This window comes from Amborella trichopoda, chromosome 6, assembly GCF_054954075.1.
Source record: "Amborella trichopoda isolate Santa Cruz 75 chromosome 6, AtrichopodaSantaCruz75HAP2 v2.0, whole genome shotgun sequence".
In the NCBI taxonomy this organism is placed as follows: Eukaryota; Viridiplantae; Streptophyta; class Magnoliopsida; order Amborellales; family Amborellaceae; genus Amborella; species Amborella trichopoda.
The window spans coordinates 26,617,886-26,906,243 of record NC_142341.1 but is presented as its reverse complement, the minus strand read 5'-3'; the positions used below and the strand labels follow the sequence as shown (position 1 = coordinate 26,906,243).

Genomic DNA, 288,358 nt, shown 5'->3' with positions numbered 1-288,358 from the left:
ATCCCTAGTGGAGTTGCACCCAAGCCGTGACCTGTCATCCCCAGTGACGTTGCACCCAGACCGTTGCACCCAAACCGTGGCCTATCATCCTTAATGGAGTCAGGAGTAATTCCTTATCCCCATAGGAGTCCCACCCATACTACAACCCATTAATCCCAGTGGAGTTAGGGTCATTCTTATATCTTTAATTCCTAGTGGGTCTGGTTCAATCCAAATGATCTTATCCCAATGAAGTTGGGTTATCTATTCTCCATAGAGTCTCATCTTTCACCCTAAGGAGTAAGCTTGCCCCCCTAAGCCATAGTGAAGTCTGCTTCTATTGGCCATCATTCATCAGGCCACCTGTAATAATCCTAAAATTTCAAAAAAAATAAAAAGAATAATAATAAATAAATAAAAATAAAAATAAAAATATTTATTAAGAAATTAATAATAATCATAATATTAACGGTGTTAACAGAAATAAATACAAAATAAATAAATAAAATGATAATTATATATCAGTAATGATAATAATAATTTTATACCGTTAAGATATTGTTATTTTTTTATATATTAACAATATATAAAAATATATTATTGTTAATCTACTTGAGGGTTTAATTTTATTTGGGTGGACCTTAGGTCCACCATCGCAAAGACTTTATGTTAAACTCCTTAAAACAACACCTTGCATTGAGGTGCCTTTTTTTTGATTCGACGTTCTCTCTCTCTCTTAAAACTAAAACCCATCAATGGGTTTCTCTTTCTCTCTCTTAAAACTAAAACCCATCAACGGGTTTCTCTCTCTCTCTCTTAAAGCTGAAACACCATCATCAGCAAGCTTTTCTTTTTCCCTCTCAAACAAAAACCCCATCAATGGGTTTCTCTCTCTCTCTAGCATGGTTAGGGTTTATGTTTAAGTAATGATACTTATGTGCTTTCTTTCACTGGAAAAGATTCTTCATTCACAACGAGTCTCTGAAGAAAGTACCGATGTTTTTGTGTGGGATGGAACTGATGCTCCCCCAATTTCGGAGTTAATGTAAGTGATATCGTCTTTCTGAAAAATAGTCTGTTTTTAATAAATAGTGATATTTCCGTCTAGGATCTTTATTTTATAAGTTTTGTGTGTAAGTGACCTCATTGTCTAGAAAAATAATCTATTCTTTTTAAATATAAAATGAAATAATTATTGCTGCTTATTATCATGAATTTTAGGCGCGATAAATTTTATGAGCACGCGACCTCATTATCTTGAAAGACTTTATGTTTAATTTTATTTGGGTGGACCTTAGGTCCACCATCTCAAAGACTTTATGTTAAACTCCTTAAAACAACACCTTGCATTGAGGTGCCTTTTTTTGATTCGACATTCTCTCTCTCTTTTAAAACTAAAATCCATCAATGGGTTTCTGTTTCTCTCTCTTAAAACAAAAACCCATCAACGGGTTTCTCTCTCTCTCTTAAAGCTAAAACACCATCATCAGCAGGCTTTTCTTTTTCCCTCTCAAACAACAACCCCATCAACGGATTTCTCTCTCTCTCTAGCATGGTTAGGGTTTATGTTTAAGTAATGATACTTATGTGCTTTCTTTCACTGGAAAAGATTCTTCATTCACATCGAGTCTCTGAAGAAAGTATCGATGTTTTTGTGTGGGATGGAACTGATGCTCCCCCAATTTCGGAGTTAATGTAAGTGATATCGTCTTCCTGAAAAATAGTCTGTTTTTAATAAATAGTGATATTTCCTTCTAGGATCTTTATTTTATAAGTTTTGTGTATAAGTGACCTCATTGTCTTGAAAAATAATCCATTTTTTTTAAAAATAAAATGAAATAATTATTTCTGCTTATTACCATGAATTTTAGGCGCGATAAATTTTATGCGCACGCGACCTCATTATCTTGAAAAATAATCTTTTTAATAAAAATTTTGATATTTTATCTATGTTATAAATTTTAAAGGCTATAAATTCTCTATTGTTAGAAAATTTTAGAAACTATCAAATTATTAGAAATAAATGTGATATTTCTGCTTTTAGTAAAATTGTGAGATTTCTTTCTACTGTTTTTAAATATTTAGACATTGTAAATTTCATGTGAAAATGACTGCCTTATTATCTGAAAATTGATATTTTTGCATTTGATTATAGCATTGTTGTGAATTGTTTATTTGCAAATTTACATCCCATAAATTGTGATAATTCCGTATTCTTGAATTTCTATAAGAGTTTTTCTATACATATTAGATTGGCAATTATACTAGAATATCTTTACGAACTGCTACATTTCTAAATTTGAGCCCAAATATTTGATTGGTTATTTTTAAAATGTTATTGAAAGTGACTGTTATTAATGTTTTCAGTGAAATTCATATTAATGATTTTAGTGATATATTGAGTACGTGATATTGCTGCTTTCGAATGTTTAAAGAGATTTAGAAATACTTTAAGTATACAAGTGGACTCATCCGGTTCGCTGGTGAGGTATGAGTGGATCTATCTGGGACGCCGGTAGGGATTAAGTGGACACACCCCGTACGCCGGTGAGGTATAAGTGGATCTGCAGGGATTAGGTGGACCTATCTAAGACGCCGATAGGGATTAATTGGACCCATCAGGATGCTGATGGGGTATATAGGTGACCTACTTGGGACGTCAGTAGGGTATTTTGTGAAATCCTTTGAATTATGCACTGCCGTTAAAGTGTTATATGCATTTCAATCATTTGGATTGTGTTTAATTGTGCATTTCTGAAGGTGAAATTTTTATCTATAAATGCTAGTGCTCGCATTATTTTTATTGACTTCCATTTTGAAAGTTTGTTTATATCTTTCATTGATGATTATTTTTAGGATTATGATGATCACTTACTGAGTAGCCAAACTCATCAAACTATGGTAAACATTTTTTTAGGATAACTACGGATTCATTTTGAGTGCTAGTCAAGATCGACCTTGGAAGATATTGTTGTTGTGCTAGCTTTCTTTTGTTACTTTGTAAGACCTCGCCACTGTAAATTTGTTCTATCAAGAGATGTATATTTGTTTTGGACTGTCACATCTCAAGAATATCTGTATTGTAATTTCTTGGGGTGTGACAATTATGGTATCAAAGCAATAGGTTTAAGATTCTTAGGGACTTAAAATCACATTCATTGTGTGTACAGACCGGGACAAAGTCAAGATCCAGAATAGCTGAGGCTAATATGGAAGGAATTCACAAAGCCTTGGAAAATATGGTTACTCTAATGCAACATCAGATGGAAAACAACAATCCACCCAGGCAGTCAGTTACAGGAAATGGTAGGAGTAATATCGAACAATTTAATAAATTAAACCCACCTTCTTTTAAGGGTGCTGTAAACCCACTGAAAGCCGAGGGATGTATTATGCAATTGAAAAAAATATTCGAGGTTATGGAATGTCCTGATGATAAGAATGTGGCCTTGGCAGTTTTTATGTTAGAAGGTGAGGCACAACACTGGTGGCGAATGGCAAAAGGAGTATTGGTCAAAGAAAATAAACCTTTGACTTGGGAATTATTTCTAGAGGCATTTAATGAAAAGTATTTCCCAGATTTTAATCGAGACCAAAAAAAAATGGAATTTCTGGAATTAATCCAAGGAAATAGGACAGTAGCACAGTACGAGGCCAAGTTTACTGAATTGGCCAGGTTTGCACCACATATGATTAACAATGAGGCAAGAAAGGTGAAGAAATTTGAAAGGGGTCTCAGACCAGCTATTAAAGGCAGAATATCAGTCTTGAAATTGAGAACTTATGCCGAAATAGTGGATCGAGCCCAAATTGTCGAAAAAGATTTTGAAGATTACCAAAAGACAAAAAATCAGAAAAGTCATGTTCGACCTATATCATCTAATCGACAACAGTTTGAAAGGCCAAACAAGAAGCCAAGGCCCTCGCCATTTCAAAGCCCAATAGAACCATGTAGAAAATGTGGGAAAAACCATGGATCAAGCCCTTGTTATTGGAATACTGAAGCCTGTTTTAAATGTGGAAAATTGGGACACCAGATTAGACAATATCCTAGCTTACCGACACAACAGCTTCCAAAGCAGGGAGCGATAGCTCCAAAGCCTCAGATGAAGGGAAGAGTATTTACGATTACCGAGCAAGATGCTCAGGCCTCAAAATCAGTGATCCAAGGTACTCTTACTATCTTCCAAAAAGTAGCTCATGTTTTGATTGATCCTGGATCTACTCATTCATTTGTGTCACAACACTTTGCATGCCACTTAAAGGTAGAACCAAAACAATTAGAATACATTCTAGAGGTAGCCACACTGATGGAAAATTCAATTAAAACCAATATAGTGTACAAATCATGTGTAATAAAGATAGAAGAAAAGGAACTGTTGGTTGATTTAATACTCTTAGAAATTCAAGATTTTAATGTAATCTTAGGCATGGATTGGCTTTCTGCATACCATGCAAGTATTGATTGTTATAAGAGAATTGTTACCTTTAGTATTCCGAATCAACCAGTATTTTACTTCAATGGTGTGAAAGAAGACTCCCCATCATGTTTAATCTCTTGTATTTGAGCTAATCGTCTCCTTCGAAAAGGGTGTCAAGGCTTTCTTGCCTATATCAAAGAAGATAAGATGGAAGAAATAAATTTGGATACCACTCCGGTTATCCGAGAATTTCCCGACGTTTTTCCAGAATTGCCAAGATTACCGCCTGACAGGGAAATTGAATTCTCCATTGAATTATTTCTAGGGGTAGCACCAATTTCTAAGGCACCTTACAGAATGGCTCCTGCAGAACTTAAGGAACTGAAACAACAATTGGAAGAATTATTAGATAAAGGTTTTATCAGGCCCAGTGTGTCACCTTGGGGTGCTCCAGTACTGTTTGTCAAAGAAAGATGGGACTATGAGATTGTGTATTGATTATAGACAGTTGAACCAAGTGACAGTGAAAAATAAGTAGCCATTACCTAGAATTGATGATTTATTTGATCAATTACAAGGATCACAAGTGTTTTCAAAAATTGAGCTTAGATCTGGATACCATCAGCTTAAGATTAAAAGTGAAGATGTACCCAAGACAGCTTTCAGAACAAGGTATGGCCATTATGAATTTTTAGTCATGCCTTTTGGATTAACCAATGCACCAGCTGCATTTATGGATTTGATGAATCGGATCTTTAGGCCCTTTTTGGATAAATTTATTGTGGTATTCATCGATGATATTTTAATTTATTCCAAGAATCAGAAGGAACATGAGCAGCATGTAAGAATGGTATTGCAAATATTAAGAAAAAAGAAATTGTATGCCAAACTTAGTAAATGTGAATTTTGGCTTGAACAAGTGACATTTTTAGGACATGTTATATCAAAGGAAGGCCTATCAGTTGATCCTTCAAAGGTTGAAGCCGTTGTTAATTGGAAACAACCAAGTAATGTGAATGAAGTTCGAAGCTTTTTGGGATTGAAAGGATATTACAAAAAATTTGTAGAAGGATTTTTTCGAATTGCAACCCCATTGACTCGATTGACATAGAAAAATGTCAAATTTGAGTGGACAAGCGAATGTGATGAGAGTTTTCAAGAACTAAAAGTTCGATTAACTTCAGCACCTATTTTAACTATTCTTGAGGGGAGTGGGGGATTTGTGATTTATAGTGATGGTTCACATAAAGGCTTGGGCTGTGTATTAATGCAATATGGGAATGCATCCAAACAGTTGAAAGAATATGAGAAAAAATATCCAATTCATGACTTGGAGCTAGCTGTAATAGTATTCGCTTTGAAAATATGGAGGCATTATCTATATGGTGAGTAATTCGAAATATACACGGATCATAAGAGTTTGAAATACCTCTTCTCTCAGAAGGATTTAAATATGCGGCAGATAAGATGGATGGATTTCTTAAAAGATTATGATTGTACAATCCATTATCATTCAGGAAAAGCTAATGTTGTGGCTGATGCTTTAAGTAGAAAATCTACGGGAGTCTTAGCTCATCTAATGATCCAAGAAATGAAATTGTTAGAGGAAATAGTGGATTGGCATCCAACTCCATCCATTAATGATGTGGTAAGTATGATTGCCAACATTAAGGCAAAACCCCAATTAATCCAACAGATTCGATTGGCACAAAAGAAAGACCCTCAGCTTATAACAATTATAGAAGAGGTGAAGCAAGGAAAGAGAGATGAATTCTCTATATATAGTGAGGATTTGCTAATATTCAAAGGTCGGGTTTGTGTCCCAAATGATGAGAGTGTGAAGAAAGCTATCCTGGAAGAAGCACATCATTCTCGTTATACAATACATCCCGAAAGTATTAAAATGTATCCAGACCTGAAGAAAACCTTTTGGTGGAATAATATGAAAAAAGAGGTAGCACTATTTGTGTCTAAATGCTTAACATGCCAGCAAGTAAAAGCTGAACATCAAAGGCCCGCTGGGTTGTTGCAGCCTTTACCCGTGCCAGAATGGAAGTGGGAGCACATCTCTATGGGTTTTGTCTCTGGCTTGCCTAGAATAAATTCAGGACATGATAGCATTTGGGTCATTATGGACCGGTTGACCAAAGCTACCCACTTTCTACCGATTCGCACGACGTACACTTTAGATCGACTGGCCTAGTTGTACATTAAGGAAATAGTGCGGTTGCATGGAGTTCCTGTCAGTATTGTATCAGATAGGGATACTCGGTTTACTTCTAAATTTTGGGCTAGACTACAGTCAGCCATGGGGACAAGACTCACCTTTAGTACTACCTTTCACCCCCAAACTGATGGATAATCCGAGAGGACCATCCAAACCTTGGAAGATATGCTGAGGGCCTGTGTTATTGACTTTACAAGAAGCTGGGATGACCATTCACCCCTGATTGAGTTTGCTTATAATAATAGCTTCTAAGCCAGTATTCAGATGGCACCATATGAAGCCCTGTATGGAAGGAAATGCAGGTCACCCATATGTTGGGACGAGGTTCGTGAAAGAAAGCTTTTGGGGCCAGAAATTGTCCAGATAACCACAGATAAAATAACATTAATTCGTGAAAGGCTCAGGACAGCTCAGTGTCGGCAAAAGAGTTATGCCGATAACTGAAGGAGAGATCTTGAATTTGAGGAAGGTGATCGAGTTTTCCTAAAAATCTCACCAATAAAGGGCATTATGAGATTCGGCAAGAAAGGAAAGTTGAGCCCACGTTACATCGGACCATTTGAAATCCTGGAAAGAATCGGAGGTGTCGCTTATAGACTTGCCTTACCACCCGAATTGGCAAACAACCATAATGTCTTTCATGTATCTTCACTACGAAAATATCAGCCCGACCCATCCCATATCTTGAAATATGAACCCTTACCGATCAGGAAGGACCTATCCTTCATTGAGCAGCCAATTTTGATACTGGATAGAAGGGTGCAAGTGTTGCGCAAGAAGGAGATTCCTTTAGTCCGTGTATTATGGCAGTACCATTCAAGTGAAGAGTCGACTTGGGAACGAGAAGACGATATCAGAGAAAAATATCCTTATCTATTTCAGTAATCAGGTACACAAATTTAGAGGACTAAAATTTTTTTTAAGGGTGGAAGAATGTAATAATCCTAAAATTTCAAAAAAAATAAAAAGAATAATAATAAATAAATAAAAATAAAAATAAAAATATTTATTAAGAAATTAATAATAATCATAATATTAACGGTGTTAATAGAAATAAATACAAAATAAATAAATAAAATGATAACTATATATCAGTAATGATAATAATGATAATAATAATTTTATACCGTTAAGATATTGCTATTTTTTTTATATATTAACAATATATAAAACGATATTATTGTTAATCTACTTGAGGGTTTAATTTTATTTGGGTGGACCTTAGGTCCACCATCTCAAAGACTTTATGTTAAACTCCTTAAAACAACACCTTGCATTGAGGTGCCTTTTTTTTATTCGACATTCTCTCTCTCTCTTAAAACTAAAACCCATCAATGGGTTTCTCTTTCTCTCTCTTAAAAATAAAATCCATCAACGAGTTTCTCTCTCTCTCTTAAAGCTAAAACACCAGCATCAGCAGGCTTTTCTTTTTCCCTCTCAAACAAAAACCCCATCAACGGGTTTTTCTCTCTCTCTAGCATGGTTAGGGTTTATGTTTAAGTAATGATACTTATGTGCTTTCTTTCATTGGAAAAGATTCTTCATTCACATCGAGTCTCTGAAGAAAGTACCGATGTTTTTGTGTGGGATGGAACTGATGCTCCCCCAATTTCGAAGTTAATGTAAGTGATATCGTCTTCCTGAAAAATAGTCTGTTTTTAATAAATACTGATATTTCCGTCTAAGATCTTTATTTTATAAGTTTTGTGTGTAAGTGACCTCATTGTCTTGAAAAATAATCCATTCTTTTTAAACATAAAATGAAATAATTATTTCGGCTTATTATCATGAATTTTAGGCGCAATAAACTTTATGTGCACGCGACCTCATTATCTTGAAAAATAATCTGTTTAATAAAAATTTTGATATTTTATCTATGTTATAAATTTTAAATGCTGTAAATTCTTAGAAAAATAAATTTATTTATTTTTCTAGTCTATTGTTAGAAAATTTTAGATACTATCAAATTATTCAAAATAAATGTGATATTTCTGCTTTTAGTAAAATTGTGAGATTTCTTTCTACTATTTTTAAATATTTAGACATTGTAAATTTCATGTACAAATGACTGCCTTATTATCTGAAAATTGATATTTTTGCATTTGATTATAGCATTGTTGTGAAATGTTTATTTGCAAATTAACATCCCATAAATTGTGATAATTCCGTATTCTGGAATTTCTATAAGAGTTTTTCTATACATATTAGAATGGAAATTGTGCTAGAATATCTCTACGAACTGCTACCTTTCTAAATTTGAGCCCAAATATTTGATTGGTTATTTTTAAAATGTTATTGAAAGTGACTGTTATTAATGGTTTCAGTGAAATTCATATTAATGATTTTAGTGATATATTGAGTACATGATATTGCTGCTTTCGAATGTTTAAAGAGATTTAGAATTACTTTAAGTATACAAGTGGACTCATCCGGTTCGCCGGTGAGGTATAAGTGGACCTATCTGGGACGTCGATAGGGATTAAGTGGACTCATTCGGTACGCCGGTGAGGTATAAGTGGACCTGTGGGGATTAAGTGGACCTATCTGGGACGCCGATAGGGATTAAGTGGACCCATCAGGATGCTGATGGGATATATAGGTGACCTACTTGGGACACCAGTAGGGTATTTTGTGAACTCCTTTGAATTATGCACTGCCGTTAAAGTGTTATATGCATTTCAATAATTTGGATTGTGTTTAATTATGCATTTCTGAAGGTTAAATTTTATCTATAAATGCTAGTGCTCGCATTATTTTTATTGACTTCCATTTTGAAAGTTTGTTTATATCTTTCGATGATTGTTTTTAGGATTATGATGATCACTTACTGAGTAGCCAAACGCATCAAACTATGGTAAACATTTTTTCAGGATAACTACGGATTGATTTTGAGTGCTAGTCAAAATCAACCTTGGAAGATATTGTTGTTATGCTAGCTTTCTTTTGTTACTTTGTAAGACCTCGCCACTGTAAATTTGTTCTATCAAGAGATGTATATATGTTTTGGACTGTCACATCTCAAGAATATTTGTATTGTAATTTCTTGGGGTGTGACACCACCATTTCCATCTGAGCCCTCAATTTGTGAATGGTCTTAACCATTTCATCCCCAAGGAGTTAGATTGCCATCCACAGAACTGTTCCCCAGGGACCTACACCTACATGGCGACCAAATCTCTGTCTGTGCTTCACGACCCTAAACTGCTCAGCTTTGGTCTGAAATATAGACCTTAAACTGTAGCGGAGGTCTAGTTGCATGACCTTAAACTGCACGATCCATGCTGCATGATCCTAAACGTCAGAGCCTTGGTCTAGTTGTACGACCTTAAATTGCATGATCTATGCCGCATGACCCTAAACTGTAGAACCTTGGTCTAGTTGCACGACACCAAAACTGCATGGTCAGAACTATATGACCTTAAAGTGTAACGAAGGTCTAATTACATGACCTTAAGCTGCATGGTCCTAGTTTTATGATTTTAAACTGCATAACCACAGTCCAGTTGTATGACCTTAAACCACAGTACACATCCTGGCCGCATGATGATAAAAGGGTCAGCACCATGGTCCGAACTATAAGACTTTAAAATTGTAGCGGAGGTCTAGCTGCATGACCTTAAATTGCACGGTCCTAGTTGTATGACTTTAAACTGCATAACCACGGTCTAGTTATATGACCTTAAACCACAGTACATGTTCTAGTGACATGATGTTAAACTGCTCAACATACGGTCTCGAAGGTAAGATTTTAAACATGCTTTCAAGTCTCGGTGAATGACCATAAAACTCACCCCCACATACACGCGCAAACCTTTTACGTGCATCTTCGAGCATGTTTTTCCTAACCGACCCGTTCATGTGAACGCACCACCTTCACTACCTCCCAAGTGAGTCTTACCCACGCTCACAAAACAATGAACCATCCCACCATCCATACTTCTAGTATGTTAGTGGGTCACCATCGTCCACTCACATTTCATACATCATCCATCTTTCATAGGTAGCCTAATGTCATTCCCCTAAGTGAGTCAAACCACCACAATACTCACTCCATGGCCTCTGCCAACTGCCATTCATCACCACCATGATCCAGATGTATGACCTTAAACCATAGTTCACGTCTTGACCACATGACGTGAAACTGTTTCGCACAGGTCCCAGTGCCATGACCTTAAATACGCCTTCACACAAAAAAAAATATGATGAAATAACGAGCATGGTGTATATCTAAACAAGGGAACGCCATCAGTAAATATGACGGATGGGCATGGTCATGAAACCATGAGTAAAAGAGTTCTGTGAATAAAAAATGGGCATGGTGAAAACCCGAAAGGGCATCGCGAGTAAAAATGGATGAAAAGGGTGGACATAGCCGAAAGGTTATGGGTAAAAGAGCCCCAAATAAAAATAAGTTGGTGAAAACCATCTCTATGGAGCCGCTTCCCAAGTTCAAGCCAAAATTTGAAAGAACGCTTGGACCAATAAATAGGTTGATGCAGCACTCACCTCAATGGGCGGCTTCATCCCTCACTCAAAAGAAGAAATCCATGGTGTCACAATGCTAGGAAAATATGAGCTTCAAGGAAAGATTCCTACAGCCTAAGTTCAGTCGCAAAAAGGACTCGAAAGATAGAAAACTCCCCAAGACGGCAAGATATGTCTCATGAGGAAAAACATTTTTCCCAAGAGTTCACAAACATACTTTAGAAATAAATACTCCAAAGGCAAGAAACTGACAAAGCTAGGGCGACACCTGTCAGAGCCGACAGCTCGCCTAGCCGACACGACTTGACCTTCGGGATCGGTTAATAAACCTGCCCCCGACTGGACCCAATATATGAGACCTACAGTGGTATTCTGACCTTCAAAAGCAAACCTAGTGTAGTAGCAAACCTAGTGTAGCAGCAAACCGCGTCGACCAAAAGCAAACCAACGAACTCAGAACAAATGGGAACAATGCCCACATGGTACTCAATTGCCAAACGGGCCTGATTCTTACTAACAAGGTCCGTACAAAATACTTAGCTTTAGAATCCTCAATAGTCTGCACGAGGGTGACGAATTCGCCAAGATCCCTCAAAAAAGTCTCTTCTCCCCTAAAGTATCGACGGAGAGACCTGCGAACAATGCATCCCTATGTCAGAGCAGCCTAGTTACACCATTACATGAGTCTCAATCACATGGTCTTGTGGCTAGGAAGAAAAAAAGTAAAAGTCGAAGGAAATTTTTCAAATGATTGTCCTTCTCACTTGTCTTGAAGCATAACATTTGGCGGGGCAAGCTATTTGAACATATTTTTAGCACCTTGGTCCCTGATAGGAAGCAGGTCAATAAAGCCTACAAAACAGTGCAAAATCTCGATAGCCTCATAATGGCCTCAGAATTGGTAAGGATCTTCATCAGCACTTCAAAAGACTACCTGCCCAGTTTCATCATGATCAGACATGTCTAAGGTAGTGAACATAAAGAAACAATTTCAACGAAATAGGTCTCTAACATGCTGAAATTAACTAGAGTCATACTTTTGGTGCGTCAAACAGCTATGGTACCATTGGCATTAGATCCGAAATGGTAAAAAACCCCATATGGGTCATGTTTCGGCTTAATCAGGTACTCCAAGACAAAGTTATGGGTAAAAGACTAAAAAGGGGTGGGCCACACACTATTCCCGTGTGGCCACCCTGCACTAAAACACCATTAAAGGTGGATGTTTTTATAGTCACGGGCAGTCACTTTTGAGGCCAGTAACTCATTCGTTCCAAATTGGATCGTTTTCAAATTTGGTGAGCGTGTTCGTCTCACCAAGAGGAGCAATTTGATATGTGGTACACAACGTGATGACACCTGGACAGAAAGAAAAACTAAATGAAAGTTGGTGATCTGTGAAGGAAGTTGTAGAAAATTCAATAGCAGCATGCCTCATTCGAACAGCCAGATCACGACGCTCACATACCTCATCGGCACGAAACCAATTGCATTATGCGCGTGTGGTCTGAGGCTATCTCTCGTCCAAACCTCGTGTACAATGAACGGTTGGATTTCAGAAATGAAGGCGTCAAAGCAGCTGTAAATTTCGACCGCTGGATTTCAAGATTCCAACCAAACACTCATGACGGCAAAATCTTCATGCGGACACGAAATCAAATTACATTCATTGCAATGTGGTCGTGATCGCATGCTCAGTGTGATTCAATGAAGAAGTCACGAAGAAATATCAAGGAACGAGCACACAATCGATCCGAAGTTTTCAAGATTCTTCTATAATTCAAGTCTCATGATCATGACTCAAAAGCATGATTCATGGCTCGAAGTTGGCATCAAAATGATCGTCATGCCGAGCCCTATAAGAAAATAATAATCTTTCGATCTTTGGGGCAGCAGCAGTGACTGTTTTGAAATTCCACGCATTGTTAGATAGGGGCAAAACAGTCCTTTTGTACCCATTTTTAGAATTTCTTTAAATTCAATTAAATTGTAATTATCTTAAATTCTAGGTAGTTTTTAGGCGTACTCCCATGTTTTAGCCCAATTCAATATACACAGACAATGCCTCATTGCACAAAAGGACCGATTCATTCTTCTGGATCAATAAATAAAATTTTGATTTTTTCTTGAATTGGGGGGTACATCTTGAAGAGAGAGAGAGGAGAGAAGAAAAGAGCTGGTACCTTTTGAGCAAGTAACTTTCTCTCTCCTTTCTTCTTTTTCTCTCCTTCCCTCTTTCTCTCTCCTCCTCTATTCTCGTCTCTTTCTCTCTCCTCCTCTCTTTTCATCTCTACCTATTTCTCTCTCCTTCCCTCTTTTTCTCTCCTCCTCTCTTCTCATCTCTATCCTTTTCTCTCCTCCCCACTTTCTCTCCTTCTCTCTTCTTGTCTCAATCTCTTTCTCTCTCCTCCTTTCTTCTCATCTCTATCTCTTTCTCTCTCTTCCCCTCTTCACATCTCTATCTCTCTCTCTTCTTCTCATCTCCATGTCCCACTTCTCTTTCCACTTCTGTCAGTCGGCGAAGCCTAGTACCGACTGAATTGCTCTCTCTCCCTTCTATCACAATTGGCAAAGCCTAACGCCAGTTGGTTTTCTCTATTTTTTTTGTCAATCGACGAAGCCTAGAGCTGGTTGGTTCTTTCTCTCCCTTCTATCACAACCGACAAAGCCTAGCGCGGGTTGGCTTTCTCTCTTTTCTTGTGTCAATCGGTGAAGCCTAGCGTGGACTGATTTTCTCTCTCTCTCTTCTGTCACAACCAACGAAGCCTAGTGTTGGTTGGTTTTCTCTCTTTTCTTTTGTCAATCGACGAAGCCTAGCTTCGATAGATTTTCTCTCTTTTCCTCTATCAATTGGTAAAGCCTAGCGTCGGTTGGTTTTCTCTCTCCTCTTTTGTTAATTGACAAAGCCTAGCATCGATTGAATATCTCTCTCCTCTTCTGTCAGTCGGCGAAGCCTAACGTCGACTAGAATTCTCTCTCCTCTTCTGTTAGTTGATGAAGCCTAGCATCGAACGGATTTCTCTCTCCTCTTCAGTCACAATCCATGAAGCTTAGCGTCAATTGCGTCTCCTCTCTCTTCACCTCCATACAACACCGTTGGTAAAGCCTAGTGCAGATTGAATTTTCTCTCTCTTCCTTCTAACACCGTCAGTAATGCTTAACACCAACTGCATCTTCCTTCCCTCTCTCTTTTATCCTCTCGCCTTTCGTACTCTTCTCTTCCTTTCTTCTTCCTCCTTCCTTCTTTTGCTTCTTCTCTTCTTATTCTTTCCTCATAGCCTTAATTCTGCTACTCCTTCGTTCGATTAAGAGGGATTGAGGTTAACCTCTCATGGTAGTCTTGTCGTCTAGCCGTAATATTGTTGTGTCGAGATTACTTGGCCCACTTTATTGCAACGACAGACTGACCATTGTGCCTAGCTAGTCGGTGTTGATAATGATGTCTAGTAGTAATCCTGTGAGCCGGTCTTAGTTACCGAGCCTGTTTTGCTATCATGTCAGGCCAATTTTTCACCAGCCTAGTCATCACTCTGATCCTCTCACTTACTCAAATTCTTCTCTCCCCTATCTTTCTTCTCTTTTTCTTTTTGAATGCGCATGCTTGTGTACGTTCATCAAAGAGGAAAAAGGTGAGGTCTGACCCACATGTCTTATAACCTTTGTCATAGATGCGTGTGATTGCAAAAAATAAGAAGAATACAAGCCAAGGGAGGTGATTCCAAACCAGTTTTATTAATGAGGAGCTTTCTTTGTGATTTAAGAGGGTGCTCACATGAGTCAGCCCGAGTAAGATCTCGAACCCACCTTAAATTCCTCTCTCACCGATTGGTAACACCTGCCCCCGTTCTCGAACGACTTTCTCAAGAGAGCGATCTCAAAAATGCTCCGGGTCTTCCCTTGAAACCCCAGACGCATGCCTCCCGACCCCCAAAGGATCCGGAGGGCGAGATCGAGGCACTTAACCAACAACCTCCCCACACCAGCATATCGCCCATTTCCAAGTGGCATGTCGAGAGACAGCAGCTGATGGGAGACTCCTCCTCCGTCAGTTTGTTGAAACCCTTGATGGCCTGGTTTTTTAGTGGTATGCTTGACTTCCCCCTAATTCAGTACATACTTGGGAGGAAATGGAGAAACTATTCCACCAACGCTTTTATGAGAGGGGTCCAAATCATCGAGCTTCTCACCCTAATCCAGGAACCTGACGAACCTGTCGATCAATTCATAGTAAGGTGAAGAGATTTGGTTGCTCGCCATTCTTATTCTATGCTTGAGAGGGAAGCAATTCAAACTTGTGTGGGAAACATGTGACCTAAGATTGCTCTATATGTTGAGGCCTCCAATCTTACCTTCATGTCAGAGTTGATGTCTAAGTCAGCACATATAGAAAGCTTGTCATGACACCATGGAGGGTCAGACCAACATTTTTCAAGCTCAGGAAACAACTGGGGCAATGTTAGCTCTAGAACCAATACCTGGGGCAATCAACAAAAAAGGGTAATCATAGCATGTGTCACTATTAGTGATCCAAAGAAAGCTCCCTCCCGAACTTTGGACCTCTCCAAAGGGGTAAATACGACGAAAGCGCCTCAGGCAGCAGAGCAACAACAATCATACAACCGGGTACCCCATCTGCGAACCATAACCGAGATGATTATTGGACTAAGCATAAGAATAGAGTCTACCCTTTTTAAAAGGAATGGGTCCCTGCACTACCCCGATTATTACTAGAACAGAACATGATCGAGCTGCTTGAGACTAAGTTCCCTGATCAAGCTGGACTCGACACCCATGCGAACCACTGTGCTTATCATCGGAGGATAAACCACCCCACAGAGGAATGCTACACGTTAAAAGACATCATCGAAGCACTGATCCATAAGGGTCAGATAAAGCTTGAAGAGCAAAAGAAAGCATTCGGGGTAGCAAAAACTTCCCACACAGTAATAGTCTAAGAGGAAGACGAAGCCCTTGATTTGCTTCTTGCCTTGTTCGCCATGATGCTTCAAGAAGGCCTCATCACACCAAAATCGGCAAGGCAGCCCCAACGCATTGCTCAGGGAATTGAGAGCCATTGGTTCCCATACCATCAAATATGGGGCCACAAGCTAAGCGAATGCTCTAGTTTCCACCACATAATCGCGAGGAAAATACAAGGATGCTAAGAAGCATGTAACGTTCCAAAAGGAGACCCCCAAGTCACTGTTCCACTGAAGCTAGAGGGCTTCCTAACACAAGACTCAGGTAATGATGATTCAGATCTTGCTGAACCCTCAACTTCCCAGCCATGGAGAATCTACCACGGGTGAAGTCGACTCAAGTCCTTAAGGCGAGAAGTAGTTCGTCAAGCTAGGGTTGTTCATAAAACGAGCGAGACGAATCAAGCACTTCCAATCGAAACCAGGAGAAGACGGGTGCCAAGGGATGCTCGCCGGTTGCTGATGTCGTAGCAGCTCGAGCTATGTCATAGCCATATTCTTCCACAAAGAAGCGCAAGAAGTCAAAGCCGAAGAAACCCCAGTGGCCTCCTGAGCCTGACTTTGAGTAGAGACTAGGAGAATCAAGAAGGCACAAATTCTATTCTCAGGAAGTCTGTCACATGGTGCAAATATTAGAAGCATCACTCAGCACGGGGCAAATGAGTCTGAGATAGGGGAAAACGCTGCAACCTCCACCTCAAAAGCCAGGTATCTTGAAGTTTCCTGGTCCACCACTTCTCCCTCACCTGAATACTTCAAACATTCCACCCATCCTCCAACTCCCTGTGCTCCTTCCTCTCCCAAAAACCCCGATCCTCCAATTCCCTGGGATACCTCTAGTTCCATAAACCCAATCCACCCAGATCACCAAACCAAGCCGGCTACACAACCAGGCCAGCCAGCAAACTAAAATAAACCCCCTCCTTCTAAACCTGACCCTCAACCAACCACATTACTTAGACCCATGGTGGATACAGGGGAACATCAGGATGGTCCTCATCAGACATTCGTTGTCTGTACGATCACTGAGTTGCAACCATCCTTAGAACCTCAAAATGAATCCTCTAGATCAAATACATTGGCTCTGCTCAAGGTTGACACTCCTTCGGCAATGGGTCATGTCTTTATTCTTACTGCAACAGATTATTTCACCAAGTGGGCTGAGGCGGTCCCCCTTAAGCAACTTCCTGAGACCACCATGGCTAACTTCATGCGACATCACATCATATATCAGTTTGGAGTGCCTAACCAGATTATATCTGACAATGGCCCTCAGTTCAGAAGTCATCACATCGATCGCTTGGTTAACCAGTTCGATTTCAAGTAGAAGTACTAAACTATGTACCACCCTCAAGGCAACGGATTAGCTGAGGCTTTCAATAAGACCCTGTGCAACCTTTTAAGGAAGTCGTTATCGAAAACGAAGAAGAGCTGGCATGAGAAGCCTCTTGAAGCATTGTGGGCCTATCACGTGAAATGCCACCGATTCCACTCCTTATTCCTTAATTTATGGGGTGAAGCTAAAATTCAAATCCCTTTACTGTGAGTCGCTATACATCAAGGACTAACCAAAGATGAGAGAGTCAAACTTCGGTATCAAGAATTGGATGCACTCGATGAAAAGAGGTTAGAAGCTAAGTAGAACCTTGAACTCAACCAGGGGAGAATGAAGAGAGCCTTGACAAGTCAGTCAAAGTTCGCCCATTCGCCCGTGGGGCTCTCATTCTATCTGTCAAGGGGACGATCATTATGCATGGATGACAAAAAGGGAAGTTTGAACCCAAGTGGGAAGGTCCCTTTATAGTCAAGAAGGTCTCACCAAATGGAGCTAACAAACTGGCACATCCTGATGGAGAGGAGGCAATGCCCCCTATCAATGGGCGATACCTAAAGAAATACTACCCACGATGCATACTTAAAAAAAGACTCAATGCGCAACAGCAAAGAGTTAAAAATGGCGGTAAAAAGAAGACAAGCAAGACAGTTCAAACAATGTTAAACTCTTTTTATTACATTAGAAGGAGTTACAAGCCAAAAAGACCATTATTAGGGAGGTTACAGATCTATCATGCAGAATTTCTCTCGCAAAGAGAGTAGCGACATCGGAATGTCGCTCTTGCATTTGAGGAAAAGAAGATGGTTGACCCCAAGTATAGCTCTTGCATCTGAGGAAAAGAAAGCAGCTGATGCCAAGCATTGCTCTTACATCTGGGGAAATGAAAGCGGTTGACCCCCATAGTTGCTCTTGCATCTAAGGAAAACAAGACGGTTGACCCCAAGGGTCGCTCTTACATTTGAGGAAAAGAAGGCAGTTGACCCTCAGCATTGCTCTTGCATCTGAAGAAAAGAGGACGGTTAAAGGCCAAAAAGCCGCTCTCGCATTAGAAGGGTAGAAGTGTTTTAGATTGAGTTTATCAGACATATAAAGCAGACCTTTCTGGCAAGGAACTGGCCTATGAAGGAGAGCATGCCCTCTTCACAGTGAACACCCTTCCACAGAACAACATGGACTTCATTGTTATGCTAGAGGACTTGGCTTCCAACAGGCTTCATAAGCCCGGTCTTACCATTGGACACCACCCTTTGCCTACCCGAGTCATCGTCATGCATGATTATCCCCGCGTGTGACTTAGCGTCATGCATGACCATCGCCGTGCATGACTCAGCATCATGCGCAACAATCATCGCGCACAACTCATCGCTGAGCACGACCACAGTCAGGCACAACTTGCTGCCATTCATCAAAGGATCGAGCGAACAGTAACCGTCGCACACGGCTAACGCTGAGTGCATCATGTTGCTAGCCACGTGCGACTAAAGCACTGACTAGTGCCACACAAAACTAATGTCGGCTGTGTTTTTAAGGCCCAGCGCTGACTACGTTTCCTAGAGGCTAATGCCGGCTGTGTTTATAAGGCCCAGCGTCGGCAGCATTTCTTAAAGTCTAACGCTGGCTGTGTTTTCAAGGCCCAGCATCGGCTGCATTTCTCAAAAAGACTAACGTTGGCTCTGTCGTCAAGGACTAATGCCACCTGTGTCTGACAAACGGCTAACGCTAGCTGTGTTCTCTATCGTCACGCATGTTCGCCCATGACGCTTCAGTTCCCTTGACCCTTCGTCTCTCTGCGACCCTTCGGTTGCATGTGGCCTTTTGACTCCCCACGACTATTCACCGTCTGATGACCGTTTGCTATCGATAACCCCCTCGTGACTGTTCACCTCCTAGTGACCCTTCGTCTTCAAGCAACTGTTCACTTCCCTATGATCTCTAGATTTCTTAGGGGGAAACCTTGTCACTTGCTGAAAATCCACTCTTGTACCTGTCCCACTTCCAGATGGTAGAAAAAAACCAAAAGATCACCAAAAAACCATCGAAAGCCTGCGACAGGCCATTGCTACACCCCTAGTCTCTGCTCTGGTGGCCCAGAACGCTTGCCAAAACTTCTATGGCTTTGACACCGGTGAGGAGAAGCCCGTGAATGTCTCTGTGATTCACTGTGGAACCCTACTGATGCTCTCCTCCTTCTCACTGGAGTTCTCACTAGCAGACCCCTGTAAACTCCCTAGAAGTGCCCTCCATTCATGCCGGAGCTCACAAAAAATCTGTGTCCCTTTGACAAAGTCCGGCAAAACCCCGCCCGTGAGCTCTACATGCCCACCGAAATTCTTGTCGGGAGCTCTCTCACTCTCACTGCTAAATGCCTCAGTCGTTTTACCTTCGATAAAATGGTCAAAATGGGGTTCACTCATTTATATAGGTGATGTTTCCCCAAAGTGCCTCTAACAAGTCGAGAATTCTAGGCATGTCCCTGAAGACCAAATGACAATGTGCCTGATCAGGTCAAGCTCAGACTCGATGCCCAAACGAAGGCTTATCGCCGCCCATGAGGTTCCATGCATTAGGGACCAGGACCGGGTCAGGCTCAGGCCTGAGGCCTAAACACAGGTCACTACTACCTGTGTAATCTATCCCCAGCGCTGGCTGTGTTCTCAAAACCCCAGCGTCGGCTGTATTCTCAAAAGCCCAGCACCGGTTATGTTCTTAAAAGCTAGTACGGACTATGCTCAGCGCCGACTGTGATCTCAAGTCTACCACTACGTGTGTTGCCACTGCGTGTGTTGCCATTGCGCAAGCTAGAGCCGCACGTGTTACCTCCACCCGTGCTAGCGTTGTATGCTACTAATGTTCTAGTCCACTGTTGTATGTGTTACGCTCCCCATGCTAGCGTCGTGCATGTGCTAGTGCCATAAATGCTAGAACCTAGTCATCGTCATGTGTGTCCTACCACTATCCCCAGTGGAGTTGCACTTAGGTTGTGACTTATCATCCTCAGTTGAGTTGCACCTAGGCCATTGCACCCAGGCCGTGACTTGTCATCCGCAGTGGAGTTGCACCTAGGTCGTTACACCCATGCCGTGATCTGTCATCCCCAATTGAGTAAGGAGTAGGCCATTGTCCCTCATCACCAGCACGAGTCACACCCGTACTGTAGCCCATTATCCCCAGTAGAGTTAGGGTCATTCTTACCTCTTCAACCCCTAGTGGGTAAGTTTTGCACCAAGTCCTTATTCCTTTGTTATCTTATCCCTAAAGGAGTTGGATTACCTTATATAAGCCTATTCTCCATGGAGTCTCACTTTTTACCCCCTAGGAGTCACACTCTTACTCTAATCCCCAATAAAGTTCACTTCCACTTGCCATCCCTTGTCAGGTCACCACCTCCATCTATGACCTTAGCTTCTATATAGCCTTAACCATTTTATCCTCAAGGAGTTAAATTATCGCCCATGCTCCTATTCCCCATGAAGTTTCACTTATATGGCTACCCACAATGGTCCGTGCTGCATGACCCTAAACTGCATAGCCACGGTCCAAACTATACGACCTTAAACTATAGTGGAGGTCTAGTTGCACTACCTTATACGACATAGTCCTAGCTACATGACTTTAAACTACATGGTCACGGCCCAAGCTATATGACCTTAAACCATAGAGCATGTCTTTGCCGCATGACGTTAAATTTCTTTGCACAAGTCCCAGAGGTATGACCCTAAACACGCCCCTACACACACGCACATGCCTTTTACATCCACCTTCACACATGCCTTCCCTATTCGACCCGTCCATGTGCACGTACCACCTTTCTTAACTCCTCAGTGAATTCATTCTCTTCATTACTGTTCATCATTCCCAATGAGTTTCACCCTTGCTCACAAAATGGTGAGCCATCCCGCCATCCATACTCGCCGTCAACTAGTGGATCACCACTTTCCACCATCCATACATCACCCACCTTTCATAGATAGCCTCATGCCATCTCTATGAAGTGAGTCAAACCACCATCATACTCACTACATGACCTCTACAGACTACCATCCATCTCCACAACGGTCCAGCTGTATGACCTTAAACTGTAGTGCACGTCTTAGTCGAATGACTTTAAAAGGCTTCGCACAGGTCTCGAAGGCATGATCCTAAACATGCCTTAAAAAAAAAACAACGAATAACGGGCATGGTGTATACCTAGACAAGGGAACTACCATGAGTAAAAATGACAGACGGGCATGGTCACGAAACCATGAATAAAAGAGTTTCGTGAAAACAAAAACCTGGGCATGGTGAAAACAAAGGGTACCATGAGTAAAAAAAGAAGAATAAGGGTGGACATGGCCATAAGGTCATGGGTAAAAGATCCCCAAATAAAAGGAAGTTGGCAAAAACCGTCTCTACGACGCCACTTCCCAAGTCCAAGTGAAAATCCATAAAGGACGCTTGGACCAATAAAAAGGTTGATGCAATGTTCACCTCTATATGCCGCTTCAACCCACAGTCAAAGAGAAAAATCCCTAGTATCACAATACTATGATCAAAAAATATGAGCTTTAAGGTAAGATTTTGACAGCCTGAGTCCATTCGCAAAAAGGACTCGAAGAATAGAAGACTTGCCAAGAAGGCAAGACAAGTCTCATGAAGAAAATAAATCTTCTCACGAGGTCGCTAATGCACTCTAAGATGCTGAAGACACCCCAAGAAAGCCAAGTCAGCCAGACCTTGGACCTGTTATGCAGCACTATGATTGAGCCCTCAGGGGACTCCTCGGACAAAGAAGAGAGGTATCTTGATTGTTGAAACTTCTAACAGTGAGCAGGGGTTATACCTAAAGCCGGTCACCTTGATAAACTTAGGTACCCTACCTGGCAAGCAAAATTTGGTGCGAAACGTATATGACCGCCAAAAGAAGGCCCTTCAGCAGACCATTCAGAACAAACAACAAAATAAACAAACTTAGACTAAATGGGAAAAATTCCCTTCAGCATGACACTCGACTGCCAGAAGGGCCTGATTCTGACCAACGAGGTCCACATAAAATCCTCAGCCATCAAAATCACAAACAATCCACACGAGGGTGAGGACATTGATAAGATCCCTCAAAAAGTCTCTTCTCCCCCTAAGTCTTCATGAAAGGACTTGTACACTGCATCCAAACGTCTGAGCATCCTAGTTATAGCATTCTGTGGATCTCCTAAGTGTTCACGTGGTCCTGTGGCTAAGAAGAAAAAAGTAATAAAGATGAAGGAAATTTTCTAAATTTTGTCCTTCTTGCTGCTCTCGAAGCACAACATTCGATGAGGCAAGCTGTTTGAAGACATTTTTCAGCACCTTGGATCCCGAATGCAGAATAAAAGAGAAGCCAGTACAGTAGAATTCCTGATAGACTCAGAATTTTCCCAAAACGGATCAAAATCTTCTTGAGCACTCCAAAAGGCCACCTGCCAAGTTTCATCGTAATTCGACATGTCGAAGGTAGCACATACAAATAAACAACTTTGAAAAAGTCAGCCTCTAACACCCTTAAAAGGACCCCATAACTTGAACTGTATTTTCAATATGTCAAATAGTTGTTGGATCACTGTCATTAGATTCGGCACGATCGAAAACCCTTAGGGATCAAGTTTCGGCTTAAATGGATGTTCCAATAGAAAGTTATGAGTGAAACATTAAAAAGTGGTAGGCTGCATGCTATTCCCATGCGGCCTCACTACACCAATACCCATTAAACGAGACTGGTTTAAACAGTCACGTGAAACAACTTTGAAGACTCATATCTCACTCGTCTTGAGTCAGATCGTGTTCAAATTTGTTGAGTGTGTTCGTCTTGTGAAGACGAGAGTTTTGATATGTGGCACGTCCCATGACAATACCCGAGCAGGGGAAAAAACTAGAGAGAAGATGGAGATTCATGAAAACAGTTGCAGAAAATTCAGCAGCAGCACGCCTCTCTCGAGAGGCCATATCACGACGCTTGAGTACTCGATCGGCGTGAAACCAATTGCATTATGTACGTAAGGTTCGAGGTTATGTCTGGTCCGAACCTCACATACAATGAATTTGTTGGATTTAGCCCACAAAGGCATCCAATATGCTGCAAATTCTGGCCGTCGAATTTCAAGATCTAGTCAAAACCCAAAAGTGCAAAATCTTTATTTGGGCAAAAAATCGAGCTACGTTTGTTACAACATGATTATGACGACATGCTCAATGTAATTCAGTGAAGAAACAAAACAAAAAACACCAAGAAATAAGCACACAATCAATCGAAAGTTTTCAAGATCTATACAAATTTCGAGTCGCATGATCGTGGCTTAAAAACGAGATCCATGGCTTGAAGTTGGTATCAAATTGATCGTCATGCTGAGCCCGATAAGAAAGCAATCATCTTTCGACCAAACAGACGTCGGAGCAGCTCCGAATCATCCATGGAAGATCACACAAGTTCTAGGGCAACGATAGTGACTGTTTTGGAATTTAATGTATTGTTGGGCAAGGGCAAAGCAATCCTTTTTCACCTATTTTTAGATTTTAGTTTAATTCAATTCAATTGTAATTATCATCAACTAGGCTATATTTTGGGCATACAACTATGCTTGGGCCTAATTCTATAAGTACATGCAAAACCTAATTGTCAAAGACCCCTCATTTTTCAATCTCATGAATAAAATTTGGGAGTTTTCACATTGAAATTGTGGGCACGTCTTGGAGAGAGAAAGGAGAGAGAAGAAAAATTTTGGTACCTTTTGATGAAGGTAACTCTCTCCTCCTCTCGTCTCTCTCTTTCTCTCTCCTCCTCTCGTATATCTCTTTCTCTCTCCTCCCCTCATCTATCTCTTTCTCTCCTCCCCTTATCCATCTCTTTGTCTCTTCTCCCCTCCCCTCGTATATCTCTTTCTCTCTCCTTCCCTCATCTCTTTCTCTCTCCTCCTCTCATCTCTCTCTTTCTCTCTCTTCTTATCTATCTCTTTCTCTTTTCTCTCTTTCCTGATCTTCTTTATTCACTTTCCTTCTCTCTCTTCTATCTTTTCTTTCTTTTTCCTCTCTTTCCTGATCTCTCCCTTTCTTTTTTCTCCCTGTTCTCTTCTCTCTCTTCTCCATTAATGCATGGTGGAGCCTATCGCCAGGTATGATGTCTTCTTTCTCCTAGGACATAAACAGTGAGCCGGGCCTTAACCCCAGTGGCGAGCCGGGCCTTTATCAAAGTTCTCAAGTCTGCCTCCTATGTCATGGACGGCGGAACCTCATCATCGTCCATGTTTTATCTCTCATGTCTCCTCTCCTATGTCATGGATGGTGGAACCTCATCTCCATCTATGTTTTCTCTTTCTTCCCTTTCTTATGTCATGGACGGCGGAACATCATCATTGTTCATATTTTCTCTCTCTTCTTACTCCTATGTCATGGACGGCTGAAGCTCATCGCCATCCATGTTTTCTCTTAACTTCTTACTCCTATGTCATGGGCGGTGGAAGCTCATCACCGTCCATGTGTTCTTCTATTTTCTCTCCTCTATCATGGACAGCAGACGATCATCACCGTCCATGTTTTCTTCTATTTTCCCTCCTTTTTCATGGATGGTAGAAGCTTATCACCGTCCATGTTTTATTCTATTCTCTCTCCTCTGTCATGGACAGTGGAAGCTCATCGTCATCCATGTTTTATTTTATATTCTCTCCTCTATCATGGATAGCGGAAGCTCCTTACCGCTCATGTTTTCTTCTATCCTCTCTCTCCTATGTCATGGATGACAGAAGCTCATACCATCCATGTTTTCTTCTATTCTCTCTGTCATGGATGGTGGAAGCTCATCATCATCCATGTTTTCTTCTATTTTCTCTCTCCTTTGTCATAGATGGTGAAAGCTCATCATCATCCTTATTTTCTTTTATTCTCTCTCCTATGTCATGGACGGTAGAAGCTTGTTGTCGTACATGCTTTCTTCTATTCTCTCTGTCCTATGTCATGGGCAGTGGAAGCTCATCGCCATCCATGTTTGCTTCTATTATTTCTCTCCTCTGTCATGGGCGGTAGAAGCTCATCACCATCCATGTTTTTTTCATTTTCTCTCTCCTCTATCATGGACGATGGAAGCTCATCGCCACCCATGTTTTCCCTTTTTCCCTTTCTCCCTCTGCTATCATGGACGGTAGAAACTCATGTCGTTCATGTTTCTCTTTTCCTTTCTCACTTCTCTCTTCTTAGTTCTTTATTCTCTCTCTTCCTTCTTTATTTTTTCCCTCTCTTTCTTCTTCCTCGTCTTTTTCCTCTCCTTTCTTCTCTCTTCTATTCCTTTCTGATTTTCTCTTTCCCCTCTCTTTCTTCTCTCTCTTCTTTCTTCTTCCTCTCTCGTTTGAGCAAGGGAGGTTAAGTCAAGCACTGCTGTGGTAGTCTCATTGTCTAACAGTATTGTCGCTGTGCTGGTCTTAGTTAACATGCACGTCTTGTTGTCAGTATAGGCTAGCCATCGTGCCAGGGTGGTCGGTGATCATTTTGTCGTCTATTAGTATTATCATTGCGCCAGTTTGAGTTACCGTGCCCATTTGCTACCACGCTGAGTCAATCACTTACTGGTCTACCTATTATGTTAGTCTAGCCAATTGGTCAAATTCCAGTCTTCCCCATTCCTTTATTCTATCTCTTTCTTCTCCTTTCATCTATCTTCTTATTCTTTTCTTCTTCTTTTGAATGTGCATGCCTATGTTCATTCTCCCAAAGACAAGGTGGGATCCCTTGGCCATATTATCTTGTAAATTAATCATGTGTGCATGATTACAGAAACAGGAGAGTATAGACCAAGGGAGGCGATTCCAAACCAGTTGTAGAACTAAGGGCTTTCCGTCATGATCTAAGAGTACCTGTGCGAGTCAGCCTGAGTGAGTCACAGACCCAAGTGAGGTGTGTCCTGCCTCACATTAAAATTCTTCTCTCATCGATTAGTATACCTGCCCTTCTTTCTTAACAAGGTTCCCGAGAGAGCAATCTCAAATCTCGGGTTCTCTTGAAACCCGAGACACGTGCAACCAGGTCATATCGACCCGGAGGGCGAGATCGCGGTATCTAACCAATCGCAACTTTACACAACCTCACACAGTAGAAGCTAGAGAAGCCTACTCCTTAAGTAGAAGCACCATTAATCAGCCAAGCCAATCCTGTAGCTTGTCACCTCTACCCTTGTTTAAGAGGGAGGACAATGACAAGTGGGTGCCCCACTTCATAATGTCCACACACACACACACATCCTCAAAGCACTTTGGGGTTTTCGATAGGCAGAGGCCTTGCAAGACACGACTCTCTCATATGCCCTTCGGACGGGAGAGTGTTACACTACCATTGGGTGACCCAATGTGTAGTGCATATTACAATTGGGAGGTGCATCCAACCCAATTACTCAGTTTCACTTCCCGACCCAAGTCCTATCATTAGGGTCAAGGTACAATCAACAGTCATCGGCATAACAGTATCCAACTACTAATGGGTGACTCATTACGTAGTGATCGATTTCACAGTATATCATAGTTTATCCGTATCGCAGTGTTTTCTCAGTATAACCATGTCACTACCAATGGGTGTCCCATTGCGTAGTGGTTTAGATTTGTAACATATCACAAGGTAACAGTCTCACAGTGCATCATAGTATGATAGTCCCCACTACCATTGGGTGTCCCATTGCGTAGTGGTCAATATCACAAGTGCTTACAGTATCAGTATCACAGTAGTATAACAGCACCTACTACCAATGGGTACCCCATTGCGCAGTGGTCAGTATCACATTAGTATCCCAGTGTGACATTATGACATTTTCAATATCACAGTATCAGTGTCACATTATGACGATATCAGTTTCTCAGTATGATTGTAGAAGTACTACAGTATGAGAGTAACAGTATCTCATTTTTAGTATCGTAATTCACATTTCCTGCCATTACAAACAGTGATGTCCGACTATAAAGAGGGTCATAAATTTTGATCTTTTTGGAATTTGGAGACGGTTTCAAAACCAATTTTATACTAGACACACATATATTTCAAATGGGGGTAGTTTGAAAGCATTTGGACCTTATTTGGCTCTTCAAAAGTTCAAAGAAATGGTGGTTCACTATCTGTGCCCCGCTGTGCATTTGAGACAGTGACATACCTTCACTAATAATTACATAACTTTCAATTTAGTAGAAATTTTGAAATAATTTATTCATACCACTTTAAGCCTACTCAGAGATATTTCAAATGGCAGTGGTTTTAAAGAAAATTGACTTCATTTGGTTAATCAAAACTAATGGCAACAACAGTGACAATTTGAAATTCAATACAATCTGTTAATAGTGACATGTCTGTATATTTTAGAGCATAACTTCTCATTCATTAAGGATCTCATTGGACTATTCAAATGCTTAGTACAAAAGCATGCAAGTTCTTGAAAATTTACAGTGTCATAGGGCATGCTTCATGAGACACTTAATAACTTTCAACTATAAAATATAATCACATGAAACTATTTTCACTTTAGTTTAGAGATGTAAAAATACTCTTCCACAGATTTTTCTCTAGTAGAGGAATCATATTCAATATTAAAATCCACCATGAAGTAAGGCATAAGTATTGCAAAATCAGTATGTTTTTCCTTAACATTTATCCATTTCTACATCTAATTTCATACTCCTCAAGTGTGAATATAATGGTGAGTTGATCCACTTACTCAATCAACATTGACGCCTTCAATCCCTCTATTACAATCCTCCTCAAGCTTCTTACAAGGCTCCAACAGTGAGATAGCAGTGATCTTCCAATGACTTTAATTGTTGGCTCTTAGAGAGAGAGAGAGAAAAATGAATGGCATGAGGGGGAAGAGGGCTTAAGTACCCTATTCGCTAGGTGGCAGTCCAAGGCTAGACAATTTGCAAGCACCACACATGCACAAGGACAAGTGACGTGTGTGGCAGCATGCATCTGACATGTGACAGTGACAGGCACGGCGCTACACGCATGACGCCAATCCATTTTGCTCCATCTTGCTGCCGCTTGTGAAAATTTATTCTTCTTATTATACACTCACGACACTGCTTCTTTCTCTCCATTTCACGAGTGGAGTTACACCCGCGGCGTTGCTCCTTCTCTTTCTTCATAGAAGGCGATGCCCCTCACTTCACAAATGGCAATGCCCCAGACGGTGCTGACCTTTCACCTCTTCATGCACGACGTTACTTTTCATGGATGGCGATACTCCCTTGACACACACGGTGGTAAGCTTCCCCCTTTAATGTCACGCATGCTTCATTCCTATCAGACTCCTGCCGCCGTATTTGTTTTCATGGCCGGGAAATCATGATCCTTACACTCTCTTTCTATTTCTTCTCTCTCCTCTTTCCCTCTCTTCCTCTCACTCCTCTCTTTCTCTTTTCTCTCTCCTCTTTCCCTCTTTCTTATCTCTCCTCTTTGCCTCTTCCTCTCTCCCCCTCTCTTTGTTTTTCTTCTCTTTTTCTCTTTCCCTCTCTTTTATCTCTCCTCTCTTTCGCTTCCTTCTCTGTCCTCTTTCCCTCTTTCTCTCTCCTCTCTTTCTCTTTCTTCTCTCCCCTCTTTCCCTCTTTCCTTCTCTTTCTTCTCTCTTCTCTCTTTCTTCTCTTTCCTCTTTCTCTCTCCTCCCCTCCTCTCTCTCCCTTTTCTCTCTCTTCTATCTCCTACCATTTCTCATCTTCTCCTTACTTTCTCACTTCCTCTCTCCTTTCTCCTCTCTCCCTCTCCACTTCTTTCATCCCTTTCCCAGATGGGGGTACAATCCACTATCCACATTCTTTCTTTCACTTATTCCCTTTTCTTCTCTTTTATGCCTTCTTCCTTCTCTCTCTTCTCTCCCCCGGATGGCAATGTAAACCACCGTCTATGTTTCTCTTTCATTTCCCCTTTTCTCATACTTCTTTCCTTCTCGCTTTTTCCCCTTCCTTCTCTACTTCTCTACAATGTTTTCTCCTTCTTCTCTCTCTCCTCTATCACTACCCCAGACAATTGCATGAGCCGCCACCTGTATCTCTCCTTCATCTGTCTCCCTTCCCTGGACGATAACGTAAGCTGCCGTCCATTTCTCTCCTTTACTCCTCTACTCTCTCTTCTCTTTATTTATATCTTGTCTATTCTCTTCATCTGCTCCTCTCCCTCCTCATTCTCACTTTCTATTCTCTCTCTATCTCTGATTTTCTTTCTCCCTCTTCATCTTCTATCTTCTATCTCTCCTCTCTAATCTTCCTTTTTTCTTTTACCTCTCCCTCTTCGCCCTTATCTTCATCTTTCTTTACTCTTTCCTTTATGTACTCAAAACGTCATGGGTTTCTCATTAAGAAGGCACCGTAAGGCTGTCGGATCGATAAGGAACCAATGACACCTCCCACCATTCATCTTCATCGTCTTTGCACTTTTCCTCTCGGACGTACGTGTATACATACGCTCGCACCTAGACATGCTTGGGTCCCTTGACCCCCTTGTCTGGATATTCTTATGTATATGTGTGGTCGCAATAAGGAAGAAAGGAGGCCAAGGGAGGTGGGCCTGAATATGTCTCAGACTTGAGGGTCTTTCTTTGTGATCTAAGAGGGCATCCACACGACTCAACCCAAGCGTATTACGGACCCACGTTAGGTAAATCCCGACTCACGACTCAAATTCCTCTCTCATCGATTAGTTTTCCTCCCCGCGTCCCCTTCACCCAGTTTTTGAGAAAGCGGTCTCAGGTCCCGAGTCTGTCACGAACCCACGACCACGTCACCAGGTCGAACCGACCCGAAGAGTGAGACTTAAGAGCCTAACCAGCTTAGTGACCTTGCTGGGGATACCCTACCCCAACATCGAATCGTTCTCACTTGGCCCTCCTTTTGTCTTTTCCTGCTTTTTGCACACACACATGGCTTCGAAGTTGGTAAACCCCTTTATTCGAGTCAGAGATTTCGTGATCCTCATACTCATGAATCCTCCTGAGGATCAAGCTCCGCGAGCTTCGTTCCCGACCTTTCTCCTGAGCATCGACCCGGTATCATGCTCTCAGGTTCTTACCCGAATTGAGGGGTGAAGGGATGTGAAGATCCCTTGCTCCTCACCTTCTAGCATTTGCAGACTCTCTGTCAACGCTCCTTGCAGTGGTGGCACATCAGCCACTGCACATCGCATGCACCCTGCTACTGACAGATCACTTGTCGGTCCTACTGTTCGGGGCAGCCACAAGGCCACCCCTTTCTCTTCTACGGCTAGCGGTTCATCTGCCACAGCTCCTTAGGGTCGCCACAAGGCAACCCCTCATTCTCTTCCACCTCGAGTCCTCATATTGAGAGACTCAGCACATCGAGGAGGAGGTTCAAAAACCTCCACCTCCCACACACGCACCAAGGCTCGTGGTTCATCCACTTGAGATACACCTAAGGAAACCCTCAAGTCACTTCGGGTCGTCTTCAAGGTTGCCCACCACATTCTGTTCATGTGCATCGCACTAATCAGGGTGGCCTTACCGTTGTACCCTCCCAAGCACATGAGAGACAACCTCCTCGTTGTCCCTCTCGGCAAATGTATGCTCATCCTGTGAGGAAGGGTTACATGGTCGTTTCCTCACAAACACCTGCTCATAGTGCTGGGATTTCTAACCCCAAAGATGTCGTTCGATCCTGGGATGACCCCCAAGTCACCAGAAGGCCCTCTTCAAAGGGCGCACACTCGCCGGCAAGAAGGCCACTAGTGACCAATTCCCCCCCCATTCACTCCACTTCCACTGGCGAAACCTTTGCAAACATGGTACTCAAAAGTTTTCCCCAAGAGTACCATCTTGCAATACCCTCTTCAGGCCCATGCTCCTTTGGGTTAAAGGGAAACTCAAGGAAGGGCTCTCTTTGCCACCCAAACCCTCCTTCTCCCTTCTCTCCCTAGGCAGAGACAGTTCGAAAAGGCCAAAGCGACTGTCGTTGATGGCCCCTATCGCATGCGTCAACCCATAGAGGTGGCCCTAGCCTGTTTGATGGAGGCCAACCGTTCCCCATCACGGTCTAGTTCTCAGTTTTGGAAAACATGTACACCGGAACATGAGGGCCAAACATGAGAATGGCATATGGATTGCGCCAAACAAAAGGCCTGGAAGACTCGGGGCAGGCAGTCCCCTCAACCCCCTCTCCAAGAATCCATTCTACCCACTATTGACGGCAACCAAGCCTGAAGAAAAGAGGGTAGAAACCTACGCAGTCATCATCGTCATTGGTCATGACCCAAGCCAACAGCATCTATGGTCCCAAGACCGTCCCAAACCGATTCTCATCCAGCCCGCTTTCAAGCTGCGAAGGTGGACATGATGAAAACCTGAAAGGGAATCACGCGCAAAAAAGTTTAAAAATATAATGACGGGGATAACATCATCAGTTATCATGGGAAAAAATCATCAAAATAAAAAAATGGGCATGATGAAACCGGCAAGGGCATCGTGGGTAGAAATAAAAAATAAAAAAGTAAAATAAAAAGGAAAATGGAAGACGTGGTGTCAAAGCCACGTGCAATAGCACCACAAAAAAAATGTTCCGAGGTCTTGCAAAAATTAGAAATGGCGTATGCCCCAAGGTCTCCGACAAAAACTCAAAAGGGCGTTTGAGTCAAAAGATATGTGTATGGGCAAAGATATGTGTATGGGCATATATGTCTACAAGGAGAGCTCAAAGAAGGGCTAAGAGATACAAGGAAGGTCAAGTAAAAGGAAAAGTGATACTTCATTTCATAAGTAAAGTTTATGCACAAACGTTGTGTATATATTAAAAAAAAAAAAGAGGAAAGAAAGAACGAAATGAGGCCAATTTCAAAATTGATAAATGATCTCATTGATCTTTGTCGTAGATCCTTCAACAGCCTCCATGACACCCTGAGCACGTCCTTTGAGCTCGGTCACTGCTCGGGACTCTTGCTCCATGACGACAGTATCTGATTCAAGAGCGCATGTGAGCTCCGATATCTCGGCCACCATGGCCCCATCTTTGGCTTCCTAGAGTCGCCTGCCCTTCTCAAGCTCTTGAAGCTCCTCCTCCAGCTTCTGCATCTCTTTCTTGATGGTTGTTATCCTGCTAAGGCACGCACCTACTTCCTCATTGAGGACAGACGTCCGAGGGGCTGTCACACCCTTCTTTTGCACCCAAGCTTCTGCTTTCTCACGACGATGCATGAGAAAGGCTTTTAAAGAGGCCAATCGAGCATTCTAAAGACTAGTCTATGCTTCCTACTGCAACGCCTTAACTCTCTAGTCCTCCACCTTGTTCATAAGGGCATCAAAGCAAGTAAAGATTTCTCCTTCGCCCTCCAGAGTCCTAATGGTGAGGGCTTAACGCTGAAGTCTGTCAGCTGTGAGGCCAAGTTTTGCAAGGGGGCACCCCTTAAACTGTTGAAGCCCTAATCAAAGCATGTATGACCCCATGCTAGAGTCCTTTGCAGAAGTAGGCTCACTTAGAGACAGGTGGGGAGTATAAGTCACCTCGGTTAGAGGAGCCGTGACTAAGGGCGCCTCAACTGAAACAGCCTCAACGGGAGTGGCCACCTCTGAAAGGGGCAATGGTCATGTGGGTAGTCAACCTCGGAGGTGCCATTTCAATGCTTGCATTGCTTTGCATGTTCATGGGCCCTTTAGCCCCAATCCGGACTCGACTCCAATATTGCCATCGACAGCCATCTCAGACTGCTCCGAGACCTTGTTAACAATAGGTCCCTCTTCTTGAATAGCGCCTGATCCCTCTTCAAAGTCCCCACTGGTACATTAAGAAAGCCCCTAGTACTTACGGAGAATCACCCTCCCTAGGGCGACAGGTCCGAGTGAAGCTTACCTCCTTTCAGGGGGTAAACGGAACGAGCGCCAAATCACGCATTGGCAAAACAAGTCTCGAGGCAGAATCCCGGTTTGAGAGAATGACAGGTCCCTCCTCTCGAGTAACACCGGAGACCCCATTGATAGCCTGACCCACCCCTGCCCTCTGAATAGGTGCAATCCCTCCTAAGCCGGAGATCGACTGAAAGCTCACCCCCTCCTTAGGAGACAAAACCAGTAATGGGTCGTGTGCCCATGGGAATGACTTCCCTGGTCGGTGGAATGATGGTTGGGAGGGAGGCACCTACAAAGTTGGTGACCATGCTTCTAACCCTTGTCGAAATAGGGGAAGGGGAACCGACCGCCGACTGAGGTTGAACAGATGGCTGGCTCACCTTGATGCGCTTGCACTATGGCAAAGGCTCCTCCTCAGACTTAGATTTCAAAAACTCTAATGGCGTGGGGCATTTTCCCCTTTTTGCCCTTCCAGAGGGCATCCGCTCCTTTGAAGTTTGTCCATGCCGAGAGGCCTTCTTCAGGGCACTGTGTGAACCACTACTAAAAAGGGCGTTCATATCTTGGAGCGAGAACCCTACAATCTGCTTTCCATTAAAAAATAAAACGAAGATTGTCGAAGAGGGTCCCTGTTCTCTCCTTCAATGCGAGTTCTTGTAGCGACTCTTCGTCTGCCTCTATTACCCGGGGCGTCCCTAGCTGCTCCCAACCCTTGGGGTAATCCAACTCAAAGAACTCGTTAAACACAGGGGGCATAAAGTTTATCCCTTGCTTTGTTTCATGCCGCCCGCTGCTATTTTCCCCCTTCCAATGATGATCCGCCTGCCAGTACCAACGGTTGGTGAGTCTCCACTAGCGCCAGTACGCCATTATGGCCCTACCTATCTGATCGAAGTGGGGAAAGACAAACGTATTCTCCCCAGAAAACTCGAGGCAAGTTGATCAGATGGAACGAACACGAACCACCTTCCAAGATTCACGGCTGGTCCCCAATGTTTTCTCCTTCTTCTTTGCGCTATCCTTTCCATAACTCTTCTTGAATAGTACTAGGAGGGGACACGATGGGGTAATACCCCTCAAGCTAAACACTGTGGAGGTTTCGATAAGGCAAGTTTCCCCCTTGGATGCTCAAAAGGGCCATAAGCTCAGGGAACCTGTGGAGGTTCCATCCAGTTAATCTCCAAGATCATCAATGAAAGCACGATCTGTTTGGCCCCTTATCGGGAGTGGGAGATGGCACGTAAAAACGTAGTCGCCACCAGACAAACTGTGTGCATGGATTAGGGTGCGAAAGATAGCCTTTTGCCCTGCTATATTCACAAGTTGAGGACACATGGTCCCCTCAAGTATCACACTCTTAGTGTACGTGCCCAAAAAATACGCAGCAAGCCAGCCGAACTCGTAGTGTACCGGGAAGGGGGTCTTGAAATTTCCTGGATAAGCTTCACCTCCCACTATTCCGGGATCGCCCTCTTCCGCCTTGTAAAACTTCCCTCTCGAGATTGCCCTCAAGCCATGGTAGATGCTGCATAGGACAGGTTGTGCTAGGGCGTATTGACGCCCGCTTGCCATGTCATATTCTACATAGAAGCAGCAAGGACGAATCACATCTTGCCCACTAGGTATGGCAAACTTACAAAGAAATAAAGCCAAGTAGGCAGTAAGGTAGGCTCTGTCCGTTGTAATACTATGGACATAGACAAGAGGAATGATCTCTGCCTTCTCCTTACCCTTCCCGCCAATAATAGAGTACTCCAACTTTATAGGGTCAGGTTGCTCACCACAAAAATACCTTACCCATTAGGTGAAGGTCACATAGCCACTACTAGATTGAGAGCTCAGAAATTGGTATGCCTCAAACATCTCTGCAAGACCAGCAGGAGGTGCTTCACGCCCCAGAAATGCCCCACCAAAAATGACAGAGTTCTGAGGATCAAACTCATCATACATGGCTCCCAGTAGCGACTGGTCGCCCACAAAATGAAGATCGAGCAGGGAGATCCCGCCCTCACCAAACCCAAAGAGCAATGTGTTGCTGGAATGGCTCCATGTCTCCAATAATGCCAGCATGGTATCCGGACAGCGGTCAAAGTAGTTGGCCGAGCTCTGTACTACTGCAGAGAATGACGAAAGCCTGAGGACGTCCGTGTAAGTTTGCAAAACTTCCAAAGTCCATGGGGTATATGCCTTCAGATATTGGTGCTCCCCTTGCATATGAAGCCCGAAAGGGGACCATATTAGCCCCTTTGTGTCAACCATCCTCTTCCCAAGGGTGGGGAGATCCTCGTGTGAGGCTATCTCTCGATGCAAGAAGTGAAATAGATGAAATCCCTCCTCTTCAGAAGAAGTGGTCCTGTCGGCAGACTCACCAACATATAAATGAATGGGTTGACCCTCAAAGGTAATGTTATGTGGCCACTGAGGCTCACATGAAGGCTCTGCTAGCCAAATTGGAGTCTCCTCTGACCAAACTGACATCCGTGAAGGTACCAGTCCCGAGATCCCCAGCTTCAGGAAGATTCTTCACTGAGGGAATACCCTCAGACCCCCGGGCACCCTGAGTCGCTGCCATAGACACTGACGAAGTCTTCTCTTCCAAAACAGTTGCTTAGGCCACCGTGTACAGCTGATTACTCAAGCCACTGCCCACGTCGCTTAAAGTTGGTCACCAAGAGCTCGACTTCGCTTAGGCTTCCTAGAGCTCACCTTCAAGCTGTCGTTCCTCAAAGCGTCGCGCGCTATCTTGTACGAGAACAAATTTCTCAGCCACGGCTTCTTGAACCGCTAATGGCTACTACCTGCACGTCTCGCATGTGCATTATTCACGCACCGTCTTTTAGCACGTGTGATTCTTCACTTTACGACGTGTGTCCAGGCACGCGCATAAGGACTGTGCCCCTGCTGCTACTTCAATGGTTGGTGACCCTCTGACTTCTGGTGCCGAAAAACTCTCGCCTCTAGCCTGCCACACACCAGAGTCCCTTTCCCGGGGCACTTACTTTGCAACTCACACCGGAGTTCTCTCACCGGCACATTCGCTTCCGGAACCCTAGACAAAGCCTCCTTGTGCTGTTGACGGAACTTCCTTCACTAGCCGGACTATCGGTGAAACCTCGAAAAACCCATGTTCCCTATAGCCCCTTATGCTCACTGCAACGACCTTGCATCAATACCAGAACCCCACCGGGGAACCTCTTTGTGCCCACTGTGAGTTCCCACCCCAGTACTGTGCTCCTTACCGGATTAGGCCACTGCAGAAACCCGGCAAACAAAAAACCCCTACTAAAACCTTGACCCAAACTCCCTGCTCACCCCAAGTACTCTCTGTGAAAACTTGGCTTTCCCCCTTTCTGCTATGCCTCTTGTTGTTAAAAATACTTTAGGGTAAAAAGTTTTTACTCTTCTCATAGAAGACGTTGCCTAAGCCTGCCCTCCACCAAAAGGGAAATGACGTTGGGGCAACAAAAGATGCCTCGTCATTTTTTAATAAGGCCAAGGGCAGTCTTACAACAGAGGCATGGTAGAATTTAAAACGGTATTGAGGCCGGACTAAGTCAGGCAAAAAACCCGAACCCGAGCTCGATGCACTCCTAGCTGCACAACCTTAAACTGCAAGGCAAAGGTCCAAGTCACACGACCTTAAACTGAAAGGCAATCGTCCCAGTCGCAAGACCTTAATCTGCACGACACCTGTCCATGCTACAAGACCCTAAAATGCCTAGCCATGGTTCGAGCTATATGAACTTAAACTATAGTGCATGTCCTGGCCACATGACGATAAACTGCTTTGCACAAATGTCCAAGCTACATGACCTTAAACTATAGTGCACATCCTGACCGCATAACGTTAAACTACTTTGTTCAGGTCCCAGCGGCATGACCTTAAACACGCCCCCACAAATTAAAACACAAAACAGGCATGGTGTAAACCAAAAAGGCACCCTGAGTAAAAATGACGGATGGGCATGGCCACGAAGCCATGAGTAAGAGCGTTTCGTAAATGAAAACTGGGCACCGTGAAAACCCGAAAGGGCACCGTGAGTAAAAATGAAAAAAGAAAGGGTGGACACGACCACCAAGTCATGGGTAAAAAATGAAAAGCCCAATAAAAAAAGGAAGTTGGTGAAAACTGCCTTGCCGCACCACTTTCTTCATTCGGGTGAAAACACGAAAGGGCGCCTGAACCAATAAGTAGGTTGATGCAGCGCTCGCCTCCATAGGCAGTTTTAGCCCACATTCCAAGAAAAGTCCCCCCCGATTGGTATCAAGTACCATGCTATCGGGATCCAAAAAAAAGGTTTTAAGAAAAACTTCAACAACTTGCATCCATTCATGAAAAGACCCAAGAGTCATAAGAAATTGCTTGAACCGAAAAATAGGGCTTCATGCTAAAGGACCCCATGATAAAAAGTCAAACAAAAACAAGAAAACCAAAAAGGCAAACCAAAGACGCCCCCAGCGGCAAGAAACTATCAACCATGTCAAAACCTGCCAACAACAACCGGTGGTAGAGCCCTTTCAAGGACGCCTCACCAAAGCCCCTCCCTGCTCATCAAGTCCCAGACTTTTCGAGCAGGCCAACAAAAAGCCCCTGATTGGACCCAACAAGATGTGGCTCAAAGAGGTACCCCGATTATCAAAAGAAAACATGGCACAACAGCAAATAACAACCACCAAGGGCTTCTTGGCTACTTATCCAAAATATGGTCTCAAACGTGGACCTCCACCGGAAGACCCTAAGAAAAATCTAACTAATTGGGAAGAAAGCCCGACTGCCAAACAAGCTCGGATTCTGACTGACTGGGTCTACAAGCCCTTAAGCTAGGCCCCCTAGCTGTCGGAACAAAAACTATGAGCTACTGAAGGGGTTTCACAAGCCCATAAACAAGGCCCCCACAAGCGGCTCAAAGTCTCTCGTCCCTTGAATCCTCAACGGATCTGGGTCTACAAGCCCTTAAGCAAGGCCCCCAGATGTAGAGCACCTTGGTCACCCGTCCGATAAGCAACTTCGCACGATTCTTCCTTTGACGGTCGTGCTGATCCGGTGGTCAAGAAGAAAAATGAAAGTGGAAGGACCAATTTTGATTTCCAAATGTTGTCCTTCTCACTTCTCTAAAAGCGCAACATCCAATAGGGCAAGTTGTTGAAGTGTATTTTTTGACACTTGTTATCCCCGATTCGCATAAGGAGAGAGCAGTTTGCAACCTAAGACCATAGGAACATGTATGCTTGTGGACTATGGAAGGAGTAGGCCAATAAACCCTTATGGTGTTCTTGATGGTCCCAGAATGGCCCCAAAATGTGGCTGAGGGTCCCCCAAGAATGCCCGCTAAGTCTCAAGATTAAGGTGGGTCAGATGCAAAAACCATTTTCAAAATTCTACCTCTATCATACTAAAAAGAGACCCTGCACCTACATTCCTATTATTTGAGCTTCAAACGACCACTAGATCACATCTGTTGGATTCAAAAGGTTCGAAAGCCCCTGGGTACCAAATTTCAGCTCATTCGAACACTCTTGGCTCAACCTGTGGTCGACTTACCAAAAATGGGTAGGCCGCATGCGATCCTAGTGCACCCTCGGAGAACCAGCTTCCACTTATGGAAAATTTGCTTTCCAATTTTGGGTTGAATTTTTCATGATCGTATCTCTCTCATCCAAGTCAGAATAAGCCCTAACTTAGAGAGAATGTGCGTCTCGTTGGATCATAGCTTGAGTTGAGAGAAATCAAAGAAAGAAGATCACCATGGAAAAGAAAAAGTTGTAGGGAATTTGAAGAAGAAAGTCTTATTGAATAAATGATCGGATCATGATGCATGTGCACCTGATCAGCCTAAGAATGGATGCATCACGACCCCAAGGTCAAGAACTCCATTTAGGCCACACCTCACGCATGATGAACGATCGGATTCATCATGTTTTAGGGACAAAGAAGAGGCAATTTTCGACTACCGAAATCCCAAATTGAGCCATTCTTGTTGAAAAATTGAGCCATTCTTGTTGAAAAATGTTCAGGACGACTTGCTCGTCAATCTACAATAAACGAATTGAGGAAAACAATATGTGAACAAGAGAGATCTTGGATCCAAAACTCCTAAGATCTTCACTATTTTAGTGGAAGACCTCGATTCATGGCTTAACATTGATATCAAAATGATCCTCTCACTGAGCTCTCTAAGTTATTGATACTATTTTAGTCGGACAGTGGCCGAAAGGACCCCATGACAACCACAAGAGGTTCACATGAACTCATGACCATTGCAAGGACTCATCTGGAATTACTCAACTTGTTACGAGCAAGGGGCAAAATCATCATTTTGCCCTCTCTTTTAGCATTTATTTAATTCAGTAAAAAATGTATTTTTTAGCAATTAGGTTAGTTTTTAGGCATCCACCCATGTTTCCCGCGGTTTCCTATAAATACCTAACATGTGATAACTCAAGGGTCTTCTTTTGATCTACTAGAGAGGCTTTTAGCTTGAGGATCATCTCTTGATCTCTTAATCTCTTGGTGTAACTCTCGATTGCTTCTAGTAAATAATTCTCCTTTATTACAGTTAATTTCGTTTTGTTCTTTAGAGTGAGAGAGGAAAGAGAATATTTTTGCCAACTGCCCTTGATCTTAGCCACCGAGCCAAGACCCACTAAGTAACTTTCTCTCTTTCAATTTGTAAGCTGAGGGGCTGACAGTTAAGCTGTCAGCCTGTCATGCTCCTCTCTCTTCTTTCTCATTTCTCTTTCCTCCTTTTCCCTCTTTCTTCTCTCTTTCTCTCTCCTCCCTTTCTTCTCCTTCTCACTCTTCTTTCTCTCTCTCCATCGACCGATGGTCTGAGCCTTTTCCCTGAGTCTTTCCCCAAAGTGACATGTCTCAACTGTCGCTTCATTCTCTCCCTTTCCTCTTTCCTCTTTCCCTCTTTCTTCTCTCTCCTCATTCTTTCTTTTCTCTCCTCATTCTTTTCTCTCTCTCCTCATTCCCTCTTTCTCTCTTGCTCCTCTCTTTCACTTTCTTCTTTCTCTCTTTCTCTCCCTTTCCTCTTTCCCTCTTTTTTCTCTCTTTTCTTTTTGTCTCTCTCTTCTTTCCCTTTTTCCTCTCTTTCTCTCTCCTCCCTTTCTTCTCCTTCTCACTCCTATTTCTCTCTCTCCATCAAATGACAGTCTGAGCCTTTTCTTAGAGTGACAGGTCTCAACCTCTGCTTCGCCTCGGTCTCCTTCTTCTCCTTCTCCTTCTCGAACGTCGGTCTGAGTCTTTCTCCAAAGTAGTAAGTCTCAACCGTCGCTTCGTTATCTCCCATTCCACTTTCCCTCTCTTCTCCCTCTCTTTCTCTTTCTCTCTCTTCTCTTTCCCTCTCTTCTCTCTCCTCTCTTTTTCTCTCTCACCTCTTTCCCTCTCTTCTCTCTCCTCTCTTTCTCTTTCTCTCTCCTCTTTCCCTTCTTCTCTCTCTCCTCTCTTTCTTTTTTATTCTCTCTCCTCCTTTTCTCTCTTTTCTCTCTCATCTTTTTCTCTCTCATCTTTCCCTCTCTTCTCTCTCCTCTCTTTTTCTCTTTTCTCTCTCCTCTTTTCCTTTCTTCTCTCGCTCCTCTCTTTCTCTTTTTTCTTTCTTCATTCCCTCTGTCTGTCTCTCCTCTTTCCTTCTCTCTCCTCTCTTTCTCTTTCCTTCTTCGTTCCCTCTTTCCTCTCTTTCTCTATTCCCTCTTTCCTCTCTTTCTCTTTCTTCTCTTTCTCCTCTTTCACTCTTTTTCTCTCTCCTCTCTTTCTCTTCTCTCTCCTCATTCTTTCTCTCTCTCCTGTTTCCCTCTTTTTCTCTCTCTTCATTTTTTCTCTCTCATCTTTCTCTCTTCCTCCTTCTTTTCTCTTTTTCTCTTTCTTCTCTCTCCTTTTCTCTTTCTTCTCTTCTCTCTATCTCATCTTTTCTCATCCTTCTCTCTCCTCTTTCCCTCTTTCTCTCTCTTCTCTCTTTCTCTATCTTCTCTCCCATCTTTTCCCTTTTTCCTCCTCTTTTCTGTCTTTTATCTCTTTCTCTTTCTTCTCTTTTCTCTTCTCTCTCTCCCTTTTCTCTCTCTTCTATCTCTTACCCCTTCTCCTCTTCTCCTTACTTTCTCACTTTATCTCTCCTCTCTCCCCTCCTCTTCTTTCATCCCTTCCTTGGACGACAGTACAAGCCATTGTCCATGTCCTTTCTTTTATCTAGTCCCTCTTCTGGTCTTTTATATACCTTCTTCCTTATCTCTCTTCTCTCCCCTGAACGGCAACGTAAACCGCCATCTATGTTTCTCTTTCATTTTCCCATTCGCCCTACTTCTTTCCTTCTCGCTCTTTCCCCTTCTTCTCTTCTTCTATACCATGTTATCTCCTTCTTCTCTCTCTCATCTATCACTACCCTAGACGATAGCATGAGCCGCTGCCTGTATATCTCCTTCATCTATCTCCCTTATCAGGATGGTTGCACAAGCCACCATCCATATCTCTCCTATACTCCTCTACTCTCTCTTCTCTCTATTCTATATCCTCTCTATTCTCTTTGTCTTCTCCTCTCCCTCCTCATTCTCACTTTCTATTCTCTCTCTATCTCTGATTTTTATTCTCCCTCTTCATCTTCTATCTCTTATATCTCCTCTTTAATCTTCCTCTATTCTTTTATCTAGCTCCCTCTTCTCCCTTATCTTCATCTTTCTTTACTCTTTTCTCCATGTACTCCAAACATCATGGGTTTCTCGTTAAGAAGGCACCGTAAGGCTATCAGATTGATAAGGAACCAATGACTTGGTGGCGTGGTTTCAGGTTCGAGATGAACTCGAGACCTAAGATCGCTCTCTCGGGAACCGCATGAAGAGGATGCGGGTAGGAATACCAACCGATGAGAGAGGAATTAGGATCGCAATGCAAGACTCACCTCACATGGGTCTGTGACGAGCTCGGGCTAACTCGTGTGGGTGCCCTCTTAGATTACGAAGAATGCCCCCTAGCATGTGGCTAGTTCGAAATCGCCTCCCTTGACCTATTTTCTTCTTACTTGAAAAACACACACACACATTAGTGTACAGACAAGAGGGTCTGAAGACCCCACTCTGTCATAGGGTGAAGACACACGTGCGTGTGTACTCGAAGAGAAGTAAAAGACATAGCATAAGAGAGTCCATGTCAATTTGACAGCCTTACGGCGTCTCCTTGACGAGAGACTTTTGGTAAGATCCCATAGTAAGGATATAAAGAAAGGGGTGGGATAGAGGAAATGACAGAGAAAAGGAAGAAGAGTTTGAAGGCTAGTATGTCTTTCAACTAATCCTTTTGAGAAAAGTGGGACAGAGGTTGGTTTGGGTTTCATCCAACTCTTCAAAGGCAAAGAAGAGAGATTTTTGTGGAGAAAAGAAGAAGAAGAAGAAGAATGAGAGAAATGATGAAGGTCAGCTTGGCTCTCGCTGAACCTTAGAATGAAGCTGTTTGACTTGACGGCTAGACGGGCGTAGTGACAAGACTAGTGTGACGACTGGTCTGACACGACAGCTAGACGGGCACAGTAATTGGACCGAAAAAATGGCTAAACGACTCTAATACAAGACAAGCGTGATGACTAATCTGACACAATGGCTGGTCTTGCACGCCAGTTAGACGGGCATGGTAACTAGACCGACACAACGGCTAAACTACTCAACGATAAGACTGGCACAACGACTGTCCTGACACGGTGACTAGTCTGGAACAACAGCTAAACAGGCACAGTAACTAGTACAGCACAATAGTTAAACTGCTTGACGTCAGACTGGCACAGCATTGCAAGGCTCAACTAGCCCCCTGGTCAAACAAGCAAAAGGAGATGAGAGAGAAAGGAAATCATACCCAACAGTGTGTGCTTCCATGCAGGGTGAAAAATGAGAAGGAAGAAAGATCATGCTTGGCAGTGTTCACTGATGTGCACAACAGTCAGAGAGAGAGAAGGGAAAATCATGCTCCGGGGAAGTATGTGCTGCCGCGAGCAACATACATAGAGAAGTGAACATCATGCTCGGTGGTATGCGCTGCTCCGCGTATCAAACTGTTATATTGAGAAAGAAAAGGGACGTCATGCTCGACTGCATGCATTGCCGTGCGCAACGGACAGAGAGGGGGGATGAAAGTTGCACTGGGCATTTGCACTACTACGCACATCAAACTTAGAGGGAAGAAAATGTCATGCTCTGCAGCATGCACTGCCGTGCGCAACAGACTAAGAGAAGAAAATCACGCCCAGCATTTGCACTGCCATGCACAACGAACAGGGAGAGAAAAGGTCATCATGCTTGGCATTATGCACTGTCGCGCGCAACATATTGAGAGAGCGAAGAAAATCACGCTCGGCATTTGCACTATCATGCGCAACGAACAGGGAGAGAAAAGGTCGTAACGCTTGGCAATATGCACTGCCGCGTGCAACAAACTAAGAGGAACATGAGACGAGAAATAAACGGAGAGAAAAAAAAAAAAAGAAGAGAAAGGAAAAGAAAGAAGAAAGAGAGAAAAGGAAAGAGAGAAGAAAGAAAAAGAAAGAAGAAACAGAGAAAAGGAAAGAAGAAAGAGAGAAAAGGAAAAAGAGAAGAAAGAAAAGAAAAGAAGAAAGAGAGAAAAGGAAAGAATAAAGAGAGACAAAGAAGAGAGAGAAAGAAGAACGAGAATGAAGAGAGAGAAAGAAGAGAGAAAGAAGAGAGAGAAGGAAGAGAGAGAAAGTTTACCTTACACTCTAGGGTATTACTAAAAGTCTTATCTCTCCTCTCTCTCCCTTTAAGATGTGACCAAAATCTCAAGCAAAAAGTAGAATTTTTATTGATGAAACTTGGGTCCTTTTACATGAGGTGCGTGCTTGTTTATATAGAAGTGGGGCCCACACTCAAAAGTTGACCTAATTGTTAAAAATGAACAATTAAGTGAATTAAAGAAATTCTAAGAAAATAGGGCAAAATGATAATTTTGCCCTTGCAAAAACAATCCATGAAATTCCAATTGAGTCCTTACTATGCCCAAGAACTCTTGCGATCATCTTAGGTTGGTTGGGGTCTTTCCGGTCTCCGTTTGATCAAAAGATGATTTTTTTCTTGATCGGCTGGGGAAGACGGTCGTTTTGATACCACTTTCGAGCCACGGATCGGGTCTTTGGGCCACGATCACGAAGTGCAAAAATCACGAGAAAGGTGTGATCTATGTTTAAAAACTACGCGCATTTCTTGATGTTCTTCAATGATTTCTTCGCTGAATATCAACGAGCAAGTCGTCATGAGCGTTTGGCGATGAACGTGGTTTGATTTGGTTCCCAAACAACCATTTTCCATTTTTGATCTTTTGCCTGGAATTTGGTTTCCAGTGGTCGAAAAGTGCAGCAACTTCATACTCGTCGTGCATCAAATTTGTCCATCCATTACGTGCGAGGTTTGGCTCTGATGAAGCCGCAACCTTGTGCTCGTAATGAATCTGATTTCGGGTCGATCCGATGTGCGAGTGTCATGATATGGCCGCTCGATCGAGGTGCGCTCCTGCTAGAAAACCTGAAACCTTACCTTAAATCACAATCTTCTCTCGAGTTTTTCTCTTGGCTCGAGCCGTGACATGGGTCGTGCCACATATCAAAATGCTCGGGTCGATGAGACAAACACGCCTGTAAAATTTAAGCTTGATCTTGCTGAAGATGAGAAATATACAGCCTTTCAAAGTTGCACCTGAAACCCATGAACATAGTTTCCATTAATGGAAACTGGTTCACTAAGGGTGCACGGTAATAGCGTGTGACCTACTCATTTCGAGTAATTTGGCAATAACTTGGTAAAAGAACGTCGGATCAAGCCAAAACTTGGTCCCTAAGGGTTTCCCGATGTTTTGAATTCAATGGCGAGAGCCCAATGATCATTTGATGCTCTGGTTATAGGGCTGTAGTTATAAGGTCCATTTCAGGGCATTAGAGGTTAATTTTCTCGAAACTATTTCTACTTCTGCACTGCCTTAAACCCGTCGGATTGCGACGAAATGTAGCAAGTGTTCTTAAGAGACCTTTTTCAAATTTCTTGAACCTTCTCGGGCCATTCTGAGACTGTTGGAAATTTCACTTTTGAATTAAGGCTTATTATCATACGGCTTCCGTAGTTCACAAGCATTTTGGTACCTTCAGACCGTAGGTCGCAAATTTCTCTCTCTTTATTCGCATCGGGGATACAGGTGTTAAAAAATACCATTAAACAAACACCTCCCACCATTCATCTCCATCGTTTTTGCACTTTTCCTCTCGGACGTGCTTATATGCGTACGCTAGCACCTAGACAAGCCTAGGTCCCTTGATCTACTTGTCTGGATATTCTTATGTGTGTGTGTGGTAACAATAAGGAAGAAAGGAGGCTAAGGGAGGCGAAACCGAACCAGTCTCAGACTTGGGGGGCTTTCTTTGCGATCTAAGAGGGCACCCACGCGAGCCAACCAGAGCATGTCACAGACCCACGTGAGGTATCCTGCCACATTACTCAAATTCCTCTCTCATCGGTTGGTTTTCCTGCCCGCGTCCCCTTCACGTGGTTCCTGAGAGAGCGGTCTCAGGTCCCGATTCCATCACGAACCTACGACCACGCCACTAGGTTGACCCGACCCGAAGGGCGAGACTGAGGAGCCTAGCCAAAATCCCCATGTGCTTTCCCTTTAATCAAGATAGAAAAGTGGGTTGAAGACAAACATACCATAATCCATAACCTCCACCTAGAACTAAAGCCCATCAATTCCATTATCTTGTCTAAATAATCCCATTCCACTCTATCATAGGCCTTTCCAAAATCTAGCTTATGCAGAATGCCTTTGTTTCCCAAGGACAATGTGGTATGAATGGTTTCTTGAGCCAAGAGAGTATCATCCATAATGAAACAATATTTAATAAAGGCAGTCTGAGGGCCCTCAATAATATCATTAATACCTGGATGCAAGTGATTAGCAAGCACTTTGGTTAGGATTTTTTAAACAACATAGAGTAAATTAATTAGCCTGATATATTGAAGAGACTGTATAGAAGTTTTCTTAGGGATCAAAGATATGAATGTAGAATTAATAGCATGACACACTATCCCATCATGATAAAAATGGTTAACCCAAAGCAATAACTCAGATTTAATAATATCCCAAAACTCTTGAAAAGGGCTAAGGGGAAGCCATCAGGGATGATGAGTCTCCATGCTAATTTTATCTTACCTGCCAAATTAAAATCTAGAACATGACGAATTCCTAGTCCCTCCTCCTCTTGTTTCAAGCATAAGGTGTTCCAATTAACCAGATGCACTACTTTGGTTTCAGTAGTTCCTACCCAAAGGAAGTTATGTTGCAGCATCTTGATGATGCTACAATAAATTAGAGCATCCAAGAAATAGCTGAAGCACGTAGAACATACTTTAGTAGTTGTAACCAATGAGAATGCCTCAAGGAACCATGGTATAGAGGCAACCCCAGATATTTGACAAGAAAATCACCTATATCAAATTGAAGGAAACTCGCAATCTAGGTTTCCACACGTTTAGGAACCCTAAAAAAGATAACCTTAATTTTATTGTCATTTACTTTCTGGCCAGTTACCTTACAAAAATCATCCAAGATCCACCTCATAAAGGAGGCTCCTGGAGTAGTGGCACCACATAAGATAAGAGCATCATTCGCATAAAGAAGGTGATTGACCCCATAATTGCAATCAGAAGGAAAGGCAAGAGGCAATGACTTGTTACAAAAGGGTTCATCAAGTATCATACTAAGAAAATCTATCACAAAAAGAAACATGTATGGGCACAAAAGGCCACATTGATGAAGACTACAGCCTACTCATGAAATAGGCCACATGAGAACCATTATGCAAAATCGAAAAGGAATGGGTTATAATGCATAAGTGTACCCAAGAAAAAAAGAGAGCAGGAATCCCAATGCATAAAGTCTATCAAGAATCAATCTTCAGGAATATGCTCCTAAGATCCAGTTGGAGGCACAGTTTTGGTTTAGCTGACACTCTATGGCACAAGGAAACTAACTCATTAGCCATGAGAACATTATCAGTTATCAACTTTCCTTTAAGGAAAGCCACGTGGCATGGATGAATGAGAATATCTAGACCATTTTTTAGTCTGCATGCAATAATTTTACTGATAATTTTGTATAGTACATTGCACAACCCTATCGACTGAAAATCCTTCAAAGTGGTCGGACATGAAACTTTAGGAATCAAGCAAATAAAGGTAGAGTTTATCGCTCTGAAGAACTTGACCTTCTTGAAAAAGTCGCTAAGGGCATAAAATGCTTGGCCACAATCCTATTCATTGAAGACCAACCATGAATGCTTGACGCGGTTCATAAAGTCTGAGGCCTCCTTCCACATAGAAAAATAACGGAAAGGTTCAGGTTTAGAATGAGGTAGAAAAGAAGGTGAAACTGAAAAGGGAGCATGATTTGAAGTTCCCTTCGATAATAACTTCACTTTGGCATCAACCATAGATAACATCCAGTCCACATTAGCCAGAGCTTGGTCAAGGCACACATGAGTACAATGGGGTCCCACACTATTGTAGATACCTCATTATAAATCTGGCAAATTCTATGGTTTTCTAACCCTTAGGACAAAATTATCCTAATAGACCCAACTATATTACCCCAAAACTACCTTCATCCTATTCCAATTTGAAGTAAAGCCCAAGAGCTTTCCAAGGTCCAAGAATCACCTAAATCGAACCTAGATATAACAAATGACAATTTAGTCCCTAAGAGACCCAACTGTCGGGGGGCCGTGCTATAACGGGCCCGACAGTCCTAGATGTGGACTAATGATGCAGTAAACACGTTTTCTTTAATTATACAAGGCTAAAACTTCAAGATAAATCTAAAAAATTTCGAAAAAACTCCAAAATATTTAGGAAAAATCACCAACTGAATCTTATAAATACACCCTCTCCCTAGCCCAAAATGAGATAGTGAAAAAGGGACCAAAAAAACTTAGAAATTACCGAAATTAGGAAAATTACCCCAAAATATCAAAAATAGGAAAAACCTTTAGGAAATTCCTAAAAATTTTGGAAAAATCCCAAAAAATTAGAGAAAATCTCAAAATTCATTTTCAACCTTTGGAGATCACAAAACCCTTATAAAACTAAGGAAATTCTCCTCTAGACCTCGAGAAAGACGGACAGCTTTAGAAAAATCTCTAGATTGAAAATTCTAGAGAAGATAGAAACCCTAGTCTCTTGAAGTCATAACCCTAAGACTGAGAAAACCTAAACCTAGGACACAAAAACCCTAGATCAAAACTAGAATTAGGGTACAAGAACTCTAGATCTAACCCTTTACATCAGAGATCTACAGGTCAGCATCCGAATTAGAGAGGAAAAAGAGGATCGGTTCTGATATGGGAGAGCCCTTGAAGGCTCGAGAATCCCGGGCCATCTGATTCGGTTTGGTATTATTTCTTCCTATCTCTTTCTTATTCTTTTTATTATTTTGCTTCTTTTATTTATTTTTGATCTATTAACTTGTCTTAAAAATCGTAATTTAATGCTCTGGATCATGCTAGCTCCGTCACATATCAGAGAGTACATCTGCTCGTTTCCGGGCAAATGTGGCCTCAAAACTGAATTCGATCTGTCCCACTTTCTCTAAAACTTTATTTAAATCTTTTGATTAGTTTAAGGCAATGGTTTAAAAAACGGATCGTTGACACGGATCGGGCACCCAAAAAACCGATCCGGATCGACGAATCGGCGATCGGGATCGGGAATCGGGTGAATCGGTCAGAATAAAGCTTAAAAAAAATCCAAAACAATTATTGAAATTCATTATAAATATTGTTTTTTAGGAATTCAATAAGAAATGAGGGTACTCCATTAAGAATTTTCATGTTTTTGAATGAATATGCAAATATTGATATGTTCTTTCCCTGCATGAACCGCCATTCAGCATTTAATTTACATCACACAAAAGGATAAACATAGAATTATCATGGAATAAGTATATCAACATACATGGACTACAATAAAGCATAAAATTAGTAACATATGATCTAAAAATAAAATGATAGACGACGTTATTGTTCTTCTTGGTCACGCTAGTGCCATTGATTGAATTCGTTTAACAACTCATTGATTCGATCTAAAAACGGATCATCGATATTAGCAGGCGTCTGACTATTCCCAAATCCCTGAGTGTTAGTGTTTTGTTGTGTTCCTAATCCAAAATCCCCGAAGCTTGTCCATCCTTCATGCTCACATGCACTGTCGTGCACATCCCTACACTGTTGCTGTTGGGACTCGATATGTGGATAATATGGATGGGATAGGGTGGCCTCAGAATCATCATCTCTCTCATTTTCTCTTTGAATAATATGGATTAAAAAAAAAAAATTAAAAATTTTCAAAAAAATCAATCATGGATTAAAAAAAAAAAGTCACAAATTTTCAAAAAATTCTATCATGGATTACAAAAAAAAATTCGATCATGGATTAAAAAAAAAAAATCACAAATTTTCAAAAAATTCTATCATGGATTATCAAAAAAAATTCGATCATGGATTAAAAAAAAATCACAAATTTTCAAAAAATTCAATCATGGATTAGCAAAAATTCGATCATGGATTACATAAAATTCGATCATGGATTACAAAAAAAAAAAAAACATAAAAAAACAAAAAATTCCATCGTGGATTACAAAAAAAGAAAAAAACAATTATCATGGATTACAAAAAATTCAATCATGGATTACAAAAAATTCTATCATGGGTTACAAAAAAAAAAAAAAAACAAAAAATTCGATCATGGATTACAAGAAAAAAAAACAAACATTTCGATCATGGATTACAAAAAATTCGATGATGGATTACAAAAAATTCTATCATGGATTACAAAAAATTCGATCATGGATTACATAAAATTCGATCATGGATTACATAAAATTCGATCATGGATTACAAAAAAAAACAAAAAATTCGATCGTGGATTACAAAAAAAGAAAAAAACAATTCGATCATGGATTACAAAAAATTCAATCATGGATTACAAAAAACTCTATCATGGGTTACAAAAAAAACAAAAAACAGACAATTCGATCATGGATTACAAAAAAAAAAACAAATATTTCGATCGTGGATTACAAAAAAAAAACAAACATTTCGATTATGGATTACAAAACATTCGATCATGGATTACAAAAAATTCTATCATGGGTTACAAAAACCTCAGAAACCTCTGAAACTTTTTGGATCTATTCTAGGGACTCTTTTGTGATAGTAAAAAAACATACAGATCAAAATAAAATTTTAAAAATGCAAAAAAATATTTTTCAGTTCAATCTAGGCTTTTCTATTTTACTTTATTTTAATTTATTACACTATAAATATTTTTATTTCCTTCTTCATCAGAGTTTAAAGTAGTCTTATTTCATCAATATTAACAAGATAAAAATATAAAAAATAAAAAATAATGATGTTTTAGGTGACACCAGCTGTCGCCCACCTGCAAGGGCGACACCACTTGTGCCGCCTCGGCGACACCACCCACGTCGCCCAACTGCAAGTGTCCCAGGAAAACTTATGGGATCTCACAAGACCATTCCAAGGACTTTTGGCTCCTTGTTGACCAATTTTTTACCGAAAATAAAAATTTTAAAAATACAAAAAAAATATTTTGCTTTAGAGAGATTTGTTATGTTTCTGCCCTTTTGATTTTATTTTAGTTGATTAATTTTGATTGAAATCATTTTTTCCTTACTTTCACCATGCTTAGTTTAACTGTGTTTCATCAAAATTAAAAGATAAAAAAAATTAATATATATATATATATATATACACACACACATTAATAGTTAGGGAGTCCGACCAGGCATCGTCCTACAGGGGATTTTAAGCAGCCAAAGTAGAAGTCGAGTGAGGGAAGAAATTCATACAACATCTAAAGACAATTTCTGTAACTCGAACCAAGATAACTCTGAGATGCAGCGATCTCAAACCCAAGACCCACCTAGGTCTAGGGGATCTAACCCAACCTCGAGCCACCATAGTACAGCTCTTAACATCCTGAACACTTTAGGAAGCAGAGCTGTTGACTCAAACCAACCCTTAGGCAAGATAGGCATCCAAGCTGCCCTCAAAATTCTAGTTGACCTAGGTTACACTGTTCATTCCTCAGCCTACGGGCCTATCCCAACCAAGTTAGTGGTATAGGTCAACCCTTAGCACAACTAAGTCAGTCGATTCTTCAATCGGCCCCTCCGGTTCATCCGGCCCAACAAACCATGCAATTTTCACAATCGATGGTGAATCCTATGGGTCAGTACACCCCTGTGGCTCATCATCTCAAGCCCATGCATGCCAACATATACCCCAAGTTTCAACTTATTAGTCTACACTTGGGAACCCACCAACTAGTGGGCCTACTTCTGTGCCAAATACTCAACAAAAAGGCACCTTAAAAGCAAGGTAGGATATTCTTATAAGAATGGGCATGCATGAAATTCAACCCCCAACGGCTTATGTTCATGAGACCCTTGGAGGCATGGAAGATCATCCCTTGGGATTTGTCATCCCAGAGTTTAGAACAAGTTCAATGGGAAGAGCGATCCAGATACTCATGTCAATGCATACCTCCTCTCAGTTCAAGCTTTTCGAGACAGACCCAACCAACTGAAGGCATCTTTTCACAAACATTGACTGGTGAGGCCATGAACTGGCATCGGAGAACAATGTCAGCTCGACCACACATCAATCCAGACGAAATGTTCAACCTATTCGTCTCTCACTACCGCGGGTCTAAATCAAGACCTCTCTCCTTGGGCGAACTCAGTGCAACAAAACCAAACCCAGGAGAATCCTTCGAGGATTTCATTGGTCGATTCCGTGAGGCGGCAATGCGGGTCATAAGATCTCGACCTATAGACCCAACCAAGATCTCCATAGTCTTATAGAATGCTGCTCTCGAGTACAGGACCTTCTTCAGCCAAGGTCTTATCCCCCACTCTTTCGACTCCATGATTGAGCGGGTGGCACGACATGAAAGGTTCAGAGGGACACCCCTCAGCTCAAAGCCTGACAACAAGCCGATAACAGCTCCCCAAAATATGAACAAAAACTAGGGGAATGCTTTTGGTCAGGTTAATGAGATCGTCGTTAACAGATTGGCCCAAGGTTCAAGTGCTCAACCCAACAATCAGAATCAAAACCGAAGGGGTCAGCTTAGAGCCAACGCTCAAAATAATAACCAAAGACCAGAGGATAATTTCATCCCTCTCAAAGACCCATTAGAAAAAGTGTTGGAATTACTCTTAGCTAAGAATATGGTTTATCTCTCGCCACCATTTGAACCACCATTTCAAGTCACGGATAAGGGCAGGTGGTGCAAATGGCATCAAAACCATGCTCATGATACTCAAAACTGCCTACATTTGAAATAGGTGATTCAAGGGTTAATCAATAGGGGGGACATCACTGTCACACCTAGAAATCAACCTGTCGATGAGCCTAATCAAAAGATGGATATCTTCACAAATCCTCTCCCTAAAAATATGGTCACAAAGACCAAAACGCCGAGAACTCAATACAACTCGAAAGAGAACATTGTCATTCACATGGTTGAGTGTGGAGACGAAGAAGAGGATCCCAGTCAGTTCATATTAGCTTGTGATCATCACTTTTAAGAACCTGAAGAAGATCTTTTAAGCCTCCTAAGAGGAAGCCCTTCATCTCCAAACCTCGATAACCTTCCAAATTGGGACCGACATGCTGAAGATGACACACTAGAGATTGATATGGTAAGGACCAATGAAAATGCATCATCTTTCAAACAAGGGGCCAACACCCCAAAGTCTCCCATTAATCTTGCTAGGGCTGACCCTATCGAGCTTCAGAGTGGCGAGGTTGACTACTTAAACTGAAGAGGTTGAGTGTTCAAACCCATTCAATTGATGGCCGATACTCTCTATGAAAGAATGGGAAATACCTCAAAAACCAAACAACCAGCGGAGGTCGTAGATCACGAGCTGAACAACGAAATTCAAGGATCTACAACCACCTACGATATACTAGGTCATCTCGGGAAGATCCAAGCTCGAATCTTCATCTTGGAGCTACTCGCCAATTCACCAGAACATAAAGCCTAGATTGTGAGGGTCTTTGCCAAGACACACATCCCGAGAAACACACAGCTGTATGAGTTGTACGAAATGATCAACCAGCTGATGGCACCAACACCAATTGTGTTCACAGACGATGACGTCTTAGCCAGCTTCAACCGATTTCACGTCCAACCTCTGCACATCACCGTCTTCATGCAAGGATATGAGATACGAAGAGTGCTTGTTGATAATGGGTCATCCTTAAACATATGCCCTATCAAAACAGTGAAGCAGATAGGCAAAAGCCTGGATGACTTCGAGCCATGTCAACTAACTATCGCTGCATACGATGGAACCAAAAAACAAGCTGAAGGCATACTGCTTCTCACACTCAAGAGAAGCCCTACTGTCTAAGTGATAAATTTTTCGGTCTTGGACATAAAGCATTCTTTCAACATGCTGTTAGGAAGACCGTGGTTGCATGAAAATCTCGTGATCGCCTCTACACTCCATCAATGCCTCAAATTTCCAACTAAAAATGGCAGCGCAAAGGTATGTGTTCAACCCCCTGCTTTTCTCAATCCTAGTATACATAACGAGAAGCTAGCTGTAGGAGTTGAGCTCGGAGAAATCCCGCTCGCTTCCTTTGAGCAAGTCGATTATACCACCTTACGCCTAGAGGCCAGCGACCCTATTCCTCAAATTTTGCAAACTTCTACATCGATGGATGAAATTATCCAATGTCAACATCGATACAATTTTGGGTCCCTCGAAGTTTGTCACATGCTCTTCTCTCAAGGCTTTCAACTAGGTCAAGGCTTGGTTAGTCAAGGGTAAGGCGTAACGGAGGCAATTTTTGAATCATTCGAAGCCAAAATTGAAAACGGAGATCAAAGAGGTCTTAGGTGTTCTCTCACCTTATTGCAAAGCCAGATGAAGCCTTCAAGCTATCCGAGCTTTGTATATGGAGGCATTCAAAGCCTCTCTCGATCCCCAATGGAGAATAACTCTTCGTCCACATTTTAGCACACCCAAGAATTAGGAATTGAAGACATTTTTACAGACCTAGATTTGAAGGTATGCACAATCGGCTCTAACAAAGCCTAGCGTGCTCATCCACCAATTCAAACCCAAGAACGGAATTGGTCGATCACTCCCCTATCTCGAGAATAATTAAAAGCATACCAGCAGTACCTTCAAGTCCCGGCGCCAGAAAATGGATAGGCGCAGGGTGGCCATCTAACCACCTTGCACGTCCAGTCCCCAACAAATTTCTCACAAGTCTCATAAGGGACACCTCTTGTGTTATTTCAAAACCATTGAAAAATCAAAACATGATAAAACTGATAATGGTGCACAATACCCAAGATGACGAATTGGATGACCAAGAAGAAGATCAAGAGAGCCAGAAGTCTGAAGAAATCCCTCAACCTGAGGAACTCATGTCCTATGTTGAGCAATTCAAGAAGAGGTTCGATGGTGACGTAATGGCTATCATCAAAAAGACGATCGACATAAACCAAAGAACTGAGAAGGACCCAAGGTTAACCAAGATTGGAATCTCTCTATCTCTTGAGGAGCGGGAAAATATGATTTTCTTTCTCAAGGAATATCACGATGTCTTCACCTGGTCATACGATGATATGTCAAGGCTAGATCCCACGTTGGTGCAACATCACCTAATATTCAATGAAGGCGTCAAGCCTGTAAGGCAGAAACTCCGACGTCCGAAGACCCACCTTGAGCTCAAAATTAAAGAAGAAATCGACAAGTTGCTCAAAGCGAAGTTCATTACCCCTGTCGATTACTCAGAATGGTTGGCCAACATAATGGTCGTACCCAAGAAAGATGGGAGGATCCGAGTGTGTGTTGACTATAGAGATTTCAACAAGGCATGCCCAAAGGACAATTTTCCATTACCAAACATAGATGCCTTGGTCGACAACACTGCGGGCATGAGAAGTTGTCATTCATGGATGGCTTCTCAGGATAAAACCAAATCTTCATAGCAGAAGAAGACCAGATCAAGACTTCATTCATAACACAATGGGGATCTTACTGCTACAAAGTCATGCCCTTCGGCCTAAAAAATACAGCGGCAACTTATCAACGGGCAATGACTAGCATCTTCCACGAATTAGTACACACCATCATGGAAGACTATGTCGACGACATTCTGGTCAAGTCGAAGACCAGGCCTGATCATCTCATTGACCTGAGAACCATTTTTGAAAGGCTCCGAAAACATCAACTCAAACTCAATTTGCAAAAATGTGCCTTTGGGGTTGAATCCAGTAAATTACTAGGCTTTATAGTAAGCCAAAGAGGGATTGAGGTGGACCCGTCCAAAATACGAGCCATCACTGAAATGCTCTCTCCCCGAAACATCAGAGAAATTCGTGGGCTGCAAGGTTGCATACAAGCCATAAGGCGTTTCATCTCACAGCTAGCAGACAAATGAGCACCATTTATTAGACTATTCAAGAAATATACCTCATTCTTATGAGATAATGAGTGCCAAGAACCATTTGATCAAGTCAAGGAGTACCTCACCAAACCTCCCAACCTTAGTCCTCTTAGTCCAGACAAACCCCTGTTCCTATACATGTCAATGAGAGACAAGAGCATGGGGGAAATGTTAGGACAATACGATGACCATGGAAACGAACCAACGATATACTACATCAGCAAGACTATGGTGGACTATGAGACAAGATACACGAATGTGGAGAAGCATTGTTTGACGCTTGTGTGGACCATGCAGAAGTTAAGACATTATGTCTTATCTCATTCAGTCAAGCTCATCTCAAAAATAGACCCACTCAAGTACTTATTGTAGAGAACAGTCTTGAACGGACGTTTGGCGAAGTGGAGAATGCTATTGAGCGAGTTCGAGATTGAATATGTTACTCAAAAATCGATCAAAGGACAAGCCATTGCTGACCACTTAGTTGAACACGTACTGCCAGATAACACTCCCATGAACACGGATCTCCATGATGAGAACCTCTTCACAATTAAGGAATCAATTTGGGAGTTAAACTTTGATGGTGCAAGGAATGAATATGGATCAGATATAGGAGTCAAAATATGCTCACTTGAGAACATTTCAATACCAACAATCATCAGATTGAATTTCCCATGTACCAATAATGTTGCTGAATATGAAACCTTGATAGTCGGGCTTGAGAACACCATGGGAATGAAAGTCCAACAAATACGAGTGATTGGTGACTCCTTACTCGTCATAAACCAAGTTTAAGGGATTTGGAAGGTGAAAAAAGAAAAGCTCAAGCCCTATCTTGAAAAGGTGGAAAGATGATCCCATATTTCAAGAAAATCACCTTTCAGCATGTAACTAGGGAAAATAAAACCATGGTTCCATGATGTTCTGTCCTTGGTGAAAGATGAGTTATACCCTGAAGGAGCCACCAAAAAGGATAAAGAAGCCCTTCAAACATTTTCTATGAGATTCTTAGTAAGAGGTGATCTCCTATTCAAAAAGTCCTTCGATGGCATCATTCTACAGTGTCTTGATCAGCCAGAAATTGATTAATTACTGACAAAGTTACAACGTGAAGGAAGTCATTCTGACGCAGCTACCTTAGTTCAGAAAATCAGGCGCCAAGGCTATTACCGAACCATCATGGCTGAAGATTGTTGGAAGTTCGTAAAGAGGTGTCCCAAATGTCAGCTTTATGGAGACCTCATCCATGCACCCTTCGTACCACTCAACTCAACCCCGCCTGTATGGCCCTTTGCCATGTGGGATCTTGATATCATTGGAATGATCTCATCGAAAGCCTCAAACAGCCACCATTTCAAATTAACGGCTATAGAGCACTTCAACAAATGGGTAGAGGCCACATCATTTGTCAAAATTGAGGGACAACATGTTGCCCGTTTCATAAAGAACAATATTGAATTTAGGTTCGGTGTTCCTGAATCAATCATTACTGATAATGGATCCAATCTAAAAAATGAAAAAGTCTCTAAGGTGTGTAAAAATTTTGGGATAATGCATAAATTCTCTACACCTTACTTCCCTCAAGGAAATGGACAAGTAAAGGCCACAAACAAAAGAATTCTCAGAATTATAGACAGAATAATAGAAGGTGGCAAAGATTGGCATGAAAAGCTAAATGACGTGCTATGGACTTATCGGACAACTGAGAAGACTCCTACTGGTATGACCCCGTACTCATTGGTGTATGGTATGGAAGCAGTGTTACCCATTGAAGTTGAGATACCATCTCTCCGAGTGCTTATTCATAAAGATTCATATGAGGAAGAAAAGATCGAAGCACGAATTGTTGCCGTCGTTAATTTGGATGAAAGATGACTACGCGAAACACAAACTATTGTTGCTTATCAGCGTAGAATCGAGAGAGCATACCAAAGTAAAGTTGCTCCTCGACAGTTTAGGGAAGGGGACATGGTACTCAATAAAATCTTCCACACACCTGCAAATCCACACCCTTTAGGCAAGTTCAAACCTAATTGGGAGGGGCCATTCGTGGTCACCCAACTGCAAGCAAGCAATTCTTACAAGATCAAGAATCAGGAGGGCTGCAAGCTCAACAACCCCATCAATGCGATGTATCTCAGAAAATACTACCCATAACAGGCTCAATAGAGTGGTGAAAACCTAAAAAGGCATCACAAAAAAAAAAGAAAAAAAAAGAAATCCTCCAAGAAGGAGCTTCTGATTCAAAAAACTCAAGTACACATAAGTACTTGCAAGTTCCAACAATATGGCACAAGCAGACCCTAAGGACAAAGAGTCCTCTTAAACCCTACAGGTTTCCGACAGAACCAACTCAGAAAGATGCAGGAGCATGATATGAATGGAAAACCAAAGTGACTTCGACGAATCCTGGAAGAACATTGGGACCTCTCCAAGATGGAAGCTCAGCAAGAATCCTGAGAACTCATCATGGACCTACGAAGCACAGGGTGAAAGCTCCAAAGGTAAAAATACAACTTCGAGACTTTTGAGTTCTCACAGTCCCACAAGGAAATCCTCTCATCATCTTTGGGTAAAATATATTAATGAAAATGACCACCAAAGGGGCCACAGGTAGCAAAACTGTAAGGTCTGTCCCATTTAACAGTACTTTTTCAATCTAATTGTTAAAACCCTCCATTTTCAAAACCCTTTTAAAAAGAACTTCCTCCATTACTATAAGAGGTTAAACTGTTAGTCAATCTAGCCTTGCTCTCGAATCGAAGCCAACTTCATACCGCTATTATGAAGGCTTGAAACTAGCAAGGCACTCCACGGTTGTATGACTATAACTATCGATTACCACATATCGGAGATGGGTGACCCTCGCCGATGACGATATTGGCTAGTCTGGGAGCGTTTTTCTCTCTACTGGATCCCCTGAGGTGAAATGCGGCAAGCTCATCCCCATGTGTGTGTATGATGTCCCAAAGTCAAATTTGGAAAATGTCAAACTCGTGCGACGTAAAAGAGCCGAGACTGGATAAATGTCAAACTCGTGCGATGTAAAAGAGCCAAGATAGGATAAGCGTCAAACTTGTGCGACGCAAAAGAGCCAAGACATGATAAACGTCAAACGCGTGCGACGTAAAAAAGTCGAGACAAGATAAGTGTCAAAACGAGTGCTACGCTAAACAACCAAGACAGGACAAACTGTGATGACCCAAACTTTTCTCGGCCAGTTAGAAGGCATGGCGGGATAGGGAGGTTGAGGTTGTGACTAGTGCAGGTTGGAAGTGCCAGCATCGGGCCAGTGCCTGTTGGAAGTGCTAGTGCCAGGTGAGTTGAAAAAGAGGCCAGCGCCGGTTGGAAGAGACTGCGCCAGGTGGATTTGTGTGAAGAGGCCAGTGCGGTTGGAAGAGACCAACGCCGGGTGAGTTGGAGAAGAAGGCCAACACCAGGTCGATTTGTGTGAAGAAGCCAGCATCGGTTGGAAGAGCCAGCACCGGGTGAAGAGCCAGCATGTAACAATCCTAAAATTTCAAAAAAAAAAAAGAAAAAAAAAGGAGAAAATATGCTTATAAATAGGTGATGTTCTGTTTGAGTATGATGGTCCTTGGGGACCATCACTATTTTCAAAAACTTTTACTTCGTTTAACTTTTGCTTGCCTGTTTTGCTTGCTTGCTTTTGCCTCCTGCTGCTTGCAGCTGGAGCTGGCAACGTCCTTTAGCGGACGTGGTTTTCGTACGATAAACGTCTGCTTTTAACGCGACACCTCAGGTATGAGGTAGAGCGTAATAAAACAATCTAATAATACGTTATAAGAATTTAAATAGGGGATGTGAGCACTCCCACCCTAAAACAAAATTTTGAGATCTCTCTCTCTGGTCGAAACACAGTGAACTTCTCTCTCGAACCGAATTTTTTTATCGGAAGCTCCCTCTCAAATAATTGTGGGTAAGTGACATCGTCTTTCTAAAAAATAGTCTATTTTAATAAATAGTGATATTTCCGTCTAGGATCTTTATTTTATCAGTTTTGTGTGTAAGTGACCTCATTGTGTCAAAAAATAATCCATTCTTTTTAAAAATAAAATGAAATAATTATTTCTGCTTATTATCATGAATTTTAGGCGCGAAAAATTTTATGCGCACGTGACCTCATTATCTTGAAAAATAATCTTTTTAATAAAAATTGTGATATTTTATCTATGTTAGAAATTTTGAATGCTGTAAATTAGAAAAATAAATTTATTTATTTTTCTTGTCTATTATTAGAAATAAATGTGATATTTCTGCTTTTAGTAAAATTGTGATATTTCTTTCTACTGTTTTGAATATTTAGACATTGTAAAATTCATGTGCAAATGACTGCCTTATTATTTAAAAATTGACATTTTTGCAACTGATTATAGTATTGTTGTGAAATGTTTATTTGTGAATTGATATTCCATAAATTGTGATAATTTCGTATTCTTGAATTTTTATAAGAGTTTTTCTATACATATTAAATTGGCAATTATGCTAGAATGCCTTTACAAACTGCTACCTTTCTAAATTTGAGCCCAAAATATTTGATTGGTTATTTTTGAAATATTATAGAGAGTGACTGTTATTAATGGTTTAAGTGAAATTCATATTAATGGTTTCAGTGATATGTTGAGTACATGATATTGCTGCTTTCGAATGTTTAAAGAGATTTAGAAATAATTTAAGTATGCAAGTGGACTCATCCGGTTCGCCGGTGAGGTATAAGTGGACCTATCTGGGACGCCTGTAGGGATTAAGTGGACTCATCCGGCACGTCGGTGAGGTATAAGTGGACCTGCAGGGATTAAGTGGACCTATCTGGGACGCCGATAGGGATTAAGTAGACCCATCAGGACGCTGATGGGGTATATAGGTGACCTACTTGGGACGCCAGTAGGGTATTTTGTGAAATCCTTTGAATTATGTATTACCGTTAAAAGTGTTATAAGCATTTCAATTACACGGATTATACTTAATTATGCATTTATTGAAAGTGAAACTATTGATGCATTTCTGTTAATAGATCTCATTTTGGAAAATAATGATATCTTTCAATCATGATTATTTTTAGGATTATGATGATCACTTACTGAGTAGCCAAACTCATCAAACTATGGTAAACATTTTTTCAGGATAACTACGGATTCATTTTGAGTGCTAGTCAAGATCAACCTTGGATGATACTGTTGTTGTGCTAGCTTTCTTTATTTACTATGTAAGACCTCGCCACTGTAAATTTGTCCTAACAATAGATGTATATATGTTTTGTCCGTCACATCTCAGGAATAATTGTAAATTCTTGGGGTGTGACAATTATGGTATCAGAGCAATAGGTTTAAGATCCTTAGGAAATTTAAAAAGAATGTACTTAAAAATCACATTTATTGTGTGTACAGACCGGGATAAAGTCAAAATCCAGAGTAGCTGAAGCCAATATGGAAGGAATTCACAAAGCCTTCGAAAATATGGTTGCTCTAATGCAACATCAGATGGAAAACAACAATCCACCCAGGCAGTCAGTTACAGGAAATGGTGGGAGCAATATCGAACAATTTAAGAAATTAAACCCACCTTCATTTAAGGGTGCTGTAAACCCACTGGAAGCCGAGGGATGGATTATGCACATAGAAAAAATATTCGAGGTTATGGAATGTCCTGATGATAGGAAGGTGGCCTTGGCAGTTTTTATGTTAGAAGGTGAGGCACAACACTGGTGGCGAATGGCAAAAGGAGTATTGGTCAAAGAAAATAAAACCTTGACTTGGGAAGTATTTCTAGAGGCATTTAATGAAAAATATTTCCCAGATTTATTCGAGACCAAAAGGAAATGGAATTTCTAGAATTAATCCAAGGAAATAGGACAGTAGCACAGTAGGAGGCCAAGTTTACTGAATTGGCCACGTTTGCACCACATATGATTAACAATGAGGCAAGAAATGTGAAGAAATTCGAAAGGGGTCTCAGGCCAGCTATTAGAAGCAGAATATCAGTCTTGAAATTAAGAACTTATGCTGAAATAGTAGATCGTGCCCAAATTGTCGAAAAAGATTTTGAAGATTACCAAAAGATAAAAAATCAGAACAGTCATATTAGACCTACATCATCTAATCGACAACAGTTTGAAAGGCCAAACAAGAAGCCAAGGCCCTCGCCATTTCAAAGCCCAATAGAAACATGTAGAAAATGTGGGAAAAATCATGGATCAAGCCCTTGTTATTGGAATACCGGAGCCTGTTTTAAATGTGGAAAATTGGGACACTAGATTAAACAATGTCCTAGCTTACAGACACAACAGCTTCCAAAGCAGGGAGAGATAGCTCCAAAGCCTCAGATGAAGGGAAGAGTATTTGCGATTACCGAGCAAGACGCTCAGGCCTCAAAATCAGTGATCCAAGGTACTCTTACTATCTTTCAAAAAGTAGCTCATGTTTTGATTGATCCTGGATCTACTCATTCATTTGTGTCACAACATTTGCATGCCACTTAAAGGTAGAACCAGAACAATTAGAATACATTCTAGAGGTAGCCACACCGATGGGAGATTCAATTAACACCAATATAGTGTACAAATCATGTGTAATAAAGATAGAAGAAAATGAACTGTTGGTTGATTTAATACTCCTGGAAATTCAAGATTTTGATGTAATCTTAGGCATGGATTGGCTTTCTGCATACCATGCAAGTATTGATTGTTATAAGAAAATTGTTACCTTTAGTATTCCGAATCAACCAGTATTTTACTTCAATGGTGTCAAAGAAGACTCCCCATCATATTTAATCTCTTGTATTCGAGCTAATCGCCTCCTTCGAAAAGGGTGTCAAGGCTTTCTTGCCTATATCAAAGAAGATAGAAAGGAAGAAATAAATTTGGATACCACTCCGGTTATTCAAGAATTTCCCGACGTTTTTCCTGAAGAATTGCCAGGATTACCGCCTGACAGGGAAATTGAATTCTCCATTGAATTATTGCAAGGGGTAGCACCAATTTCTAAGGCACCTTACTGAATGGCTCCTGCAGAACTTAAAGAACTGAAACAACAATTGGAAGAATTATTAGATAAAGGTTTTATCAGGCTCAGTGTGTCACCTTGTGGTACTCCAGTACTGTTTGTCAAAAGAGAGATGGGACTATGAGATTGTGTATTGATTATAGACAGTTGAACCAAGTGACAGTGAAAAATAAGTATCCATTACCTAGAATTGATGATTTATTTGATCAATTACAAGGATCACAAGTGTTTTCAAAAATTGATCTTAGATCTGGATACCATCAGCTTAAGATTAAAGGTGAAGATATACTCAAGACAGCTTTCAGAACAAGGTATGGCCATTATGAATTTTTAGTTATGCCTTTTGGATTAACCAATGCACCAGCTGCATTTATGGATTTGATGAATCGGATCTTTAAGCCCTTTTTGGATAAATTTATTGTGGTATTCATCGATGATATTTTAATTTATTCCAAGAATCAGAAGGAACATGAGCAGCATGTAAGAATGGTATTGCAAATATTAAGAGAGAAGAAATTGTATGTCAAACTTAGTAAATGTGAATTTTGGCTTGAACAAGTGACATTTTTAGGACATGTCATATCAAAAGAAGGTCTATCAGTTGATCCTTCAAAGGTTGAAGCCGTTGTTAATTGGAAACAACCAAGTAATGTGACTGAAGTTCGAAGCTTTTTGGGATTGGCAGGATATTACAGAAAATTTGTAGAAGGATTTTCTGGAATCGCAATCCCATTGACTCGATTGACACAGAAAAATGTCAAATTTGAGTGGACAAGTGAATGTGAGGAGAGTTTTCAAGAACTAAAAGTTCGATTAACTTCAGCACCTATTTTAACTATTCCTGAGGGGAGTGGGGGATTTGTGATTTATAGTGATGCTTCACATAAAGGTTTGGGCTGTGTATTAATGCAATATGGGAAAGTAGTGGCATATGCATCCAGACAGTTGAAAGAATATGAGAAAAAGTATCCAATTCATGATTTGGAGCTAGCTGCAATAGTATTCGCTTTGAAAATATGGAGGCATTATCTATATGGTGAGCAATTCGTAATATACACAGATCATAAGAGTTTGAAATACCTTTTCTCTCAGAAGGATTTAAATATGCGGCAGATAAGATGGATGGATTTCTTAAAAGATTATGATTGTACAATCCATTATCCTTCAGGAAAAGCTAACGTTGTGGCCGACGCTCTAAGTAGAAAATCTACGGGAGTCTTAGCTCATCTAATGATCCAAGAAATGCGATTGTTAGAGGAAATAGTAGATTGGCATCCAACTCCGTCCATTAATGGTGTGGTAAGTATGATTGCCAATATTAAGGCGGAACCCCAATTAATCCAACAGAGTCGATTGGCGCAAAAGAAAGACCCTCAGCTTATAACAATTATAGAATAGGTGAAGCAAGAAAAGAGAGATGAATTCTCTATATGTAGTGAGGATTTGCCAAGATTCAAAGGTCGGGTTTGTGTCCCGAATGATAAGAGTGTAAAGAAAGCTATCTTAGAAGAAGTACATCATTCTCATTATACAATACATCCCGGAAGTATTAAAATGTATTAGGACCTGAAGAAAACCTTTTGGTGGAATAATATGAAAAAAGAGGTAGCACTATTTGTGTCTAAATGCCTAACATGCCAGCAAGTAAAAGCTGAATATCAAAGGCCCGCTGGGTTGTTGCAGCCTTTACCGGTGCCAGAATGGAAATGGGAGCACATCTCTATGGATTTTGTTTCTGGCTTGCCTAGAACAAATTCAGGACATGATAGCATTTGGGTCATTGTGGACCAATTAACCAAAGCTGCCCACTTTCTACCGATTCGCACGACGTACACTTTGGATCGACTGGCTCAGCTGTACATTAAGGAAATAGTGTGGTTGCATGGAGTTCCTATCAGTATTGTATCGGACAGGGATACTCGGTTTACTTCTAAATTTTGGGCTAGACTACAGTCAGCCATGGGGACGAGACTCACCTTTAGTACTGCCTTTCACCCCCAAACTGATGGACAATCGGAGAGGACCATCCAAATCTTGGAAGATATGCTGAGGGCCTGTGTTATTGACCTTACAGGAAGCTGGGATGACCATTTACCCCTGATTGAGTTTTCTTATAATAATAGCTTCCAAGCCAGTATTCAAATGGCACCATATGAAGCCCTGTATGGAAGAAAATGCAGGTCACCCATATGTTGGGACGAGGTTGGTGAAAGAAAGCTTTTGGGGCCAGAAATTGTCCAGATAACCACAGATAAAATAGCATTAATTCGTGAAAGGCTCAAGACAGCTCAGTGTCGGTAAAAGAGTTATGCCGATAACCGAAAGAGAGATCTTGAATTTGAAGAAGGTGATCGAGTTTTCCTAAAAATCTCACCAATAAAGGGTATTATGAGATTCGGCAAGAAAGGAAAGTTGAGCCCACGTTACATCGGACCATTTGAAATCCTGAAAAGAATTGGAGGTGTCGCTTATAGACTTGCCTTACCACCCGAATTGGCAAATGTCCATAATGTCTTTCATGTATCTTCACTACGAAAATATCAGCCCGACCCATCCCATATCTTAAAATATGAACCTTTACCGATCAGGAAGGATCTATCCTTCATTGAGCAGCCAATTTTGATACTGGATAGAAGGGTGCAAGTGTTGCGTAACAAGGAAATTCCTTTAGTCCGTGTATTATGGCAGTACCATTCAAGAGAAGAGTCGACTTGGGAACGAGAAGACGAAATAAGAGAAAAATACCCCTATCTTTTTCAGTAATCAGGTACACAAATTTAGAGGACTAAATTTCTTTAAGGAAGGAAGAATGTAACAATCCTAAAATTTCAAAAAAAAAAAAAAAAAAAAAAAAGGAGAAAATATGCTTATAAATAGGTGATGTTCTGTTTGAGTATGATGGTCCTTGGGGACCATCACTATTTTCAAAAACTTTTACTTCGTTTAACTTTTGCTTGCCTGTTTTGCTTGCTTGCTTTTGCCTCCTGCTGCTTGCTGCTGGCAACGTCCTTTAGCAGACGTGGTTTTCGTACGATAAAAGTCTGCTTTTAACGCGACACCTCAAGTATGAGGTAGAGCGTAATAAAACAATCTAATAATACGTTATAAGAATTTAAATAGGGGATGTGCGCACTCCCACCCTAAAACAAAATTTTGAGATCTCTCTCTCTGGTCGAAACACAGTGAACTTCTCTCTAGAGCCGAATTTTTTTATCGGAAGCTCCCTCTCAAATAATTGTGGGTAAGTGACATCGTCTTTCTGAAAAATAGTCTATTTTTAATAAATAGTGATATTTCCGTCTAGGATCTTTATTTTATCAGTTTTGTGTGTAAGTGACCTCATTGTCTCGAAAAATAATCCATTCTTTTTAAAAATAAAATGAAATAATTATTTCTGCTTATTGTCATGAATTTTAGGCGCGAAAAATTTTATGTGCACGTGACCTCATTATCTTGAAAAATAATCTTTTTAATAAAAATTGTGATATTTTATCTATGTTAGAAATTTTGAATGCTGTAAATTAGAAAAAAAAATTTATTTATTTTTCTTGTCTATTGTTAGAAATAAATGTGATATTTCTGCTTTTAGTAAAATTGTGATATTTCTTTCTACTGTTTTGAATATTTAGAAATTGTAAAATTCATGTGCAAATGACTGCCTTATTATTTAAAAATTGACATTTTTGCAATTGATTATAGTATTGTTGTGAAATGTTTATTTGTGAATTGATATTCTATAAATTGTGATAATTTCGTATTCTTGAATTTTTATAAGAGTTTTTCTATACATATTAAATTGGCAATTATGCTAGAATGCCTTTACAAACTGCTACCTTTCTAAATTTGAGCCCAAAATAGTTGATTGGTTATTTTTTAAATATTTTAGAGAGTGACTGTTATTAATGGTTTAAGTGAAATTCATATTAATGGTTTCAGTGATATGTTGAGTACATGATATTGCTGCTTTCGAATGTTTAAAGAGATTTAGAAATAATTTAAGTATGCAAGTGGACTCATCCGGTTCGCCGATGAGGTATAAGTGGACCTATCTGGGACGCCGGTAGGGATTAAGTGGACTCATCCGGTACGTCAGTGAGGTATAAGTGGACCTGCAGGGATTAAGTGGACCTATCTAGGACGTCGATAGGGATTAAGTGGACCCATCAGGACGCTGATGGGGTATATAGGTGACCTACTTGGGACGCCAGTAGCGTATTTTGTGAAATCCTTTGAATTATGTACTGCGGTTAAAAGTGTTATAAGCATTTCAATTACACGGATTATACTTAATTATGCATTTATTGAAAGTGAAACTATTGATGCATTTCTGTTAATAGATCTCATTTTGGAAAATATTGATATCTTTCAATCATGATTATTTTTAGGATTATGATGATTACTTACTGAGTAGCCAAACTCATCAAACTATGGTAAACATTTTTTCAGGATAACTACGGATTCATTTTGAGTGGTCAAGATCAACCTTGGAAGATACTGTTGTTGTGCTAGCTTTCTTTATTTACTATGTGAGACCTCGCCACTGTAAATTTGTCCTGTCAATAGATGTATATATGTTTTGTCTGTCACATCTCAGGAATAATAGTATTGTAAATTCTTGGGGTGTGACACAGCACCTGGTAAAGAGGGCAGCTTCAGGTGGATTTGTGTGCAGCGTCAGTTGTGTCTCTAACATGCATGAGTTGTGTATGCCACTTGTTATATGCATGCTGATTGAGTGTCACATGTCCAGATTTTACAGTCTTTTCGTGACACTTGGCCAGCCACCTCAAACCCAAGAGCAGTTAAGCCCCCTTCCTCACTCATGCCACTCATTTTTACTTCATCTCTCTCTCTCTGTCTCTCACTCTCTGTCTGTCTGTCTCTCGCTCTCTCTCTCTCTAAGACATATGGTGGGTAGGAGTGATTGTTGGTGGGCAGCCACTGTTGGGCGGGTGAGAGTTGTGAGGAGAAAAGTGGAGAAGATACCATTGTTGTTTAAGTAGGTGGATGCATGACCATTGCATGATAGTCATAAGGATGCATGGAATTTATGCATGTAAAATGAGAATGAAAGTTTATGTGATCCTTACGCCTTTTTATTTAGAAATTGGGGCTCTTGTTCTATGATAATGGTGAATGTCAATAATGAATGCATGATTCTTAGATTATGTAAGAATGCATGCTATGCATGACTATGTGTGTGTTCACATTGTGAAGATCATGGAATGTATGCTTGAGACATGTTGTATGCCACTGTGAAATTCCAGAAGTTTGCATGTACTTGTAAGAGGCTTTTGAATAGCTAAATGGGTCCGATTGACCTCAAACCACCCTCATTGGAAATATATACGAGTCTAGTAAAATGTTTGTTTTTTACCTATTGCTAAAATTATTTACAAAAATGAAGTTAGGTTTCAAAATGGGAAGGTATATCATTATTGACTATTTTCCTGGATTTTTCATTTATACCACTATGGTCATTGATTTTAGCTAGCTCAACGAAGTTCATTTTCAGAAAAACCACAGCCGTTTGAAAGATCCTTGAATGGGCTAAATTTTTCATGCGGAAACTATATTGAAAAGCTTCCTAGATTGAAAGTTATACCTTGCTTTATGAAGGTATATCACTGTGGGCAATATTGATGAAAATCAGAACTATCACCTTATTTGCCACGAATTTTTGAACCACCAAATGTAATCTAAATGCTTTCAAATTTGGTTTGTTAGAAATATATATGTCTTGGATTAAACTTTTATTTTGTACCCGTCACAAGTTGCCTTACAGTTTGAATGTTATAATGATTTGAAGCAGGGTACGTTGTTGTCCACTATACGCAGTAGGGGGCAGTTAGTTAAACCTCATTTCCTTGAACCTTTAAGAGGTCAAACAGAATCATGTTGTCTTTAAACCACTCCCAAGTGAGGGATAGGTGTGTTTGGTACGAAATTGATTTTAGAACCATCTTCAAACTCTAAATGGTCCAAATGTTAGGATCCCAATTGTAAGCGCACGTACACCTGCATGATAATGAAGTTATGTTGTGCTATGACATGGAAGCATGATTATGATGAATGCCCTGTTGCGATATGAATTACATGATTTTAATAATTCTTATGCTATATGTGAATAGATACCTACTTTGTGAATGATGGTATCATAATGCTTTTGCTATATGTGAATGGATACCTATTGTGTGAATGATGGTATCATAATGCTTATGCTATATGTGAATGGATACCTACTGAGTGAATGATAGTATCATGATGCTTATGCTATATGTGAATGGGTACCTACTGTGTGAATAATGGTACTAGCAGCTGCTTGTGGGGAAGGGTACCTACTATGTGAATGATGGTACCAGCAACTGCAATGTTATTATGTCATGTGAAAGGGTACCTACTCTGTGAATAATGGTGATGATAGCTGCGATTTTTCCCTGACTCTCCATGATAGGACGGGACTCAAGATGTGAGTAGTTGGGAGGGTGGTGCCCCCCAGATCTATGTGGACACTACGCATTGAGTCACCTAATGGTAGTGTAACCCCCTCTCGTCAAAAGGGCACAAGGAGAGGGCAGTGTCTTGTAAGACCTCTGCCTATCGAAAACCCCAAAGTGCGTTGGGGATGTGTGCGTGTGTGAGGGCCTTACAAAGAGGGTCTTCCACTTGTCATGGTCCACCCTCCTGAGTGAGGGTAGAAATCCCAAGTTAAGGATTGGTTTAGCCTGATCGATGTGGCTTCTACTTCAGGAGTAGATAGATCTGTTTTCCTAACTTATTTAAGCTTTCTGCATGAGCGTTTAACTAAAATTGTGATATTCTTTCATTGTCACTCTACTTGAAGAAAGGTGATTGTGACTTATGCATTATATATATTGAACTGCCTTTCTCACATTTTTGTTAGAATGTTGAGAAGCATGTTAAGGGACTTTATTTGATACATGTGTACATGTATGTATACGTGTGTTGCGTATTGTTATCATTATCTTGCTAGTTGAAATGCAATGGTATAGATCAGCTTACTGGGTTGTCAGCTCATTCCATCTTAATTTCATAACTGTAGAGTGAAGAGTGTTGACACCTGTGCTTAAGGTGGGTGACCATTGGGGATTTGAACCTTGAAGTCGAGAGGTTAAAAAGATATCCTTTGAAGACTTTCATCGTATGTTTTGAATGTCTCAGTAGTGTGTAGTGTACCTCATTTTGGGTATTTTGGGCGAGTAGTGCCAAGAAGGAATTGTAAAGACTTTTCAACTTCGGATGAATGAGATGGCTAGACTTTTGGAATTGTTATTTGTTTTGATGAAGGGTTTTATTCTGGTTTTCTTTCATGGTTTGCTCTTGATTTTGCGTTTTCATGGGTTGAGCCACTCCCACCTAAGTGACGTTCGCGACCTACAATCACGACCCTGCAATCTGTTGCTCTCCAACAAGGGTTAGGGGGGGGGGGGTCGTGACATAAACGTCAAACTCGTACGACGTAAAAGAGTCGAGACAGGAAAAATGTCAAACTCGTGCGACATAAAAGAGCCGAGACAGAGACCTTCCAGCGCCGTATGACGTGAAAAGGTCGAGTGTATCCAAGGCACAACCACCCTGTTTAATGGAAAAATTTCAAACTCGTGTGACGTAAAAGAGCAGAGACAAGGACCGTTCAGCCCCGTATGACGTGACATGTTGGGTATATCCAGGGCATAATCACCCTGTTCAATAGAAAAACATCAAACCCATACGTCGTAAAAGAGCTGAGACAGGTATCATCTAGCCCCATATGATGTGAAAGGTTGGGTGTATCCAGGGCACAACCACCCTGTTTCAATGGCAAAATGTCAAACTCGTTCAACATAAGAGAGCCAAGGCAGGTACCTTCTATCCCCATATAACGTGAAAGGTCGGGTGTATCTAGGGCACAACCACCTTGTTGGATGGAAAAACGTCAAACTCGTGCGACATAAAAGAGCTGAGGCCGATACCGTCTAGCCCCGTATGACACAAAAAGGTCAGGTGTATCCAGGGCACAACCACCTTGTTTGATGGATTCCGTCTATCCCCGTAGTGACGTAAAAGGGTTAGGTGTATGGTCCATCACTCCATGATGCTAAAATGCTAAGAGGGCTCTATGGTTCCATGAGTTAAAAGTGCTAACCAACCTTGTTTTCCGAAATATCTTTCTTTTTTCAAAATTTTCACTATATCTCTTGTGTTTTCCAAAAACTTTAATTTCTTTGCTAAAATCGTAACCTGTCCTTGCTTCCGGTTCTATTTCAAATATCCCCCTACTTTCAAAAATTCTAAAAAAAGTCTTAAAAAAACGAAGGAGCTTGGACACCCTTGTATGATGATTTCCGTATTGTAGCAATTGCTGCGTTGCTGCCTCGTCTCTCACTACGGATTCGACCAAGCAAATCTCTCCCTATAGAAAGCGTTTTCCTATAGATAGCCTTAGGAAACCCCAAGGAGATCAAAGAAAATGCCAGGGTTAAAAATTGAAACTACAAAAACCCCTAAAGCTAAGTGGCATAGCTAGAAAATCTGGCATAGCTAGAAAATCCAACTTGAGTTTCAAGCTTGTGTAACTCACCGACATCTCATGACGAAAACCCTAGGAAGAAAAATGCCCTAGATGGATGAGCTCGATGAGCACAATGACTTGGAGGGATAGTTGGTGTGCTCCCAAACCACGTGGCCTTAGGAAAAAATTTAAAATGTCTACTTTATCTTTGATGTTAACCTGCCCCTCAAAGGACAGAGAATACCAAAGTGTCAACATCTTTATCACTCACCTGTCCCTTAAAGGATAGGGAGTGCCAAAGAGGGGGCAACTTTAGACACCCCATTTTAAATCTGGCAAATTCTATGGTTTTCTCAACCCTTAGGACCACATTATCCTAGTAGACCCAAATTAGTTACCTCAAAACTACCCAAATCCTATCCCAATTTTAATTAGAGCTTAAGATATTTCCAACGGTCTAAAAATCGCATGAATCGGACCTACAGATAAAAAGATATAACAAATGACAATTTAGTCCCTCTGAGACCCATGGGTCGGGCCGTGAACCGTGCCGTAACAGGCCCGACAGGCGCATACATGGGCTGATGATGCAATCAATGCATCTGATGATGCAGTAAACATGTTTTTTTTAATTAGACATGGCTAAAACTTCAAGATAAATCCAAAAAATTCTGAAAAAACTCCAAAATATTTAGGAAAAATCACCAATTGAATCTTATAAATACCCCCTCTCTCTAACCCAAAAGGAGAGAGAGAAAAACATACAAAAAAAACAATAAAAATTCTCGAAATTAGGAAAATTATTCAAAAATACCAAAAATAGGAAAAACCCTTAGAAAATTCTTAAAAATTTATGAAAAATCCAAAAAAAACCCTAAAATTTAAAGAAAATCTCCGAATTTATAAGAGATCACAAAACCCTAAGAAAACTAAGGAAATTCTCCTTCAAACCCCGAGAAAGGCCGATAACTTTAGAAAAATCTCTAGAATTAAAATCTTAAAGAAGATAAAAACCCTAGCCTCCTGAAGTTCTAACCCCCAACACTGAGAAAACCTAGACCAAGGGCACAAAAACCCTAGATCAAAACTAGAATTAGCGCACAAGAACCCTATATCAAACCCTTTACACCAGAGATCTGCTGGTCAACATCCGAATCAGAGAGGCAAAGAGGACCGGTTCTGAAATGGGCAAGCCCTCAAAGGCTCAAGAATCCCTGGCCATCCGGCTAGGTTTTACATTATTTTTTCCTCTCTCTTTCTTCTTCTTTTTACTGTTTTGCTTCTTTTAGTTATTTTTTATCTATTAAATTGTCTTAAAAATCGTATTTTAATGCCCTGAATCATGTCGGCTCTGCCACAGATCTGAAAGTAGATCTGCTCATTTCTGAACAAATCTGGCCTCAGATTTGAATTCGTTCAGTCGCACTTTCTCTACCACTTTATTTACATCTTTTAATTAGTTTACGTTGTTAAATTCAAGCGATCTTCATCAGAAGATCTGTAATATTTTCATCATAAATAGTTTGGCTCCCATCGTGGAGCTATTTCGAGCTTAATCCAAGCTTCAAGATATGATTTTTACTCAAATGTTTTTGCTATTTTCAGTCACAAATGGTCCCAAAAGTCGATTGTGACCATAATCCAGGGTTTCAGTGCTCTGAAACCCTGCTTTTTCTGGGAGACACTCTGGACTTTTGAGTTCTCATGATCCCACAAGGAAATCCTCTCATCATCTTTGGGTAAATTATAATAAAGAAAATGACCCCCAAAGGGGCCACAGGTGGCAAAACTGTAAGGCCCATCCCTTTTAAAAGCGCTTTCCAATCTGATTGTTAAAACGCTCCATTTCGAAAACCCTTTTAGAAAGGACGTCCTCCATCACTACAAGAGGTCAAATTGTTAGTCGATCTGGCCTCGTTATCGAAGCCAACTTCATACGCCTGTTATGAAGGCTAGAAACTAGTCAGGTACTCCATGGTTGTCTGAGTATAACTACCAACTACCACATATCAGAGATGGGTGAAGCTTGCCAATGACGATATTGGCTAGTCTGAGAGCATTTTTCTCTCGACTGGATCCCCTGAGGCAAAATGAGGCAAGCTCATCCCCGTATGTGCATACGATGTCCCAAGACCCAATTCAGAAAATTTCAAACTCGTGCTACGTAAAAGAGCGGAGACATGATAAACGTCAAACTCGTGCAGCGTAAAAGAGTCGAAACAGGATAACCGTCAAAACTCGTGCGATGTAAAAGAGCTAAGATAGGATAAACGTCAAACTCGTGCAACCTAAAAGAGCCGAGACAAGATAAGCATCAAAACTCGTGCAACGTTAAAGAGTCCAGATAGGATAAATGTCAAACTTGTGCGATGTAAAAGAGCTGAGACATGATAAGCATCAAACTCGTGCAATGTTAAAGAGTCAAGACAGGATAAACGTCAAACTGGTGCGACGTTAAAAAGTCGAGACAGGAAAAACGTCAAACTTGTGTGACATAAAAGAGCCAAGACAGGGACCGTCCAACCCCATATGACGTGAAAAGATCAGGTGTATCCAGGGCGTAACCACCTTGTTTAATAGAAAAACGTCAAACTCCTGCGATGTAAAAGAGCCCAAACAGGGACCGTCCAGCCCCGTATGATATGAAAGGTCAGCTGTATCCACAGCACAACCACCCTGTTCCATGGAAAAATGTCAAACTCGTGCGACGTAAAAGAGTCGAGATAGGTATCGTCTAGCCCCATATGACGTGAAAGGACGGGTGCATCCAAGGCACAACCACCCTGTTTCAATGAAAAAATGTCAAACCCGTGCGACAATAAAGAGCTGAGGCAAGTATCCAGGGTATCGTCTAGCCCCATATGACGTGAAAGGTCGGGTGTATCCAGGGTACAACCACCCTGTTTGATAGAAAAAAGTCAAACTCGTATGACGTAAAAGAACCGAGGTAAGTACCGTCTAGCCCTGTATGACGCAAAAAGGTCGGGTGTATCTAGGGCACAACCATCCTGTTTGATGGATTCTGTCTATCCCCGTATTGACATAAAGGATCGGGTGCATGGTCCATCGCTGCATGACGCTAAACCTCTTAGACGGCTCTATGGTTGCAAGAGTTAAAACTGCTAACCAACCTTGTTTTATGAAATATCTCTCTTTTCAAAAATTTTACTAAATGTCTTGTGTTTTCCAAAAACTTTAACTTCTTTGTTAAAATTGTAACCTGTCCTTGCTCCAGGTTCTATTTCAAATATCCCCCTACTTTCAAAATTTTTAAAAAAAGTCTTAAAAAAACGAAGGAGCTTAGACACCCGTATTTGATGATTACCGCGTTGCCACGATTGCCGCGTTGCTACCTCATCTCTCACTTCAGATTCGGCTAAAAAAGTCTCTTCCTATAGAAAGCTTTTCTTATAGACAGCCTTAAGAAACCCTAAGGAGATCAAAGAAAATGTCAGGGTTACAAATTCAAACTACAAAAACCTCTGAAGTTAAGTGGCTTGGCTAGAAAATCCAACTCGAGTTTCAAGCTTGTGTAACTCATCGACATCTCATGCCGAAAACCCTAAGAGGAAATATGCCTTAGGTGGGTCAGCTCGATGAGCGAAATGACTTGGAGGGATAGTTAGTGTACCCCCGGACCACGTGATCTCAAGAAGAAATTTATAATGTTTGCTTAATCTTTGACGTTCATCTGCCCCTCAAATGACAAGGAAGGCAAAAGTGTCTACTTCTTTGCTACTCATCTGTCCCTCGTAGAACAAGGAGTGCCAAAGGGGGGCAATTGTAGACACCCCATTTTAAATCTAGCAAATTCCAATATTTTTGAACCCTTAAGACCATATTATCCTTGTAGACACATTTTAATTACCCCAAAACTACCCAAATCCTATCCCAATTTGAAGTAGAGCCTAAGATATTTCCAACGGTCAAAGAATCACCAGAATCGGACCTACGTATAAAACGATATAACAAATAACAATTTAATCCCTGTGAGACCCAACTGTCAAGCTTAGGCCGGGCTATAAAGGACCTGACATGCCCAGACATGGGCTGATGATGAAGTCAACGCATCTGACGACACAGTAAACACCTTTTCTTTAATTAGATAAGGATAAAATTTCAAGATAAATCTAAATTTTTTTGAAAAAACTCCAAAACAATTAGGAATAATCACCAATTGAATCTTAAAAATACCCCGTCCCTCTAACCCAAATGGAGAGAGAGAAAAAGAGACCAAAAAAAAGCTTAAAATTCTTGAAATTAGGAAAATTATCCAAAAATAGGAAAATTAAGGGAAAATCCAAAAAATCCCAAAACATTAGAGAAAATATCCGAATTTATATTCAACCACTGAAGATCAAGAAACCATTAAAAAACTAAAGAAATTATCCTCCAGACCCCGAGAAAGACCGACTGCTTTAGAAAAATCTTTAGAATGAAAATCCTAGAGAAGATAGAAACCCTAGCCTCTTGAAGTCCTAACCCTTAAGACTGAGAAACCTAAACCTAGGGATCAAAAACCCTAGATCAAAACTATAATTAAGGCACAACATTCGTAGATCTAACCCTTTACACCAGAGATCTGCTGGTCAACATCAGAATCAGAGAGGCAAAGATGACTAGTTCTGATACTGGCAAGCCCTCGAAGGCTCGAGAATCCCACACCATCCTGCCCGATTATTTCTTCCCCTCTCTTTCTTCTTATTTTTACTGTTTTTTTTCTTTTATTTATTTTTTATCGATTAACTTGTCTTAAAAATCGTATTTTAATGCTCTGAATCATGTTGGCTCTACCACAGATATGAGAGTAGATCTGCTCGTGTCTGGACAAATCTGGCCTCATATCTGAATTCGATCAGTCTCAATTTCTCTACCCACTTTATTTACATATTTTAATTAGTTTAAGGTATTAAAATTCGAGAGATCTTCATCGGAAGATCTATCAGATTTTCATGGTAAACAGTTTGGCGCCCAACGTGGGGCTATTTCAAGCTTGATCCAAGCTTCAAAATACGATTTTTATTCAACTTTTTGCACTACATTTAGTCACAAATTTTCCCAAAAGTCAGCTGTGACCAGAATCTAGGGTTTCGGTGCTCTGAAACCTTGCTTTTTCTGGGTGACACTCCCAATGTCGCTCAAATTTAAAAGGTCACAGAAACCTCTAGAAATTTGTGGATCTATTCCAGCCCCTCTTTTGTGATTGCAAAGAAACATTTAGATCAAAATAAAATTTTTAAAAATACAAAAAAAATATTTTTCAGTTCAATCTTGGCTTTTTTATTTTACGTTATTTTAATTTATTTCATCATAAATAGTTTTATTTCCTGCTTCTTCTAAGTTTAAAGTAGTCTTATTTCATCAAGATTAACGAGATACAAAATATTAAAAAACAAAAAATAATACGTTTTTGGGGAAACTAGCCGTGTCACCCACCCTACAAGGGCGACACCACTAACCTATGTCACGCAATTGCAAGTGTTCCACAAAATTTCTGGGACCCCACAGGACCATTCCAGGGACGTTTGGCTCCCTATTGACCAATTATTTACCTAAAATAAAAATTTAAAAAATATAAAAAAATATTTTACTTCAGATTGATATGTTCTGTTTCTACCATTTCGATTGTATTTTAGTTTGATGATTTTGACTGAAATCATATTTTCCCTAATTTCACCATGCTTATTTCAACTGTGTTTCATCAAAATTAAAAGGATAAAAAAAATCAAAAAAAGAAAAATATATACATTAGGGTTGCTTACCCCTCCAAACCAAGGCCCATTCTTGGTCCGAGCCAAGACTCGTGCACCATCTAGTCTAGAACTTAGTCTAGGTTCTAGCATAAGTCTAAGCTTTGAGGGTCTTAACCAAAATCCATTGAGTCTAGTAAGTCTAGGATCCAGTCTAGTCTTAGCCTAGGTCTTAGCTAAGGTTTTTGCCCGTAGTGTCAGGCTAGGTTTGCCCTAAGTCGTCAAGTTTAGATCTTACCTAAGTCTAGATTTTAGAACCTAGCCAAAAGCAATCACCATGTCAGTCACTCAAGGCAACCATGATGACTGCTCCACGGCCGACTTTAAGCCTAACCTACCCAAACCTAGGGACTAATATGCTACAATCCCTTGGAGTTATCGACAGACCTCAGGACAATCCATTATCCAATGCCTAGGTCTTCAATTAAAGGCAGATTCCCAAGCATCCACTCCTAATAGTTAGGGAGTCCGACCAGGGGTCGTCCTATAAGGGATTTTAGGCAACCTATGTAGAAGTCCAGTGAGGGAAGAACTTCATGCAACATCTAAAGCCAATTCCGATAACTCAAACCAAGACAACTCTGAGGTGTCGTGATCTCAAAAATAAGACCCACCGAGGTCTAGGGGATCTAACCCAACCTCGAGCCACTATAGTATAGCTCATGATGTCCTGAACACTGTATGAAGCAGAGGTGTCGACTCAAACTGACCCTTACGCGAGATAGGCGTCCAAGCTGCCCTCAAAGGTCTAGTTGACCTAGGTTATACTGTTCATGCCCCAGCTTACGGGATGATCCCAAACCAAGTTAGTGGTATAGGTCAACCCTTAGCATCGTCGAGTCAGCCGATTAACAATCGCTCCCTCTGGTTCATCCGGTCCAACAAATCGTGTAATTTCCACAACTGGGGGCGACACCTATGGGTCAGTACGCCCCTCAGGCACCAATGTACAAAACCGCCCCGGTGACTACGATTCACCAATCTTAGGCCCATGCAAGCCAACATATACCCCAAGTTTCAATTTATTAGTCTACGCTTGGGAACCCACCAACCAGTGGGCCTACTGCCATGTCAAATACTCAACAAGAAGGCACCTTAAAAGCAATGTTGGATAGGCTTGCAAGAATGGGATTGCATGAAATTCTACCCCCAAAGGCATATGTTCGTGAGACCCATAAAAGCATGGAAGACCTTCCCCTGGGATTTGTCGTCCAAGAATTTAAAACTAAGTTCAATGGGAAGAGCAATCCAGATACTCACATCAATGCATACCTCCTCTCTGCTCGAGATTTGCGAGACAGGCCTAACCAACTGAAGGCCATCGTTTTAAAAACATTCATCGGTGAGGCCTTGAACTGGCGTCGAAGAACAATGTTCGCTCGACCACACATCACTCCAGATGAAATGTTTAACCTATTCGTCTCTCACTACAGCGGGTCGATACCAAGACCTCTCACTCTGGGCGAACTCAGTGCAATAAAGCAAAAATTAGCAGAATCCTTCGAGGATTTCATCGGTCGATTCCACGAGGTGGCAATGAGTGTCATAAAATGTCCACTTACGACCTAGCTAAGATCTCCAACGTCTTAGAGAATGCTGCTCCTGAGTATAGGACATTCTTCAACCAAGGTCTTATCCCCCACTCTTTCTACTCCATGATCGAGTGGGTGGCATGACATGAAAGGGCCAAAGGGAAACCCCTCAGCGCCAAGCTTGACAACAAGCCGATAGCAGATCCAAAAAATAACAACAAAAACAAGGTGAATGCTTCCGAACAGGCTAATGAGATCATTGTTATCAGAAATGCTCAAGGTTCAGCTACTCAACGCAATAATCGAAATCAAAACCGAAGGAGTCAGCCCAGAGCCAATGCTCAAAATAGTAACCAAAGGCGAGGGGATAATTTCACCCCTCTCAAAGACCTATTAGAAAAAGTATTGGAATTACTCTCAGCTAAGAATATGGTTTATCTCTTGCCACTATCTGAACCACCATTTCAACTCACAGATAATAGCAGGCAGTGCAAATGACATCAAAACCATGCTCATGGTAATTAAATCTAGCAAATTCGATGGTGTTTTAAACCCTTAGGACCGCATTATCCTATTAGACCAATTTTATTGTCCCAAAACTACCCAAATCCTATCCCAATTTGGAGTAGAGCCCAAGAGCTTTTCAATGGTCCAAGAATCGCCTGAATCGGACTTATGGATAAAAAGATATAAAAATGACAATTTAGCCCCTGTAAAACCCAATTGTCGGCCCACAGGCCGGGCTGTAATAGGCCCGACAGGCCTAGACACGGGCTGATGATACAGTCAATGCATCAGATGATGCAGTAAATATGTTTTCTTTAATTAAATAAGACTAAAACTTTAAGATAAATCCAAAAAGTTTCGAAAAACTCAAAAAAATTAAGAAAAATCACCAATTTGAGAGAAGAAAAGAGACAAAAAAAACCTTAGAAATTCTTGAAATTAGGAAAATTACTCAAAAATACAAAAAATAGGAAAGTCCCTTAGAAAATTCTTAAAAATTTAGGAAGAATCTCCAAAAATCCCAAAAAATTAGAAAAAAACTGAGAATTCATATTTAACCTACGGAGATCACAAAACCATCAGAAAACTAAGAAAATTCTTCTGTAGACTCTGAGAAAGACCGACAACTTTAGAAAAATCTTTAGATTGAAAACCTAAAGAAGATAGAAACCCTAGCCTCTTGAAGTCCTAACCTCCAAGACTGAGAAAACCTAGACCTAGGGCACAAAAAGCTTAGATCAAAACTAAAATTACGGCACAAAAACCCTAGGTCTAAACCCTTTACACCAGAGCTCTACTGGTCAACATCCGAATCAGAGAGGCAAAGACGACCGGTTCTGATACGGGCCAGCCCTCGAAGGCTCAGGGATCTGGGCCATCCGGCCCGGTTTGGTATTATTCTTACTCTCTCTTTCTTCTTCTTTTTACTGTTTTGATTCTTTTATTTATTTTTGATCTTTTAACTTGTCATAAAAATCGTATTTTAATGCTCTAGATCATGCTAGCTCTTCCACAGATTTGAAAGTAGATCTACTTTTTTTCAGGAAAATCTGACCTCATATCTGAATTCGATCTATCCCACTTTCTCTACTAATTTATTTACATCTTTTTAATTAGTTTAAGGTGTTAAAATTCAAGAGATCTTCATCAGAAGATCTATCAAATTTTCAACATAAACAGTTTGGTGCCCAGCGTGGGGCTATTTTGAGCTTGATCCAAGCTTCAAAATACGATTTTTATTCACGTTTTTTCAATGTTTTCAGTAACAAATGGTCCCAAAAGCTGGCTGTGAACAGAATCCAGGGTTTCGGTGCACCGACTGCTTTTTCTAGGCGACACTCCCAGTGTCCCCAAATTCAAAGGTCTCAAAAACCTCTGGAACTATGTGGATCTATTCTATGGACTCTTTTGTAACTGCAAAAAAATATTTAGAACAAAATAAAATTTTTAAAAATACAAAAAAAATATTTTTCAGTTCAATCTAGGCTTTTCTTTTTTACTTTATTTTAATTTATTTCATCATAAATATTTTTATTTCCTTCTTATTCTGAGTTTAAAGTAGTCTTATTTCACCAATATTAATAAGATAAACATATAAAAAAAATAAAAAAATAATAATCTTTTGGGCGATACTAGCGATGTCACCCACCCTGCAAGGGCGACACCACTAATACCGCCTGTCGCCCAACGGCAAGTGTCCCATAAAATTTTTGGGACCCCACAAGACCATTCTAGGGACTTTTTGCTCCCTGTTGACCAATTTTTTGCTTAAAATAAAAAAATTTAAAATATAAAAAAAAAATTGCTTCAGATAGATATGTTCTGTTTCTGGCCTTTTGATTTTATTTTAGTTTGTTAATTTTGACTGAAATCATATTTTCCCTGCTCTCACCATGCTTAGTTTAATTGTGTTTGTTTAAAATTAAAAAAATAAAAAAAATATACATTAGGGTTGCTTATCCCTCCTAACCTAGACAGATTCTTGGCCCGAGCCGAGCCGAGCCTCGTGCACCATCTAGTCTAAATATTAGTCTAGGTTCTAACATAGGTCTAAGCCTAAGAATTTCCTCTAGAACTAGAGTAGGCTTACCCTAGTTCACGGTCTTAACCAAATCCATTGATTCTAGTAAGTCTAAGTTCCAATCTAGTCTTAGCCTAGGTCTTAGCTAAAGTTTTTGCCCCTAGTGTCAGTCTAGGTTTGCCCTAAGTCATCGAGTTTAGATCTTATCTAACTCTACATTTTAGAACTCAGCCAAAAGCAATCACCATGTCAGTCACTCAAGGCAACCATGATGACTACTCCATAGCCGACTGAAAGCCTAACGTGCCCAAACCTAGGGACTAGTATGCTGCAATCCCTAGGAGTTATCGACAGACCCCAAGACAATCCATTATCCAACGCATAAGTCTTCAATTAGAGGCAGAGTCTCAAGCATCCACTCCTAGTCCTGAGATCTATATGGCTCGAAAAGCTGGCTCCACCTAAAAAACCTTGAATAGTTAGGGAGTCCGACCAGGCATCGTCGTACAGGGGATTTTAGGCAACTAAAGTACAAGTCCAGTGAGGGAAGAAATTTATGTCTAAAGCCAATTTCCGTTGCTCGAACCAAGATAACTTTGAGGTGTAGCGATCTCAAAACCAAGACCCACCTAGGTCTAGGGGATCTAACCCAACTTCGAGCCACCATAGTACAACTCATGACGTCCTGAACATTGTACAAAGCAAAGGTGTCGACTCAAACCGAACCTTAGGCGAGATAGGCATCCAAGCTACCCTCAAAAGTCTAGTTGACCTAGGTTACACTGTTCCTACCCTAGCTTAAGTCAACCCTTTGCACAACTGAGTCAGTCGATTCTTCAATCGGTCCCTCTGGTTCATCTGGTTCACCAAATCATGCAATTTCCACAACAAGTGGCGACACGTATGGGTCAGTACGCCCCTCAGGCACCAATGTATCAAACCGCCCCGGTGAGTGCGGCTCACCAATCTCAGGCCCATGCAGGCTAACATATACCCAAGTTCAACTTATTAGTCTACGCCTAGGAACCCACTAACCAGTGGGCTTGCTGCCATGCCAAATACTCAACAAGATGGCACCTAAAAAGCAATGCAAGATATGCTTGCAAGAATGGGTATTCATGAAATTCTACCCTCAAAGACCTATATTCATGAGACCCTTGGAGGCATGGAAGACCTTCCCCATGGATGTTTTGTCCCAGAATTTAGAAACAAGTTCAATGGGAAGAGCGATCCAGATACTCACGTCAATGCATACCTCCTCTCCATTTGAGCTTTGCGAGCCAGGCCTAACCAACTGAAGGCCATATTTTCACAAACATTGACTGGTGAGGCCTTGAACTGACAATGGAGAACAATGTCTACTCGACCATGTATTACTGTTGGAAGGTATTTTTCATCAACATAGGGCCCCCGCTCAATAAAGGCCTAGCAAGTAGTGGAAATTCTGGCAGTCTTAGAATAGCCCCAAAACTGGCCAAGATTTTCATGGGGTCTCTTAAGAGTCTCTTGCCAAGTTTTGTCACATTCTGACATGTCTAAGGCTGTGCAGACTGAGAAACAATTCCGGCAGAATAAGCCTCTAGCACCCTGAAATAGACTCCTATAACTAGAGCTATATTTTTAACATCTCAAATTGTTGTGGGACAATGGCCATTGGAACTAGAAAGGTTGAAAACCCCCAGGAGTTAAATTTCAACCCAAACAGACACTCCAAGAAGGCGTCTCAAGCGAAAGAGTGAAACAGGTGAAGCCGCATGCTATTCCCGTGTGGCCACCCTGCAACACTACACCATTGAAGGGACAGTCACGACAAGTGACTTTTGATGCTGATATCTCACTCGTCCCAAGTTGGATTGTGCTCAAATTTGGTGAGCATGTTTGTCTAGTCAAGACGAGCAATTCGATATGTGGCACGACCTGTGACGATACCCGATCGCGAAGAAAAGTTAGGGAGAAGTTGTTGATCCGTGAAGAAAGTACATGAAATTCAGCAGCATTGTGCCTTACTCGAGTGGCAAAATCACACCACTCGCGAGCTCGATCGATGCAAGACCAATTCCTTCGACCACAGAATCGAGCTACGTTTGGTGCCCCGTAATCGTAGTGGCATGCTCCGTGTGATTCAGCGATGAAAACACAGAAAGCATCAAGGAACGAACACACTATTGATCCAAAGTTTCAAGATCTACTCAAATTTCAAGTCACATGATCGTGGACCAAAAACATGATCCATGGCTTGAAGTCAGTATCAAATTGATTGTCATGCCGAGCCCTACAAGAAAACAAACATCTTACGATCAACCATGTATCAGAACGACCCCGGATCATCCATGCAAGATCACGCAAGTCCTAGGGCAACACAAGGACCGTTCTAAAATTCCACAACTGGATAGGAAGGGGCAAATCTATCATTTTGCACCCTATTTTCTAATTTCTTTTAATTCAATTTAATCTTAATTTTTGGCAATTAGGGTTACTTTTGATCATCCACCCATGTTTGAGGCACACTTCTATATACACGTACCATCATTGTATGCAGAAATGGGAAAAGAAGAGTCAAAGGCATACACACACAAGAGAGAGATTTCACTTATTACAAGTTTTTCTTTCTTACCATTGTTGTGTTACGCTTGAGAGAGGGAGCGAGGTGAGAGAAACTCTTTGACCAGTACCCTCGGGTTTGAGGAAAACTCTCTCTTTTTTTCTTTTCTTCTTTTCTCTCTCTTCTTTTTCTTTTCTTCTTCTCTCTCTCTTCTCCCCACTCTTCTCCTTCTTCTTCGTCTGAGTTCCTTACGGGGGTCATGCACAACAGTGGCAATGTCGTGCATGCCTCTCCCTTGGTCTCACAAGGTGCGCATGACGACGACAGCACCATGCACGAGTCCCCTTTCCCTCTACTCATTTGTTTCCGCCTACAAGTGAGATCTGTAGATGGTGCTGCCCATCACCGCCCACAGACGTAGCTTTAACGTCTTGGTGAAGGACCCAGACGACAAGGTTTGCCGCCTGCAGGGGTCTCTCCCTGTCGCGCGTCTAGTGTTGACGGCGATACCTTTCGTCGTCCGCTAGGGGCTCCTATCGCCGTCTGCGAGCCTCCTCTACTTGCTTGGTGTTCGTCGCTATTCTCCCTGCATCCCGCGCCTATCGTCGTGTGACCTAGGAGCAACTATCATCATGTGACTTATCAGGAGCTACCGCCATCCGCAAGGGATGCCGTCTCCTTGCATTGCCCGTCGCAATGCCTATTGATGTGTGGATGTCCCCCTCTCTTTGTCGTCTCATTATTTCCTCTTCACCTCTTTCTCTTCTCACTTGACTGAGGGTAGACCTCGCCTATCATCAACGCGCCGACCTAGCTTTCAACAGTATTACCGTCGTGCTGGTCCTAAGAACCATGCCCATCTTGCTACCACTCTGAGTTGGTAATTTCTGGTTGTCATGCTAGTCTCACCCCTACGTCAAGCTCTCTTCTCTTATCTATCTTTCACCGAACCTTGCACTTCATCGCCTTCGCACATGAACGTGCATTGCCCTATGACAAGGGTGGGTCTGCTCGACCCACTTGTCTTACAAATTAACCATAGAAGTGTTGTGCAGAAAAACAAGAGGATTAGAAGTCAATGGAAGTAATTTCGTACAAGCTTAAGAAACTGGGCAGCTTTCTTCGTGATCTAAGAGGGCACCAACTCAAGTCAACCCGAGTAAGTCCCGAACCCACCTAAAATTCCTCTCTCATTGGTTGGTATACCTGGCCTTGCCTTTGAGCAAGGTTTCGAGAAAGCGATCTCAAATCTCAGGTTCACCAGAAACCCGAGACACGTGTCACCAAATCACCTAGATCTAGAGGGCGAGATCGAGACACGTAACCAGCTTAGCGACTCCACTGGGGACTTACTACCCCTTAGTCGATTCGCTCTTTTTTGACCAATTTCCTTTTTACTTTTTGTACCTATTTCTTTGGCACCTGGGTAGTTCAACCCATTCATCCGAGTCGGGGACTTCCTTATCCCTGTAGTCGTGGCTATCCTAAGGAAGTGAGTCGCTCAAGCCTCCTTCCCTACCCTCCTTCTGAGTCAGGGCTCATGATCCAGCTCCCAGTTTCTCACCTGGATCAATACGAGAGGGGACATAAAGGTCCCTGCCTCCCCGTTTTCTTGCCCTGGTGGACTCTCCACCAAGGCCCCTTGCACGGGCAACACTCCTGCTTCTGCACACCTTGCTACTGGCAAATCTCCTACCAGTCATACTGCTGCAGTACGCCGGAAGGTTGCCTCGTCCGTCCCTGCAAAAGGCAGGCAAACTGTCGTCCCTCCTGAGGTTCGCCACATGGTAACCCCCTGTGCTCCGTCACTACTCCGAGCTTCCACACCTGGAGGGTCGGTACACAAAGGAGGAGGTTCTAAGGTCTTGACCCCTCACACACACTCAAAGGCTCGTGGTCTATCCACTGGAGCCACACCTCGGGGCAACCCTCATGTTGCCTTGAGCTAGCATACAGGGCCAAGCCTTCTCGGGCCAAACCCTACATGCGCCAGCGTTCGCTTTCCACAGCTTGGCAGCACTAGCTCTATGCCACGTCGAGCACAGGAGCGTCGACTGTTTTGTCTTCCCTCCCGGCACACACAGCTTCACCTTGTGAGAGACAAGCTCTTGCCTCGTCCCTCACAAACACAAGCTCGTGGGTCTCAGCCTCCTCAAGTCGAACTCATTGATCGAGCCCGGGCTGACCCCCAAGTCACCCGGACGGCTAACCCTAATGGTGCACATGCACCATCTTTGTAGCTCCCTCTCGGATCAAGAATCAGGTAGAGTCACGAACCAGCTTCTTCCTTTTCTGCTTCTCAGACTCAAGGTAAGCACCTTGAGCCCGGGTACTCAAAGGTCTTCCTTAAGAGTACCATCTTGAGACAGCCCCTAGTCAACCGAACACTCGAGCCTCACAAAGGAATTTGGGGCAACAACTTGATGTCAGACAGAGGCCCCCAGCCTCTAAGACAAGAACCAAAGCTGCCCTCCATCCTTGGGCCCCACTCCCTGCTCCAGCTCATAGACATGGCCCTCGCCTGTTCGAAGAAATTTGGGCAGTCCAGGTCTCAGTCTCGGTTCTGGAATGAGGTCCACAGCCGCCTCAGGATCAAGCAAAAAAGAGGCATGCAGATCCTGACTAGGGAATCCTCCAAGGTAGTCAAGGTCACCACCCCTGACGACCTCCTATCTTGTAATCCCTTCTTCCCTCTTTAAACTCCGGAGCCTGAGCAAGTCCAAGAATACTATTCGGTGATTACCACCCAGAAGTCACAGTCCTAAGACCGTCAAGAACTGGTCCTCACAAGATCAGCATACAAACCTCGAACATAGTCAGGGCAAGTTGAACCCCTCAAGACTGACTTACCACGCATGACTCGTCAACCTCGACAGTCCGCTAAATCACCTGACTTTGACCCCTCAGAAGAAACAATCAGTGTCATGATGATCAATGACCCAAACGACGCTCAGGAGGAGCAGATGAGCAAGTTTGAGGAAATAATGCAAGCCATCCGCGAAAAGATGGAGTACCTAGAGTCCTCTAGGTCCCCTTCTTCTTCTGATTCCCCGACCGGTGAGGACACAGCTCCTAGCCAGACTCCCCCTCCGGTCTCCCAAGATATTTCCTCTTCTTGCAGGGTCTCCCAAACCACATAGATGCTATGGTGGCCCATAGCCTCAAGAACAATGTCCCGACAATGTAGGAGATGCCACTCTACCAAAATTCGTATCCCTCGTACATTGACCAGGTGACAATTCCCCCGAACTATCAAAAAAGGAAACTCCCCCTATTCAATGGTACCACGTCTCCTAACCAGCATACGGCCCACATCTAAGTGGCTTGCCGAGAGACGGCAACTGACGGATGTCTCCTCCTCCTCCAGTTCGAGACTCTAGAAGGACCCGCCTTCCAGTGTTATGCTTGACTGCCGCCAAACTTGGTGCACACTTGGTAAGAAATGGAGCAGTTGTTCTACCAACGCTTCTACGAAGTCCAAAGGAATGTGAAAACCATCAAGCTCCTCACCTTGATGCGAGACCCTGGTGAGTCGATTGACAATTTCATCACCCGATGGAGAGAGTTGGCGACCTTTCACGCCACTCCCATGACCAAGAAGGAAGCAGTCCATACCTGTATACGAAACATGCTTTTGAAGATCGCCCGCTTCTCAAGATCGCCCTACATGTCGAAGCATCCCATCCACCCTCCATGTCAGAGCTCATCTCTAAGGCAATTCGTATCGAGGGATTGTTTAAGCACCACGGCAGCCCTTGTCAGTAATCCTCCGGCTCAAATTCACGCTCCAGCAATCAAGGCAATCAAAAGGTAGTGATCAATGTGGCATCGTGACTGACACTAAAGGCACGGCTTCCCAAACTCTTGACCTTTCTAAAGCACAGACGCCTCAGACCAGGGGCAAGCAGCAGTTCAACAATGCGGTCCCGCCTCCTAAAAATAGTAAGCAGAATGACTATTGGATCAAGCACCAGAATAAGGTTTACCCCTTTGACACGAAGTGGCCCCTGTACTACTCCAACTGCTGTTAGAACAGAACATGATCCAGCTACCAGAGGTCACCACTGTAGAGTTGTCGGGGGCAGAAGTCAAATGAGAAGTACTGTGCCTATCATAGGAGAGTAGCCCACTCCATTCACGATTGCTACAAGCTCAACGACACTATCGAGGCCCTTATCAACAAGGGTCAAATAAAGCCCGAAGAGTTGAAAAAGGCATTCGGGGCAGCTGAGGCATCTCACATAGTCACAATCCAAGAGGACAACGGGGCACCCGCTATCCTTCGTGCATTTTTCTCTATAATGGGAGTGGCCACCCCAAAGCCGACAAGGCAACCCAAGTTCCTGCCTCCAGGGACCGAGAACCTCTGGTGTGCGTACCTCCAGATATGAGGTCATGACATCAGTGAGTGCACTGGCTTCCATAACTCTTGGCAGAAAAGATGCAGCAGCGTCTGGAGATTCAGGACGACCTGACAAGACACCCTCAGGTCCCCCTTTCGCCTGGGAAGACCCCCTGACGTAAGCCCAGTAAAATATTGAGCAAGACCCCTTGCAGGTCCTCTTTGAGGAAATGCTCCAAGAGGGTCATGTCACCCCAAGTTAGCCAGACAGCCTAAGCATCTTGCCAGGGGCAAGAAAAAATTCTGGTGTCCCTATCACCAAGTGTGGGGTCACGGAACTCAAGGAGTGCACTGGGTTCAAGGCCATAGCCATGGAGAAAGTCCAACAAGGCCACATCATATTTGTGGTTCTCTCAGGACACATCCAAGCCCTCGCTTATGTTCAAGAGGAAGCCCCGCTACAAGCCCCTCATGAGCATGCACTGGACCTTTCAGAGCCCTCGACCTCTCAGCCCTGGGAATTCTACCATGGACAGAGTAGGCTCAATTCCCTGAAATGTGAGGTGGTCTACCAAGCTAAGGCCACTCACCAACTTGATAGGGCAGTCCAAGCACCCCCTCAAGGATCCCGAAGGAGACGGTGAACACCTAGGACAACCCACCAAAGGAATCATCTGCTTAATTCCTCAGGCCCAATCCTCCGCTGCCGACCTTACGGGACTTCATCCCAGGGGCAACTCGCCTCATCTTATCGTCCAATCAGGTAGACGGCCCTGAGTTATCAATATCTCAAGAGTCAGCCAAAATGAGTGACGACGTTAAAAGCACCCCACAACAGTCAAAGCTAAGGCAAGACCTTAAATACCCCTACAAATGTTCAAATCCGATGACGACATAAAAAGCTGCCCGAAGCGTTCTAACTCTTCTTTTCCTTTCCCCTCCTCTATTCCTTCTACAAGCACCGCTTGGCGATACCCAGATTTTGACACTCTACGCAAAGAGTTCGGAGGCACCAGCCTCACCATGATGTAGCAAGAGCGCTTGAAAGAAATGCTGGCCCAGGCCTTAGGACTCTCGATAGCTGCCAAGACCCCGGCAACATGGGTCAAAATCAAACTACCTTCGAGCTTCTGCTCTCACGAGGCCTGTCACATGATACAAGTACATGAGGCATCGCCTAGTTTGGGGCAAGTTCCGAGTGAGCCCAATGATGAGGTCATGAAACCCCCACTTGAAGCCGACCCTTCCATCGCTTGGACCAGCCAGAGACTAGTCCTCTCCCACATTGTGCCCCTCCTAGAGGCTGAGATGTTAGGATCATGAGTGGCCACATTTGAGATCAAAGAAAACCCTTGTGAGTCTCCCGACGAGGAACTCCAGGAAGCTCCTGAAGAATGAGAAGAAGGCGGGCAGGCTACGACCCAAGGCCAACCTTCATCTCAGCAAAGATGTCTCTAAAAGATAAAGAAAGCTATATCTCCCTCCTTCAAGCAAATCAAGACATCTTTGCCTGGCATTATCATGAGATGCTTGGTCTAGACCCCCAGATTGTTGTCCATCGCCACGGTATTAATCCAACCATCAAACCCATGAAGCAAAAATCAACAAGGTTTAGGCTTGACCTCGAGATGCAAATCGATGCTGAGGTGAACATCATACGTTAAGTCAAATACCCAAGGTGGCTAGGGAATGTCGTCCCAGTCAAGAAGAAGAATGGCCAAATCAGGGTCTGCATCGACTTTCGCGGCTTGAACACTACTTGTCCCAAGGATGATTTCCCCCTGCCATTCATCGAGATGCTGGTTGACTCCACTGCCCATTGCCAAATCTTCTCCTTTATGGACGGTTATTTTGGTTACAACCAAATCAAGATGGCACCAAAGGATGAGGAGGCCCTTGCGTTCTTGACTCCAAAAGGTGTCTTTTGCTGCACTGTGATGCCTTTTAGGCTAAAGAATGTTCGCGCCACGTACCAACGAGCCATGAAAACCATCTTCAAGGACATGGTTCACAAGGAGGTCGAGTGCTATGTGGATGACTTGGTGGTAAAGTCTGAAACAAAAGCCACTCATGTCCAAGACCTTAAAAAGGTGTTTAAGCGATTGCGGTGTCACCAGCTCAAGTTGAACTCCTTGAAATGTGCCTTTGACATACGCTCAAGGAAATTCTTAGGATTTATCGTGAGAAACTGTAACAATTCTACAATTTCAAAAAAAAAAAAAAAAAAGAGAAAAGATACTTATAAATAGGTTATGGTCTGTTTGAGTATGATGGTCCTTGGGGACCATCACTATTTTCAAAAGTTTTTACTTGGTTTAAACTTTTGCTTGCTGCTTGCCACGTCCTTTAGTGGACGTGGTTTTCATATGTTAAAAACAGACTCTTAACGCGACACCTCAGGTATGAGGTAGAGCCTAATAAAATAATATAATAATACGTTATAAGAATTTAAATAAGAGAGGTGAGGACTCCCACCCTAGAAAATTTTGAGATCTCTCTCTCTCTTTGGTCGAAACACAGTGAACTCCTCTCTCGAACCGAATTTTTATCGGAAGCTCCCTCTCAAATATTTGTGGGTAAGTGACATCGTCTTCCTGAAAAATAGTCTGTTTTTAATAAATAGTGATATTTCCGTCTAGGATCTTTATTTTATAAGTTTTGTGTGTAAGTGACCTCATTGTCTCGAAAAATAATCCATTCTTTTTAAAAATAAAATGAAATAATTATTTCTGCTTATTGTCATGAATTTTAGGCGCGATAAATTTTATGCGCACGTGACCTCATTATCTTGAAAAATAATCTTTTTAATAAAAATTGTGATATTTTATCTATGTTAGAAATTTTGAATGCTGTAAATTAGAAAAATAAATTTATTTATTTTTCTTGTCTATTGTTAGAAATAAATGTGATATTTCTGCTTTTAGTAAAATTGTGATATTTCTTTCTACTGTTTTGAATATTTAGACATTGTAAAATTCATGTGCAAATGACTGCCTTATTATTTAAAAATTGACATTTTTGCAATTGATTATAGCATTGTTGTGAAATGTTTATTTGTGGATTGATATCCCTTAAATTGTGATAATTCCGTATTCTTGAATTTCTATAAGAGTTTTTCTAAACATATTAAATTGGCAATTATGCTAGAATACCTTTACAAACTGCTACCTTTCTAAATTTGAGTCCAAAATATTTGATTGGTTATTTTTGAAATGTTATAGAGAATGACTGTTATTAATGGTTTAAGTGAAATTCATATTAATGATTTCAGTGATATGTTGAGTACATGATATTGCTGCTTTCGAATGTTTAAAGAGATTTAGAAATAATTTAAGTATGCAAGTGGACTCATCCGGTTCGCCGGTGAGGTATAAGTGGACCTATCTGGGACGCCGGTAGGGATTAAGTGGACTCATCCGGTACACCGGTGAGGTATAAGTGGACCTACAAGGATTAAGTGGACCTATCTGGGACGCCGATAGGGATTAAGTGGACCCATAAGGATGCTGATTGGGTATATAGGTGACCTACTTGGGATGCCAGTAGGGTATTTTGTGAAATCCTTTGAATTATGCACTGTCGTTAAAAGTGTTATAAGCATTTCAATTACTCGGATTATACTTAATTATGCATTTATTGAAAGTGAAACTGTTGATGCATTTTTGTTAATAGATCTCATTTTTGAAAATATTGATATCTTTCAATCATGATTATTTTTAGGATTATGATGATCACTTACTGAGTAGCCAAACTCATCAAACTATGGTAAACAATTTTTTAGCATAACTGCGGATTCATTTTGAGTGCTAGTCAAGATCAACCTTGGAAGATATTGTTGTTGTGCTAGCTTTCTTTTGTTACTTTGTAAGACCTCGCCACTGTAAATTTGTCCTATCAATAGATGTATATATGTTTTGTCTGTCACATCTCAGGAATAACAGTATTATAAATTCTTGGGGTGTGACAGATACCGTGCAGTCAAAATCAAGGCAATTCAGAACATGCCGCCGCCTACAACCCTCCATGATTTGTGGTCTCTCCAAGGACAACTTGCCCACATTCAGAGGTTCATTTCGAACCTTTTAGGGCGATGCAAACCCTTTTCGTACCTTATGAAGAATGACACTCCCTTCATATGGGATGAAGCGTGCCAAGTTGCGCTCGAGGACGTCAAGCAGTACTTGTTGAGTCTACTAGTACTCTCTACGCCAGTGCTAGGAAGGCCTCTCATCCTATACGTAACCACCTTCAATGAGTCACTCGGCTAACACAGAACAATGATGAATGGAAAGAGATAGTGCTCTATTATCTCAGCCGCAGAATGCAGGGGGCCGAGAAGAATTACCCTCCCTTCTAGAAAATGTACCTAGCCTTGATCTTTGCGATACAGAAGCTCTGCCATTATTTGCTTGGCTATGAGGTCAAGTTAATCTCCAAGGCAGACTCGATCAAATTCCTTAGGACCCGATCATCCTTGTCAGGACGTTTGGCCAAGTGGGCACTATTACTGATGGAGGTCGACATCACGTATGTACCAAAGAAGGCAGTTAAAGGTCAGGCCCTAATAGACTTCCTTGCGGCTCACCCACTCCCTTCAGAATCTCCCTTGTCAAGCGATCTCTCAGATGAAGAAGTTTTATGTGCGATGTTAACTCGGTGGTGGGAGATGTACTTTGACAAGGCATTCTAGTCTGATAGAGGGGGCGTCGGAGTTGTGTTGCTGACTCCCGATGGAGGAATAATTCCTCTATCCTTGTCAGTTGCAGAGGCATTTTCTCATAATGAAGCCGAGTATCATGCCCTCATAATCAGACTGGATATCGACCAGGAGTTAGACTTAGAGTAGCTAAATATCTTCGACGACTCTAAGCTAGTCATCTGTTAACTAAAGGGGATTTATGACATAAGGAAGGATACTCTCAAGCCTTTTCACAACACAGCCAAAAGTTACATGGACCAGTTCGATGACTTCCCCCTAAGTCATATCTCTAGAAGGCTAAACTCATAGGCTGATGCGCTCTCAAAGCTCTGCGCCACCATCCAGTTGTCTTCAATGGGGCCCACTCCAGTTTGGATAACCGAATGGAGACACATCGACTTGAGAACCGAAGTTGATGCGGTTGATGAGAGGGATGTCTTCCCTGAGTGTCCGCCTTACCCATTCGGGGCACTTCTCACGTCTAGGGATGTCATCAAGACAAGGAAAAGAATCCAAAGCTAAGGAGCAAAAGCCCGGATTCTTCGACCCAATGTGTGCAGAGGTTGAACAAGTAGAAGATTGGAGGCAACCCCTCATGGACTTCATAAAACATGGGAGGTTGCCTCAAGATCGGGCGGAACGCAACGGCATACAACGGATGTTGACCAAGTACACCCTTCTCGATGGGGATGTTCTCTTTCGTCGGTCATTTGATGGAATCCTCCTCAAATATGTCGATGCACAAGAGGCAAGAAAAGTACTTGAAGATGTACACTCAGGCATCTGCGGGCTGCATCAGTCCGACCCCAAGCTCTATGAGCACATACACAGACTCTGCTATTACTGGCCTTCCATGGTGGGTGACGCCCAAAACTATGCCAAAAGATGCTAGGTGTGCCAAATTCACTCGAGTCTCATTCATCTGCCCCCAGAGCCTCTCCATCCTATAGTGACATCATGGCCCTTTTCTCGGTGGGGCATGGACATTGTAGGACCCATCGACCCTCCTTCTTCTTTGGGTCATGCCTTCATCCTGGCTGCGACAGACTACTTTTCCAAATGGGCTGAGGCAATCCCTCTCTGACAGGTTCCAGGGACCGCTGTGACTAACTTCGTGCAGCATCACATCATATACCGATTTGGGGTCCCAGTCCGAATAATTTCTGATAATGGCCCTCAGTTTAGGAGCCATCATGTGGATCGCTTAGTCAACCAGTTCGGTTCTGAGTGGAAGTACTCGACTATGTACTACCCTCGAGCCAATGGGTTAGCTGAGGTGTTCAACAAGACTTTGCGCGGGGTGCTCCAGAAGTCGGTGTCAAAGTCAAAGAAGAACTGGCATAAGAAGTTGTCTGGGGCTCTGTGGGCCTATCGCACTACCACTCGCAATGCTATGAATTCCACCCCGTATTCCATGGTCTATGGGGGTGAGGTGGTCCTACCCCTCGAAATTCAAATACCCTCAATTCGTGTTGCTATACATCAGGGACTAACTGAGGAAAAGAGGGTCAGGTTCCGCTTCCAAGAGCTGGATGCCATTGATGAAAAGAGACTAGAGGCCCAACAGAACCTCAAGCTCAATCAAGGAAGAATGAAGAGAGCCTTTGACAAGTCTGTCAAGGTTCATTCATTCACTCAAAGGAACTTCATTTCTTTTATTGCATTAGAAAAAGTTGCAAGTTACAACCGAAGGCCCGTTGACAGGGAAGTTACAAAGCCCTTGCATCTAAGGATAAGAGGATAGTTACAAGCCAAGAGAAACACCCTCCTTATACAGAAGAAGCACACCAAAGAAATTCTTGCCCCATGAAGAAGTGGCAAAACCACATGGAGAAGTTAGCCTCCATCCCGCCAAGGAGAATGGTTACAGATCAAAAGAAAAAGCTGTCAGCTTCGATTCAACTGACAAGTATGACTTCTTTGGCAAGGAACTGGCCTATGATGGAGAGCATACCCTGTTCATAGTGGATGCCCTTCCACATAACAATATAGACTTCAAGGTTTTGCTAGAGAACTGAGCTTCCAACACACCACAGCGACAAGGCCTCCCCGTTTTCCATTACTCTTGACCCCTGCAAGACATCGACGTCTGAGGTCATCGTCGTGCGCAACACAATGTCACGTCCTATCATCACCACACGTAGGCTAACATCGCGTGGGACTATCGCCGCGAGCGTCGTGGCCCCAAGCGTGGCTATTGCCGTGTGTGACCCGAGGAAGTGCGAAGGCGGTGCTGCATGTGACTAAATGGCATGTGCGACTTTAAAGCACCCCAGTTCCCATTGTTCACCATTTTTGGGGGGCATTGACGCCTCTTCGGTTCCCTCAATAGTCACCCCTCACCGACGGTCCACCTTCCTGCAACCTTTCGCCTTCCTCACAAATCCTTCAGGTTTCATCGGGAATTCACTCCTTCCACCAAGAAAACCTCTTCCCATCTTCTGCTCATTGCTAGAGTTAGCAAAAAACCACCGGAAGTCCCCGAAAAAATCTCCCCTAAGTCCTTGTGACCCTACGGATTGCCCTTCTCCCTGGTTCCCCAGTTTAACAGTTCACCAAAGCTCACCAAAATTCCGTTAAGTTTTCGGTGAACTCATTGCAGCCCTTTCTCCTTCTCCTCCAACAACCAGACAAAGACCTCTGAACTCTCTGCGACCTCCACTTTAGAAATTAAACGGCCGGAGCAGCACTCCAACCCCGGCAGAGCACCTCGTGTTAAGGCCACGAGAGACCTTCTACCTTGCTCTCAAAGCCTCGACACTTGCTAAAAAGTCTTCGCAATCATGCTGCAAAGATTTGCACCTCGTAAAGCTCGCCAAAAAGATTCCTAAGGGCTTGTCTCTACAAGTTTTGGCTGGGAAGTGCTTGTTAAAAAACCCTTGCCAAAAATCTTTGGCTCTTTCTCTCTCTAAAAAGCTTTCTCCTGTTTTACCCTTCGGTAAAATAGTAAAGTAGGGTTTCTCCCTCTTTTATACTTCACAGTACCTAAGACTGCCCCCAACAAACTTTGAATGACACTCCAGTCCCCAGCTCCTGATGGCAATAAGACCAAGCCGAGGCGAGCCAAGCCCAAGACCCAAAGCATCGTCGCTGCTCACCTTTGACAGGAGGCAAGCGTCGCATCAAGACTTTCACCGAGCGTGTCTCGTCCAAAGATCATCGCCGCACAAAACGCCAAGGCCTACTGACGTGTGCTTAACCAAGGGACCTAACACATCCCTTAGGCTTACTGATGCATGTGCCACTCTACACTTGGTTCCCACGCATGCCGTGGCACTCCCCTCCGGACCATCGTCACTCATTTTTAGGAAGTTCATTCCCTGCATCGTAACCTCACTCCTCAGGGAGCCCAGTATCTGGTGACGTCTCTATTCCCCATGAAGTCGCATTTCCTCACCACGTACTCCGTCCGTGTTGCAAGACCTTAAACTGCACACCCATAGTCCTTGTCACATGACTCAAAACTGTACGACCACGGTCCGAACTATATGACCTTAAACTATAGTGAAGGTCTAGTTGCATGACCTTAAACTGCAAAGTCCTTGTCACAAGACTTTAAACTTACAACCATGGTCCAGCTGTGTGACCTTAAACCATAGTGCACGTCCTGACTGCATGACGATAAAAGGCTTAGCACCATGGTCCAAACTATACGACCTTAAACTGTAGTGGAGGTCTAGTTGCACAACCACAAACTGCATGGTCCTAGCCATATGACTTCAAACTACACAGCCATGGTCCAAGCTACAAGACCCTAAAATTGTAACATGCAGTGCGACAAATAGTGCATATGCATAACTCCAACTAGACCCTCAGCGGAGTTAGAGGCATGCAAGGGTTGTACTCACCCCGTCATCTCTAGAGGGTTAAGGCCATTCTTACCCCTTCAACCCACGGTGGGGTTCATCCTTGCTTTAGCGTATCAGAGTTCCATGCACACTGATATTCATTATCCCTGAGGAGTCCCCCAATCCCCAGTGAAGCCTGTCCCGTTTACTACTCCTCGTAGGGTCACCACCTTCATCAACATCTCTTCAGATATGTATAACCTTAACTATCTTTATTCCTAGGGAGTCAGATTGCTATCCACATACCTACCCCCCATGCAGCCCTAATGATAAGGCGTCTCGTACTTGGTCCGCGTTGCATGACCTTCAACTGTACAGCCATGATCCATGCTGCATGACCTTAAATTACAAAATCCTGGTCTGCATTGCATGACCTTAAACTGCACAGCCACGATCCATGCTGCATGATCCTAAACTGCATAGAAATGGTCCAGAATATATGATTTTAAGCTATAGCAGAGGTCTAATTGCACGACCTTAAACTACACGGTTCTAGTTGCATGACCTAAAACTGCATAACCATGATCCAAGCTATATGACCTTAAACCATAGTGCACGTCTTGGCGGCATGACGTTAAACTGCTTTGCCCAAGTTTAGGAGGCACGACCTTAAAACATGCCCCCGTTAACCACACACCCCTTTCATGTGCATCGTCATGGACGCTTTCCCTCACCGACCCATTTGAGTGTGTACCCTCTTCTTCTCACCAGTGAGCCTACTTAGGCACACACGCCCTTTACGTGCATCTCCACGCACGTCTTCCCTAGCCAGCCCATTCGTGTGCACGGGCTACCTTCACCATCTTTCGTCATTCCTCAGTGAGCCTTACCCATGCTCACCAAACGATAGGCCATCTGGGCACCCATATTCACTGTCAGCTAGTGGGTCACCACCTTTCACCTACCATCCAATCAGCTCTCCAGAGGCAACTTCATACAATCCTTCCAAGTGAGTCAAATTCATCACTAGACTCACGCTATGGCCTCTACAGACAGCCATTCCTCACTGCTATGGTTCAGCTGTATGACCCTAAATTATAGTGCGTGTCCTGACCGCATGATGTTAAAAGGCTTTGCACAGGTCTCGAAGGCGCAATCCTAAAACACGTCTTCTCAAAAAAATGGGCATGGCGTACACCAGGATAAGGGAACGCCAAGAGTAAAAATTTCACGAAGCCATGAGTAAGAGAGTTCTAGGGAAAGCAAAATCCAGGCAAGGTGAAATCCCCAAAAGGGCACCGTGAGTAAAAACTAATGAAAATGGTGGAAAAGAGCTCAAAAATAACAAAAGTTGGTGAAAATCGTCTTCACGGTGCCACTTCTCTTGTTCAAGTGAAAACCCACGAAAGGGCGCTTGAAACAACAAGACAAGCTAACCCACGACTACCGCCTCAACCGACATTCAATTTCCAAATGGTCACGATGCTACTGAGGTCTGCCTAAAATCCTCAAAAGCCAGCATCCAGTCGCAGGCCAGATGGCTCATCAGGGAGTGAGAGCCTCATAAGATCTCCCCAATTTCATGGCTCATCATGAGAGCCTCATAAGATCTCCCAGGTTTCATGGCTCATTAGGGAGTGAGAGCCTCATAAGATCTCCCCGGTTTCATGGCTCATCAGGGAGTGAGAGCCTCATAAGATCTCCCCAATTTTATGTCTCATCAAAGACGGAGAGCTGCATAATATCTCCCTAGTTTCATGGCTGATCAGGGAGTGAGGGACGCATAAAATCTCCCCAATTCAACAACAACAAGAGTCTTTGACGGTGAGGACGATGACCAAAATATCCCTTCAAAAATGCTAAGAGCCATTGCAAAGGCATGAAACTGATGAATCTAGGGTCTAACCTTCCATAGGCTTCAGGGTACGTCTTCGCCAAATCCCCTAGACTACATGGGACCAGACTTCAGGTTGCGTCAGAAGTCCCCGACTAAACCCCGCTAAATGGGACCTACAAAAGATACCTTGAGCATCAAAAGAAAACCTAGTGTAGTAGCAAACAATGCTGATCAAAGGTTTGTGCCATTTGGCCTTCAAAAAAGGCATGGTTCTGTACGAGGAGGTCTTGATAAAGGCCTCATGCTCCAGAACCACAGATAGTCTCTTGAGGATGTGGACTTTGACGAGTATCCCACAAAATTCCCAAATGATTGCACTTAGCGATTCTCTCAAAGCACAATATTCGACGAGGCATGCTGTTGGAAGTTATTTTTCATCAACATGGGGCCCCCTCTCAATAAAGGCCTAGCAAGTAATGGAAATTCTGACAGTCTCATAACAGCCCAAAAACTGGCCAAGATCTTTATGAGGTCTCTCAAGAGTCTCTTGTCAAGTTTTGTCACATTCTGACGTGTTTAAGGCAGTGCAAACTCAAAAACTGTTCAGGAAGAATCGGCCTCCAACACTCTGAAACAGAGTCTTATAACTAGAGCTACATTTTCAGTGTCTCAAATTGTTGTGGGACCACTACCACTGGATTCAAAATGATTGAAAACCCCCATGGGTCAAATTTCAGGCTAAACAGACACTCCAAGAAGAAGTTATAGGCGAAAGAGTGAAACAGGTGACGCCCCACGTTATTCCCGTGCGGCCATCCTGCATCGCTACACCATTTAAGGGACAATCACGACCAGTGACTTTTGATGCTCATGTCTCACTCGTCCCAAGTAAGATCGGGCTCAAATTTGGTGAGCATGTTCATTTAGTCAAGATGAGAAATTCGATATGTGGATCCGTGATAATACTCGAGTGCGACGAAAAGCTAGAGAGAAGTTGATGATCCGTGAAGAAAGTACAGGAAATTCAGCATCGTCGTGCCTCACTCGAGTAGCTAAATCACGCCGCTCGTGAGCCTGACCAACGCGAGACCAATTCCATTGCGGGCGTAAGGTCTCGGGCCATCTCTGACCCGAACCCCATACGTGATTAACGATTGGATTCTACACACGAAGCCGACGAACAGACTACAAATTTCGTCATTGGAATCCTTGATTCTGAAAAAAATTCCAAACTTGCAAAATCTTCATTCGGCCACAGAATCGAGCTATGTTTGGTGCCCCGTGATCGTAGTGGCATGTTCAGTGTGATTTAGCGAAGAAAACACATAAAAACATCAAGGAATGAACACACTATCGATCCAAAGTTTCAAGATCTACTCAAATTTCAAGTCACATGATCGTGCACCAAAAACACGATCCAAGGCTGGAAGTCGGTATCAAATCGATTGCCATACCGAGCCTTAAAAGAAAACAATCATCTTACAATGAACCAGGCATCAGAATGACCTTGGATCAGCCATGTAAGATCACGCAAGTCCTTAGGCAACACAGGAACTATTTTGAAATTCCACAACTTGTTAGGATGGGGCAAATCTATCATTTTACATCCTATTTTTTAATTTCTTTTAATTCAATTGAATCTTAATTTTCAGCAATTAGGGTTACTTTTGATCATCCACCCATGTATAGGGCACACTTCTATATATACGTACCATCATTATACATAGAAAAAGGAAAAGAAGAGCCAGAGGCATAAACAAACAAGAGGGAGTTTTCACTTAATACAAGTTTCTCTTTCTTACCATTATTGTGTTACGCTTGAGAGAGGGAGCGACGTGAGAGAAACTTTTTGACCGGTACACCCGGGTTTGAGGTAAACTTTCTCTCTCTTATTTTTCTTTTCTTCTTCTCTCTCTTCTCCTCTCACTTCTCCTTCTTCTTCGTCAGAGTTCCTTACGGGGGTCATGCACGGCAGTGGCAGTATTGTGCATGCCTCTCCCTTAGTCTCACAGGGTGCGCATGGGGATGGCAGCGCCATGCACGAGTCTCCTTCCCCTCTACTCATCTGTTTCTTCCTGCAAGTGAGCTCTGTAGACGGCGCTACCCAACGCCTCCCATAGACTTAGCTTTGACGTCTCGGTGAAGGACCTAGACGGCAAGGTTTGTTATCGCCTGCAGGGGTCTCTCCCTGCCACGTGTCTAGTGCTGACAGCGATACCTATCACCGTCAGCGAGTCTCCTCCATGTGCCTGGTGTTCGTCGTCACTCTCCCTACATCTCGCGCCTATCGTCATGCCACCTAGGAGCAACTATCGCCATGTGCCTCATTAGGAATTATCGTCGTCCGTAAGGGATACATCGTCTCCTTGCATTGCCCGCCGCGAAGGCTATTGACGTCTTGATTTCCCCTTCTCTTTGTCGTCTTGTTCTTTTCTCTTCACCTCTTTCTCTTCTCACTTGACTGAGATAGACCTAGCCTATCACCGACATGCTGACCTCGGTTTCGAGTAGTATTGCTACCGTGCTGGTCCTAAGAACCATGCCTGTCTTGCTACCACTCTGAGTCTGTAATTTCTGATTGTCATGCTTGTCTCACCCCTATGTCAAGCTCTCTTTTCTTTTCTATCTTTCACTGAACCTTGCACTTCATCGCCTTCTCACGTGAACGTGCGTTGCCCTAAGACAAGGGTGGGTCCCTTAGACTCACGTGTCTTACAAATTAACCATAGGAGTGTTGTGTAGAAAAACAAGAGGATTATAGGTCAAGAGAGTCGATTCAGAACCAGCTCAAGCCGGCCCGAGTAAGTCCCAAACCCACCTAAAATTTCTCTCATTGGTTTTTATACCTGCCCTTGCCCTCAAGCAAGGTTCTGAGAGAGCAATCTCAAATCTCAGGTTCACCAGAAACCTGAGACATGTGCTGCCAGATCACCTAGATCCGGAGGGCGAGATCGAGGCACCAAACCAATCACTCCAAATGAAATGTTCAACCTATTCGTCTCTCACTACCGTGAGTCAGCACCAAGACCTCTCTCCCTAGGCGAACACATTGCAATAAAACTAAACCCAGGAGAATCCTTCGAGGATTTCATCGATCGATTCTGTGAGGCGACAATGCAGGTCATAGAATGTCCACTTACAGACCCAACCAAGATCTCCATAGTCATAGAGAATGCTGCTTCTGAGTATAGGACCTTCTTTAATCAATGTCTTATCTCCACTCTTTCGACTCCATGATCGAGCTGGTAGCGCGACATGAAAGGGCCAGAGAGACACCCCTCAGCACCAAACCCAACAACAAGCCGATAACAACTCCCCAAAATAAGAACAAAAACAAGGGGAATGCTTCCGATCAGGTTAATAAGATCGTCGCTAACGGATAGGCTCAAGGTTCAACTGCTCAACACAAAAATCAGAATGAAAACCAAAGGGGTCAGCCTAGAGCCAATGCTCAAAATAATAACCAAAGGCGAGAGGATAATTTCACCCCTCTCAAAGACCCATTAGAAAAAGTGTTGGAATTACTCTTAGCTAAGAATATGGTTTATCTCCCATCACAATCTGAATCACCATTTCAAGTCACAGATAAGAGCAGGTGATGCAATTAGCTCCAAAACAGTGCTCATGGTAATTAAATCTGGCAAATTCTATGGTTTTCTAAATCCTTAGGACCACATTATCCTAGTAGATCCAATTTAATTACCTCAAAACCACCCAAATCATATCCCAATTTAAATTAGAGTCCAAGAGGTTTCCAATGGTCTAAGAATCGCCTAAATTGAACCTATGGATAAAAAGATATAACAAATAACAATTTAGTCCCTATGAGACCCAAAAGTCGAGCCACGGGCCGAACTGTAATGGGCCCGACATGCCCAAACGCGGGTTGATGATCCTTCCCCACCAAGGATCAAAGAAGAAATAGAGCAAGAAAATGAGAACGAAGGGAAAGTTTTTCTCGTGGCTTTAGATGCGCTAGTTAAGGTAAAACCATGGTTCCACAATATTCTGTTCTTGTTGAAAGATGGGTTATACCCTGAAGGAGCCAGCATAAAGTATTAAGAAGCCCTTCGAAGGTTTTCTATGGGATTCTTAGTAAGAGGTGATCTTCTATTCAAAAATTCCTTCGATGGCATCATTTTGTGGTGCCTTGATCAGCCAGAAATTGACCAAGTACTGACAGAGTTACACAATGAAGGAGGTCATCCTGGCGCATACGCCTTAGCTCAGAAAATCAGGGGCCAAGGCTATAACTGGACCACCATGGTTGAAGATTGTTGTAAGTTCGTAAAGAGGTGTCCCAAATGTCAGCTTTATGGAGACGACATCCATGCACCGTCCGTACCACTCAACTCAACACCGCCTGTATAGCCCTTTGACATGTGGGGTCTTGATATCATCGGAGTGATCTCATCGAAAGCCTCAAATGGCCACTATTTTATATTAACGGCTACAGAGTACTTCCTCAAATGAGTAGAGGCCGCATCATTTGTCAAAATTGAGGGACAACATGTTGCTCATAAATAACAATATTGTATTCAGGTTCGGTGTTCCTGAGTTAATCATTACTGACAATGGATCCAATCTCAAAAATGAAACGGTCTCTAAGGTGTGCAAAACGTTTGGGATAATGCAGAAATTCTCCACACCTTACTACCCTCAAGGAATTGGACAAGCATAGGCTGCAAATAAAGGACTTCTTAGAATTATAGACAGAATAATAGAAGGTGGCAAAGATTGGCAAGAAAAGCTAAATGACATGCTATGGGCCTACTGGACAACTAAGAAGACTCATGCTGGCATGACCCCGTACTCATTAGTATATGGTATGGAAACATTGTTACCCATTGAAGTTGAGATATCGTCTCTCCGAGTGCTTATTCATAAAAATTCATATGAGGAACAAAAGATCGAAGCACGAATCGCTGCCCTTGTTAATTTGGATGAAAGACGACTATCAGCAACACAAAATATTGTTGCTTACTAGGGCAGAATCGAGAGGGCATACCAAAGTAAAGTTGTTCCTCGACAATTCAGGGAAGGGGACATGGTACTCAAGAAAATCTTCCACACTCCTGCAAACCCACACCTATTAAGTAAGTTCAAACCTAATTGGGAGGGTCCATTCGTGGTCACCTGAGTCCACACTAGCAATTCTTAGAAGATCAAGAATCAAGAGGGGTGAGAGCTCAATGACCCCATCAATGCGATGTATCTCAAAAAATACTACCCGTAACGAGCTCAAAAGAGTATTGAAAACCTAAAAAGGCATCATAAAAAAAAAAAAAAAAATTGCTCCAAGGAGGAGCTTCTGATTCAAAAACACTCAATTACAAGCAAGTACTTGCAAGTTTGAACAATATGGCACAAGCAGACCCTTAGGACGAAGAGACCTCTTAAACCTTGCAAGTTCCCAACTGAACCAACTCAGAAAGATGCGAGAGCATGATATGAATGGAAAACTGAAGTGACTTCTATGAAACCTAGAAGAACATCGAGACCTCTCCAAGATGGAAGCTCAGCAAGAATCCAGAGAACTCTTCAAGGACCCGCAAAGCACAGGATGAAAGCTCCAAAGGTAAAAAGACAACTTCAAGACTTTTGAATTCTCACGATCCCACAAGGAAATCCTTTCATCATCTTTAGGTAAAATATAATAAAGAAAATGACCATCAAAGGGGCCACAGGCGGCCAAACTGTAAGGCCCATCCCTTTTAAAAGCGCTTTTCAATTTGATTGTTAAAACCCTCCATTTCCAAAACCTTTTTAGAAAGGACTTCCTCCATCACTACAAGAGGTTAAACTGTCAGTCGATCTGGCCTCATTCTTGAAGCCAACTTCCTATGCCTATTATGAAAGCTTGAAACTAGCCAGGCACTCCATGGTTGTATGAGTATAACTACTAACTACCGCATATTGAAGATGGGCAAACCTCGCCAATGATAATATTGGCTAGCCTGGGAGGGTTTTTCTCTCAACTGGATCCTCTGAGGAGAAATGAGACAAGTTCATCCTTGTGTGTGTGTACGATGTCCCAAAGTCCAACTCAAAAAACATCAAACTCGTGCGACATAAAAGAGCCGAGACAGGATAAACATTAAACTCGTGCGACATAAAAGAGCTGAGACATGATAAGCATCAAACGCGTGTGACGTTAAAGAGCAAAGACAGAATAAACATCAAACTCATGCGACGTAAAAGAGCCGAGACAAGATAAGCGTCAAACTCGTGCGACGTTAAAGACTCGAGACAAGATAAATGTCAAACTCGTGTGACATAAAGAGCCGAGAGAGAAAAAAAAAAGACGTCAAATTTGTGCAACGTTAAAAAATTGAGACAGGAAAAATGTCAAACTCGTACGATGTTAAAGAGCCAAGACAGGAAAAACATCAAACTCATGCGATGTAAAAGAGCCGGGATAGGGACCGTCCAACCCCATATGACGTGGAAGGTTGGGTGTATCTAGGGCACAACCACCCTGTTCAATGGAAAAACGTCAAACTCATGTGACATAAAAGAGCCGAAAAAGGTATGGTCTTGCCCTGTATGACGTGAAAGGTCGAGTGTATCCAAGGCACAACCACCTTGTTTCAATGGAAAAACGTCAAACTCGTGCGACGTAAAAGAGCCGAGGTAGGTATCGTCTATCCCCGTATGATGTCAAAGGTTGGATGTTTCCAGGGCACAACCACCATGTTCAATGAAGAAACGCCAAACTCGTGCGACGTAAAAAAGCTGAGGCAGGTATCGTCTAGCCCCGTATGACACAAAAAGGTCGGGTGTATCCAGGGCACAGCCACCCTTTACGATGGATTCCGTTTATCCCCGTATTGACATAAAAAGGTTTGGTGTATGGTCCATCGCTGCATGATGCTAAACTACTTAGAGGGCTCTATGATTGCAGGAGTTAAAACTGCTAGCCAACCTTGTTTTTTAAAATCTTTATCTTTTCAAAATTTTCACTATTTGTCTTGTGTTTTCCAAAAAAATTAATTTCTTTGTTAAAATCGTAACTTGTCCTTGCTCCTGGTTCTATTTCAAATCTCCCCCAACTTTCAAAAACTTCTAAAAAAATCCTAAGAAAATGAAGGAGCTTGGACACTCGTATATGATGCTTACCACGTTGTTGTGATTGTTGCGTTGCTGCCTCGTCTCTCACTTCAGATTCGGCCAGACAAGTCTCTTCCTATAGAAAGTATTTTCCTATAGACAGCCTTAGGAAACCCTAAAGAGATCAAAGAAAATGTCAAGGTTAAAAAATCAAACTACAAAAACCTTTGAAGTTAAGTGGCATGGTTAGAAAATCCAACTCGAGTTTCAATCTTGTGTAACTCACCCACATCTCATGCATAAAAACCTAAGGAGGAAAAATTCCCTAAGTGGGTGAGCTCGGTGAGCACAATGACTTAGAGGGATAGGTCGTGTGCCCCTTAACCACGTGACCTAAAGAAGAAATTTAAAATGTCTGCTTTATCTTTGACGTTCACCTGCACCTCGAAGGACAAGGAACATCAAAGTGTCTACTTCTTTGTCGCTCACCTGTCCCTCGAAGGAGAAGGAGTGCCAAAGAGGAGCAACTGTAGATACCCCATTTTAAATCTGACAAATTCTATGGTTTTCAAAAGCCTTATGACCACATTATCCTAGTATACCCAATTTAATTACATCAAAACTAACCAAATCCTATTTTAATTTGATGTAGAGCCTAAGATCTTTCCAACGGTTTAAGAATCACATGAATCGGACCTACGGATGAAAAGATATAATAAATGACAATTTAGTCCTTTTGAGACCCAACTGTCGAGCCGCGAGCCAAGCTGTAACGGGCACGACAAGCCCAGATGTGGGCTGATGATGCAATCAACGTCTGATGATATACTAAACACGTTTTTTTTAATTAGATAAGGCTAAAACTTCAAGATAAATCTAAAAAATTCGGAAAAAACTCCAAAACATTTATGAAAAATCACCAATTGAATTTTATAAATACCCCCTCTCCCTATCCCAAAAGGTGAGAGAGCAAAACAGACCAAAAAGACCTTAGAAGTTTTCAAAATTAATAAAATTACCCAAAAATACCAAAAATAGTAAAAACCCTTAGAAAATTCCTAAACATTTAGGGAAAATCCCCAAAAATCCGAAACAACTAGATAAATTATCAGAATTCATATTCAACCTCTGGAGATCACAAAACCCTTATAAAACTAAGAAAACCCTTATAAAACTAAGGAAATTATCCTCCAGACCCAGAGAAAGACCAATAGCTTTAGAAAATTCTCTAAATTGAAAATCAAAGAGAAGATAGAAACTCTAACCTCCTGAAGTCCTAACCCCCAAGACTGAGAAAACTTAGACCTAGGGCACAAAAACCCTAGATCAAAACAAGAATTAGGGCACAACAACCCTAGATCTAACCTTTTACACCAGAGATCTGCTGGTCAACATCCGAATCAGAGAGGCAAAGATGACCGTTTCTGATATGGGCGAGCCCTAAGGAGGCTCGAGAATACCGGGCCATCCGGCCCTGTTTGGTATTATTTCTTTCTCTCTCTTCCTTTTTCTTTTTACTATTTTTCTTCTTTTATTCATTTTTTATCTATTAGCTTATCTTAAAAATTGTGTTTTAATGCTCTGGATCATGCTGGCTCTGCCACATATCTGATAATAGATCTGTTCGTTTCTGGGCAAATCTGGCCTTATAACTGAATTTGATCTATCCCACTTTCTCTACCACTTTATTTACATATTTTAATTAGTTTAGGGTATTAAAATTCGAGAGATCTTCGTCAGAAGATCTGTCATATTTTCATCGTAAACAACTATTATTTGACCTACAAAACCAATCGCGAGAAGAACCCAAATCTACAAGTTAACAATCTATTAACACCCTTGCAAAGTTCCTAGCATCTGCATTGATTTTATCTCTAACGCCGTACTTCTCATATCCCACTAGAATGGAACTAAAATCATCTAGTATCAGCCAAGGACTTGAATAAATACTTTTCAAATACTACAGATGATCCCATAATTTCTCTCTTTTTGATAAAAAATTCCTCTCATACACACCTGCGGCAAAAAAAGGTAACTCCTGTGCTCGGTTTGTGTACCTCAACAGTAATTTCTTGGTCATGAATAAAAAGAGCATTTGCAACATACAAGTTAGGATTCCATATCATCATTATTCTAGTTCTCCCATCCCTCTCATTTAGGAAGAGTTAGACATGCTTGGGTGGGAAGTACCCTCCTTCTTATGCACAACACTTGACTTCGATCTCGTAACTCTATGTGTTCCCATTTTACCTTTGTGCTGCACATGTTGCTGTGAAATCCCTTCGACTTTGGGATCAATATTCTTGTCGGCCTCAAATTGAGCTTTAGTAGAATTCGCAGCAGTGCATCTGCTCTAGGTATCAACACCATGAGTCCACTCATGGGCCAGTAACTGTTGGATTGGCAGCAAGCACGTCCCCATAATTGCCATCTCCTTTGGTTCTTTCACCGCACCATCAGTCACCACCTCATTCAAAATACCATCACTAGCTCTTGCTTATTTCGTTTTCACCGTTATCCTTGAAGAACTCTTTCTACCTTTCCTACTTGGTACTTTTAAAATGTTTCCATTTATTGTTTCACTTATTAAAAACTACTACAAAGATCTTATAAAAAAATATACCATAATAAAAAGAATTATATAATATTGAGAATGGTAGAACTTTAAAAAAAAAAAGAAAAAAAAAAACATATACAATAAAATTTTTTAATTTCTTAGAGGCATATCTTCCAAGTAATCCAAATAGTGGAGATGCGTCTTCCAGGTCTCTTACCAAATACTATCCAAGCACCCAAACACCTATATTATCTCAACTCAAAGAGATATCATTTCCTGGAGAGGCACCACCCCAGGATACTCATTTCCAGGGAACTAAACATGGCCTTAGAGTTTCAAAATTTTTCTTTCTAGAGAGCCAAACCCGCACTTATTATGCCCTATGACCTTTTTAAAAGCAAATCTTAGTGATGATTTATCGTTTTCAAGATATTATTAGTGGAGGGTTTTATTGTGGTATTATTGTGTTTGTTTTTTACTCGGAAATTTATTATAGGGAAATTAATATATGAAATTAGATATAACATTTATTAGAAAGCAAACTCTTATTGAGATTAATGAATTTGAATTCAAATCATATTGAACAAAAAAATGAATATGTTAAAATTTTTATAAACGACAAAGATAAAAATAATTTCTAATGTAAAACAAAAATAAAATATCAAAATTCATTATCGAACTTGGCAACTAACTAAACATCCATTATCACTTACTTACAAATCACTCCGACTTGGCTTTATTCTGAATTTTAGAGCTATTTTTAGGTAAATAAAGTATTCTTTCAAAATTTACTTCTATGCTACATAAATGTTATTATCAGGCATGGTTTTTATTGGATTTATATGGTCATTAAAGGTCTTATGAGAGTTTGTATAAGTATTGTATATAGTGAAACTTTAACTCAATAGGAGTGTGGTCCACTTGTGAACCATACTAGGAAAATGTTATTTGTCGATACTCGGACTAGGTTCATCGTGCTAGGCCAGTCGAGTTGGAATAACCCAATGTACCTGGGCGTAGAATTAAAATCAAGGAGGGTTCAGTGAGTCAGCCGTCGATGAGGTCAGAGTATGCCCGGATGAATGAGCCGAGGGATTGTGTGGCCCTTGTATGTGATGGATAGCCTTTAGAGACAGGGTCAAAACCTCATCATAGTACTTGTTTACACTCCGATCTGTGTCGATCTCTAGGATGATATATGCTCAAATCTGAGAAAAAACTGAGTTCTTTTTTTCTTGAAAAGGTAGAAAAAGTGGGGTCACTTGAATTATGGGCTCCGAAAATCCCAGATCTATACAGATCCGGTCTTTTTCTAACTCCACTGACAACACCAACTCCAAATCCATATTTTGACTTAAAAATGCTTTTAAATTTAATTAAATCTAATAATAAATTAATTTTTAGAAAAAATAAAATAAAACAGAGAATTAAATGAAGAAAAACAAATTAAATTAAGCAAAGAAAGAAATACTTACCATTAAAGACCTGAAACCTAGAGTTTCGGGCTTGGATCAGGCCATTCTTCCAAGTTGTGCTACCATATCTTTTTTTGGATGCATTTGCTTGCGGCAATTGGTAGATCCAAGGTTCTTTTCCATAGATTTAGGATTCCTAAAGCATGGGAATAACTAAGAATTTTAAGTAGGGTCTACCTAGGCTTTTCTTGGGATTGAAGTAAAATTTTCTTAGTTTTCTAAGAGTTTTGAGATCTCCTAAAGTTGATTAGGAATTTCTAGTTTTCTTTTTTTCTTTTTTATTTTTTCTTTTTTTTCGTAGTTTGGGGTAGTTTTAGGCTGTTTTTGGGTTATTTTTCTAATTCGAGAATTTCTAAGGGATTTCTTCCTCTCTTTTCTCTTTTTGAGTTATGGAGAGTGGTATTTATAAGCTTCAATTGGTTACGTTTCTTGATTTTTTTGGATTCTTTTTTGGATTTATCTTGATCCTTTTGGCTTTATCTAGTTAAAGAAAACATATTTTTACTACGTCATCAGGCTTCGCAACACGACACTTGGGTTTCACAGGGACTAAATTATTATTTGCTGAAACTTTTTAACCGTAGTTCCAATTTAGGTGATTTTTGGACAGTTGAAAAGCTCTCAAGGTCTACTTCAACTTGGGATGTTTTGGGTAGTTTTGGATAGTTTTGGGATAATTATATTGGATCTAGGTTGTCAATAGTCTACTATGGTTTTTGTGATCCTTCAAGCTCAAAATCGAGGTTTTTAAGAGTTCTTTTAACCTACAGTTGCCCCCCTTTGGCATTCACCTAAGGTACCAGGTGAAGGGAAAAGAAGTAGATACCTGAGACATGATGGGGAGAAAAAGTTTTCTGAGAGGTCATTCTTTTGAATGACCAGTACCCTTTTGGTACGCGGTATGCTGATGGATGCTTTTGATCTGTAAGACATCGAACTAACACTACTATCTTTGAGTTAGTGCTGTTGAGAGGTCTTCGACAGTCGGGATCTGAAGTGACAGTCAACAAGAACGGTGCTATCTTTGAGCCGGTGACATTCTTGTTGTAATCACTCCAATACTACCTGGAAAGCTGTCGGTGTAGTCATCTTCGACTTTAGAATTTTTTCTTGGGGTCTAGTTCTCCAATCGAATAGGATTTTAGTTTAAAAGAAATGATGGGTTGATGAATTTCTGGCTAATTGAACGTCTTGTTCGTATTCAATTCTGATTTTTGGGGTCCACAAGTTCAGGTTTTTTGGTTTGGGAACCTATGAGTTGGTCTCTAATTTCCTAAGGGATTGCAAGCATGGCAAACCAAGATTTGGTGACGGCAGACACATCATATCCAAGCCTCCATGAAACTCTTTTGCTTTTTGAAAAACATTTAGAAGGTTTTGAAGATAGATTGAATTTTGAAACATAAATAGCGCTTCATGTTACATTTTAACCAAAGAAATTAAGGTTTTTGAAAACTCATAAAACACATAGGGGAAATTTTGGAGATGTATGAAAAATTTTGAAAAACAAGTTTGGTATGTAGTTTGGGGTCATGCTACCATGAAGCTCTCTCTACTACTTTTTTTCTTTTTGGTTTTTTTTTTTTTCTCTTTTCAACATGTGCTTGCCGAGCCTCTACTTGGGACTTTCAGAACGAGGAATCACTAAATACTTCCTCATCTTCCGATCTTGGCTCTTATGTCACAATCCAAGGAAAAAAATTTCTTGTTTTTAGAGCAGACTGGTGTCTTGAATAATATGGGATACTGCCTTAGAGTACTCATAATATCTTTGGACTTCTAATTTTGTTCCTTCATGTAGACATCCTCTCAAAATTCTGGCTAAGGGAACTCCTTAAAACCTCGATTCTGAGCCTAAAGGACTACAAAAACCTAGCAAACCATCGGCAACTTAGACCCAATATAATTTCCCCAAAACATCCCAAAGTCTATCATAACTTAAAGTAGACTCTGAGAGCTTTCCAACGGTCCAAAAATCGCCTGAATCGGACCTACGGATAAAAAGATCCAACAAACAACAATTTAGTCCTTGTGAGACCTAAGTGTCGAACCATGGGCCACGCCGTGAGGCGGCCATGTAGGCCCACATGCAGTTTGATGATGCAGTAAATGAATCGCCTAGAATTCCTAAAATTAGAAAAATAGCCAAAAGATACATGAAAATAGGATAAACCCCTAGAAAATTTCAAAAAAATTAGGAAAATTTCCAAAAAATCATAGAAAATCCTAGAATTCATTACCAACCTTAGAAGATCCTCAAAAATTTTAGAAAACTGAGAAAATTCTCCTCCAATACCAATAAAAGCCTAGGTTGACCCTACTTAAAATTCTTAGCGTTTCCCTCTGCCTTAAGAACAAACTCCTAGCTTTACTCCTACCTTTAGAACCCTAGATCTAGGGAAAAGAACCTTAAATATAGTAATTTCAACAAACAAATGTATTCAAAAAAGGAGATGGTGGCGCAAATCAAAAGAGCAGCCTGATTCTAGCCCAAAACTCCGGGTTTCGGGTCTCTAGAGATAAATATTTTATTTCTTTGCTTAATTTAGTTTTTTTTTCTTCATTTAATTCACTGATTTATTTTTTTTTTCTGAAAATTAATTTATTATTACATTTAATTAAATTTAAAAGTATTTTTTAAGTCAAAATATGGGTTTGGAGCTGGTGTTGCCACTGGACTTAGAAAAAGACCTGATTTATATATATCTGAAATTTTTCTGAGCCCATATTTCATGCGACCCCACTTTTTCTACCTTTTTAAAAAACTAATTCAATTTTGCTAATATTTGAGCAGAGCTCATCCCAGAGATCAGCACATATTGAAGCGTAAACAGTTTGGTGCCCATAGTGGGGCATCTTGAGCTTCATATCCGTATTTTAGAGTTACAAAAAAAGCTTCTTTTTTTTTCTCATATTTATTTTCCAAAAAAAATAAGAAAAGAATAACAAGAAGAAAATTATGATAGATTTGAAAAGATTTCATTGTATTAGATTCTATAATTTCATTTTATTAGATTCTATCTTTTCTTTCTAAATCTAACTTTTTCTCTCTAAATCTTATTTTCTCTCTCCATAAAAAATTTAGGACATTTTTTCTCTCATACTTTATGATGTTTTAGGACCTTTTTAGATCTCTTTGATCATATTTTTAGATCATCTTCTTTTAGATTCATCTTTTAGATCAATCTTTATCATCTTTGTTTATTTAGGACTTCTTTATATCCATCTTGATCATCTTTTATATTATCTTTTTTAGATATTCTTTCATTCATGCTCATCATCTTTAGATCACTGTTTCATATCATCTTTATCTTCTTTAGAACACTCTTTATCATTTTTTAGATCATCTTTATCTTATTTAGAGCATCTTTTATCATGTTTTAAATCATTTTGATATTCTTTAGAAGCATCTTTATCTTTTTTTTAACCATCTTTATCTTCATTTACTGAATTTTTATCTTTTCAGAATACATCTTTTAGAAATATTCTCTATCTTTTTCCTAAAAAAAAAAAAGAAAATCTTTATCTCTTTTGATAAAATAAATTTTTTATTTAAAAAAAAAAGAGAGTTAAAAAGATAGATCTAGGCTTTTTCTACTTTATCTCTTCAGATTAAAAATAGATCTCATATTTTTATATCTTATCTTTTGCTTTTAAGCCTTATCTGCATAGCTTAGAATTTTCTTAACTTTACCTTCTTCTTTTCTAAAAAAAAAAAAGGAAAAAAAAAATTTTTCTTTTAGAATTATCTCTTTTTCATTTTTGAAAAGACATCTTTCATAGATAGATTAAAAGAAAAAAAAGAGGAGATTTTTTTTGCATAGTCTTGTAATTATGTCCATAGTTCCTAGTGACTCAGTTATTAAGTCTACTGCATAGTTTACACCGCTTCAGATGACTAAACCTTATGTCTCAGTTCCCTACGTCTACCCTGTCTCAAGTCAGTTGATATCGAGTTTTAGTAGGTCTATAATCCAACACCCAAGGCTAAGCCTAGTTAATCCATCTATAGTCCAGCAAAGCCGTATAGTCCAGCAAGTTTGCATGGCTCAAGCTACTCAAAACAGTTAGGGCATTCGACCCGAGAATAAAGAACCAGGGTTGAACCCACATTCATTTTCTAAGTCTAGGTCGCACGGCGAAGAGGGAGTGCACGCGGCGAAGTGAAGGACACGCGGTGCGGCGAGAGGATGAAGCGCGCGATGAAGAGGGAGTGCATGTGACAAAGTGAAGGACACGCAGCGAAGCGAAAGGAAGAAGCTCGGGGAGAAGTGAAGGACGCACGGCGTGACTAAGAGGAAGAAGCGTGCGGTGAAGCGAAGGACGCACGGCGTGACTAAGAGGAAGAAGCGCGCGGTGAAGTGAAGGACGCACGGCACATGCAAGTGGTAACGACGCGCGAAGAGTGGGTATCGCCAGCTGGTTACTGCCGCCCATGTTACTGACATCCATGAGTTGTAAGTGCCACTTGGAGAGTGCATCTTGACTTGTAGCCACTTGTCCAGTTTTTGAAGTCCTTTTGGTGCCACTTGGATAGCCACCCCACTTTCAAGAGTACTTAAGCTACCCACGCCACTCCACTCATCCTTCCTTCATCTCTCTCTCTCTAAGGCAACGTTGGGAAAGATTGGTGAGCAACCATTGTTGGGTGCTTGTGAGTTGTGCAAGAAGAGTTTGTGACAATACACCATTACTGTTCAGGTAAGTGGACCCATCACCATTGCATTGTAGTCTTACGAATGCATGGGGATTTATGCATGTGAAATGAGCAATGGAAGTGTATGTGATGTAGAAAATCCTTACGCCTTTTTCACTGAAAATTTGGGGCTTTTGTTTTATGATAATGGCGGATGTTGTGAATGAATATATAATTCTTAAATTATATAAGAAATGCATGTTGTATGTGTACGTCATGAGAGAATGGTTGTTATCATGTTCCTCACCATGAAAATAAGGCCATGGAATGTGTTCTTGAGATATGTTATATACCACTGTGAAATTTCAGGAACATGTGTGTTCTTGAAAGAGACTTTTGAGAAGCCAAATGGGGTCATATTGACCTCAAACTACCACCATTGGGAAGATATACGAGTCTAGTAAAATGTTTGTTTTTGGTTACTGTTGAAATTCCTTACGAAATAAAGTTATCTTTCAAAATGGGAAAGTATATCATTGTTGATTGTTTTCCTGGATTTTTGCACTAATACCACTGTGGTCACTAATTTTAACTAACCAAACAATGTTAATTTTTTACCAAACCGCAGCCATTTGAAATATATTTGAATTTACTAAAACTTTCATGTAGAAACTATTTTCAAAGTCCTTTTAGATTGAAAGTTACACTTTGTTTTATGAACGTACGTTGTCATGGGCAGTGCTGATAAATTTCAAAACTATCACCTTGTTTGACATGAATCCTTGAACCACCAAATGGAATCCAAATGCTTTCAAATTTGCTTTGTTAGAAATATATACATCTTGGCTTAAAATTTTATTTTGAAACCATCGTAATTTGCCTTGCAATTTGAAAGTTAGAGTAATATGAAGTAGGGTATGTCGCGGTCCCCTATGCACCGCAGGGTGCAGCTAGTAAACCCACACCCCTTTGAACCTTTAAGAGGACAAACGGGCTCCAATTGTCTTCAAACCAATCCCATTTGAAGGATAGAGGTGTTTAATACAAAATTGGTCTTCGAATTATCTTCAAATTCTAAACGGTCTAAATGTTACGACCTTAACAGCAAGCACATGTCATTGCCCTTGATGGCAGGAAATTGAGCGTTAAGGATTAACTGAAATATTGTTACTATTATTATGATATTGTCATTGCGATACCGTTAAAGTGTGATGTGCCACTACTAAAATGTGTTATTACTATTATAATGATGGATACCTATTGTGTGAATGATGGTATCATGCTGCTTATGTAATATGTGAATGAATACCTACTGTGTGAATGATGGTATCATGCTATTTATGTGATATGTGAATGGATACTTACTGTGTGAATGATGGTATCATGTTGCTTATGTAATATGTGAATGGATACCTACTGTGTGAATGATGGTATCATGCTATTTATGTGATATGTGGATAGATACCTACTGTGTGAAACATGATATCTTGCTGCTTATATAATATGTGAATAAGCACCTACTGTGGGAATGATGGTGCTGGCAGCTGCCTGTTGGGAATGGCACCTACTATGTGAATGATGGTGCCGGCAGCTCCGATCTTCCCCTGACTCCCAATGATAGGACGGGACTCAGGATGTGAGTAGTTGGGAGGGTCGCACCCCCTAGATCTATGTAAGCACTACACATTAGGTCACCTAATGGTTGTGTAACACTCTCTCACCAGAAGGGCATAAGGAGAGGGTCGTGTCTTGCAAGGTCACTGCCTATCAAAACCCCAAAGCACGTTGGGGATTGTGTGCGTGAGTGAGGACATTACAAAGTGGATTTACCCACTTGTCATTGTCCACGCTCCTGAGTGAGGGTAGAAGTTCCAAGTTCAGGATTGGCTTAGCCTGACCGATGTGGCTTCTACTTCAAGAGTAATTAATCTGTTTGCTTGTCTTATTTAAGCTTTCAGCATGAACTTTTAACTATATCTGTGATCTGTTGTCCTCACTACTCTTCTTTATGTAAGATGATTGTGACATATACATTGTATATTAAACTACTTTTATCATATTACTGTTAGAATAATAAGAAGCATATTAGAGGTTTCACTTGATACCTGGTAATTTTATGTGCATTGCATTTTGTTATCACTGGTATGTTAGTTGGGATGCATTGGCGTAGATCCACTTACTAGGCTTTTAGCTCATTCCATCTTAATTTCATAACTATAGAGTGAAGGATGGTGACATATATGCTTAAGGTGGGTGTGACTTTGAGGGTTGAAGTTCAAAGTCGAGAAGTTGAAAAGCCGTCCTTTGAAGACTTTCACAGTATGTTTTGGTGGTTCAGTAACATGATGTATACTTCCTTTTTGTGTATTTTCGGCCAATAGTGCCTTGAAGGAAATTTAAAGACTTTTGATAATGAATGAATGAAATGGTTGTACATTTTGGATTGATATTTGTTTTATGAATAGATTTCTTTTATTATTCTTTCGTGGTTTGCTCTCAATTTCGCGTTTTTATGTGTTCAGCCACTCCCACCTGAGTGACGTTCGCAACCTCCGGTCGCGATCCTACACTCTGTCGCACTCCGACAGGGGTCATGACAAAGATGCTGCCCAATCATGGGCGCACCACCCACAAATGTCTAAGTCAAAGGATGATGCTACCAACTAGGGGCACACCACCCATCTATGTCAAAACCTAGAGTTGATGCTGGCCAATTAGGAGCACATTACCCACCTCCTCAAAAGACCCATCATAGGGGCCACCAACTTAGTATGGTCCATAACAACCCAGATGATGAGTTCATCAGGAAGGCTAACCTGTTAGACTAGGGTATTGCCAAAGATTAAGTCAGGGCCCAGGCAAGGCTAACCACCAAGGAAAACTAGAGAGTAGGATATCTTCACCCAAACACAAGAGTTCATCAAGCCATAAATTTATTCCTCAAGGTTCACCCTTATACAATTATACGGACTACGAGTCCCTTTCAATCGAGCGTCTTAAGAACTTACCTGAGGTTAAGGCTTCCTTGAGGCGTACTAGCCTTGTTGTGTCACATGCCCCTCCTAGGATATCCAGTCATCGATCAGGTCTGAGTCAAGGGACCTCTCTAGCTCTAGAACATCAAAGTCATGTGAGTTCTATCCCATCGGTGATCTGGCACCTCCAATCTTCTCGTCCTCTACATTTCATAGAATCTGCTCGACCATGGGGCCATCGATCCTATAATCAGTATAGACCTCACCATCCTCAAGTCATGTATAGTCGCCCACCGATGTAGCCTCTTCAAGCCGCATCTATCCCACGCCATTATTTATAGGTGACCTATTTAGGCCTTGCTCCAACTCAGTATCCCCCGGGTCAACCATACCTGTTGACTCCATAACCTCCGGCCGCACCTCCGACATCCAGTTATCCTTTCTCTGGATATCTTGTCAACCAGGCCCCCGTTGTCCATTCTCATGCCCCAGCACCGGCTTTCCATCCCCTAGCTCTTAGAGTTCTGAGCAACAAACAGACAACTGAGGTCAAAACCGTTGAGTCAATTGAGTTCATCCAGCTCAAAGGTGAACTAACCACAGTTTAAGAGACCCTGACTAAGATCGGAGTTCCAAATATACTTCCTCCAAGATCTTATGTCAAAGATGTTCTTGGGGATGTCGAAACCTTTCCTTTGGGTTTCCAATTCCCTCAGTTCGAAAATAAGTTCAACGGGAAAGGTGATCTTGAGAATCTCATCACCACTTACTTATTGATTATTCTTGCACTTGAAGAAAAATCGCATCATCTAAAGGCCATGTTTCAATACACTCTATCTGGACAATCCTTGACATGGTTTCAAGAGGTGATGTCAAAATTCCCTAATCAAACTCCTAATGAATTGTTTCAACATTTTGTTGAGCAATATCGTGGGACTAGAGAGAGACCAATGACTCTTGACGAATTGGTCTCCACCCGACAAAATCATGATGAGTTGCTCATAGACTTTGTCTAAAGATTTAGAAAGACTGCATACAATATCTGATTGCACACTTTCTGAAGCCCATAAGATCGGTATGGCCATAGAGAATGCTTCCCCTGAGTAAAAACTCTACCGTAGTAAAAACATTCAGCCTTTTTCTTTTGACTAATTGCTAGAAATAGTTTCACATTATGAGAGAGCAAAGTTAAGGGCCGAGATCGATCACTAGTCACACTGGGGCAAGAGCGAGATGAAATCATGATGGAACAAGAGCCTGACTACAGTGAAGATTCACCTGAATATGACCTTGAAGAGATAACAATTGAAGAATGTGAAGTCATTCCCAAGTCAGAACCATCACTAGAATCATTTAAGGACATAGATGGGCTTACCCAAAGCAAATCCAGGTAATAGTAGACGTTACAACTGATGAAGGAGAAGAAGTCCTAGCTGGTATCAACTTGATAAAGATCGACAAGTCAAAATCCTTGCTCAAGCCTGAAAATCATCCAATATCGCCTTGGGGCACCGGAAGAAACTGTCCTGGAAGTGAAGACTGAAATGGTAGATTGACATATTTTACTAAAGAATTCATAAACCAAATGATGAGAATTTCCTTAGCCCAACGTCTACGATCCAAAAGAGAATTGAAGTGCAAACTACCTACAAGAAGTTCCAATTGAAATGGAATGAACAAACTTGCAGAAGACTCAAGACACCCCTACCCTAGATAGCAGGGTAGAGGCAGATGACCCCAATCCTGAGGCTATGGATTCTCAAATTCAGGAGAATAACCAAGCCAGAGTTCAGAAACTCAAGAAAATGATAGCTATTCAAGCAAAATCTCGATTCCGATTGAAGATACGAGCCCACTAAAAGTTCAAGACATCGCTATGATACATGTCACCTCAAAAGAAAATGACCTAATTAATCTCATCTTTCAAATAAGTGCAATAGATGACCCACACAAGGCTCAAGTCATCCATGAGCTCAACCACGACCTTGAAGTTAGGGATTATCAAGATTGCATTAGTGATGAATGCCTTAATCTCAAAAGTACAATTCAAGAAGAAACAAAGGTGTCAAGCCTAGAGGATTCAATTGAACTATCTCCTAATGTGAAGCCAAAAGAAGATCCATCCCCTCAAGAATGGATGAAAGAACATGAACCTCCACAGGAGCTCCACCTGGGCCACCTTCACTTGACTTTTTGGCATACGCACTTATTTGGGATGAAGAGTAGAGCTTAGAGCATTCAATTACACCGGCCTCTAAGATTGGTTTGGTAATCAACATTGAAGAAGCGAGGAATCAAAATTTCATCATTTTTTAATATCCAACACCTCTGCAAGAGTTAAAAGAAATCAAACCCTTAGAAGTTCTAAGGGATCTACCTGATTTGCATTCACAAGATTTTCAATGGAATCAAGAAAAAAAAGTGAATAAAAAAAAAAGAAAAGAAAGTGAGCTTAACCAAGCCCAATAAGAGATCGAAGGACTAAGAAGATGAGAGGGACTCAGAATATGAAGTTCAAGGCTCGAGTGAAGCAATCCAAGGAGGAAAGACACTATATGAATTCGACAACCGCTGTCAAGGAAGTATCAGATATGACCTAAGTGCAAGGAAAATCCAAGGATAATTAAGATTATGACCTCCCTGCCACCTGGAAGAAGGTAGGATCAAAAAAGGAAAATTCAAACGAGAAAAAAAACTGAAAGGAATCCTGAGTGGTGCAAAACAGGCCATCAGGCTGAACACCCGAAAGGGACCCTAGGGGTAGAAAGAAAAACAAAAAATCCGCAGAGCCAAAAGTCCTAAAGGACAACTGAGCATTGGAAGAAAGGCCACCGCGCTGAACACCCAAAAGGGATCCCAGGGTGACAGAAAAATTGAACTTCTCTATCTTTTCGTCTCTTATCCAAAATCTCTAGAAATTATTCTCTTATCAAGTTAGAATGACATCAAAAAGTAAAGTAAATTGTAGGCATTCGTTCAAGTAAACCTGAAAAGGCACGACTATCCGAACTTCAAGTGAGTTTTAGTGAAGGAACAAAATTGGAAAGTCCAAGGATATTCTGAGCACTCTGAGGCAGTATCTCATATTATCCAAGACACAGGTTTTCTCGAAAAACAAAGAAAAATCTTCCTTGAATTGTGACATAAGAGCCAAGATTGGAAGATGAGGAAGTACTTAGTGATTTCTCATCCTGAAAGTCCCAAGTAGAGGCTCGACAAGCTCAGATTGAAAAACAAAAAGAGAAAGAAAAGAAAAAAGAAGAAAAAGAGAGATCTCCATGGTAGCATGAGCATAAACTGCTTACCAAACTTGTTTATCAAAATTTCTCATCCATCTTCAAAAATTCCCCCTTCGCATTTCATGAGTTTTCAAAAACCTTAATTTCTTTGATTAAATTGTTGCTCAAAACTTTGTTTTTGTTTCAAAATTCAATATATCTACAAAAACTTCTAAAATGTTTTAAAGAATGAAGGAGATTCATGGAGGCTTGGATATGATGCGTCTACCGCCACCAGATCCTGGATTGTCATGCCTGCAAACCCTTAGGAAATTAGAGACTAGCCCATAGGTTCCCAAACCAAAATGCATGAATCAAAAGCAAACAAGAAGTTCAATTAATCAATAATTCATTATCCCATCATTTCTTCTAAATCAAACTCTCATTCGATTAGAGAACCAGATCCCGAGAAAAAGGTCTAAAGTCAAAGATGACTACATTGGCAGCTTTCCATGTAGCATTGGAGTGACTACAACAATGAGTGCTACCGGCTCAAAGATAACACGGTTCCTGTTGACTGCCACGTCAGATCCCGATTGCCGGAGACCTCTCAACCGCACTGACTCAAAGATAGAGGTCGATGACTTACAGATCAAAAGCATCCATCAGCGTACCGCTTACCCGAAGGGTACTGGTCGTTCAAAAGAAATATCCTTTGAAAAAGGTTTTCCTTTCCACCGTGTCTCAAGTGTTTACTTATTTGTCATTCATATGGTGCCCTAGGTGAATGCTAAAGAGGGGCAACTGTAGACACCCTCTCGAAATTATGGCTAAGAGAACTCTTAAAAACCTTGATTCTGAGCCTAAAGGACAATATAAATGCTAGTAGACCATAGGAAACCTAGACCCAATATAATTGCCCCAAAACTTCCCAAACCTATCCCAACTTGAAGTAGACACCGAGAGATTTTCAAAGCTCCAAGAATCGTCTGAATTGGACCTACGGATAAAAAGATCCAATAAATAACAATTTAGTTCAGTGAGACCCAAGTGTTGGGCTGCAGTTTGGGCCATGACGCGGCCCGAAAGGCCCAGAGGCAGCCTGATGATGTAGTAAACCCGTTTTCTTTAATTAGATAAGGCTAAAACTTCAAGATAAATCCAAAAAATTCTGAAAAAATCCAAAAAACAAGAAAAATCGCCAATTGAATCCTATAAATACCCCCTCCATAACCCAAAAATAAACCAAAGGAAAGAGATGAAGAAATCCCCTAGAAATTCTCGAAATTAGAAAAATAACTAAAAAATCGCCTAAAAATACTTAAAAATAGGATAAACCCTTAGAAAATTACTAAAAAATTAGACAAAATCTCAAAAAATCATAGAAAATCCTAAAATTTATATTCAACCTTGGGATATCTCAAAAACCTTAGAAAACTAAATAAATTATCCTCCAATACTAAGAAAAGCCTAGGTAGACATTACCTAAAATTTTCAGCTTTTCCCCTTGCCTTAGGAACAAATTCCCAGCTTTTCGTCCTTGCTTAGGAACCCTAGATTTGGGGCAAATAGCCTTAAATATATCAATTCCACCAAGCGAAGGCATCCAAAAAGGGAGATGGTGGCACAAATCTGAAGAGTGACCTGATCCAAGCTCGAACTCCGGGTTTCAGATCCCTAGAGGTAAGTATTTTATTTCTTTATTTAATTTAGCTTTATTTTATTCATTTAATTATCTTCTTTATTTTATTTTTTATGAAAATTAATTTATTATTAGATTTAACTAAATTTAGAAGCATTTTTAAGGTCAAATACATATTTAGAGCTAGTGCTGCCAATGGATTCGTAAAATGACCGGGTCTATATAAATATGGGATTTTTTTTAGCCCTTAATTTAAGCGACCCCACGTTTTTTACCTTTTTTAAAAAAATACCTCAGTTTTGCTAATATTTGGGTAGATCTCATCCTAGAGATCGGCACAGATCAGAGCGTAAACACTTCAGTACCACTCCTTTGAAGTTCAAATTGTCAAGGATTTTCAGGTTTACTTGGACTGATGCTTTCAATTTACTTTTCTCTTTTACACCATTCTAACTTGAGAAGATAAAAATTTCTTGGAGAAGAGGCAAAAAGATAGAGAAGTTCTATTTTTCTGTCGCCCTGAGTCTCTTTCGAGTGTTCAGCTCGATGGCCTTTTTTTTCTCTAATGCTCAGGTTGTCTTTCGGATTTTTTGCGAGATGTATTTTATTTTATTTTCCTACCCCTAGGGCTCCTTTCAGGTGTTCAGAATAGTGGCCTTTTTTCTAACACTCAAGATTCCCTTTTGTTTTTGTTTTTTTTTTATGCCGACAGAATTTATTTATTTATTTTTACTTTTGTTTGAAAATGAAGAAAGAAGAGGAGAAGGAGAAGGAGAAGAGTCGGTGGCCTTTTTTTTTCTTTTTTGGCACTTCATCCTAGAAAACAAATAAGAACTCGATCATCCTTCTTTCTTCCAGGTGGCAGGGAGGTCCTAGTCTCGTTTATCTTTAGATTTTCCTTGGCCCTAGTTGGTATTTGATACTTTATTGACAACGGTTGTCAAATTCTTATAGAGTCTTTCCTCCTGGGATTGCTCCACTCGAGCCTTGATCTTCATATTCAGAGTCACTCTCAGCGACCTAGTCCTTCAATCTCTTGTTGGGTTGGGCTAAGCTCATTTTCTTCTTCTTCTTCTTCTTCTTCTTTTTTTTTTTTTTTTATTTATTTATTCTATTTTTCAAATCCTTAGGTTGTCAATGCCATGGAGTAGAATGCCTAAGCAAAGCATGGATGCCCCACTTGGCTTATTTGAAAGGAGGAGTAAGTAATCATCCCACACTTTTTCGGTAATCTTTTTCCGTTGTAACTTCATGTTGCTCTTGGGGAGTATATCACCTCGAGGCATGTTGAGAGTTGTGGGAAAAGGCGTAAGCCTCACCGATCTCCCCTATTATATTAATGAATGGAGATGCAAAGTGGTTTGATGGGGCTGCTCCTATAGGGTCTTCTTCTTGAGATCCTTTCCCTTGAGGGAATAACATGATTTGAACTTCAATATCTGGTTCTTCATCCTATATAGGTGAGTTTTTCAGAAAATTTTGTGAAAGTGGCCCAGGTGGTCCCCTTAGAATTTTTAGGGGTTTGATTTCTTTTATCTCTTGCAGAGGTGTTAGATCTTCAAGAATGATCAAATTTGGATCCCTTTCTTATTTGGTGTTGAATTGTAGATCAATCTTAGAGGCCGGTGTAATTGAATACTCTAGGCCCAGCTCTTCATTCCAAATAAGTGGATCTATCAAGAAGTCCAGTGAAGGTACCCCGGTGGGCCTCTTAGGATCTCCAGAGGTTCAAGTCCATTCTTGATGGGATAGATCTTCTTTTGCGTTCACATTAGGGGATAGTTCAATTGAATCCTCCAGGCTTGACCCATTTGTTTCTTCTTAGGTTGCACTTTCGAGATTAAGGCATTTATCACTAATGCAGTCTTGGGAATCCCTAGCTTTGGGATCTTGATTAATCTCATTGATGACTTGTGCCTCTTGTGGATCACCCACAGTACTTATTCGAAAGATGTGATTGATTAGATCGTTTTTGTTTCTGGTGACATGTATCACATGGATGTCTTGAACTTTCTATGAGCTCGTATCTTCAATTGGAATTGAGATTTTTCTTGAATTTTTCTCAGTTTCTCAAGTTTCAGAATTCTAGATATGGTTATTCTTCTCAATTGGAATTTGAGAATCCATAGCCTCAAGATTTGGGTAATCTTCCTCTGCCCTGCTATCTAGGATAGTGTTGTCTTGAGTCTTTTGCAAGTTTCTCCTTCAACTTCAATTGAAACTTCTTGTGGGTTAGTTTGCTCTTCCATTCTCTCTTAGATCGTGGACATGAGCTACGACAATTCTCATCATTTGGTTTTTGAAATTCCTTAATAAAATACATCACTCTCCCATTGCGGTCTTCATTTTCAAGGAGGCTTCTTCATGTGCCCTAAGGCCATATTGGATGATTTTCAGGCTCGGTCATGAGTCATGACAGATTGATCCTTATCAAATTGATATCGGCTAAGACTTCTCGATCTTCACTCGTATCATCTGACATCTCCTGGTCTTGTCATAAGTTAGCCCCTCTTATATCTTTTAACAGTTCTGAGGATGGTCCTGACTTGGAATCGGCTTCAAACTCTTCAACTGTCATCTCTTCAGAGTTACATTCAGTTGAATCTTCACTGTAGTCAGGCTCTTGTTCCATCATGACTTCATCTCTCTCTTGCCCCAATATGGTTTCATCAGGCTCTTGCCTCACTGTAACTGGTGACCGATCTTGGGCCCTTTCCTATGGTCTCTCATAACGTGAAACCATTTCTAGCATTGAGTTAAAAGAGAAACGCCAATGCTTTTACTGATGTAGAGTTTATACTCAGGGGAAGCATTCTCTATGGCCATACTGATTTTAGAGGCTTCAGAAAGCTTACACTCAATGACTTTTGATGTAGACTATTTAAATCTTTAGACAAAGTTTGTAAACAACTCTCAAAGATTGTGTCTGGTGGAGACCAATTCGCCAAGGCTCATTGGTCTCTCTTTAGACCCATGATATTGCTCAACAAAACATTAAAACAATTCATCAGGAGTTTGATTCAGGTATTTTGACATCACCTTTCGAAACTGTTCAAGGGTTGTCCGGATAGGGTATACTAACACATGGTCTTGAGACAGCACGGTTTCTCTTCAAGTTCAAGAACAGTTAACAAGTAAGTGGTGATGTGATTTTTCAGAATCACCTTTTCTGTTGAACTTGTTTTCGAAAAGCGGAAATTCGAAAACTGGAGGAAGAGGTTCAACATCCCTAAGAACATCTTTGACATAAGACTATAGAGGGAGCATATTTGGAAATTCGATCTTAGCCAGGGCCTCTTTAAATGTGGTTCGTTCGCCTTTCAGCTAGGCGAGCTCAACTAACTCAGGGGTTTGACCTAAGAAGTTTGTTGGTTGCCTAAAACTGATGGCACAAGTTGTGGTGCAAGAGATGCAACTGATATGGGGGCCTAGTTAATAGGATATTCCGAGTATAGATGACTGGAGGCCAGAGGTGCGGTCGGACGTCACGGGGCTGACAAGTATGGCTGACTTGAAAGATGCTGAGTTAGAACATGAGCTAAATAGGCCACCTGTGAATAATGGTGTGAGATCGAGGCGGCCTGAAGAGGCTGCGCTGGTGGGTGACTGGACATGACCTGAGGAGGGTCAAGTCTGAACTAGCGATAGGATAACGATCCTGTGGTCGGGTTGGTTCTATGAAAGGTGGAGGACAAGAAGATTGAAGGTGTCGGCTTGCCATCGGGGTGGAACTCATATGACTTTGTTGTTCAGGGGCTAGAGAGGTCCCTTGACTCTTACCTGCCCAACATCTCGATGACCTAGGTGGGGCATGTGGCTCAACATGGCTAGCATGCCTCACGAAAACCTTGACTTCGAGTAAGTTCTTAAGACACTCAATTGAAAGGGACTTGTAGTCCCTAGAATTGGGTAAGGGTGAACCTTAAGGAATAGATGCATGGCTTGATGAACTCTTGAGTTTAGGTAAAGATGTCTGACTCTCTAGTTTTCCTTGGTGGCTAGTATTATTTGCGCTCTAACTTAATCTTCAATAGTACTCCAAGTCTAACATGTTAGCCTGCCTAATAAGCTCATCATCTTGGTTGTTATAGACATTACTAAGTCAGTGGCCCTTACAATGGGTATTTTGAGGAGGTGAGTAGTGCTCCCCTAATTAGGCAATATTAACTGTAGGTTTTGACATAGATGGGAGGTGTGCCCTTAGTTAGGCAGGGTCATCCTTTGACTTGGACATTAGTGGGAGGTACACCACTGATTGCGCACCATCTTCCCTAGACCTAGCCTTAGAAGATGAAGGTCGGTTCAACCTTGGTTCTTTAGTCTCGGGTCGAATGCCCTTACTGTTTTGAGCAGCTCGAGCCATGCAGACTTGTTGGACTACATGACTTGGCTGGACTACAGATGGACCAACTATGCTTAGCCTTGAGTGTGGGATTATGGACACACTGAAACTCAATATCAACTAACCTGAGATTGGATAGACCCATGGAACTGAGCTATAAGGTCCTCTAGGTCCAGTCATCCAAAGGGATCAAGATTATACAATAGACTTAATAACTGAGTCACCATGAATTATGGACCTAACTACAAGACTATGCACGATTTTTTTTTTTTTTTTTTGCACAAAATTTTCTATTTTACTTTTAAATCTATATAAGAAATATTTCTTTTAAAAATTGAGATAAAGATGCTTCTAAAATAAACATATTTTAGTTTTTTTCTAAAAAACAATAAAATCAATAAAATTCTAAGTTACGGATAAGGCTTAAAAGCAAAACGTAAGATACAAAAAGGCATAATCTATTTCTAATCTAAACAAATAAAGCAGAGAAAGCCTAGATCTATACTTTTTTTCTTTCTTTCTTAAAATTATTTTATTAAAAGAGATAAAAATTCTTTTTTTTTTTAGAAAAGAGATAAAGATTCTTTCTAAAGATGCATTCCAAAAAGGTAAAGATGCACTTAAAGAAGATAAGTTTATCTAAAGACGATAAAGATGATCTAAAAGACGGATCCAAAGATGATAATCATGAATGAAAGAGGATCTAGAAATGGTGATAAAGATTATATAAAAGATGATCAAGATAGATCTAAAGGAAAATGATCTCAAAAGAGATGGATCTAAAATATGAGTATAAAAGAAGATCTAAAGATAAAGATGATCAAAATGGATCTAAAAGAAGATGATCTAAAAAAAAATGATAAAAATTGATCTAAAAAGATGATAAAGATTAATTTAAAAGATGAATTTAAAAGAAGATGATCTAAAAATATGATAAAAACTAACTTAAAAATTGATAAATATTAATCTAAAATATCAAAAAGATCATAAAGAATGAGAGAAAAAAGATCCTAAATTTTTCATGGAGAGGGAAAAGATATAAAAAACTAAAAATAAAAGATAGAATCTAATAAAAAAAAATCTTTTCAAATCTACCTTAATTTTCTTCTTTTTATTATTTTATTAGTTTTGATTTACTAAAAAATAAATATTAGCATAAAAGAAGAAGCTTTTTTAAAGTCTAAAATACGAATCTGAAGCTCAATTGCCTCACAGTGGGCGCCAAACTATTTACGCTTTGATCTGCGTCGATCTCTGGGATGAGGTAAGCTCAAATCTAAGCAAAAACAAAGTTATTTTTTGGAAATGCAGAGAAAGTAGGGTCACTTGAATTATGAGCTCAGCAAAATCCCTGATCTATACGTATCCGATTTTTTTTTAAGTCCATTAGCAGCACCAACTCCAAACCCATATTTTGACTTAAAAAATGCTTATAAATTTATCTAAGTCTAATAATAAATTAATTTCCAAAAAACATAAAATAAAACAAAGAATTAAATGAAGATAAAAAAATTATTGAGCAAAGAAATAAATACTTACCTCTAAACATCAGAAACCCGGAGTTTCGAACTTGGATCAGGTCACTTTTCTGATTTGCGTCACCATCTCCTTTTGTTGAAGACTCTGTTTGCTATCATTGGTAGATCTAAGGCTCTTTATCCTAGATCTAGGGTTCCTAAAGCATGTCGAATATATGAGAAGTTCTTGATATTGGAGGAAAAAAATTTTTAGTTTTCTACGTGTTTTGGGATCTCCTAAATTTGAATATGAATTATAGAGTTTTCTATAATTTTTGGAGTTTTATTTTTTTAAAAAAAAATTAACAAATTTTCTTGATTTTGTCCCATTTTTTGGGTATTTTTAGGTAATATTTGGAATATTTTTCTAATTCAAGAATTTCTAAGGGATTTCTTCCTCTCTTTTCTCTTTTTGAGTTATGGAGAGTGGTATTTAATTGGTAATTTTCTAGATTATTTTGGATTTTTCAGATTTTTTATTTATTTATCTTGACCCTCTTGGTTTTATCTAATTAAAGAAAAAGTGTTTTTATTATGACATCAGGCCGCCTGACACTTGGGTGTCAAAGTGCCTAAATTACTATTTGCTGGATCGTTTTAATCGTAGGTTCGATTTAGGTGATTTTTGGATGGTTGGAAAGCTCTTGGGGTCTACTTTAATTTGAGATAGGTTTTGGACAGTTTTGGAATAATTATATTGGGTCTAAGTTGCCTATAGTCTACTGAGAATTTTATGGTCCCTCGAGCTCAAAATTGAGGCTTTTAGGAGTTCCCTTAGCCAAAATTTCAAAGGGGTGTATATAATACCATTACACGACATGGACATCGATAACCATATTGAGATAGCAATCCACCATTGAAGGTAAAACATGTACATGTACGAGAAATCACCCTTATGCACCATGAAGTTGTAGTTACATCATGGTCTTGGGAACCATAGGTTTGTCTTTAGGGAAAAACTTAAAATCCAAAGACTGATATTACATCCCTTAGCCTATTGGCAGAGTTTGGTGGCCCAATCATGAGTCTCTACAGTGCACTGGTATAGCTGAGTCAGTTTGAGAAAACTAGTGTAGATCGTGGTCCACAGTTGAAGGTGAAGTGCTCCAGTATATTGATAATTCTTAGACCTATATAGATCTGATTCCCATCAAAATTAATTCCTTTTAATTAATTTTATGTTATATGATTCTTAGAATATTTATTTGAATATGTGTGATTCTCTTGATACTTTGGTTTTGTCATTTGGATTTATAAAATAAGATAAAATCAATTTCAAATATTTTAAATAAACTACAAAAAATAAATTCTATTTGTAAATTCTAAAAATCAAAATAAATATTTTCTAAATTATATAGGACCCTCCATATCATATGGGGCCTCATTTGTCACATGTTGGAATTTGGATGGGGCCCATGAGGGGCCACCTAAGGTGGCACGCCCCACCCATGGGGGGCTTCTAGTTACTAAATAGTGTAAGGAAGTCTCATGCTAGTTGGCTTTCCATTTTGGTGTGAATCCTCCTTGTATAAGGATGGAATACAATGGAATTTAATAAGTCTTGTGAAGCAAGATATTTGACTATTAAAAAATTATGTAAATAAGGAATGAATACCCATAAAAGAGAAAGTATGAGTAATATTTTTTTTATTCAAATATTTGATTGGAATATATTTAGAAAATGGAGGATAAGGTTCTAGCAACTTCTTTTTAATCTTAATGATTGATCTAATGAATGGATGGCTTAGATCTCTCACCTCACAAATCTCCTTCTAGATTTGATCTCACTAAAGATGACAAACTCTAAGGCGTAGAAAATCTATAAATAAAAGCTCTCTCTCTTATAGATATTGACACCTCTTCTCTCTCTAAGATCTTTCTCTTTCTCTCTCTGAGATCTTTCTCTTTCTCTCTCTAGGGGCAATGCCCCACCTTGGGTTCTCTCCCTCACTAATTGTTTCAAAAGGGGGGGGCCGCACGCCTCAAGTATTAGTTCTCTCTCTCTCTTTCTCTCTCTCTCTCTCTCTCTCTCTCTCTCTCTCTCAAGTTGGTTAAGGAAAGGGGGCCATGCTCAAGCCAGATGGGTTACAAAGGGGGCCAAGCAAGTCTAGTTCTTTCTCTCTCTTAGATTAGTATCTCTCATCTCCCCTAGATCAAGTCAATGGGACTTGAGTAAGTCCAAGGCATTGAGGATTTAGTAATTGATTCTAAATCAAGATCCATATGCCTTTGAGAGGGGTTTGCCATACATTGTAGAGTCAAGAGATCGATCATTGATCCCGAGTACTATTGGAAGGAGGAGACTCCATATGGGGAGTACTAAGCTTGATTCAAGTCGTCTCCAACAATGTTATTTATTTAAATTTTATTTCTTTATTGTGTTTTTATATTCTCATAAAGAAATGCATCAAGTTTTTTTGTGTTGAATAAAAGAGTTGTAATTAAGAGGTAGCAAGTAAGAACTGTTTTTATTTATTTATTTATTTTAAGAGTAATTTATTTGTAATTGAACATTGTAAGTGATCATGACGGTGTATGAAAAGAAACTTTTGAAATATATATAAACCATGTTTATCACATAGTCCACCTTTCATTGGAAGTAGAGCTAGATGTACTTGATACCTTATTTCTTGTATCTTAATATTTTTGGTGAGTTGAGAATGAGATATAAGAAAGAAAATGACCTTTGTGGTCAACTGATACACCTGCGAAAGAATTATTGGCATGTTCAAACGCCGAAAAGGCACTTTGCAGAGTGAGGTATTTTGTTAGGTTTTGAAGTGTGATATGAAGAAGATAATGATGTATTTATCTAGACTATCATTTTGAATCTAGTCTCTAATAAAAAGTATTTGAGAGAGAAATATCCTTGGGAAGTAAGGAGTAAAAATTTTTGATTGGACAGAGGTCATCATGAATTTTTGCAGTTTGATGTGTTTCATTGAGATGTGAATATGTAACAATCCTAAAATTTCAAAAAAAAAAAAAAAAAAGGGAGAAAATATGCTTATAAATAGGTGATGTTCTGTTTGAGTATGATGGTCCTTGGGGACCATCACTGTTTTCAAAAACTTTTGCTTTGGATTAACTTTTGCTTTGCCTTTACTTTTTTCCTTTGCCCGCTTTTGCCTCCTGCTGCTTGCAGCTGGCAGCGTCCTTTAGCGGACGTGGTTTTCGTACGATAAAAGTCTGCTTTTAACGCGACACCTCAGGTATGAGGTAGAGCGTAAGAAAATAATATAATAATACGTTATAAGAATTTAAATAGGGGATGTGAGCACTCCCACCCTAAAACAAAATTTTGAGATCTCTCTCTGGTCGAAACATAGTGAACTTCTCTCTCGAACCGAATTTTTTTATCGGAAGCTCCCTCTCAAATAATTATGGGTAAGTGACATCGTCTTCCTGAAAAATAGTCTATTTTTAATAAATAGTGATATTTCCGTCTAGAAGCTTTATTTTATCAGTTTTATGCGTAAGTGACCTCATTGTCTCGAAAAATAATCCATTCTTTTTAAAAAATAAAATGAAATGATTATTTCTGCTTATTAGCATGAATTTTAGGCGCGATAAATTTTATGCGCACGTGACCTCATTATCTTGAAAAATAATCTTTTTAATAAAAATTGTGATATTTTATCTATGTTAGAAATTTTGAATGCTATAAATTAGAAAAATAAATTTATTTATTTTTCTTGTCTATTGTTAGAAATAAATGTGATATTTCTGCTTTTAGTAAAATTGTGATATTTCTTTCTACTGTTTTGAATATTTAGACATTGTAAAATTCATGTGCAAATGACTGCCTTATTATTTAAAAATTGACATTTTTGCAATTGATTATAGTATTATTGTGAAATGTTTATTTGTGGATTGATATCCCATAAATTATGATAATTCCGTATTCTTGAATTTCTATAAGAGTTTTTTTTATACATATTAAATTGGCAATTATGCTAGAATGCCTTTACAAACTGCTACCTTTCTAAATTTGAGCCCAAAATATTTGATTGGTTATTTTTGAAATGTTATAGAAAGTGACTGTTATTAATGGTTTAAGTGAAATTCATATTAATGATTTCAGTGATATGTTGAGTACATGATATTGCTGCTTTCGAATGTTTAAAGAGATTTAGAAATAATTTAAGTATGCAAGTGGACTCATCCGGTTCGCCGGTGAGGTATAAGTGGACCTATCTGAGACGCCGGTAGGGATTAAGTGGACTCATCCGGTACGCCGGTGAGGTATAAGTGGACCTGCAGGGATTAAGTGGACCTATCTGGGACGCCGATAGGAATTAAGTGGACCCATCAGGACGCTGATGGGGTATATAGGTGACCTACTTGGGACGCCAGTAGGGTATTTTGTGAAATCCTTTGAATTATGTACTATCGTTAAAAGTGTTATAAGCATTTCAATTACTCGGATTATACTTAATTATGCATTTATTGAAAGTAAAACTTTTGATGCATTTCTGTTAATAGAGCTCATTTTGGAAAATATTGATATCTTTCAATCATGATTATTTTTAGGATTATGATGACCACTTACTGAGTAGCCAAACTCATCAAACTATGGTAAACATTTTTTCAGGATAACTGCGGATTCATTTTGTGTCCTCGTCAAGATCAACTTTGGAAGATATTGTAGTTGTGTGTAAGCTTTTTTTTACTTTGTAAGAATTCGTCAGTGTAAATTTGTCCTATCAAGAGATGTATATATGATTTGACTGTCACATCTCAGGAATATCAGTACTGTAAATTCTTGGGGTGTGACAATTATGGTATCAGAGCAGACGAAATCAGAGAAAAATACCCCTATATTTTTCAGTAATCAAGTACACAAATTTAGAGGACTAAATTTCTTTAAGGAGGGAAGAATGTAACAATCCTAAAATTTCAAAAAAAAAAAAAAAAAAAAAAAAAAAAAAGGAGAAAATATGCTTATAAATAGGTGATGTTCTGTTTGAGTATGATGGTCCTTGGGGACCATCACTGTTTTCAAAAACTTTTGCTTTGGATTAACTTTTGCTTTGCCTTTACTTTTTTCATTTGCCCGCTTTTGCCTCCTGCTGCTTGCAGCTGGCAGCGTCCTTTAGCGGACGTGGTTTTCGTACGATTAAAGTCTGCTTTTAACGCGACACCTCAGGTATGAGGTAGAGCGTAAGAAAATAATATAATAATACGTTATAAGAATTTAAATAGGGGATGTGAGCACTCCCACCCTAAAACAAAATTTTGAGATCTCTCTCTGGTCGAAACATAGTGAACTTCTCTCTCGAACCGAATTTTTTTATCGGAAGCTCCCTCTCAAATAATTATGGGTAAGTGACATCGTCTTCCTAAAAAATAGTCTATTTTTAATAAATAGTGATATTTCCGTCTAGAATCTTTATTTTATCAGTTTTATGTGTAAGTGACCTCATTGTCTCGAAAAATAATCCATTCTTTTTAAAAAATAAAATGAAATGATTATTTCTGCTTATTAGCATGAATTTTAGGCGCGATAAATTTTATGCGCACGTGACCTCATTATCTTGAAAAATAATCTTTTTAATAAAAATTGTGATATTTTATCTATGTTAGAAATTTTGAATGCTATAATTTAGAAAAATAAATTTATTTATTTTTCTTGTCTATTGTTAGAAATAAATGTGATATTTCTGCTTTTAGTAAAATTGTGATATTTCTTTCTACTGTTTTGAATATTTAGACATTGTAAAATTCATGTGCAAATGACTGCCTTATTATTTAAAAATTGACATTTTTGCAATTGATTATAGTATTATTGTGAAATGTTTATTTGTGGATTGATATCCCATAAATTATGATAATTCCGTATTCTTGAATTTCTATAAGAGTTTTTTTTATACATATTAAATTGGAAATTATGCTAGAATGCCTTTACAAACTGCTACCTTTCTAAATTTGAGCCCAAAATATTTGATTGGTTATTTTTGAAATGTTATAGAAAGTGACTGTTATTAATGGTTTAAGTGAAATTCATATTAATGATTTCAGTGATATGTTGAGTACATGATATTGCTGCTTTCGAATGTTTAAAGAGATTTAGAAATAATTTAAGTATGCAAGTGGACTCATCCGGTTCGCCGGTGAGGTATAAGTGGACCTATCTGAGACGCCGGTAGGGATTAAGTGGACTCATCCGGTACGCCGGTGAGGTATAAGTGGACCTGCAGGGATTAAGTGGACCTATCTGGGACGCCGATAGGGATTAAGTGGACCCATCAGGACGCTGATGGGGTATATAGGTGACCTACTTGGGACGCCAGTAGGGTATTTTGTGAAATCCTTTGAATTATGTACTATCGTTAAAAGTGTTATAAGCATTTCAATTACTCGGATTATACTTAATTATGCATTTATTGAAAGTAAAACTTTTGATGCATTTCTGTTAATAGAGCTCATTTTGGAAAATATTGATATCTTTCAATCATGATTATTTTTAGGATTATGATGACCACTTACTGAGTAGCCAAACTCATCAAACTATGGTAAACATTTTTTCAGGATAACTGCGGATTCATTTTGTGTCCTCGTCAAGATCAACTTTGGAAGATATTGTAGTTGTGTGTAAGCTTTTTTTTACTTTGTAAGAATTCGTCAGTGTAAATTTGTCCTATCAAGAGATGTATATATGATTTGACTGTCACATCTCAGGAATATCAGTACTGTAAATTCTTGGGGTGTGACAATTATGGTATCAGAGCAGACGAAATCAGAGAAAAATACCCCTATATTTTTCAGTAATCAAGTACACAAATTTAGAGGACTAAATTTCTTTAAGGAGGGAAGAATGTAACAATCCTAAAATTTCAAAAAAAAAAAAAAAAAAAAAAAAAAAAAAAAGGAGAAAATATGCTTATAAATAGGTGATGTTCTGTTTGAGTATGATGGTCCTTGGGGACCATCACTGTTTTCAAAAACTTTTGCTTTGGATTAACTTTTGCTTTGCCTTTACTTTTTTCATTTGCCCGCTTTTGCCTCCTGCTGCTTGCAGCTGGCAGCGTCCTTTAGCGGACGTGGTTTTCGTACGATTAAAGTCTGCTTTTAACGCGACACCTCAGGTATGAGGTAGAGCGTAAGAAAATAATATAATAATACGTTATAAGAATTTAAATAGGGGATGTGAGCACTCCCACCCTAAAACAAAATTTTGAGATCTCTCTCTGGTCGAAACATAGTGAACTTCTCTCTCGAACCGAATTTTTTTATCGGAAGCTCCCTCTCAAATAATTATGGGTAAGTGACATCGTCTTCCTAAAAAATAGTCTATTTTTAATAAATAGTGATATTTCCGTCTAGAATCTTTATTTTATCAGTTTTATGTGTAAGTGACCTCATTGTCTCGAAAAATAATCCATTCTTTTTAAAAAATAAAATGAAATGATTATTTCTGCTTATTAGCATGAATTTTAGGCGCGATAAATTTTATGCGCACGTGACCTCATTATCTTGAAAAATAATCTTTTTAATAAAAATTGTGATATTTTATCTATGTTAGAAATTTTGAATGCTATAATTTAGAAAAATAAATTTATTTATTTTTCTTGTCTATTGTTAGAAATAAATGTGATATTTCTGCTTTTAGTAAAATTGTGATATTTCTTTCTACTGTTTTGAATATTTAGACATTGTAAAATTCATGTGCAAATGACTGCCTTATTATTTAAAAATTGACATTTTTGCAATTGATTATAGTATTATTGTGAAATGTTTATTTGTGGATTGATATCCCATAAATTATGATAATTCCGTATTCTTGAATTTCTATAAGAGTTTTTTTTATACATATTAAATTGGAAATTATGCTAGAATGCCTTTACAAACTGCTACCTTTCTAAATTTGAGCCCAAAATATTTGATTGGTTATTTTTGAAATGTTATAGAAAGTGACTGTTATTAATGGTTTAAGTGAAATTCATATTAATGATTTCAGTGATATGTTGAGTACATGATATTGCTGCTTTCGAATGTTTAAAGAGATTTAGAAATAATTTAAGTATGCAAGTGGACTCATCCGGTTCGCCGGTGAGGTATAAGTGGACCTATCTGAGACGCCGGTAGGGATTAAGTGGACTCATCCGGTACGCCGGTGAGGTATAAGTGGACCTGCAGGGATTAAGTGGACCTATCTGGGACGCCGATAGGGATTAAGTGGACCCATCAAGACGCTGATGGGGTATAGGTGGCCTACTTGGGACGCCAGTAGGGTATTTTGTGAAATCCTTTGAATTATGTACTATCGTTAAAAGTGTTATAAGCATTTCAATTACTCGGATTATACTTAATTATGCATTTATTGAAAGTAAAACTGTTGATGCATTTCTGTTAATAGAGCTCATTTTGGAAAATATTGATATCTTTCAATCATGATTATTTTTAGGATTATGATGATCACTTACTGAGTAGCCAAACTCATCAAACTATGGTAAACATTTTTTCAGGATAACTGGGAATTCATTTTGTGTCCTCGTCAAGATCAATTTTGGAAGATATTGTAGTTGTGTCTAAGCTTTTTTTTACTTTGTAAGAATTCGTCAGTGTAAATTTGTCCTATCAAGAGATGTATATATGATTTGACTGTCACATCTCAGGAATATCAGTACTGTAAATTCTTGGGGTGTGACAGAATATCTATATTTGTCAAGACTATGTAACAGAGTGATATGAGGCCTGTAGAAAGATATTTGTTTTCTTTTTGCATCTACTTTCAAACAAAAGGGGTTTGAAAAGAGAACTCCTTGTGGGTAGAGAAAAAAGATAATTTTACTATATAGTGTTCATCGTGGAATTCAACAGTATAAAATATTTTGTGACATGAACATCAGTTATTTATTTCTCTAAAGAAAAGTATTATCTGGAATTCACACCATGATATTATGCTTTGGTTTTTAGTCTAGTTTTTAACAAAAACATTTTGAGGGAGAATCCTTCGTGAATTGAGAGAAACAATTATTTTATTGAGAGGTGCACAACCTAATTTTTTGCTGTGAAAACTGTATTGTGACGTGAAGGTCACTAAATAAAAAAACTCACCAAATGGTGTGATTTAGGGATGGAATTGAGCACTATTCTATATTTTTTGAAGTCTATTCTAATGCTCCAAAAAGTTTCAGAGATAAAAACTTTTGAGTTGAGAGATATTGCATTTTTATCATGGGATGCCCATCTTCTATTTTGTAATAAATTAAAAGATATGACATGTTAAGGCACATATTTGTATTCCTTATAATATAAGCATTTTTAAGGCTCATTCAAAAGTTTTGTAGTGAGCGATGAGTATGATTTATAACATTAAGACTTCAGAGAGAGGTAACAAAAGTTGGTGAGATATGACATTCTATGTAAAGAGTGCTTAATTTGGGAGTTGCAGAAAGAAGAAACATAATATATGTAAAAAGGTCTTAGTTTCTATTCGCAATGAAGCCATGTGCAGAGAGCCTTAGTGGCAACATAGAAACCTTGCGAAAAGTGGAAATATCAATATTGTGATAAGTGGGAATATCAAGAATGTGATTTTTTTTTTGCGATGACTTGAAGAAGAGTATGTCTTCATATATGTAAGGAAGAATCCAAAGGTAGAAGTGGTGGATGCTTCATCGACATGTAAAAGGTGATGATCGAATGCTTCTTCATCAGTTGTGTGATCTTCCAAGATCACAAATGTTTGTCAACAAGTAAAAACAAAGAATCAAGAAAGCTCACGTACCACACTACATGGTTTTAAGGTATGAAATATATCCCACATTACATAATAAGGTCATAAAGAGAAAGAGGATTCAATAACTTTTTATTTTATGTTTTATATACTTCTTTAGTTATATTTTGATTTTATGTTTATGAATATATATGGAGTGTATGGACACGATGTGATAAGAGCTAACAAATTTGAAGGAGCTAATTTTTAATACCCTATGTTTTTGTGTCTCCTTATGCTTGAGTATGAACTACTTAAGGTAGTGATCCACATGGAGATGTAGTTTTGATAAATGACTATGAGCCTAAGTATGAAACACAAGCGATAGGTGTGGCTCATTCAAATATGTAAGCACAAAAGGATTGTTCTGATGGAACTCGATCTTAGTGACCATCCTCCCAATAATGTCCAGTAATATGATGTATTGCATGTGATGATGATCTCATGATAAAGTCTCCTTATTTGGTAGAAAGAAGTATTTTGTCAGATTTTGATAACCATTATTTAGTCATGGTCTATTTTGGATAAAATTATAAGATGGACTTTATGATTTGTTTTTGTTGCCATAAATATGACTTGGTAGGTAATTAAAGGTAAATGCGGTAAAATGATTTATGAAGACTAAACATGTATTTTAAAAATAAATTGAATCAATTGAGAAAATCTTAAGTCTATGAATATGGTTTTTTAAAAAAACCCCATAGTCTTGCAAGGTCCACTAAGTCTTTATAGAAAATCATTATACACCGCCATACTACTTTCTAACTATTACTTGTGAAAAAATATACAAGTCAATAGCTTTTTAATAAAAGGGGAAAGCATTAAGTCTCAAAGGTATTTATAAACTTGAGAGAAAACTATCATTTATTTATACACTGATTTTTAAATACTTGTATGCCTTGGCCTTGTTTTTTAGTAATTTAGAATCCTTGATTACCTAATACCATGAACCATAGAGAATGTCATAGGAAGCCCACCTTGGTAGGCCTCCTTGACACATGCTGTGTGGATTAGATAACTTGATTTGTATGGGTTTACTACCAAGAAGACTACTGTGGTTGAACCTTTGTGGTTCAAGAAGGTTTTGCATATTGTGAAACCATTGGGCATTGAATTAAATATTGCATAAGATTTATTATACTACATCATGCCATAGGTATAAGAATGTTGAGAATTTATATGTTATATGTACAATAATTGAGTGAGAGCTGCTACAGTCCTACAATTCTTTTTAGCAGCTTGGATATTCATATATATAGGTACTTTATTATGAAAGATCCAGATAAACTCAATATTCCAGTGAGAGCACCTGCTTGTGTTTGACGTGCAAGATGGAACAACAGAATATAATATTGCTAGATGCATGATGCTAGTTGTATGGTTACAGAAGAGAGTAACTTGATTGAAGAACTCCTTTGAGCCCTTGAAGATACGACCCCATGCGATGAAGGTATGTGATGATTTTTTACGCCAACATGTCTATGTTTTGCTATGCGAGATGAAAGATGAACTACGACTACAATTGGGATGAGATCCGAGCAGCAGAGAGAAAAAGATGTTGCCTCCATAAATCATTTGTGAAAGGCTTGATGATGAAAATCATGATTAATGTAATAAGAGAGAATAAGTAAAAAATGCTTGAGAGAAAAATTGTAATTCGATGAATGAGAATGTGATAAAGAGATATTATAAAACCTTCAAAGGCCAAGTGGGAGATATTAAGTTTATGTGACCATTAAAAGCCTTATGAGAGCTTGTATAAGCACTGTATATAATAAAACATAAACTCAGTGGGAGTGTGGTCATCTTATGGACCATACTAAGCAAATGCTCTATGTCGATACTTAGACTAGTCGAGTTAGAAAACCCAAGGTACCTGGGCATTGGGTAAAAACAGAGGAGGGTTCAATGGGTTAGCCCTCAATGAGTTTTGAGTATGGTCGGATGAATGAGCCGAGGGACTGTGTGGCCCTTGTATGTGATGGATAGCCTTTAGATATAGGGCTAAAATATCATCATAGTACCATCACACGGCATGTACATAGATAGTAGTATCGAGATAACAATCCACCATTGAGGGTGAAGCGAGTACATGTGCGAGAGATTACCCCTATGCACCATGGAACCGTGGTTGCATCATGGTCTAGGGGATCATAGATTTGTCTCTAAGGGAGAACCTGAAATCTATAGACTAAGATTACGTCCCCTAGTTTATTGACAAACTTTGGTGGTCCAATTATGAGCCTCTTACAGTGGATTGTGAGTCATAGGTACTGTCGTATCAGTTTGAAAAAGCTAGTGTGGATCGTGGTCCACAGTTAAAGGTGGAGTGCTCAAGTATATTAATAATCCTTAGACATATACGGATCCGATTTCCATCAAAATTAATTATTTTTAATTAATTTTATGTTATAAGATTTTTAGAATATTTATTTGAATTTTTGTGATTCTCTTGATATTTTATTTTTATCATTTGGATTTATAAAATAAGATAAAATCAATTTCTAATATTTTAAATAAACTAAGAGAAATAAATTCTATCTGTAAATCTTAAAAATGAAAATATTTCTAAATTATCTCCATATCATATGGGGGCCCATTTGTCACATATTGGAATTTGGGTGGGGCCCATAAGGGGCCACCTAGGGTGGCACGCCCCAACCATGGGGGGCTTCTACTTACTAAATAAAATTAAGGAAGTCCCACGCTAGTTGGCTTCCCATTTTGGTGTGAAGCCTCCTTGCTTAAGGAATGAATATAGTGGAATTTAGTATGTCTTGTGAAGCAAGATATTTGACTATCCAAAACTATGTGAATAAGGAATGAATATCCATAAAAGAAAAAGTATGAGTAATATTTTTTTTATTTAAATATTTGATGGAAATAAGTTTAGAAAATGGAGGATAAGGTTCTAATGCTTTTATTTGAATATTGATGGTTGATCTAAAGAGTTGATGGCTCAGAATTCTCACCCTACAAGTCTCTTTAGATCAATAATCTAGATTTGATCTCACTAAAGATGACAAACCCTAAAGCATAGAAAATCCATAGATAGAGGTTCTCCCTCTCATAAATCTCGACACCTCTTCTCTCTACAAGAGTTCTCTCTCGAAGATATTTCTCTTTGTTTCTCTAGGGGCCATGCCCCGCCTAGGGTTCTCTCTCTCTCCTCTTTCTCTCTCTCTAATTGTTTCAAAAGAGGGAGGGCACGCCCCAAGTATTAGTTCTCTCTCTCTCTCTCTCTCTCTCTCTCTCTCTCTCTCAAGTTAGTTAAGCAAAAGGGGGCACGCCCAAGTTAGGTGGGTTGCAAAGGGGGCCAAGAAAGTGTTGTTCTTTCTCTCTCTTGATTAGTATATCTCATCTTTCCAAGACCAAGCCGAGGGGTCTTGATTAAGACTAAGGCATTGAGGCTTAGCAAGTTGGTTCTAGGTCGAAAATCCATATAACTTTGAGATAGTTTTGTCATACATAGTAGAGTCAAGAGACAGATCATTGATCCCGAACACCATTGGAAAGAGAAAACTCAACGTGGGGTATACTAAGCCCGGTTGAGGTAATCTCCGGTAATTTTACTTATTTAAATCTTATTTCTTTATTGTACTTTTCTATTTCCATAAAGCAATGCATCAAGTGTTTGTTTATTGAATAAAATATTTGTATTTAAATAGTAGCAAGTGAGAACCATTTTTATTTATTTGTTTATTTTAAGAGTGATTTATTTGTAATTGGGCATTGTAAGTGTTCTTGTAGGTTTAAGAAAAGAAAAATTTTAAATATATATACACTGTGATTTATCTTATTGTCCACCTTATAGTTTTTATCTTCTTTTAATGTTTATTGCAAAAGGTTTTTATCTTGTTAATAATGGGACACCTTAAATTATCCTAATAATTCATTTAATCAGAATGTTATTAGAGTTATTATTAGTTATTGTGATAATATTGAGAAAAATTCAATTTATCGGAGATAAATTGTCCCTAAGATGCCAAGCAGAGATTTCGTATGAATTGGGTTAGAAATATTAGCTTGAACTAACCAAAACCTAACTCCACTCATTAGGTTTTTATAGGAAATAAAACTTCTCATCACTTTCAAGTTTTAATTTTTGATGATAAAATGGTAATGTGTAGTTTTCCTTCAACCACCTTTCCATTCTCGATGGATGGAGAAGTTATCCAAGTGTTTCCAGGTGTTCCCCGCCCCTTCATGGGTAAATATTGTAAACAAGATTACTAAGAGTGACTTTTGTTCAGAAGTCCTCTTGTAGCCCTTGGATTATAAGCAACAATAACTATAGTAATAATTTATTAGTCCCTATAAACGGTCCAAATTTGACTTGGAACAGCCTCTAGATTGGCGCTTCCCCGTCTGAAGCATGTTAAAATATGAAACTATTAGTCTTCCCAAGTATAAGGGCGGCAATGGGCCGGGAGGCCCAGCTCGGTCTACATAATGTGGCCCGAGGGTGGGCTCAAGGACACGACTACCCCCATTTGGCTCAGGCTAGCCTTATTTTCTTAGTTCTTTTTCATTTAGGAAATATTTGTTTCACGTGAAAATATTTCCAAGAAAATGTTTATGTGAAAGAATTCTGGTTAGATGTGGGAATATTTTTATGTCAATTGGTCTAATGCATATTGTCACACTAATTGACAACTAATTGGTATGAAAATATTCCCACACTTAACTATAATAGGTTTTTTTTCACGTGAGCACAAACTAAATCTTCCCTAGTTTTTATGTAATTTTATTTGGCCTGGCTTGGTCAACATAAGGCCATGACTTGGCTTGGGCCAGCCCCATGGGCATTAGGGCTGGGCTGGGGCCCGGTCGTTGCCTGCCCTACACAAATAGGGTATTTTTCACATGATGGAGTTTTGGTGCAGCAGTTGACGCGCCTTGTTCATGTGTTATCTCCTATTAATATTTAGATGGATTTAGGTTGATAACCTTAACCGCAAAAGATCATAAATCTGAAAAAAAATAAATTTTAAATTTTAAAAATAGATGATTCTATTGTTTGTTTTTGACACCTTTTGGATCATCCATTTCAGTTAATTTAATTTTAAAAAATATATTTTTAAAAAATAAAATCCATTTTCTTCAGTTTAATGATCAAGTTCGATGTGCGAAATTTTAGATCCCAAATCCACTATAAAGATGAAATTTTAGAAGGAGACGTCAAGATCAGGGTGGTCTTTTAGACCCAAAATTCACTTAAAAGATGAATTTTTAGGACGCACCAAGACGCTTTCCTCTATATGAAGTAATATAAGCAAAAGTTAAAGTTACAAAAATTATAAGTACAAGTAACTTAAAAAATTATCATACGTCTGAAAGGGTCCTGATTATGGTGACGGGTAAGTTTTTTCTGGTAAACATGGCCTCCATGTCAAACACTCTAGATTATGGCTGGCAATCGGGCGACCCGGTTGGCCTGGTACTTAAAAAGTAGGGTCTGAGCCAGAAACGGTTACCCAAGGGCTGAGCTAGGATTAGTGCCGGTTCAGTTTGGCTACGCTCGTCTTTCTTTCTTTTTTTTTTGTCTTTTTTTTTTTTGCTTTAGTTGTTTTCGCTCAGCAGGCCATAGCCAAGCTTGGGTTGGCTGGCCATGGGGATAAGGGCCAGGTCATGGCCAAGGCTGACGCGGCCCCAGCCCGTTGCCACCCTTACTCCAGATGAAAGTAACTATCGTTTGACTTCTTACCCATTTCCATGAATAATACAAATATTTGAAAGGGAAGTTCCTAAAAGTGGCCACATCATCTCACATGAATAAAAATGTGCGAGTGCCCAATCTATTTTCTTTATAAAAGGCCACTCTATGACTCACAATTGAGATGGATCCAATGCTTACTAGACTTTTAACATTTTAAATAACAAGAAGAGGTAATCTTACAACTCTTATTTGAAAACCCACAAATCCTAATAAACAAAAACAATGAGAGGAACCAATCAATCTCTTCCTTGTCCCACGCACTCCACTGAGAATCAGTAGAAGATATTCCATTACATTACAAAAGCTGGGTGCAGCTGAGTGCAAAAATGAATCATGGATGTCCCATCTCATAAAATCCCCACCCCTACAACCCAGATACACAATAATAAAAATGCAAGACAAGCTAAAAAATGATTAATGAGCCAAACAAAATCCAGCTAAAAAAAAAAAGAAGAAAAAGGAAAAGAGAGCCCACATCATATCTGATCTCATAAACATGAGCTTCTAGAAGCAATCTCTGTCAAATAATATGCCCATATCTTTCTGCCATATGAGGTGGATAAGGTCCTCAAAGAGCAGTGGATATCCTTATTTTGAATTTTTTGATTGGCTTGCCAATCATAGCCCCAATGTGATCTTCCTTGTATTCAAATTCCATGCCCCCATTTACTGTGAGACCTATCACTGAGATTTCCAGTATTTTGCCTTCTCAAACCCATTTCTGGAAAAATGATAATCCTCTATGGTTTGATCAATCTCAGCCTGTGTGTTCATCACAAAAGGACCATATTGAACGACCGGCTCGTTCAGGGGTTTCCCTGCAATTAGAACAAATCTCAGGGGCTTTGGCGACTTATTCCACACACTGATCCCCTCTCCACCAGGGCTCAAAACCAGTGCATGGTGAGCAGTTGCAGGGGAGGAATTTGGGCTCCCCAAAACACCCTCCCCCTCCATGATGTACACGAAAGCATTCCATGATTCTGGTATCGGTTGATGTAATTGGGCTGATGGTTTCATTGTGAAATCCAAATACATTGTCGGCGTTCTTGTATAAACTGGTGACTTAATCCCCATTGCTTCTCCTGCTATGATTCGCACCTCCACACCATCTCTCTCTGCAATCTTAATGTCCTGGCTTTGCAATTCTTGGTATCCCGGTTCGATCCTGGAAAGAAGCCAATTCACAAAAGTTTGGAATTTAAGGCTAGTGTTAATGTGATTGTAAGATATTTTAGTGTTATGGTACTCAGAGAAAGAGAAAAGATTTGTAGGTGAGTGTAACTCTCTTACATTTTCTCCTTGGAAGAAAGATTGATCCAGAGCTGGAGACCTTTGTTGGGTCCTTCCTCTGCTGGCATTTCAGAATGGATTATACCCCTACCGGCTGTCATCCACTGCAAAAAGTTCCAAATAGTTACCATCGGATTCTTGTTCACCACAAAATCCTTTTCCTAAGTCTTTCAAGAATGGGGAATGATAAAAATTGTGTATCTTTATACAAGTTTATTCAAGAATGGGGGGTTAAATTTTTCTAAAAATCTAAAATCATTCAATAATTAGGATCAAATTCGAGAATACACTACATACCTGTAAATCACCGGCTCTAATAGTACCCTTGTGCCCTGCAAAATCTTGATGAGTGAAAGCACCCTGGAAATTCCAAAAAGAAATCGATTAATACCCCAATATACCATAGGTTACAATACAGGTGTTATGAACTCCAATTCACCCGAAGTATAATATGCGAATACGTACCTGTGTCATGTATGTTACAGTCTCAAACCCTGAAAAACAGAGCGCCCCCCCAAGTTAGAAATAAAGACCGCGTTTAAGAGAGAGATCCTGAAATCTATAGAGCTAATATAATCTGCTCGACATATGTAAAATAAAATCATGGGATGATGCACTAATTATTCCTCAAACCTCTATGTGGATGATCGGGAAAACCAGCAGGAGGCGTAACTGCAACACCCAAGTTCCCAATATCATTAATCCAAATTGTAATAATTTGAACATACTACTCTCAACATAGATACGACATAATCAATTCGAAGTTTTTGGATCATACAACAATACCTGAGAATTCATCCAACATCAAGAAGGGGTCCAAATGCCTCAACTCCATCCTGAAAAAAAACCCAAGAATAAACCACACAGACCCAATTCCATTCCCGAAAGCAATAAATGAGAGAGATCCCATTTTGAAAACAAATAAATGAGAGAGAAAGAGAAAGAACCTTCCAATGCTCCTCCTCACCACAGCTCCATCTCCCTCGTGTTGGGGCCTGGCAAGTATCCTCTTCATCACCATTCGGGGCCTTTCAATCCCATGATGATCACTTGACATTTTGCTTATACTCTGTATAGCAATTCCTCCTCTTTCACTGGTTGGGATGACTCTTCTATTGCTTTCGAATTCGATTCCTCTTCTTCGACTGAATGGGATAATTCTTCTCTTGATTTCGATTCCTAAGTGTTGGTGCTGCTGCTTTTGTGTTGTGAATAAAATGCAAGGTGAGACAGTTCGAATGGGGAGGAGATTAAAATTTATAGGCAGCCTCCTCATTGAGTTGAGATCTCTCTCTGTGCGCCGGCCGTAACTAACTGACTTTTTCTTAAGAATATGATACATTTAAGATGAGAATTGTTTATTTTTTTTTTGAATATTTCTCTTGTCAATGGCATTTTATTAATGAAACCAATATGAATGTGCATTCATGGAAAGGAAATCATGGGTGGGTGGGTCTTCTCCCACGACACAAGCAAGTAGAAGTCACTTTTGGAAGGGAGGGTGAGGGTGAGGGTGAGGTGAGGGTGCGCCTGCCTGCCTGGCTGTCTGTCATTGGCCTCATCATCAATGCTATCATGACCTCAGCGTGATGCAATCATGATGTGGGCACCTCCCTCCCTCTCTCCCTTCTTGTGAAATACCCCAATTATTATTATTATTCATTTGCGTAAATTCAAAATAATTTCCTCAAATATTGAACATTCGTATAGGAAAAGAGCCTGAGCTTAATTGGTAAGCGCTTGACGATTTGAATTCCTATGGATTTATCCAAAAAAAAAAAAAAATGGTGCACCTATGTACTCATCCAAAAAAAAAAAAAGGAGAAATAAGGTGGACCTATGTACTCATCTCAATTCTTCCTATCGACTTATCCAAAAAAAAAAAAAAAAAAAGAAAATAAGGTACACCTATGTACTCATCCAAAAAAAAAGAAAAAGAGAAATAAGGTGGACCTATGTACTCATCCAAAAAAAAAAAAAAAAACCGGAAAAAGTTATTTTTAAATATTTTTGTTACACAAACAAATTTAAGAAAGAAGCCATTTAAAATGAAACAACTTAAAAAAGTGAGAAGATGAAAGGGAAATCGGAATTAATTCCTTCTTATAATAAAAGGTGAAATTTAGAAATTGTGGGTAAAATCGCTCCTTGCTTTTCCTTCCTATCATTGGCTTGAATAATGGACAAGTTTGAATAACACGTCTGGTCAAGAGAGAGGGAGAGACGAGGGAAAATTGTTTCATGCGCGTTGGACCGCATTTTAGAGTATGCGGGTGCAGAGGTATAAAGCATCTATCATAAAGATGGATGCAAATAGATGGTCTATTTAAAACGGGTGTAACTAACCGTTCAAATGTTCTCAAATAGATGATCAACCTAAAAACCAGTAACTAGAATTCCAAATGTTTTCTTAATATAATTATTATTTTTAGTTATGAATTTTTTCTTTTCTTTTTTTACATTTATGATCTTCATGTTAAAGATTATACATTTTCTAAAAATTAAAATCAAACTATATTTTAAAAAAAAGTTATTGCCAAACCCGTATTTGTACAATGTGCGGGCTTGCCGCATAGAAACAGTCTGAGAGAGAGAGAGCGCAGCCCTAACGGGTGACATCTCCCATACATAAGCATTGCGTGTGTCCGAAGTTTGACCGCCAGAAACGACCATTTCTTTATCTCTCTCCTCGCTGCCCAATCACAAAATATCTTTTCCCTTCCTTCTCTCTCCTCTCCTTGAACGTTTCCCACAAGCATCCTGCTCAAATTCGGAAATTTAGAGGACTTTTTGAGATAGGGTGCATGCTTCTCTACCAACCGCGTGCATAGAAGTGCAATTGAAATAGGGCCGGTAACAGGCCTGTTCCCAACCCGGCTTGATCGGCCAAGCTATAAAATATAAGGGCTTGACCTACAAAATGTGGCCTAAAGGCTGGGCCACTATGGTGGCTGTGGTAAGGCCTAGGCCGTGCTTGAGCTAAGGCCTCTTTGGCCCTGTCAGGGCCTGACCAGGCTAGGGCCACCCATGTAAGGACTAGGGCCGGGCTATAGCCATGAGCCGCCTTGTCCAATCCAGACTTATTACTACAGAAAGGAAGGAAAATTAAAAATGACGATAATGCCGATAGTGTCAGACCACCTTCATTTTGTGCTGGACTGCATGCCCAAAGTATCGGACGTTGTGTCAAATCGCATGCTTTCTAGAAGCCCAAAGTGCTAAACTACCCTCATTTTGTGCCGGACCGCAATGCCCAAAGTGCCAGACCGGTCCTATTTTATGTCGGACCGTATGCTTTCCAGAAACAAAGTGGCGAACCACACCCATTTTGTGCTGGACCGCATACTTTCTAGAGGGTATTTTGGTCTTCATTTTACTCTTTTTTTTTACTTGGATGTATTTGCTTGGAAATTAAATTTGAGATAAAAATTGATAAAAAAACTTGATTGGGGGAAGTTGTCCATAAAGTATGATTTTGTGAGATTTTTGTAATTTTTTCAAAAAAAAAAAAAAAAAAAAAACGGTTTTCATCATTTCCCATAAAACTTAAAGATGGACATTTTTAATTGTATTTCTATTGTTAACCCATTTTCATTTATTTGATTGAAAACATATAATGACGGACCCTCCACAAGATTGAGTTTAAGCGCGAGGACTATGCAATACAAAGAAAAAGAATAGAACAGAAAAAAAAAGACGTCGCCTAATCTGGTGGGTTGTAGATGCTTTTCCATTGAAACATTATTGGAGTCACGCACAACAATCTGACATCACCACGTGGTTTGAGTGTGAATATGGAATGTGGCTCCCCAGATTCCATCTTGTAAAAAATAAATAAATAAATAAAATAAAATGGCTCTGGTCATGCCAATGACGGATGGAATGGCCGCGTGGCAGTCTACCACATCAATAATTTTCATTTGACATGGTCGAATACAAAACTGAATAGATTTACGGGAAATTCATTTTCTTCTAGAGCACTGTTTGTTGTCCAAAAATATGAGTTATGTGGAAATGTGTACCATGGAATTAGTATTTCCTGGAATTGGTTTTTCTTGGAATATGTATGTATGTTGTTTTAATAACATCTGGTAGAGACCTGGCAGATACAAATTCACACTTTAGATTGACTGGAAGATGTATTTCCTAGAAATTCAGGAATTTTGAATTATTATTATTTGAAAGAATTTACTATTTCCAATTATGTGATTATTGAATCTTTTTTTCTAATGTCTGTTACATTTCAAAATTATTAAGTTTGCAATATCATTTCTAACAACACCCAGATTTTGATATGATATATTACTCATAAATGCATATTTTATGGTGAAGCAACAAAGTGTGTGATAAGTCTGAATTTCATTTTATTTGTGCCCTCAAACCTCACTGCTATAACAAGGCAATGAGAAGAATGCAAGAGAGAGGAGACAAAAAGACAAATGCAGAGAAAGTGAGAGAGAGAGACCCGTAATGAACTCAAGTGGGATATAAATTGTATATGCAAGTTTCCTCGAGCATGTATTTTTTATACACAAAAGGTCAAAAAACCAGTTCTGTCACAGCCCCGCCTCTTGCCCCCTTGCCGTACTTGCCGAAGGGCAACAGGGTGCAAGAGTAACCAAAGCCTTCCTTTTGATTATGATGTGACACCGTAGTTTCGATGACAGTGAAGGGTGCTAGCATCTCCTTGCCATTATTCAACCCTTGGTTGTTAGATGGCTCATAATCCATTTTCCTCATGATTTGATGGGCCTCGGGGCTGTATAAATCCCATGGGGTTATGACTTCGGCATCTAGAAGAGGATTACTTCGTGAGTTTATCTGGAGTTCTATTTTCTGAGTTTTTGGGATGAAACCTGGAATAGAAGCGGGCATGGATTTCAAGGGGGGAAACTTCCTTCAACTTCGCGTTTACTTTTCTTATAGCCTCCGTTTGGTCAGACAAATTTTGTGTCTATTCCATTGGCACTATAATCGAGACCTATCCTTGAGACTCATATTGCTGATCAAAGGTGTCAGTGAAGTCGTGAATGGGGGTGAAAGGACCACTTCTTGCTTCTTGGCAAGCAATTCGAGCTTCCAACATGGAGACTGGAAAATGCAGGGTCTTTTGGGAATCTTGCATGTGGTAAGCCTGGCGTCGTCTCCTCCCTTTTCAAGGATTGGGATAGGCATAACTTCAGAGATGTGTAGGACTTTAGGGAGTCTTGTCAATGTATGGGGAAAGAGTGAAACCAATTCACACCATTCTTTTCCATGTGCAGGACCTTAGGTATCTGTAATACCTTGAACTGCTCTTTGGGATAGTCGACCGGAGGAGTGGAGGAAGCATCAATGTGCAAAACCTTCTGGTCAACTTTTTTCTTTTCTTCAGTCATGCACGCCGTCTTAGCTGCAAGAAAGGGGATGGGGATATGTAACACTTTCATACCATCAGGAGTATGAGTAACCGTAGGTGTCAGTGGGCTTGAATATACAGCTTTCTTTCCACCATGCTCCATATGAGTTTCCATCGATAGGGATTCTCGTGCGGAAGGGATAGAGGGTGAGGCTTCCCCTTCGTCTTTCTGGCATGGTATGTTTTTCAGGGTTATGGGGAAATTGCCATCAACAGGTGTCAACGGGGTTATTTTCCCATATCTCTTCTCCTCTTGAAAGAGATAATTTAATGATTGCGTCATGTCTTCCACGTCTTCATGAGAGGTTGGTGGAGTCTCCCTTAATTTTGGGTCCATGCTAATTTTTACAGGCAATGCCGGCACTTGGGAGCATATTGGGTTTACAAAATAATATTTTGCATCAGCATAGTGTGACTCAGTGACTGGAAATGGCCTTTTGTTAGCATAGACCTTGTGTTGCCTTCCGTCCCGGCTATATTTGAAACACTGGTGAAGCATGGATGGAACCACACCATGATCATGTAGCCAAGGACGACTTAGTAGGATGTTGTAAGAGGTGTCTATGTGAAAAACATGGAATAACGTGGAAGCATTCAAATCCCCAATTTTAAGCTTGAGATAGATGGTACCAACCGGCTTTTCTTCGGGCTGATTAAATCCTTGAACTGTCACGCTTGTAGGCTCAAGCTTCTCTAGACTTAACCCGACCCGGGTAAGAATCCTTCGCGGCATAAGGTTTACTACTGATCCCCCATCTAGCATGATTCGCTTGACCTGACAGGTGTGCAGCTCGCCAGTCACAAAGAGAGGCCGATTGTGGATTTTCTCTCTTAGTTGTAGGTCATCATCTGAGAACATGATAGCCATGCAAGTGTTGAGTATTGTAGGGTCTACCTTGACCCGTTCGACTTCTGTTTGATATATTTTAGGGCTAGAGAGAGCCTATATCAGGGTCGTTCGAAAGTCTTTAGACAACATGAGGGCATCATAGATACTTAGGAGAGCTGGAAGTTTCCTTAAGTTCCCAATCACATCGTATTTGACTTTGTCAATCTCAGGAAGGCTGATTCCTTGTTTTTCCACTATTTTTAAAGGGGCGGATGGCGATGGGGAGGTTTTTGAAAGGGAAGAGTTTGCTACAGCCGTCAAGGAAGAGTCAGTCGTAGTTGTGGATTCAGGTAGTGAAGGCTGGCTAGACTGCGCGGCTGAGGGGGGTGTAGGCAAGGCAGAAAGGGGTGAGAGTTACGATGGTGTAGAAATTTTAGTGTGGGAAAGCAAGGTGTCTGGGAATTTCGAGAGGGCGGGTGGTTTATGGATGGGAGTACTCGAATCCGAGTAGGGGATCAGTGGTGGTCCAGGATATTTCAGAGTTTTAGATGGTGCTAGGCACTAGGTCGTTGTTAGCCTTCTTCCTGACCGCAGTTGTATTTGGTCAACCGGCGCTGCTGTACATCCTTGGTGAAATACCAGCATATAGCGTACCTCATATATTGAAGGGCTCCTTTTTCTTCAGTTTCCTTCCCTCAAGTTGGGTTCAAGAGGCCGTTGGGGCTCCATCATTCCTAGGTTTGGTGCTTGAAGGCCTTGGGGCCGTCGTTCAAATTGAATGGGCTCAAGAAGGCCTTGGAGTTGTATCTCTTTCATTTTCTCTTGACGGCCTTGGGGTCGTGGATTGGATGGAGTGAGTCCATCCTCCTGTACTTCGATGATGTAGCAATGAACAATATCGCCGATTTCAGGTTCTTCCATGTCTTGTAATGGATAGAACCTATTTTTCTTTAGTAGGTCCCTCGAGACTGAAGACTCTACTCTGAGCTTTCGAAGTGACACTTCCATCCTCTATATCTGTTTGATTCGCAGATTCCAGTTGACTTTCTCCCAGAGTTGGAACTGACTTTTATTTCTTTCTCGACTGGCTTGCCCTACGGAGATGAGGGCAACGTCGATCAATTCCTGTAGTGAGGGGCGTGTTTGACGCTCCTTCCTCTTTCCACTGGCAGAGTCACTTGACCTACAAGTGTGTGCGTGGCCCATAGAAGTGTTCGGGGAGAAGCAGGATTAGCCATTCTGCTCTCCATGGGCGAGGTCACAAATATGGGGATGATGAAGTTCTTAACTTACGAAAGATGAGTAATAAGAGTCCATTGCAGTTTTTTTTTAGGAGAGAAAGAAGAGAGATGTTTTCCTGAGAACAGTCCAAGCTAATTAGAGGGTGGCGTGTCCCCAGTGAAGTCGCCAATTGGTTGGGCTTGATTTTTCTTCATGCATAAGGTGAGAAAAATCCTCTCTCAAACAACCGCGGAGGGTCTACGCATGCTGCACGTTTGTGAATGTGCACAGCGTGCTCTCCTATGTGTGGATAAGAACCAACCAAAGGGAGAGATTTTAAGACGGGGGTGCGTGTTTACGCTCCGATCTGCATCGATTTCTGAAATGAGATCTGCTCAAATCTTAGCAAAAACTAAGTTATTTTTTTTAAAAGTAGAGAAAGTGGGGTTACTTGAAATATGGGCTCAGAAAAATCTCAAATCTATACAGATCCGGTCTTTTTTTTAATCCATTGGTAGCGTCAGCTCCAAATCCGTATTTTGACCTAAAAAAACTTCTAAATTTAATTAAATCTAATAATAATTTATTTTTTAGAAAATAAAATAAAATAAAACAGAGAATTAAATGAAGAAAAACAAACTAAATTAAACAAAAAAAAGTGATACTTACCTCTAGGGATTCGAAACCCGAAGTTTAGAGCTTGGATCAGGTCGCTCTTCCGATTTGTGCCACTGTCTCCTTTTTTTGGATGCCTTTGCTTACTAGAATTGATAGATCTAAGGTTATTTGACCTAGATCTAGGGTTCCTAAGGCAGGAAAAAAAGCTGGGGATTTTAGGGAGGGTCTACCTAGATTTTTCTTGGTATTTCTTGATATTGGAGAAGAATTTGTCTTAGTTTTTTAATGTTTTTAGGATCTTCAGACGTTGAATATGAATTCGGATATTTTCTTTGATTGTTTGAGATTTTTCCTAATATTTTAGGAAGTTTCTAAAGGTTTTTCCTATTTTTGAGTATTTTTGGGCAATTTTTCTAATTTCAAGATTTTCTAAGGGATTTCTATCTTTTTTTGGCTTCTTTTTCATCCTTCTTATATTAAAGAGAGGATTTATTTAGAACATTCAATTGGTAATTTTTCCTGATTTTTTTGAAATTTTTTGGATTTATCTTGAAGTTTGATCCTAGTATAATTCAAGAAAACGCCTTTACTGCATCATAAAACGCATTGACTTCATCATCGGGTCGCGTCTATGTCATCAAGCCGCGTATGGGCCTTTTGAGCAGCGTTACAACCCGGCTCGCAGACCGACACTTGGGTCTCATATGGACTAAATTGTCATTTATTATATCATTTTATCTGTAAGTTCAATACAGGCGATTCTTAGACCGTTGGAAAGATCTCAGGCTCTACTTTAAGTTGGGATAGGATTTAGATAGTTTAGGAATAATTAAATTAGCTCTAGGTTGCCTATGGTATACTAGAGTTTGTGCGGTTCTTTAAGACCAGAAAGGAGGTTTTTGAGAGTTCCCTTAGCTGGAATTTTAAGAGGGGTGTCTACAGTTGACCCTCTTTGGTATTCACCTAGGGCACCAAGTGAATGGCAAAGAAGTAGACACCTAAGACACAGTGGGACGAAAAACCTTTTTCGATGGATTATTCTTTTGAATGACCAGGACCCTTTGGGTTGGCAATACGCCGATGGATGCGTTTGATCCATAAGACATCGAACTGGCACTGCTATCTTTGATTCAATACAGTTGAGAGGTCTCTGATAAGTGACAGTCAACAGGAACTATGCTATCTTTGAGCTGGTGACACTCCTTATTGTAGTCACTCCAATGCTACATGGGAAGCTACCAGTGTAGTCATATTCGACTTTATACATCTTTCTTACGTTGATTCTCTAATCGAATGTGACTTTGATTTAGAAGAAATGATAGGAAGATGAATTTCTAGCTATTTGAACTTCTTGTTCTCCTTCGATTATGATTCTTGAGGTCCACAGGTTCAGTCTTTTTGGTATGGGAAACTATGGGTTGGTCAGTTTTCATAAAGGTTTGCAAGCAGGCAATCCAGGATTTGGTGGCGGCATACGCATCATATCCAAGCTTCCATGAAACTTGTTCGATTTTTTAAAAACATTTTAGAAGGTTTTGAAGATAGATTGAATTTTGGAACAAAAACGAAGTTTCGGGCAACATTTTAACCAAAGAAATTAAGGTTTTTGACAACTCATGAAACACATAGGGGAAATTTTGAAGATGGATGAAAAATAAGTTTTGGTAAGAAATTTAGGCTCATGCTACCATGGAGCTCTTTCTTATTATTATTATTATTTTTTGAGCTTGTCAAGCGCTACTTGGGACAATCAGGATGAGGAATCACTAAGTACTTACTCATCTTCCAATCTTGGTTCCTCTATCACAATTCAAGGAAGAATTTTTCTTGTTTTTCGAGTAAACCAGTATCTCGGATAATATGGGATGTGCCTTAGAGTGCTCAAAATATCCTTGGACTTCCAATTTTGTTCCTCCACTACCACTCTTTCAAACTTCAAATAGTTGAGCCTCTTCAATTTTTCTTGGACTGATGCCTTCCCTTCGCTTTCTGATACCATTCTAAATTGAGAAGATAAGAATTTCTGGAGATTTTCAAGAAGAGATGAAAAGATATAGAAGTTCTATTTGTCTACCCCCCTGGGGTCCCATTTCACGTGTTTAGCCTGGTAGCTTTTTTTTTCAATGCTCGGGGTTCCTTTCAGATTTTCAGCCCGACAGATTTCTTTTTTTTTTTTCTCTGCCGCTAGGGTCCCTTTTAGGTGTTCAACCTTGTGGCTTTTTTTTTTCCAATGCTAGAGATTTTTTTTTTTTGAAGAAGAAGATGGAAACAAAGGAGGAGGAGAAGAGTTGATGGCATTTCTTCCTTCTTTTGACACTTCATCCTAAAAAAACAGATAAGAACTCGATTATCCTTCCTTCTTCTAAGTGGCAGGGTGGTCCTAGTCTTGGTTATCCTTAGAATTTCTTTGCCCCTAGTTGGTATCTAATACTTCACTGATAAAGGTTGTTGAATCTTTATAGAATATTTCCTCCTTGGACTGCTTCACTCGAACTTTGATTTTCTGACTCGAAATCACTCTGAGCTTCCTAATCCTTCAATCTCTTGTTAGGTTGACTAATCTCATTTTCTTTATTTGATTGTTTTTTTTTTTTTTTTTTTAACTCCTTAGGTTGTCAATACCATGGAGTAGGATGCCTAAGTAGAGGATGGATGCCCCACTTGGCTTATTTGAAGGGGAGGAGTAAGTAATCATCCCACACCTTTTCGATAATCCTTTTTAGTTGCAACTTCATGTTGCTCTTGACGAGCACATCTCCTCAAGGCGTGTTGGGAGTTGTCAAATAAGGCGTGGGCCTCACCGGTTGCCCCTGCTTTATTTTCAACATCAAGTGAGAGTGCCCTATCAAGTGGTTTGGCAGGGCTGCCCCTGTAGAGTCTTCTCCATTTGATGAGACAATTAATATCTTAGATGGGACCAACTCTATAACATTTTCATCAGATGGGGCGATCCCTATCAAACTGGTGGATAGGACTGCCCCTATTGGATCTTCTTTTTCTCCTTGATTGTGGAGTGCCCCAAGTAGTGGAATCATGCCCCTGCCCCTATCCTTTTCTTTGGATCCTTACTCTTTAAGGAATAGTATAATTTGGTCATTAATGTCTTGTTCTTCATTTGATATATAGGAAGGTTATTCAGAAAATCCTTTGAAAGTGGCCTAGGTGGTCCCCCTAGAACTTCTAGCGGTTTGATTTCTGTTAACTCTTGCAGAGGTGATGGATTTTCAGGATTGATCAAATTTAGATCATTCGCTTCTTCGATGTTGATTGCTAGATCAGTCATAATAACTAATGTAATTGACTATTTTAGGCTCAACACTTCATCCCAAATAGGTGGATCTGCCAAGAAGTCAGGTGAAGTTGGCCCAGGTGGGCCTCTTAGGATTTCTAGAGGTCCAAATTCTTTTATCCATTCTTGAGGGGATGGATCTTCTTTTGGGTTCACATCCTTATGTGCATTAAAGTATGCTCTGTGGTGGTAAGAATGCCTGATAATGAGATAAATGCTATGTAAGTGATATGTGTGCATAATTCTGAGATAAATGCTATGTAAGTGATATGTGTGCATAATTCTGAGATAAACGCTATGTAAGTGATATGTGTGCATAATTCTAAGATAAATGCTATGTAAGTGATACGTGTGCATGATTCTGAGACAAGCTTAGTGATATGTTATTTTTTCGGCATGCTTTGAGCGTATTACATGGCCGTAATGTGCTCTGTTAAGAATGTGCTCTGATAAGATTGTGCTCTAACAGGAATGTGTTCTGATAAGAATGTGCTCTGATAAGATTGTGCTCTGACAGAAATGTGTTCGGATAAGAATGTGCTCCAATAAGATTGTGTTCTGACAAGAATGTGTTCTAATAAGAATGTACTTTGATAAAAAAATGTGCATTACGCAACTGGTCATATGTTGGTAGTGTGATCTGATAAGAAAATTGTGCCGGTAGTTGAGATATTTTCCAAATTTCTGTATGAGGCATTATCCATTGAGACCCCTTTGGTAGTGTAACACCCTCTCGTCAGAAGGGCACATGAGAGGGTTGTGTCTTGCAAGGCCAATGCCTATCAAAAGCCCCAAAGCACGCTGAAACTATGCGTGTATGCGTATGAAGGAATTACAAAGTAGGTCACCCACTTATCATTGTATTCCCTCATGAGTGATGGTAGAAATCCTAAACAATGGGATCGGCTTGGCCTGTTGAATAGGGCTTCTACTTCGGGAGTCTTTGAATTAGGGAGTGAGTTGGGTAATGCCTGTTAATGTGGTTTATTCTTGTTATGCTTGTTGAGTTATAGCTATGATGATTATTATAATGCTCATGAGGGAAAGATTTGATAAATTGCTAATTCATATGATATTTGCATTGTAATTGCTTATCCCTGCAAAGAATCATCCACGACACATTGCCAGATATAATTGTGATGAATGGCATCTAGATCTACTTATTGGGCTTCATAGCTCATCCCTTTGACTCTTTTCAATGTAGAGTGATAACTCGCGGTTTGAGGACGGACGGTTGGGCGATAGCAGCTGACAGTTGCAGCCTCGAACTTGGTGAGGAAGCTTCTTTTGATTGTAGGTTTTAGGTGAAAGTTTTGCCATATAATTGTTTTTGGTTTTTGAAGCTATGTAATTATTATTGGGCCTTTAATGCCTTGGACATAATTGTAATATTTTTAGAGCTCATGTATATATATATTTTAATTTTAGTTTGCCCAGTTTTTAAGGGTTGTGTTTGGAGTTTTGTTTTCTTTCGTGGTTTGCTTTGATTCCTTCTTTTCAACAGCGTTGAGCTCACTCCCACCTGAGTGGCATTCGCTATCTTTGGCCATGATCCCACACCCTATTGCCTTATGGCAAGTACGATAAGGGGGCAGGAGGTAGGGCTATGACATCTCACGTGTGTGTGTGGCTGTAGGAACGCAAAAAGCGGTTAAGGGAGTCAAGTCCAAACCAGCCTCAGGCTTGGGGGGCTTTCTTCATGATCTAAGATGGCACCCACGTAAGCAGCCCGAGCGCGTCATGGACCCATCGGAAGGTAAGTCCCGCCTCACGACCTTAATTCCTCTCTCACTAGTTGATATCATGCACGCATCTAGCGCGCGTGCCGCCCCACGCGCATCACAATTTTCGAGAGAGTGATCTCCGGTCCTGGGCTCCTAAGACTTAGGATCCCTGTCAATCGGGTCTTCTCGACCCAATCGGCGAGGCCAAGACACCCAACCAGTGGGTTCTTCCAGTAATTTTCTCATAGCCCCTTGAGGATATGGAGGAAATTATGCTCATAAAAATTCTTCATCCCCAGCATTGGATTTTTTCACCATGGAGATAGCTCACCATTCTTGCATAGGAACGTGAAGTGGGATCCCAAGCTCGAAAAACATGGTAGCCCCTAGTTTAGTCAAAGCATCAGGCTGGATGTTCAATCGCCGTGGTATGTCAATCCATGTGACTTCATCCATCTTCCCAAGGAGGTATCTTGTTGTATTATAGTACGGCTTGAGCTCATCTTTGTGAGCGTCTTATATCCCTTTTAACTGTCGAACAATTAGCTGGGAATCATCGAAGATAATGAGGGGTCTAAGGTTCAATTCCAACATCATATCGAGGCCAATAATTAACGCTTAATACTCCACTTCATTGTTCAAATACTTCTCATTTAAGGAGAAGGTATACGACAAAAGTCCTTTATCGGGCGTCATGAACAATATGCTTGCTTCGGCTCCTTTTTCTTTGGAAGCTCCATCAAAGAAAATTTGTCATTGGGCTGGTTCATTTGCCCACATGACTTCTTCGTCAGGTAAATCTTCGTTCAAAGGTGACCTTCGGGCAAGGGATAGGCTGCCAAAAATCAGCTAGGGCTTGCCCCTTGTTAGCCTTCTGTGGAACATAAGTGATGTCAAACTCCATAAGGAGTAGGGCGCACTTAACCAAGCATCTGGACAGGATGGGCCGGGTCATTAGATATTTGATTGGGTCAGCATGAGATATCAATTGTACAGGGTGCGCTAGGAGGTAGTGTCGCAGCTTTTGGGTGGCAAACACTAATGCTAAACACATCTTTTCGATGAGGGTATAGTTGTATTCGGCTGGCATCGGCTGAGGTAGTGCAACGCCACTTCCTTCCCCTCATCATTATGTTGGGCGAGAAGAGCACCCAAAGATCCTTCGAGAGTTGTGACATATAACATGAACGGCTTGTCTGGTATAGGAGCTATCAAGACTAGTGGGTTTAAGATATAGTTTTTGATATCTTGGAAAGCCCTTTTACAAGACTCATCCCATTCAAATGGGACATCCTTCTCAAGAGTCAGGAAAAATATTTACATCGCCCTAAGAGGTTGGATATGAACCTTCGTATGTATGCCAAGCGTCCTTAGAGAGATTTTAACTCCCGCAAGTTCCTTGGTGATGACATCTCTTGTATAGCTCATATCTTCATGGGATCTATCTCAATTCCCTGGTGTTTGATGATGATCCCGAGGAATTTTCCAGACCTCATCCCAAACGCACATTTTAAGGGGTTCATCTTCAGTCGGTGCTTTCTTAGTCTTTTAAACATGATCTCCAAATTACTAAGGTGAGTAGACCGATTTCTTGATTTGACTACTAAGTCATCAACATAGCACTCTACGACATCATGTAGAATATCTTCAAATATGACGGTCATAGCGCATTGGTAAGTAGCATCCACATTCTTCAAACTGAATGGCAAGACTTTATAATAGTAAATCTTCTTTGTGGTCCTGAATGCGTTCAACTCTTCATCTTTGAGAGCCATTCTGATCTAGTTATAACCAGAATAACCATCCATGAATGAGAAGGCCTCTCAGGCCATTGTGGAATCAATCATGATTTTCGTGAGGCTGTAGATACCCTACTTTAAATCTGACAAGTTCTATGGTTTTCTCAAACTCTTAAGATCAAATTTGCCTAGTAAACCCAAAATCCATAGGGCACACAACTTACCCTGTGAGCCGGAACCATTATGCTAGCCCAGAACCCAGCAAATGCCTATTTTAACCAGAAATCCAGCAAACACGTTGTTTTACTAAAAAACTCATTAAAAATAGTAAAAAAATCTAGTTTGACCAAAAGTTTCTCTGAGAGCTTCACAAGATTGAGGAAGACACCCAAATTGAAAAAGATCAATTTGGACAAGTTTTGGTTTGGGGGACACGGGGTGTGCCACCCAAGTGACACAAGGTGTGTCGCCCAATCCATCTTGCAAATGCCCTATTATACCCCAAAACTCATTAAAGATAGTAAAAAAATCCGTTTTGACCGAAATGTTTTCTGGTAGCTTCAAAAGACGCTAAGGAACATACTAGAAGTGAAAAATCTCAATTTGGATCAAATTTACTTTGTGCGACATGGGGCATGCCACCCAGGCAACACGACCCGTGCCGCCTAGCCTTGGGTGACACGACCCGTGCCGCCCAAATCCGTGCCCCAAATTTTGATATGTTTGACTCAGGGTTTGTTAGTTATGGATGTATATCCTTTCAACAGGTCTTGACCCTTGTATATCCATTTTTTGTGGCTACTTAAGGGCAGATGAAGTTAGAAATGGGAGAGACAAACGAACTTCTTCGAAAAAGGCTGAAAACCCTAGGAAAGAGTTAGCTTCAAAAACCCTAGCTTCCTGAAACCCTAACCTTAAGCCAAAAGCCTAGATCTCTAGCACACAACAACACTAGTTATAGAACTATCTCCATGGCACAACCACCTGGTACATCACAGATCTGCTGGTCAACATCCGAATCAGAGAGGCAAAGAGGACGCTGATGTTGTGCGAGCCCTCGAAGTCTCGGGAGTTCCGGGCAGTCTGGCCTGGTTTGGTATCATTTTCTTCCTTTGTTTTACTATTTTAACTTTCTTTTTATCTTATGTTGATAATTTTTCTTTAAAAAATCATGTTTTTTGTGCTTTGGATCATGTTGGCTCCGCCACATATCTGAGAGCAGATCTGCTTGTTTCTGGGTAGATCTGGCCTCAGATCTGAATTCGATTTTTCCTACTTGTTTTCCATTTCATTTTTATCAGTTTAAAGTGTTAGATCAGAGTGATCTACATCCGCATATCTCTTCTATTTTGTGCTGTAAACAGTTTGGCGCCCACCATGGTGCATATCGAGTGTGATCCGATCTGCTCGGATCACAGATCTGCAGGAATGTTCTAGGTACCATTTTGTGACTGTTACCAAAGTTTCAGGTCAAATAAAATATTTAAAAATACAAAAAAAATAGTTTTCTGATAGATTTGCAGTCCCCTCCTGTCACTTTATTTTAATTTATTTTCATCAAAATCGATATTATTTGTTATTTCTCCAAGTTTACATTAAGCTTATTCTATCAATATATACAATAAAAAAATATTAAAAATAATAAAAAAATTTGTTTTGGCGACACTCGGTGTGCTGCCCAGGCGACATGGATCGTGCTGCCTAAGTCCAGGGGGACACGCCCTCTGGTGCCCCCGTCGCCCTAGCCAGATTTTTTTGAAATTTTTCTCATTTGTTTTGGGGTCTCTTTTTCTTGATACGGGTCTGTTTTATCTCTATTCTTCTATTTTACTCGTTTTTAATTTTAATTCATAAAAAAAGTCTGATTTTTATGCTTCTGCAAGTTTCAATAGCTTTATTTCATCAAGATCAACAAGATACATATATATATATATATATATATATATATATATATATATATATATATATATATATATATATATATATATATATATATATATATATATATATTTTGTTTTTTTTTTTTTTTTTTTTTTTTTTGGGGCGACACGACCCATACCACCCAACCTACAGGTGCGACATGGCCCATGCTGCCAGGGCGACACGGTCTATGCCGCCCTATCACAGAGGTCCCATAAAAATTCTGGGACCCCACAGGCCTGTTCCAGATCCTTTTTTGTGCTTGGTCACCAATTTTGCTTGTTCACCAATTTTTGGCTTAAAATATTTTTTTAAAAAATATAAAAAAACTATTTTGCTTCAAATAAGTCTGTCTTGCTCTTTACTTTTTCTTTTTTATTTTAGTTTGTTAATTTTGACTAAAACCATGTTTTTTATGCTTTCACCACCTTAGTTTAAATGTGTTTCATCAAACTTAAAAAGATAATAAATAAATAAATAAATAAATAATACATAGAGGGTTGCTCGTACCCTCCCTGAATCATGTCCCGTTCGATTCACCCTCGACCTTGGCCTGCTCTTCTTAGCACGGACTGTGCCTGGTTTCACTGCTTTGACCATACATTCTTAAGGGTTCCTCACCCCTCCATCTATACTGTGCCTTGAGCGAGTTTTGCCTCGAAGCACGCATCGCTAGGCGTGATCAGCGCCGAGCGAGCGCTCACTTGTTTTCTTTCTTATTGTGTGCTTGTGTGCTTGACTTTATTTTCATTTGCGTGCTTCTTTACATACTCTAGCACACACCGACCGGGAATTCTAGAAAATCATAAAACAAATTTTTCAAAAACCCCAAAATCCACGTTATTGGCGTGAGGGGAACCCAGCTTTGAGAGTTGAGGCGGTTGAGATTCGCGTAACTTTAACTGTGAGAACTCGTCCGTAATCATTTACCTCAAAGCAACTCCGCGTATAGTAGGACCTGGCAACATCCTATAACAGGAGGCCAAGACTTATGCGGGGACCTATATCAGCCTAGCTGCATTTCAGTAGTTTGGAACCCACTCTCAAGCGAAGCCTACCTATAGTACTATACTAGGTCAAACCTTTTCATGTGCTTGCTTGCTTATTGATCTTGGGTCTCAGCCTGAATCTCTTTTGGTCCAAGTTGAACCCTCTGGGTTTAGGTTCAGACTTATACCCAGCCTAACCCAGGTCCGAACCAGGTTTCGCCTTGGTTCAAACCTAAGCCCCCTCTTTGTCTGAGCCGAAAGCTCATTCCTAGCTCATCTTTGATCCAGTCCAGGTCCACGTCTAGTCTGATCATTAAAACTCTCTGGGTCCAAGTTCAGGCTTATACCTAGCCTAGCCCAAGTTCGAACCAGGTTTCGCCTTGATCCGAACTTAGGCCCCCTCTTAATCCGAGCCGAAGGCTCATTCTTTGTTCATCTTTGATCAAGTCCGGGTCCATACTTGGCCTGATCATTAAAACTCTCTGGGTCCAAGTTCAGGCTAATACCCAGCCTAGCCCAAGTCCAAACTAGGTTCACACCCAGGTCTGAACTTAGGCCCCCTTTTTTGTCCGAGCCAAGAGCTCGCACCTAAACCATCTTTGATCCAGTCCGGGTCTACACCCATTCTGAGTTTCACAATCCTCTAGCTCCAAGCTCAGGTTTGCACCCAGCTCAGTCCAGGTCCATGCCAAGCTCACACACCCAGGTCTGAACTTAGACCCACTCTTGGTCCGAGCCGAGACTCGCACCCATCTAGTGTAGATCTTAGTCCAGGTTCTAGCATAGGTTTAAGTTTAGAGTTGGCTCTAGAGCTAGACTAGGCTACCCTAGTTTAAGGTTTGAACCGAAACCCATTGAGTCTAGCAAGTCTAGATTCCATGCTAGTCTTGGCCTTAGTTTTAATTAAGGTTTTACCCTTAAAGTCTAGCTGAGTCTGCCCTAGGTCATCAAGTTTAGATCTTACCTAAGCCTAGATTCTAGAACCCAACCAAAGAAAGTCATCATGTCTGTTACCCTAGGCGATTATGATGACCGCTCCACGGCTGACTCTAAACAGAACCTTCCCAAACTTAGGGACCAGTGTGCTGCAATCCCTTGGGATTACGGCCAGAACTCAGACCAATCCATTATCCATCGTCCAGGTCTTCAATTAGAAGCTGAGTCTCAAGGATCCACTCCTAACCCTGAGCTCTGTATGGTACAAAAAGTTAGCTCTGCCTGAAACGTATTGAACAACCAGGGGGTCCGGCTGGGCATTGTCCTATAGGGAACATTATGTAGCCACAGTAGGAGCTGTCTGACCTTAGGCAACCAAAGCAGGAGTCGTGCCAAGGAAGAAGTTCATGCGGCATCTAACACCAATTCCCACAACTCGAACCAAGATAACCCCGAGATGCAACGGTCTCAGAACCAAGACTCACCTAGGTCTAGGAGATCTAACCCAACCTCGAGCCACCGTAGTACATCCCACGATGTCTTGAACATTGTACACAGCCAAGGCGTTAATCTAAACCAACCCTTAGGCGAGATAGCCATCCAGGCTGCCCTCAAAAGTCTAGTTGACTTAGGTTACACAGTTCATGCCCCAGTTCATGGGTCGGTCAAAAACCAACCTAATAGCATGGGTCAACCCATAACACAGCCAAGATAGTTGATTCGTCAATCGGTCCCTCTTGTGTATCTGGTCCAACCAACCGTGCAGATTCTGCAGCCGGTGGCGATGCCTATGGGTCAGTACGCCCCTCAAAAACAAATGTCTCAAACCACCCCGGTGATCGCGGTCCATCAACCTCAGGCCCATACAAGGCCACATCTACCCCAAATCTCAACTTACCAATCTACACTTGGGAACCCACCAACCAGTGGGCCTACTCTCATGTCGAATACTCAACAAGAAGGCACCTTAAAAAAAATACAAGATAGGCTTGTAAGGATGGGTATGCATGAAATCCTACCCCAAAGGCCTATTTTCAGGAGACCCTTGGAGGCATGGAAGAATTTTCCCCTGGGTTTGTCATCCCAGAGTTTAAAAACAAATTCAATGGGAAGAATGGCCCAGATATTCATGTGAACACGTACCTCCTCTCCATTCGAGCCTTGCCAGATAGGCCTAACCAGTTGAAGGCCCTATTTTCACAAACTTTGACTGATGAGGCTTTAAACTGGCATAGGAGAATAATGACCTCTCAACCATACATAACTCCAGATGAAATGTTCAACTAGTTCGTCTCTCATTACCGTGGGTCGACACCAAGATCTCTTTCCCTAGGTGAGCTCAGAGCATCCAAACAAAACCCATGAGAATCCTTCTAGGATTTTATAGGTCGATTCCGTGAGGCGGCGATGCGAGTCATCAAATGTCCACTTACGGACCTAGCTAAAATCTCCATGGCCTTACAAAATGCAGCCGGCTAAAATCTCCATGGCCTTACAAAATGCAGCTCTTGGATATAGGACCTTCTTTAGCCAGGGACTTATCACTCACTCTTTCGACTCCATGATCGAGTGGGTGGCGCGACACGAAAGGGCAAGAGGGACACCCCTCAGCACTAGGCCCGATAACAAACCCATCACGATTCCCCAAAATAAAAATAAGAGTAACGACAAGGAGAAAGCTTTTGGTCAGGTTAACAAAATTGTTGTTAATGGACCGGTTCAACACTCAAAACAATAATAGGAATCAAAATTGAAGGGGTCAGCTTAGAGCTAACGCTCAAAATAACAATCAAAGGCCAGAGGACAACTTCACTTCTCTCAAGAACCTATTAGAAAAGCTGCTAGAGTTACTCTTGAATAAAAACATGGTTCAACTCTTGCCACCATCTGAACCACCATTTGAGGTTAAGGATAAGAACAAATGGTGCAAGTGGCGCCCATGATACCCAAAATTGTTTCTACTTGAAGCGGGTGATTCAAGGGTTGATTAATAGGGGCGACATCACTGTCGGACCTATAAATCAACCTGTTGAAGAACCTATCAAAAAATGGGTATTTTCACAATCCCGCTCCCCAAAAATACGGCCACAACGATCGAAGAATCAGGAGCTCCAAGTAACTCAAAGGAGGATGTTATCATTCACATGATTGAAAATGGAGACGAAGAAGATGATCCCAACCAATTCATATTTGCTTGTGATCATCATCTTCAAGAAGTTGAAGAAGATCTTTTGAGTCTTCTTAGAGGAAACTCTTCGTCCCCAAACTCTGATGATCCTCTTAAGTGGGACCAGTATGACGAAGATGATGCCCTCGAGATTGACTTGGTCAAAGCTAATGAAAAGGGATCATCTTTCAAACAAGGGGTCAACACCCCGAGGTCTCCTATTACTCTCGCTAGGGCTGACCCTATCGAGCTCCAGGGTGGTGAAGTTGATCCCTTAACCCAAAGAGGTCCAATGTTCAAACCCATCCAACTGATGGCAGACACGCTTGATGAAATAATGGGAGCCACTTCAACAGCCAAACCACCAGCAAGGGTTGCGGATCATGAACCTAATAAAAGAACTCAAGGATTCGCAACCACCTATGATCTACCGACTCATCTCGAGAATATCCAGGCTCAAATCTCCATCTTGGAGCTGCTTGCGAATTTACCTGCACATAGAGTGCAAATTGAAAAGGTTCTTGCTAAGACCCACATCTCAAGCAACACACAACCGGATGAGTTGTGCAGGATGATCAACCAACTAATGGCACCAATGCCAATCATATTCACGGACAATGACATCCCAGCTAATGTCAATCACTTTCACGTCCAACCTCTTCATATCGCTATTTTCATGAAAGGATATGAGATAAGGAGAGTGATGGTTCATAATGGGGCAACCTTGAATATATGCTCTATGAAAATGGTGAAGCAGATAGGCAAAAGCTCAGATGATTTTGAGTTGTTCCAACTAACTATCGTTGCATATGATGGGACCAAGTGGCAGGTTGAGGGCATATTGCCTATCACACTCAAGATTGGCCCCACCATTCAACTGGTAAAGTTTTATGTCTTGGACATAAAACCTTCTTTCAACATGCTGCTAGGAAGACCCTGGCTCCATGAAAACCTCGTGGTCGCCTCCATGCTACATCAATGCCTAAATTTTCCAACAAAAAATGGCATTGCAAAAGGTTTGTGCTGACCCCCCCTTCTTTTCTTAATCCTAGCACGCATAGTGGAAAGCTAGCCGTAGGGGTCGAGCTCGGGGAAATCCCGCTTGCTTCCTTCAAGCAAGCTGATTGTGCCACCTTATGCCTAGAAGCCGGTGACCCTGTTCCTCAAATTTTGCAAACTTCCACGTCGATGGAGGACATTATTCAATCTCAACATCGATATGGTTTTGGGTCCCTCGAAGCTTGGCACATGCTCCTCTCCCAAGGCTTCCAACCTGGTTATGGTCTGGGAAGTCAAGAGCAAGGCGTAAAGGAAGAGATTTCTGCATCCCCAGAAGCCAAAACTGGAAAAGGGAATCGAAGAGGGCTCAAGTGTACTCTCACCGTATTTCAAAGCCGGATAAAGCCTTCAAGCCGTGCATGCTTCATATCAGGGGGCATTCAAAGCCTCGATCCTCTCAATGCCCGTCCTTCAAAACAGCCAAAGGTGATCCTTGATTCCCCAATAGGGAATAACCCTTCTTCTACATCTCAACACACATAAGAACTGGAAATTGAAGACCTTTTTGCTGACCTGGATTTGAAGGTATGTATAATCGACTCTAACACAGCCAAGCATGCTCATCGGCCTACTCAAACTCAGGAATGGACGTGGTCGATCACTCCTTTATCCCAAGAATCGTTGGAAGCATACCAGCGACACCACTAAGTCCCGGTGCCAAAAAATGGATAGGCGCATGGTGGCCATGAAACCGCCCTGTGCATCCGGTACCCAACATTTCTCTCGCGAGTCTCATAAGAGATACCTTTTGCAACATTTCAAAAACCGAGGAAAATTCAAAACATGATAAAGCTGATAATAATGGCAAATAATTTTAAAAAATGGTGCACACTCAAGATAACCTAATAACGGTGCATAATACCCAAGGCGATGAATTGGATGACCAAAATGAAGATCAAGAGCGTCAAGAGTCTGAAGAAATCTCTCAACTTGAGGAACTTACTTCCCATGTTGAGCAATTCAAGAAGAGGTTCGATGGTGATCCAATGGCTATCATCAAAGAGATGATTGACATAAACCTAGGAACTGAGAAGGACCCAAGGTTAACCAAGATTGGAACCTCCTTATCTTCTGAGGAGTGGGAAAATGTGATTTCCTTTATCAAGGAATATTGCGATGTCTTCGTTTGGTCATACGATGATATGCCAGGGCTAGATCCCACATTGGGGCAACATCACCTAATATTCAACAAAGGGGCAAAGCCTGTAAAGCAAAAAGTCCGATGTCAAAAGGCCCACCTTGAGCTCAAAATTAAAGAAGAAATAGACAAACTGCTCAAGGGAAAGTTCATTAGCCCTGTCGATTACTCAGAATGGTTGGCCAACATAGTGGTCGTACCAAGAAAGATGGGAAGATCCGAGTGTGTGTCGACTATCGAGACCTCAACAAGGCATGTCCAAAGGATAACTTCCCGTTACCAAGCATAGATGCCTTGGTCGACAACACTGCGGGGCACGAGATGTTGTCATTCATGGACGGTTTCTTGGGTTACAACCAGATCCTCATGGCAGAAGAAGACCAAACCAAGACTTCATTCATAATGCAATGAGCAACCTACTGCTACAAAGTCATGCCCTTTGGCCTCAAAAATGCAGGAGCAACTTATCAATGGGCAATGACTAGTATCTTCTACGATCTAATCCATACAATTATGGAAGACTATGTCGACGACATTCTGGTCAAGTCAAAGACCAGGTCTGATCATCTCACCAACCTGAGAACTATTTTTGAAAGACTCCAAAAACATCAACTCAAACTCCATCCACAAAATGTGCCTTTGGAGTTGAATCTGGCAAATTACTAGGCTTTATAGTGAGCCAAAGAGGCATTGAGGTGGACCCATCCAAAATACGAGCCATCATTGAAATGCCTCCTCCCTGGAACATTAGAGAAATCTGTGGGCTTCAAGGCCGCAGATAAGCCATAAGGCATTTCATTTCACAACTGGTAAATAAGTGCACACCATTCAATAGACTCCTTAAGAAGGCCACCCCATTCATATGAGACAATGTATACCAAGTAACGTTCGATCAAATCAAGGAGTACCTCACAAAACCTCCCATACTTAGTCCTCCTAGTCTAGATAAACCCATGGTCCTATACATGTCAGTAAAGGACGAGACTATGAGGGCAATGTTAGGACAATATAACGACCATGGAAAAGAACAAACGATATACAATATCAGCAAAGCCATGGTAAATTATGAGACAAGATACACGGATGTGTAGAAACACTTCTTAACACTTGTGTGGGCCATGCAGAAACTAAGACATTATGTCTTATCACATTCTATAAAGCTCATATAAAAAATTGACCCACTCAAGTACCTATTGGAGAGGCTAGTCCTCAATGGACATTTGGCGAAGTGGAGAATGCTATTGAGAGAGTTCGAGATTGAGTATGTCACTCAAAAATCGTTCAAAGGACAAGTCATTGCTGACCACTTAGCTGAACACGTACTGCTAGACAATATTCCTGTTAACACGGATCTCCCTGATGAGAACCTCTTCACAATTGAGGATTCAATTTGTGAGCTATACTTTGATGGTGCAAAGAACGAATACGGGTCAGGTATAGGAGTCATACTATGCTCACCCGAGAAAATTTTAATGCCAACAGCCATTAGGTTGAATTTCTCATGTGCCAATAACATAGCTGAATATGAAGCCTTAATAGCTGGACTTGAGAATGCCATGAGAATGAAAATCCAGCAAATATGAGTGATTGGTGACTCCTTACTCATCATAAACCAAGTTTAAGGGATTTGGAGGGTGAAAGAAGAAAAACTCAAACCCTATCAAGAAAAGGTGGAAAAGATGATTCCATACTTTAAGAAAATCACCTTTCAACACATAACTAGGGAAATGCCTTCGAAGGTTTTTGATGGGATTCTTGGTAAGAGGCGATCTCCTGTTCAAGAAATCCTTCGATGACATCATTCTATGGTGTCTCGATCAGCCAGAAATTGACCAAGTATTAATTGAGTTACACAATTAAAGAGGTCATTCTGGAGCGGCCGCCTTAGCTCAAAAAATTAGGTGCCAAGGCTATTACTGGACTACCATGGCTAAAGACTGTTGGAAGTTCGTTAAGAGGTGTCCCAAATGTCAACTCTATGGAGACCTCATCCATGCACCGTCCATATCACTCAACTCAACACCGCCGCCCTTCGCCATGTGGGGTCTTTATATCATCGAGATGATCTCACCGAGAGCCTCAAACAACCAATGTTTTATATTAACGGCTACATAATACTTCACCAAATGGGTAAAGACCGCATCATTTGTTAAAATTGAAGGCCAACATGTTGCCCGTTTCATAAAGAATAACATTGTATTTAGATTTGGAGTTCCTGAGTCCATCATCACTGACAACAGATCCAATCTAAAAAATGAAAAGGTCACTAAGGTGTACAAAAGGTTTGGGATAACACATAAATTCTCCACACCTTACTACCCTCAAGGAAATGGACAAGCGGAAGCCACAAATAAAGGATTTCTCAGAATCATAGACAAAATAATAGAAGGCGGGAAACATTGGCACGAAAAGCTAAATGACGCGCTATGGTCCTACCGGACAACTGAGAAGACTTCTACTGGCATGACCCCATACTCATTGGTGTATGGTATGGAAGCAGTGCTACCCTATCAAGGTTGAGATACCATCTCTCCGAATCCTTATTCATAAAAATTTAGGTGACGAACAAAAGGTGGAAGCACGAATCACTGCCCTCATTAATTTGGATGAAAAACGACTACGAGCAACACAAAATATCGTTGCTTACCAACGTAGAACCGAAAGGGCATACCAAAGAAAAGTTGTTCCTCAACAATTCAGAGAAGGATACATGGTACTCAAGAAAATCTTCCACACTCTTGCAAATCCACACCCTTTAGGCAAGTTCAAACCTACTTGGGAGGGGCCATTCATGCTTACCTGAGTGCATGTAGGCAATTCTTCTAAGATAAAAAATCAAGAGGGGTACGAATTCAACGACACCATTAATGCAATGTATCTTAGAAAATACTACCCATAACGGGCTAAAAAATGTGGTGAAAACCTGAAAAGGCGTCACAAAGAAAATAAAAAAAACAAAAAAATAGACGTGGTGAAAACCTGAAGAGGCATCATGGGTAAAAGGAATAAAACAATCTCCAAGAAGGACCTTTCGATGCAAAACACTCAAGTACAAACAAGTACTTGCAAGTTCCAATAATACTGCACAAGTAGACCCTGAGGATGAAGACTCCTCCTAAACCTTGCAGGTTCACAATAGAACCAACTCAGAAAGATGTAGGCTGGTGACATGATTGGAAAACCAAAGTGATTTCGACGAACCATGGAAAAAGTTGGGACATTCCAAGAGGAAAGCCTGACAAGAATCCAGAGGACTCTTTATGGATCCGCGAAGCAGAGGATGAAAGCTCCAAAGGTGAAAAGACAACTTCGTGATTTTTGAGTTCTCACAATCCCGCAAGGGAAACCTTTCATCATTTTTGGGTAAAACATAGTAAAGAAAATGAACCACCAAAGGGGCCACAGGTGGTAAAACTATAAGGCCTATCCCTTTCAAAAATGTTGTTTCAATTTAACTGTTAAAATCATCCATTTTCAAAAAGTTTTCCCTTTTAGAAAGGACTTCCTCTATCACTATAAGAGGCTAAACTGTTAGTCACACTGGCCTCGCTCTCGAAGCCAACTTCCTATGCCTGTTATGAACGCTTGAAACTAACCAGACACTCCAAGGTTGTATGAGTATAACTACCAACTACCACATCAGAGATGGATGAACCTCGCCAATGATGATATTGGCTAGTCTGAGATCGTTTTTCTCTCTACTGGATCCCTTGAGGCAAAATGAGGAAAGCTCATCCCTTTGTGTGCGTACAACGACCCAATTGTCTGAAATTCGAGATATAAACCTACAACTAGGGGGCTGAGTTTGTAAATATTTAGTTTGAAAAGTATGCGTAAAGAAAGTGTTCTATTATGCTTCGATGAATAAAATTGCAAACTTACAGGCAAGCTTAGCAAAGACCCCCCAACAAGGGCAATAAATTTTTTTTGTTTTTTTCGAACTCCCCATAACAAGGGCAAAGTTGAGAAGGACCTCACAACAGGGGTAAAACACTAAATACAAAAAAAAAAAAAATTGAAAACATTTTTATGGGCGACACACCTAGTGTTTCCCAACCAAAACATAATAATAAAATAAAAATAAAAAAAACTGAAATGGGCCACACGCCTGGTGTCGGCCAGCCTGTGAGGGCGACACGCCTCGTGTCGCCCAAATATTTTTGCCAAAAAACCTTTTTTCAATTAAACCAATCTTTCCAAATAAAAAAAAAAATTCAAAAAATTCCATATGCTCCTTGGTGGCATGAGCCTAAATTGCCAACTAATTTCAAAATCTTCTACTCCTTGGTGGCATGACTTAAACTGCCAACCAATTCCAAAATCTTTTGCTCCTCGGTCGCATGAGCCTAAACTACTAACCCGCTTCAAAATCGTTTGCTCCTCGGTGGCATGAGTCTAAACTGCCAACCAATTTTAGAAAAATCTTTTGCTCTACGGTGGCATGAGCCTAAACTGCCAACCAGGATTCAGATCGTCAAACTCGTGCGACGTTAAAAACATGAGCTAATACGTCAAACTCGTGCGACGTTAAAAAGCCGAGCTAACATGTTAAACTCGTGCGACATTAAAAAGCCGAGCTAACACGTCAAACTTTCCAAGGTTAAAATTTTCAAATTGAGAAAACCCCGAGGTCAAGTGGCTTGGCTGTAAAATCCACCTCGAGTTTCAAGCTTGCGTAACTCACCGACACCTCACACCGAAAACCCTAGTATGAAAATGCCCTAAGTGGGTGAGCATGAGAGTGCAATGGCTTGGAGGGATAGTTGGTGTGCCATCTGCGCACGTGACATTGGGATGACATTTATCTTTGACATTCTCCTGTCCCTTGAAGGACATGAAGCATCAGAGAGCCTACTGTTGCTACTCACCTGGCCCTTGAAGGACAGGAGTGCGCCTGCCCCTTGAAAGACAGGGAACAACAGGGTGTCTACTTCTTTGCCACTCTCCTGTCCCTCGAAGGACATGTGTGCCAAGGAGGGGCAACTATAGACACCCCGCTTTTAATCTGGAAAGTTCTGTGGTTTTCTCAGACCTTTAGGATTAAATTAGCCTAGTAAACCCAAAATACATAGGTCACACAACTTACCCTGTGAGCCGAAACCATTCTGTCAGCCCAAAACTCAGCAGATGCTTGTTTTGACCCGAAATCCAATAAAAGCACTATTTTACAGAAAAAATAATTAAAAATAGTAAAAGAATCCATTTTGACCCAAATTTTCTCTGAGATCTTCACAAGAGGTATCCAAATTGAAAAGCATCATATTGGACAAGTTTTGGTTTCGGTGACATGGGGCGTGCCTCCCAGGCGACATAGGGCATGTCGCTCAAGTCATATTGCAAATGCCTTATTTTACCAAAAGAATCATTAAAAATAGTAAAAAAATCCATTTTGACCCAAATTTTTTCTGGTAACTTTACAAGAGGCTGAAGAACACACTAGAAGTGAAAAATATCAATTTAGTCCAAATTTAGTTTGTGTAACATGGGGCGTGCCGCCCAGGCGACACTACCCTTGTCGCCCCAGCCTTGAGCGACCGTAGCCACCCAGACGACACGACCCATGCCTCCAAGGCTACATGACCCATACCGCCCAAATCCGTGCCCCAAATTTAGATATGTTTGACTCAGGATTTGTTGGTTATGGATGTATATCCTTTCCAACAGGTCTTGGGCCCTTGTATTTCCATTTTTCGTGGCTACTTAAGGGCAGATGAAGTTAGAAATGGGAGGGAGACAGACTTCTTCCAAAAAGACTTAAACCCTAGGAAAGAGTTAGCTTCAAAAACCTAGCTTCCTGAAACCCTAACCTTAAGCCAAAAGCCTAGATCTCTAGGGCACAACAACCCTAGTTATAGAACCATCTCCAGGGCACACTCACCCTATACATCACAGATCTGCTAGTCAATATCTAGATCAGAGAGGCAAAGAGGACGCTGATACTGATACGGGCGAGCCCTAGAAGGTTCGAGAGTCCCGAGCCATCCGGCCCAGTTTGGTATAGTTTTCGTCCTTTGTTTTACTGTTTTAATTTCATTTTGATCTTATTTTGATTAGTTTTCTTTAAAAAATTGTGTTTTTTATGCTTTGGATCATGCTGGCTCCGCCACATATCTTAGGGCATAGCTGCTCGTTTCTGGGCAAATCTGGCCTCAGATCTGAATTCGATTGTCCTACTTGTTTTTCATTTCATTTTTATCAGTTTAAAGTGTCAAATCATAGTGATCTACATCCACATATCGCTTCGATTTTGTGCTGTAAGGTGCAAAGGAAAATCATCTTTGGGGCAGGTAGAGTTAAGGTTGAGAAAGTCTATACAAACCCTTATCTGTCCATTGTTCTTTTGGATGGGTACTACATTAACCAGCCACTTGGGATATATCACTTCCCTAATGAATCTAGCCGTCACTCACTTATTCACCACGGCTTCTATCGAAGAGCTATATCGAGATGCAAATTCCTCTAAGGTTGTTTTATCAGCTTGATGTTAGGATATACAACAAGATGATGAGTAGCTACTGTGGGATCCAACCATGTCATCTCGTGGTAGTTCCATGAGAACACATCACGGTTAAGGTGAAGGAAGTCTACATATTGCTCCCTCTCTTTTGAGTCAGGGACAAACTCAAGAAGTTGGTTCTGTGATCACCTTCTCCACCCAGATCGATCTCGATCAGCTCGTCAACAATGGCTTGCCCTCTGTCTTCCAATTTTCGGGGGGCAGGTTCTATTTCGCCTTCATCATTGGAATTAGGGCTACTATGGTTGCTCGCAAATGTCATAACACATTGGACCTTCCTCTTCCCTTTATGAATGCTCTTCAAGACAGATTCAAGGGCTATAGTATACCCAAATCCTTGAGTGTTAGACCTCCCATGAGACGCATTCTGAATGGTTTGTAAAGGAGACACCATTCCTTTCCCATTATTCAAGCCTTGATTGGTGGTTGGGTCATAATCCATGTTCTTCGTGCTCCGACAAGCCTGAGGTTATATAGTTTCCATTGTGGCTTAGAGGTTCCATATTTCAAGGGGAGTGCCCTATATTTCTCTTGATGCCCTTTCTTGAACTTTGTGTTCAATGGGGGGCTGATCAAAGCATCATCAACATGGCACAATATGTCCCATTCAACCTTCACTAGTACCACCAAAGTGAGATGTCGAGTGTTGGCTTCAATGTCCAAGCCTTCCAAGACCTTTATTAAGGTTTCTCTAATTCAGCGATTATCATCAGAATCACTCTCACTTTCTGGTATCTCCACCAAATAGGTATCCAAGTTTTTGAGGTTATAGAACTTGGCATCTGTGAAATGAGACTCCACTTTGGTAAATGGTCTTCGATCAACATATAACGTATATCGTTTGCCCTCGTGGAAGTATTTGAAGCACTGGTGGAGGGTAGAGGGGATGATGACATTGTCATGTAACCAAGGACATCCTAATAAAATGTTATATGAAGTTTCGATTTCGCTGACTTAGAATTTAGTGCGTAAGCCTCCAACTCCCAAGTTCTTAGCTTCAAGTTGATGCTTCTTATGGCTTGCTGACTAGTCTGATTGAAGCCTTGTATTATCATGTGCCCTTCCTGCACGTTCTTGATATCCATCCCTACGGTCCTCAATGTCCTTAAAGGAAGTAGATTTACTGTCGATCCTCTGTCTATCATTATTCGATTGACGTTGGTGCCATGTAGGACTCCAACTGCCATCAAGGGGTGATTATGAGGCTTTGCTCCTAACTATAAGTCAGCATCTGAGAAATTGACCGGCATAGCAACAGCCAGGACTGCCGGGTCAATTTCTGCCTAATCGACTTTAGCTTGGAACTCTTATGGCGATGACAAGACCTGTATCAGAGCCGCCCGCAGTTCTTTTGATAGCATAAAAGCATTGTAGATGCTTATGGAAGCCGGTAATCTTCTCAAGTGGGACGCTACATTATAGTCATCAATCTTTCTATCCGTGGAATGTTTTACATGTTCAGGACCATTGGAAGTTTCAACATGTATTTATGCAGCCGGCATGACCTTCTTAGGCACAACGTCTTTAGGTGGTTTTATCTTTGCAGTCCTTCTTCTGGACCTTAATGCAAGTTGCATGACTTGAGGATATGGGTCGGCTTTCACCACCCACGTCACATTACAAGTTTCTTCGGGGACTTCATTTATCTCCTTTTTCTCATGAAGGTCATTTTCCATTAAAGGACTTAGCATGAAATCTCACAAGTGGGGTAAGGGGGCAAAGTTGGCTTAGCGACTTTGTTCACCTCCTTCGCTTGTTTTCTATTTATCTTATTGGCGCCTTTGGAAGAGGATGGGGCAGCCACTTCTTCATGCCCTTCTGTTATCAGCGTTTGAGACAATGGTGTGTTTCCAATGCTTTTAAACCGGATCTTTTTAGGGCTTTGGATTGCATTCATTTCTACTCCTTTCGGCTCATATAGGTAGTCTAGCCACTGTCTGAAACTTCCTCAATGTCAGCTAAAGAGTTGAGGTCCCCAAATAATCTGAGCATAAGTCAAAGAGCTCGAAATGAAGACATCCTTCAAGTTTTTCTAGTATCGGGACTTGGTGCACATGGAATTCAGGAGGAGCATGATCAACGAATATAGTCTTGTTGTTTATTTTCTCTTGTATGTAGTCCTTCACAAGCCAACAATCTTCCAAACTGTGTGTACGAGAATCGTGATATCAGCCATACGGAGTACCCTTCGAGGAAGGTTTCCTTCTTGATGTCATGTTTCTTCTCACAGGGGCGAGGAGTCACATAACAAGCAGCTGGTTGTATATGTCAGACACCATGGTCCTATCAAAACCATAAGGCTCCTGATATGAAGGAGCCTTCATCATTCACGAGGGCTCGTATTCGTTGGTCATAAAAGAGACTACATTAGCTGCCACGGTTTCAGAAACTGACACCTCTTACTCATTTGGTTTGAGCTTTCCCTCTGTGATTAGGTTCTCAATAATATCTTTCAAGGGAAAACAATTTGTCACCACATGTCCCAACATTTGGTGATATACACAGTAATTAGGTTGATCAGTCTGACCGACCTGATCATGGTACTTTGGTGGAAAGAGTGTGATGGTTCCAGTCGCCAAGAGAATTTTCAATATTTCTGGAACTTGATCCTTATCAAAGGAATATTCTCTTTCAAGGCGTTCGCAGAATGTACGTTGTCTACCTCTCTGCCCTCCTCGCCCACGTCCGGATGGTTGCATAGAGTCATAACTCTTGGAAGGTGGTATATTCTTTCCTCTCTCTCCTTGTGCCACGATGAATGTAATCATAGTGGTTTTTGCTTGCATAGCACTGGGCTTGCCTTTGTCAGAATCCCTTCTTATGATTATTGGCTTGGGGCCCATTCCAAAAATTTCCATGAGGTTTTCAAGGTTCACAGCGTTGGAAACCATATTACTGAAAGTGCAGGGATTGAACATATGCAAGGGTATCGCAATCCTGGGTCTCATATTTTTTATGCACATGTGCACTTCTTATGTTTCAGGGAGTGGGGTCGCCTACCCCATACCTGACGTCCTGGTTGTTCAGGGTGGCTCAAGCCATATAGACCTCTTGAGTCGTTGAGCTCAGTTGAGTGGGAAGTCAGCTCTCTAGGTTTAGCCTGGGGCACAAGACTATGGACCCACTAGAGCTAGTCTTGGACTAACCCGAGGTAGGGCATGCTTAAGGGATAGGGCCATAAGGCCAAATGGGCTGCCTTGGCCTAAAGGGTTTGGAAGCGGTGGACTCGGTATCTGAGTCAACATGGACCACTGACATGACTCTAGTCCTAGGATGCACAAAGTAAGCAGGCAGAAAATTCTTGAAATTGGTTTGACCTAATAGACTATAGGTAGGCTAGATCTGGTCAAGGTTACTTGACTAGTGAAAAGGCTGAAAATGCAGCTAGATTTGGCTGGATGCCCACGTAAGGCTTAGCTACAAGTCAACTGCAAAATTCGAGCTTTATTATTGTGGGTTTGTTTTGTGGTCAAGAATTTTGCATACTCGTTTCAGCACTAGCGTGCTCCCAACTGTCTCACCACAAAACTAAATGCCCACATGACTTAACTGTTGGTATAGGACATTTTAGAAAATCATTTGAAAACTCTTTGGGTAAATGTAAATCGTGTGTGATAAGTGTGTGAAAAATCAACACACAAGTGGTGGGTGGTAATGGTGTGATCAAGGGAAAGCAAGATGCATTCAACCTAGTCTAATGATGCAAAAGGATAAAGATAAAGCAAAAAGATAAAGATCTCATATATCTAATCTAATAAGATAAGAATATATGAGATCAAGGACCCTAATCTAACCAAATAATATTAAAAGAATAGATAAGATCCAAAAGGATCTAATCTAATCTAAATAAAAAAGCTTGATCAAACCTAGCTCTTATCATTTTCTCTTCTTCTTTTTCATTGGTAAATCAGTGAGGGAGAAGGTCCCCAACTCATTCTTTATTTATTAAACAAAATGAAGTACAGCTCACTATCTTACAACCTTATAAAGGTATGCCACTTCATGAAGTAAATAAAGGGAAAGAAAATCAGGAGGCTTAACACGTTAAATGGTTACATATGAAAAAATTCTAGTTTTTTTGGCAACGACATTAACCATCATATTAGCATCACAAAAAATATGACAAATCGACCATGAGAGGTTTGCAAGTCTATATCGGTAATTAGCAGCTATTGTGTGCAGAACTCATAGAGATTTACAGTTTCCCTGAATGACCTGTACCAGTAGAGAGGAATCCCTTTTGATTTGTAGAGGAAACAATCCATCCGAGTAGCCAAATCCACACATGCTTCGAAGGCACGAAATTCTGCCAAATTATTTGAAGCCGCACCAAAAGGGATGGCAAGTGCAGCAAAGAAATACATGTCGTCCTTTCTAATGACTCCCAAACAACCCTCTATTCCTGGATTTCGAATAAAATATCCATCAATGTTAAACTTGTAGTGCTTAGGCTTTGGGAATGTCCATGCAATCGGAGTGACGGATTTAGTCCTTTGTAGGCACCACACCACTTTCAAATTATCTGTTACTTCCTTCTCTGACATGTGATATAACCACTCTTTAATATTTACAAGTTTACTAATTGGCAAGTGATCCTTCTTACTATTTCTTCACACCTACACTCCTTTCCTTGATATGTATGACGGTTACGCTCCTCCCAAACACTGCAAACTACCATGAAAAATAAAGAAATCCTCTAACTTAAATAGAAAAGATATCCAATTTCTCATAGTAGATGCAATAGATGAATCTGGAGTGAATGTTTACCACATCGTCACGTAATCGATCTCCATATCCCCAATGAATATCACATTCAAGCAAGACAATGCCTCTTTACTATAAAAGAGAGCAGATGGGGAGATGATGATAAAGAGCGAACTAAGAAAACCATTTTGCCCTAGGTTGGCATTTTGAAAACCGTAGTTCTCTAAAAGTATGTTGGGTAAATCCCATGTGTCGCATAAACTGCCAAGCTTCCTTTACCGAAAATAACCCATTAGAAGAGTGGATCCATATGAGAAAGTCCACATGCGGTGCCAAAAGAAGTGTAAAAGCCTCCACCTCCTTCCAGAGCCTTTCTATGATACTCCAAGTGTGTCAACACATTTTTCAGCACCTTGGGTCCCCGATGCAGAATAAAGGAGAAGCCAGTCAATAAAGCCCTGACATACAGTGAAATTTTTCCAAGGACTTTAAAAGGCCACCTACCAAGTTTCGTCACAATCCGACATGTCTAAGGCAGTGGAGACAGAAAAAATTTCAGAAAAATCAGCCTCTAACACCCCGAAATGGACCTTGTACGTCAAATGGTTGTGGGACTATTGCCATTGGATCCGACACAGTCGAAAACCCCCAGCGTTCAAGTTTCGGCTTAAACAAACGTGTCAGGACAAAGTTATGGGTGAAACATTAAAAAGGGGAAGGCTGCACGCTATTTCCATTAGGCCTCCATACACCAATCTCCATTAAAGGAGACTGGTTTGCACAGTCACGAGCAACAACTTTGAAGACTCGTATCTCACTCATTTTGGGTCGGATCAGGCTCAAACATTTTGGAGCGTGTTTGTATCGTTAAGACAAGCGTTTTGATATGTGGTACTCCCCGTGACAATACCCAAGCAGGGAGGAAAACTAGAGCGAAATTGGCGATTCATGAATATAGTTGCAGGAAAATCAGCCATAGCACGACCTACTCGAGTGGCCATATTACGGCGTTCGCACAGCTGATTGATGCGAAACTAGTTCCATCGCGTACGTAAGGTCCGAGGCTACATCTGGTCTGAACTCCATGTGTGATGAACGGTTAGATTCGGCACACTAAGGGGTTGAAGTTGCTACATATTTCGGCCACTGGAATTCAAGATCCGGCAAAAAAACCAAGATGGTGAAATCTTCGTTTGGGCATGAAATCGAGCTGCGTTTGTTACAATGCGATCATGATGGCATGCTCAGTGCGATTCAGTGAAGAAATCAAAGAAAAACATCAAGAAATGAGTGCACTATCAATCTGAAGCTTTTAAAATTCGTGCAAAATTCAAGTTGCGTGATCGTGGCCTAAAAACACGATCCGTGGTTCGAAGTTGGTACCAAATTGATCATCATGCCTAGCCCAACAAGAAAGCAATTTTTTTTTTTTCCAAATGAGTGCCGAAGCAACCCTGAATCATCCATGGAAGATCACGCATGTTTTAGGGTAGCAATAGAGATTGTTTTGGAACTCCATGTATTGTAGGGCAGGGGTAAAACCGTCATTTTGTACCCATTTTTAGATTTTTTTTAATTCAAATAAATTATATTTATCATCAATTAGGTCAAATTTTGGGCATCCACCCATGTTTTGGGCCCAAGTCTATAAATACAATTTTATACCTCATTGTAAAGGACCTTCATTTTGATCAATAAAAATTGAGATTTAGCTTTGATTAAGGGTCACGTCCAAGAGAGACAAAGAGGAGAGAGGAGAAAAAGTCTGGTACCCTTCGGTGAAGGTTACTTTCTCTCTCCTCCTCTCATCTCTCTCTTTCTCTCCTCCTCTCATCTCTCTTTCTCTCTCCTTCTCTCATATGTTTCCTCCTCTCTTCTCTCTTTCTCTCACCTCTTCTCTCCTCTCTCCTTCTTGTTCCTTCTTTCTTGTTCCTCTCGCATTCCCTCTTCCTTCCTTTCTCTCTCTTCTCTTTCATATTCCCTCTGTTCTTTTCTTTCTCTCTTCTCTCCAGTCATGCACGGCGGTGTCCATCGCCGAGCATGACATCCTCTTTCTTTTCTTAATGCTCATCATCGCGCACGACATTTCTCCCTCTATTCTCTGATAAAGACTTGGATCTGGGCCCTTTCCTTAAGCGGCAGGTGGGGTCGTGCCTAAGTCCCTTCTGACATGCACAACGATGCTTATTGCCACGCGTGTCTTCTCTTTTATCTCTCCTGTCTCTTTTCCTCCTGTCGTGGGCGACATAACCCATCACCGTCCATGTTTTCTTATCTTTTCTCTCTCCCTGTCATGGACGGTGGGGCCTATCGCTATCCATGTTTTTTTTTCCTTTCTCTTTCCTCAGTCACAGATGGTGGCAACTCATCGTCGTCCATGATTTCTTCTTCTTTCTTGCTCCTCTTTCATGGAAGGCAGAAACCCATCGCCATCCATGTTTTCTTCTCTTTTCTCTCTCCTCTGTCATAGACGGCAGGGCCCATTGTCGTCTATATTTTCTTTTCCTTTCTCTTTCCTCAGTCATGGACAGCGAAACCCCATCGTTGTCTATGCTTTCTTCTTCTTTCTCGCTCCTCTGTCATGGACGATGAAACCCCATCACCATCCATGCTTCTATCTTTGTCCTCTCTCCTCGGTCATGAATAGTGGGACTCATCGCCGTCCATTCTTGTTTCCCTTTTTCTCTCCTCTGTCATGGACAGCGGAGCCCTATTGCCATCCATGTTTCTCTTCTTTCATCTCTCTTCTTCCCTTCTCTCTCTTCTTTCTTCTCTTTCTTCTTTCTTCTTTCTTCTTTCTTCTCTTTCTTCTTTCTCTCTCTTCTTCTTTTTCTTTCCCATTTTCTCTCCTTTCTCTTCTTACTTCCCTTCTTTTCATCTCTTCTTCTTTCCTCTCTCTTCCCTCCTTTCTTCTCTTCTCATCCTTTCTTCTTCTTTTCTCTTCTCTTCTCTTCTATTCCCTTCTTCTCTTCATCTTCTCTTCTTCTTCTCTCTCTTCTCGTCTTCGCTTTTAATCTCTCATCTTTTTATTTCTCCTCTTCTTCTTTTTCCTCTTATTTCTCTTTCTCTCTTCTCTCTTCTCTCTTATCTCTCCTTCCTTTCTTATCTCTTTTCTTCTCCTTTCTCTCTTTCCCTCTCATTTGACCAAGGGACGTTAAGTCTAGCACTGCCATAGTAGTCTTGTTGTCGAGCAGTATCGTCGTCGTACCCGTCTGAGTAACCATGCACGTCTTGCTGCCACGATAGGCTAGCCATCAAGCCAGGCCGGTTAGTGTTCATTCTGTCGTCGAGAGTATTGCCACCATGTCAATCTAAGTTACCGTATCCATCTTGTTACCATGCCAGGTCACTCACTTACTGGTTTAGCCACTGTGTCAGTCTAGCCACTCGGTCAAATTCTTCTCTTCTCTTTCTTCTATTATATCGCTTTTTCTCCTTTCATCACCCCAATCTCTATCCTCTTATTCTTTCCTTCTTCCTTTGAATGTGCATGCCTATGTGCATTCGCCCAAAGACAAAGGTGGGTTCCCTTAGCCCGTTTGTCTTGTAAAATTAACCATGTATGTGTGATTGCAGAAACAGAAGAGTACGGGTCAAGGGAGGCGATTTTGGACCTGTTGTAGGCCTAGGGGGCTTTCTGTCGTAATCTAACAGGGTGCCCACGTGAGTCAGCCTGAGTGAATCACGGACCCATGTGAGATGCGTTCCGCTTTACAATAAATTCCTCTCTCACCGGTTGGTGTATCTGCCCTTGTTCGTTAGCAAGGTTCCCGAGAGAGCGGTCTCAAGTCCTTCCCTTGAAACCCGAGACACGTGCCACCAGGTCGTCCCAACTCGAAGGGAGAGATCGAGGCATCTAACCACCAAGTTCTTAGTAAAGGACCAAATGAAGGAGAAGGTAGATGCCAAGTTTGTGGAGAACCCTGTATATAATTTGCAACCTTGGATTTCGTAAGTGTGCCGAGATCTCTATGAAAATGATCCTCATAAGACTCTACAATCAGTTTCTCTGATAACCATGGATCCTCCCAAAAATCCATTGATTTTCCATCCCCAATAATCCATTGGACATTGTGACGCAAGAGGGAAAGGCCCATCTGAATGCCTTGCTAAGAATAACAACAACACTTCTTATAAACACCCCATATAGATGAATTTTTTAAACACGTGTGCGTAAAAAAACAAGCTATTAAAGAGGACAAATTAGACAGGATTTTCCATGCCAATTTTATCATGCCAACCATATTGAACTCTGAGATGTCACAGATCCCTAGCACCCCCCCACAACCTTTCAACCATATTGCATGTAAGCAAGATAAAAGATAAGATCCAAAAACTAAGTGCCGATTTCAACAACTGCAAGCGACCTGCATAAGATAAAGACAAAGCCTGCCAAGAACCTATCTTACCAAAAACATTTCCCAACAAGGTGTGGAAATGACTATGTTTTAAATCCCCATGGAAAAGAGGCAATCCCAAATATCTTACCGAGAGAAATCCTTCACCAAACCCCAACTCCTTCAAAATCATATGAAGCACCAAAAAAAAAGGATTTACTTTTAGATACATTCAATTTTTGCCCCGTGGTATTTTTCAAAAGATCAAAGAACTGAGATGATAGCTTTGACAGCTAAATTAAATGCTTTATAAAAAATGATTGCATCATCAGCATAAAACACATGTGAAACCCCATGATCACAACTATTAGAAAAAGGCAAAAGAAGAATTCCTTGAGACACCACATTGCTTGCTAAGAAAATCCAAAACCAACAGAAAAAGATATGGAGATAAAGGAACACCTTGTCGTAAGCCTCTCTTGCCTTTGAAATACCAAGAAGGCCGGTGTTGTAATACACTGTTGATTCTAAAAGATAAATAGATTTAGAAAACCCAAAGTATGCAGCCTGATAATTGTGAATTCTCAAAAACCTCTATCATATGCACTACTTAGATCTAATTGTAGGCGCATTTTTAGCTCTGGATGAGTTCTTGTAACATAAAGAAATGAGTTCATTAGTCATTAAAATATTGTTCGTAATAAGTCTTTCTTTCAAAAAAGTTAAATGTCTAGTATCAAAAAATTCCCTCAATATGATAGAGAAGATTTTGCTAATGAGCTTATACGAGACATTGCATAAACTAATTGGCCTAAAGACTTTCATTACAGTAGGAGAATTGACTTTAGGAATAAGACAAATGAAAATAGAATTTATTTATTTTAGGAATTTACTTATTTTGAAGAAGTCATTTAGGTCCCACAAATAGATCGTTTTTTATCGTCTCCTAGCTGAATTTATAGAATTCAACTATGAAGCCATTTGTGTCAGGGGCACGTTCACTCGCCATATTCCATATACAAGCCTTAATTTCCTCTAGGGTGACATCCTTAATAAGTTGGCTCTATTGCTGCATATTGAATTGTGAAGGAGGTAAGAATTAGCGTACTAAATGGGTGTCAACATTACATTCATGTGCAAGTAAGTCCTCAAAGATATGATTACTAATTTGGCCATGAGAAGGAATTGGAATCCCATTTTGGTTCTTTAGTAAAAAAATCCTAATATTTCTTCTTCTGACAATATTAGAGAGATGAAAGAATTTAATATTAGAATCCCTATCCTACAACCATGTCTATCGATACTTCTGTCTCCAAATACTCTCTTCATGGGCTAATAATTGTTGCAGCTCACTTGTGTAGGCTTTTTTCTCCAACATCAATGCCTCGTTAGATGGATCGCTACACAGACTATCATGAAGAGAAGAGAGATACCGACGGATGCCAGATATTTTAGCACCCATATAACCAAAAGAATTTTTATTCTAGTGACGCAGATCTATTCTCAGTCTTTTTAACTTCCTAGCAAACTTATACATGGGATTACCCCCACCCTTCCATTCCAAGAATTAAATATGATATCCAAGAAACATGGTACTTTCTTCTATGTGGTGAAATATTTAGGGGGTAAGTTAGATATAGACACCAATAAAGGGCAATGGTCAGAATTACCTTTTGGTAATAATTTAATCGTAGATTCTGGATAAGAGAAAACCCAATCTATATTGGCCAAAGCGCGATATTATTTTTATATTTTTTGGAATTTCAAGTCACTGGAATCAGAAATCAGAGAACATAGAAATTACAGAGGGTCATGACAAGGCCAAAAACGAGATGGCCTAAAACATTTCTGGTGTTCGTACAGCACGAGCTACAAAGGCTCAAGCCGTGAGAGTTGACTCGGCTTGTACAGTTCCTGCACGAGTCGATGCGGTTTGCATCATGTTGTGGGCTCTGAATTGACTTATGGAATCTTTCGGATGAAAGTTTCGGTGATCACTGTCTATGTCCTTTCTATTTTTCTAGAAAATACTGCTAGAATTTACAGGAAGATTTTTGTGGTTTAAATACATAGATCTAAAGCTTGAGATCCCCATGGTAAGCGTCAAATTGTTTAGGCACGAGTTTGGATCTATCTCTGGGTGAGATCAACTCAAATTTTTTATGAAACAAATTAAATTTTTAGATCGATAGAGCGAGTGGGTGTCACTCAAATCTACTAGCAGTGCCAGCTCTAGAATCCATTTACTAGACCTTAAAAGCTTATAAAATCTACCTAATGTTTCTTAGAGATGTGAGTAAGGTGAAAATTACATAATAATCTAAAATTAAAGCTATAGTAAATTTCAAAAAGAATAATGAGAGACTACATACCTTGGGAACCCTCAAGTCAGCTGCTCATGTGCCGCCATATCTTTTAATGAATACATTTGGCTACTGTAGTTTCTGGACTTTGGGTTGATTTTTCTAGATTTGATGTTTCTCGAGTTGAGGAAGGCTAAGGGATCTTACATGTGGGTTTTCCCTAAGGAAAGGTGATGGATTTCTATTGTATTTAAAACTTTTTGGGACTTCCTATTATTTTTTGAGTTTTGGGGATTGTCTAGGGCTTTTGGGGATTTTTCCTGAATTTTCTTAGTTTTATAGGAATTTTTAGGCTATTTTCTTAATTATCAAGGCTATTTTCCTAATTTTTTGGAATTTCCTAATATTCTCAAGGGAATTTCCTATTTATAGGTTCAGGTGAGGGTTAAGGCTGAAAATATTGGAACCAATCTCCAAGTTCCAATTTGATTAGGAATGAGTCCGTTTTTGGATTTCTTCAAAATATTCCAATTTTTATCGACTTAAAAATCCTAATTAAGATAGGATTTGCAAGAGGCCCCAATGTGTCCAGGCCCATCGAGTAGCACAACACGCGGTGCGACCCGCATACTATGGGCCGCAGGAGTGTCTACAAATTACGAGGCGCAAGCCTGACCCGAGGAGGCTCGCGCCGGACGAATTGTTCTATCATTTTGGCAGAACAATCTTCCCCGGCCTCTAGCTTTTCAATGATATGTCATATTTGAGTGATTCTTGGACCGTTGCAACGTTCTTGGGGTCTACTACAGCTTGGGACAGATTTTGGGTAGTTTCGAGACAATCCTAATGGGTCTAAGTAGACTGTGGTTCACTAGGCTTATTGTGGTCCTCAAGGCTCAAAATTAGGGTTTCTAAGAATTCCATTAGCCAAAACTTCTAGGGGTATTATGATTGCAGCATTTTGTTTGCTTGATAACCGCCTATCTCTCTACACAGGGAGAGAATGTTTGTTTGATCACGGCAAATCTCTCCCTTTTTCAAAAAATGGCATTCATCATTGGAGAATTGTGATATCGTGATTGCAAGATTGTGTTGGAACTTATGGAAAGAAAGGAATGTTAGAAATTTTGAAGGTAAGACGAGGGAGCCTTTGTTGGTCATAAATGCCACGAGAACCACTGTAATCCACTGGGCATAAATACACTCTGAATTTAAAAATATTCCCAATGAATTCTTACTAGCCAAAAGGTCCAAAAACATCAAACCTTCTACATTGATTCCTCACCCTATAGGCTGGCTAAAGGTTAACTTTGATGGCAATACGAAAAGTGAAGCATGAGTAACTGGATATGGGGAAATAGTAAGAGATAGTCAAGGTAACATCCTTTGGACTTGGAAAACCAGATTCATCTATGCGAAATCAACAAGGCAAAGCAACTCGATATGGGGGAATAGTAAGAGACAGTCAAGGTAACATCCTTTGGACTTAGAAAACCAGATTCATCTATGCGAAATCAACAAGGCAAAGCAGTGAGCTTTTAAGCAAGAGATTATTAAACTTTCCTCTAAACATAATCAACTAGTTGTGGAAGGAGAGCCAGCGAATGGTAGGACATCGTGTACGTATCCTGAAACCATTTGCTGGCTTTGGCCATCAATCATTGACTAAAATCCTTGTTCATTTAATAATAGAGAGGTTGTATACTTCCAGGTCAACATAGAAAGGAACAATGAGGTCATGCAAATTGCTACGTAGCATTCTCAAGAATTGTCTACAAAAGAGATCATTTATCTTTTGTTCATTGAAGTCACAATCATTCTTGTCCCTTAAATTCCAAAATGGATGATAGTAAAAATGTCATTGAATAGACAGTTTCAAAAAAATTTCTCGAACTTCATGACTCACCCAAGACATTTAATTTGACATCTAATGAGTGAGAATGTAATGAGTGAGAATAATTATAACATCCATATACAAAAAATAAATAACCCCTTTAGTCCTTTCATGTACGCCATATTTTGATTTTTCTTTTTCAGTCTTTGTTTCTCTTTTTTCCTCTTTGTAACTATACCATTTTCATTTCTCAATGAAAAGAAAACACTAAAAAAAAGAGAAGATGATAGTGAAGCATTGGAGTAATATCTAGGCCGGTCGGGTATCTACACCGCTATCATTGGATGGTGAAGACGATTCAATCGATGTCTATTGAATTCCGTTGTCGATTGGATTAGAATCCCCCATCATTAAGGAAAAGAAGGATGGAGGTTCCCTGAGCCTCCCGATCTATGGAACAATTGAGGGCCAAAATGCCCGAAGTGAAGCATAGATGACAAGATTTCATTGGTTTTCTGTCAATTTTTTAGCATATTATCTTTTGCATACACCTGGACATACAGGTTGATTGAATATAGATGAAAAATATGAAAACAATGCCCGCGCATGCTGGCCATCGGATCTGTTGAGATTGAATTTGTGCAGCCCAACTAGACCAGGCAGCTTACAATCTCTTTCCCCAGGAAAGCATACATTGCACTTAGGCATCAATATGATTTTACAGATATCTACACGTGGGATATTATATATAAAACTCATGGACATCAAATCTCTCAAATTTTGTGTGCATGTTTATGTTAGAAAAGGCCAAACCTAGCCGTTCCACATCCAAGCAGCAGGAAGTCATCGGTCGCATGTGAAGAAATAGTTAAGGTACACCAAAATTGAGAAAAGTCTCATACAAGAGACGAATTCCCTTGCACCAAGTTCCTGCATATAAATAATGAAGCTATGACCTTGCACGTCGTTATATGGATTCTATTCTTGCATATACACCTACTCCAAAAGGCACGGGCTATGAGCAAACTTGGACAGGTTTCTAGTATCGTGCTAAACATCTGATAGGTGCCCACCAATAAAAAATTAAAATAAATAAAATAGATACAAAAGAAAAATAAAAAAAGGAAAAGGAACATGGATGTGCGCCTACACCTAGGGTTTTCTTAAAGCAGAACCTGCACCCATGACAATTGCCAAAACCAGACCCAGACCAGCCCCCAGTGAAGCCCCCACAGCAGCCGCAGATGAAGAGCTCCCCTTCCCCTCAAAATCCCTCATCCTGCTGTCTCTCACCCTCATCTGCTCCCTCTCCAACTCCAATGAAAGCCTCTCTCTTGCAAGTTCCTAACACGACAATGAGCAACATCCTTCAATCACAAGTATATTCTAGACACACTAATCAGAATCTGGAAAAGAAAGACTCAGCTCAGTGACGTAAAAGCAAACAAGAGCAGTTGACTCCTTCAATAACAAGAACCAAGTATCTAACACTCCTACAATAACAAATACAAGCTTTGTTTATCTTATCACCATTAATTTCTCTCTTCTCTCACACACATCTTACCACCATTAATTGCTCTCTCTCTCTCTCTCTCTCTCTCTCTCTCTCTCTCTCTCACACACACACAGAGACACAAATGCACATGCACAGGTCAGGAAGATCCAGAAATGTTTTGTGACATTCACCTGCAAAGACGTCTCCTCATGACCAAGAAGCTCATGATGTATAAGCCGGCAAAGTGTGTTTACACCCTCAACGGGAAGGACCACTTCTCTCCTTTGGAAAGGCATGCGGACAAGGTTGATAGGAGCAAGGATAAATCTCTGAGCACTGGCCAACCCTTTAGAGTTTCCTTCATCTATGCTCCATCCCTTAGCAGAAGGGCCCGTAGAAGTAACATATGGATGGGAATTGACAACTACAGCCACGCTTGGAGACAATTGATATGCATTTAACACTGCATTCACTGCACCCATTTGCTGATCTGCACTGACTGAAAATTTGTTCGTGATTGCAAGTACCCAGGGGATCTCTGCCGCCGAAACCTCATTCAGAAGAAGTGAGAGTGCCGGTTGTTGTACTTGTGGTGATGAAGCGTCTGGCTGATTATTATAATAACGTGGTATCTTCTGTGAAAGGTTATGCACGAGTACAATCAGGTCAATCTTCCTATTCTGATGAGCACCCACCCATAACTCCTCCCTAAGGTGTCGGACCTCCAAATGTAAATCCTAATATGCACAACCGGCAACCATGTTAAAGAAAAATAAAATAAAAAATACAAAATAAAAACAAAGATATATAAAGGGACCAGCATTAAGAGGATCTCCCAGTAAAACACTTTTATAAGCTATTATTTGTAGGGAGACTGGATCTTCCAGAGAGAACTGTTGCATTCAAGCTTCAAAAACCAGAATTGATAACATATAGCACTCAAACAGAAAAAACAAACATAAACGGAAACAACAAAGGTAAGGGGAAAAGAATGGAAAAACGAAAGAAACATGCCAACAGGATGATAGAATTCAGTGTCTTCAGAAAGTAAAATTACTGATTTACGAAGAAAGAAAGCAGTAATCAAGTGATCAAGTGTTCGAAAAAGCCCCAATGCAATTATTGGAAACAAAAAAATAAAGTACCTGCAAATTTACACCGGCTGAATCAGCATAGTACAAACCACCAGCCATTCCTTCTTGGGGATCCATGATGGGATGCACACTCTGAGGGTCAAAAGCAGTCGAGGTTCTACTCTGTGCCATAATGGCATTATATAGGGAGGTCTTCCCAGCACCCTGAAACAACGGTAATTGTCAAGTATTGGCTATTATAAACAGAGCATAAATCAAATGCCATAAATGCTTCAGAAATCTTTACATTAAAAATGACTACTACACCTCAAGGCCAAGCAATCGCACCCTACGAGCTCTGACAAAAACCTCCTTTGAGACAGTGATGAAGTCACTAGTACAATAAATAGTGAAACGACTTAAACCTTCAATACAGGTGCTCCCCTCATTGCTAGGTGCTTCAATGCTGAATTTCTGACAAGGATCTGTAGATTTTGCATCAAATGAAGGAAAGCCAGAGGCTACGTATTCTGATAAAATCTGCTGCCTTGCAGATCTGAGTGGACTGCCAATTATTACACGCATCTTTTGCAAGTCAGGCTGCTCCTCGTGATAGGAAGAATATTTTGGCATGGAAGGTAAGCCCTCAGCGTTAGTTGAACACCTAATAGAAGGGGTTGAATCAGTTAAGGGACAAACTAGATTATCTGAAAAAAAAAATTTACAATTGAAATCATAATATGCCTTTACCAAAACATACACTTTTTAGTCCACAATGCAAAATAGTCTCCACCTCAATTTCACACAATGATGTAGTAGGAGTGGCCATTCATACACAGGTTCAAGGAAATACAAAGGATCCAAAGCAGATGAATGTTAGGGAAGGCGCGTCCACAAGAATCAGAGAAAGCAAATGACCTGACCAGCTGGTGGCATGATGAACAGAAGAATTGGCAACAGCTCAATTGAGGACACTCATGATATACACATATAGAAAGTATGCGACGTTTCCAATAATAACCATCATTCATTATCTAGGATTGCAGTATGCAATTTGGATTGTGGAACTACTTATAGGATACTTCACAATGGAAGTAAAGGGAACAACAAAAGCTAGAAACAGAACTTCCAGACAGGCACCAAAGAGGCTAAAATTTTAGGAACAAACTCCAAGAACCTAAACTTCTAGAAAGTATCCAAACTCAAACCTATTTCATTTGCCATGTAGCAATAGCAAGCAAGCTTTCTAGGGTAGGTATATGTAGGGAAGCATGCAGTTTAATCCTCGAACAGATGATCTTTTTTTCTTGAGTACAGGAGGAGCCTACAGCAGCGATCGCATCTGAAATTACTTGTTTTGTCTTGATTCTTCAAGGGAATGAGGCCACTTCTAGTTTTTCATACAGAAGTTCTTTTCCACAATAGAATGCTCAATCCATTCCTTATCTCCTGATAGTTGCTGCCCAATCTCTGCTAGATCAGCCCAGATTTGCCCTTTTTCATCCAGCCAAAATATTTCCGTAATCCATGTTTCGTCACAAATTCTCATCAATCTCTTCCTAAGATAGTAAAGTTAACACTGAACAAGCCTTCAAGATGGCTCCCTCAGACGTGAACCCCAGTCCTCCCCCCACCCCTACAAACACTACCCAACCCCTCCCAAATACTCCTCACCCCACCCCTTCCAACTCTTTACCTTCCAACCCTAGCATTCCATCCCACCCGATTCCCAACCCCCTCACCTCTCCCTTGGAGGGGAACCCCTGTCCTCCCCTTCCTCTCTCTACCAAAACTACACCCACCTCTTCCGACCCCCATCTTCTAAACTTGCCCCATTGAAAGCTCCTCGTTCTCACCAATCCTTGTCGTGCCCCCAATCCTGCAGTCTACACCATCCCACCCAACCCCTCCCAAATCCTCCTCACTCTGCCCCTTCCAACTGCCTACCTTCCTACCCTGGCATTTCCATCCCACCAGGTTCCAACCCCCTCACCTCTTTCCATTTTTCCCTACCGAATGACATCTCCCTAAGCGGACACCACATCACTTCCCTGGAAAATTCCTTAGAGAACTCATTAATAGGGCACTTCAGTCCCAAAAGAGAAAACATTAGAGGCACAGAGAAGTGGGGCCAACAACTTTGGGCTGAACCCAACCTAACTTGCAGGAGACTATCTTGTGGTAATGCCCCTTCTCTTTCCCTTCCCAGGGGAGCTTGCCCAAAAATCTATACTGGAACCGCCCACAGTTCAAAGGGACCCTCTATCACCCTGTCCAAGTGAAAAAAGGACTGGGGGGCTACACTAAAATAGAAAATCTGAATCCTCATTCATCCAAACTAGGCATCCCAACACTTACAAGCTCATCAGTGAGGCTCGTGGAGTTTTAATATCAATCCACTAGAAATCCTTTGAATCTCTCCCCCGTGGGCACCACCCAGCTTCTTGTGGAGACCATCAATCCATTCCTCACTCCTGTACTCTGGATTGAGATAGAACAACGGTTCTTTCAGGTACAGATCTCTTGGACTGTGGCCTCCCCACTTTCCCAACCCCATGCCACGGACCACAGAGTGGGGCACACAGGAATCCAGACTCATGATCACAATAAAATCGTAGATCACAATGGTGGGACGCTGGTCACCCATAGACACAATACGAGGAACCACCATCGCAGTCCAAGACCCAATCGAAGGGCTCATCATGAACCTCCTCTCCATCCAATGTCAGCGTCACCCTCATAGCACAAGGTAGCCCCAACCCCTCCACACGCATAGGGTTGACGTATGTCCCTCCAACCCTCCCTCTCCCTCGAGCCAATAACCCCTCAACGACCGACATGACCACCCCCCCTTGTGATGTGGCCCAATCAAGTTACCTTTATCACAAGGACACCCAGCACTACCCCAGGACTCCCTTCCTCTCCCCATCCTGAGGCTACTGCTGCCCCACGCCACATGGCCCAATTTGCTGCCACACCCACATGGAAGTCCCTTCATCATGCTGCCCTCTCTCTCCTTGTGACAGTAGACGACCCACCCGTTCATCCTCCCCTATGCCAGATGGCCCCTTAATGGCAAATACCCGTGCAAATCCAACAGCCGCCACCTCATCTTCACATACCCCTCCTCTGACCCATCCATCCCCATAAAACCCCATTTTTCCCTCCTTCCCCTCCCCCACCATCCTTGGCACCAAACCCTCCACAGCCAAAACCTTCTCCCATGGCTGAAGAGCAAGTGTCCCTTCTCAATCTCCCTTCCTTATTTCCCCCACCCCCAAACAAAAGAGCGGGTCTCTCTCTAAAACCTGTTCTCCACTGCTGCCTGAGCCCTCCCGGCAATCCATTCCCCCTATTGTGTCCTGCATTTCACCCTTAGGTACGGCGGAGCTCCCCACCCGTCCAACCATCCCAGCGACCACTCCCCCTCCTCCCTCCCCCCACCCTCTCCATCAACCTCGCTTCATCCCCCTCCCCAACTTCCAACTCCTCCCAAAACATGCCCCACCTCCTTACCCACACCTCACCCCTTGACCCCACTTTTACAACCCTCTTTGCCCACCTCACCCCAAATCCCCTTGACCCAACCCCAAATGCTCTCCTCGCCCACCAATATGCACCTACCCTCAATCACACCATCTTGTACCTCTCAACCCCCACTCTCGGAACACCACTCTTGGAAGAGCCTCCAAACTCTCATCCATGGCCGATGGAGATGCTCCTCAACCCTCTCCTTTCACACCCCAATCCCCCATCTCCCTGGCCCTAGGAACCCTCCCCTACCCACCTCTTCCCCATCATCCTCCCTACCCTCTCAGGCTGCACCCCCCCCAAAGTGGACAATCCTTTCATCCCTCTATCAATAATTCATTGCACGACTGTCCTTCTTTCCCAAGGTTTCTCACTCCCCCTTACCAAGCAGCAGCTAACGGGGCCTCCCCATTCCTCACTTAAGGCTTATCCCATTCACAATCCAAATCCCCAATTCTTCAACCTTCCCTCTCTGGCTGTTATTCCAGCCCCCACCCTCCACTGACAAAACTCCCCCCAACGCATTCCCTTTTCCAACTCCCTTCCTAAACCCCAAGGAATCAATTAACCTGCTTTCCTCCGCTCCCCCCATCTTATCCATCGATCTCTTTTGGGCAAACCACTCTATAGACCTAGAGTAGAGCCTTCCTCCCCCCCCAAAAGTCCCCAATCCCCAGCCTCGGCCAGTTCTTGCTCGCCTCCCAACCCTCGATGGACTCAAACTTTGTCAATGGGATGGACAAGGCACAAGGAGACACCCTTCAAGTACTAAGGGCACTAGGATTCGTATATGACAAACCAAAGGAGGCCATTGAGGCATTTATCACATCGGATACTCAGACTAGATTTCAAGTAAGTGCCAAACGGCAATGAGAGCTTGCAAACCTCACCTTTGCAGTCAATTACGACCGGGCAGGCTCAACAGTCCTTCTGGACCCCCACTCAGCCCCTCTGGCAAGTCAGCAACCTTGGTGCTCCCTTAGAGGCGCCACCCCACCCAACCCCCTCCATCAAGAGTCTTACCTAGAATAACAATGGTCTGGGAGACCTTGCCAAATAGAGGACCGTCCATGACCTACACCTAAAAGATTCGCCCACAATGTTGGGCTTAGTAGAAACCAAACTCCCACATCTCTCGCTTCCCCTCATTCGCCAAGTTTGGGGTTCCAGGCCATGCAATGGGAGGCCTTGGAAACCCATGGCTCCTCCAGTGGTATCTAGATTATCTGGGATCCAACCTCCACACCATGTAGTTTCTCTATTTCTGTGACCTTCTCCAAACTTACCGATGGCTTCCCCTGGAAGTATGCTGCTGTTTGTGGGCATAATTCCAAATTAGAGACCTTTTCGGAGGGCCTCGACCTAGTCACCTCTCAGCCCTCGTCCACATGTTGCATCAGAGGTGATTTCAATGTAACCAGCTGGTCGTTTGAGTGAAACTCCAACCATAGGATATCCCCATCCATGCTCGACTTTTCCGACTTTGTAGTTAGGAATCACCTTCTTGACATCCCCCTCTCCCAGGGTCAGACTTCGCTTGGTCAAACCATTCTACCAACCCTTCACAGTCAAAGCTCGACAGACTAGGCAAGCAAACTCTCCGGTAATTTCCGACCACATACATAAGAAATACTCCAATCCATCCCGCCCTAAGATTCCATTGAAGAGAGTCATGCCCTGATGTCCAACGAAAGCAATCCAAGAACCCAATGCAAATTAAGCTATGAGCTTCTCCCACGTAAAGAATAATTTTTTGGTCCCAACACTCCAGGGTTACATGGCTCAAGAATGGCAACCTCAATACTGCCTTGTTTCACAACATTACCAATTGCAGAAAGCATGATACTATCTCTCACATCAAAGTTGCTAATATGGTGTTAGACCATGCTCCTCTCATCCAGCAGGCCATTGTTGATCTCTTCAAATCACTCTTCTCTGCCTCCACCAATCCCAAACCGACGATAGCCAACCTGTTCCCCTTGAGAAAGAGGACTGGCTAGAACACCCTTCTCAGAACAGGAATCATCAAGGCGATCACTGACCTTCGTCAAGAGCGTGCCCAAGGACCAAACAATTACCTGGTGGCCTTCAAAACTTTCTAGGCATCACCTCCTTGCCTTCTTCCACTAATTTCACTCTAGAGGGATCATCAACAAGGCTATGAATGCTACATTCATTGCAATCATCCCCGAATTAGAGGGACCCAAAGGGCTCAAAGATTTCAAACTAATCAGCTTGATCAATTTGTCCTACAAGATCCTTGCAAAAGTCCTCACCTCCAGGCTTCGTGATGTCTGTGGCTGGGTCATCTCCCCAACCCAAGGGGCTTTTGTCAGGGATCGGTAGATACTCGACGGAGCACTAGTGGCTCACAAGTGTATTCACTCGAAACATCTCACAAAGATCCTAGGGGTGTTCATAAAGTTGGACTAGGAGAAAGCCTAGGACCATATCGACTGGGCTATCCTTGATGAGACCCTTTGTAGGATGGGTATTGGACACTGTTGGAGGGCCTGGATCCAAGGATGTTTCCAATTCATTCCGCTCAATACTCATCCATGAACCCTGAAAAGGTCACTCTCCCTCTTCTAGAGGTCTCAGGTAGGGAGACCCCCTCTCACTTTTCCTGTTTGTGATAATCGCAGAGGTCATAGCAGGTCCATATCTGGGATGTACCAGAACAACCTCCTCAAAGGCTTCATGATTGGGAATCAAGGTTAGAAATCTCCCACTGCCAATATGCTGACGACATCATCCTCTTCTGTGACGCCACCCCTCATCAGGTGGATTCCCTACTCCTCTTCCTTAAATGCTTTGAAATGGCTAAGGGCTTTAGAGTGAACATGGAAAAATAAAATGGGTTAATCAACTTGCGAGTAGATGGGGATGCAAAGTAGACCACCTGTCGTAATCCTACCTGGGCCTACAGCTTTGTACTATAAGTCTAAAAGAGGTAATGGAGCCATGTAACTGACAAGTCGACTGGAGGCTCGTAGGATAGGAGAGGTTCCTCTCATCTGCCGGCCACATAACCCTCATCAAGGGAACCCTCTCCAACATCCCCATTTTCCAAATCTCTCTTCCACATACCTTCATTGGTAGCCACCCACCTTGAACAACTAATGAGAAATTTCCTTGGTCAGGAGAGAGAGGGAGGAAATACCACTTGGTCTCTTGGGCCACTGACTGCTTGTCGAAATCTCAAGAACTCGGTATCAGCAATCTTAAACACAACTTGGCACTCCTAAGAAAATGGTGGTGGCGATCTGCCAGGCAAGAGGTCGTCAAATGCGAGTGCCATGGTGAAGATTCAGTTTGGCTTCCTACATGTAGAGCCAACAGCTGCTCTTCTGGACTATGGCGATCGTTACTCTAGAGTAAAACCTTGTTCAAGGCCAACATATGTTTTAGACCTCAGTTCTGCTTTTGGTTTGAACTTTGAATAAGCCACTCCCCTGAGGGATCAATTCCAAAACTTGTTCCTTCACACAAGAGACCCCCAGGCGAAAATGGCAGACCATTATGAAGTCACAGACCCAACAAGGGTGTGGAATCCTGACTTTAAGAGGTCACTGATGGATGATGAAGTGCCTAACTCACTATGGCCTCCCTGCTTCAGTTAATTTTTCTCCCTCTCAAGGCACTGATACGATCAGCTGATCGCCAACCCCCTCCAATATATTCTTTATACCCTCTTTTTACGACAATCTACACTCGCCTCCAACTGCCTCTACCCCATCCACTGTCACTAAGGCATGGCTTACCTTCATCCCTCCTGAAGTCCAAGTCTTTAGTTGGAGAGCAATATCCAAAAGAGCCCTCACAGTAGACCAACTACAAAGAAGGGAGGTCCAATTCCTTATAGGTACATCATGTGCACTGTAGAAGAAGAAACTGACGCTCATCTCTTTACCCACTGCGACCTTGCTAGCATCCTATGGGGCAACCTTCTGTAACTCTTCAATTGGTCGTGGGTGAGATGCCGTCATCGATACCTTGCCTCTTCCACTCTGCCCACTCTCCACTATGGTCAAAGTCAAGTATCCTCCTATGGCGGGTATCTGTGGCAGCCATGTTGTTGACAGAGAGAAAAATAGAATATTTCATGGCATGAAGGCATCCACTGAGGCCTTGAAAGACAAGGTCACAATCCTAGTCATTTTTTGGGCAAAAAACAGCCATCATTTCAAGCAATGTTCCTACTCGGACTTCTATCAAGACTGACAGGCATTGCTGCACATAAGGCCCAGTTGCATCCCTCTGGATACCATCAGTACTTGGCCAGACCAAAGCTCGATTATGACAGTTGTTCCCTTGGCAACCAACCTCGACAGGCATAAGGCAAATTTTTAGAGACAGTGATGACATCACTTTCCACTCCTACTCCCACTTCAAGGTATTGCCAACTCCGACACTGTAGAGGCATATCACTCCTCAAAGGCCTTAGAAATTTCAATCACAATTGGGGCCCAATCCTGGTCGTGGAGGGGGGCTCCAAAAATGTCTTGTCTTGTGCTTCAGGAGCCTCACCAGCCCCTGGAGGTTAGATGACATTTTAAAAGAGATCTTCCAAATTTGCAGGCTTATTCATGTCTATTAGAGGCTTGCATGGAGGGAAGCCAACGCAGCAGCCGACGCCCTCGCGGAGGAGGGAGCTACTAGGACGAAAGACACTCAGGACATCATCAAGGGGACCTACAAGCACCTTTTTGAGGATGAGATCCCCATTTTATTAACATTCATTCTATTAACTACACAAGTTGAATAGCATTTTTTGGGGCCTACATGGGGTCATAATTTTTTGAGCCCTCAGGGGTTTTTGTATAGGATACCTGCCATGTGGGACTCTAGTAACTTTCTTCTTGTACCTTTCGTCACATAACACAACAGTTAACATGTTCCCAAAAAAAAAAAAATCAACCCCTCAACCCATCTATTACTAACCACATTATTAGAGATGTTAGAAGTGGATTGAATCCTAGACACTAGCGATAAATGCAATCACATATCATGCAGAGGATGTACCTCTCACACGTCTTCAACTATTAGTCTGATCGCACATCTATTACTCCCCATCTAGCAAACTAAGAAAAAGAAAAGCTCCATCATGAACAACTACTGCAGCAGCCAATGACATGTATGTGGTAGCATGATGGCATGTGAAATATTTCATTCCCACTGCACAAGAGGCTATTAGCCTCAAAGTTCACCCCATCACCTTATTCTTGACTTAACAATCTCAACAATGAGTGTCGACTGCTGCAGCATCCCAGGAATAATAAGGCAACAGAGGCCACGAAGTTATTTCCAAGTGAGACCGCTGCCTCAACAAAGATCGTAAGTGCATGTCAAAATTCAAGACGCTGAAGTGATCCTCATCAATTACAAATCTCCCTCTTAACCCAGATCCACACCTTTAGAGACGGTCCCAGCCATGCATGTGTCCAGCCTCATACCAACCCTCAGTTAATAATCTAAATGCACTTCAAGGTGTCCTCTATCATGTTCTCAGCTCCCATGTTAGAATTGAAAATAATGAACTTTCCGAAGAGGGAGTTCATCATCACATGAAAGGTTTAAACACTTGAATTTGGTAAAGTTAATGATAGATTATAAGATTTATTGTGTGTTCCTAGACTCCCCTCATACAGAACATAGCAGAGTTTCCCAAATGTATGAAACTCTTAATGCCCACTCACCTCAAGGAATATGGTTTGGGTTTGGTAAGTTTTGAGAGTCAAAGTATTAAGGAACACCTGGAGGCACGAGATGGTCTCGCTTTCTTCGAGTGTAAACACCCCCCAACTCAGTAAGATTCCGAGATGCAACCGGTATCAGCGAGTACACTCCAAAGATACAGCCACATCAGTATATAACTTATTGAATTACTTATTGTATGGGTGAGAGCACTCGAAAGATTGAAGCGAGTACATAGAACCAAGGTCTGAAGTCAACAGACAAATACACAGGAATAATTTACGAGATGCCTAAGAAACTAGATGCTACTACAACTTAGGTTAAACCTATTGCAACCAAGCTCCATAGCTATGCAGCATCCAAGTGAGAACAAGTTCAAAAATCTGGACTTGACAATGGGAAGATGAATATATCTGATTGGAATAAGATGAAGAAAAGGATACAAAAAAAAAAAAAATCCTTCCCCAAAATTTTATAGGCATGTAACTCAAAACAACCTATAAAAGATTGAGGGTTTCTCGTTATATTAAAAGACTCCTATAAGCTATTATGGACGAGGTTTCTCTACATCGATCATGGACCTTAAGCGACGCTCTTCAAATTGCCCTTCGAGTGGAAACGAAATTGCATTGGAGCACTGCTAAAGGATTCCTTACTTAAAGGCAGGTTTCTTACAACCCAAAATTCAATAATGAAAAGAAAGAACATGATCATGCAGATTTATCCAAGGTTATTGGTCACCAATGTAATGAAACAGGGAACCATGCTTTTAAATGTCTAAAGAAGAAGACAAAAGCCCACTTGGCGAAAGAAGATGAAAATACAAAAGCACATAGACATGGGCACAAAGGCATAAGGGTCCAAGGCATGTTTTGAAGTCATTAAGCTTAAGGGAAAGCTTCTCCCTGACCGCAGGAGGATGATCCATCCAAAGAGATTAAAAGTGGAAAGTAGGATAGCTACCATTCACCCATATATATGAATTCTAAATGTGAGTTATGCATCCCTTAGGTAGTCCACTTCCTTTCCCTATTTCTAAAAAGGGAAAATATCTCCATACCCCCTATTATTAGGTTTCATTTCACAATAGCCCCTAGGTTTCATTTCACAATAGCCCCAAGGTTCTAAAAGATATCTTAGGGCATAAAAATTGTAGATTTTATTTCTTCTTCTAACCCCCTGAGCTAATTTAAATCTGTTTTTTTAGGCCAAACAAATCTAAAAAGACATACCTTTTCTAAAAGCCATCCTCCCAAACTTTTAGAGAGAGAAAAGGGCTTCATGGAGGTGAGAGGTTACCAGGAGGGGAGAGAGAGGTGTTTGGAGAAACATGGGAGGAAAGAGAGAGTGAGATGCAAGAAGAGAGAGAAAGAGAGAAGTTTGGGGTATATAAGTGAAGAGAGAAAGGATTGGGTTTAAAAAGAGCACGTCTTTCTCACATTTGTTTAGGTTAAAAAATAAGTTTACAGTGACCAGGGGGTTAGAAGATATATTTGAAACCTTGGATTTATCAAGAAATAAAACCTAAAAATATGGGATATGGAGATATTTTCCCTTCTAAAAATTGTTGGAGAGGAAATAGATGAGGTGGACTTTTAATTTGAAAACCCAATCATTCATTATGGGGTTCTACATGAGCTCCAAGCAGGATAAGAGTTTTCTTCTTTATTGTCATATATGTTCTTTCACCATGGAAAAATAAAAGAAGAATTCCTTTTCTTAGAGACTTGTGAATTCCTTTTAGAGTGGATTCCTTTGCAGACTATGAACGAGAGCACAATTTCTCAATCTTTTGTCTTTCCCCTTTTCTTTTTTTGTCTCTCTTTCTTTCTTATATTATCAATGTACCATAAATCACATCCTTCAAGGATAAATATTCAAACATGCAATTTTTTCCACCACATGCTGGCAATCATTTAGATTGAAGACCATCTTGCAGGGAAAAAAAGCACACAAATAAAAACCAAAACTTTACAAAACATCTAAGGGAAAAGATCTTTGTCCAGAAAGAAATTTGGACACAAACACTATGGCATCCAAAATTGCAAGGCCAAATGCTTCGAACTTGGAACATAATGCGCATGGTAGGTATGAGTTATGAATATAGTTGTTGGAAACGCATGCGATTCCAAATCATTTCAGGAATCAGAATCACAGAATCGTAGGGTGACAAAATGATTCCTATAACAGGAATCGTCGTCCGTGCCATGCAAATCATTTGTTGCATGATTCTCCATTATATCGGAATCGTGATCCAATAAAATAAGAATTGTGTCCCTATCTTGTTCGAATTGGTATCCCATCAATCTGAATCGAGTTTCCTACCTTTCTGGAATTGCACATCAATCAGAGTCATCCAGAATCACGATTTGATGAAATAGAATCATGATTCCCGTATTTCTGGAATCGTTGTCCCATGAATTTATTATGATTCCTACCTTTCGGGAATCAAGCACCAATCCACTTGGGAACGTGCCAGAAGTTTTAAGCAAGAACAGATAAAAGTTGTATATTATTTATAATCTTGAATTCTAGAATCTGTAAATAGAGAACAATTATCCAGAGCTCCCATAGTTTTTGGATCAACGTCTTTGACAGCGCCCTCTAACAATCGTCTCGGTGTAATGAGTTCCTTTAATGTAGCTCTCAACAACTAATAAAAACAAAGTCAAGCTCCCTTACATAGGTACCTTCTTGGAGTTTCTATAACTCCAAGAAAACAATGTGTCATATGTGTTTCTAATGTTTATTTTGAGGAAGAAATGAGGAAATTTTCTAACTAGAAAAGAGTATTTGAGATGTGGACCTTGAGCTCTTAAACAATCATATGCCTCGATGCTATATTGAAAAACCTTTCAACACCAGGGTCTATCGAAAGTGAGGAACCAAGCCAATATGCTTTTATGTGTTTTTCATGCATCTTTTGATTATGAAAGAAAGATATGCATCTTCTCACTCGAAAACGAGTCTCTATGATGTGGACCTCGAGCTTCTAGAGTGCCTCTACTTCAACGCTTTATTGAGAAACCTCTCAACATGGGGGTCTATCAGAACTGAGAAACAAATTTCTAATTTCGTGAGGAGGGCCATGAACTGGTTAAGTACTTACCATTGATACCCACAAGGCTCAAGTTGAAAGTTCAAGATTCTTGTTGACACTTACCTACAAAAGACATTACTATCATACTTTGTAAATCTAGAAATTTGCATTTGAATATTGATTTTGTGTTATTAAAACTTTAACTCCATGTTGATCGAAATATTGTTCGATGCATCTATGAACCCCAGGTTTTAACGTAGTGAATCTAGCTTCCAAAAACATGAATTCACTATTCATAAAAATTGGGATCAAGAATGTGCACCTAAGAATTGCAAATTTTGTGAGATGGAATTTAGATTCCCAACTTCCAGGAATCGGGATCCATTTCCTAAAGAAAACCTTCTTTAATAATACTTCACATGTCTGAATCGACATGCAAGGGGAGATCTGCACGTGCAGATCACAACACAAGACACAAAGCAAATAAACACAAAACTATTTGATTTCATTGAAACTTTAAATTTCTTAAGAGAGGACATGCCTTGCCAAAATGAATCTCTCAATCTAGGGATTCGACCATAAAAGCCCATAGAAGATCCAAACAAAATGCTCAGAGCAACAGGAAGAAGTAAATCACCAGAAACTAGGCCCATTAGTTCAAACGAGTATTGGTGGACATGTGTGACCACCATATGGGTGATAACAAGATCAGGGTCAAACACCCTAACGATGTTCATCTCTTACACTGACCCGTGGATGTTATCTTCTGATGCACCAAGGCAAAGGTGCATTTGCACTGTTGCAGAACTGAAACTGAAACTCAGGATTCATTCAATGTGTTGACTCTATAACCATGTCAACTTGTGCCCCTGTAGAATGTCGTAAATTATAATAGAACCAAAAGGGGGGTTTTATTCGCATGTGTATGAGCAGAAAGACAAGTATGCCTTTGTACAAATGAGATAGGACAATGTGCCTTGAGTGTTTACACAAACAAGACGGTTAAAAGTGAGACAACATAAAAAGTAGAGAAGTTCGGCCTGTGTCTCAGCAGATAACAGGGAGGACAAACATTCTCTTCCACCTGAATTTTGAATCACAAATTGAGGACTTGCAGGATTCTTGGACTGATACTAGCAAATATTTCTACTAAAGATCAACAAGTCTGCAGCTGCTAATGATCAACAAGGCTGCAGCTCAAGATCAAAAAACACTCCAGATAAATGAGACTCAATGTCTAGAGATCCATACCTCCAGACATGGGCAGGATACCAAATTTTGAATGATTACGCATGTGCCTAAGTAGTCCTTAAGATAAGTTATTCATATTCCAGGCTCAATGTAAGATGGAATGCTTAAATCAAGGGAGAAACAGAAGATAAGTCACCCAAGCTTTAGGAAGCAACCTCAAATGATTAGGAGCAGCACCCACATTGACAAAACTAACCCACTAAGACACCTAACACAATACAAAACAACAGAAATAATACTACACGTAATGGCCACAAGCGCCACCAAAATCATCAGACAAACAAAGTTAATCCTTATAGCTTCAGAGGAAAAAAAAAGGTCCTTGAAGAAGGCATTTTTATTAAGCCACCTTCATTATTGTAAAGGATGGACATGTGACACATTCCAACTATGCCATTTTTATTGATGATTTCTTCAAAATAATCTTTTCCATTAGTTCAAGCATGAAAATTGCAAGGATAACAGAACCACTTCAGTCACTAAATTTCTGAGGGAGAAGCAAAACACCTTTCAGATTAACAGAAACTGAAAATAGAGTTCAACAGAAATTTTTCTCGAAGCACGAGTGGATACCCTAAAACTCAAACTTTGTAAATTGACAAACAAGTCAGTCACGATGTCGGACGCAGACAATACTTATTCAGCAACATGATCCCAATGACACTGCATAGCAGCATCCTAGATATTTTGAACTTCTTAGAATCATAGGGCCAAACAGGAAACAGTACAGAAAGTTTTGATAAAAACAGAGAGGTGAAGCAATACCAGTTACCATTGACTTGAGCAGCAACAAGAGTACATAGGTGTAGTCGATAACCAATGACATCAACTTTTAAAGGCTCCTGCCCATTCTTCTCTCCAGGAATCCCACTCCACCCAAGAGGAACAACTGATGTTGCAGTTTGGATGACAGGAGCCTCAACAATATATCCAAGTTCCACTACACCAGCAACAGCAAGACCAAGCCATTGTTGGATGTTTGGGAATTGTGGCAGCTGTTCGAATCCCAATATGGGGGAAGCACCAGTGCCCACGCACAGGTCATATATTCTGGAAGGAGAAATAAATCAAATTAAATAACAAGGTTACTGAAATCATCAAGAAAGAAGCAAAGGTAATGTCACAAGATAATCGACTATTCAGCATTCTGAATCAGTATGATTTCACATTGAAAAGCACATTTTTATTTAATACTACCATGACAAATTTTTCAGGAAATAATAAGTACAAGTGTCTCAAAGACGGGAGACCACTGCACAATGATCTCTTATACCCATCTGATCAACAGATTACATAATAAACTTTCATACCCATCAATCACTTACAGAAGTGCTAAATAATCATTTGTCTTACATAGGATGGCAAAGTTAAAGATCTTTATTTACTTCCTCAGTACAGTCAAGATCTGAATCACTATGGACTGCTTTCATTTACATGCAATTGACCCATGGATATACAAAGCAAGAAAAGCACTTACAATACCAGAATATGAAGAATGACCATATCATTTTAATTTTATAGAACAAATATCAATCAAAACATTTTACAATCTGATTGTCTGATTTTCTCCAGTAAATTGCCTAAACATTACAAGTATAGTGGATTAGGCATCAAAAAAACCACTTCAATTAAAAACTAAAATAAAATTAAATTGTCACTGTGCACTACTCTTGCGCAAGCAAGAATTCAGAATTCTAATAGGATCCAATGCACAAGTGCTGGTAGACAAAACCTTCGGGAAAAGCATTCACATCATCTTTTGGTATATCAATTAATTACTAACATCAAAAACCTGAATTCGAAGCCATTAGCTGTAAGCGAAATACTAATTCCAAATGCGGTAACTTCCAACAGCCTGGTGCCTACAAAAATAAAAAACTGATTCCCATATTGCACCATGAAATAGTTAGGCAACATTGAACTTTGTTCCACACATAGATCTACTGAAAATGGGACATATCTTGAACATTTTCCTGCTCATAGGAAAAGGAAAAAAATCCTCATCATTATCTCACCATGCCAAGGGTTTTTTTTTAGACACAATGTTTCAAAAACAGTCCGCCTGGCGCCTAGGCGGGCGCCCAACACCCAGTTCTGGGTGGGCGCAGTTCGCTCAAAAGGCCCAAGTTTGTATAAAAAACGTTTTGGGGTTTATTTTTGAACCCCAAAGTGAAAAACAACAAGAAACCCTCAATCTTAAACTTATTTCTGAGAATCTAAAGTAATTTCTGAGAATTGAAAGTAATTTTTGTGCATTGAAAAAAAAATTTCTGATTGAAATTATATTTAGGGTGCTATGGTATTAGAAGACTTTTGAGTTGACTCGTAGCTCAATTAGACTTTGTAAATGTTTTGTATGGTTCAAAATTTTAAATAAGTTTATTCCCAACCTGATTACCTGAGAGGCTGAGACACGTGATATGTTTGTATATAAAAACGTATGTTGCAAACTTGCGATATTTTCAAATGGAATAAATTATAAAATTTGACACAAATATATGCATATATGTGCATTTAGATAGCAATATATAAAAAAAATCTAAGAATTTGCACCACAGGGCGCCCGAGGTTCTGAGCGCCAGGCAGGCCGCCTAGCGTTTTTTGAAACCCTGTTTAGACACAATCATATTTAATATGTAGCAAAATTTTTAGGGAAAATAATATATAGACCTATTATATTTATTGTTATTACGAGATTACCTCCAAGTTTTCGTTATTACCTATACCTATTTTTTTCACCATCCTAACAATTTTTTTAGAACCAAGACAGAAATGCCTATTTTCTGTTTTACAAAACCGAATGGGACTAAATTCGGTTTTTCAAAAAACCGAAATGTTCAAAATTTTCACATGAGAGAGAAAGAGAGGCGATAGAGGGAGGAAAGAGTTGGGTTAGAGGGATCCTTTCCCTAACTTCATTTTCCCCTTGCCAAGTAAAATAGCGGATGAAACTTTGCAGTGGAATCACAGAGCCTCAAGCAAAGAAATGTTGATAAATTTTCAAAAAAGGAAAAAGTACCCAGAAAAATACATAAGCAAATTTCACCATCATAGTAGATTTCAAGGGAAAGAAAAAAGCAAGAAATTGAAGTAAGAAAAAGCAACGAGATTAGAAGCTAACCTATCCGATTTCTGCATATGTAAGACTTGTAAAGGCCTCTGTAAGGCTTGTAAAGGCCTCTGTAAGGCTTATTATGGTGGGGTATATGCAAAAAGGATTCTAAATATTTTTCTTCTCATTTTCGAATGTTTGAAGGAGGGTTTCATCGAGGACTTCAATGGTTGTCCTGGAAAACCAATTGGAAAAAGATTGGACCTTTCTTTGTGGGTTTTTAGAAAGACTATAAACGGTTTGCCTCAAAAACTTAATGGTGAGAAATTGGAACATTTGTTTCTGTCCTTAAGAGAGAGAGGAGAGAGAGAGAGAGAATATACTGAAATCTTTTTTGGGGTCTAAACAGAGTTTGAATTGTTTTCCTCAATATTCAACCTGTGGATTTTGTATGTGTAGAGAGAGAGAGAGAGAGTTATTTTTCTTGAAACAGCTATACCAAACGAAACAATTAATGGGGGAAAAAGAAAAAAATTGAACCTTTTTAATTGGGAGAAGGAAAAAATGAACCTTTTTGCTACCATTGTTGGGAGATGGCATGAATGGTTTTCTTGAACCAATAATGGTAGAAACCTTGGGCTTAAATGGTTTGAACATTTCTGAAAGCATTCCCATTTCGGTTTTTGAAAAACCGAGAATGGGCATTTCTGCCTTTTTTTAAAAATTGTTAAGATGGTGAAAAAGTAGGTATAGGTGTAATAACAGAAACTTTGAGGTAATCCTGTAATAACAGTAAATATAACGGATATATATGTTATTTTCCCAATTTTTTATCTAGTTAGTGTTGAGAAATCAACCTCAACATTCTCACATTGAACAAGATGAATAATAGGGTATGTGTGTGAGGAACTAGGTTTAAGTAAGACCCAGACCCGACCTGGGTCAAGGTCAATTGGACCTGGCCTATATTTTATATAAAATATAAAAAGCTATAAAAATTATAGTTTCTTTATTTATACTAATATCTAATTTATACTAATATATTCATGTTGTATTTAACCTTTATGAATATATATATATATATATATATATCAAATAACAACAGAACACAGAGTAAACATGATCATGAACATAAACCATGTAAGGAGCGTATAATGAAACACCAATCAAAGTTAATAATCAAAGCAAACTCACATTTCACAGAAACACAAGCTGGTAAATAATTTCAGCTGCTCTGGGATATAGTCAGGGACTTCCTTCCAAAAGCAGTCGCACATACCAGTCTTAAGTCCTTACACTTGTATTAGAAAAGAAACCAGATGGCTACAAGCACTACTGGATATACAGCAGAGAGGGGACTAGAGCACAGAGAGGACTGTAGAGAAGAGAGCAGAGAGAGGACTGTAAACTTAGGAAAACTTCGGATGCCATGAATGAGGGGAGCCCTCCCCTTTAATAGCCTTTGAAATAAAACGGATTTGAAAACTTTTGAAATCCGCACCGACACCTTTTCTTCTACAGTGAAAGATTCCGTCGGTTAGTGGCTACAGTGGTTGTCGGTTGGTGACTTTGTCGAAAGTGGCTACAGTGACTGTCGGTAGTGGCTACAGTAATTTTGTCGGCAGTGGCTACGGTGACTGTTGGTAGTGGCTACAGTAATTTAATCGGCAGTGGCTACAGTGACTCGGACACTTGATAGGTTGGAGTTGTTCTGGTCCCCCATAAATTTTCTTTAATTTGAAGAAAATTCAATTCCGGCGCAATCGCCACTGTTCATCAGACTGTAATCCTTCTGTTCGTCACTTCGAGTGGAGGTGGATATTTTTTCCTCATTATCTTCTATTACGCTCCAGAGCTTCCTTTTAAGCTCTTCTTTGGATAGTTTGGGGTTTTGTTGCTGTAATATTGCAACATATTCTGATATTTCCATTTTTTGCTTTTGGGGTGAAACTGAAGGTATAAGTTTCATTTTTATTTTGTTTGGATTTAAGGATTCATTTTTATAGCTGCCCCACCATTTGATATGAATCTGCCTTCTTAATTCAGGGATATAATCTCACTTGTCCATATCATCTACTGAGACTTGATAATCCCATTTGAAAATCCACGGGACCTGATATAAAGTCATAAAATATATATGGTAGTCTTTTTTAAGACTGTCTATTATACTCTGTGAAATTTGTAGTTCTCTTGATAGAATTTGGTTCGTTGATCCCCATATAGAGAACCAATTTTTAAACCAGTTTGGAAACTTATTTAGCTCAGTTATTTTGAACTGAACATACCAGCTATGGGAATTTTTTGTATTCTGGTATGAGAAGGCTTCATCCCAAGCCTTTATGTATTTATAGCAGTGATAGGATTTAATTTTAAATCATTTCGTATTTATGATCCTTAGCTTTAAAGGATCCAAACCCCATTCTTTATAAGAAAACTTTTTGAGTTGAAATTTTGAATATGTTATTTCAGTATAATTATTTCTATAATGACGAATTATGAAAACTGATCTTGTTTCCATAAGGATACTTTCGTACCATTCTCTACATCTGTCCCCCATATTAGGATGCATATGCTGCCTGAGGTATAAAGCAGCTATTTCAGTCGGATTTTTTGATTGATGATCATTTTCTATAATCAGCAAAGGAATATATGTTGTTTCCAAATATATGGATTTAGCACTAGGAGTTTGGGTGCTTATTGGTGTTTGAAGGGGAGATATAGCAATATCTTGTATTTGCCTTCTTATTAGAGCATTTGGTGTTGATGGTGATGCCAGGGATAATCCTGGACTAGGGACTATTTCCATCATCTTGTTTTGCTGGTTACTTATGCCCTCCCTGCAAAAATTCTCGAGTTAAAAAGACAGGCAAATAATTGGTGTTGCCTTTAATATGTTCGATTGTAAATTCAAAAGCAAAAAGAATACCTTGCCATCTTGCAAAAATTTGCTTTGACACGAGATCTTTTACATCTTTCTGAAGGATGTCCTTGGCTGCTTTACAAACAGTTCTTATAAGGAATGATTGATTAAGCAGATCACTTTGAAATATTGGAACAGCATGCACAATCGCAAGTATCTCCTTTTTTATTGTTGAATAGTTTTGTTGAGCTGGGTTCCAGGTTTTAGAAGTAAACAGGACCAATTGCTCTTGATTATTCATTTCTTGTTTTAACACAGCACCAAGTCCTTGTTCTGAGGCGTCTGTCTCTACTATTTTAAACGCTGTAGGAGTTGATAGGGCTAGGCATGGTAATTCCTTAGCTTTCGTTTTGATTTTCTAACTGCCTTAGTATGTTTTTCGGTCCATTCTGGAGGATTCTCTTTCAACCACTAGAATAAAAGTTTTGCATCTAAAGCCAAATCTTTATAGAAGTCCGAAATATAATTTAAACAACCAAGGAATCTTTGTAATTCAATTTTTCCTGTAATCATATTTGGAAATTTGGATGCAAATTCTATTGCTCTCTCAATGGGAATAACTCTTCCTTGGAAAATATTATGTCCTAAAAACCTTATTTTTGTCTGGCAAAGATTTATTTTTCTCGCGGAAACTACTAAGCCAACATTTTTTATTGCTTTTATAAATGTACTTAAATGCTTCCAATGTTGATCAATTGATTCTGAGAAAACAAGTACATCATCAGTGTAAACAATCAGGAATTTGGTATAAGGATTAAAAATTTCATTCATGATATTTTGGAATTCGGATGGTGCATTTTTTAATCCGAAAATCATAACATTCCATTCAAATTGTCCAAATGGAACATTAAAAGCAGTTTTATATTCATCTTTTTCGGCAGTCTGGATTTGCCAGTAGCCCGATTTAAGATCAAATTTTGAAAATATACAAGAGTTTACCAGTCTATCCAAGAGATCTCTTTTGTTTGGGATCGGATATCTGATCCATCTCAAAACTTTGTTTAGTGGTTTATAATTTATAACCAGTCTTGAAGCCCCTCTTTCTATTTCGGAGGCCTTTTCTACATAAAAGGCCGAACAGCTCCAAGGTGATGAGCTTTTTCTGATAAGATTTCTATCCAACAATTCTTTTATTTCTTTTTACAGATATCGAGCAACCTATTATTCATTTGAATAGGTCTTGATTTAGTAGGAATTTTTTCCTCTCGAAAATCTGGTTCATAAGGAAGTTCAACTGTATGTTGCTTTCTGTCCCAAAAAGCATTGGGGATATCAGCACATATATTTCTTTCCATTTTATTTTGAATTTCAGAAAGAGATAATTTTTCTTCCACATTTTTGTATTTTATTTCTTCTTTCAGATAATAAAGAATTTTTTCTTTAGAAGAAATTTTATTTTTAATGTTATTGATTTCATGAATTCTAGGCTTATCAATAAAGGTGAATTTAACCTTATGCCCTTCAATACTAGCTTCTATCCCTGTATCATCAATTTTAATTGGATAAAGCATATTTAAGAAGGGAGTCCCTAGAATAACAGGTTAACTTAAACCTTTTACCATTATGAAGGGGAATTTGAAACAAGCACCATTATTGCATACTGCAGTATCTGACAGTTTATAATTAATAAGCATTTTACTGCCATCAGCAGTATTAAGAACTTGGGTAGTTTTGCTGAAGTATTTAGTAGGTATTAATCCTTCATTAATACAATTTAGATCAGCTTCCGAATCTATCAGGGCGGTGGTTTGGAAACTATATTCTTTTTGAACCACAATTTTGACTTTTGTAAACCATTTTTGTAAACCATTTTTGTGTTATTATTTTGTCTACTAGATTTATATATTTACAATGCTGGACCTTTTCTATCATATTCATAACGGCTTTGGAGGTTTCTGGTTTAGGAAGGGTATCTTCAACCTCAGGTGGTAAAGGAATATTATATTCAGTTACCAGATTACCAAATTCACTTTCTATGTTTTCTTCTTCAATTGCTTCGTTGATAGGGTTCTGGGTTAGTTCTAAAATTTGAACCCTTGCTTTCAGAGCTATCAACTCATTACTAACCTCATTGATTTCACATTTTAGCTAAAATATTGAAGGTTCTTTTTCTATCTGTGTTTTATTTTGTACCCTTTCCAATATATCCTGGAAACTATAATCTTCTTTTGTGGGACCAGAGAAGACTTGGGTCTTCCAGCTGGGGTTTTAGACATATTGATGTACTGGACTAGGACTTCTCTTTTATCCTCCGGATCTAAAATTTTGTCGACAAGGTCTATAATTAGATCTTCTTCTTTTGTAAGAGTATCGATGCTTAACCCGTTCATATCTATTATTGCCTTGTAAAAATCACATCGCCAATTTTCTTCATTTGGGTTTTCTTCATCACCCGAGTCTGAATCAGAACTGCTGATAATGATGTCTTCTTCATTTATTTCTCCAATCAACATTTCATCTTTTGAATCATAAGAATTAGGGGTTTCATCTTTTATTTGGAGTATTTCAAACAATTGGTTTTTAATATTATCATCTATTTCCAAAGAGTTAATTTTTCTTTTAACTCTACATTTATTTTTGTAATGGCCTATTTTACCACAATTATAACAAACAGGGATTTTTCTTTTTCCCTTATTTTTAAAAGATGATTTATTTTGTAAGAATTTTTTGGAAAATTTTTCTTTCTTTTGTCTTTGAAGAATGTCTAAATTTTCTCTTTCTAAATTTTTCTTGTTTCCCTTTATGAAAAGGCTTCGAAGGGGCAAGGGTATTAAATCCAAATTGCTCGCAGAAGTCTCCTAACTCCTTTCTTCCCGTTATTCTCTGTGTTTCTAATTGTCTTCGAAGTTTCAAGTCTGTACATAAAGGCAGACCTTCAGCACAGATTTCAGCTGATAATTCACCTAGTGTATACAGAGAATAAGGAATAATTCCACCATTCTTATTTTTAAGCCTTGGTTTTACCTTTTCTGCAAAACGGTGTGGTAGGCCAGCTATAAATTTTTCTTTCCAATGGTCTGACTTACTATCTTCTCTTGATAGCAATCTTGAGAAAAATAAATCTTTGTACCATTTATAATGAGAGAGTGTTGGACATCTTAGATTTGATAACAAATCTTCATATCTCGCTGCCAATAAAGCAGTACTTCCTACAAAATGGAGGGTGATAGTATATATCAGTGTATTGACTGCATCTCCTTCTTGTACTATATTGTCTTGCCCATTTTCACTTTTGACTATCCATTGTTTTGAGGCGTTTAATATTTTGATTTTTTGACTCCTCATCCATATGAAAATCCCACCTGCCTCTTAACCATCCTGTGAATCCACATATTATGGCTTTGGCTATCTCATGGTCTTGGTTTTCACTTGCCTTGCAGGTAGTAGCATACATGGTCATATGTTTCATGAGATCTAAGATCTGATTTCAGCCATGCCATCTATGTTCCAATTTACTATGGATTTTCCTGAATAGGAAACCAAGGTAGAGATTAGATCTTCCTCTATTTGTAGATCTACTGGGGTAGGTCTAGGATAGTACATTCAAGTTTAGGACACTGGTCTTACTTTTCTCCCATAATCAATTATATTGATGTCTAAGCTTTCAGTTTTAAAAGCTTTTTCTATATCATATATTTCTTTGTCAGGTGCCTTTTGCAGGACGTGAACATCTCCTTCCTTGGTTTTGGAAGGCTGGCCCTTTTCATTAATTTTTAGCTTCTTTAATCTTTTAATCAGTTCATCTATTAACTCACTATTTTCCTCTTTTTTCTTTATTTCTTGCAGGTTAAATTTTCCTGTTTCAATAGTTGGAGGAGGTTTGAACAGGACAGCTTCCTTTTGCTTAACAATCCTTTTGGTTTCTGCAGTTGGATTTAACTTGTTTAATGCATTTTCTATTCTTGTAGTTTACTTTCCTATTGTTTGGAGAAAAATATTTGTATAATTATTCTGAAGAAAAATATTTGTATAATTATTCTGTTCAATAATATGAGGTATTCCTTCAAGCTTAGCCATATTATGGTCGCTTTCTTTAGGTCTTATTTTGAAAGGTGAGGCTTTAATTTCAATTTTCTCCCCGAATTTTTCTCCTTTAAGCTGTAAGCTAGTCTCAAGGGGATGAATGGACTCAATTGTTTCTCCTTTAGTAGTTTGAAAGGTTTGAAAATATTTTTCAACCATATTTACTTCAAATTTTGGAATTTTTATTCCATAATTTGCTATATATTTTAACCATTTAAAAAATTTAACAGTTGCCTTGTGCTTTAACATGAAACGATTAAATTTTAGATGGAAGGCATTTCTAAGAGGTTCTTTAAATCATTGAAGAACCATTCTCTTATCAGTCTATTTTCTTCAGAGTAGAAATCTTTTCTGATCCATTCCTTATCAATCTTGAATTCTTCCTTTTGAATAACACACACTTCAAAGTCAAAATCTGAGGGTGTTGGTTCTTGTTCTTCTACTTCAGAAGATCCTGGAGTGTCTACCCTATAGACTGGTTGTTGAACCTGATTTGGAGTTCTATTAGGTCTTTCAATAATAGTTCTCCTATGAGTGGGTATTCTTTCATATTCGGATTGTGGTATAGAAGAGGTCGAGCATCTAGGAGGATCCCTAATGTTTGATTCACCAATCCTTAATGTAGTTCTTCTGGAAGATGGAAAACTTATCTCTATTTCTCCATCAGAGTATTCTATGATTTGTTCCAAGTCTCTATTTTCAGGATTTTTAATCTGCGATTCAGATTGTAAGGACCAACGCTCTGGTAATTTTACCTGAGACCATGCTACTGACTTTGGTATGACTAAATTTGATTTTTCCATGTTTGCCTGGAAAAATATGGTTTGTCCTTTCAAATCCATTTGTCTAGCATTTGGACACAAAGTATTCATCACTTTATAACATATTCTGTAAACAAATGCTAAATTTTGAGAACCTGGGTCCATATCAAAACCTTGAGTTTTAAGGTTTAGGGTCAGGACCTTTAATAGATTTGGATCTGTTAAAGCCGTCGAGAAGTTTGGAAAACAATTAAAATAAATGGGGCCGTTACAGAGACTGGATTCAACTATTCCTAAAAAGGAATCAGTGAATCTTTTATACCTGCTATCTCTTAAACAGAGTAGAACATAATTATTTAATCATGTCCTTGTTAAAGGTATCAGAGCCAAGTTTAAATTACAGTGGTCAAGCAGTATCTCTAGTAGAAAACTGAACTATAAATAATTTTCTGAAAATCTGCAGTAGTAGTTCAAAGTCGCTATGACCCAAAGATCAATAAGGCCAGAAAGAGCCAGAAAAGTGTAGGGACTGTTTTCAGTTGACTCGAACTACAATGGCAAATTTCATCAGAACCTTATCTAATAGGTCAGCTACTACTAGTAATACACTACATATTTATAATAGGGAAGAAGTAATAATATACAATATAGAAAAACATATCCAAAATTGGAATATACCTAAGGTACCTATAACAGATGTTTATAGTAAACGAAGGTTTGATTTCAAAAGTAGTTTTTCCATCAAACTATAGAACAAAGTATTTCTGAATGGAAACTCAGGATAAATTCCAATTATTGTCCCCAAGAATGATTGAAGATCATAAAAGGAAAGTTAACAAATACTTGCATATTGGTTTGGTACAAATAGTTGTCAAACCATTAACAAAAATTTGCTTTGAAACGAGATTTTTTACATCTTTCTGAAGGATGTCTAGTATTGAAGGGCATAAGGTTAAATTCACCTTTATTGATAAGCCTAGAATTCATGAAATCAATAACATTAAAAAATTCTGCAAGATGGCAAGGTATTCTTTTGAATTTACAATCAAACAAATTAAAGATAACACCAATTATTTGCCTGACTTTTTAACCCGAGAATTTTTGTAGGGAGGGCAGAAGGAATCAGTAAAACAAGACGATGGAAATAGTCCCTAATCCAGGATCATCCCTGGCATCACCATCAACACCAAATGCTCTAATAAGAAGGCAAATACAAGATATTGATATATCTCCCCTTCAAACACCAATAAGCACTCAAACTCCTAGTGTTAAATCCATATATTTGGAAACACCATATAATCCTTTGCTGATTATAGAAAATAATCATTAGTCAAAAATTCTGACTGAAATAGCTGCTTTATACCTCAGGCAGCATATGCATCCTAAAATGGGGGACAGATGTAGAGAATGGTACGAAAGTATCTTCATGGAAACAGGGTCAGTTTTCATAGTTCATCGTTATAGAAATAATGATATTGAAATAGCATATTCAAAATTTCAAATCAAAAAAGTTATTTCTTACAAAGAATGGGGTCTGAGTCCTTTAAAGCCAAGGATCATAAATACGAAAGGATTTAAAATTAAATCCTATAACTACTATGAATACATAAAAGCTTGGGATGAAGTCTTATCATACCAGAATACAAAAAATTCTCATAGCTGGTATATTCAGTTCAAAATAACTGAGCCAAATAAATTTCCAAACTGGTTTAAAAATTGGTTCTCCATATGGGGATCAACAAACCAAATTCTACCAAGAGAACTACAAATTTTATAGAGAAGATTCTCTGAGAATAATAGATAGTCTTAAAAGAGACTACCATATATATTTTATGACCTTATATCAAGTCCCGTGGATTTTAAAATGCGATTATCAAGTCCCAGTAGATGATATGGACAGGTGGGATTATATCCCAGAATTAAGAAGGCAGATCCATATCAAATGCGGGGACAACTATAAAAATGAATCCCTAAATCCAAAAAAAATAAAAATGAAACTTATACCTTCAGTTTCACCCCAAAAGCAAAAAACGAAAATATCAGAATATGTTGCGATATTACAGCAACAAAACCCCAAACTATCCAAAGAAGAGCTTAAAAGGAAGCTCTAGAGCGCAATAGAAAATAATGAGGAAAAAATGTCCACCACCACTACAAGTGACGAACCGTAGGATTACAGTCCGATGAACGGTGATGATTGCGCCGGAATTGAATTTTCTTCAAATTAAAGAAAATTCAGGGGGGACCAGAACGACTCCAACCTATCAAGGACACGTGTTCCAGTCACTGTAGCCACTACCGACAAAATTAATTTAGCCACTATCGCCAGTCACTATAGCCACTACCGACAAAATTACTATAGCCACTACCGACAGTCATTGTAGCCACTTTCGACAAAGTCACCAACCGACAACCACTGTAGCCACTAACCAACGGAATCTTTCACTATAGAAGAAAAGGTGTCGATGCTAATTTCAAACGTTTTCAAATCCGTTTTATTTCAAAGGCTATTAAAGGGGAGGGCTCCCCTCATCCATGGCATCCGGAGTTTTCCTGAGTTTACAGTCCTCTCTCTGCTCTCTTCTCTACAGTCCTCTCTCTGCTCTCTTCTCTACATTCCTCTTTGTGCTCTCTTCTCCACAGTCCCCTCTCTGCTATTTATTCAGTAGTGCTTATAGCCATCTGGTTTCTTTTCTAATACAAGTGTAAGGACTTAAGACTGGTATGTGCGACTGCTTTTGGAAGGAAGTCCCTGACTATATCCCAGAGCAGCTGAAATTATTTTCCAGCTTTTGTATCTGTGAAAGGTGAGTTTGCTTTAATTATTAACTTTGATTTGTGTTTCATTATACGCTCCTTACATGGTTTATGTTCATGATCATGTTTACTCTGTGTTCTGTTGTTATTTGATATATATATATATATATATATATTTATATTCGAGTCAGAATGGCCTTGACTTGACCCCATAAGATCCATGCTCGTCCCGGACACGGACCTGGTTAGTCGAGGTCAAGTGGAAGTAAACCTAACCCGGACTTGGTAAGGTCAAGCAGTGCTTACTTTTTAGGACTCTCTCTCTCTCTCTCTCTCTCTCACACACACACACACACACACATTTACGCCTCTAACTCTCAACAACGAAAAAGCAGAGGAAGGGAAGAGAATGAAACCTTCTCCTTAAGAATCCCTTTAAGCTTCGAGCGATAAGAATTGTGTATTGTAATGTATAATAAAATAAAATGAAATCACCATCATAATCATCCGAGACTTCTCCCAACTAATTGGGGTTTGCTACACAAATCCCAATCCGCCATTTTGTTTTATTATATAATTTATTATTATAAATAATATTAGATTATATAATATACAATATTATTATAAAATAAATATTACATCTAAATTATTCGGGTTGGGTCAACCTCGACCGCGACCCCAACCCGACCGACCTGATCTGATGTCGGGTCCGTACTTCTAAACCCAAACCTGACCCATCGGGTCCAGAAATAGGACCTAGACCTGGACCAAAGTCGGCTCGGCCGTCAAGTTAGCGAGTCGACCCAACTCAACCCTTATCCAACCATATGACTAACTATGTGGTGAGGGTATTGCTGTAACTAAGTCATTGCTTGTGGTAGCCTAAGCATAGAATGCTTAATAGGGGTCTAGGAAACCCATGTTGAGTAACATTAGGCCCCTCCCTCCTTCCCCATAGAATGCTCAAGAGGGTTCTAAAGATACTAAGTTGACCAACATAAGCCCCCTCCCTCCCTCGCAATGCAAGAGAGTAGGATTTACATTTTTTTTTCCCCCACCAAGCAATAGATTGGTGCTTGCCTCGATGCTTTGTGTTCCTTCAATCCCCATTACTTCAATTTTTCCAAACCCAAGAAACACATATATGGATTGCAATCCCATTTCACTAATTAAACTTCAACTGTGAGCATGTCAAGTTTTCTGAATTGAACAGTTTGCTATTAAAATTTTGATTCCGTAGCCAGGAAGGCTTGAGACATGGTCAAATATTTCACTAGTTGACGCTCAAGCCTTGCAACTGAAGCAAAGTAAGCACCCAATTTACACCAATATTTCTACAGAGAGTTTATACAAGGCCTAAGCTCTGCGATAAAAAGTAAAGCTCTACCTCTAAACACCACATGAAAATGCAATTCCCGCACTGAAAAAGCCTCAAGGTGATCGTCTCGATCTCAACAATTATGGCTCTGAAAAAAAAATCCAAGCCCTAAAAATAGTGTAGCTTGTGACATTATTTGGACCATAGTTGTTGAAACCTTGTAGGCAAGGTCATGGACCCTGCCCGGAACCTCGATTCCACAATTCCAGCCACTGATCCCTATGTTGTGATCCTCATTTCTAGTGGGTTTAAACCATGGTTCTCAAATGTCAGATGTATTACATATGATGTTTTCTCTACTCATCACAGATTCATATACACTGATTCAGGTTTGTGCCCAATGGTAATGTGAATCTAAACTTCATTCACACTCACTTATAACTAAATGTTGCAATTCCTATGTCATGGAATTGACATACCCTATGAAAGGATTGAGCTCCCTTGCTATAGGGTTGTATGGAAGATGATCCAAACCACAAGGACCTTCCAGCAATCCACAGTTCAGCAGACCCGAACCAATTCCCGTTCCCAAGAGTGCAACTGAACATGACAACTATGATATAAACCATCCATTTTCAAATTTCAACAAACCTTGCCAGATCTACACCATTTTTTTGGAGCTTCAAATTTCATAACCAATAATGAAAATAGATTTTCAGGCCATCATAGAGGTTTCTAACATCGAAACTACATTTTCCGATGGGCTTTTGAGGTGCAGCTTTACTTTTTAACATAAAGCTTAGGTTTCAGATAACCATATCTATGCTACATGCTAAATGTCCAGATTTGAGCTTTTGCCAATCGCCAAGAAGAATGAGGGCCATTGATTTCGATTAAAGCAGTCCCACATAATCAGAGCATTTGATTTCTTTGAAAGCAGTCCCACATAATCAGAGCATTTGATTTCTTTGAAAGAAGCCCCACAAAACTAAGGACCTTGGTATATTTAAAAGCTATCCCATCAAAAAAGGAATTCCTCACAATTTCTTCCTTTCTTCCCTCTAAATTTGTCAAGTTTATGTTTCTACACTTTCCAATCCAAGACTCCCTAAGAATAAAGAATCCATAAGCTCTCTCTCTCTCTCTCTCTCTCTCTCTCTCTCTCTCTCTCTCTCTCTGCCCATGAATATCACGGGCTCTATACTAGTGTGTGCATGTGTGGACCATTAGTGACTACCCATCCATATCCATATGTATGTGTGTCAGAGTATGTGACAATATTTAATGTGTTCAGATTTTTAATAAGATATATGGATTATGTGTAATATTAGTGTTTTTCTTGTGTCTTTGTCATTCCCAATACCAAAAAACACAACAACGATGAACTAAATATTTTAATATCTTCCTTTTATTTCTCAACATGGTACAAAACTCAAGGAGATTGTTTGCAGAAAGATAGAAAGACTCAACAGAAAAATGGATAGCGACTTTTCCACTTTTACGTGGAAAGCATTCTACTTGTACCACCAGGTATTCGCTTTGCTTTTCTCCCTCTTTATCTCATGATCTTCATCCTATTCATGTCCAAAAAACCAACTCATCTCTCTCTCTCTCGCAATATATATATATATATATATATGAAAAAAGCTTGGATGAGCTCACTAGCTCATGGAATAGTATAAGCCCAATAGCCCAGATTGAATATGGGCCGATCTGACAAACACGGATGTCTGGTAGTGTTTGAATTTTAATTTTTTTTTTTACAAATCCCAATCACTTGAAATTTTAGGCGTGTGTTCTTCTCATCAAGCCACACCTAATAAAAATATAAAACAAATAATTCTGAAAAAAATTGACCAAAATACCCCCAAACTTTTTGGGGGTATTTTAGTCAATTTTTTTCATGTAAAATATTTTTTTGATATTTTTCGAAGATTCACCTATTTTTGATGTACACACCACCCAATTTCCAGTGATTTAGATTTGTAGAAAAAAATTAAAATTCAAACAGTACAGGACATCCGTGATCGTCAGATCGACCCAGATTGAATCTAGGCCATTGGGCGCATTTTTTCTTATGAGCTAGTGGGCTCAGCCTAACATCTACTATATATATATACATATATAGGAAGATACTACAAAATGCCTATAGGCGAAAATGAACACTGATTTCGCCTACCCTCATCACCGTCCAAAGTTCATCGCACGGTCACAATTGTTTGGTAGTGTTTCATTTTTAATTTTTTTTTTTACAAATCGGAATGATCTGAAATTTGGAGCATGTATTCATTAAAAATAAGCAAAACTAGGAAAAATATAAAAAAAAAAAATTACATGAAATAAATTGACCAAAATACCATCGAAAAGTCTCAAGGGTATTTTGGTCAATTTTGTTTTCGTGAATTATTTGTTTTATATTTTCATTAGGTGCGTCTCACTAAGATGTACACACGTTCCAAATTTTAGATCATTCCGATTCGTAGAAAAAAAAATGAAAAATGAAACATTACCGAACAATCGTGACCGTGCGATGAAATATAGACGGTGATGAGGGCAAGCGAAATCACTGTTCATTTTCTCCTATAGGTGTTGGGAAATGCTGGTGTAAGCCCATTAACCAGTCCAGATTAGCAAAAACATTAGATTCCTCTATTTTATTCAAAAATTTACTAGGAACATTGTTTAGTCATATAGTTGGAAAATCAACTATATGGCCGAAAATTCAAATTTGGATTCATGAATTTGAATTTACAGTTCTTATTTACCCTATTTAGAGACCCATGTTTAGAGAAAACTACTTATTTACTACAACATAGAAACCCTTGTTTAGAGAAAACTACTAAATAATAGTCCAGAAACTTCAATTTTTAATAACTAGGGTCTAGAACCTTCCAAACACAAAACTAGGGTTCCAAAACATTCAAAATGAGGTTCAACCAAGACCTCTTGAAAATATGGAGGTTGAACAAATAATTGAATATGAAAATAGAGAAATTGAGATCCAGTTTACCCCACTAAGAAAAGCTAGAATAAATATAGCTGATAACCTCTAGGGTTTCATGCTCGTCTATTCCTCAAAGTGAGTATGAAAAAGATCATGAAAGAATAATTTTGGAAGGAATTAAGACTACCCAAGAGCAAGTCCAGAGACCCTATTATACAGAAGAAACACCTGGATCCTCAAGATACCAAGAACTTAAAAATCCTACTAGTCCTACTTTTTCAGATATAATATTTAACCTGAATGTATTAAGTAAAGAAAAAGCATTTGAAATGGATAGAAGGGCTATAAAAGAGGATTTTTATTCTGAAGAAAACAGAGAAGAAAGAAGATGGTACCTTAATGAGTTTAGATAAACACTCAGACACAAGTTCTATGAAAAATTTATTAAATTTATACAGGAACAAAGAATTAATATAAAATTCTTTGAATGGTTAAAATATTTCTTAAAAGATTAAGGAATTCAAATTTTCCTAATTTCAATAAAAAATAAATATGGTAAAAAAGGAATTCCAAGTTTTTACCACTAAAGATGGCAAAGAAATTCATGTTGTCCATCCTCCTGAGATGCCCCTGGATATTAAAGGAGTAAAAGTTGTTCCTTATAAACTGGAACCAAAAGGAATGAATCAAACAGCAACAGTAGAGAGCATAAACCATGTAACTGAACAAAACAATTATACAAATCTATATTTAAAATGTCTTGGAAAACAGGTTTCTAGGATAGAACTTGCGATTAATAAGGGAGAAAATAAAAAACAAAGTCCTGAAAATCTAGGACAAAAACCAGAGACCAAGAATAAGGGAAAAGAACCAATTATGTTTACACCTCCTCCGAAACTTCCTAATAAAACTTTTAAGCTTAATCATGTCACCAGTGAATTTTTAGATCAACTTACTGCCAAATTGGCTCAATTAGATATTAGAAAAAATGACCCTCAAGGTTTAGGACAAGCATTAACCTTGCAAGATATAACAAAAGATTATTCAGAAGGGGAGCTAGCCAAAATGGAAAAAGGGGTTTAATTCCAACCTGGCGATAAATAGAATTACCTATGGAACTAAAACAGTTCCCACTGCCCCCACAAAAATGTATTACCCTAGACCTTCACAGTAGACCTCCAGTATGAAGAAGAAGCCATAGGAGCAAAACATACTGGTAGATCCATAGTATGGAATAACAATGGAATAATGACGGAATGTCAGAGCATCAGATCATAACTCTGATGAAGCATATGACTATGTATGCTACGGCCTCTGAGAATAACGAGAATAGAGACCCAGATATTGCTAATGTTTGCGGATTTACTGGCATATTTAAAAGTTGGTGTGCTTTGGTCTTGAATGAACAAACTAGGAACCATATACTAACTGCTAAAAAGCAGTGGAAAATCTATATGAGCCCAGAGGATAAACAAGGAAATTTGGTTGATGAAGATGATGTTGTAAATACTCTGCTTTATACAATAACTTTACATTTGTAGGTAGCAATACACCACAACTAGAAAAATCTAAGGATTTATTATCAAACCTTAAATGTCCTACTCTTTCCCATTATAAATGGTATAAAGATGTGTTCTGGTCAAGATTGCTAACCAGAGAAGATGCAAAGCAAATTATTGAAAGAAAAAGTTTCTCTCAAGACTTCCTAATCGATTTTCCGAAAAGCTAAAAACCAGACTAAGGAATGAGAATGATGGGATAATACCATGGGAAGAATATAATTTGGGACAACTCTCCTCTGAAATTTGTGCCGAAGGATTAGCTCTATATATTGATATTAGGCTCAGAAAACAGCTCGAAAAAGACAGAAAAACAGGGAAGAAAGAACTAGGAGATTTTTGTGAGCAGTACGGATATGAGAAATTGGGAACAGGTTATACTTCTAAAAAGAAGAGCAAGGATAAATATCATGAAAAAAGATATAAAGGAAAGTCTTTTAAAACCAAAAATAAACCTTGTAAAAAGAATAGGTCCAAATTTCGTAAAGAAGGTAATAGAAGAAAAATCCCTAAAAAATAGGGTTGATATCCTAGAATTAGCAAAATAGGGTTCTTCTTTTCCAAAGAAGAACCAAAATATGAAGAGAGTGAAAAATCATTTGAGGAAATAATGGAAGAATACAAAGTTAAACCTCTAGAGGAAAGCCCTCAAAACAAACCTCGGGCCTGTAACCAAGACATGGGACAAACCTCTTAATTAAATTTAGAAGACAATGCTCCAAACACACTAGCAAAAGAAAATTTGAAAGATTTAGAATACATAAACCTGATTGATAAAGTAATAACCCAAAAATGGTATACTCTGATCAAAATAGTAGTAAGCAAAGAATATAAGACTATAGCCCTTATTAATTCAAAAGCTAACTTAAACTGTATAAATCAAGGATTGGTACCCACAAAATACTTTGACAAAACAACCCAAGTCTTCAATACTGCAGATGGAAGTAGAATGATAATTAAATACAAATTATCAAAAGCTGCTATATGTAATAATGAAACTTGTTTCATTATGCCTTTTATCATGGTGAAAAATCTGAGTCAGCCTATTATATTAGGTACCCCATTCCTCAATATGCTTTATCCGATAATAAAATTGGATGAATAAAGTCAGAGATTGATTGCCACAAGGTTAAATTTGAATTCATAGAAAAGCCAAAATTCAAGAAAGAAAGCATAAGACAATTAGTGAAAGATTAGAGAATCCCAAAATTCAAAAGGAGATAAAAGAGTTCCAAAACACGATAGAAAAAGAAGTTTGTGCAGATATACCCAACACTTTCTGAGACAGAAAACAACATGTAGTAGAATTATCCTACGAGCCTGATTTCAATGAAATGCTTATTCCTACCAAATCCAGGCCAATATAAAACAATAGCAGACTATTAGAAATATGTAAAACAAAATTCAAGAACTCTTGGATAAAGGCCTAATTAGGCCAAGCTACTCGCCTTGGAGCTGCCCAGCTTTCTATATTGAGAAGGCTGTAGAAATAGAAAGAGACGTACCCAGATTAGTAATAAACTATAAGCCTCTCAATAAAGCTCTTCGGTGGGTAAGTTACTCTATCCCTAATAAAAGGGATCTACTTAATCGACTTCATAATGCAGTTATTTTTTCAAAATTTGATATGCAATCTGGATATTGGCAAATCCAGATTATCGAAAAGGACAAGTATAAGATAGCCTTTACAGTTCCTTTCGGGCATTATGAATGGAACGTGATGTCTTTTGGGTTTAAGAATGCCCCATCTGAATTTCAAAATAATAATATATTTATTCCTTATACCAGTTTTGCTATCATCTATATTGATGGTGTTCTTATTTTCTTAGAATCCATAGGAAGCATTTAAATATCTTTCTAAAGGCAGTTAAAAAAGCTGGATTAGTAGAGTCTACTAAAAAGATAAAGCTTTTCCAAACCCAAATAATATTCCCTGGGCACAATATTCATAAAGAAACAATTGCCCCAATTAAAAGGGCAATACAATTTGCAGGAAAATTTCCTGCTGAAATTTGGGATAAAAAACATCTTCAAAGGTTCTTAGGCAGTTTAAATTACATCTCAGATTATTATAAAGATTTAGCCTTGGATTGCTAGCTTTTATTTCAACGGCTAAAGAAGAACCCACCAAGTGGTCAAATGAACATACTAAGGCAATTAAGAAAATAAAGCTTAAAGCTAAAGAGCTACCATGTTTAGCCATCCTCATCCTAGTGCATTTAAAATAGTAGAAACAGATGCTTCAGAAATAGGGTTAGGAGGAATTCTTAAACAAAGATTTCCTAAAAATCCTAAAGAATAGTAGGTAAGATTCATGTCAATGGCATGGAATCCTACACAACAGAATTATTCTACAGTTAAGAAAGAAGTCTTGGCTATTGTAAATTGTATCACTAAATTTGAAAGTGACCTTCTCAATAAAAAAAATTTGGTAAGGACTGATAGCAAGTCTGTCAAGGAGACTTTAGTAAAGGATGTGAAAAACATAGCTTCAAAACTAATTTTAGCAAGATGGTAAACGATTCTCTCTGTTTTTTATTTTGAAAAAGAACATATAAAACGAGAATAAAATTCTTCGCCTGACTTCTTGACTCGAGAATTTTTACAGCGACAAAAGGAAGCAGAAAAGGGTGCAGAATCAAGAAAATGCACTAATCCAGAGTCCAAATAAGATACTGGCTAAAGAAGCCACTTCTTCATCGTCCTTAACCAAGGCTTCACAATAGGATAATATACTCAAAGTCCATCAAACCCAGCATTAGGAAGAACTCCTTATGTGGAGACATCTGCTATTCCTCTAATAATAATAGAGGAAGATCATGCGACTCAAATGCCAAATATAATAGCTGAAATATATCTAAAAGATCATATGCACCCTAATATGAGAGGGAAAAATAGGGAATATTTTGAAAGAATACTGACTGAAACAGAGTTCGTATATATAAAGCACTATTATAGAAACAATAATGAATTGACATACTCAAAGTTGACCATATTAAATATCATGTCTTATAAAGATTGGGGATTTGATCCTTTAAAAGCAAGGTATTTGCAAAATAACAGCTCTAAATTAAGAGCATACAATTATTATGACTATATTAAAGCTTGGGATATGATATTTTCATATCAAAATACAGTTGCAGCTCATAGCTGGTTTATACAGTTTAGGTTATTACAAACCTCAGAAGATTTTCCTAACTGGTTTAAAAACTGGTTCTTAGTATGAGGATCAAATCCTGGTATTCTTCCAAACAAGGTGCAAGTAGCTCATCAAAAATTTGTAGATTATAACAAACATGTTCTTAAGAAGGACTACCATATTTATTTCATGGCTTTATACGAGGACCCTTGGATTATAAACTGGACTTATATGATTAACCCTGATACTAACTGATGGGATTATATTCCCGAATTACAAAGACAAATTTATATAAAATGGTAGGATAGATATAATACAGATATGTTTTCCACCAACACGTTGTTACTAAAAAGTATCCCTCAAAAAACCCTTAAACCGCAGGGTTCCCAACTCGAATTAACAAATTATGTCAAAACCCTCCAAACTCAAAACTCTACTTTAACTAAAGAAGAGCTTAAAAAAACAGCTCTTATCAATATTTGACGAGGCAGATGATATGTCCACCTCAGTCACATCTGTCAAAGAAGAAGAAGAAGAAGAAGACCTTCCAGAGGGAGGAGAAAGATATGACCCAAGCTATGCCTCTCCTTTTCCATCACAAAGGTAAACAAAAAAGTTAAAGAGGTAGAAGAAAAAGGAAAAAGGACGGATTGACTCCATTCACCATCCAGAACACGTGTCCCTACCTTCCAAAAGACTTTACTTCAGCGAATCTTGCTGTAGCAGATTTAAACTCATTTCAAATCCGTCGACATAATGTAGTGGATTTGGACTCATTTCAAGTCCACCGACAATACTGTAGCGGATTTGAACTCCTTTCAAGTCCACCAACACCTTTTACGGACTTAAGAGTGCCATAAGTCCACCAAAAGCCTCTATAAAAGGAGAACGGGTCATCATTCGAAGGCATCGGCAAAATTTTAGGATAGTTTTAAGAATTGTATTTCTAAGAGTCTGAACATCTGTATACATTTTGAGTCTTCTTTCTAAAAGTTGGTCCACTGTCTGTATATCTGGTGGTGTATCATGTCCTCTCATGTGACCTTCTCGAAGTCCATCTCTCGTCTATCCATGTAAGTTCATTTAAAGTTGTTTATGGAAGATTTCTATATTTTTATAATTAGTTTTTGTACTGAAGAGAATCCTGAGACTCTTCAATTTGGATTGGTAAGTTTTTGTGAATTTTGTGAATTAATGGATTATATGTGGTTCTGCTCTTTTGGTGTATCATTTCCTCTCGTATGACCTTCTCGAAGCCCATCTCTCGTCTATCCATGTAAGTTCATTTAAATTTGTTTATGGAAGATTTCATATTTCTATAATTAGTTTTCGTACTGAAGAGAATCCTGAGACTCCTCAATTTGGATTGGTAAGTTTTTGTGAATTTTTGTGGCATTTAAAATAGTAGAAACAGATGCTTCAGAAATAGGGTTAAGAGGAATTCTAAATAAAGATTTCCTAACAATCCTAAAGAACATTTGGTAAGATTCACATCAATGGCATGGAATCCTGCACAACATAATTATTCTACAGTTAAGAAGAAGTCTTGGCTATTGTACATTTTATTACTAAATTTAAAAGTGACCTTCTCAATAAAAAAATTTTGGTAAGGACTGATAGCAAGTCTGTCAAAGAGATTTTTGAAAAGGATGTGAAAAACTTTGCTTCAAAATAAATTTTTGCAAGATGCGAAGCGATTCTCTCTGTTTTTTATTTTGAAAAAGAACATATAAAAGGAGAATAAAATTCTTTGCCTGACTTCTTGACTCGAGAATTTTTATAAGGGCAAAAGGAAGCAGGAAAGGGTGCAGAATCCAGAAAACACACTAATCCAGAGTCCAAATAAGATACTGGCTAAAGGAGCCACTTCTTCATCGTCCTTAACCAAGGTTCACAACAGGATAATATATCCATAATAATAAAACGGACTCAAAGTCCATCAAACCCAACATCAGGAAGAACTCCTTATGTGGAGACATCTGTTATTCCTCTAATAATAATAAAGGAAGATCATGCAGCTCAAATGCCAAATATAATGGCTAAAATATATCTAAAAGATCATATGCACCCTAATATGGAAGGTAAAAATAGGGAATATTTTGAAAGAATACTGGATGAAACAGAGTCAGTATATATAAAGCATCATTATAGAAACAACAATGCATTGGCATACTCAAAGTTGACCATATTAATAATCATGTCCTATAAAGACTGGGGGTTTGATCCTTTAAAACCAAGTTCTTTGCAAAATAACAACTCCAAATTAAGAGCATACAATTATTATGACTATATTAAAGCTTGGGATATGATATTTTCATATCAAAATACAGTTGCAGCTCATAGATGGTTTATATAATTCAGGTTAGTACAAACCTCAGAAGATTTTACTAACAAAAACTGGTTCTTAATATGGGGATCAAATCCCAATATTCTTCCAAGTTAACGGGCTTAATTAGTAATTCCCGATATTCTTTTTAATTATCCTTCCAGGACACGTCTCCCTACATTCCTATTATTTATTTATTGGGATGAAAATTTAATTTTCATCAACATCCCTCTAGGGTTCCAAACACAAAACTAGGGTTCCAAGGCAAGCATTAACTCATTATGAGGTTCAACCAAGACCTCTTGAAAATAAGGAGGTTGTCCAAACACAAAACTAGGGTTCCAGAACCTTTAGAATGAGGTTCAACCTCCTTATTCATTTTTTAATAACTAGGGTCCCAGAACCTTCATTTAGTTTTGCTTTTAGTAAGGCTAGTCCATTAATGGCTCAAATACCAAATAATAGGGTTCCAGAACCTTCCAAACACAAAACTAAGGTTCAGGAACCTTTAGAATGAGGTTCAAACTCCTACTTTTCTTAATGGCTCAAATGCCAAATAATAGGAGAGTGCTTTAATAGGTTTGTATATCACCCAAGCTAGGGCATTACTTTTAAGGGGTATTTTGGTCAATTAATATTTTGTGAATTATTTTTTAATATTTAAAATAGGTGCGCCTTGATGCGAAGAATAAATGCCTAAAATTTCATGTGATTTCGAGTTATAAAAAAAAATTAAAATTAAAATACGAAATGAGGTCATGACCGTCAGATCGGCGCAAATTGAATCTGCGTTGTTGGGCTCATATGTAGTGGGCCTAAGCCAGCATTTTCCATATATATATATATATATGATCTGAATAAGGGTATGGCCCTTGATAGAACAGTATGACAGATAGGATTACGTTTACCGACCTCAAATACTTGGGATAAAGCTCGGACAAATGGGCAGTGAATTTGTTACCATTTTACGATAATATAATGAAACCGCTCTTTTAAGAACGACAGTTGTATGACCTCAAATTTTGCACATGCACTCTCTTCAATCAATCCCACACAGAACAAAATTGAATTTGCATTATAATAAAGGTCAAAACGACTCTAAAACAATGAATCCCTCTTAAACAATGAATCTAGACTGTCCATTTCGTGAACAATGAAATTTAGGTCTTTGGGAACACAACCAATTTTTTCTTTTCAAAAATTGTCCATCTAATGACGATGAGGCCATCTATAAAATCTGAGATGGAACAATTCCTTCTATTATCCCATCAAATGGACGGCCAATGCTCATTGGGTTAAAAGAAATGTTTTCTAAGGTGGATTTTTAAAAATCCTATGTAATGGTATTGAATTGAAATATTCAACGATTAATTACGACCCTTATTACACAGTTCAAAATTGTTGCGAATCGATCCCAAGTTGAAGGAAGAAATATTCATTTATCAAACCATTCACTCCAGAGTCTGATAGATAATTTGAATAAATGATTGATAAGACAAGAATAGAATAAAGATAGAGTCCCATTCTACATGACAATCCCGTATTTTTTTATATTATTCATCCAAATAAATAATGTGTATGTTTAAAAGGTATGGTCAATCAAATCGCCCTAACATAGTTTCTGAAGATGTGTTTCATTATATTACTACTATAAAACAGTTGGATACACTCATTCCTAGAACATAGTTTTTGAAGATGTGTTTCATTATATTATTATAAAACAGTTACATAAAATCATTTCCATATATATATATATATATATATATATATATATATTGCTGGTCTACCCTACTTATTTGCAGAAAAAGTCAAAGACAGACATAGAAAGAAACATAATGGAATTATAGTATATTCAACTTATACACTTGGAGAACTCTCAACAGAAATATGTGCTGAAGGATTAGCTTTATGTACTGATCGTAAACTCAAAAGACATGTACTGATCTTAAACTCAAAAGACAGTTAGATAAACAACAAAGTACCAAGCGTAAAGAACTTGGTGATTTCTGTGAACAATTTGGATACCATATAGATAGAAAAACTACACCTGAAAAGTTATATAAGAAAAAGAAAAAATATAAAAAAGACAAATATAAATCCAAATCAAATAAAGTACATAAACAATATAAAAAGTCTAAACAAAAATTTATAAACAAATTTTCTCCAAAAACAAAAAATAAACAGAAACTTCCAGTATGTTATAAATGTGGAAAAGTTGGTCATCATTGGGATGCTCGATGCATATAGAGGTTTCTATTTGTTGTTGGATTGATTGAATCTTTTGTTGAATCAAAGGATCTTGTATTTGTTCTTCTATATACTTATATTTAATTTCTTGTTTTAAAGTATAAAGAAATTTTTCTTTATTCTATAACTGACTTTTGACATTATTGATTTCCTTTAATTTTGGTTTATGAATAAAATCAAAGTATATATATATATATATATATATGGCAAAGGATCATGTCAGCCCACAGGCTGACAACTAAATTGTCAACCAACGGCCCAGATTGAATTTAGGCCCGATCCAATGGTAACGACCTCATTTCGAATTTGAATTTTCATTTTTTTCTACCAATATAAATCACTTGAAACTTTGAGTGTCTATTATTCAAAAATAGGAGAACCTAATAAAAATATAAAAACAATAATTTGAAAAATATAAATTGATGTAAGCATGTTTTATGATTAAAGTCTTTATTGTGATTAGACATTATTCTTCTATTATAAGATTGTTGTATTATCTGGCTATTGTCTGTTTATTGTTTAGTTGTTATTGTCTGTCTGTTTTAGTTGTTATTGTCTGTATGTTTATTTTGCTGTGTGTGCACCTTATTGTATCAGAGCCATGTTTACTTACACAGTGGTATAAATGTAGTACCAGTAGAAAATTGAACTATTATATAGAATTTTGAAAAGAGTTTGCAGTAGTAAATTCAAAGTCGTCATGAGCCAAAGATCACTTAGGCCAAGGAAGAGCCAGAAAAGTGTAGGGACTGTTTCCGATGGACTCGAATTATGATGGCAAACTTTATCAGAACCCTATCTAATAGGACAGCTACTACTAGTAATACATTACGTGTTAATAACCGTGAAGAAATAATAGATAATATAGAAAAACAAATTCAAAACTAGAATATACCAAAAGTTCTTGTTTCAGATATCTATAGTAAAGCTACATTTGAATTTAAAACTAGTTTTTCTATCAAAACTGTAGAACAAACTATTTCTGTAATGGAGACCCAAGATAAATTTCAACTACTTTCCCCAAGAATGATAGAAGATCACAAAAGGAAAGAATACAAATATTTACATATTGGTCTTGTCCAAATAGCTGTCAAACCTTTAACTAAAACAGGACTCAATAATTCCGTTCTACTCTGTCCAAGGGACAGTAGACATAAGCGATTTACTGATTCCTTACTAGGAATAGTAGAATCCAGTCTCTGTAATGGGCCTATCTACTTCAACTGTTTTCCAAACTTTTCAGTGGCCCTAACAGATCCAAATCTATTAAAGGTCTTCACTCTAAACCTTAAAACTCAAGGTTTTGACATGGACCCAGGCTCTCAAAACTTAGCCTTTGTCTACCGAATATGTTACAAGGTGATGAATACCTTATGTTCAAATGCTAGACAAATGGATTCGAAAGGTCAAACAATATTTTTCCAAACAAATATGGAAAAATCTAACCTTGTCATACCAAAGTCTATAGCAGGGTCCCAAGTAAAATTACCTGAAAGATTGTCTTTGCAAGCAGAATCCCAAATCAAGGCTCCGGAAAACAAAGACCCTGAACAAATAATAGAATATTCAGATGGAGAGATAGAAATCAGTTTTCCATCCTCCAGAAGGACCACACGATGAATAAATGAACCTAATATCCAGGATCCTCCCAGAAGTTCTACCTCTTCAATTCCACAATCAGAACATGAGAGACTATCTTCCCATAGAAGGACTATTATCGAAAGACTAAATAGAACTCCAAATCAGGTTCAAAAACCAGTCTAAAGAGTTGAACCCCAAGTTCTTCTGAGCTAGAAGAACAAGAACCAACTCCTTCCTTTTGAACTAGAAGAACAAGAACCAACTCCTTCCGATCTGGACTTTGACATTAATGTCATATAAAAGGAAGAGTTTGTAATTGACAAAGAATGGATTGAAAAGGACTTCCACTCTGAAGAAAACAAACTAATAAGAGAATGGTTTTTTACAGAATTTAAAGAACATCTGAGAGATGCCATTCATTACAAATTTAATAAATTTATGATAAAACATAAGGAAACGGTCAAGTTTTTCAAATGGTTAAAATATATAGAAAAAGATTATATTATCAAAATTCCAAAGTTTGAAGTAAATATGGTAGAAAAATCCTTTCAAACATTCCAGACCTCCAAAGGAGAAACAATAGAGTCCATTCATCCCCCTGAGACTAGTCTAATACATACAAGAGAAAAAATAGGGGGAAAAATTGAAATTAGAGCCTTGCCTTTAAAATTAGGACCCAAAGAAGGAGAGCCAAGCACAACCAATCTTGATAAAATGCCTCATATTATTGAGAAAAAACATTATACAAAAATCTTCCTCCAAACAATAGGAAAACAAACCAACCCGAATAGAGAATGCCATAAATAAGTTAAAACCAACTCCTGAACCCAGAAGCTTGGAAAAGAAAAAGGCAGTTGTTCTATTCAAACCTCCTCCAACTATTGAGACAGGAAAATTCAGCCTGCAAGGAATAAACAAAAAAGCGGAAAATAGTGAGCGAATAGATGAGCTGGTCACAAGATTGAAAAAATTGAATATCAATGATAAGGCTCAATCCTCTAAAAAGGGAGATGTTCAGGTCCTAGAAAAGGTACCTGATGAAGAGATTGAACAAATAGAGAAAGCTTTAAAAACTGAAAGCTTAGAAATAAATAAAATTGATTATGGCAAAAGGTGAACAAGTATCCCAAACTTGAATGTACTATCCTATACCTACCCCAGTAGATCTACAGATAGAAGAAGATTCGATATCAACCTCAGATTCTTACTCAGGAAAATCCATAGTAAATTGGAATATTGATAGTATGGCAGAAAACCAAATCCTAGATCTAATGAAACATATGACTATGTATGCCACTGCCTGCAAGGCAAGTAGAAATCAAGACCATGAGATAGCCAAAGCAATAATTTGTGGATTCACTGGTTGGCTAAGAGGTTGGTGGGACTTTCATATGGATGAGAACTCAAAAAATCAAATACTTAATGCTACAAAACAATGGATAGTCAAAAGAGAAGATGGCCAAGAAAATATAGTGCAAGAAGGGGATGCAGTTAATACACTGATCTATTCTATAACCCTTCATTTTGTCGGAAGTACTGCTCTATTAGCAACAAAGGTCTGAGGATTTATTATCTAATCTCAGATGTCCAGCACTCTCCCATTACAAATGGTACAAAGATGTATTCTTCTCAAGACTACTATCACGAGAAGATAGTAAATCAGATCATTGGAAAGAAAAATTTATCGATGGTTTACCACATCTCTTTGCCGAAAAGGTTAAAACCAGGCTTAAAACCAAACATGGACGGCTTATTCCTTATTCTTTGTACACCTTAGGTGAGTTATCAGCAGAAATTTGTGCTGAGGGTCTGGCTCTGTGCACAGACTTAAAACTTAAAAGACAATTAGAAAAGCAAAGAATAACGGGGAGGAAAGAGCTAGGAGATTTTTGTGAACAACTTGGATTCAATACTTTACCCCCATCAAAGCCTTTTCCCAAAAGAAAGCATGAGACAATTAAAAGAAGAAAGTTCAGACCTTTCCAAAAGACAAAAGATAAATTCTCCAAAAAATTTCTAAGAGACAAACCATCTTTCAAATATAAAGGAAAAAAAAAAATCCTTGTTTGTTACAACTGTGGCAAGGTTGGTCAGTATAAAAACAAATGCAGGGTCCAAAAGAAAATCAATTCTTTAGAATTAGATGACCATATCAAAAAACAAATATTTGAGATACTCCAAATCAAAACTGAAACTTCAGACTCTTCTGTATCAGAAGAAGAAATGCTAATTGGAGAAATCAATGATGAAGATATCATTTTCAGTAGCTCTGATTCAGACTCTGACATGAAAAGGACTTAGAAAAAGAAAAAGAAAATTGCCAATGCAATTATTATAAATCGATAATAGATATGAATGGTTTAAATATCAATACCCTTACAAAAGAAGAAGATTTAATTATAGATCTAATTGACAAAATAATAGACCCTGAGGCTAAGAAAGAAGCCTTAGTAAAATATATCAATTTGTCAAAAAGTCCATCAAAGAAACCCAACTCTTCTCTTGTCCCTACAAAAGAAGACTGTAGTTTTCAAGATATTCCAAAAAGAGTATAAAATAAAACCCATAAAGAAAAAGAACCTTCAATATCTGAGCTAAGATTTGAAATTAATAAAGTTAGAAATGAACTGATAGCCTTAAAATCAAGAGTCAAACTTTAGAACTAGCTCAGGACCCAATCAGAGAAACAATTGAAGAAGAAAATATAGAAGAAGAATTTGATCAGTTAATCACTGAGCATAATATCCACTTTCCACCAGAAGTTGAAGATACCCTTCCAAAACCCAAAACTGATATGAATATAAAATTATAACTCAAAAATGGTTTACCAATATCAAAATTGTGATAGAAAAGGAATACAGCTTCCAAACCACCCCTTTAATCGACTCGAGGGCAGACTTGAATTGTATCAATGAAGGTTTGGTACCAACTAAATAATTCAGTAAAACTACCTAAATCCTTAATACGGCAGATGGCAGTAAAATGCTTATAAACTACAAACTGACTAATACTGCAGTTTGCAACAATGGTACTTGTTTCAATTTTCTATATATAATGGTAAAAGGGTTAAGCCAACTTGTTATCTTAGGGACTCCATTTCTGAATATGCTCTATCCAATAAAAATAGATGACACAGGGATAGAAGCTAGCATTGAAGGGCATAAGGTAAAATTTACCATTATTGAAGAGCCTAGAGTCCATGAGATTAACAAAATTAAAGATACGATTTCTTCCAAAGAAAAATTTTTGTATCATCTCAAAGAAGAAATAAAGTATAAAAATATAGAAGAGAAACTGTCTCTTCTAGAAATACAAAGCAAAATCAAATCTTTAAGAATAAATATGGAAAACGATATTTGTGCAGATATCCCCAATGCATTTTGGGATAGGAAGCAACATATAGTAAAATTGCCATATGAACCAGATTTTAGAGAAAGTAAAATTCCTACTAAAGCTAAACCTATTCAAATGAATAATAGGTTGCTTGAAATTTGCAAAAAAGAGATACAAGAATTATTAGAAAAGAAGCTTATCAGAAAAAGCTCATCACCTTGGAGCTGTTCGGCCTTTTATGTAAAAAAGGACTCTAAGATAGAAAGAGGAACTCTGAGATTCGTAATAAACTACAAACCACTCAACAAAGTCTTGAGATGGATTAGATATCCAATCCCAAATAAAAGGGATCTCTTGGATAGACTAGTCAATGCATGTATATTTTCAAAATTTGATCTCAAATCATGTTACTGGCAGATTCAAAATTCCGAAGAAGATAAATACAAAACTGCTTTTAATGTCCCATTTGGACAATTTGAATGAAATGTTATGCCATTTGGATTAAAAAATGCACCCTCTGAATTTCGAAACATTATGAATGAAATTTTTAATCCTTACACTAAATTTATGATTGTCTATATTGATGATGTACTTGTTTTCTCAAAATCTCTTGAGCAGCACTGGAAACATCTAAGTGCATTTATCAAGGCAATAAAAAATGTTGGCTTAATAGTCTCCGCAAGAAAAATAAACGTTTGCCAGTCAAAAATTAGATTTCTAGGGCATAATATTTTCCAAGGACGCATTATCCCTATTGATAGGGCAATCGAATTTGCATCCAAATTTCCAGATATAATTCTTGACAAAACCGAATTACAAAGATTTCTTGGTTACCTAAATTATATTTCCGATTGTTACAAAGACTTCGCAATTGACGCAAAACCTCTATTAAAGAATCCCCCAGTATGGACGGATGAACATACTAAAGCTGTAAAAAAGATCAAAATAAAAGCCAAAGACTTACCATGTCTGGCACTATCTAGTCCTTCAGCATTTAAAATAGTTGAAACGGATGCCTCAGAATAAGGATTTGGTGCCATACTAAAACAAAAGGTAAATAACCAAGAACACTTGGTTCGTTTTACGTTTAAGACCTGGAACCCCGCTCAACAAAATTACTCAACAATCAAAAAAGAGATACTCGCTATAGTCCATGCTGTTACTAAATTCCAAAGTGAATTACTTAACCAATTATTCCTTTTAAGGACAGATTGTAAGGCAGCTAAAGACATCCTCCAGAAAGACGTAAAAAATCTTGTGTCCAAACAAATTTTTGCACGATGGCATGGTATTCTTTCTGCTTTCGAATTTACTATCGAGCATATTAATGGTCAAAACAATTATTTGCCTGACTTCTTGACTCGAGAATTTCTGCAGGGAGGACAAACAAAGCCAAAGACAGACGATGGACATAGTTCCTAGTCCGGCTTCAGCCCTAGCCTCCCCGTCAACACCAAAATCTTTAATAAGAAAGCAAATACAAGATATTGATATATCTCTCTCTCAAAATCCAATATGCACTCAAACTCCTAGTGTAAAATCAATATACTTAAAGACAGCATATATTCCACTGTTGATCATTGAAAACGAACATCAGTCCAAACATTCGACTGAATAGCTGCCCTATATCTCAGACAGCATATGCATCCAAATAATGGGGATAGATGCCGAGAATGGTATGAATGTATCTTAATAGAAACAGAATCAATTTTCATAGTCCATCATTCCCGAAACAATGATAGTGAAATAGCATATTTCAAATTTCAAATCAAACAGGTTATCACCTATAAAGAGTGGGAACCTGACCCCTTGAAACCCAGGATCATCAAAACAAAAGGATTTAAAATCAAATCCTACCATTATTATAAATATATAAAGGCTTGGGATGAAGTCTTCACGTACCAAAATATGAAAAGTTCTCACAGTTGGCACATACAGTTTAAAATAACTGACCCAAATGAATTCCCAAACTGATTTAAAAATTGATTCTCCATATGGGGATCCACAGACTAGATACTTCCAACAGAACTCCTAATTTCTCAGAGAAAATTCTCTGATTTCAATAACAAAAGTTTAAAATGAAACTTTCACTTATATTTTATGGCCTTATATCAAGTCCCATGGATTTTAAAGTGGGAATACCATGTCTCCTCAGATGACATGGACAGATATGATTATGTCCCTGAATTACACAGACAAATTTCCATTAAATGGTGGGATAGTTACAAAAACGACTCCCTAAATCCCAATAAAATCAAAATGAAATTTATATCCTCTTCTCCACCTCCTAAGATGGACATTTCCAAATACGTGGTCCTTCTTCAACAACAAAATCCATCCATGACAAAAGACGAGCTCAAATCAAGATCTGGGAAGCTTTCGAGGTTACTGATGAAACCATGTCCACTCAAAGCGATGAACCTGAAGATTATACTCCCCTTAATGAAGATGATTGTTACGGCATCAAATTTCCTTCAAACTAAAGCAAATTTCGCGAGGGCAGGACGACTTCAAACTATCCAGGATACGGACACGAACACGAACCCCTGAAAAAGTTACCTTCATCACCAACAAAAGCATCACCGACAAAAGTATCACATCACTGACAAAAGCATCACCGACAAAGTCACTTTCATCGCCAACAAAAACAGCATCTTCCTGTAGCAGTAGTGTGGTTACTATAGCAAAAAAGCGATCCACCGACAGCATCTTACTGTAGTACGGTTACTGTAGAAAAAGTGCGGTCCACCGACAGCATCTTACTGTAGCAGTAGTGCGGTTACTATAGTGTCGGTGCGGATTCCAAATATTTGAAATCCGTCGAATCCAAGGTCTATAAAGGGGAGAGACTAGAGATCACTCGGACATCCTGGAGTTTCCAAGTGTGCTCAGCCTCTCTGCTTAGCCTCGCAACGTCTCTGCTTAGCCCCTCAGCCTCTCTGCTTAGTCTCTCTGCTCAGCCTCTCTGCATAGCCTCTCTGCTCAGCCTCTCTGCTTAGCCTCTCAGCCTCTCTGCCTAAGCCTCGCAGCCTCTCTGCTTAACCTCTCAGCCTTTCAGCTTAGCCTTTCTGCTCAGCCTCTTTGTTCTCAATCTCTCTGTTCTCTGTTACTTCTCTGCAACTTCTCTGCAATTTCTCTGTTGCTTCACTTCTCTGTTCTCTGTTTATTATAAGTTCTGTATTTCTCTGTATATCCGGTAGTGTATCAAACCACCTAGTTTAGTGAGTGTAAAAGTATTATGTGTGATTGTTTTAGGGAAGAGGTTCCTGCTTACATCTCGGAACAATTAAGGCTTTTCACCAGCTTCTGTATTTGTCAGATGTAAATATGTTTTATGATTAAAGTCTTTATTGTGATTAGACATTGTTCTTCTAATATAAGATTGTTGTACTATCTGGCTATTGTCTATTATATTCATATCAGTTTTGGGTTTTGGAAGGGTATCTTCAACTTCTGGTGGAAAGGGGATATTACGCTCAGTGATTAACTGATCAAATTCTTCCTCTATATTTTCTTCTTCAATTGTTTCTCTAATTGGGTCCTGAGCTAGTTCTAAAGTTTGAACTCTTGATTTTAAGGCTATCAGTTCATTTCTAACTTCATTAATTTCAAATCTTAGCTCAGATATTGAAGGTTCCTTTTCTTTATGGGTTTTATTTTGTACTCTTTTTAGAATATCTTGAAAACAGCAGTCTTCTTTTGTAGGGACAAGAGAAGAGTTGGGTTTCTTTGATGGACTTTTTGACAAATTGATATATTTTACTAAGGCTTCTTTCTTAGCCTCAGGGTCTATTATTTTGTCAATTAAATCTATAATTAAATCTTGTTCTTTTGTAAGGGTATTGATATTTAAACCATTCATATCTATTATCGATTTATAATAATTGCATTGGCAATTTTCTTTTTCTTTTTCTAAGTCCTTTTCATAGTCAAAGTCTGAATCAGAGCTACTGAAAATGATATCTTCATCATTGATTTCTCCAATTAGCATTTCTTCTTCTGATACAGAAGGGTTTGAAGTTTCAGTTTTGATTTGGAGTATGTCAAATATTTGTTTTTTGATATGGTCATCTTATTCTAAAGAATTGATTTTCTTTTGGACCCTGCATTTGTTTTTATAATGACCAACCTTGCCACAGTTGTAACAAACAGGGATTTTTCTTTTTCCCTTATATCTGAAGGATGGTTTGTCTCTTAGAATTTTTTTTGAAAATTTATCTTTTGTCTTTTGGTAAGGTCTGAACTTTCTTCTTTTAATTGTCTCATGCTTTATTTTCGGAAAAGGCTTTGATGGGGGTAAAGTATTGAATCCAAGTTGTTCACAAAAATCTCCTAGCTCTTTCCTCCCCATTATTCTTTGCTTTTCTAATTGTCTTTTAAGTTTTAAGTTTGTGCACAGAGCCAGACCCTCAGCACAAATTTCTGCTGATAACTCACCTAAGGTGTACAAAGAATAAGGAATAAGCCGCACATGTTTGGTTTTAAGCCTGGTTTTAACCTTTTCGGCAAAGAGATGTGGTAAACCATCGATAAATTTTTCTTTCCAATGATCTGATTTACTATCTTCTCGTGATAGTAGTCTTGAAAAGAATACATCCTTGTACCATTTGTAATGGGAGAGTGTTGGAAATCTAAGATTAGATAATAAATCCTCAGACCTTTGCTGCTAATAGAGCAGTACTTCCGTCAAAATGAAGGGTTATAGAATAGATCAGTGTATTAACTGCATCCCCTTCTTGCACTATATTTTCTTGGCCATCTTCTCTTTTGACTATCCATTGTTTTGTAGCATTAAGTATTTGATTTTTTGAGTCCTCATCCATATGATAGTCCCACCAACCTCTTAGCCAACCAGTGAATCCACAAATTATTGCTTTGGCTATCTCATGGTCCTGATTTCCACTTGCCTTGCAGGCGGTGGCATACATAGTCATATGTTTCATTAGATCTAAGATTTGGTTTTCTGCCATACCATCAATATTCCAATTTACTATGGATTTTCCTGAGTAAGAAACTGAGGTTGATATCAAATCTTCTTCTATCTGTAGATCTACTGGGGTAGGTCTAGGATAGTACATTCGAGTTTGGGATACTAGTCTCACCTTTTGCCATAATCAATTTTATTTATTCTAAGCTTTCAGTTTTAAAAGCTCTCTATTTGTTCAATCTCTTCATCAGGTACCTTTTCTAGGACATGAACATCTCCCTTTTTAGGGGATTGAGCTTTATCATTGATATTCAATTTTTTCAATCTTTTGACCAGCTCATCTATTAGCTCACTATTTTCCTCTTTTTTCTTTTTTCCTTGCAAGCTGAATTTTCCTATCTCAATAGTTGGAGGAGGTTTGAATAGAACAACTTCCTTTTCTTATCCAAGCTTCTGGGTTCAGGAGTTGGTTTTAACTTATTTCGGGGGTATTTTGGTCAATATTTATTTTGCAAATTATTTTTTTTATATTTTTATTACGTTAGCCTTGATGGGAAGAATTGACGCCTAAAATTTCAAGTGATTTGGATTTGTAGAAAAAAAAATGAAAATTCAACTACTAAATGAAGTCGTACCCGTCAGATCAGCCCAGATTCAATTTGGGCCGTTCGCTGACACTGTAGCAGTCAGCCCGAGGGCTGACAAGATCCTTTCCCTATATATATATATATATATATATATATCATTTTAGCCTTTTTCCAATTAATTGGGATCGGCTACATGAATCCTGATTCTCCATTCTGCTCTATTAAAGGTCATATCCTCCCTTTTTCCGATTAATTGGGATCGGCTACATGAATCCTGATTCTCCATTCTATTCTATTAAAGGCCATATCCTCAGCGAGGCCATATATATATATATATATATATATATATATATATATATATATATATATAGAGAGAGAGAGAGAGAGAGAGAGAGATTATTTTGTGTGTATGTGTATAGGTAAAAGATTTTTAAATATTTTTATTTGGTGCACCTATTTTCCAATAGTAGTAAAATTTCAAGTCTTCACTTCTGTGTGTTTTATCCTACTTCCTCTTGACTAGGGAAAAGTCAGATCATTCTATGGGCAATGACTAGGAATGATTTTGGGGATTACAACCTTTGAAACCTATGCCAACAGTGGAATACAATAGCCTGGACCCTAGAACAGAAAAAATAAATAATTAAATAAAAGCATCAGATCGCTTCCTCCAACAGGTGGAAAGGTAAAAACTGAACTTCAACGGAAGTTCAAAGGAAACCCTCTAGTCCAGCTGGAAATAGCAGAGTTTTAAAAAATACTGAAGAGTCCATTCTGCTACAGGTGACGGCCCTCGCGCTCCTCACATGTCTCAGACTGTATATCCAGAATAGGGTTGGTAAATGTAGAAGGGGAATCGGGTAACACCGGTTCATGGACTAAAGCTGGTTGTAGCAAGTCTTGGAGATTGGTGAATGCCATTGTGGAAATACATGAATTGAGTCTAAGTTTCGAAGATCAATACAAACTCACGAATGAATTGAGCCAGTAGATGGCACATGAAGGGGTCGATAGTAACCAGTTACTGGTAACCCATAGCATTACATAGTGTTTCCCAAAGTACCAATTTTATGACCGACACATACAGATTCCATTTACACATACACCAATATTGTAAATATTAAAATACATGGCACAAAAATTTTGTAACACCTCATTACAATCAATGAAATAGAAAAACAGATACCGATCAGAAATAAAATGACACCATGTAAAGAAATAAAATACAGTTAATCTATCCTACACATTAACAGTTAGAAAGTGAAAGAAAAGTACAAGCAACTATTTTCACGAGGTGTCCATCATGAGTAAGCCACTACATTCAAGAATTGATAGACTAATTTTGGACTTGGTATCATGAAGCCATAATGTCAGTGGCATATACAAATACATTTAAGGATGTGTGAGTTCGAAACTTACTTCTGAAAGCGCGACCTATAAGACTTCATAGAATGTGATTGGAATCGCTCCCTCAATTCTGCTATCACAGACCGCACCTGAAGATGCCTTTGCCAACAGAAAGCGACCATGATGAGAGTATCCAGAAAGTTATCTTTATATGCTATTTTCTCGTTTTTAGTTTGTTCAAGTACAACAACAACAAGAAGCATTTTTATCTTACAAGAGGAATGCAAGGGAAAGACATGTTCAAGGTTAACCCCTTATCTAGAGCATCCCAAATAGAATATGATAAGTAACGAATAAACCACAGAAGCTCATACCGATATCAACTTCGAGTATTCGGCAGCAGAAAGTGATTCCACCGATGAATTTCCCAAAAGATAAAGCTGTTATGAAACACAAATAGTGATAAGCCATGAAAAATGGATGGTCCTAATTGGATAACGGGAAAAGAAAACAACCAAAACTGTAAGGACAAGCACAACACAATCACACCCAGAATCCCAGGCTACCAAAAAACTTTTTTGTGAAGAATACAATACTGAGACCAATATTTGTAACCACAAGCACCTTTTTCTTCTATCTCATACATACTCGTACATCTCTTGCATCAGTTAAACGAAGTTAATTATTCGAAATTTTCTTTCAAGCAAAAAAAGTCAACTATTGGGAAAGATATATAAACACAACACAATTTCTGTAAGATGGATTTCAAAATAGAACTGTAAAATGCCCATAATATGGATACTTTCCATACCTGCGATAAGATGTCTGTCAGCACACACAACACCAATGAATTGAGATACTTACCAACTACTCTAGAAATCAGAATTAATCACATCAACAGATAACTGAATAAAACAAAGGACCAACATTTCAGCAAGGGAATTGATAGTTCAAAGATCCATCCAAAAGACCAAATCCCGTCCAACGAAATACTAGATCTAACTATATTCAGTCAATCATGATGGGGTAGCATTAAGTGAAGTGCATCGGCCAAACCAATGCATCAGACACGAATCCATGCATACACTTGCATGGAAGAGACAGTCTGACATGTTAAAAAAGAACCATTATCCTATACAGGCAGCAAAATCCCATTGACATACAGGTTCTGTTGCTAATATCAGACACTGGTGGGATGATGGGATCTGTTACATGCATTGAAATAGAGCATCAGTTCATACATGATCCTGGAGGGCTCTATTTGAGGCAGTCCATCACCTACAAAGAGAGCTTTTTCTATCATCATGCTCACATTGGATGGTTCAAATCAGAATATACAATGGTTTCAGGGTACCTACTTCTGCGCCCATGATAACACTTTAGTAATTTATACACATATATTATAAGAATACTTGGGTAAATTGCATAGATGGACTTTTATTTCGTGGATTTAACCCCTCATTTCAAACTAAAGAACTTCACCTATATTTAAATTGATCAGGGCACCCTGTTGGAGCAAGGTTTAGTGTTGTGTATCCGACCTATCAAAATGCTCATTAAGTGAATACTAAGACACTCAACACCCAACTTCTCCAGAGTATTACCAAATTGAAAATCATCTGCTATTAAAAATTTTAGAAAGCGAAGGATCACCTGTAACACCTGACTGGATCCATAAACTTTAAACACTTACAAAGAGCAGGCTTGGGAAGAGTTCATGGTGGAGACCTCACTCCAAGATAAGCAACATTTATGAAAACAATAAGAAAGTCTAATGTGGATGGGACTTTCAACTTTTCGAGATTCCTATGTCTCAGAACCCAGACGACGATGAAAATGCTTCAAACAAGTAGAGTGCATGCATAGAAATCATTGCAAGGGGTTAATACTAGGTACAAGTATTCGTTACTGTGAGGCAAAGGCTTTAGGCTTTTTAGCTGGTATGTCTTAGGTATAAATCAGTGTCTCTGTGATGTAATAGGTTTTTTAAATTAATTTATTTTACTATTTTCTAGATTTTTAGATTTAGGTTTATTTGCGTTTTTTAGATTTCTTCAGAGTTATTTTTGTCTTTTTTTATTGTAGAGGTTTGAGGGGTAGAATTGAAAGTTTAATTATTATTTTTAAAGCTGAAGGGTTAGGATTTGAATAGCATTTCTTATGGAACTAGGTTATTTAAGTATAACGAAAGAGTTTTTTTATCTTGTGAAGAAATCTTTGAGTTGAACTCCCTTGCAGACCCTAAGAGAGGGTATGTTCTCTCAACTTTTATTATTATTTTATTTGAATTCTTTCTTTCCCAACTTTCTCAAAAAAAAAAAAAAAAAAAATTTCTTTCCCAACTTTCCACCATCTTCCCTGCATCAATTGGTATCGAAGCAAGAAGATCCAACATCACAGTGCCACCAGAACCTGCTCATACGATTTATGATTTAATGCCATACATTATAGAATGTACAAACAAGGCCACAGAGGAGAACATAAAGAGTATAAATCAAGACATAGAAGGAATTTGAGGAGAGATTGGCAAAGTGAATCAATAATTGCAGCGATTGGAAACACCACTCATCGAGAAGAGGGCACTTGCAATCATATAAATCTCACGCCAACTTTCACCTTTGATACAAAACTACCTCCACAATGGATTCCAAATGCCGATTCTATATGTAATGAACAAATTGTGATGCAAGAACCATGATCTAAAGAGCATCCACAAAATCTTGATATCAAGATCGATCTTCCACAGTTACATGAGGAGATTAAAAAAGAAATCAACATTGTGAGTAGCATTTTAGAGTTCCTTTATAAACTGCACATCAAGTATTTTATTTACAGTTTCATTGAAGAGGAAAAAGTATCCATAAAAATGGTAGGACTGCATTACCAATTATTGGAAAGAATATTAGAGGATATGATGAATTCGACGAGCTCGAGGTCGAGCTTTTTCCAACCCCGGGAGAATGATGTAATAGGTTTCTTTTAGTACTTTATTTTACTATTTTCTAAAGTTTTAGATTTAGGGTTATTTAGGTTTTTAGATTAGATTATTGGGGTTGTTAGATTTCTTTAGGATTATTTTTGTCTTTTTTGGTTGTAAAGATGTAAGGGGTAGACTTGGAAGTTTCTTTTCAAAGATGAAGGGTTAGGATCTGACTAGGGTTCTTATGGAACTAGATTATTTGAGAATAAAGAAAGTGTTTTTTATCTTGTGAAGAGATCTTTGGGGTGACACCCTTGTATACCTTGAGAGAGGGTATATTCTCTCAACCTTTATTATTATTTTATTCGAATTATTTCTTTCCCATCTTTCCACCATCTTCCCTGCACCATTTGGTATCATAGCTTTTCCCTGCATCACTTCGAAACATTATGGGAGTGACCTTGAAACAGGCATGGATAATGACACAAAGAAGACATGATTGCAAATATGTTATCAGAATGCTATAAATATTTACAGGCGTACATATTATAAATATAGATATATGCATAGAGAATGAAATACGGCAAATTAACAATTCTAAACCTCAACTCTCTTATCCAAATTAACAATTCCATGGCAATTTGAACCCCAAAATAGTGCTTGACGGCTTATTAGCTAATAGAAGTCAAATTCAAAAAATTTCTACATTCCAGGTTACAATACCAAGATGAGAAAATTGACTCAACAGTCATCATCTTTGTGTTTGTCGCCAATCGCCAACCCAAGTCCCTTAGATTGACGACAAAGACGAGCATTTATAGTTATTCGACTTTAGAGTTCAATTCAATTCAATAAAAAACCACTTTAATAGGGTTTCTAGAGTAGCTTAATCCAGAAATCGCCTAGAATCCATAAATTGGCTCGATTTAGAGCATTTAAAGCTCATTTCAATGAATTCCCAGAATCTAAGCTCCCTGAGGACCAATATAGCCTTTACAATCTTTAGATAACATTTCCCTCTATCAAATAATCATATGGTCCGAAATATTTAATACAATCCACATAATACACCCGAATCCAGACTTGATATTATTATAGGCTAGGGAGTAGCAGATAAATTCCACCAATCTACAACTGAGCCACGCGTTAGCCAAGCCCAGGGCATTCACACGTCAAACAAACTTATTGTTTCCTACATAACTGTTGGCCTGCTGGGAACCCCACAAGTGAGAGCCTCAGGTGATTATTTTCACTGTATCAAACTCTCACAGTGCTGCCTAGCCGAGGGCATTCACACGTCAAACAAACCCCACAACTGAGCCACGCGTTAGCCAAGCCGAGGGCATTCACACGTCAAACAAACTTATTGTTTCCTACATAACTGTTGGCCTGCTGGGAACCCCACAAGTGAGAGCCTCAGGCGATTATTTTCACTGTATCAGAACTCTCACAGTGCTGCCTAGTCAGCCATGGGCCCCAGCCGCCTAGTCACACACAATGAAGGGGGAGTGGGTGGTGTCAGGGTATTGAGGTCTGATGCCAAAGTCCCCCAAATTTATGTTTTTTTTTATTTTTAATTCTAGGGGTTGGGTGAATGCGAAGTTTTTTCTTGCACCAAAAATTAAACATGTTTTCTTTGTGCATCAAACAACATATCTAGAACATCACAAGTTTACATCTTGAGCAAACTTTAATCACACTAACAAGTGACAGAGTCATACAACATAGAAACCATTGTCATCACGTCATACAGATTAAAAAATACCATAATAGATAGCATTACCAGACAATGGTACTACAAGTCAGACAATACAAACAAAAAGAAAACTTAGAAGGCCTCTGAGTCCACTTCTAAGTACCAAACAGCGAAATGAGAAATCAAATTTCAACTAGCGAATTGAGTATCATCGTCAAGGTAAACAGCCTTATCATGAGCATCATGACCATCTCCATCATGGCCATCACCACTTGGATCAAATTCCAAACTGTCATTATTAATGTGATGCATATTTCCAACCCTGATTGGCTTTTATCTTTACCATTTGGGAAAGTGTTTTCGAACCCCATTTCAATCTTTTCATTGGGCAAAGACGCATAACTCAAACCCTGATCCATTCGCTTATTCGATCCTGAAGATGACATTCACCACCAAAAGCCATCAACCAAAACTTGAACCTTTTACAAAACCAAAACCTGTTAGAGTCATGGCCTTTCAAGGCCTTTACCCTACCATCCTATGATAGTTCTTGATCAAAGTGAAAGTGAACAAGAACGCCTGACTTACCGGATCTTGGCTATTTGGGATTCATAAAGTCAAAAAACTCTTCAGTCAAGAGGTATATCAAGAGGGCCTTAACCAAAACTGTGAGGTTTGAGGGTCTCCTATAGTCAGGGTCGGTATGAGAATGCTTCATGATTGAATAAGCCAGGGAAAGAATGAAGGATCTGATAATGCAATTAATATCGAGTTCCATGTGACAATAAACCTTGTGTGTGGCAAATGTTGTACAGCATCATTTGTTAGACAACGGAAACATTAAAGATAAAACATCCAAAACATTGAACAATGAAAGGTATTTTCTTTCTTCTCATTTGTATGGCAAATATTGTACAACATCATTTTGTATTGGTCATTTGGTCTTAATGGAGACTTGGAGCCTATGAGTTTGATATTATGAATTATGCACTCTAGGCTTTAGAGTATGGTGCATGGACACTAAATCACTAATACACTATGTACTTGTGTGTATGTTTTTCACTATTTTAGTTATTCAAAGAAGTAAAATTTTCAGTGATTTGAACATGTTTCAACATTCACATGCATATATTTTGTATAAAGAAGTTATTGAGGATACATATATATGCAAAAATACACATATTTAACACAAATAGGCATATATGTGTGTTTGGACAGCACATATATGCATACATGTATGTATCTCACAACTTTGAGCGCCTGAGCTCTCGGGCGGCTGCCCTAGACAACCCCCACCCCCCTGGCAGGGGGTTCCTAGGAGCCACCCAGCATTTTTTTTAAAACCTTGGAAGAAAAATATTCTAAAGAGGGCAACGGATGATACACTGACATGACAAACACCTTCCACTGAACTTTAGTACAATATTTCTATTGATATTATTTCCTAGAATTGAGAGTTCACAATCACATGATAAATGGTATACAGAGTTACCCTTAATCTAGTGCTGCAATCTTCTCTATGGTTGTTGCGATGGGGAATGCACTAACACAGAGGTAATTTGAAGTGATTTGGGTTGCAATTTGTAAGATAGTAAACCACCGACAGTGAGGATGTGGAGCTTAATCTTCATGCCCATCCAGTTTTTCTATATATGGAGGCTATGATGCCTCCGCCACACATGTAAACGCGAGCCCACAAGCGAATGCATAAATAAACCAAAACAGACAAACACAATTTCTTATGAAGACTTTTCAAGAGAGGAGAGGTTTAATTAAGTTTAAGGGGTAGTCTGGAGTCAATTATCCGAAGAATGCAGCCCTTACAGGACAGATTCCAAAGGTTTTCTCATTTTGGAGCTTTGAAGCATTTATTTTCCTTCTTTTTTGACAGTTAACCATTCATTCATTAAGATAAAGATTTCTCAGCTTCCGATGCTTTGATGACAGGATAAGGCAAATATGGGCGTAATAAACCATAGAACAGTGAGATAAAGAGGAGTTTATTTCCATGGTTCAAGGTAGAACAAGGATAATATGGTAGTTATCCCTTAAAAAAAAAAAAGGTAATAGGTAGGTATCCTTTCAAGATTTAGGAGAAAATAGAAGCATTTTGAGGTGAAAGAGATGGACTTGAAACAAGAGTGGATTATCAGCTAACAATCTTATGGAGTGTGTCCAATAATGTAAGAGAGACTTTCCAACAATATTAATGTAAAGACTCAACTATGGCCCTGCTCTTGGGCCTTAAAAGCTTCAACCACTCTTGGGGATCACACTTGTTTGCGGAAGGAGACGCCCAAATGTCATTTCCTGGGCAGCTGGGACCTCACCACATCAGTGGTATCTATCTTCGATTTTTTATGAGATTGCTCACACTTGCAAGGATATGGTCGTCTCATGGACGCATATCTGGAGGACGTCCAACGAGTTCGCCGATCTAGTGGCGAAAGACAAAGCTAGGGCCCAAGCAAAAGACCTCTACTAGATGACATTTTTGGTTGGGCCTGCAGGTGTCAAATAGTAGTCGCCGGTCCATCTCCTTTTTTGCTCTGGGAAATAGTGGGTTCACCTTGTGTTTAGTTACACTTCTTGTAATCAGGCAAGTCCACAAGCCCAATTTTTGGGTTACACTACAGTACACCTATTGTAATCCGGCAAGTCTATAGGCCCCAATATTTTGTATAGGGTCTTTGACCTATTTTTTGATCGAGAGACCCGACTTGTGGGTACTCTCGGATCCCTCCTGTTCCTTGACACACTCACAGCAATACAAAATTTAATTGTACTCAAAAAAAAAATGTAAACACTCAACTAGTCCTATTATCATGAATTGAACAAACCTGAAACATATAATTCCTTACAATGATTACCATTTGTGCATAATTTTGGACTTTAAGGACTCCATTTAGACGACCTGATAACCCTGTCCCAGCATTATCTGTTACCTGCCATTAGGGGCATCTATGAAAATAGACACTCATTTTTGGATAATAACATCCTTGACAATATCCTTTTCTTGTTTCTTTTCTTTTTTTTTCTTTTTTTTTTTTGCCGAAAGAAGCAAAAGGGATGTTTGCTTTCCTTGTGTCACATCCCGAAACCCCATTATTGGTGGCATTTTCAAATAAGAGACGTTTCATTCTTGAAAGGGCACCCATAAATAGCGGCACCTCAAGCACGCATGGCACTTGCTTGCTTTAAGGGAGTTTTGTCCCTAACCCCAAAAGCCAAGATGCCCAAATGCGGCCTAAACCTCCACATCCAATCACATGAGATTTTCTAGTGGACCACATCACTCACCATGACGGTATCAAATTTTGTAAATATAAGGATGAATAGACAATGTCAAGGGGATGACGAGAAAGTAACAAAAATGTGTTTTGGCCACTAAAATATCAAATGTTAATGACAGCCTACTCCTTGCAAAGAAATTCCTTAGGAGCTCTTACATTCATGGCTATTCCCTTGGGTGTGTTACCTAATCCGATCATTTAGATTTTAAAGTATGAAACAAGCCACACTTACCAAATAACCAGACTATCCAAAAAAAAGTCGAAAATAATCAGACAAAGATCCTAAAAAATATACAAGTTTTACATAAGACAGTATATAGGTAGTAAACAACAAAAGGATCAGCAAGCATGAATTTTTTTTCATCAAATATATTCTCTGAACCATCTTAAAGATTACACAATACACAACAGAACACAAGACAAGAATTAACCCGTAGCAGTATATTTCCTTTGCATTGAGAAAAGTTCATGACTAATTCCCATCAAGAATTTCGAGAAACTTTCTGGAGTCTATATTGTGATCACCGGAAGTTCAACCATGAAGTCCTTAAACATATATGCATTTCAATATTTGATTGAATAAAACCTTGAAAGGAAGTGTGAGAACATGTGGCAATCATGGAAGTCAATTACCTGACCGAATGGTACATATGAAGGTAGAGAAGGCACTCTCCTCCAACGTCTAGCCTCAGTGCGTTTAGCATCAGTTCTATGGGCATTGCCCTTAACTTCATCAGATGCCCCTCCATCCATATCAGATGGAGTAAGAGAAATACCATCAGCACCCTCTTGGATATCAAGAGATTGTGGGGTTGCCTCCACTTCATCAAGTGTTTCCGTTAAACCTGAGTTCTTTGCTACAGCTATTTCACCCAATTCATTCCTTTTTACTTTGAAACGACTTAACTGCTGTTGAACACTTCCTAATGGCACAAGCTTGGATAGTCTCCAAAAAGATTTCTGAATAGGTCCTAAACCCAGTACCAGCCGTTCCCCATTATTTTCTCTAGCTTTTACTGTTATTGACACCCCAATCCCACCTCCCGCACTGGGCTTCCCTAAAGATGAACCACTGAGATCCATGTCTACTGCACTTTGCAATGCCTGTGAACTGTAATGCTGAAAATAAGCAGGTGAGAGGAGACGGGGAACCAAGTCTTCAGGAATGCAATACGTCTTGAAATAGTGCTGCCATCCTTTCTTTTGAACATAGCTGATGAAAGACAAATATGATAGAAATGAACCACTTCCTACCATTATAAAACCAAAACCATCCAAATGATAAGGTAACATGAAATTTCTACACAAACTCCGACATATGCATGAGATATAAACATTAAAGTGTACACACATGGGTATGACGAACTCAGAAGTACAAAGACATACTCTCTCAAGGCTGCATTCCCAACAGGAGGCTGGGAAAAGGTGATACATTTAACTTGCACCCGCTCATTTTCTTTAACCGACGATGGAGAAGCAACAACCCTCAAAATAGCAAGGGTGGACAACACTGCAACCTGAAAACATAACAAACAGAACAAACTAACGATAAAGCACACATGTAATAATGTATAATCCAAAGAAAAAAAAGAAAATGCATTGTGCATGCCCTTACCGCACCACCAAGTGAATGACCGCAGAGAACAAGCTTCCTATTCTTTTTCTGGGCAAGCCTATACAACTCTAGTGCTGGAATGCCTTTAGCACGAGCCAAGAACCCCTATGCACATTACAAGGCAGTGACGCAATGAATAATCAGCATCTGTTGTGCCATATGAACAATAAGGATCCTTCACCTTGAAGTTCAGATAAATTCCCAAGGTTTTATTATCACAGAACAATTTTCAAACAAAAATAAGCCCATAATCTCACCTTATGTGCAGCTGGTCTCAATTTGGTTTGCAGATTATTAGAGTTTACTTGGAGACACCTCCCCGGGTCCACTCCCGCTTTACTATCTATATTATCCATCTCAGATTCTTCACCCAAATAAATATCTTCTGCAGTATCCTCATGAAATATGGCCCCCTGCAGTATATTTGCATCGGCTATGACATCCCTGCATGAATAAATAAATTTATATACTTTAGAAATTCAATAACATTTAAAAGAATCAAATCCAGGTCAACATTATTGAAGCTCACTTGTACTGCTTGGTACCAATGAAGGAAGCGAACAAGGTATCGCCTGCTTCAGCTAATAGATACCTGCAAAACATTAAAGAAGAAAACCACTAAAGACCTCTCATTCTGCACAGAACCACTACAAGATTCCCGAACCAATGCCCAGGTTTCACCCCACTAAGGAACATATCTGAGAAGAAAAGCGACTCATAATAAATCCATGGCCAGTCAGAAAATTTTTGGCAAAAAGCTTTGGATGCGTGACAAAATTTAACCTATCATTTTCAACCAATCAGTATAAACATGGAATACCAAATGGATGAGAGAGCAAATTACAGCAAAGCATCTGTATATTATAGTTTGTAAATCAAGAAAGTAAGCATCAGCATAGAACATAATGAACTATTGAACGCCACAGGAACTTTTAAAGGATGATTAATTATTAAACTGCAAAACCAACCAATAAGGACTACAAATTATTTAAATGCAATAAAGTCTCATTATCCAAATCCCCTGATATACAAATATAATCTGGCCAATCTGCCAGTAAATTGCCTCACTGTAGATATTCTTCGATTTATCATTTTGAAAGTTAATGGGAAGTTCAAACAAATGCTTTAAAATGCAGAAGTGGCCACCTAGGCAGGTCATTGCCTGCCCAGGCAGGTGCCTCATGATTGAGGCGCCACAAAGACAAGCAAGGGGTGTGGGGGGCGAGAGAGAGAGAAAGGGCAACATGAATTTGCATGTTGTGAGAGAGAGACACGCCATCCAATTGTTTAATGAAGAGAAAGGACGCAATATCCTCAAAACATTTTGATGAAATGCTGAAATACCAACAAGAAGAAGCAAGCAAAATAAACAAATAAACAAACAAACAACCTAGAGGGCCCCCTCCCCTCCCCCCCACACCCATCTAGCCCAAGATGATGCACCTAGGGCCCTGGCTCCCCTCGAGCGCTGCTTAGGTGCCAAGGTGGACTTTACAGGAACATGCTTCACAAAGAACAATTGCGTGGAGATGTAGGGTTTCACCATCAGCTAAGGGAGGACAATAACGCTCAACAGCCAAAAACTCGAGGGCAAGTTCTTTTCCAACCCAGGAAGTATGATGCAAATCACGTCTGGGATGTTTAGGAATAGGGGTACTTAAAAATTAATCTTATTTTATTTTATTTAATTTTTATAGGGTTGTGGTTGGACTTGTTTATTTATTTTCATAATTGTCAAGGTTCATTTTGAGGGATATCCATGTAGGGGTAAAAAAAGGGGTCTTATTTCAAATTAATGGGTTTAGATTTTCAGGATGGGCGTGGATGCGTTTCCTAGTTTGTAGCATTTCATGGTCCTAATTTGGTGGGGACCGTTAGCTAATTGGAAAGGGAAATATGAATATATAGGTGAGCACGTGAGATCCAAGAAAATTGGAAATTTGTTGGGAGTTTCACTACTTCAAAAAAAAAGGGATTAGCATGTACAGTTAACAACATCAAAAAAACGAAGGGATTAGCATGTTATCTTGTTAGTTTTAGCTATGGAAAGAGATTCATGTGGGGATGTGAATAAATTCCTATAAAAGTGGATCTAGAGAGAGAGAGAAAATAAGAGAATTACAGAAAGAGGGTGAACATGAGAGCAATCCTAAATTAAATGCGAGGTGCGTCATTTAGAGAGACTAGGGGGAATATTTCCTAAAAATTGTGGAGTGTACTTAGAGATAAATCTTTTGGTATTTTTTTATTTTTTATTTTACCTTGTTTGTACTAAAACAGTGGGTAAGTGCCCATTGAGAGGGGCACTTGGATATTTTCTGTAGAGAGTTTTATGAATGAAGAAAGGATAGTTTTTTTTTCCTTTGGCTTGATTTACAGTCATGGTTTCTTTCTCCATAGTTGCTGAATTTTGCTTCTTTAAAGATCGAATGAAGGCCGGATTTAATTTCTATACTGCTTTCACATCATTTGGTATCAGAGCTTTTAATTTTATATTTTTTAATATAAAAAATAAAGAGTTGGGAACATAATAAACAAATAATATTTTCCAATTTATTATTTGGACCAACGGATCTCAAAGCTCTGATACCAACGTATACAAGGAGAAAATAATAAACTGGAAAATAAAAAAATTGAGAGATTATACCCTCTCTCTGAATCTGCAAAGGAGTCCACCCCAAGATCCTTTCACAAGATCAAACTCTTTACTCAATCACCAATAATCTCCGTTACAAAGAAGGATATCTTCCCTTTAAATACACTTAGTTAAAAAATAAATAAATAAATAAAACCCACAAACAAAAATAACTCTCTCTCTCTCTCTCTCTCTCTCTCTCTCTCTCTCTATTGTCCACATACCCCCTTTTCAACCCACCCTTATCTCTAACTTCATATCTTGTAAAAACAAAGTTTGATATCTTTTTTAACTATTCCTTATCTCTTTCTTTCCTTTTCCTTTTATAATTATTATCAACCCATTAAGATATTCAACCTCAACCCCCACAAAAAAACTATATCCTCATAAAAATCTATCTTAACCAACCCCATAGAGAATTTACTATTCTACCCTTTAAATCTCTACAACTAAACAATATTAACCTTAAAAACTAAAAGTCTCAAATAACACCTTTTCTAAAATAAAAATATATATAAACAAAAAATTAAAAAACCGTGAATTTTATTTGTATCATTCTCCCAAGAGTTAGGAGAGCTCGACCTCAAGCTTAAGGAATTTGAAAATTTTCCTTCATTATCTTCTCCACTTTGTTCCAACTGGAAATTTTTACCCTTGTCTTGTCGAACTTTTGATTGTTGATTCTAATCGAACAAAGTTGTGATATGCTTAAAAAATCAATTGTGATACGAAAATCTCTTGCACCTTTCACCACTTGTATTTCATGAGTCTCAATCAACCAACTTCTGAAGCAAGCGGTGATTGTGATTAATGCTTGATCATCTACCTCTTCATGTTCTTCTTCCTCCAATTGCAATCTATGAAATAGATCTCATAGACCCTGTTCTATCGCTTTGCTAACACACTCTACTAGGACTTCTTTGAGTCTCTTAAATCTTTGATCCAATCACTCAAATATTTGATCTAGAGGCTCCATAACTAGAACATCAGTTATTGGTGATCAGCATGAATCTCAAGGCTCTTATTTGTGATCAGTACGGATCTCAAGGTTCTGATACCAATTGATATAGGGAGAAAATATTAAACTACAAAATAAAAATTAAAATTAAAAAGGTTGAGACTATACCCTCTCCCTAGGTATGCAAAGGAGTCCACTCCAAGATCTTTTCACAAAATCAAACTCTTTACTCAATCACAAATAATCTCAATTTCAAACAAGGGACATCATCTTGCATTTAAATACACATAGTTGAAAAAATAAACAAATAAATAAATCTACAAACAAAAATAACTTTCTCTCTGTCTATTCTCCACGTACCACCATTATAACCGACCCTTATCTCTCTCTAAGTTCATATCATGAGTCCATCATTCCAACCCACCCTTATCTCTCTCGAACTTCATACCTTGTAAAAAGACCCACCCTTATCTCTCTCTAACTTTATATCTTGTACAAAGAAGTTTGATATCTATTTTGTGGTACATGGAGAATATAGAAAGAGAGAAAAGTATTTTTGTTTATGGGTTTTATTTATTTATTTATTTTTCAACTAAGTGTATTTAAAGAAAAGATGTCCCTTCTTTAAAACGGAGATTATTGGTAATTGAGTAAAGTTTGATATAGTGAAAGATCTTGGGGTGGACTCCCTTGCAGACCCAGAGAGGGTATAACCTCTCAAACTTTTTTACTTTATATTTTTTTCTAGTATATTATTTTCTCCTTGCATCAGTTAGCATCAGAGCCCTGAGATCCATTGTTTCAAATAATAAACTGGAAAATATTATGTGTTTATTATTTTTCCAACTCTTTATTTTTTATAATAAAAAATATATAAAATTTAAAACTCTTATACCAAATGATGCGAAAGGAGTCCAGAAATTAAACCCGGCCTTCATTCAATCTTAAAACAAGCAAAATTCAGCAACTATTGAGAAAGAAATCATGGCTGTAAATCAAGCCAAAAGAAAAAAAAGCTATCTTTTCTATAGAAAATATCTAAGTCCCCCTCTCGATGGGCACGTACCCACTCTTTTAATACAAACAAGGTAAAATAAATATACAATAAAAAAGTATCAAAAGATCTATCTCTAACTACACTCCACAATTTTTAAGAAATATTCCCGCAGTCTCTCTAAATGACGCACCACCCATTTTATTTAAGATTGCTCTCAAGTCCACCCTCTTTTTCTCTAATTCTCTTATTTTCTCTCCCCCTTGATTCACTTTTATAGGAATTTACTCTCGCCCCACGTGAATCTCTTTCCATAGCTAAAACTAACAAGATAACATGGTAATCCCTTTTTTTTTGAAGTAGTGAAACTCCCAACAAATTCCCTATTTTCTTCGATCTCAGGTGCTCACCTTTATACCCATATTTCCCTTTCCAATTAGCTAACACTCCCCACCAAAATAGGATCATGAAATGGTATAAACTAGGAAACCCATCCACACCCATCCTAAAAATCAAAACCCATTAATTTGCCCAAGACATAAAAAAAATAAAAAAATAAAAAAATAAAAAATAAAAACCTTTTTAACCCCTACATGGATATCCCTCAAAATGAACCCCAACAATTATGAAAAATAAATAAACAAGTCCAACCACACCCCTATAAAAATAAAATAAAATACAATAAATTTTTAGTTAGCCCTACGCCTAAACATCCCACATGCGATTTGCATCATACTTCCCGAGTGGAAACGAACTCACCCTCCTCCCTTAGCTGGCGGAACCCTACATCTCCATGCAATTGTTCTTTGTGAAGCATGAGACTAAACAACTGCGATGCACCTCCGATGATCTTTGTGGCATATACCGTGGGCAACACATTGCAGACTGAGAGTTCGAAGTCATATGCCTTCACTGAAAAATAAGAAGCACCACTTCTAACTAAAGAAGTTTGACTTTCATCAAGGAAGTCTTCTCCCAAATGCAGTCCCAATCCACCATAGAATAGGACTCGAGCACCATTTTCAAAAGGTCCTTTTGCCCCAGATTTAAAACCACTTCATCACATATAGTTGAATCCATGTGGCAAATTCTCTTAAAACTCATTAAGTCATCCCTTTCCATCTCCCCACTAGAAATCACAATAAGAAGATAACTCACCGAAATTAGGCCAAAACCAAGTTCCAACTTTGGCACCCGTGCACAATTTGCTTCCCATAAATGACCACTTTCAAGCAATTATAAGCTCTACCATAAACTGCAAGAGAGTGCTCATTGGAATCCAACCCTGTTTTGCACATCTCTATTGAAGCGTTGACCAAAAGAATATCTTCACCATATCTAAGCCTTTCAAGAGAAACAAGAAGAGGCTTAACACACCATGAAAGACTCGTAAGATTGTTTGCACTAGAGGGACCTACTCCAAAACAATTTTGTCCAATACAAAGGATCTTGAAACAGCCTTCCCCAACGAGTACTATGAGTTCATACCAGCACCAAGAACCACAGTCACCCACATGAATAAAAACAAAGTCATCAAATAGAGCCAGTCCATGTTCCTGTAAAAGAAAATCAGCAAGGATCTTCTCATGATATGGGGCCTCTTTATCCATCCGCATAGATTTTTTTCTTCCCTTGCATGTGTAGCCTCTTAATAGTATTAATCGAGTTGTCCTAACAGTGCCACAACATAGGGTAGAATGAAACTGGTTGTCAGTTTGTCACCAACAGCACCAAAACTACCACCATATGGGTTGGAATGAGGGACACAAATGACCAAGTTAAACCACTCCCAATACTCACTAGGAAAATACAACTTTAGCATCCATTTGAGTGCACACCTTTATTGCAAAGAAGAAGGGAATGGGTTGACAACTGAAATTCGGGTGAGGAAGAGCAGGTTGGATGCAAGTAATGCTAACGTAAATGGATTTGCCTCCCTTTGGCAACGAGGAGACAACAGTGTCAATCATCAATACACTCCCGCAGCAAATTATCGTCTTCACATATTTTAAACATGTTAAGTCAACAGCAGTAACCATTAGTTCCATATTACATGATGTTGCTGGACCCACACTTCAAAGTTACCACACCAATTATGAAATGGTTCTAATAAACGACCATACCACCCGAGTTCATCACAACCACTCTACTAGGTCTTCTTGGAGTCTCTCAAATCTTTAATCCAATCACTCAAATATTTAATCTGGAGGCTCCATAACTAGATCAACAGTTATTTGTAATCAACACAAATCTTAGGACTCTTATTAGAGATCAGCACGAATCTCAGGGCCCTAACACCAACTAATGCAGGTAAAAATAAATAAATAAAACCCACAAACTAAAACAACTTTCTGTCTCTCTCTATTCTCCACGTACCACCTTTTCAACCCACCCTTATCTCTCTCTAACTTCATATCTTGTAAAAACAAAGTTTGATATCTTTTCCAACTCTCCCTTGTCTCTTTCTTTCTTTTTCCTTTCATGATGCTTATCAACCTATTAAAAGATAACAAACTCAACTCCCCACAAAAATAGAAATTATATTCTCGTAAAAATCTATCCCAACCAACTCCCATATAGAACTTACCATTCTACCCTTTAAATCTCTACAGCTAAAGAGACAATAAAAACCCTAAAGAAAACTAAAATCTCAAATAACACCTTTTTTTAAATTAAAAAATATATATATAATAAAAAAATTAAAAAACCCCGATTTTTATTTGCATCACAATCACTTTCTCACACTTGAACAAACTAGGGCAACACCACAATATCCAAACCTGACCATCACAACAATGCCACCCTTTGAGTAGACTAGGAAGCATCTATACACTTGAAAATTTTTCCTAAGAGAAAACACTGGTGGATCATCCACAGTTGCCCACAAACCGCCAAACTACGCAACAATTCCTCTATTCATCTTGATCTCTAAAGAGAAATCACAAAAAAGGCAGCATCACCACACTCAACACAAACCCAAATGGGTTTTCATGCACATAACCCCTGGAAACTACCATAGGGATTAGATTGAACAATCCTAGGAAGTAACCTTAGTTTTTCTCTTTTTAAATACATATCAGAAACCCCAATAATTGATCCTAGGGTTTCAGTAAAAACAGCGCAAGCAGTAAAAAATACATTTTGGGTAGAGGAGATAAAGAAAGAATAAAGAGCAAGATGAAAGAAACCCCTCTTTCAGAAGAAACCTCTCTGAGGAGGAAACAAACCACTTCATCTCCCTGTCGCCACTATTACACCATTCTTTCCTCCCTACACAAGGACGGACCAATTGGTATGGTCCCTCACTCCTTCAGGGGGTCTTCTCTGTGGCCTCCTTCTACAAGAAACTCATTCAACATCCCACCGTTCCACTTAATCCCCCATCGGTTCTTAGCCAGATTTGGAATACTACAGCACCTCCCAAGGTGCAAACTTTCAATTGGACAGCGGGTTCCCAAAAGGCACTTACAGTCGACTACCTACAAAAGAAAGAGATCCCAATCTCCAACAGATGCATCTTGTGTTTGTGTTAGGAGGAATCCAATCTTCACCTCTTCATCCACCGTAACCTTGCCCACGACCTCTGGAGCCTTTTGCTACAACTGGTTGGTGTCCACTGGGTAACACCACCGACGGTTAGAGACCTAATAGCTGTCGATTTTGCCTCTCAATGGCCGAAGGCCAGTAAAATCCTGTGGAAGGCAGCGGTGGCAGCAACCATTTAGGTAATCTAGACAGAAAGAAATGCCAGAATTTTTCAAGGACAAATCTGCGTGGTCCGAACCCTCTTTCACAAGGTTACGTCCTCAATAACCTCATGGGCGTCAAACCAGCACCTCTTCAAGGGTATCCCTACAAACTCCTTCCTTAGTCAATGGAAGAATATTCTTGTCCACCGACCAAGGAAGGAGAAAAGATCAACCATATGGAAGCCACCTCCTGACGGAGCCATAAAGCTAAACTTTGATAGGTGCTCCTTGGGGAACCCCAGCCAAGCAAGAGCAGGTGGTGTATTTAGAGATCACCAACGTAATATCCTCTTCACCTACTCCGAATATCTTGGCATTCAAGATTCCCAATATGCCGAATCAATGGCCCTTCTCAAGGGCTTGCAAAGCTTCGATCGATCTTGAGGGAAACACCTAATAGTGGAGGGTGATGTTTTAAACATCATTACTTGGGCAACCAGGAGGTTTACACCCCCTTGGTATCTGGCACCGATTTATGATGAGATTGTTCACACCTACAGGGATATGACCGTCTCCTGGATGCATACCTCGAGGACGTCAAACGAGCTCGCCGACCTCCTGGCGAAGGACGGGGCTAGGGTCCATGTCGAAGACCAGACCCGGTTCCTCGCTGCTCTGGACCGTTGAGGTTAAACTCACAAGTACAACTTACTGTGTACGGGCAAATTTCTTAGCCCATTTTTGTAAACTCGCTATAAACTTTGTAAGGGGTCAATTTTTGTGTACTCACTGTAAACTTTGTAAGGGGACTATCCTATAAACCCATTTTTTGTACATGGTCTGTTGACCTATTGTTTTTTACCGAGAGTCCCATCTAATAGATCAAGCCTGTGACCCTTATTAGAACGAGTTTGTTACTATATGATTATTATATTTTTCCTTCTTGTTGTGTTAGTAGTTAGTACTAGTAGTGCAGTAGTCTAGTACTTAATTTGAATGTTGGATTTTATTTTCTTATATTTCTTAATGTATTATTAGCGAATTATCCAAATCTTAAATACTTTGCTTTGTCTTTGGATTTTGGATTGATTGAACATAAGAACTGTATAAAAAATAATTTTTTACACACAATTTGGACCTAAAACATTTTTTTTGGATACCTCCCTATTCTCCCACCTGGGTTTGGTGACAGGCCAAGAACCCCCTCAACCACCTAGGTGCTACTTGACGTTTTTTGGAACATTGCCTTTTAGTGTGCTCTGAAATGGTTTGACTTGAGCAGCGGATATGATAGTTAGTGACAAAGTGTAGAATGGGTAAAGTTAGTAAATTTGAAGTTATTTCTTTTGGAACTATGGGGTGGAGGTGTCAAAGATTTTGAGCAAGTTAGTAAGGCATTTGTTGGGCTTGGGAACATGCGACTACACTTAGCTAGGAGCGAGAACCTTCTTGTAGTGCTTAAGAATATTCCTCCAGTGCCCCATATGCCCCTTTTTGTGACTGGCAACTAGTTTAATGTTATCGCATTGGATTTGTCTGAATTGACATTTCCATGGAGAATGCCTAAAACTCCGGAAGAAATTCTCACGTTAGCACATGGTTATCAAAGTTGGCTCACCACCCATGTGTACACTTAGGGTAGATGCGATCTGAATGCCCTGCTCGTCCCACTTAAGGTGCACCACCATCGGCGCCTAGTTGGCCCACTTTAGTATCAACTGTAAACGTTCAAGGAAATTGTTCTATACCATGCAATCATGCGGTAAATGGAAGTTGACCTTGCATGATGTAATTTCTGAACCCAAAAAATGACAAGATCAATCCCTCCCTCCCTCGCCTGAGACTGCACTAACAATCTGATTCAACTCGCCTGAGACGGCGCTAGCAATCCAAAGAGCAAAAAACCCAAAAAAAATGAAAATATGAAATTCACTAAGAAATAAAAATATAAACAGCATAAAAAGTATATAAACAATGAGAAAAAACTTTCTACAAATAGAAAAAACATTTAAAGATCATTTTCTCATAAAAATGAGAAAAATATGGTTAACTTTCAAAAATAAAAACAAATAAGAGAAAATAGGAAAATCATAAAAATAGATAATAAAAAATCTACAAAACTAATTATAACTCAGGTATAATTGATTTAGTCAAAGAATAAATCAACTATTTAGCATTAATAAAAATTTAATCAATCATATTACCATCCGAATTTCGGGGTGTTCTAGGCTCGACATCCTGCAAACCCCAAGTGACTTGGGCATACATACACGTGTCTGTGCGCGCACACACACACTCTTCTCTTACATGCACAAGATAAACAAAAGAAGCTTATAGACAAGAAACAAGCGAGCTGCAATACCAAGTGTCAAAATTTCAAAAAACAAACTGTACAACCCCAAAGGTGAGCCAAAGAATGTGGTTCAAAAATAAGTAATTTCAAAGATAATAAAAGTGTCAACTCTACCCTACCTCCAAGTGAACAACAACAAGTAATACACAATACTTCACCAAAACGGAAAACAAAACTTAAAACAATGAGAAATTCAAGTGCAGAACATTCCTCAAGCTTCAATCTACTAGTTCTTGAAATGATAGCATAACATAAATGACTCATCAGAAAAATGACAAGACAGAAATGAAACCATAAGTTTACAAGGGATATGTCACAAAATATTTTGTAGATTTTAGTATATTTTCAAAGTTGAATTTTTAAATAGATATGGCTGCCTTAGGCTCTTTAAGACATGTCCAATAACTATGATTTTGATTATTGCTGATAAATGCAATAACTTACAAGGAAACAAGTTAACTGCAATCCAGAGAAGGGACTGATCATGTAAAACAACTTCATCGAAGGATAAAAATCCGAATGCAAGAAAAGTTTATGGAATTCTGTTTCAGATTCCATATAGATTCGGGTTCGGGTTAAGGACTACGTTCTTGAGCTATAGGGTTAAACAAAAAGAAATATGATTCTTTACAGGAAGACATAGAAATTGGTCCTTACAGTTACATGAACAAATATATGTCGAGTTATAAATACCTGTGAGGCACATGATCTAAAGATGGCTGGACACGCTCAAGAGAAACTACTTGACCTCCAAAATCAGCCTTGAATTTATTAACAAATCGAATCATCTCAGATGCAGGCCTCTGATTATGTAAAAAAATGAACGCATTGTGTTAAACATGTGGAACAATGATTTAAGCAAATATAATACCTATCAAGAAATCAATAATAATAGTAATCTTAAGGAGTCATTATTGAAAACCATATAATGAGAAAGATATAGTTTCGCACTACATATCGGCTTTCCTAATAGCAAGTTTTTAGAGTTACAGTCTGCACAATTTCTGGGAACAACAAAAGCTTTTGGTATCCATAATGACTCATAGATATAATAGAGAAAATCCACACGAAATATGAAGAGCGAGAATACTGTCATGATGTTTGAACTTTACATGGCATACTTTGTGCTAACAGAAAGTTCCGTCGTGAAATAAGCTCATTTGCTAAGATATGGTATAAATGCAGTGAATGCAACTAAAACTAGATATCACACAAATAGAAGAGTATGTCAGAAAATGGAATCCTTAAACAGGAGCAAGTAAGAAATCTTTAAAGGATAACAACTAAAAATATTATAAAAGAGAGGAGAAATAGGCACCCTAGATTTTATTAAAACCCACAATACAAATCAGAATGGGTACAGAGAGAAGGAAATGAACGAGGTAACAACGGAGTAGACAATCCGATAGCTTTAATGGAAGACAGATTGACGATGTGCATTTTCAGGAGGCGTCATAAAAGATAACCACGAATCCCCAATGAAACTAGTCTGCATACAAATATCTGTTCACAATTTCAATTTATTCCCAACCCATGCAAGGTAAAAGTCAAATTGTACCAACAAAGTTCAGTCGTATCAAAATTTGCTGTTCATTTACTTTTAGTTTTGGATCATGAGCAATCCAAGCCCAAAACTTAGGATTGAAGCACACAGCTCCATGTTACAAGACCTCGGCATGCTCGACCTGCAGAGCAACTCCACCAAACTTCACTCGAAATCACATAAGAATTCAATACACAAATGCACAGATTGCCATAAATCAATCCCTCACTTAGTAAGAAAGATGCAAATCTCGCTGTTTCTCATGCACAAATGACGAAGGGCGATTGGAAAGAGAAAGAATAGTGAATTACTATCTCGCATACTCTACTGCAATGCCAGTTACTAAAAGAGAGGAGAAGCAAAGTCCTAACAGAAAAACCTTAGAAATCACTCAATGAAGAATTAGAGGGATGAAGAGAACCTTGTATACACATTCTGAGAGGACCATTGAGCAGAGAACGTCCTGCATATCGGGGAGGGAGTCGGCCTTTAGGGCAGCGCACAGGTTCTGGAGCTGTGCCCTCTTCCTCGCATACTCCTCACGAGCCCTCCTTTTCTCCTCTCTGTCAGCGGCCGCCTGCCAAGGAGGCCATCTCCATTGTGGAGGCCAGCCCACCTCCTCTTTGATCCTCCTCCCCTGCTCCCTTACCCAACCCTCCACCCTTTTCTGCAATCCTCCCATCCAATCCTCCATCCAAGCACCACCACACCAACTAATCTGCTCTCATGTCCTCTCTCTCTCTCGCTCTAGATTTATTGGTGGCAGATTATCATTCTCTCTAGCAGTTAACTCAAGAACAGGAATGGCGGATATCCGATTTGGATTCTTAAGGCATAAGAAAGAGGAAGCCCCTTCCAATCGATTTCGTGATTCTGAGATTTGTTGATATTCCTTTTGTCTTATACGGATCTCGCCCCTGTTGTCGGTTACATATTCTTCGCCACAATCTATCTATTATCATACTTTGGGTGTGGTTTGCATAAGCTTACAACCTTATTTTCCTCCCTATTTATAAATTTTTAAACTCTAAAAATAGTTTAAATCAGGCAGTCTAAAAGTACATGAAAATCTTGAGAATGGAGTCAGAATAATGTGTTGTAAGATACACTATTTACATGCTCGAAATCTTTTTTCTTTTTATATTCATACATCTCGATGTCGAGATGATCAATTAGAGAGTTTTCAACATCTAAACAACTTTTTATGATGGATATTTTAGGTGCATCTTTGATTCTATATTTTAGGGTTGCAACCTTATATAAATTTTTTCTTTATATTTTATATATCAAGCTAGAGCAATACCCCTCTATTTTTTCTTTTGCGAAGTGTCCCATCTTTTTTCTTCTTTAATAAATCTCTCCCCCCTACCCCACACCATTTTCTCTATTCTTTCTCTTATGTTTTATGTCATATGTCCCATCTTTCTTCCTTCCTAATAAATCACCCCCCGCCACCACCCCCCCCCCCCCTTCCGTTGTTTTTGTTCTTAATAAATCTCTCCCCGCACCCCACACGATTTTCTCCCTCTCCCTCTTAGATCTTTTCTTAAATATCTTACATCTCTTTTAAATTCACTCTCTTATTTATATCATATACGGTTTCCTATCCATTGTTTCTATCTTCCTCTTTCCTAAAATCTCTCTCCCATTTATTTTACTAAAAACCCATATATTTCTCTTATTTATATCATCTATAGTTTCCTCTCTACCGTTTCTATCTCTTTCTCCCCTTTTCAATAAATCGTTCTTCCATTTATTTCCCTAAAATCTCTCCCAATTAAAGGTCACCCTCAATTGTTTCTCTCTCTCTCTATTTTCTCTATCTTTCGGTAACTCCCAACAACTTATAATAAAGAAACTCATTATTTCTCTCTCCAATACCTCCCCTCTTAAATCTCTCCTATAATATTTCTTTTATTTCACTCATCTCTTTCTCCTTCAATCTCTCTCTCAATTTCTCCCTCCCAAAATATCTTTTTAAGAAAAACCTCTTCCATCCTCTCTCATCATCAACCGTCACACCCAACCCAAATGCATGTCACGACCCAACTTTTCCTATGAGAAAACAATTTATTTATCTCTCTCTCTCAAAGCCATTTTTTTATTAATCTCTCACAAGTATTTTTTACTCTAAAATATTTTTTTAAGAAAGACTTAAAAGGTACGATGTCTTTCTCTATCTCTATGTAGTATATTTTCAAATTGTAATATGATTTTTTTACAAATAAAAAATATTTGGTTTGATCTCTCTCTTGCACATCATAAAACTCAATTAGATAAAAAAAAACTAAGGATTTAGATTTTTTAATAGTCCTAATTTTTTTTATTATATACTTCAACATAGTAATAAAATAGTAGTATATTTTAAAAATTATAATATGAATTTTTTACATATAGAAAATAAATGGTTTGATCTCTCTCTCTCAAGTCGTGAAACTCAATTAGATTGCAAAAACTAAGGATTTAGATTCTTAATTAGTTTTAATTTTTTATTAAAAACTTGAACATAGTAATAAAAATAGTAGTATATTTTTCAAATTGTAATATGACTTTTTTACTTGTAGAAAGTAAGTGCTTTGATATCTCTTTCTCTCAGGTTGTGAAACTCATTAGATTGAAAAAACTAAGGATTTAGATTCTTGAATAGTTTTAATTTTTTATTATAAACTTGAACATAGTAATAAATTAATACTTATTATTAATATTGTTATTTTTTTATAGTTATTTTTATTTTGATTGCCTATAGTAGCTTTCTTTTGCTATTTTTCAGTTGTATTATGCCTCTATTATTTATTTTATAAACTATTTTTATCGTATAACATACAGCTCATGGATCTTAAATACTAATGGAAAAAATGATATTTTTTTCTTTCTTGATTCTTATGTTAGATTATATCAATTTTGGTCGCATTTAGTCTTTTTTTATGACAAATATTATATCTGAGTTATTTCTTCAATTCATACTTTTTAAACAAATTTTATACTTCTTAAGTTAGTGCAATAGAAAAAATACGGCCTATTGAAAATGCATATCCCCCATTAATAAGAATGCTTTTTTTTATTAAACATAATTTATCTCTGTCACATTCAAATCATCATTTCCCATGTGCAACAAAAAGCCCTCAACCCAAAAAGAAAGGTATATATTTTTATTTATAATTTACCCCTCACTGAAGTTACTATTTCCCATGTCTATTTTTATTGGGTAACATGTGGGTTAAGAAAGAAATATGTGTTAATCTTACCTCACACCCCTAAATCTTCCTCCCCTATCTTATTCTTGAAATTAGGTATTGATCAATATATATAAATTCTAATCATTGTTTGTTTATAATAAGGTTAATGCTTATTGAATATGCCTCAATGGACTAATATAATAGATATAGACATTAAGAGGATCTAATGTCTTAAACTAATATATTGGATGTTAGTATTAGTAAGACCCTGTATAAAAATAGTTATTAGTTTTATCTATATACTTTAAATTTATTATTTTAATTGTATGTCAAATGAATTTGTATTAATTAATAATATATTGAAAATAATATTTACTACCACATTTATTATTAATTAGTAAAATATTCAATTGTGAAGATAAATGCATTAAATTTTCTCTCTAAGATCATGTTTTATTGAAAATTTTCAATGATTAATATTAAATATCATGTGCAACACACGTGCATATTACTAGTCTATATAGATCGCGGTTAATTTTTTTTAAAGGGAAAAGTTTATACATAGTTGAGGTTCTAAACAATCAAATTAGAGCCTACCTAAAAAATTTCACTAGAATAGGTTGCTTTATGCTCAAATATCCTCAAATTGATCATCTCGACATCAAAATGCAGAGACATGATAAAAAAAATAGATTTCAAGTTTTGTAAATAGTATATTATGTAATGAATTTTTGGACTGTCGATTTTCAAGTTCTCATAGATATATCGATCTTAAAAATTACACTATTTTTTAAGCTTTAAACTTTATAAATACAGATGAAAATATATTTTAAGACCATAACAAAGATTTCCAGTTTTAAAACCACATTTCTCGACATTATTTGAAGGTATGCTCTAATTTGATTGTTTAGAGCCTAAGCTCTATACAAACACACCTTTTTTAAAATGGGCATATATGCTATGCTCTCATGGGAGCAATATTATACATCTACTCCCTCAGCCATATGATCAATTTCGGAGGGTTTTTTTTTATTCTATTTTTAATGTCTGAAAATCTAGGATCCACCTGAAATTCATTGGATGATCATTTTCAACAGAGAAAATTTGAATTTTAAGTTTCTTAATACTTGGATCTCACTCCATAAAAGTTGGATTGTCTTTGTTAATTCTGGAGACATTATTTTTCTTTTTAAGTGTATAGAGACTACTTAGATATTTTTAATTATGGTTAGTAAATGAATTGAAACTGTTACCTCTCCAAAACTTAAATCTTGCGATAGTTTTTTATATTATGGGGAGTAAATAGATGAGATGCCCCTACATAAACATGAAATCGCTTGGGATTTTTATATTTTTATAAAAATAAAATAAGGAAAAGTATACAATGAGACTATTAGCCTTTGGTACAAGATGGTCACAATTGATCTTGACTATTGGATATGAAATTGGGTGATTGCATTTGTTTTATTGACCAAGTTCAAATTAAATCTTCTTGAACTTTATGACAAACCCAAGCTATCAGATTTCACATCGGATGACTATATGTAATTGTAACCTCCTTATACTAAAAGTAAATAATCTCCTTGTATACAATCCCAAAAAATAAAAGACGGAGTTTCTATAGGGCCTAGCCTTTATGAAAAACAAATAGAGCCTCACCTCAAATCCTCATCCACTTTCGGCATCAGAAATCTTCATGATAGCTCTAAAGTAGTACAAATCTTGTGGATTTGTGAACACTTATTTTTTAGAGTAGAATGGGTGGTCTAAATGATTTGTTGCAATATATATTATTTTTAGATTTGAAATATTTCTTTTTTTTTACAAAACCATAATGTTCAAGCTGAGATGATCCATTTAAAGGTTTTTCAACACTTGAATTACAATATTTGATGAGTTATGAGGTGATGCTTTACTTATTTTGATAGGGCTGCAACACTATCAAACTATTTCCAAAAAAAAAAAAATATGACAAATATTATTATAGGACAATTTTGTGATAACCGATTAGTTTTTCACAGCCGATAATATTTGAATTATATTACCAAGTCATTTTGACTTGGAAGTATGTTTCTTTTCTTTTCTTTTCATTTTTTTATACATGCAGAACAAAAAAACACATGAATTTTTTTCTTGTTTCTTCATTAAACTCTTTCAAATTTGTCTCAATTTGTTCCTATCTTGTTGATTTACAATAACCCTAAATAAAAATTTTCAAGCAAACCAAAAATTTGTGGGATCTAAAGATCTAAAGATCAAAGTTAGGTTATTTTTCTTGACTTTTTAAAAGCCAAATTCACCTTTTTATCGATTTCTCCTTGGATTGTCAACCATTGTTTTTGAAATTTATTTGAAAATATACTTTTAGATCCCTCTAACATACCCAAATTATAATTTGTTGGATTAAGTTCTGTAGTTGAAGAAATCTAGATTGAAACTTCTCAAGCTTTTGACATGAACTAGAAAACTTTCAATTTCTCACATATTTTTTTCACCAAATTAGTTCAAATTTATTCCAGAATGTTCTTATCATATTGATGTACTAAAGCCATTTTATCAATCAAAATCACAAATCTCTAATATTGATTTTTGGTTTTTTATGTTATTTTTTACATCATCTTCTTCCCAAAAAAAATTTTATTTTTTATTTTTTATTTTGATTTTGATATATTGCTCCTCATAGATTAAATAAAATATTTGGTTTTGATTTCAAAGTTTTGGTACTTTATCTATTTCTTTTTTGCCATTTTTCTCAGTTTTTACCTTTTTAAAAGTTGCTCTAGTTGGCCGAGTTAGTTCTACCTAGTCAGCAGAGCCGACTTGTACCTTGTGGGTACCCAATTGCCCTACCCAAGCTGGGCTTTTAAATGTTGATTTGAATTATTCTTATTGTATTTGAATTCTTCTAATGCATCTCTTTGACATAAGAACATGCATATTTTATGCACGACAACATTGTCCATGCTCTCATCCTATCTACTACCACCATGACAACTAACCATCAATGTATGAAAAAAGGACACGTGTGATTTAGCCAGATTATATAATCATTTTTTTAATTTGTTTTTCAAATTTTTTATTTTCTTCATGGTCTAGATCACTCACAAAAAGTCCTTCTATAATATAACAATTTCAAATAATTTAAAGAAAAGAATACAATAGGATCTCAAGAACTTGAAGTCATTCAAAACCACACTTTTCATTATCAAAAGAAAAGACGCAACCTATGCTTGGAAATAAAAAATATAATAAATAAATATGGAAGAAACGAGAAAGGGTGTTAAAGATTACATCAATCGAGATTCTTACACCCCACACCAAGTCACCACCTTCCGATGGCGCGGGATCTAATGGTCAACCTTCAATCTCAACTGGAAAAACAAGTTTAGACAAACCACACCAATAGAATATGAACCCGTTATTGCAAAACTCAAAATACCTAGGTGAATCTCCTTAGCAATGTAGTTTTAGAGAAAGATGATCATCTTACAACCATAACCCTATAATCTTGGAACCTCAAAGAGACATGAGACACTATGAGAGAAAACACAATGAGAGAGCATGAAGGAGATAGAGTGGGGCGTGCCCCCCCTTTGGGCTATCGCGAAAGAGAGAGCAAGAGAGAGAGAGAGAGAGAGAGAGGTTTTTAAGCGGGGCGTGCCCCTATGGTAGGTTGTGATAGAGAGAGAGAGAGGGAGAGATGAAAAATTCTAAATGTATAGAGATTTGGGTAAAAAAATCCCTTTTTATAATGCTTGAATAGGATTAAGGTTTTTTAGGGTTTTTTTTGGCGTGCCACTCACATAAGATTGAATATGAACAATTGATCTTAGGTGACTTGTGGGGTAAGAGATTTGAGCTCTCCATTCTATAAATGGGCCATCAACATACTATAGAAGGTGTTAGACCATTATTTCCCACTTCCTAAACCATTTTCCTATCAATTAATTTAAATAATAAATTAACATAGCATAATGTTATCATTTCCTATTCTTATTCATAAGCATTGTCACACATTCTAAAATATTTAATCAAATATTCCTCAAGGCTTCAAACTTTCCAAAATAACACAAACCCTTCTTTCAAACTTCAAATCTTGAATACTAAATAAAAAAGATGCCATAGGTGGGGCATGCCACCCATGGTAACACATAATGGGCCCCAACCAACGTACAATGGTGGGCCCAAAAGACCTATTGGGCCTCCCATGCATTTTAAGTTATTTTTATAATTATAAAAATACACAAAAGCATTATTTGAATACTTAAATCATTATAAAATCAATATCTCCATTTTTATAAATCCAAATTTGATAAATAAAATATTCAGATATTTATAAAAATTCAAATAACAATTCTAAAATAAAATAAAATTATAATCTTTATAGAAAAATGATCCTTATGGTTCAGGAAAATATCCACCGGTGCACTCCATGTCCAACCATGAACTATGAACCACACATGCTTTCTCAAACCAATCCAGCGTTGACCATGAGCCACAGTCTATGTAAGGGATCATTAGGGGTCACCAAAGTCTAGTCAATGGGCAAAGAGTCGTAGTCCTAGTATATAGATTTCAACCCCCCTCAGCCCCCATTCAGAGACGAAATATAAGGTCATTCTGACCTGATACAATCCATAACTTGATGGTGCACATAGGGCATCTCTCACACATGTACATGCTTCACCTTGAAAGGTTTGGCCCCGTCCCTTAAGGCCTCCATCACACATAAGGGTCACGCAGTCCCTCGACTCAATCATCTAGGCATAATCCGACATCATCAAGGGATAACCCATATAACCCTCATTGGTACAATTCTCAGAGCCCAAGCAACATGGGTTTTCCCCAACCAGACCGACCTAGCACGTGAAGCACGGTCCAGTATTAGCAAACATCATTTGTTTAGTACGGTCTACAAGGGACCACACTCCCACTGAGTTCATGTTCTACTATATAATTTCATTTTACAAGCACTCATAAGGCCTTTATTGATCACACACACCCAACAATATGAACACCAACACACCATGTCTAGTTTTTATCAAAAAATTAGACACAACAAAACAAATGTATATATATATATATATATAGAAAATTTTATATTAAACAATGGGATAATATAATAAATTTCAAATATCTTTTACACATTCCTTTTGGTTCTCTTGGAGGTAGGAAGTCCCGAGTTCAAACCCCAAGTATAAAATTTCATATTATTTTATATATAAGAGCTTCAAGTAATCAAAACTTTTTCAACTATAGTCTATGTTGTAACCTTATGCAAGATTATAGAAACCCTAATCTCCAATGGTTCTCTTGGAGGTAGGAAGTCCCGAGTTCAAACTCCAAGTATAAAATTTCATATTGTTTTATATATAAGAGTTTCAAGTAATCAAAACTTTTTCAACTATAGTATGTGTTGTAACCTTATGTAATATTATAGAAACCCTAATCTCCAACATCTTAAAACCCCAATACCTATTCAAGCTAATTCAAACCTTCAACACTAAACTATTACTTCAATTTCAAGTTCAAATTAACTCTATTCAAAGAACACGAAGAAAGTCGACTTGCATACCTTCAATCCAATTCAACCCCTAACTTCTAGCATTGGGGCCAGTGCCCCAATTCGAGTAAGTCATTTACATTTCTTTTGTTCTAATATATCTCTTTCATCTTATAGTCTATCATGTCTTAGAGCTAAATTCATTAGTATTCGCAACTTTTTCATAAACTTATATCATAAAGTTTGGTGAACCCCCACCGACACAACTAGTGATCAATGTATCATAATTTAAGAATCCTTGTTACTTTATTTCCACTTCTTTAAATTAACTCTTAGTTCACACTCAAATCAGCACTCAGAAGTTTTGAACTTCCTCTCCTGGATTTGATTAGAGAGAACATGAAGTGCAATGGTCCTCACTATATAACCTTAAACTGTCAAGATGATGCTCATAAAACAAGATTACACAGAAGGCTAGTAAAAAAGCTGCAAAGAAAAGCCCATGGGAAGAATTATAAAAAGACTCAATTGTACTTCATAATTCATAAAAGGTTTGATTTGCAAAATTCTTTTAAAAAAAAGGAAAGAAGAGGAAGCAGCCCTAATATATAATGCTTGACATTAAATTTGTGTTCTTTGTCGATCTGCTCACTTTGATGTTGACTCAATTGTGCTTCATAATTCATAAAAGGTTTGATTTTTAAAAATCTTAAAATAGAAGGAAAGAAGAGGAAGCAGCCATAGATAATATATAATGCTTGACATTAAACTGGTCTTCTTTGTCGATCTCCTCACTTTGATGTTGACTAGGTTTGATTTGCAAACATCTTAAAATGGAAAGCAAAGAAGAGGAAGCAGTCATAGATAATATATAATGGTTGACATTAAATTGGTCTTCTTTGTTGATCTCCTCACTTTGATGTTTGATTGCAAGAAAATATATATAGAATGCTTGTTTTGTGCTTCTTCATCCTTGGTAAGTTCTTCTATATTCTTGGTTGAGGAAGCTTCCTAGTATTCCTCGCATTTTCCGTAGCTTGGGCTCCAGCTCACCTTGAGGTCCTCGTCCTTCTCCAATTAGGCCTTAGCAGCAGTAAGTTCATTTTCCAGCTGCAAGACTCACTGTGAGAGTTATTCAGTATTGGAACTATTAATCATGGGTTTTTGCTTAAGATCCTCACCAACATACAAAAACTGATTATTCCTCTCAGGTTGCTCATCGTGGAATTTCTTCTTATCTCAAACAAGTTTTTCATGCATTGCAACTGAGGACTAATCTGTGTTGGACCCGCATTCGGATCATAAGAGTTGCATTCACCTTTTAAGCCAGACGATCCGAAATCTTTGAGTTGGTTTAGCTCGGCAGTAGGAATCCTAAAATGGCCAATTGACTCCAGCTCAGGTTTGTAAATCTACCTCGTGGAAGTAATTCATTACAAGCAAAAGAGCAAAGATGTTTGAGGATGAGTTTAATCTCATTTTTAACTGAGCAACCTTCATATCTTCTAGGTCATCATGCTTATTGTAGGATCTTCTTTTGATTCTTTAGTCGCCAGAGATTGAACCAGGAGAGAAAGACAGTCAATAGATTAGCCACATGCTTATCCTCAGAAGACCTTCAAGGGTGGGCTTGGAAGAACTTGAGGGCCCAGCATTTAAGATTAAAGGCCGTTCAATACTCCACACAGCAAGTGTCTCAGGAATTGTGCCACCAATTGAAGTGCTCTCAATGATTTTTAGGCCGAAAGGAAGATTGGCCTCCTCAACTTTAGGAACTGTTGGCATTTCTCCAACCACAACATCTATTATAAAACAATGAAGAAGAGGCTAAGAATATCATGATAAAAAATGCAGTATGTCTTAAAAGGCGACTTTCGCTTGAGATGATGTCTTGATAACTACAAGCTCTTCATCTTAGATCTACATGGTTTTTTCACTAATGGGCTCATCCTTAGCCCCCTAACTCATCATTTTACTAATAGATGGCCTCATTATCATCCCTCATAGTTTCCCCCTAAAGAACCTTTGTGATATTGCTTGCAGGAACAACAAGGTTAGAAATACAAGTTATATATAACGCAGGAGAAAGCACAAGCATAAAATAACGCTTTCAATACTTAAGTCATCCTCACCAATGGGTTTGTTAGTAACATACTTGGAGAATGGTGGAGTCGGTGGCAGTTCAAACGGCTATCACATAGAAGACTACCAGGCATGAATTAGCAAACTCTACAACTCTATTGAGTTGATGGAGGTGATCAATTTTGACATGGCCCATGGAATCTACTCCTAATGAAGGAGCCGCTCTTAGGATACTGGATATAATTTTACCGAGGTTCGATGTCATATCCTCGAGACCTTCCTTATATACAACCTACTCATTGTCTCCAGAAAATAAAGTGTCCAACTCTAACTATGGATCCCAAAGTTTAACCTGTTCTGAGTTCTTCTTTATGCAAGCGTGGGGATGGAGCTGGCTCCTCAATCTAGATTCCTTTTGTATACATGTCTAGCTTATCAAAAAAATGTTGTTGCATAGCATGCCAATGAGGTTTGAAACTCTGGTGCCAAATCCACTTTCTATGGCCTCAAATTTTGGACTTCTAAGTTCTTCCTATTAGGAATAGGGTGTCGAGTGCGAGATCTTGAGGAAATGGAAGGGGAAGCAGCTTGAGGATTAGGCACAAGCTGAATTCGACTTCTCATGGTTCTGTAACCCTTTTTCCTTGTTGAGGACTTGCCCTCATGCTTCCCTTTTCACTAAGCCCATTTTCTTTTGTCCCATTGCTCCTTCTGCTTTTTACATGTTCGGGTTCGAGCAGGCTAGTGGCATCCCTCATTAGGGAGTTGCAACATTGCTCTTGCACCTACCTCACAATCCAATAACTCCTACAATAGTGTACAAATTCACGGCAAGCCAACTCAGTCTCACCCCATTGGCGAGTCCAAGTATCCGCAAGTTGGGAGGTTTGACTCAGGGATCTTAAAAAAAAATACAAAATATAAGTAATTTATTTGTGGGCAAGCTTTCTATCCTTCCCTTACCATATAAAACTTATATACTTCCCCTTATCCAACCGTCCATTCTGAATGGAAGGCTAAGATTGCCCCAATCACAACATCACGTCTCTATACTATTTCATTTTTAATTGTTTTTCTATGAACTATTTTGATACCAAAATTTGGATGTCCAATCCTATATTAAACTCACACTAGTGAAAAATGTAAAAAAAATTATTTTCAATAAAATAAAATAATCAAAATACCCTTGAAAGTTTCAAAGGATATTTTGGTCATTATATTTTATCGAAAAATTATTTTTAATATTTTTTATAGGTGCACCCCAATGAGAAGATGGCACATTCCAAATTTCATATTCATACAATTTGTATAAAAAAACTAAAAATAAAATACCTTGAGACGTCGAATCTAAGATCAAACGGTGAATGACTATCTTGATCAAAATTGGACGATTGGATGGTAGGGGAAGAATAAATCTTCTATGTAGGGGAAGAATAGATCTTCTATGCTATAGGGGAAGTATATAAACCTTTCCCTTCATTTGTACTATGTTTTTATGTTCTCTATCATTTTGGCAAAGATTGGAAAGTGTTTTGGCCATGAATACTTATTTTTACATTTTTTCTTGTTGTTTAAATATTTAAATACCCCCATCACTCAAAACCCATATTTTCAAATACCTTTTAAGCTCATTTAGGTGGGTTTTGTTTAGTTTAACCTTAAACATATTTTCGTTGATGCTCTGATCTGCGTCATTCTTTGTGTGAGATAAACTTAAATCTTAGCAAAACTGAATTAAATTTTTGAAAATGTAGAAAAAATATGGTCGCTTGAATTATGGCCTAAAAAACGATACATACTTATTGAGATCATATTCTTTCATGAGTCCACTAACAGCATCAGCTCCAAAATCCATATTTTGACTTGAAACGATTCTAAATTTAACTAACTAATTAATAACAAAAAAATACAGAAAATTAAATTAAATTAAATATAAAATTTAGCTAAATTAAATAAAAAAAGAACTGCTTACCCTAGGTGGGCCCAGAACCAGAGTTTCGGGCTTGGATCAAGCTGCTCTTATGATTTGCACAACCATCTCCATTTTTTGGATGCATTTGCTTGCTGGAATGAGTATCTAAGGGTCTTTGACCTAGATCCAGTTTTCATAAGGCTCAAGGAAATGCTCGAGAATTTAGATAGGGTCTACTTAAGGCTTGTCTTGAGATTGGAGGAGAATTTCCTTAGTTTTCTAACAGTTTTTTTATTGGAATAGAATTTCTTAGTTTTTAAGGGTTTTAGGATCTCTTAAGGTAGAATTTTAGTTCTGGGATTTTTTGTGATTTTTGAGGGATTGTATGGATCTTTCCTAATTTTTTAGGAATTTTCCTAATTTTGGGTATTTTTCCTAATTTTAGAAACAGTATCCCATTTTCTAAGGATTTCTAGGCAATTTATGTGGTATTTATAGGTTTGAGGTATAGATTATCCTAGTTCAATTAGGATTAAGTTTAGGTATTTGTTCTTCTTCTTTTTTTTCCGGATTTTTGCCCATTTCTTTGGACTTATCTGAATTAATACGTGGTTTATGAATCATCGGGCCACACCTTGGCCCACGGGGCCACACGACACGGCCCGTCCCGCGGCCCGACGCTTGTAGGGTCGTGTAATGACCAAATTGTTTTTTTTGGAACAATTTCCCTTGGTCTTTAACTTTCTAACCGTAAGTTTGATGCTGGTGATTCTTGATCATTTGGAAAGCTTGTGACCTCCTCTACAATTTGAAACCAAATTGAGTTAAATTTGAGAATTGTTTTTCATGAATATATGAGGATAATATTTTAGGGTCTCACTTTCAGGTTTTTGGGTATCTGATTGATGTTTGGGTCAGTTTTGTGGGTTCACAAGGCTCATGGGTGTCTAAGGACATTATGTGAGAGTATTGGGTTAAGTTTTTGGATAATTCTACTGGGTTTAGGTCACCTATGGTCTACTAAAGTTTGTGTGGTCTTTTGGACTTAAAATCGAGGTTTTTAGGAATTCCCTTAGCTAGACTTTCGAGAGGGGTGTCTACAATTGCCCTTCTTTGGCTTTCACCTGGGCACCGAGTGAATGACAAAGAAGTAGACACCTAAGACACGATGAGATGGGAACGTTTTCTAAGAGATAATTTTTTGAATGACCAGGTACCCTTTGGGTAGGCGGTACACTGATGAATGCTTTTGATATGTAAGACATCGAACTAATATTGTTATCTTTGAGTCAACGGATTGAGAAGTCTCTCACAATTAGTATTTCAAAAAGTGCTAGGCGGCACCCAGGCAGCCATGGAGGTCCATGCCGCCTAGCGCCTAGGCAGGCGCCCAGAACCTAGGCGGCCCAATTGAAAAAAAAAAAAAAAACTGATGAGTGATGACCGATAATGATTCATATATAAGAATTTTGATAATCCATAAGATCACAATCCCAATTAAAAAAAAGATAGAAGTCGAGAAGAGAATTTTGATAATCCATACGACCATAATTCATATTTTTATAGAATGCTAAAATAGTAAAATCATACAAGCATACACTAATAATCTAATACATTGTAGACTGTACACACAAAAGTTAGTTAGTAGAACTAGAAACTAAAAAGTAGAATTAGAAACTCAAAAAAAGAAAAAGAAAATATACAGAAATTAAAAAATTATACAGTCTAGGACACAATAGTTAACACTCAACAGTCAACAATCAATTCTCAACACCAATATCTTCACTTTTTAGTCAGCATCATCAGAAGGAATGGGGTAAGCTTCATCATATGCATCAGAATCGAGGCTATCATCATCAAAGTCATCTCCCTCTTCAATATAACGCTCGTCCTCCTCTGTTTCTTCTGAGTCTGCCTCTTCTTTCTCCTCTTCTTCTACCCCCCTCTTGCTAGTATGTGCGGATGATGCCCTAAGAGTCTTGGCTGCTCTACACTTTTTTATCTTTTTGTGTTTTCCTGGACTCAAATATTGTATAATTTTCTCCCTGGTAGTCTCAGGACCATTTTTACATGGGGCAACAGCCCCCTTAACACCGGCAATGTATTTTTTAAACCGGAAAATGCCCTCATTAGTATCATTTCCACAATAATTATATTTAATATGACTTTTGTCATTCGGATTTGGGTTATAACTATACTTCCAACCTGGATCACCACTTCTAGAAAAACTTGGAGAAGATATTTCTATAGAACAAGACTCATTTTCATCATTTTTTTGTTCTTTTAAATTCAGAAGTTGTCTAATCTCTTCCTGAATAGCTTCAGAAACCTTTTTAAAAGTAGCAACATTTTCTTCGATACTGGCAAGATTTTCTTGAATCGGTTAATACCCCAATTGGTAACTTTTTTACAAAAATTATACCTTATACTCTTTTTATCATTTGGTTTTGGGTTATAGTCATACTTCCAACCCGGATCACTTCCTCTAGAAGTAACAAAAATAGATATATTCAAATGAGAAGGATTTTGTTTCTGTTTTTGTTTTATAGAACTCATATATTACTTAATCTCATCTCTGATAGCTTCAGGAACATTTTTACATGTTTCTTAAATCGGTTTGTGCCCCATTTCATATCATTCTTCACAAAAATTGCATCTAATGCAATTTTTGTCATTTGGATTCAAGTTATATCCATATTTCCATTTCGGATATCCACTTCGACTAGATATTAAAGAAGACATTTCAAAATAAAACAAGCAATCTAAAAAATAATTTTTTGCATTTACTTTGATTGCTCGAACTCCAAACTCCCACCTCTGAGATGTTTTCTGGAGCTAAAATAATAAAAAATACCCTCTAATAGGATTATAAAACTCCAAAACTAAATTAAATCTACCTTGGTGATGTTTGGATCCATTTTTTGTAACTTTGAGACATACTTCGATCTAATGAAAGTCACAAAATTTAGTTTCTTAATGTTTCTTTCTCTCTAAAATGGGTTATTGTGGGTTTAGGTTTGAAATGAACCTACAACCCATCCTTCAAACCTTTAATATTTAAAAAAAGAATCAAGACAACGAAAAATAAACTAAAATAAAATAAAATAAAATAAAATTCCACCCCTAGGTCGGAACAAGCTTTCGACAGCCGCCTAGGGCTGGGCGCTGGGTACCCGCCTAGGCGGGTTCCTTATCGCTGAGGCGGCTGCTCAAGGACTGCTGCCCAGTTTGGCCGCCTAGGCTTGGGTGATGCGCCCAAGCCTTCCGGACCACCTAAGCACTGGGAGGTCCGTTTTTTTTAACACTGCTCATAATCATGATCCAAAGTGATAGTCAATAGGAGTCATGCTATCTTTGAGCCGATTACACTCAATGTTGTAGTCACTCCAATTTTACTTGAGATACTGCCAGTGTAGTTATGTTTGACTTTAGGCCTTTTTCTTGGGGTCTGATTCTCTAATCTAATGGGAGCTTGATTCAGAAGAATTGATAAAATGATGAATTCCTAACTAATTGAACTTATTGTTCACATTCGATTCTAATTTTTCGGGTCTACAGGCCTTTTGTTTTAGGAATTTATGGGTTAGTTTTTCTCTTTGTTGTCTTGAGGATTGCAAGCATGATAATCCAAGATTTGGTGGCAACAGAAACATAATATCCAAGCCTCCATGAAACTCCATTTTTAAAAACATTTTAGAAGGTTTTTAAAATTGGTAGGAGTTTGAAATAGATACAGAGTTTCAGGCTATTTTTTAACCAAAGAAATTAAGGATTTTGGAACCTTCATGAAACACATAGGGGAAATTTCGAAGATAGGAGATAATTTTTTGGAAACAGGTTTGGTAAGCAGTTTAGGCTTATGCTACGAGGGAGATCTCTCTTTCTCTCTCTCTCTCTCTCACTCTCTCTCTCTCTCTTTGTTTTTTTTTAACATGAGCTTGTCTTGTCGAGCCTCCGCTTGGGAACTTCAGGCCGAGGAATCATCGAGTACTCCTCCTTCCAACCTTGGCTCTTTGTGACACAACTCAAGGGAGAGTTTTTTCTTGAAGTTTCTGAGCATGCCAGTGTCTTGGATAATGTGGGATATTGCTTTTGAGTGCTCAAAATCTCCTTGGACTTTCAATTTTGTTCCTCCACTTACCTACCATTTGAAGTTTTTATAGTCGTGGTTTTTCAAACTTACTTTGATTTTTTTTCACGTTTTATATCATTTTGACTTGGGACGAGAAGAATTTTTAAGTAGTTTGGAGAAGAGACAAAAAGATACAGAAGTTCAATTTTTTGTGTCTGCCAAGATTCTATTTCAGGTGTTCAGCCTAATGGCATTTCTTTCAACGTTAGAGATTCCTAGCGGATTTTTTTTTCTTTACCCTAGAGTCCCTTTCGGGTGTTCAACCGCGTGGTTTTTTTTTCTTACGCACGGGATTTTTTTGGATTTTTTTTTTTTTTTTTTTACTTTTTGAAGAAGAAGAGTTAGTTGTGTTTTTCCTTCTTGTGGTACTTCATCTTAGAAACACATGTGAACTCGATCGTCATTCCTTCTTTCTGGCGGCAAGGAGATTCTAACATTGGTTATCTTAGGATTTTCTTTTCCTCTTGTACTTCTTTGAGAAGGTTGTTGAATTGTTATTGAGTTCTTCTTCCTTGAATTTCTTCATTTGGGCTTTGATTTTGATACTCGGAGTCACTCTCAGCTTCCTAGTCCTTCAGTCTCTTGCTCGTAGGCTAAGCATATATCATATCTCTTTTTTTTTTCAATCTTCTTGATTCCTTAGGCTGTCAATGCCATGGAGTAGGATACCTAAGCAGAGCGTGGATGCCCCACTCTGTTTATTTGAAAGGGAGGAGTAAGTGATCATCGTACGCCTTTTTTATGACCTTTTTTCAGTTGCAACTTCATGTTGCTTTTGGGGAGTATATTTTCTGAAGGCATGTTGGGAGTCACCAGGTAAAGAGTGGGTCTCAACAACTACCCCTACTATATTATCATCATCAAAATCCCTCTATTAAGTGGTTTGATGAGGCTGCCCCTGTAGGGTCTTCTCCATTGGATGAGACCGTCCCCATTAGCATGTTGGAGTGGAAAATTTTTGCAACATTCTCACTAGATGTGACATCCCTATCGAACTGGTAGATGGGACTGCGCATGTTGGATCTTCTTTTTCTTCTTGAATATGGGCTGCCCCAAGTAGTGGAATCGTGCCACTGCCCCAATGTTCTTCTTGGGGTTCTTCATCCCAGATAGGCAGGTTATCCTGGAAATCTTGAGAGTACGACCCAGGTGGTCCCCTTAGAACTTCTAAGGGTTCTAACTCTTGCAGAGATGTTGAATTCTTGATAATAGTCAGATTTGGGTCCTTCACTTCATCTGTGTTGATTGGTGGATTGACCTTAGAGGTTGATGTATTTGATTGCTCTAGGCTTGACTCTTCATCCCAAATAGGTAGGTTCGCTAAGAAATCGGTTGAAGGTAGCCTAGGCGGGCCCCTTAGGATTTTTAGAGGTTCCATTTCTTTCATTCATTCTTGAGATGATGAACCTTCTTTTGGGAGATAGTTCAACTGAATCATCTAGGCTTGACTCCTTTGTTTCTTCTTAGATTGCACTTTCAAGATTAATGTATTTCTCACTAATGTAGTCTTGGGAATTCGTAGCTTCAGGATCTCAGTTGAGCTCACGGATGACTTGAGCCACCTGTGGGTCACCCACTGCATTAATTTGAAAGATTGACTGATTAAGTCATTTTCTTTTCTGGTGACATGTATCACAAAGATATCTTGGATTTTATGTGAGCTCATATCTTCAATTGGAATCAAGATTTTTCTTAAATTTTCCTCATTTTCTTGAGTTTCAGAATTCTGGCTATGGTTATTCTCCCCATTTGGATTATTTGCCCCTGCCCCACTGTCTAGGACATGGATGTCTTGAGTCTCCTGCAAGTTAGTTCCTTCCACTTCAATTGGAACTTCCTTCGAGGAAGTTTGCTCTTTCATTCTTTCTTGGATCATGGGCCCTAGGCTAATGCAATATTTGGCATTTTGTTTATGAGATTCCCTAGCCACAAGGTTTTGAATGAGTTCATGCTCATCTAGTATTTTTCCATGGGGTTGATATTTTAATCCCTTTGTATCTTCATATTCTCAACTTTTACTAGGACAATTGGAATTGCTCCCTCCTTTTGTCAGTTGGAATTATCAAAGTTTATAGGAGCACCCCATGGATTAGACCCAAAGCTAAGGAAATTCTCATCATTTGGTTTTTGAAATTCCTTAGTAACATGGGTCATTACCAATTCGGTCTTCATTTTCAAGGTGGTTTATTCATGTGCCCCAAGGCCATATTAGACGATTTTCAGGCTTCAGCAGAGATTTTGACTTATCAATCTTTATCAGATTAATATCAACTAAAACCTCTCCTTCTTCATCAGTTGTATCATCTGATATTACTTGGCTTTGCTTTGAGTAAGTCTCATATATATCCCTAAGCAATTCTAGTGATGGTTCCAACTTGGGATCGACTTCACATTCTTCAATTGTCATTTTTTTAGAGACACATTTAGATGAATATTCATTGTAGTGTTCCATCATGACTTCATTTGACTCTTACCCCAACATTGTTTCATTGGGCTCTTGTCCTAGTGTGACTAGTGACCGATCTCGAGCCCTTTCTTTTGCTCTCTCATAATGTGAAATCATATTGATCATCAAGTCAAAAGAGAAAGGCCGAATACTTCTACTGAAGTAGAGTTTATTAGGAGTTTGAGTTGGGTATTTAGTAACCACCTCTTAAAACTAGGCCAGGGGTTGTCCATAGAGGGTGTCCTGATACATAGCCTTGAGACAATGCGATTTCTCTTCAAGTGCAGGAACAATTTTATATGGTACTTTTGATGCACTTGTATCCTCGGTATGAATAATGAAGGAGTCAGTCATAACCTGATCTCACTGTTACCAAAAACGCCTGCGAACTACGGAAGCACTGTAGAAATAAGCCTATGTTTTGGTAAACTAAAAAAAATGTCAGATCGGCTTCAAAATGCATGAGAGGGTAGCTTTGGATGCCATAAGGATACTCGTCAAGTTTTGTCACAATCTAACAAGTTTTAAGCCAATCGGGATGAAACTCGGTTCCCAATTCCAGTTTATATAATGTTGAAAAAGTACCTTATAACTAGGGCCCTATTACCGAAGCCTCTTACGGCCATCAGACCATTTCCATTAGATCCGGAACGTCCAAAAATCCCAATATACCATTTTTTGGTTTATCCAGACCTTCTAGGACAATTCTGGACCTAATTTACCATAAATTGGTGGGTTTTATACTACTTTGGTGTAGCATCGGTGAACTAGTTTCTATTTATGAAAAATGTGATTTTTAATTTCGAGATTATTTTGTAATGGCCATAACTTGCTTATTTCAAGGCCAATTGCTCTCAAATTTGGACATGTTCAAGAGTCTGCTAGTTTGATATATGGCACGCCTCGTGACGATGCCCGAGACGGGAGAATTTTTAGAGAGAAGTTGAGTTTTGAAACTCATGTATTGTAGATTTTTAAAGAGAAACATCTAATTGTTCAAGAAGCCATATCTTGAAGCCCCAACACCAGATCGTTGCAAATATGGGTTTGTTGCGATTGTATTTCCATGGGCTTCAATATGATATAGAACTTGCACGTGATCGGAGATCAAAAGACAATTAATTTCGAGTTTAAAAAATACAAGTTTTTCGATCGTCGAAATCCCATTTTTTGGCGACCTCCCCAATTTGAAAAGTGCTTGAACAATGACTAAATCAGACATTTTTTATTGCAAAACAATCGTGACAAAGTCTTCTTTAAGTTCTGATAAAAAAGAAGACTAGAGACGGGACATATTGTTCTATATCGATGATCGAAAATGCACAAGTTTATGAACTTGGCCGGATTTTGGGATCGACTTCAAAACTCTGAATCAAGCCAAATAATGGATATCAAAATGTTCAGGATAATGCGAGCAACAGTTCTACGGTGTTTGATAGTCCAAATTGTCACCGAAAGGGTCCAAAAAAGCTCCCGAGCCATATCAATGGCATGAGGCCCCTCCAAGAGGGATGGTGTGTCATTTTGCAAAAAGTGTCAAGGGGTAAAATGGTTATTTTGGTCAAAAGGGGATTTTGTTTTAATTCATTTAATTGTTTATTTTTTAGCAATTTTGATGAGTTTTGAGCATCCACCCATGTTTCATGGGTGCCATATAAAGTGAATTGAATCATTTGTAACCTAGTTTTGGAATATCAATTAAAACTTTGAGTTATTGTCTTTCAAGCTCTTGTTTGTGCCAACCTTCCAAGCTTAATAGAGAGGAGAGAGAAAACTTTGGTAATTGCCCTTGGACCATACCCTTCCGTATTCACTACTCCATAGTCCACTCTACAACTCCCTACTCCCTACACCATACACCTCCCTACTCCCTATTCCTTAGACTACTGTACACATTCCTATTCTCTACACCATACACCTCCCTACTCTTGAGACTACCATACACTTTCATAGTCCCTACACCATACATCTCCCCACTCCTTACATCCTAGACCATACACCACCCTAAATCCATACACCCTAGTCATCCTAACCCACTTAGGTTCACCCATACCTAAACCTAGACCCTAACCCTCTACCCCCAAGGTTCAAACTTACCTTCAAGAACACTTAAGAGGCCCAAGGGTACACCTAGCCATGGGCTTGAGCCTAGGTACCCGATCTATTATCTCTCCTCGCTCTTTCTTTCTCTCTTATCTCTCTTTTCTTTTTCTTTCTCTTTCTTCTCTCTTCTCTCTCTTGCTTTCATCTGTCTCTTTCTTTCCTCCCTCTCTCTCACATGGACCCACCATGGGTCTATGCTCTCATTCTCTTTCTTTCTCCCCCTTTCTTTCATCTCTCTTTTCCTCTCACAGGCCTGCGATGGGCATGTGCTTCTTCTCTCCTCCCTCTCTCTTATCTTTCCTCTCTCCCCTCCTTCCTCCCTCGCATGGGCTCGTGGTGGCCCCGTGTTTCCCTCTCTCTCCCTCTCTCTTCCCTTTCTCCTCCCTCCCCTCTCTCATCTCTTCATGGGCCTGCGGCAGGCCCGTGACTCTCTCTAACCTCTCTTTCTTTCTTCTCTCTTTTTACATCTCTCTCCCTATTGCTCTCTTCTCTCTTTCTCTCACAGACCCACGATGGTTCTGTGGTCTTCATTTCTCTCTCATCACCATCTCTCCTCTCTCCTCTCTTACATAAACCCACAATAGGTTTGTGATTCTGCTCTCTCTTGCCCCTATCTCTCTCTCCCTCTTACTCTCTTCTCTATCCCTCTCACGGACCCATAGCGGGTCCGTGACCTTCGTCTGTCTCTCAGCCCTTATCCCTCCCTCTCATGTCTCACTCTCTCTTTCATCTCTCTCTATCTCTTTCTTGTTTTCATATTCTATTTCTCAATTTTAAAAGCTCTCTCTCTCTCTCTTACCCTCTCTTTCTCTTTCTAAACTTTTAAAACTCTCTCTTCATTTCTCTTCCTCTCTCTTCTTCAATTCAGACGCCTTAGTTATGGTCTTTGAGTGACGACTTCTTAGAGTGTCCAGCTCTCAGATCATCCTCCTACCCCTCTTCAGGTGTCTGATTTGTGAGAGGTCCCATTCCTCTCTCTCATCTTTTCCTTATCTTCTTTTCTCCTGTCTTGATCTCTTATTTCTCTCTCTTCTCTCCGACTTAGACACTTTATTTAGGGTATTTGAATGATGAATTTTTAAAGAGCTCGACTCTTAGATCATCCTCCTACCCCCTTATTTTTGGTTACTTTCTTTACCCCCTTATTTTTGGTTACTTTCTTTACCCTCTTATTTTTGGTTACTTTCTTTACCCTTTTATTTTTGGTTACTTTCTTTAGGAGGCTCTTTGGGTAAGGATATCTTGACTTTCTAGACCTGCGACTTCACTACCTTAAAATCCTCTGGGATACTTGGGTTTCAAGCCTAGTATCTTTTATCGTCATTGGTAATATCTCTAAGAGAGGTTATGTTGAAAGGCTGCTCAATTTCTGGTTCAATTCCCTCCTTTCTTTTCTCTATTTCTTCTTCTCTATCTATTCTCAATCTCTCTAACCTTCAGACCAGAATCCCCCAATCTACCTAAGAATTACCCAATAGGAGGAGGTTACAAGAGGTGAACTACCAGAGCCATCATCAGTTACGAGTTCCAATAGTGTATAGCAGAGTGAGGGGGTCGAATTCAAACGACACTGCAAGGATAGCCAAAGGGCTTTCGAAATTATCTCAAGGGGCCTACGGCTCGGACACGTCCCACAAACTCAACCAGCGAGTTAGGTATTTGTATACCTCCTTGTCGTTTTAAAATCCTCTCATTGTTGGTACCTATCCGTACCTAGCACACGTGTACATAGGCCTGCGGTTGTTTGAGAGGGGGTTATCGAGTACGCGAGCGACGAAAATCTAGGCCTGACCAGGGTGGTGCAGCCCTAGTTAGGCAACATCAACTTTAGAGCTAGACAAAAATGGATAGTGCACCCCTAGTTGGGCAATGTCACCCTTAGACTTGGGACATTTATGGAAGGTGCACTCTTTGATTGGGCAGCATCTACCCTAGACTTTGATGGAGATGTGGAAAAATCAACACTCAGTGATGTGTGTACAGTAAGCGATCAAAATGCATATGCAAAAAACAACTTAATCTCTAATGCAAGATAATCATGAATTAAAGAAGATATAGTCTAATCAAGATGTGGTCCAAAACTTAGGTTAGCTGTAAAAGTTAAAAAAACAGGATGGAAAAAAATCTAATTTAAACAAGATAAGATAAGAGAAGATCTTTTTTTAATTTTATTCTTTTATTCCTTTCTTCTTCTTCTTTTTCGTTTTTCTTTTTTATCTATTTTAAGAAAGAAGACAAACACATCTTTCCAAAATGAGATAATATAAAGATGTACCTAAAGAAGATAGAGATGCTTGAAGAAAATAAAGACGTTCTTTCAAGAAGATAAAGATTAAGAGAAGACATCTTAAATTTTATGAAGATGAGATTCTTTCAAGAGAAAAGATAAGATCAAAGAGAAACAATAAAAATTATTGTCTAAAGAAGGAAGATAAAAGATTTTTTTTTTTTTGGAAGGCAAAGAGGCCTTAGAATGCAATTTTTTATTTATTTAAATTTCAGCAAAAATAGATTTTCTTTTTAATTTTTGGAAAACTTAAAGCCTTGGAATGCATTTTTATTTTTTTACTCTTTTGTTTTACCTTGTTTTTTTTTTTCCAGGTAGAAGAAGTGTGTTTCTTTTTAATAGGTAGAAGAAGTGCAAAAAAATAAGAAACAAAGGCAAAGATGATATGAGTGGAAAAAAGTATCAACTTTTTTTTATTTGTTATTTTTAAGAAACAGAAAGCATGCAAGGTAGGGTTGACATGTGTTCTTGTTATTAACGAAGATTATCAAAGCAATTATCAATGAGCATAATCTTTTGTTGGTAAGGGTGGCAATGAGTCGGGTCCGGCTAGACTTGGACCCAGGCCCGAATGTATTCAAGTCCAAATTTTGGACCCAAACTTGACCTGTCGGGTCTAAAAGTTGGACCCATACCTGTACCCGTCGGGTCTGGGGTTTGGTCGGGTTAATTGCCACCCTCACTGTGAGTTTTCTTTTTTGTAGCCTACAATGGTGAACAACAAAGAACTAATTTTTTAGGGGTAGACGGTTAGAGAGAAAGAGATAGACATTCGAGATCCAAAGAGAGAGCTATGTCTCCAAGAAACTAAGATAGGAAGAATTTCAAAGATTTTTTGGCCTTTGGGTAAGCTAAAAATTCGGGACTAGGTACCCATCGGGTTGGGTATAACAGGACCCTCACCTGGACCCTGTGGGTATGGGTCGGGTTT

The 288,358-nt window shown here is 39.2% G+C and overlaps 2 protein-coding genes and 1 long non-coding RNA gene across 11 annotated transcripts; all 3 read right to left on the bottom strand.

The window, feature by feature from the left end:
* Positions 1–143,390: 143,390 nt before the first annotated feature.
* LOC18440087 (pirin-like protein) lies at positions 143,391–145,691 on the bottom strand. The gene is made up of 7 exons (XM_006850239.4): positions 145,408–145,691; positions 145,247–145,296; positions 145,094–145,132; positions 144,926–144,954; positions 144,758–144,820; positions 144,461–144,564; positions 143,391–144,335 (listed from the first exon to the last, which is right to left on the bottom strand). The coding sequence occupies exons 1-7, from the start codon at positions 145,515–145,517 to the stop codon at positions 143,849–143,851; spliced, it is 882 nt and encodes a 293-aa protein (XP_006850302.3). The 5' UTR covers positions 145,518–145,691; the 3' UTR covers positions 143,391–143,848.
* A 796-nt stretch (positions 145,692–146,487) lies between these two features.
* On the bottom strand, positions 146,488–185,639 carry LOC148781682 (uncharacterized). The gene is made up of 3 exons (XR_016058212.1): positions 185,418–185,639; positions 152,578–156,014; positions 146,488–147,220 (listed from the first exon to the last, which is right to left on the bottom strand). It is a non-coding gene; the product is annotated as an uncharacterized LOC148781682 (long non-coding RNA).
* Positions 185,640–188,066: 2,427 nt separating this feature from the next.
* On the bottom strand, positions 188,067–264,647 carry LOC18440088 (lipase class 3 family protein). 9 transcript variants are annotated; one of them, XR_016058211.1, is made up of 14 exons: positions 264,208–264,647; positions 262,937–263,046; positions 252,144–252,206; positions 251,872–252,058; positions 251,615–251,719; positions 251,386–251,516; positions 250,633–251,212; positions 242,465–242,530; positions 242,163–242,249; positions 204,035–204,319; positions 190,058–190,414; positions 189,823–189,975; positions 188,869–189,414; positions 188,067–188,526 (listed from the first exon to the last, which is right to left on the bottom strand). XR_016058211.1 is itself a non-coding variant. In XM_006850240.4 (14 exons), exons 1-14 carry the CDS (start codon positions 264,478–264,480, stop codon positions 188,335–188,337), a joined length of 3,105 nt encoding a protein of 1,034 aa, XP_006850303.1. In that variant the 5' UTR covers positions 264,481–264,647; the 3' UTR covers positions 188,067–188,334. The 9 variants fall into 9 exon arrangements, 4 of the variants coding, with proteins under 4 accessions (XP_006850303.1, XP_088726531.1, XP_088726529.1 ...); XR_016058209.1 differs by having other exon boundaries at positions 190,078–190,414; XR_016058210.1 differs by having other exon boundaries at positions 190,078–190,414; positions 204,042–204,319.
* Between the last annotated feature and the right edge of the window lie 23,711 nt (positions 264,648–288,358).

Excerpts from the sequence above, each read along its gene's own strand:
- LOC18440087 (XM_006850239.4), bottom strand. The coding sequence starts at position 145,517 with ATGTCAAGTGATCATCATGGGATTGAAAGGCCCCGAATGGTGATGAAG. Across the intron at positions 144,821-144,925 it reads CTGTAACATACATGACACAG|GGTGCTTTCACTCATCAAGA; the intron begins GTACGTATTCGC and ends TGGAATTTCCAG. Across the intron at positions 144,336-144,460 it reads CTTTCTTCCAAGGAGAAAAT|GATCGAACCGGGATACCAAG; the intron begins GTAAGAGAGTTA and ends GCTTCTTTCCAG.
- LOC18440088 (XM_006850240.4), bottom strand. The coding sequence starts at position 264,480 with ATGGAGGATTGGATGGGAGGATTGCAGAAAAGGGTGGAGGGTTGGGTA. Across the intron at positions 252,207-262,936 it reads TTAGATCATGTGCCTCACAG|GTATCTATTAGCTGAAGCAG; the intron begins GTATTTATAACT and ends AATGTTTTGCAG. Across the intron at positions 251,213-251,385 it reads GGGAATGCAGCCTTGAGAGA|CTATGTTCAAAAGAAAGGAT; the intron begins GTATGTCTTTGT and ends GTCTTTCATCAG.